General features: G+C 39.3%; 17 protein-coding genes, 1 long non-coding RNA gene, 1 other non-coding gene and 11 pseudogenes across 22 annotated transcripts; 18 read left to right on the top strand and 12 right to left on the bottom strand.

Moving 5' to 3' along the window:
- Positions 1 to 6,709: 6,709 nt before the first annotated feature.
- Positions 6,710 to 9,621, top strand: LOC120293660 (receptor-like protein 7). Its single transcript, XM_039313365.1, has 3 exons — positions 6,710 to 7,394; positions 7,512 to 7,712; positions 7,844 to 9,621. Exons 1-3 carry the CDS (start codon positions 6,710 to 6,712, stop codon positions 9,619 to 9,621), a joined length of 2,664 nt encoding a protein of 887 aa, XP_039169299.1.
- Positions 9,622 to 10,856: 1,235 nt separating this feature from the next.
- Positions 10,857 to 12,092, top strand: LOC108959883. The gene is made up of 2 exons (XM_039312579.1): positions 10,857 to 11,300; positions 11,800 to 12,092. The coding sequence occupies exons 1-2, from the start codon at positions 10,866 to 10,868 to the stop codon at positions 11,803 to 11,805; spliced, it is 441 nt and encodes a 146-aa protein (XP_039168513.1). The 5' UTR covers positions 10,857 to 10,865; the 3' UTR covers positions 11,806 to 12,092.
- A 146-nt stretch (positions 12,093 to 12,238) lies between these two features.
- LOC120293395 lies at positions 12,239 to 14,081 on the bottom strand (annotated as a pseudogene).
- Positions 14,082 to 18,764: 4,683 nt separating this feature from the next.
- On the top strand, positions 18,765 to 23,570 carry LOC104444322 (annotated as a pseudogene).
- Positions 23,571 to 25,600: 2,030 nt separating this feature from the next.
- On the top strand, positions 25,601 to 26,434 carry LOC120293659 (beta-amyrin 28-monooxygenase-like). Its single transcript, XM_039313364.1, has one exon. The coding sequence runs from the start codon at positions 25,601 to 25,603 to the stop codon at positions 26,432 to 26,434; it is 834 nt and encodes a 277-aa protein (XP_039169298.1).
- Positions 26,281 to 27,206, top strand: LOC104446272 (beta-amyrin 6-beta-monooxygenase). The gene is made up of 3 exons (XM_010060149.3): positions 26,281 to 26,405; positions 26,521 to 26,707; positions 26,816 to 27,206. Exons 2-3 carry the CDS (start codon positions 26,585 to 26,587, stop codon positions 27,110 to 27,112), a joined length of 420 nt encoding a protein of 139 aa, XP_010058451.2. The 5' UTR covers positions 26,281 to 26,405; positions 26,521 to 26,584; the 3' UTR covers positions 27,113 to 27,206.
- A 2,081-nt stretch (positions 27,207 to 29,287) lies between these two features.
- LOC104444321 (fasciclin-like arabinogalactan protein 8) lies at positions 29,288 to 30,813 on the bottom strand. The gene is given in 2 exon segments (XM_010057974.3): positions 29,288 to 30,305; positions 30,308 to 30,813. Coding segments are annotated over 2 exon segments (1,275 nt in total). The 5' UTR covers positions 30,732 to 30,813; the 3' UTR covers positions 29,288 to 29,454.
- Positions 30,814 to 36,825: 6,012 nt separating this feature from the next.
- LOC104444320 lies at positions 36,826 to 41,127 on the top strand. 2 transcript variants are annotated; one of them, XM_018872866.2, is made up of 9 exons: positions 36,826 to 36,968; positions 37,355 to 37,654; positions 37,930 to 38,042; positions 38,298 to 38,376; positions 38,624 to 38,652; positions 38,877 to 38,970; positions 39,826 to 39,915; positions 39,999 to 40,185; positions 40,557 to 41,127. In XM_018872866.2, the coding sequence occupies exons 2-9, from the start codon at positions 37,508 to 37,510 to the stop codon at positions 40,973 to 40,975; spliced, it is 1,158 nt and encodes a 385-aa protein (XP_018728411.2). In that variant the 5' UTR covers positions 36,826 to 36,968; positions 37,355 to 37,507; the 3' UTR covers positions 40,976 to 41,127. The 2 variants fall into 2 exon arrangements, with proteins under 2 accessions (XP_018728411.2, XP_039168049.1); XM_039312115.1 differs by having other exon boundaries at positions 36,826 to 37,264.
- A 5,412-nt stretch (positions 41,128 to 46,539) lies between these two features.
- LOC104444318 (2-methylene-furan-3-one reductase) lies at positions 46,540 to 48,834 on the top strand. The gene is made up of 3 exons (XM_010057972.3): positions 46,540 to 46,873; positions 47,325 to 47,811; positions 48,217 to 48,834. Exons 1-3 carry the CDS (start codon positions 46,700 to 46,702, stop codon positions 48,567 to 48,569), a joined length of 1,014 nt encoding a protein of 337 aa, XP_010056274.1. The 5' UTR covers positions 46,540 to 46,699; the 3' UTR covers positions 48,570 to 48,834.
- Positions 48,835 to 51,066: 2,232 nt separating this feature from the next.
- On the top strand, positions 51,067 to 54,354 carry LOC104444316 (cytochrome P450 704C1). The gene is made up of 5 exons (XM_010057970.3): positions 51,067 to 51,646; positions 52,095 to 52,379; positions 52,705 to 53,043; positions 53,678 to 53,878; positions 53,977 to 54,354. Exons 1-5 carry the CDS (start codon positions 51,119 to 51,121, stop codon positions 54,163 to 54,165), a joined length of 1,542 nt encoding a protein of 513 aa, XP_010056272.2. The 5' UTR covers positions 51,067 to 51,118; the 3' UTR covers positions 54,166 to 54,354.
- A 4,855-nt stretch (positions 54,355 to 59,209) lies between these two features.
- On the top strand, positions 59,210 to 62,570 carry LOC104444313 (cytochrome P450 704C1). The gene is made up of 5 exons (XM_010057969.3): positions 59,210 to 59,852; positions 60,314 to 60,598; positions 60,931 to 61,269; positions 61,892 to 62,092; positions 62,191 to 62,570. Exons 1-5 carry the CDS (start codon positions 59,214 to 59,216, stop codon positions 62,377 to 62,379), a joined length of 1,653 nt encoding a protein of 550 aa, XP_010056271.2. The 5' UTR covers positions 59,210 to 59,213; the 3' UTR covers positions 62,380 to 62,570.
- LOC120293514 lies at positions 61,107 to 61,953 on the bottom strand. The gene is made up of 2 exons (XR_005551470.1): positions 61,850 to 61,953; positions 61,107 to 61,313 (listed from the first exon to the last, which is right to left on the bottom strand). It is a non-coding gene; the product is annotated as an uncharacterized LOC120293514 (long non-coding RNA).
- Positions 62,571 to 66,666: 4,096 nt separating the features above from the next.
- On the top strand, positions 66,667 to 67,734 carry LOC120293658 (annotated as a pseudogene).
- An 11,944-nt stretch (positions 67,735 to 79,678) lies between these two features.
- LOC104444311 (cytochrome P450 704C1-like) lies at positions 79,679 to 82,936 on the top strand. The gene is made up of 5 exons (XM_039312283.1): positions 79,679 to 80,249; positions 80,727 to 81,011; positions 81,358 to 81,696; positions 82,303 to 82,503; positions 82,602 to 82,936. Exons 1-5 carry the CDS (start codon positions 79,722 to 79,724, stop codon positions 82,785 to 82,787), a joined length of 1,539 nt encoding a protein of 512 aa, XP_039168217.1. The 5' UTR covers positions 79,679 to 79,721; the 3' UTR covers positions 82,788 to 82,936.
- Positions 82,937 to 88,674: 5,738 nt separating this feature from the next.
- LOC104444312 (cytochrome P450 704C1) lies at positions 88,675 to 91,941 on the top strand. Its single transcript, XM_010057968.2, has 5 exons — positions 88,675 to 89,268; positions 89,668 to 89,952; positions 90,278 to 90,616; positions 91,233 to 91,433; positions 91,532 to 91,941. The coding sequence occupies exons 1-5, from the start codon at positions 88,741 to 88,743 to the stop codon at positions 91,718 to 91,720; spliced, it is 1,542 nt and encodes a 513-aa protein (XP_010056270.2). The 5' UTR covers positions 88,675 to 88,740; the 3' UTR covers positions 91,721 to 91,941.
- A 2,224-nt stretch (positions 91,942 to 94,165) lies between these two features.
- Positions 94,166 to 107,643, top strand: LOC104446269 (annotated as a pseudogene).
- A 110-nt stretch (positions 107,644 to 107,753) lies between these two features.
- LOC104444310 lies at positions 107,754 to 110,333 on the bottom strand. The gene is made up of 5 exons (XM_010057966.3): positions 110,123 to 110,333; positions 109,952 to 110,013; positions 109,125 to 109,348; positions 108,224 to 108,353; positions 107,754 to 108,116 (listed from the first exon to the last, which is right to left on the bottom strand). The coding sequence occupies exons 1-5, from the start codon at positions 110,286 to 110,288 to the stop codon at positions 107,979 to 107,981; spliced, it is 720 nt and encodes a 239-aa protein (XP_010056268.2). The 5' UTR covers positions 110,289 to 110,333; the 3' UTR covers positions 107,754 to 107,978.
- Positions 110,334 to 118,223: 7,890 nt separating this feature from the next.
- Positions 118,224 to 121,364, top strand: LOC104446268 (cytochrome P450 704C1). Its single transcript, XM_018875207.2, has 5 exons — positions 118,224 to 118,785; positions 119,218 to 119,502; positions 119,841 to 120,179; positions 120,723 to 120,923; positions 121,022 to 121,364. The coding sequence occupies exons 1-5, from the start codon at positions 118,258 to 118,260 to the stop codon at positions 121,208 to 121,210; spliced, it is 1,542 nt and encodes a 513-aa protein (XP_018730752.2). The 5' UTR covers positions 118,224 to 118,257; the 3' UTR covers positions 121,211 to 121,364.
- A 541-nt stretch (positions 121,365 to 121,905) lies between these two features.
- On the bottom strand, positions 121,906 to 125,221 carry LOC120293657 (annotated as a pseudogene).
- A 274-nt stretch (positions 125,222 to 125,495) lies between these two features.
- Positions 125,496 to 127,523, bottom strand: LOC104431225 (annotated as a pseudogene).
- Positions 127,524 to 128,394: 871 nt separating this feature from the next.
- On the bottom strand, positions 128,395 to 129,468 carry LOC104431224 (annotated as a pseudogene).
- A 3,014-nt stretch (positions 129,469 to 132,482) lies between these two features.
- On the bottom strand, positions 132,483 to 133,821 carry LOC104431223 (annotated as a pseudogene).
- A 6,111-nt stretch (positions 133,822 to 139,932) lies between these two features.
- Positions 139,933 to 141,559, top strand: LOC104446267. 2 transcript variants are annotated; one of them, XR_005551093.1, is made up of 4 exons: positions 139,933 to 140,027; positions 140,132 to 140,241; positions 140,833 to 141,050; positions 141,159 to 141,559. It is a non-coding gene; the product is annotated as an uncharacterized LOC104446267 (transcript). The 2 variants fall into 2 exon arrangements; XR_001987369.2 differs by lacking the exon at positions 139,933 to 140,027 and having other exon boundaries at positions 140,037 to 140,241.
- A 2,909-nt stretch (positions 141,560 to 144,468) lies between these two features.
- Positions 144,469 to 144,897, bottom strand: LOC104446266 (putative invertase inhibitor). The gene has a single exon (XM_010060144.3). The coding sequence runs from the start codon at positions 144,895 to 144,897 to the stop codon at positions 144,469 to 144,471; it is 429 nt and encodes a 142-aa protein (XP_010058446.3).
- A 1,135-nt stretch (positions 144,898 to 146,032) lies between these two features.
- On the bottom strand, positions 146,033 to 151,168 carry LOC104444309 (annotated as a pseudogene).
- Positions 151,169 to 157,570: 6,402 nt separating this feature from the next.
- Positions 157,571 to 159,155, top strand: LOC104446265 (annotated as a pseudogene).
- A 2,264-nt stretch (positions 159,156 to 161,419) lies between these two features.
- Positions 161,420 to 163,661, bottom strand: LOC120293656 (annotated as a pseudogene).
- Positions 163,662 to 165,993: 2,332 nt separating this feature from the next.
- On the bottom strand, positions 165,994 to 197,083 carry LOC104444308 (BEACH domain-containing protein C2). 2 transcript variants are annotated; one of them, XM_010057965.3, is made up of 32 exons: positions 196,837 to 197,083; positions 192,398 to 194,453; positions 190,767 to 191,554; positions 189,392 to 190,099; positions 188,340 to 188,474; positions 187,290 to 187,394; positions 186,914 to 187,027; positions 185,008 to 185,084; positions 184,153 to 184,234; positions 183,541 to 183,867; positions 182,448 to 183,070; positions 180,150 to 180,234; positions 179,848 to 180,042; positions 177,254 to 177,799; positions 177,025 to 177,168; positions 176,365 to 176,844; positions 175,525 to 175,670; positions 174,812 to 174,881; positions 174,611 to 174,694; positions 174,276 to 174,332; positions 174,068 to 174,136; positions 173,890 to 173,976; positions 173,691 to 173,807; positions 172,442 to 172,591; positions 172,251 to 172,335; positions 172,046 to 172,166; positions 171,819 to 171,915; positions 171,604 to 171,717; positions 169,347 to 169,716; positions 167,311 to 168,092; positions 166,836 to 166,958; positions 165,994 to 166,581 (listed from the first exon to the last, which is right to left on the bottom strand). In XM_010057965.3, exons 2-32 carry the CDS (start codon positions 194,412 to 194,414, stop codon positions 166,504 to 166,506), a joined length of 8,976 nt encoding a protein of 2,991 aa, XP_010056267.2. In that variant the 5' UTR covers positions 194,415 to 194,453; positions 196,837 to 197,083; the 3' UTR covers positions 165,994 to 166,503. The 2 variants fall into 2 exon arrangements, with proteins under 2 accessions (XP_010056267.2, XP_018729586.2); XM_018874041.2 differs by having other exon boundaries at positions 192,398 to 194,442.
- Positions 197,084 to 218,833: 21,750 nt separating this feature from the next.
- LOC104444306 (synaptotagmin-5) lies at positions 218,834 to 226,212 on the top strand. Its single transcript, XM_039313181.1, has 13 exons — positions 218,834 to 218,976; positions 219,007 to 219,403; positions 219,985 to 220,086; positions 220,525 to 220,575; positions 221,257 to 221,377; positions 221,673 to 221,794; positions 221,950 to 222,048; positions 222,302 to 222,382; positions 222,465 to 222,550; positions 223,544 to 223,769; positions 224,040 to 224,204; positions 225,350 to 225,804; positions 225,902 to 226,212. The coding sequence occupies exons 2-12, from the start codon at positions 219,299 to 219,301 to the stop codon at positions 225,746 to 225,748; spliced, it is 1,557 nt and encodes a 518-aa protein (XP_039169115.1). The 5' UTR covers positions 218,834 to 218,976; positions 219,007 to 219,298; the 3' UTR covers positions 225,749 to 225,804; positions 225,902 to 226,212.
- A 1,867-nt stretch (positions 226,213 to 228,079) lies between these two features.
- LOC104446263 (glyoxylate/hydroxypyruvate reductase HPR3) lies at positions 228,080 to 231,119 on the top strand. Its single transcript, XM_010060141.3, has 2 exons — positions 228,080 to 228,565; positions 230,595 to 231,119. The coding sequence occupies exons 1-2, from the start codon at positions 228,080 to 228,082 to the stop codon at positions 231,117 to 231,119; spliced, it is 1,011 nt and encodes a 336-aa protein (XP_010058443.2).
- The last annotated feature ends 29,582 nt before the right edge of the window (positions 231,120 to 260,701 follow it).

Genomic DNA, 260,701 nt, shown 5'->3' with positions numbered 1-260,701 from the left:
AATAAGAAGCCCCAGAATTAATTGGAATGGTTAATAAAGATATCTAACTTTTTTCACTAGTTTATATTAGGTGATATCTCAAGTCAAATTTCGTATGCAAATTAAATTTGCCCCTTTGATCTAATTGGAGGTAGGTTATTTGAGGCAACAACTGAAGAATTAATAGAGAATTAATTGGAGTGGCTAATAAGAAGCCCCATAATTCCTATCCTCAAAACTTTCTCCCCATAAAAGCTATGGCATCACAATCTCCTCCGGCTCTATTTGATCTATTATGTGTTGATGGTCAAAGAACGGATAGCAAAAAAAAAAAAAAAAAAAAATCCCAAGAATCAAGAAAAACACATATAAAAATCATAGAGACAAGCTTTTGATGGAGGACTATTCTTTCACCGGATATTGAAAAAATAAAATGGAACAAATCAAGTTGTATTGTCTAAAATATAAATGCTCCGAGCAGAGTACAAAAGTTTTTTTTTTTAATAATATCTGAAATAGAGGAACAATTAACAAAGTGTGAAGCAGATGTTGCTCCTTTCCAAGCAGGGCCAAAGCATATGTGCAGCTACTTGCTTCTCTGCATGTGTACTCCAATTTCTACTCCTGCAGCTCCACGAGCAAGTTCCTACATTCAGCCAAAAGAGGTTCCATCAGTTTGAACTGGTGGTTGATTTTTTCTTCTTTTTTCTTTACCTTTTTTTTTATTTGAGGACTAGGAATATCCCAGTTCATTAACTTGAAAAATGGGCAGAAGTCTTTTCACGGGTCTTTTAAGTTTGGCCTTTTCGTGGAAAAAATATGAGATGTCACTTTTGAGGACCAACTATGCGATTGTAACTGCACATGAACCATCAATTAAGGCGTGCATGAGAAGACGACTAAATTTGTACCTTGTGGATGTGTGACCATTCATTTCCCTTTTGGAAAAAAGAAAATGATTATTTGCTTATAACTCCTTACATTAAATTTTTTTTATTTTAAAAAAGAAGAAGCGGGGAGGATTAGGCAATATGTTGAAGTTGTACAACATCTACAGCAAGACATACATATATAGTATGTTACTCTCAATTGTCACTTGGCCAGTACCTGAATTTTCATGTTGATTGTAGATTCGTTTTTAAGAAGCAATGGAAATAATGAACCATCAAGGAGTCAAAGGTGCTTGTTATTTACGCTCAAGATATCTAACTTTTTCACTTGTTTATCTCGAGTTGAATTTCGTATGCAAATTAAATTTGCCCTTTCGATCTAATTGCAGGTAGGTTATTTGAGACTACAACCGAAGAATTAATAAAGAATTAATTGGAGTGGTTAATAAGAAGCCCCACAATTAATTGGAGTGGTTGATAAAGAAATCTAACTTTTTCACTTGTTTATATCTGGTGATGTGATATTTCGTGTCAAATTTCGTATGCAAATTAAATTTGCCCCTTTGATCTAATTGGAGGAAGGTTATTTGAGACTACAACTAAAGAATTAATGAAGAATTAATTGGGTTGGTTAATAGGAAGCCTCAGAATGAATTGGAGTGGTTAATAAAGATATCTAACTTTTTTCACTAGTTTATATCAGGTGATATCTCGAGTCAAATTTCGTATGCAAATTAAATTTGCCCCTTTGATCTAATTGGAGGTAGTATATTTGAGACAACAACTGAAAAATTAATGAAGAATTAATTGGAGTGGCTAATAAGAAGCCCCATAATTCCTATCCTCAAAAATTGCTCCCCATAAAAGCTATGGCATCACAATCTCCTCTAGCTCTATTTGATCTATTATGTGTTGATGGTCAAAGAACGGATAGCAAAAAAAAAAAAAAAAGATCCCAAGAATCAAGAAAAACACATATAAAAATCATAGAGACAAGCTTTTGATGGAGCATTGTTCTTTCACCGGATATTGAAAAAATAAAATGGAACAAATCAAGTTGTATTGTCTAAAATATAAATGCTCCGAGCAGAGTACAAAAGTTTTTTTAATAATATCTGAAATAGAGGAACAATTAACAAAGTGCAAAGTAGATGTTGCTCCTTTCCAAGCAGGGCCAAAGCATATGTGCAACTACTTGCTTCTCTGCATATGTACTCCAATTTCTACTCCTGCAACTCCACGAGCAAGTTCCTACATTCAGCCAAAAGAGGTTCCATCATTTTGAACTGGTGGTTGATTTTTTCTTCTTTTTTCTTTACCTTTTTTTTTATTTGAGGACTAGGACTATCCCAGTTCATCAACTTGAAAAATGGGCAGAAGTCTTTTCACGGGTCTTTTAATTTTGCCATTTTCGTGGAAAAAATATGAGATGTCACTTTTGAGGACTAACTATGCGATTGTAACTGCACATGAACCATCAATTAAGGCGTGCATGAGAAGACGACTAAATTTGTACCTTGTGGATGTGTGACCATTCATTTCCCTTTTGGAAAAAAGAAAATTATTATTTGCTTATAACTCCTTACATTAAATTTTTTATTTTAGAAAAAGAAAAAGCTAGGAGGATTAGACAATAAGTTGAAGTTGTACAACATCTGCAGCAAGACATACATATATAGTATGTTACTCTTAATTGTCACTTGGCCAGTACCTGAATTCTCATGTTGATTGTAGATTCGTTTGTAAAAAGCTATGGCAATAATGAACCATCAAGGAGTCAAACAGGCTTGTTATTTATGCTCAAGATATCTAACTTTTCACTTGTTTATCTCGAGTCGAATTTCGTATGCAAATTAAATTTGCCCCTTTGATCTAATTGGAGGAAGTATATTTGAGACAACAACTGAAGAATTAATAACGAATTAATTGGAGTGGCTAACAAGAAGCCCCATAATTCCTATCCTCAAAAATTGCTCACCATAAAAGCTATGGCATCACAATCTCCTCCGGCTCTATTTGATCTATTATGTGCTGATGGTCAAAGAACGAATAGCCTGCCTAGGAATTGGGTAACAAACTACCCGCTTGCTCTATTTGATCCATTATTTGCTGATGCTCTTGATGTTTATGCACCAAACTTGGTTAAGTAAATTACTATCGATCGTATTTTCGACTAAAAAAAAAAAACTCTCCTTCAGCTCTTCTATCACATACGTGCTCTAGTACAAACACAAAAATATATAATAAATAAATAAATAATAAAAGATGACAATATCATGTCACCGTCTTTAGTGTACATGCTTTTATACTTGGTTCATTTTTCATTTCGATGGTCCGTCATGCTTTGTTAATCCAATGTGTCATGATGAGAGCTCGGCCTTGATATAATTTAAGACGAGTCTTTCGAAACCAAACAAGTGAATACTCCTTCCATTTATCATTAACTAGAATCATGATTGTCGCTGGACGGAAATGGAGATTAATGATCAGGAGAGGGTGTGGAATGTGATAAATTCAACAGTCGCATCATTGGCCTAGACCTCAATTGCACTTGTCTACCACCACTAATCTTTTTAATCAGCTTTAGTGTGTTCACATTCTATCAAAGCTTCTATCATTTCCAAGGAATTTATGTTTATTTGCAATATTATCATAATCGTGTATAATGCATCCATTATTTAGATAAAACAGTGACGACATATGAGATTTGAAAAATGTTTTTGATCGATGATTATGATTTTTTTTTTTTCGTGATTTGAGGGCTACTCCTACTCCTAGGATTGGAGAATGACTTCATTCATTGACTTGAAAGATAGGCAAAAGTCTTTTCGGTTGTCTCTCAAAGTTGGTCATTTTTGTGGAAAAAATGTGAGATGTCATTTAAGAGTACTAACTATGTGATATGAACCGTTAATCACGACATGCACGAGAATCGACCTAATTTGTCTCTTGTAGATTTGTGACCATTTTTTTCTCTTTTGCAAAAAAAAAAATGCTTATTTGCTTATAACTTTTAATATTACTTCAACAACACAAAAAAAGCAGGGAGACTCGAGCAATATGTTAAAAAGTCTATGGCAAGACATACACAAATAGTTCGATTGATTATTAGTAAGGTATCCCACGTTGATTGTGGATTCATTTAAAAAAAAAAAAAAAAACGAGAGAGAGAGCATTCGTGCAACCATCTGCTTCTCTGAATATGTGATCAATTTTGCATTCCCACAGCTCTGTGAGAAGTTCCAGCAATCGGCCAAAAGAGGTTCCATCTGTAAATGTGCCTGTGAGTACCTATAATTGCTTGAATAACAGGCATAACATCCATTCCGATATGTGAATGTGCAACCTTATTGGCTAGTTCTAGTTTAAGGACATCACATAATTTCTGCCACGATGTGTTCACCGTACGTCAAAACTTCTATAATTCCAGAGAGATTTATGCCTATTCATAATTCATTGTAATGGTGCATATTTTATTATTATTTATATATAAAAAAACGAGGTGACAATATCTAAAAATTGAAAATATTTCAAATCAATGATTGATTTTTATTTTTTAATTAATGACTCCAATATGTTAACCTAAAAGGGTGGGGAAAAGCCTTTTCACGCGTCTCTCAATTTTGGTCTTTTCGTGGAAAACATGAAAGATTCCATTTTAAACTCACACGCCTTTGACATAACTATTTTGTGCTCTTTTTCTTTTTGGCCAAGAGAACTATAATGTTCACAATCGGAGGTTGGAAAAGCTCTGTCCAAACGAAGCTTCCCAATCCTCCTAAGTAGAGAAAAGCTCGAAAGAGGAGTCTTTGCCCATTTGAACCGAGAGCACGACTAAGTCGACTACGTGATTTGCAGGACCCTCTTTGGCCAAACCGTTCGACATGACTCCAACTCTAGACGAGATTACGTGAACAACCCTGTGCCGAGATTTTCAGTTAGATATCTGGAAGAGTACGAACGAGCAACCAAACCCTAAGCAATTCAAGTCCTATAGGCAACATCGCATAAAGTTAGTCATATAATTTACGTCTCCATTTGCATAGTGCAATATAAGCTTCCATGCTGAAATAAATAAATACTAATGATTTTCAAATATGTTATTTCAAGTAAACCAGCACCGTACAGACCAAAATGCTGTTATCGTTACACTATAAGAGTGGAGAATGGAAATCGAATATTCTCACATCAAAATTATTTTTTGGTGCGATAACGGCTGAAAGATGTTTGAAAAAGAAAAGAGAAATGATGAATACCCATACACTTGAGACAAAGCTTTTTTTCTTCTCTCTTTTACGATGAATAATATAATTAAATAAACGAAACAAGTCTACTTATACTGTCAGAAAGATATGTACTCTCAGCGGAGTCATTATACGAAAGGTCTTTAATAACATCCGGAACGGAGAAATAAATAGCAAATTGCAGACGTTGTTCCTTTCCAAGCAGGCTAAGGCATCCGTGTAACCACATGCTTTTCTAAATACGTGCTCAATTTTTTTTACTGAAGATAGAGTGTTCCCCCTCCCTTTTTTTTTCGGTAAATAGCAGAACAACATTAAATAAAAATAGTCAAGTTTCATCGTCTGGAGTATATGTACTCCCAGCGGAGTCTACATACAAAAAGGTCTTTAATAACATCTGGCAAAAAGAAATAGGAAAAACAAACTGCAGATGTTCTTCCTTTGCAAGAAGAGCCAAAGAATCCGCGCAACCATCTTCTTCTTTGAAAATGGGTTAATTTGTGTACTTGTATAGCTCTATAAGCAGGTTCCTGCAGTCAGCCAAAATGGGTTTTATCAATAAATTATGCTTATGGGTGCTTATAATTGCTTGAATAACGGACATGGCATCCATTTCTACGTGTAAACGATTGAAAATATTAGCTAATTCTAATCTAAGGTCGTCTCTTAGCGCCATGTTTCTTTCGCGATGTGTTCACCGTTTGTTAGAGCTTCTATAATACTGAGCGATTTATACTCTCTCATACTTTTTCCATAACCACGGATATTTTGTTGTTATAAACTTGGATATGATATATAAAATCTGAAATTACTTTCAATCAATAATTATGATTTTTTTTTTTTTTTTTTTGTGATTCTAGGACTACATGTACCATTGGAACCTTCTTATATGTCAATTTACACGACGGGCAAAAGTCTTCTCCCTGGTCTCTCAAGTTTGGTTCTTATGTGGAAAAAAATATGCGATGTCATCTAGGATGACCAAGTATGCAATTATGACTGCACACAAACCGTCAATCATGACATGCATGAAAGTGCCATCTAATTTGTACCTTGTTCATGTATGACCATATTAAAAGGTTTATAAAAATTTTCTCTTTGTATAAGTAAAATTTACAAGTGATGGTGTGAAAATAACTCCCTCTTCATTTAGTGAGATCAAATCCTTGGAATTAGGATTGCAAATATGTCCATTAACACACCATCAAGAAGGTACAAACCTTTGACATCTTCTAAAGCATACAAGCGATGAAATGATTTTTTCCGTCAATCCACATCCTGCGACTCTGGCCATGTATAGCACCAATCTAATGGATATTTAATTTCTATTACGACTCTTTCTTCAATCAAAGTCAAGTGTCTTTTCAGATGGGTATGGTGCTTGAATGGCCAATGAAATTTCCACAACTGAATTGCTTCTCACTATCTATAAAAAGCTTCTCTAGTGGAAACGAACTCTACCAAAAAGCATAATAGCGAAACAAAAATATGGCACCCTTGTTGTTCTACATGTTTTGTACATGGATTGTCTTTCTCGTGATGATTCATACTCCACTTGCTAAGCCACTATGCCATCCAGATGAGAGCTCAACCCTAATGGAATTTAAGCGAAGTTTCAAAATCAACATAACAGCTCTTCCGTGTGTTTACCCAAAGTTTGAATCATGGTCACTAGATGGACATGGAGATTGCTGCTCATGGGATGGCGTCGAGTGTGATGAGGCCACTAGTCATGTGATAGGCCTAGACCTTAGCCACGGCTGTCTCTTTGGTACTTTATCTTCTAACACTAGCCTCTTTCGCCTACTCCACTTGGAATCGCTTAATCTTGCTTGGAATGACTTCAACTCTTCCTCAATCCCATACGGCTTCAGCAATCTTTCTCAATTGCATTACCTTAATCTCTCTAGCTCACACTTATCAGGAAAAGTCCCTTCAGATATTTCACGGCTCTCCAGATTAGTTTCTCTTGATTTGAATTCGGGGTGGGATCTTGAGGCGTCTCTTGGTCTTTATTGGTTGGATATTCTTAAGATGCCCAACATAGACAACTTTATTCAAAACTTAACTATGCTTAAAGAACTTGATCTCTCTTTTATAAACATGTCATCACCATTCCCTCATGTACTTGCAAACTTCTCGTCTTTGAAGTCACTTAAGCTTGGACAATGTCAGCTGCATGGAGAATTTCCAGTGAGCATCTTTCAGCTACCAAACTTGGAAACCCTTGACATTAGCTACAATTTCTACCTTTCTGGTTTTATTCCTGAATTACATTGGGGTAATCCCCTTAAATTCTTGTCTCTTTGGGGAACGAATTTTTCTGGGGAAATACCTATTTCGATCGGAAACCTTGTTTTCTTGAATGAATTATCAATTTCTGAATGTAATTTCTCAGGTTTACTTCCCACTTCAATGGCCAATCTTTCTCAGCTTGCTTATTTAGATTTATCATTGAATAAATTTCATGGTCAAATCCCTGCTTTCTTTGCCAATCTTACCCATCTATCATATCTAGATCTCAATTACAATAATTTTAGTGGTGGTAATGGGCATTGGTTTGTCAACTTGGCGAAACTCACCAATTTGAACCTTGCAGGTAATAGTTCATCTAATAGCAATGTTCTTTAACAAGAAAAAAAAAACAAACAAAATGTTGAGATTCAATCGATAGCCAAACTCACCATCCTTTGTTTTCTTTTTTCTTTTTTCTTTTTTTACATTTGGCAGATTGTCACTTAAGCGGTCCTATTACATATTCATTCGAGAACTTGACTCAGTTGGTTTCCCTTGAACTCGATGACAACAATTTGCAAGGTAAAATTCCAAACTCATTATGGGAACTCAAGGATCTTGAATTTCTTTATCTTCATGGGAATAATTTGAGTGGCACCGTGGATTTACATAAACTCAAGAAATTGATAGTGTTAGATTTGTCCTTCAACAACATATCTTTTGTCAGCAAGGCTGAGATCAATGTCACTCTTCCAAAACTTTCCAGTTTGCATTTAGATTCATGCAACTTACATGAGTTCCCCAAGTTTTTAGGCTACCCAGGCATATTAGAGAATATATATCTTTCAAACAACAAAATCGGAGGGAGTATTCCTATGTGGATGTGGAATGGCAGCAGAGAATCCTTGCTCGCTATGGATCTTTCCCACAATTTTCTAACCGGCTTTGGAAATAATCAGATCAATCTACCATTACCCATGTTGATCTTTCTTGACATTAGTTCTAACCAGCTCAAAACAGAACTCCCTAGTCCACCTCCATTAGTGGCATACTATAATATCTCCCAAAACTTCCTCTTCGGAGAAATCCAATCTGTTTGTAGTGGGAGATCCCTCATCATTCTGGATTTATTCAACAATAGTCTGAATGGCACAATTCCTCCATGTGTGGGAAATATCAATTATTTGTCAACTCTGAATCTTAGGAAAAATAAACTTGTGGGCATGATTCCCAGTGCTTACCCAAAAGGCTGTGTGTTGGAGATTATAGACCTCTCAGAGAATCGATTGCAAGGGCCTGTCCCGAGATCTTTGGCGAATTGTACAAAGCTAGAGTATCTGAACCTTGCTCACAATCAAATTCTTGATGAGTTCCCTTTATGGCTATCAGAGTTGAACGAGTTGAAAGTTGTTATCTTGAAATTCAATAAGTTCCATGGTCCAATTGAAGCTTATCAAAGCCAGTTTAACTTCAGCTATATGCATATCATGGACCTTTCATATAATAGTTTCAGTGGCGAACTTCCTTCCAAGTTGTTGCAGAGTTTCCATGCAATGGAAGTGATAACTAAGCAAGAACGGTTAGAATATATGAAAACTTTGGCACTCCGTCCATCTGACAATTTAAGTGTGGGAGTTGTGGATTATCACATGAAATTAATAAATAAAGGTACAGAAATGGAATACTCAAAGGTTCCATTTGCACTTATGCAAATTGACTTCTCCAATAACAAATTCAAAGGACACATACCCGATCTCATTGGAGATTTGAAGTCACTTATCTTGCTTAACCTTTCAAGCAATGTTCTAACCGGTTCCATCCCGCCATCCTTAGCAAATTTGACATTGCTAGAATCTCTAGATCTTTCTAGAAACAAGCTCTCCGGAGAGATCCCTCAAAAGCTAGCCCAACTTACATTTCTTTCATCTTTCAATGTCTCTGATAATCAATTGTCGGGACCAATACCACGAGGGAGTCAGTTCAACACATTCTCAATTGATTCATTCGCCATGAATGAGGGTTTATGTGGAAGTCCTTTGCCAAAAAATTGCATAGAGGTTGGGGATAACTTACCACTACCACCATCTCCCCATGAAAAATTTGGTGAAGAGTCTCTATTCAACTCAGAGTGGAAATTTGTGCTAATTGGCGCCGGAGTCGGGTTTTTGATCGGCATTGTGCTAGGAAACTTTATCATTGATGAGAAAAGTAGGTGGTTCTTACACTACTCGGAGAGAATGTCAAAAGGATGGAAAAGATTGAGAAGGCATTGAAAAATAAAGAGTTGTGCATGTAGTCAGATACTTATGCGACACCATCATAAATGTAACCCTTTGTGTGTTCAACTTGTAATGGAAATATGAAAAGATAGAGCATACAATATTCCTCTTGTCGTACTATCATTCAGTTGAATTTAAAAATCATCTCTTTTTCTATTTTAGAATAACATGGCTTGTCCTTTCTCACGCTCTTTACCTTTATATGTTTGAAAGAACTTAATCTTAAAACCTGCATTTTTTCCGGCAAAATTAAGCATGTAGTAGATTTGCAAAAAAGAACTAAGAAATAAATAATGGTAAAAAAAAAAAAAAAAGAGGAAAGTCCTTAGGTTCGGCCCTATACAGTCCAATACGCCCATCACTTGCGAGGCCCAATCCGGGCAGCCCAGGTCTGATTGAAGTGAATTGAAGCCCACAGGACTTCATAGACAAGCCCCGGCCTTTTTCCTTCTTTGCTTCTTCTTCTTCTTCTTCTTTTCTTCTTCTCTTTCGTCTCTAAAGCTCAGACGCGCACGTGATGGAGGCGAGGAGCGAAGCAGTTGGAGCAAAGATTTGAGCACACGCGCGAAGCAAAGCAATACACGATGGCCATTTTTCCCTCTGGATTTTCTCTCCATCGCCATCAATCCACCGTCCACCACCTCCAGTCACTGTTGGCCATCCCAGCCGCTCGAGCTCATTCGCAGCAGAAACAGAGCACCTGCACCAGGGGACAGAGGTCGCCAAAACCCACCGAGACTTAATTGGTGCGAACTCCTCTCGTCGATTTTGTCTCACTAATAGGTTTCCTTCATTGATTTCGGGCCACCGGTCGACGCCGTTTGCCATTCCCGAATCGTCTGGTTCTGTTCTAGTCCGTTTTGAGGCCGAGATATCCGAAGAGTTCGAGTCTTCCTTTGAAGCTTCTTCGCCGGCGCCAATCATCCGAGTCAACGGCTCTAAGAACTTGGTTATCTGTTCTATCACCATGGGTGGCCAGAGGCTGCATCTCCGAGGTATGTACATCATTTCTCTGTTTTAGTAAGCTGAGTGCGAACGTTGCAATTTAAGCTCGAGTGAAAATCGAGTACCGATTATTGATAAAATAGGCATAATTTAATGTCACTGAAATTCTCTGGATCGGAATCAATATTTCGACGATGCTTCCGTGCTCTGTGTTTGAACCGATCATTAATTGTTCGTGAAAACGACCGAGTGAGATCGCATATGTATTGGAGAGGCTGTCTTTCTGAAGTTGAATGCTTATACGTTTATCTCATACTCAGATCGTGATATATGCATATAATTCGCTAGTCTTGCTTCTGCTTCCTTTGATTTTAAGTCATGGCTGTGACTTCGAAGTGACTGTGTTGCTTCGTTTTCTCTCTGTGTTCCATATGCTATGCTGCTTCGCTCTACACGCGCATCCCTTCATACCGTCAACCACTTCTTGGCGGAGGCTGCGGTGGTGGGAAGCCGGTTGGCCGTCTCCACCTCCGCCTCAGGGACGGCATCGAAGAGAAAAGGCAGAGACATTTTTCGGGAAGAGGCTGCTGAGTCTGGTGTGCGCAGAGCGCAGTGCGGGTGGGAACGACTTGCAAGTGGAAAAAGGGAGGAGGCGCGGTGTGAAGTACGGGCTCAACCGCATCGTCAAAGAGCTTCGCAAGCTCAAGCGCTACAAGCACGCCATCGAGGTTCTCCTCTCTCTATGTTGAACTTAGTTAACACACGAGCAGTTCTCGTACTTCTGGGTGGTTCGCCATATGGAAGCTCGAATGCTTTAATATAAGCGAAGAGTCGATTCTTCAGAGAAATGGACACCATTGAAAAGGCAAAGCTATGAAAGGAGAGCTCTATTAGTTCAAAATTATAGGTAGATAGGAGCTAAGCAAGTGACTGATATTAAGTACGTTTCTCGACGTGGTGGTTAAATTAATCTAGCGTATACCACATTCATATCTCTGATTTGCAAACCAATTTTACTCGGGTGTCTAAATGGCCAATAATATGTCAGTAACAACTTCTAATTAAATCTTGAATGCATAATTGATTGAGAAGACCAAACAAGGTAATTGCACAATCAGAACGCTTGCTTCAAACAGACTATTTTACTTTTTAAACCGCAAATAAATTCATTGCTAGGAGTTGATCGAGTTCTTACACAAAATTCTACTTTCATGAAATGCCTAGTAGATATAGCCAGCCATCAATCCGAGAGAGTTGTGGAGCCGCAACATTCGTGGTGACTTAGTCAATACCTCCAACAGAATCCGAATCAAGCAATGATATGCCTTCTCAAGGGGTCAACACAAATGTATGAGTTCAATAACAGGATCTAGCAACAAGTGGAACTTGTGAATGAAATGGAGATGTAAACTTGAGTTGATTGATCAGAGGCGACAGTATTTTAGATTTATGAGCTATATCTAGAATTGTTTCCTGACAAAGAAACTCACTGGACAATAATAAGCGAGTCACAAGAACAATCGCATACGAGTCGAATATATCTGCATATTAATGTGTGTATGCTGATGTACTCACAGATAACACGTGCATCTTGTTCATAATGAAGATGAGAGCTGCTCATTTTGTTATTGAGTTACTTGGCTTAGCACTAAAGACGTTTGCGACAAATTTCTGATATTTTATGAATGCCAGAACATGACGGAGATTGAGAAAAGAGCCAACAGAACTCCTTATCTAGAAAGTGCAAATTCTGTCCATGTCAAGGGCCTCATGACTTGGAACAGTGCCTTCTGGAACTGTTCACTGAAGCCCTCTAGTGATCCAGTATTGTCAATTACTATGTCTGCCTTAGACCTTTTCAAATCCAACAGCATCTGAGCATTTATTTTGTTCCCAGCATCTTCCTTGTTTGTTCTCTCTTGCCATAAGCCGTCAAAGCCGAGTTCCTGGATCAACCCAGACAACAACGATGGGCTTTGTCCACTTATCCTTCTTTGCCTCAAACAATGATGGGATGTCAAGAACAATAACCTTATGTCCTTTCAACCAAAGTTTCAACATTTCTCAGAAGATGCCGAATGATATGTAAGGAGCCAGCAGCCTAAACATAAGTAAGCACAGAAAGCTTCAGGGAATTAGAAGATTAGAAGGTTTCTTAGCTTGAAGTTTAATGCAACTGTTAATGCATCATCCAAACAAACATGAAGAAATCCAAGGTGCATCATTGGCTTCAGAAAGAATAACTCAGCTATGACCAAGGCAATGAAGATGCAAAAATTTTGAGAGGATGTCACAAATTACAGACAGCGACTACATCCATGACAGGTTAGAAAGAACTCAAAAAATACAATTTATCTCCTGTTTCATCAGAGTAAGTAATTTCCCTAGTCGAGCAGAATCTTATGCATCTGTACTTATGCGTTGTAAATTTGCTGTTGTGTCCAGCATGCTTCGATCCCCGTTTTGAAGTTAGAGTTAGTACTGCAAGTTTAGTTCAGATTTACCATTACCCATTCAAGACTTGACGCATTGCAGGATCAGAGAAGACAATTTGACCCAACTTTGGCTTATCAACTTCTCCATCAGCTTGTAGAATCTCCTCCCCAAACGCAGCAACAACTTTTTTCTACTCACCAGTCCCTTTCTTTAATACGTCCTGCAAGCACAAGAAGGAATCCAAGAATTCCAAGAAGGAAAATACAGTCTTCAAGTCCTATCAAGTGGCAACGTACCATCTGCCCTACATGGATCAACCCAATCATTGAAACTTGCTAGAACGAGAATAACTCCCTGCAGTATTTTACTTGTACTCTTAAGCGAAACTATCTACCCGTTGTTACATGACACAGTTTAAGGTTGCCATACTCTACCATCTCATAAAGGGAAATCATGAGTATATAGAAATTGACGGAAGCTTACAGTAGGAGGAACACTAAAAAACAAAATGCAACAAAGCTCCTTAAAAAGGAAACTGTTCAGCCAAAAACAAAAGCATCATTTACCCAGTCGAACAAGAAAGTGAGATCTTTTGAAGAACAGGACTCTCAAGTTTGTGCAATGTTTCTTTTTGTTGGAGATTCCAACTACTAGAACATCCCCTTGTTTTTCATATTTCTCTTAAAGAAGGAAAGAAATCAATAGTAAACATACTCGGCAAAAATAAAATAAACCATCTACTATTTCCTTGCTTTCGTATTTCTAGACAGAATTCGATGTACATAATGTGATTAATTTACAGTCATCTAGTTTAGGAAAACTCTCAAAAGATACTTTTCAAAGATCGCTGTAACAGAACAGAATAAAGGAACATTCTTGAGGAATATAAAGGGAATCACAACTAGGCAAAGAAATCAATAGGACCAATAATCATAACTCAAGCAATATCAACAAAAAAAGAATACACGAGCGACGATGTCGGCATCAACAACAGGGACACCATGGGCCTTGAAATGGTTGGAGACTATACTCTTCTCTGATGCAATTCCACCAGTCAGACCGACAACCCTCATTCTTCCTATCGAACTTCAAGTTATCAGATCAAATGCTCTAAAAAGTCGGGACACGATCTATCTAGTATCTACTACACACCAGAAAAAAGAAAAAGGTATATTTGTCATTCTCGCTTGATTAACAAAATCAACGTCTACATGTAAACTTTAAATGGCACAACCTCTACATACAATTAATCTCATAAAAAAACAGGTTGGCAAAGATAAACATTGAACATGACTTCCGATAAGAGTCACCAAGATTTATTATAAAAAAAAAAATGTGGCATCGATTGTTAATTAACATTCATGATCATAAAGGTCTTGGAGCAACTAGGTGATCATGCAAATGTTTTTGTAGCGGAGGTCATTTTCTTCTAACAATAATCCTATCCTAGACTAGGAAATCAATTAACAATCAATGTATTGAAGTGCAATGTGGGAATTTAAACACCCGATATATTGAAGTACATTTATCTAACTACGAAAATGTAAACCCGATACAAGTCGGGCAAAGAATAGCAATAGCCACGTTATAAGCCCTACGACATGATTCCCCATGATTTGAATTCAAATTAAGTTCAATTACATGTTCAAAAGATCAACCTTTTAAGTCTAAGCTAAATCAAAAGTATCCACTAAAAACCTTAAGTTAAAGGTTATGCTAACTATATGTAAAATTAAAGCTATATCGAACTTTAAAATGAAACAAACTGATTAAGGCCTCTTTCTAAACTATTTTCTGATTTTGTTCTTAATCTTTTCCCTTTTTTATTTTTTATTATTATTTCCAATTCGGAAAACCGGGACTGGCCGGGCTCTTGAACCCAGCCTGACCAAGGACCGAACCCGAATCCTGCTTACCTGGGCCATGGAGCGGATCGGGCTCCTGTGTTGAGCCCTGTCGGCCTGGGGCCCAGTCCCCAAGGCCCTAACGTAAAACTAAAACCCAATTTTTAGTTCCTCCCATCTTACCCAAGGCCCAGCCCATTTGCCTATTTCGGCCAGCACAGTTCGAGGCCCGGCCTCCAACCCTATTTCAGCCAGCCCAGGCCCAAAACACTAAACAAAAAAGCTAGATCGATCCAAGTCACTAGAAGAAAATGGACAGATGCACTGACTTCAATGTTCATGAAAATCAAGCTTAACAACTAATGACCGAGCAAATCGCATCAAGAAGTGCTTACGGATTCGAGCAGAAGTAGAAGTCATTTCTTAGACACTTCTCAGAAACATTTCGTTGAGCAACTCTTATGCGCTCGACTAAAAGTGATACGGCATTCTGATGAATTGACATTTTGGTGTCAAGTTCATCCTACATCGATCAGAGGACATCTCAGGTTGATGAAAACACTTCAAACAGATCTAAGATATGCTTTCACAGAAACAAACAAAGCCTCGGTCTCATTTTAGAACAACACTAACTGAGGCCACTATATCAAACAGGTGGCGAGCACGGATGAAGGAGGCAGTATTGATCGTTTTAGAATTCGAACTCAGATTTAGACCCAAAGAAATGAACAAGAAACACTCGAAGTCGGCCATATCAACTTACTCAAACCCAGCATGCGTATGAACTTAAGAAAAAAAAAAAAAAACAAAAAGACGAGTCTCGGCCAAAAGAACGCGGAGCAACAAGGGTTTAAGTGAACGGGGGGTTTTAGTAGCAAAAACTCTTACCCGACTCGAAGATGACAGCCACAGGGCGAGCTCGAGGCAAGTCGAACTACGGCCACCCCCGCCTGTCATCGTCTCCGAGCCGAGATCCTCGGAGCAAAGAACTTGAACCCAGCGACTAAAGAACTCATCGGAAGTGTTTGGAATCGGGAGAGGGAGGATCTCGGCAGGATGTCATCGGACAGCAACGATGGGAGTGGTTGGTCGAGTGACATGAAGGAGAGGGAGTTCACGAGAGTCCAACGAGAAAAAACCGAGAAGTCGTTTAGTCTCATACGTGGATTCAAATTGCACGCTTTACAAAGAAAAAAAGACTCCCTTCTTCTTCTTTCCTTTGACATTTTCTCTGCCCTCACCGTCACCCAAGTCCCACATCGACTATTAGAACTCTCCCTCTTCTTTCTCTCTCCACCGAACCCAACGCAAAGCTCAGCGGAAAAACCCTATTTACTTCTTCAGCATATGGAGGACCGTGAGTGGTCTATGTTGATCGTTCGTTTGTAAATCTAATAAAATTACGATTTTCGTCTCCAGTATTTTTTTGATCGGCTCTTGTCCAATATTTGAAAGTTAGGAATATGCGGGCCACTATATAAGTGTGGACATCTTCCAACTTACTCAATTGAAGACATTGGGCTAAGTAAGATATAGTTACGATACTCGCATGCAAATCTGCAATAATTAATTGCACTTAACACTCGTAATCGGTACTAATCCTCTTATTTTATTTTTCATTTGTTAATTATTTATTGAAATTCGAATATAACCTAAACAGTATGACTACTTGCACACACTGATGTCACGCTATTTCAATAGTACACATAGGTTATTTTATCATTATTATTTAATTTCAGATTTTATTATTATTTTTTCTTAGGTTATTAGGCGCTCTTACAACTTTTTGAAAGTTATGTCTATTCATGCATAACTTCTTAACATTTGTAAAATTGCGTTTATGCGAATATAACTTCTCTTTGAAAGGTTGTGATTCTTCATAAATTGTGAAATAGAGAACTAAAAAAATTATTTGTTAATTTTTTATTCTGAATTTTCAATATGTTTTTTTGAGAACATGTCTGTTTGGATATAACTTCTCCCGAAATGTTGCATTCGGTTCTAAAAAGACTTATATATAATCATAGTTTTACGTCTCAATTTTTTATTATTCAGTTTTTCAATTTCTCTCTTAAAAAGATATATAGCCTTCTTTCCAATTATTCCCCTTTAAGAGATCTTGCAAAAATACCAAAATTGTTACATGGTATTCTCATTGAGATTTTGTATATCCTAAAGGATTTTTACCAATAATTAAAGAGAGCTTGTCCAAAATTCTATACTCATGGGCCTAATCTTGAAAAATAAAGTTTGAAGTCTCTCTATCTGAGCCCATTAGCTCCAATCTAATCAAAAACACAATTTATGTGAACTTAGTTAAGATACTCCTTACATTTATATGCAATTAAAAATAATTTTGTTTATAAATTAGGATTGATTCCTAACTTCCTATCGGTCAGATTTAGGTGTCAACATATTTGGATTTCAATTGGATAATATGTTAGCTCCCACTTAGTTTCACAACATAAAAGCAAGGTGTAGCCGGCAAGTCTATTTGTAATGTACAAAACTAAAGAATGGATAGGTCATGTATAATTATTTCTCTAAGACTGTGATTGCCCAATTAAAATTTCAAAATTAACAAAGACTTTGCCCTTCAAATATCCAAAATATTGTTCGAGTATAGTATGTGTTGGGGGGGTCTTTGCCCTTTTCACCCAAAAACCGATCACCAATCATTTCCACAATCGATATGGGATAACATTAACAATATATCTACTCACTTTTTTTTTCTTTTTGGTTGAACTACTCACTTGAATATGGACCATTGAAAGTAGTTAATCCTATGTAAGTTTTACGTAGATCTCATCAAATTTATTTTTTTCTACCTATACTTGGGTGACCAAATATCACCACCAATTATCATCATTGCCCACGCGGCCCAAGTTCCCACCCAAGTTTTTATTTTTTTTTCTTTCTAGGTGAGTGGGAATACGGAAGAGGAGAGGAGCCCACTCCTTGGGGTTCTTCCCCTTGTTTCTTCCTTGAGTTTTTTAAAAACTTGCTCAGATCTCAAACAGATTTTTACATGCTAGGCAACGCTGACATTTGAGTTGGGGACACAATTCCTGGAAAAATATAACTGCACACGTGGAATTCACAGGAAATGCACCTCATTTATAAAGGAAATGCTCATATAAAAAAAAAGTCAAAGCACGCCAATTTGTTCCTGCGTAAGATGTTTTTAACTCTGCGTTCTTATTTTTGGTCCATCATTTTTCTTGCTAAAGTTGTTGGCATTTGCATTCTTAAAGAAGAATAAAAAAGGATTTCTATACTAGACAGCCGTAGCATTTTGAGAACAAACTTTGTTAAAAAAGGAATAAGCACGTTTAACACATTTAACAAGAGAAATGCGCACCAGCTAGCTCAGAAGCTGTTGCAACCGCTACCCTCACAGATGCTCCTATCATACAAACACTCGATTAAGGACGCCTATGGAGGTTAATTGTTTAGCTAGATCTATTTTGCTGGGTGCATTAAGATTGGAAAACACTTGAGCAAGTGAATGATCGTCAATGGATTTTGCATATTCAGAATGGATTTTTTGGTGGCTAGCCCTCCCATGCTTAAATCTCTAGCGTAGTATATCTACTCACTTGAATCTAGATCATTAAGACTGGTGCAGGTATGGCGTGCATCCTACGTGCTCTGTTACGCATTTACTTGACTACGCATTCTAGACGACCGTAACATTTGACTTGAGAATACAGTTTCCGGAGAAGTACTGCAGACACTGTTTGTGTCCGCCTATGGCACTCGTTGAAAAGCGAGTGGTCCGAGCACGCCAATTGCTCCTAGAATAAAGCCGGTCAATTTTCTTGCCAAATTGTCAGCATTTGCCTTCTGAGAGAAGAATAAAAACGGGTTTCTGTACTTGGACAACCGTAAACTTTTGACTTGAGCTCATTGATGTAAGTGACCAAAGCACTTCAACCTGTCTCCTATATAAATCCTGAGTTTCTTCTCTCCATTCTCATCCTCAGTCTCATCTTTTTCTTTGCCAAATTATAAGTATTTGCCTTCTGAGAGAAGAATAAGAATGGATTTCTATGCCACATGCATCCTCTACCTCTCTCTTTCGCTACTCTTCTTGGTATTTTGGAAGAGGTGCTTCACTCCTCACCTGCTGCCTGGCACAAAGGATGGCCGGTCGTCGGCGAGACCCTGGAATACATGGCCGCTGGAAGGGGCGGCTGTCCTGAGAGATTCGTGAACGACCGCTCCACGAGGTACTCGTCAGATGTCTTCCGGACCAACTTGTACGGGGAGGATATGGCCGTGTTCTGCGGCGCCTCCGGGAACAAGTTCCTGTTCTCCGGCGATAACAAGTACGTCACCTCCTGGTGGCCCAAATCCATGCTAAAGATCGGCATGTTTCAGGAAACGCCAAAGAAGTTGGATGGCAAGAAGAAGCGCAGCTTCCTGCTGGAGTTCCTGAAGCCCGAAGCCCTCCAACATTACATACCCGTCATGGAGACCGTGACTAGGGACCACCTGGCGATGGATTGGTCCCCACATAAGGAAGTGCAGGTGTTTCCTCTATCAAAGAGCTATACCTTCGCTTTGGCGTGTCGCTTGTTCATGAACATCAGAGATCCCGTGATTGTGTCGAAGTTCGCCAACTCGTTCGCTCGAGTCGCTCCCGGGTTCGTCGCCTTGCCAATAAATATCCCAGGTACGCCGTTCAACCGAGCAATGGAAGCAGGGAAAGTTATGAGGCAAGAGCTCCTGAACATAATTAGACGAAGGAAGACGGAGATTGCGGAAGGGCAAAGACGCGAACGCGAGGGACCTCTTGTCTCGGTTGCTTCTCGAAGGAGACGACGACGGGAGCGTTTTCTACGAGATGGACGTGGCCAACAAGATCATGGGCTTACTCATTGCGAGTCACGACACCACGAGCACTTCGATCACAGCCGTAGTGAATTATTTGGCTCGGTTTCCCCACATCTATTAGCGGGTTCATCAAGGTAATGAATTTTGAATTCGACTTCGCTAACACTCCCGGTCTGCCTGTGAAGTCGGTATATTCTCAACAATACACTTGTCTCATGTCAATAGAACAAATGTGTTGACACATATTTTAAAATTTAATTTATTTTTTAGAAAATAATAATAGAGCATTTAGTTGTGGAGGGAATCTTTTTTAAAAAATTGAACCAAATTTCAAAATTTTAAAAAGTTCGAAAATCGTGTGATTTTGGAGTTGCTAATTTGTTGAACGGTTGAGTGAATATCTCACCTGCAAAAACAAATTGGAGTTTTCTCTATAAATAGAGAAAAGGGAGCTTCGATTCAGGGGTGCTTCTCTTCATCTTTCGTCGAAAGAAAAAAAATAGAAAACTGAAAGAGAAAGAAAAAGTGTGGGGGGCCTCTCTGTCTTCGTCGAAGAAAAGTCAGAAGGGTAAGAGAGTTCTTTGAGGGGCCATCGAAAGTTTAAAAAAAGAAGAAGAGAAAAAGTCAAAAAAGAAAAGCAGTGGAGCAGCATTTGCAGAAGAAGACACAGAAGAAGTGACGTGCGAGAGAAGATGTGAGGGGGCTTCAGCAAAAAAAAAAATAATAAAAAAGAAAGAAAAGGGGCCCCTGTTCATCTTCGTCCGTGGAGCAGCCCATTGCCGGCCTTGTCTCCAAGTGCCTGTGCCGTCCGCCGCTTACACACCGCTGTGCTCACACCACCACCGCGCCAACTCGCCTGACGTTTCTTCAACCCAATCAACGCCACCGGTGTTCCATTTGCTGCAACCCCGAGCAGCCAACGAACCTGCATCTCCACGAGCACCGCCGTCCCGGCGTCCAGCAATCGCACCCTTCGTCGGAGTCCGACGCCACCACACTTCTGCAGCTCAAGTTTTCACCAGTCATCACCTTGCCAAGCTGCATTGCCGGTCCTTGAACCCCCCGCCCCCTGATTGCCGCGCTGCTGTTGTCGTTCAACCACTGCGCCTTTTGCAACGCGCCCCCGAAGCCCCCGTTGCCATCTTTCGCCCGGCGCTCGACGTCTGTACAGCCCCTTTCGCTGCTGCAGCTACCGTCTCCGTCATTGTGCCTCAGCCCGAGCCACCATTGCTGCGACCCGCGACCCTGCTGTTCGCCGGTCATCGACGCTCCCTGCTGCCCCTCCACGCCCGACGTCCTGCCGACCCGCGTCGCTCGCCGCCCCGAAGCCAGCAGCGACCGCCGCGCCGCCCTCAGTTCCTCTGTTGCAGCCCACTGTGACCCGCGACTTGCTGCTCGCAACCACCGTGCGCCGCCCCGCCTCTGCACCAGCATCATCCCTGAAGCCCGTCAGTGACGCCAGCAGACCACCCCGCAACCCGCGAGCGCACCTTCGTCGCTCCGGCAGCCCATTCCGCGGCAGCTCGCCTCCTGCCGTCCACCGCCGCACCGAAGCCCTGCTGCTCCGCCTGCACCAGTATCCGAGGCTTGCTTCACCGCGACCTCCTGCTTGCTCGCGCATCCGCAGCACCGCTGCCGCTACCACAGCTCGCATCCTCACCTCTGCAGCAACCGACGCCGGCTCCACGCCTGAACAGGACCATTTGCTGCCTCCTCTGTTTTGCTGCAGGTCTGGTTACTGCCGAACCTCGCCGGAGCTCTGACGGATAGCCCTTGTTCCGAACGGCGACCCATCACCGAACCACCAGCTGCTCCTCGCCATTTCCTCAAGCCAACCGTGAGTTGGACTAGGTGATATTCTAGATATTTGATTTCATGTTTTTTTTATATATATTCTAACTTGATTTGTTTTGATTTATTTTTATCATTAAGAAATTGATCATATTAAGTTATGATAATAAAAATATTGATTGACCGCGAGACGTCGGGTTAGATTTTTGATTATTTTGACTTTTTATGGCGAAATTCATGAATTTCTTTGCATCATTGATTCATATTAAAATGCCATTGATTTACATGGATGGATTTTTATTTTAGCGTGTTATTATTTGCTCATCACATATCATGCATCATATTAGATATTTAGGTTTATACACATTTCACATTTGAAGCAACGTATTTTAGTTTCTTTTTAAGATTCATGTGGAATTAGAATGATCTTCCTTTAATAAAACCAAAACACAAAAAAAAAATATTAAAAAAAAAAAAAAAAATCTTATTTAGGTTATATAGATTTTATAATGTGCACACCACATGTTACGCTTTAGTTAGTGGGTCATAGGTTAATGCTTTAATATTCTCGTCGTGTAATTTTTTAGTATTGCATCATTATCTTTTAAAGTCATTTAAAAAATAAAACACAAGAAGATCATTTCCTTGGTTAGTTAATAGGTTAATTCATAATTAATCTCATATCATCATTATTTAGCATATGTTGCATATATGCATTAAAAATGAATCATCATTAAAATAAAATCATAAAAGAAATACGTATAGAAATACGTATGCCATTCATCCCATATCACGTAGACATGCATATTTAGGATTATATAAATTAGATTGCATGCATATAGTAATAAGTTTAAGTCATGCCATATGAATTGCATCTCACATATCATTAAAGTAAAATCCATGCATATCAAATTTAGATTAAGATTGCATATAATTAACATTTAAAAAAGAAAAAGGAAAATTAGGTGTCATGTCATTTAAAAAATCATGTTTAGGCATGCATTTTTATTAACATTTTTTTTATTGAATGTTATTTTATTGATTGTGCACCCGCATGATCACCATTTGCATGTTAGTAGTTTAGGTTTAAATTAATCAACATTGCCTGCTAAATATTTTTGAAATTAAAATAAAAGGTACCGAAATGGCGTTAGACTAATCTAGCGTAATCATGTCCCCGGACTTATTGAATCTCTGGTTCGGAAAAATAAAGTATTCTCCCATACTTTATTTGGGTTTCTAATCAACCCTAATTGATTAGTGGCGGCTTCAAATTGAATAGAATTGTATGTTTAAATATATTAATTTCAAGTCGCGATTGGTAGGACCTGGGAGAGTCCGCGCCAAGTCTTCAGACTTAGTAATCCATTAACCTAAACTTTAGGATTGCCCCTGAAAATTTAGGTCGCAACAAAATGGAGATTGCTAAATCCAAGGGTCCAGATGAATTTCTTAACTGGGAAGATGTTCAGAAGATGAAGTATTCGTGGAACGTGGCCTGCGAGTCAATAAGGCTGTTACCGCCTGCACAGGGGGCATATAGAGAGGCAATGACTAATTTCACTTTCGCTGGGTATACAATTCCAAAGGGATGGAAGGTAATTTTAGAATATGTGTCAAGTGCTCTCCAATTGCTAAGTTGTGCTGTGAGTGCATGAACAATAGGTCTAGTGACGAATGCATTGTGATTCTGACTGTGTACTAGACATTCTGGACGGTGCACTCCACGCACAAGAACCCCAAGTATTTCCCTGATCCGGAGAAGTTCGATCCCTCAAGATTCGAAGGAAATGGGCCTGCACCTTTCACCTTCGTTCCCTTCGGAGGTGGACCTCGCATGTGCCCTGGAAAAGAGTATGCACGGCTCGAAATACTCATTTTCATGCACAATCTGGTGAACAAGTTCAAGCTCGAGAAGGTGATACTGGACGAGAAGTTTATCTATAACCCATCGCCGGTTCCCGTTGAAGGACTTCGTATTCGCCTGCTACCCCACAAATAAATATCTTTGAGCTATTCACATGATTTACAGGGCTCGTCAAAACTTTATCATGAGTAATTGAACATAATGAGAATGATTTCAAGACATGTATGATATCTCATCGTCGGTTTTTTTTTTTTTTTTTTTTTTTTTTGTATGTATTTGATGTTTTTCTTGTTCTTTTTTAGCTTGTAATAATTCCAGTGCACTTGATTGCTGATTACCCACCTATGAATAGGGGTGTCCAAAAAGCTCTGCGCTGGCTCGGCTCTAAAATTTAGGTTTTTTAGGGTTGGGCCTTAGTCTTTTTCAGGTGGAGATTTTTAGATGTTAGTATTGTTAAGGTTGGATTGGGTTGGGCTGGCTGGACCCAACCCAATCCCTTGACGCCCCTATTTATGAAGTCCGGACACCACAAAATATGAAAAGATTTCAACAACACTAAAGTCGAGTCGAATAATTTGAGGACAATATGTCCGCATTTAATAAATATTCCGAAGCAATGTCAATCTTCTGCTTCGCGCGGTCCTATTGAACATAGAGAAAAGTAACACAGGTCCATGGAGAACGTAAAGCCCATAAAATGACCCAATGCACATGCCTAAATATTTGGTGGAAGATAAAAATATTATTTATTTATTCTTTTTTAAACAAAATAAATAATTATTTTAATAAAATATTTTTCAAATCATTCATTTTCAACGAAAATGATTCCCCATCTCTCTTGTCCTTGGAGAGAGGGACAATGCGACCTATTACAAGATCCAAAATATCTCCTCCTTGATTGCTTGATACGAGACTTTTCCAGCATTAATCAAGTATGAGCACGCTTGTCGATAATTGAAATCCTTTTTTTTTTTTTCTCTATTAAGTTATTTACCTTATATCAATTAGTTGTGATAACAATGACAAATAGATAAGACGACTTAAGTTGGATCGATTTGGCCCACTCTTCTCTTTCGTCACGAAATCGGCGGGCACGGGCTTTGCATCGCAATCCCCCACCCAGATGGTCCATCAATCTCTTGCTCGACCTCGCTCCATGCTTCCCTTGGAGTTGGGAGGGCACTCGATCCGACCTCGGCAGAAGCACCGTTTTGATCGATCGCAGCGGGACCACTCAGGCACTCACAGCGCAGCCCACCCAGACCCCGTCCGGATTGCGCACTTACATTGCGGGGGCATCCAGTCGCGCCGGCAAAATGACACGTGGACGCCTCCCACTTAGCCCTAGCATCACCAGGGCCAATTTCTCTTTCGTCCTCCAAAAGGGTTGACTTTCGTTTCCCATTTATTTCACTACCATTTTAATGACATTTGACTTGAGAACCCAGTTTTCTGAAGTACTGCACGCGTGAAATCACTAAACGCATGCGATGCGCCTCATGATTCATGAATCATGATCTCACTGTTTATGTGCGTGTATGGCTCTCTTTAAAAGCAGTGGTCAGAGGACGTTAATTTCCTAGCCGGTCAGTTTTCTTGCCAAATTGATAGTTAGAATAATTAGTTTTCATCTTACGGTTTAAATTTTTAGAACAATTTATAATAGTTTCACAAATTTTTAATAATATCAAAGTCGAAAGTCTTAAGTTGAAATCTTTTCAAACCATATTTGCATTTTTAATTAAATACATCAAAGATCAAACTAAGCGTGAGGAGAAATGTTAGAATGATTAAATATCATACGTTCGTCTGATTAATTAACCTTTAAAAATAATTAGTAATGATCCCATAAAGTCTTATATTGTCAATTTTTGCCTTCTAAGAGAAAAATTAAAATGGGTTTTTATACTTAGACAGCCGTGGCATTTTTATTTGAAGAGATTTTTCAAAAGATTTCACTATTTGTGTGCGTGCATGGAGCTCAATAATATAAGTCGCCAAAACACGCCTACTTTGCCCTATACAAATCCTGATGACGTCGCTCTCCACTCTCAGCCGTTAGCCTATCTTTCTCTCGCCATATTATCAGGATACGCCTAATGAGGAAACGGCAAAGATGGATTTCTACACCACATGCATCCTCTGCCTCGCTCTTCCGCTGCTCCTCTTGGCGTTTCGGAAGAGGCGCTTCACTCCTCACCTGCTGCCCGGCACAAAAGGGTGGCCCGTCATCGGCGAGACCCTGGAATACATGACCGCCGGAAGGAGCGGCCGTCCCGAGAAATTCGTGAAGGACCGCGCCGCCTGGCACTCGTCGGATGTCTTCCGGACCAACTTGTATGGCGCGGACATGGCCGTGTTCTGCGGTGCCTCCGGGAACAAGTTCCTGTTCTCCAGCGAGAACAAGTACGTCAGCCCCTGGTGGCCCGACTCCATGAAGAAGATCTTCACGTTCCCGGAAGCCCTAGGGAAGCTCAAAAACGAGGATGCCAAGAAGCGGCGCAGCTTCATGTTGGAGTTCCTGAAGCCCGAAGCCCTTCGGCATTACATACCCGTCATGGACTCCGTGACTAGGGACCACTTGGCGACGGATTGGTCTCCACATAAGGAGGTGAGGGTCTTTCCTCTATTGAAGAGCTACACCTTGGCCTTGGCGTGTCGCTTGTTCATGAACATCAGAGATCCCGAGATTGTGCGGAAGTTCGCCGATCCGTTCGCTCGAGTTGCTCCCGGGTTCGTCACGGTGCCGATAAATATCCCGGGCACGCCGTTCAACAGAGCAGTGGAAGGAGGAAAAGTTTTAAGGCAAGAGCTCCTGGACCTAGTTAGGCGAAGGAAGATGGAGATCTCGGAGGGCAAAGACGCGAACGCGAGGGACTTCTTATCCCGATTGCTTCTCGAAGGAGGTGACGACGGGACGGCTTTGTACGAGATGGATACTTCCACCAAGATCATGGGATTGCTCAACGCGAGTCACGACACCACGAGCACTTCGATCACGGCCATAGTGAACTATTTGGCTCAGTTCCCCCACGTCTATGAGCGGGTTCATCAAGGTAATAAACTTCAAATTCGACTTCGTTAACACTCCCGGTCTACCTGTGAAGGCTGGATCTTGATGCCTGTAAATTCAGTATATTCTCAACAACACACTTTTTCTCATATCAATAGAACAACTGGAGATCGCCAGATCCAAGGGTCCGGATGAATTTCTGAACTGGGACGATGTTCAAAGATGAAGTATTCGTGGAACGTGGCCTGCGAGTCGATGAGATTGTTACCCCCTGCACAAGGGGCATATAGAGTAGCAATGACGGATTTCAGTTTCGCTGGCTACACAATTCCAAAGGGATGGAAGGTAATTCTCGAATCTATGTTGATCGCTCTCTAAATAATGAGTTGGGTTGCGAATGCATAAATGATCAGTCTAGTGACGCATGCATTGTGATGCTAACTTGTGTCATAGACATTTTGGACGGTGCACTCCACAAACAAGAACCCCAAGTATTTTCCTGATCCGGAGAAATTCGATCCCTCAAGATTCGAAGGAAACGGGCCTGCACCTTTCATTTACGTTCCCTTCGGAGGAGGACCTCACATGTGCCCTGGGAAAGAGTACGCGAGGCTCGAAATACTTGTTTTCATGCACAATCTGGTGACCAAATTCAAGCTAATGAAGGTCATACCGAACGAGAAGTTTATCTATACCCCATCGCCGGTCCCTGTCGAAGGTCTCCATATTCGCCTACTACCCCACAACTAGATATGTACAAGTTATTGACATGATTTACAGGGCTTATCGAAACTTGGTCGCGAGTACTCAAATCATATTAAGTATGATTTCAAGGCACGTATGCCATCTCATCATCATTGTATTTTTTTTTTTTTTTATGTATTTGATGTTTTTCTTGTTCTTTTTAGCTTGTGATAATTCTCGTGCACTTGACCGCTTATTGCTCACCATGGATGGGGATGTCGAAAAAGCCCACGCGGACCTGGCCCTAAAATTTAAAGTATTTTAGGATCAGACCTTGGTCTTATTCGGGTAGGGATTTTTAGCTATTGGTACAGCTAGAGTTGGGTCAGCTCGGGCCAATTGCATCAGGTCGGGTCAGGTTGATGCTGGCTTTTTGACACCCCCACAACACAGCTTGATCTCCCTCTCAACAAGGATGAAACCTTCTATTTGAGCCTAGCTGATCGGTGCTGGCTCGACCCATTCTCTTGGGTCATATGATATTCAACTTTGGGGCAGATTGAGTCAATCGCGCCTCGTGTAGGGCTTTGGGTCGAGTTAGATCGTATGAAAACTTAGCCCAACTCAACCCCTTGACACCCCCACAAAATTTGAAAAGATTTTAACAACACAAAAGTACGGTGGAATAATTTGAGCAAAATATGTCCCCTTTTAAAGATATTTTGAAGCGAGGCAAATCTTCTGCCTTGCATTGTCCTCTCGTTCGTGTCTCGATCTACTCTCAACTATTGGTGTATGTAAATGACGTTATACATCGACGATTAAAACAGGCCAAGACGTGCAAGGAAGCACTTTACACGATAGAGGATTTCATGTACTTTCTGGAATCCACATGGGGAGTAATTCATGCAAATTTTCAAATAGAGAAAGCTAAGTGGAACGGATCCACATGATGCTCATATTTCCATTATAGGCCCATTAAACATAGAGAAAAGTAACACAAGCCCATGGAGAACGTAAAGCCCATAAAAAAGACCCAATGCATATGCCTAAATATTTTTTTATTTATTCATTTATTTTCACAAAATAAACTATTATCTTAATAAATAAAAATTCGAATTATTCATTTCCTACAAAACTGATTCTAAAACTCTTTCTCTCAATTGCCCGATACAAGACTTTACTCGCATTGATTAGGCACGAGCACGTGTCGATAATGAAAATTCCTTTTTTTGTCTATTCAATTATTTACCTTACAGCACTGGTTGTGATGACAATGACAAAGAGATTTGACAACTAAAGAGTTAGATGGTTCCGATCAATTCCGATCCTCTCTTTTGTCACGAAATTGGTGGGCACGGGGCTCGCATTGCAATCCTCCACCCAAATGGTCCATGGTCCATCGTCTGTTGTTCGACCTCGGTCCATGCTCTGCCTGAGGTTGGGAGGGCACTCGACCCACCCCAGCACAAGCACCGAATTGATCGATCGCAGCAGGACCACTCACAGCACAGCTCACCCAGACCCCCTCCGCCCCGCACACTTAAATTACAGGGGGACCCACTCGCATCCGCGAAAGGACACGTGGACGCCTTCCATTTAGCCCTAACATCACGAGGGCCAATTTTTGTTCGTCCTCCAAAAGGGTCATTTCATCCCCCCCCCCGCCCCAAATTGCATTTACCTTCTCAAAAAGAGAGGAAAAAAATACGCAGCTCCACCGTCCACCGTGAAGGTGATTTTTATCTTTCCATTCCAATTTTATCGAATCGGATTTGGGGAAATTTCGTTCCGGTCATAGTCGAATTATACCCCATATCAACGCCATGCTTCAGTGAAATAGACATTTCGACGTGGCAAAATTGCGAAGCTTTCACGAGGCCGGGGGGACAATCTCGAATTTTCCCGAAGAAAGAGACCGGATGGGAAGGGGCCAAAAAGAAAATATACGAAAATCGGTTGGAAATGGTAGCCCCACCCCACCACCCACCCCACCCCACTTCCAACGCCACCGTCCAACGGACCCCACCGTCCATGCGTCCCCCACGTGGCCTTGCTGTCAATTCCAGCGGGGCCCGTGCCTTTGGCCTCCACCGACAAAGCTCCACACGATCGTAATGGTACGCCGCGTAACACCCGATCGCTATCGCTATCGCCATCACAGGAACTGAGGAGGAACGTCGGCGCTCGCTCGCTCATTGAGCAAAACTCAAATCGGGAAATTAAAAGTTTAATAAATGCTAATTAAAAGAAATCCGCGAAATTAAATAAATAAAATCGAATCTCTCGGCGAGGGAAGGAACAAGTTACAACGGGTGGATGATGCGGAAATCGAGAAGTGCCCCAAAAAAAGAAAAAGGAAAAAAAGAAAAAAGAGGGAAACAAAAAAATCGACGCGAAATTACCACTCAGGACATGAGGAGGGAAGAAACTACAGTGGCGGAGACGGCGACGACGGCCGCCAGCAACGTGGGCGCCTTCGAGTCGCCGGCCGCGCTATCCGACCTGCTGTTCGCGGACTCCACCGCCGGGCCCGCCGCCGGGGACCACTCCGGCGTCTCCGTCGGCGGAGCAGGAGGCGATGCCGCCAGGGGCGACGGGGCCTCCACCGCGGGGCCTGGAGCTGGGCTCACCGGCGACGGGGAAGGAGCGCTCATGGGCTCCGGCGCCGGCGCGGGGGACGGGGACTTGCCGAACAGCTCGGTGGGGAGGAGGACGCTGTCGACGGTGAAGATCGCGACGGGGGTGGCGTCGAGCACGGTGCTGGCCACCCGCGAGGAGTCGACCCCGGTGTCGAGCGCGACGGAGTCGCCGGCGGTCTTCACGGTGAAGTCGTACTTCCCGGCGCCGTTGGTGGCGAGGGTGCTGATCGGGCCGTTGCTCGTCTTCAGGGACCCGATCGGGGTGTAGTCCGCCACCGCGTGGTACAGCAGGAGCGACACGAGCTCGGCATTGGAGAGCTTGCTCACGTCGGGCACGCCCTTGGCCTTGAAGGACTCGTCGTTGGGCGCGAACACCGTCAGGCCCTTCTCCAGCGCCGACTGGTACGTCTTGATGACGCCGCTCGAGACGAGGAGGCCCGCGAACGTCTTGCACCCGGCCTTCTCGAGCAGCGCCGTCACGTTCGTGTCCGAGGCCGACGGCGCCGGGGCGGCGAGGATGGCCGGGACCAGGATGGGGGCGCTGATCTGGAGGACGGAGATGTTGTAGGGGATCTGCTTCACCGACTTGGTGTACGACGAGTCGAGCTTGGAGCCGGGGCGGCGGCGCCGAAGCCCACCTTGCCGCCCTGGAGGTCGGTGATGTTGACGAAGCCGGTGTTGCCGGGGGCGTTCCCGGTGGTCTGGTACAGGGTGGTGGAGAGGGTGGAGCCCTTGGGGATCTGGTGGAGCTTCTGGGGGTCGAAGTAGTCGAGGACGACGTGGACGGCGAGCTCGTTCTTGATGACGGAGAGGGGCTTCTTGCCGGCGAGGGCGGACATGGCGCCGTTGTCGAGGGCGAGGACGGTGATGGTCTGGCGGCTGTTGATCTCGTCGGCCAGCTTGGTCTGGCTGAGGTAGGAGCTGAAGAGGGAGTACTCGGGGAAGCCCTCGAGGATGGCGGTGATGTTGTGGCCGGAGACGGCGGCGGCGGAGCACAGGAGGAGGAGGAGGAGGGAGGCGGCGAGGGGGCGGAGTGCGGACATGGTGAAGATTAGCGGCTAAGCGGCGGCGACGACAGAGTAAAGAAAGACGAGACTGAAGAATGCGAGTGGAGTGGAGTGAGAGGCGATTAATAGAGGATCTGACCAGGGTTTGTTGGGTCAGTCGAATTTAACCGTGGTTAAGGGAGGGGCCCTGGGGAAATGCGTGGGGTCCACACTTCAGTGGGGTTCGGTCACAGCTGGAAAACGTTAAAGGCTACTGCTGCGACGGCAGTGGCATATGCTGCTGTGCTTTGCCGATGCTGTCTCTTTGCTTTTTTCTTCCTCCCCACCCGTCGGGGCCGAATTGACGGAAATGCCCCCTCGTCACATGCGAGGGTGGCCGCTTTGTCCAATCGGTTTTCGAGGGGGTCATGTGTTTAAGCTTTTTCCAACGAGGATTTGTACGCGCTTTTTGTTTTCAAACCGCTTTATGCGTGGTCTTAATCAATAAATTTGGCTAAAGCTAAGATAAATCCCCATCTCTCTCTATTTACTCAACCACCATTGAAAGCTGTCTCTATTTACTCAACCACCATTAAAAGCTGTCTTCATTTGTGAAGCCACGCCCCTTAATCATTTGTGTGTACCATTTAATCTTCAAGAGAAAGAGAGAGAGATTGGAAATTAGCTAGAGAGGTAAATTGGAGCAAGGGTGTCGCCGGCGATTATGGAGAGAAAGGGTCAATGACAACGATTATCAGGCTGGCGTTTGGTAGTGAGGGCAGGACAATGAATTAGCAATCTCTAATTGTGATTTAAATGCATGGTTCTATAATTTAGATCTCAACCATAAATTTCAAAGTAATTTGAAGGGTTCTTCCTTAATGACAATTGAAGGATATAGACATAGCACCTTCGCTTTTTTTTTTCCAATCATAAATGAGTTTAGTTCGATTAATCTCACACCAAAAAAGTCAATTTTTATGGACATACCAACTATCATTTGTTACGACATATTTTTAGTGATTTTTATTAAAACGCTAGATTCATTAATTTTCATGCAAATATTTCAAATATAAGTGATTCACCTTGCTAAATTAGTGAGTAAACCTTCCCGATACTTGATCTTTCTTATGGGGCCGAATTCTTTAATGGGGGATTATATTTTGTCCCAGCATCTTTTTTGAATTTTTCTTTTAAGCCTTGTAACGGTTTTTTTTTCAATTGGTTTTCTTATTTGCAACGGTCGAATATCTTGAGAGGGGAGGGTGGGAAAGCTCTACGGCGTTCGTTCGAGTACGAAATTCAACGGATAGTCAACGGAATGGAAGGTCAACAGCTTTTTTGTCATTATGAGTAGCTTGTCGGCGGTGGGGAAAAGGCTATGGGTAATAGAAAGTCATTATCATTGTTGGGGTCGGCTATTTAAGCTTTAATTATTTTGCTTGTGCTTCGTTTATTGGCTGGGAAAAATAAAATGCTATGCTACATAATTATATATTAGGGCCCCTATGTTGCGATCTAATTGAATAATTTGGTCGGGGGATGGCACAAGATGATTTAATTTCAGGAACATTCTAGGAATGTGCAATCAATCACAACTTCTTAACAAAGGGATTCGACGATAATTAGGATCATTAGTCGCTTTGCTTTGACGTATTGATAATTGTCAATGCTCTGATTAAGTTATTTTTTTTCTGTCTGTCCTACTCTATCTCTCTCCTGCACAGTGTTTTACTCTATATTTTTGTAAACACATGGAAATTGAATTTCATACATAAAATTAAACGTTCTCACCACACTCAATTGGAAATAGTTTTACAAACCCCTTGACATAGCTGAATGTATTTACCATATGTAAACACGTTTCTCATTTCACAGGTCATTTAACTTTAATATTATTGAGAAATGTCATCATTCGTTTAAGGAAAGATTGTAATTTTCAATGCGTCACCTTCCTTGTATAATGTGTACTAAGCACAATGAAAATCAAACACATTTTTTCTTGTTAAGTATACTTGACGAATGCTTTGAGGGCAATCGCTGATAATACCGTTATCCATATTTGTCAATCTTTCAATTGTAGCACTTTAGAAATATGGGTATTTCATGTAATTGCTCTTTGCAATGTGGAAATACATACAAAGTCGACTTTTTTTAAATTTGCAGATTAAATATATTATTTTGATATGGGATTGCTATCAATTCTCCTTGTAAAGCATCCAATATCAGACACTACGACGACAGCTGTTTTCGAGCAAGCCTAAGAAAACGACAAGACCAAGACAAAGCAACCAACGGTGAGAGGCTGGGAGCCCTAAGCAATTGAAAGTGATGCTGTTGTTTCTAGTGTAGTGAAAAATGAATGCTTCATAAACAAAAATCAAATGCTTGCCCATGATAGAGTACAATTGATGGAAAACTGTAGGAGAAGAGTTTAAAACAAGAAAAAAAGAACATCACTTTAAATATGATTATTAATACATTCGCAAAATATAATCATATTGCATTCTTGACACCACATTTGATTAGATCTATTTTATTGTAACGAAAAATTGGCTTATGTCCTTTTCTTATGGTAGCGGACATGATATATTAGCATGCACCAATGCTTTTGCGTGGGCTTCGTGAGATACACCAAATAGTGAATGTATGATAGGAACATTTGATCGTCATTATGAATACCATAACATTGATTATACAAGCATTTAAGACTGTGATAGGAATTACAAAACAAAGAATCTTGCTCTAGTAAAGATGGTGCATTAGGCAAATTTCTATGAGGGATCTAGGGTATGAATTATGGGCAAATTGATTGTCGAAATTTTATATTTTGAAACAATATAGAAATGTCAAAATGGGAATAAATTTCAGAAAATCATTATATGGTATGAAGATGCGAAAATGGGAATTCTATTTTTTTTGCAAAATTATCAAGTCAATCGGTCAAAAACTCCAATTTAATCACTTTCCCTTTGTCACTTTGATTATATTTTTGTCAATTGAATTCTATTTTTTTTGCATGAAATTTTTATAAATCTTTGAGTCAATTTTCATTGAAAAATCACTCATATGGTCTACAAAATCACATTTATCCTACTCGTGACACGTCCTTCTTAACAAGATTAAATAAATCTTCATAAAACCACTTTCCCTATGTCACTTTGATTATATTTTCCAACCGTAAATTTCAGATGCTTTATACAAGTTGCTTGGTAAAATATCGAAAGTGTTACTTCCCACTCAATTACTTTTACTTTCAAGATTCACCCGCTTTTCTGGGCCCCACTCGACCACAATTGCTCAAATAAATCGGCACGAGAGCCATCTCAAATTTTCGGAAAATAAATAATTATTTAAGTTAATTCCGAAAATTAATATTTAAATGCCCAAAAATCTCACTTAGGCCCGAATCGCCAAATTGAAGCCCGATTTGGCGTCGGAAAATTTCCGAGATGCTTCCAATAAATAGTAGACCACGTCTACTTGTTAATTGCACAATCAATTTATTTAAATCACATCACAATTGACTAATAATTGCTAATTAATTCTAATCTAACAACCTAAACATAATTAATTAAAACTAAACCAACCTAAAGCATAATTAGTCAACTAATCCAAGATTAGTGAGATTACTCACCAAATCGCCCGCAAATCGGATCAATCCGACGGCGGCGACGCGAGGAACGATTGTTCCCAAAGCACGGCTCGGGTTCGGGGCCGGGAAACGGCCCAAAAGCAGGCCCGAAGTCGCTGAAACCCACTCCGTGGGTCTGCTGGACGGAGCCGATCGGGCTTGCTCCGGCGGCTAGGGCGGCGAGGGAAAGCCGGCGGAGGGCGAGGGGGACGCGGGAGAGGTCCGGCGGGGCTGGGCGGTGGCCGGAGGTGGCCGGGGATGGCTGGACGAAGCTGTAACAGAAGCGAACAGCAGCTGGGTCGCTGGATCGCGTGGCACCGCGGCGGGCGACAAGGGCCATGGTGGATAGGGTTGGACCGGTCAAAGAAAGAGAGAGGGAAAGTGAGTTTTATTTTATTTTATTTTTTTGTCGAAGTGGTGATCGAGTTTGGGTTTAGGGTTTGAATTATGACGCGCTTAAAATCGATTCCCGAAATCGTAAGTCAGGAATTGGATGTTGGTGAATTTGAGAAAACTAATAGGGCACTTTTGTGAAAAGAAATGGCAATAAGATATAAATAGGCGCACAATGTTGCTGCACCAAAAGTGTCGTTTTATTTATTTAATTTGTCAAAGTGGTGGTCGAGTTTAAGATTCAGGTGTGTTTTAAGTTTTTGAAAAGAAATATAAGATATAAATCCGGTCCTTCCATTTAATTAATCACATGAATTATAAACAATTCAACTCACATGCACAGTAACTGAATGCTGGATTAGCAAAAACGCTCTATTAATCGCATAGATAGACTGAAACATGAGCCAAAACCTAAATGAGCATTCTGGAAATGAAATTCTCCATACTTTATAGTATGGATGTCGCATAATCCATGTATACGCACGACTCCGAAACCACTTAGTTAATCACACGGCTTAAGATATACTGCCTAAATTCCATTTATTTTGCAAAATATGAATAATTTGAAAAATATTTTCCCAAAAAAATAATTTATATTACTTACAAAAATAAATGAACAACAAAATTATTATTATTGTACGTGAAAATGTTTAGATATAAATAGTTGTCAATAATGAAAACATTTTTATTGGTTAATTATCTCAATTAATAGAGTGATTATTTTTAAAAATATATTTTCAAATAATTTATTTTTGTGAAATAAATGAGAGTTTTAAATGATGGAATTAGTTCATTACCTTATTCTCCTAATAATTTGATATTTTATAAAGTCCCAAATAAATATGATGGTACTAGAACAGAGAATGAATCCACTGTTGCCGATGCTTAGAGGTGGCCAGTGAACGTGGCTGACTCTAGTTTAGGTAGGTCGGTTAGAATGTAGATGTGGACAGAACTGACCAAAATTTCACATCATCAATTTCAATGACTTGTACTTGGCCAAGCCTAAAACATCCTGAAAATAACTCGCTTTCAATTTTTGAGATATCATTCTGAATTGTCGCGATCACTGCTCCACTCCTATAATTGTGGCTCCGCCGCTATGGTCGCCTCACGGCCACCTTAATGTGCCAAATCAATCCATTTTCATGTAACCAATATGAATGGCTCATATCCAACAAAACATAATCCAATTAATCAACTCGCATTCTTGATTTTTTTAGAACATCGATTTAATTTCCATGACCACCACTCTACCGCTATAGTTGCAATTAAAATGTTGAAAAGTCTCGCATTAAAAAGACAATGTGAATACTTTAGCTTAATAAGAAAGAAAGAAAATTGAGGAGATTAGAAAAGAAGGAAAATGGCACATCTACAGCTAACCGACATTGCGCTGGTGTTGTGTTGCAAATCATTGTCATCAAGATTTGGAAATTTTGTCAAGTGGACAAGCCAGGTCAGGCGAAGAAGGGATGACATGGCAAGTTATTTAATGGAAGCATCACATTGTGCAACATTTTCAAAGTCCAGGTATCTAATTGAACCAAAAACCAAATTCTCATATACTTAATCCAACACAAAGTGAAAGTACATGCACTTGCAAATGTCATTACCTCTATTTAAAAAGGTTCAGTTGTTATACCTGATCACGGATCTAATGGTCCAATGAACAAGTCAACTCACCTGTTTAATATATTTTTTTTTATTGACTAATTATTTCAGATGATATAAGCGGTTAATCTTTTGAAAAATATTTTTCAAATTACTTATCTTTCACAAAACAAACGGAACCTTAGTGTTTTGCTTGGATTTTTGATTCTCAAGTTATTTTTTTTTAAGAAACAATTCTCAAGTTATTTACATGTATCTGTTCGTTTTTTTTTTTTTTTTTTTTTTTGAGTTTTCTTTTCGGCCTTCAACATGGATCTATACTTATTAATATAGACTGTTTTAGGCCAAGAAGAGCAAATAATTTGAGCGGTTGGGCAGGCCCGGCCCACCTTTTCCATCTTCCGGGCGGGCCTGGGCACCAAAACGGGCCTGGATGCTTGAACCTGAGCGGGCCTGGGCAGCGCGCTTCATCACCACTACCGAGTCGGGTCTAGTCGCTCGCACCGTCACGCGCCGTCAGACCGTCTGCTCGCCGCTGGCTCGCGTCGCTCTTCGCTCCTCCCTCTTCTCCGGCGCTTCGCGCCGCGGCGGCGGCAGCCTCATCGCCGGCGGCAATCCGGCTCCTCCGTCTCCGGCGCCTCTGCGCCCCCGCTGTAAGTTCGGCTGATGCTATGCGTCGTGTACGTGCTTCTGCGATCTCTCCGTTCGTTCGTGGGTTGTTCGCTCCCTGCCCGTCTTCGCGTCATCTTTGATCAACCCAAAACGTGGTCAAGTCTGTTTCAGACGAGAAGGGCACGCGAAAGGGTTTCTGTAGGACAGTGCCGCAAGAATTTCATGAGATAGTTTCGGAAAAGAAGCTGACTCTGTGCCGCCGCTTGTCACTATGGGAGTTGAAATACCAAAATTTGTTGAAACGAGGATAGCCCTGAGATGTCGCTTTTGGCTATGTGTATATTTGCTTGAAGCTTGAGCTAAGACACCGGAAATACCGGTTTCTTTTCGAGCTGCGAGCGTGACCGTTCTTTCGCGTTGTGTGCAGACTCTGTGTTTGCTTCAATTCCTGAGTGAACTGCGGCGTACAGTTTTCGAGTAATTGTGACACTTAAGTTAGCAGGTTCCCGTGTCGGCGTATCTCGGGAAGCTTGCTCGCATCTCCGTGACACCATACTGAAGTGAGGATCATCCACGGGACATGATGGGTTCGGAGGTTGAAACGCTTGAGGAGAGATTGAAGTCTTCCTTGGTCCAGCTCCATGCGGAATGTGCCATTCTTGAAAGGATGGTGTACAAAAACAAGAACCAGCATAGGCGTTGCTCCTATTTCCAGTATCTTTTGAAGGTTCCTTTTTTTCGCCCACCCTTTGACTGGTGTCATGACCTACTTTTGAGCTTTTTAAAATTAGTCAAAAAGGCATTGGAATCTGAAAAACGTCTTATTTGAAGGAATGAGAGGGAAAGATTGAAGTTTAGATGAATAGCCGATGAAGGATCCGTGGATCTTAAGTGCTTACTGGTGGTTTTGTTTTTAAAAGTTTTAAACCAGTGCCTAAAATCTTGTGACTAGCCAAAGATCAACTATCGTGTAATTTTGAATAATGAGTATGCTTGTTTCAGGTAAGAAGGGATCTGAGGCTTTTGCGGTCAGCTAAGCTGGAGGAATTATTAAGTTCTTGCTTTCAAGTAATAACTGGAAAGAAGCCCAAACAGAAAGTTCATCTTTTAGAAAGGTACATTATGCTTTCTCATAATGTTGTGGGCATGGGAATTTTTTGCTTTTAATCTTGATCTACCATTACCTCTGCGTGTGTGCCTCAGGAGTTAATCTGGTATCACTAGTATAAATTGCTGCCATGTTCCTATGTTTCTTGCATATGATCTTTTAGCAATTTTCAGCAGCTTGCTACATGCATTGCTTTTGAGTTGAACCATAATTGGATAGTTTAATCTGATACTTATACTGTCTCCATAATTCTGTACTGTAGTCTAAAGTGGAGGAAGTGTGATGTTGGGAAGCCTAATTTTATTGAACAACTTCATGGCGTCGCACGACTACTGTCACAGGTATTGTCCGTTCATTCTCTTCCTTTGATCCCCTTCCATCTTTCTGACCTGACTCAACAAGATGCTCCACCCATTTGTGATCGATCAAGCTCAATGCTATTATCAAACATGAATTTTGAGCAAACCTGAAATTAAGCTAAATATTAAACTCTCCTTCTACCTCAAATATTCAACGTTACTTGTTCCCAATTGCTTGTTTTCCTCTCTATATAATTGGATATCTTCAATGTACCATGTTTCTGTGCAGATGGTTCAACCAATGTTGAAGGCAGCATGGTATCCTTCTTTGTTGGCAAGATACACAAATTCATTTACATCTTAAATTTGCAAAAGCTGAAAAGTATATTCATTTTATGGAGAAATGTCTAGTTTTTTTCTTTTAAAGTTTGCAGTGACCAAATCATTTTCAATCACTCTAGATGGACACTTATTGAATTTATGTCCTTGCTTATGCTTCTAAATTATCAAAATTAATATTTGTACCCTTGACTTTTTAATAGCGAGATATCGATCTTACTTGCTCGATCATTTTTCATGGGATTTTCTATGACAATCTTGTCATTGCTAGCGCGTCTCAGAGTACTGGTTCAGCAAGTATGTATTTCTTCCTTATTCTATTGTTGAGGTAGTTCTGTCCAGTTTTGCCTTTGGCTTTTGAGAACAATATGGTAATTTATGTAGCCTGCCTACATCTTTGCTGATGTGGCGATGACAACTGATAGATATGTGTTGTTCTAACTGCAAACTTTGTTGGAGCATTGACTAAAATAGTTCAGCCAAAAGATTTAACTCCACCGTAGATAAGGTTATGGACCATATGGTCAGACTGGAAGAACACCATCTCTACCATATTTAACCAAGTCCAGACTTTGTGACTTCGACCATTGCAAATGTTGCCATTCCAAGTGAAACAGAAGCCAGAGTTTTGGGTGCTTATTCAAAACCTAAACAGAAATGATGGACCTGGGTTTTCAGCTTTAGTAAAAGGAGACAGGAAATTCCTACACTATTTCTATGCTCCTTTCTTTGCTATCTTTCGGATGTTATGCCTGATTCATCTTTTGGTGATATCTTGATGCCATGTTATTTAGATTGGAACAAACTTCCTATCTTGTGTTACTGCTTAAGAAATTCATCCTTTCTTAGCTCTTATTAACTAGAAAAATTATTGCTTACATATCAAGAAAAAATATCAGTTTATGATATATCATGCATTTTACCAAATTCTATGCTTCACTTGTCATTATACCATTAAATGAAGTCAGAATTGTTAATAGAGCTTTTGTATTTGCTGAAGGCAAAAACAAGAGATCTATTCATATTTTGCTTCTTTTAGCTGTCGGTCATTCTCTTTATGTTTTTCATACAAAGTTTAGGTACTTTAGAGGCCATGACAGAAGGTAATAGAGATTGTCACATTGAATTGATTGTTGCTTTTGTAACTTGCAGATATTACTGGACGTTGTTTCAGTGTTCAACATTGTTTCTTCTATCTCACAGAAAAAGCAGTCTGTAAAATTAACGCATGAAGGAGTTGAGGTGAGTCTGGAACTTTTCTCTGAAGAGTAAAATTAATCTTCAATGCTTCACTTATGATATGAAAATCCATTTAATTGATGCAGGTTTTTAGGGAGTTCTATCCAACACATCGAGATTATATAATGCTAGAGTGCATATGGCAAACTGATAAATTCATATTGCTAGAAAGCACATACAAGAATGACGGAAGCAATTCGGCTGGTGACAGAGAAAATACTTCACTAGGGGCACCTGCAATACACTACAAAAGCATCGACTGTTCTCTTGAAGGTTAAGATACTTATGGTGTTTCCTCATGTGATTGATGAGCATTCTCACTACACCCGTTATGGTCATCTTCCTTCTTGCTTCTCTCCCTTTTTCTGCCACCAAAAGGAGTTCCACCCTCTGTGTCTTAGCTTCTCTAGCTTATTGCATGACGATCTGTAATTTTGAGTGAATGACTATGCTTGTGGACCTATTTTGCCATGTTTAGATATTGTGCTCTTTTGCTTTTGTTCTGCAGGGTGATTCGACCTGCAATCTGTGACTTGCAACCTTAATTTGCTCAATTATCGCTCATTGAAAAAGTTCTCTCATCTTGCCATACTGTTCTCTAGTTCTGTTTCTCTATGTTCTGATATCCTTTGCTTCTTTTGCAGATGAACGCGACTCAGTCCCACAGAAGGCAGAGATGGGTAAAGCTGTCGAGCAAGCTCTGCTTCAGGTTGAAGAGGAGGTGACTGGATCTATTCCCAATGCCTCCGTGCCTAGTGGCCATGAGAAACAGGGAAATGTCTCGAGTGAGGAGGAGCAAAATGCAACAACTGCACAAACCCCTGAGAACGAGGTCTCTGTGGATGGCGGGCTTCTTAATGATCCGTCACCAAGTTCGGACCCTTCCAACATGAAGTCTAGAACCAAAAAGGTGGCCTTTGTTTCAATAAAGAAACCATCTTCATCGAGTAATGTGGATTGCAATTCAAACAAAACTAATGTGAAAAGCAGCAACGTCGAAAATCCATTCTTCAATTTGCATGCAGGCGGAAACCTTCGGGAATCACTTCTAGATGATGATTAGTAGGTGTTGTTGGTTCGTTCTTACATCTTTTCTCATCTGTCTTACTCACTTTTTGTCATTATTTGTTCATTTAATACAATTCTTTTCAGTAGACCGGCATCTGATGGATTTGCTGGCATAACTCGAAATGCCAAAGGCTCAGGTTTATTTCAGCTTCATCCTTGGAACTTCGCCTTTAAGCTTCCTTAGAGAGACGTCGATGGAAACTTTTGACAACTTAGGAAGATTCCGCTGTTCCGTACAAATAAAATCGGAAATGTTTTTCGTGCTGATAAATCTCTGGCAATGTCGGTAAATTTGAAAGGATTAATGCATAAAAAATATGACAAATTTTTTTTAAATTAATTATAGGGTCGTAAAAAATCCCCAACTAACACGTGTGAAAATTTTACTCAAAATTGAGTTTTTTTTTTTTTTCAAAATATTACCAACAATCCCAAAATTTGTTAACATTAATTTTAATAACTTGTTGATGTGTTAAAACTATTCACTAATGTATGAAATTTGTAATCTTAATTTGAAAGACTTAACAATTTTTATCCAATTGAGTTACCGACAAGTTTGAACTTAACAATTTGTTGATGTGTTAAAACTATTCACTAATGTATGAAATTTGTAATCTTAATTTGAAAGACTTAGCAATTTTTATCCAATTGAGTTACCGACAAGTTTGAACTTAACCCAATTTTATTTGAGTCACCTTGCAAACCGTTCCAACAAGTTACCAACATTTGTTTATCAAAGCTTCCAGCATGTTGAAAAGTCCTATATTAAAGTCACCAACTTTAATTTGATATTTAACGATTTTTATTCAATTTACTTATCAATAAATATTAACTATACCCTCTCTCATTTGAGTCATTTGACAACATGAATTTGATTGTTTCAGAGTCAATAAATGTTTGAATAATTTACCAGCATCTTGTTTGTTGGATTGCCAAGTAATTATTATACACAATTCCGAACCTTAATTTGAGTGATTTCAAACATTTAATGTGATTTCAGTGTCAACTAGTTTTAGTTTTACCTACTCTTATTTAAGTCATCAAGCAAAGTTAATTTATTTATTTCGAAGTTACCAACCGTTTCTATAATTTAAGTTACCAGCATTTATTGTTAACTTACAAATCTGTTAAAAATTTACCAACTTTTATTCATAATAAAAAATTTAATTTGAGTAATTTACCAACATTTTGCCGATTCAGTTACCAACTTGTTTGAGCTTTATCGACTCTTATTTATTTAGCAATATTAATTTGTTTATTTCAAAGTCACCAACTGTTTCAATAAGTTACGAAAATTTATTTGTTTAATTTACCAACCTATTAAAGAGTTACCAACTGGTATATGAAATTACCAACCTTAGTTTGAGTCATTCATCAACTTTTATTAACTGATTAATTGAGTCATTCATCAACTTTTATTAACTGATTAATTGTAGGTTTTGACCATTTCCTCTTATTTGCGTAATCTAGTGATTAATTGTAGTTGTGACCACTCTTATTTGCGTAATCTAGCAATGCGATGATTTTTTGAAGTTGCGAACGGTTTCAATTATTATCAATTTAACTACTAAAATAACCAACCTTTTAAGCTTTTACCTACTTTTATACGAAATTTCCAACCGTAATTAATTGATTTACTAATTTTTTCTATTTAGTTATCAAATAGTTTTAACTGTAATCACTCTTATATGGGTTACATTAGAAACATTTAATATGATCATTCGAAAGTTCCATCAATAGAATAATTTACAACATCTACAAAGAGTTTTATCCAACTTAATTACCAACTAGTTTTAGCAATATCCGCTCTTATTTGACACACGTACGTTGCTAATTTGATTGTTTTGAATTTACCTACAATTCCCATAACTTGTGCACATTTATTTGTTAAAGTACCCATCTTGTTTAAAGTTATAAACTCAGAAAAATTATCCAAAAAAGTTGTAAACCTATTGTACAACAATTGATTTAATCTAAAACCTTTTAATTTGACCAATTTAGTCATTCTAGCAAACTTTGGATGGAAATTAATGTCGGTTGTCCTACGTCCTACAATCGGCATTGACAATTTTTGCAAGTTTTGTTCTTAAAAATCTGAATTTATTTATAGACTATTTTTTTTTTTTTATTTGCTTTTCTTTTTTTTGTCGCCAGCCATAGCCTGAGGCCTAGGCAACCCTATCGGCCCTTTGGGCAAGAAGAACAAGAAAAAAAAAGAAGAAATTAATTTAAAAGTTCATAATTTATTTTTTGAAAATTATAAAAAATTTTAAGATCACCGCAAGTCATGTCAAGTAGGAAAGCCATTGTCAATATTATCGATTTTTAGCCAAAATTGGTTGAAAGGACTAAATTGACAAATCATCAAAAGATTTATGACTAAAGTAGCTAGTTGAAAAATTTAGGATTAAATTGATTGCCTTACAATAAAGTTCAAACTTTTTGGACAATTATTCCCACTAACGCTTATATGAAATTGTTGATCTTTTGAATGATTTACCAACTTTTTTTCGATTTAGTAAGCAACTAGTTTTAACTTTACTCGCTTGTATTTGAGTAACTTAATAGCATTAATTTATTCAACAATTTTCCAACAATTATTTCTTAACGTTACCAACAAGTTTTTTTTTTTTTGGTTAGTACCAATCAGTTAGAGAGTTACTAACTTTCATATGGAATCAGTGACTTTAATTTATGGTTTACCAACTTATATCCAATTAGTTACCAACCAAAATTAACTTTGCCAATTCATCTTTTAGTCACCTAGCAATGTTAATTTGATTGTTTCAAAGCTAAAAACCATTTTAACAATTTATCAAGATTTATTTATTAAAGTTACCAACTTGTTATAAAGTCATGAACTTTTATATATATTTTAACTAACCTTCGTTTAAATGACTTACCAACTTTTATAATATTAAAAGGCCAACTCATTTTAGCTTTCTCCACTCTCATTTGGTTCACTTAATATAGTAATTTGATTGTTTTGAAGTTGCCGACCGTCTAATAATTTATGGAAATTTTATTTATTAAAGTTAACAACCCCTTGAATTCTTATTGACTCTCATATGAAATAATTGATCTTAATGTGAGCGATAATTCCAACTTTTCTCCAATTTAGTGACCAAAAACTCGTAACTTTACTTATTTTTATTTGAGTCACTCATCAACTTTGATTTGAATGTCTCGAAGCTAACAAAATCTACAATAATTTATGAACATATAGTCGTTAGATTTTCCAACCAATTAAAAAGTTACAAGCTCTTATATGCAATTACATACCTTAATATTAGCGTTAAGGTATGAATTACCTACCCTTAAAAAGAGTCACCGGCTCGTGTCACCTTACAAACTTCTGCCCTGTACAAAACTGAAGACCTTAAAAACCTCCTTTCATTTTCTCGCATTTAAGTAGTGGGTTCTTCGCGCCTTTCGTTGTTTCATACGGCACAAGGCGTGTCTTGCCAGGAGAGTCTCATCTTTAGTGGTGGGTCTTTTCCCTTGGAAGCTGAAGTGATCCCCAAACAAGGAATTTGTGAAGGAGGATGACGGGGAAGCTCTGTGTTTCGGCGAAATTGGAACGTTTGCTATGAATGATATGCCGGTTTGATAGTAACGTGGCCCCATATAGCTCGTGTTGGATATGGCTTGAGTGGTCGAGCTCCTGTGGTCCTAGCTTTAGGCGGAAGAAGCGGTGATGTGCTCCGTCATCAAAGGGCATGAATTAGTTCGAAACGGAAGCTTGTCTTTCATTAGATGGATTGGCAGACTATTTGCAGATTAGGATTATTTCTATTTGATGGTGGACAAGATTATTGTCATAGATTGTCGGTATGGCTATATCTCGAGAACTTTGTTTTCTGTTCGTAAGTTCACACAGCTTTAGGCGGATTTTTATCTTTTCTGGTCGAGGATTTACTGAGGAACGAGTCTATAATTTGGTTGCTTGATACATTTGCATGGATGGCCCGCTTTATGTGGTTACTCGGGACCTGGGCAATTGCTCTTGTTCAAGTGTATCACCGTTCCAGGTTCGACATGATATTGGATGCATTCACAGCTTTACTCAAAACAGTTCTTGAGTTTTGATGCTGGGAGGACTGGTTGGTGCACATCATATCATAGGTTCTCTTCATGAAATGGACAATACAACGAGTGGCCACCGGGAAAGGTGTTATTTATGGTTCGTATTCTCTTGAATACCAGCCTTCTCCTGCAGTGTTATTACATGACCTTAAATATTGATAGACAATGATAGGTTATTGCATGGGATGTGAAAGAGACTTGTCTTTTAATTTTACTTGTGCCTCCATTAAACAGATGAAGACACGCAAGTTGCAACGACACTGGCTAGCTTTTCTTCTCCTTGTCCACGAAGCCAGTTCTCTCATCGTTCATCATAGCACCACGTCACACGTTAATCGACTGTAAGAAGTGAACCCAATTTGATTAGGAGTTCCAAAACTTCAAGGCTACGGGTGAAACCTACTCAGGAAGCTTCGTATGTTTGGAAGGAAGTAGTGAACAGCTGGAAGGAGGTGAATGAAGCGCTGAAGTGGGTGGCAGGGAATGGCAAGCTGGCGAGATTTTGGTTAGATTGTTGGATCATGGATAAACCACTCTTGGAGTATGCTTTTGGCCTGATTGATCAAGCAAAACTTCAAGCCAGAAGAGCGGAATTATGAGGATCGAATAATCAGTGGAAGTGAGAGGAATTTCAGCATATTCTCCCTGAGGTTATTCCATTGTGCATAAGGTGATTTTAGAAAGATGGTAGGCAGTGATCAGCAGTGGTCACTGATTAGAACCATCTGAAGTGAGCCAAACCAGATTCTGTATATATTAAAACAGCTGAATTGGGTTACTGTGATGTAGTAGTTGCTGGGCATGTTATTCCACTTTCATTTTCACGGAAAGACTTGGTTTTAGTCTGTGGATTACTTTTAGGCTATGGATTTATCTGACAAGGAGAGCTTACATCTTTACCCAGTTAAAACGAAGATAATGTTTGGCCATTTTTTGATTAGACTCCAGTAGAAACTTTCTTTGACAATATATTTTATGAAGTCCATGTCTTTCTAATTACAAGTTCGAACCATGCAATCAAGTGCTCGGCTGCTGTTGCTTTTCTATGGTTAAAGTGTCTAGTCAATTATTAAGGGCGCGCATGATACAATTTTTACTTTTCCATTTGTCTATTTTTCTGTTCCCCGGAATAGATTTGGAACATAAATCTGTTTGGTAACGCAGTTTAATTTTTATATTTCTGAAACAGATTTCTATTCCAGAAATAGATTTGAAGAAGAAATCAGAAGCTAAAATTTTTAATTTCTCAGTTTCTAGCCAGAAATCAATTTCTGTTCAAGAAATTTTGTTATGCGCACCCTAAGATATTTTATTGAGAGCTCTCTTCATGTAGCTATCTCCTGCAATAAATATATTCCCCAACTGGCAATGTCTCTTTCAATTAAGAAGAAAATAGATTTTGGCCCCATTACTGGTAATATCTCTAACAAGATAACATTGTCATGATAATAGTGAATTCTCATCGAGGCTGCCTTCATCATCTTATCTACTATCCACTATCCAATATCATCTCACACCATTAATACCACATACTCTCTTCAATCAGATCACAATATTTTTAGGATAATCTCATATAGTTGTATAGATTCCTCTATATATAGCAAGGAGATGTTTTATTTTTAGGAGAGCAAATATGCAGAAAGCTTGGTTTTACGAAGAGTATGGAAGTAAGGAAGTTCTCAAGCTGGGGGACTTCCCTTTTCCTACTCCCCAACATAATCAAATAATTGTCCAAGTTCGAGCTGCTGCTTTGAATCCTATCGATTTTAAAAGACGCCAGCGTCCCATCTTTCCTTCAGACTTTCCTGTGAGTAAGATGATTGATCATGTTGTGAGAGAGAAAGGGAGTAAAGCAAAGAGATATTATTTTTATGTGGTTCTCTCTCATACTTACTGATGCGCTATTGTTTTCCTTTCTTGCTGGCTCTGGCCACACTTTGCTCTAGTACTTTGTTGGCGGCATTCCTGTTAAGCTGGCTAGTTTTATGTGCATGTAGGTTGATTGTGACTAATTTTGAATTTATTAGTTTACCAGAGAGTCGGAAATTTGCTTGTGGAATGAAAACAGCATATTGTTTGGACACTTCTATATTAGTTATTGTAAATCAGGCAGCGCTTGTTAACGAGTTCGCCTTTAGGTTGATTTTTCTAGTAAAACTAGTGATGAATATTCACACTCGACAAAAGTCCTGAACAGATCAGTACCCTAGAACAAGCAGTGTTGTGAATCTAGATTCATTGCTTGATATGGGATGCAGGTGGTTCCAGGCTGTGACATGGCGGGTGTGGTGGTGGCGAAAGGCACTGGTGTCACCAAGTTTGATTTAGGTGATGCAGTTTATGGGAATATTCAGGACTTCAATGCTCCTGGAAAGCTGAAGCAACTTGGGACACTGGCAGAATTTATTGCGGTCGAGGAGACCTTGGTAGCAATGAAACCCCAGAACCTGTCATTTGAGGAAGCCGCAAGTTTGCCATTAGCTGTTCAGACTGCAATGGAAGGGTTTGTAACAGCAGATTTCAAAGAGGGACAGACAGTTTTCATCGTTGGAGGTGCAGGTGGTGTTGGGACTTTAGCTGTTCAGCTGGCCAAGAACTTTTACAATGCTTCCTATGTTGTGGCAACATGTAGCTCGGCAAAGGTGGAGTTTGTCAAGAAACTGGGTGCCGACAAAGTTATCGACTACACAAATACCAAATATGAAGAAATCAAGGAGAAATTTGACTTTCTTTATGATACCATCGGTGAGTTCCGTGAACAACCAATTCTCATTTGCTAGTTCTACCTTAGTACTTCATACTGCTCAGGCAATCTCTTCATACTAAATGACAGTTCCAGTTTTTGAATATTTCATGTCATCTGAAATTTATCACGTTCACTGGTGGTGGAGTACTTCTTTTGTATGAGCACCGTTAGTTGAGGAGACTTGAAAATTCCAAGAACCTTAGACAACTCATGTCTTATGTCTGTGCAATCAACTTATGTCTCCAATGACGGTGGGCCAAATGGAAATCCCATGTAGTTTTTTGAATGGATAAGAAAGAGGTTGTGTGGGTTCTAGAGATTACTTTGACCACTGGAAGATCAGTTACTAAAATGACACTGTTGCTTCTAGATGCTATTTCAACGTTTTCTCTTGACTTCTTCAGGGGACTGCAAGAACTCCTTTGTAGTTGCCAAGGATGAAGCTCCAATTATTGACATAACCTGGCCTCCGTCACACCCAAGGGCAGTCTATTCAAGCTTGACTGTTTCTGGAGAAAACCTGGAAATGATTAGGCCTTATTTAGAGAATGGAAAGCTCAAGGCCATCATCGATCCCACTGGACCTTATGCATTTACAGATGTCATTGAAGCTTTTCGATACTTGGAAACAGGAAGAGCTCGAGGAAAAGTTGTCATTTCTCCATTCCCCACAGAGAATGCTCCACGGTTCGTGTCACGGGAGCTTGGAAGCAACCAAATGCCCGAAAGGGTTGCTCTAGGGACATCTGTCTGCTGAGTACCTTGCATCCTGTTTTCTGGTATTGATAGCTTTGGTATTGCAATATCACAGGCTTTGGAAAAGCTCATTTTTATTTGCAATCTAGAAGCATATATGTCGGTAATCAGATTATGAGATGAAAATTCTTCTCTGATATGGATGTGCTGCTTTGAGTTGTAATTTATTGTCTCATGAACCATCGCACCAGTTGTTCAGGGTTGTTGGCTTTTGATTAACGCAAAGTTGCTAGGATATTGCTATGAGGCAGTTTGATATTGGATCATCGACTTTTGATTTCAACCCCCAAAATATAGATTTTAAATTTCCTTTGTGGAGCATCTTGACCCTTTTCCAGTTATTCTAGTTCGACGTGCTGAGGAAATGAGTAACAACCAAAGCACAATACAAGTATAATGACCCTCTGTGCTACTAAACTGAAGCACAAAGCTATCTCTGCAACAATTAACTTCATTGTAAGCTTTCTAAAATAGAGGTTGGTGAAAAAAGGACCATGTAGTGCATCAATTGCAAAAACATCAGAATTCAATGCGTGTTGCTATTGAAATGAAACTCTGAGCCGTATTCTTCCCGACTGACCGAAACATGGGAGGATTAGCAAACTTTCAACTGAAATATGTCAAGTCCTTGTCCCCGGTTTCACACCATACACATATTGCTGGTCTGCCTGTGCGTAAGCACGGAGTTTTGTTGTCTATTGCTTGAAAAGCTAGACAATGGACAATTCATAGTAAAACAACATGATGTTAATTTTTACAGGGGGTCATATTTACGCTTGACATTGACAATGGCCTCCTTCTATGCGATGTTGTTAGGATTGAAAAATGGACAACATACCTTATGTTTACGCTTGACATTGACAATGGCCTCCATCAATGCACTGTTGTTAGGATCGAAAAAGGGACAGCATACCTAATCTTTTCGCTGAAGAAGATGTATTTATACGGATCTGGTTATTTTGAGGGAAGTAGACATTTTTAATTCTATAAAGTTGACCTTTAGTAGCATGAGAATGGCCAACGTGAAAGACTAATGTCAAAGCTCGTGCTTAAGCCTATAGGAAGCAAGGGTTCTGTCCATAATGTCAAAACCTTAGGTGTTAAGCAGAGACCATGCGTAGGAATCTGTGCGTTGTTTCTGGTTTTATTGGTTTGTTGTGGCGGAAGTCAAGAACTCAGATGCTTAAGTGCTAAGCAAAAGAATGGAAAAGTCAAGAATCTTGAGCTATGATTAACGCAAGGATATCATCTACTTGATCTTCAACGACATTACCTTCCATCTTCTTCTTCTTCTTCTTCAAAATTAAAAATAAAATAAAAAGGACATCAACATCATGTATGCGGCACACTACTCTGCGCACTCGTTCCCATCACCCTCGCCGTTGCCTTTTCTCTCCTCCTACTGAAAACCTTCACCGGCAAGTCCCTCCGAAGTTCTAAGTATCCGCCTGTTCACGGGAAAGTTTCAGTCAACTCATCTACTTCAACCAGCTCTACGACTACCTAACTGGAGACGCGAGGAGATCTCCAACATTCCGGCTCCTCACGCTGGACCACAGTGAGATTTACATGGCCGATCTAAGGAATGTCGAGCACAAACCAAAGACCAACTTCGGTAATCACATGTAGGGAAAGTTTAACATAAATATTAGCCTGTGAGAGGCTAGAAAGCTGACATGTCCCTAGGACTAGGATGGTTTTCAAGCTCATCTGTTTTTCAGCCATCCAGAACTTTATGATATCATCGACTAACCACTCTGATAATGGCCATCCAGAACTGAGATGGCTTTAGCTGAGCCGGACCAATTCATGCTCACGCATCAAATTGACAACAGGCTCCATCCATGCGCTGTTGATAGCATTGAATAATGGATAGCCTACCTAATATTTTTGCCGAAGAATATGTACTTGTATGAATTCCGGTCATTTTGCGGAGCCAGACATTTGTACTTCTATAAAAGTGACATCTGGTAGCATGAGAATGGCCAACATAAAAGAATATTGGGAAGCTTGTGCTTAAGCCTATCAGAAGCCAGTTGATCCTGTTAAAATCACCGGGCTGTGCGTGGTTCTGTCTAAAATGTCTATAATAATGAAGCTCTATTATCTAGAAATATCATTACAAGATTTCTCCACTCAGTTAATTCTGAACAGTAAACTATTAAATCTGCCATCTTTCTCATTCTTTTCACTAGAATAGCAAGAAACCTTGTTTTATAAAATTCATGTGCCGCATGGGAACCGCCAATTATCAGGTTTAATTGGTTTAGTTTAGTTGCTTAACGCATGACTCAAGGAACTCTTGAAAATTTGAGTAGAACTCTCTTGTTGGGCGGTTTCTTCTTGGACCAATTCCAAAACGTAATTAGAACGCAAACACCTATGTACATCTCAATCACAAACATTAACTTACTCTTCCTTTCACAATATTAAAATCTGTAAATGCTAAGTAAGCAAATGAAAAAAGTTGAGTTTTGAGACATATATAAACGCAAAGATATCATCTACTTGACCTTCATAGTCATTACCTTCCACTTCTTCACAAAAGAGATGGACATCGGCATCGTGTCTGTGGTGCTCTACTCTGTTGCACTGGTTCCAATCGCTCTCTCTGTTGCCTTTGTTCTCCTTCTCCTGAAAACCTTCACTGGCAAGTCCCTTCGAAGCTCTAACTATCCCCCTGTTCATGGGACGGTCTTCGGTCAACTGTTCTACTTCAACCGGCTCTACGACTACCAAACCGGAGTTGCAAAGAGGACTACGACATTCCGGATCCTTGCACCAGATCAGAGTGAGATTTACACGGCCGATCCAAGAAACGTCGAGCACATATTGAAGGCCAACTTCGAGAAGTACACGAAGGGAGAGTATAACAAAGATATAGTAAAGGATTTGTTTGGGGAGGGTATTTTCGCAGTGGATGGAGAGAAGTGGAAGAAGCAGAGGAAGGTTGCGAGCTTTGAGTTTGCAACAAGGGTGCTCAGAGATTTTAGCTGTTGTGTGTTCAGACAGAATTCTGCGAAGCTGGTCAAGGTTGTGGAGGAGTTATCGGCTGCTTCTGAGGGATTTGATATGCAAGTAAGTAGCTTCAATATTAGAAGGAAAACTTCACAAGGATCAAAACCACTGAAAAAAAGATAAATTGCATTGAATCGAACATAAAGACTGCATATTTACAATAAAATATCGAAATATGCCAAAGTTGATCTTCCGGATTTGATAGATAGTGTAACTTTGAAAAATGATTGAATATGTATGCAATCTAAAGAGTACTAGAAATAGTTAGTCTTGAAAAGCAACCTAGGAGAGACAAAACCGCTGTGATCACTCTAAGAGAGTAGCGACCATCTTGTGGTAGTTATCAGTCAGTCTCCACCCAAACAATTTGAGAGAGAGAGAGAGAGAGAGAGCAACGTAAGAGTAGAAGAAAGAACATTTCCTGATGATGGCCTTTTGAATAAAAGAGAAGGCGACAGAACATTGCACATTATTTTGTTCATCATCTTGTCTTACATCATGTCTGTAGGATTTATTGATGAGATGCACCTTGGATTCCATCTTTAAAGTTGGATTTGGTGTGGAACTGAATTGCTTGGAAGGATCAAGCAAAGAGGGGAGAGCCTTCATGAAAGCTTTTGATGAGGCAAGTGCACTAATCTACTGGCGATATGCTGATCCCTCTTGGAAGCTCAAAAGACTTCTCAAAATTGGATCAGAAGCTCGTCTTAGAAAAAACATTAAACTCATCGACAATTTTGTGCATCAACTTATCAGAACCAAGAGGAATCAACTCCCAGCGCAGCAAGAATGCGTGAGTATATTCTTTTCTTTTTCCTTTAGAGAGAACTTAGTGTACGTATAGCCATCCAAAGTTTACGCTCTTCTTTTGTCAATCCACAACTCAAATTTTGAAGAGGCAGTATGGCATGTGATGTTGGGGAAGATTTTAGTAACAAGAACTTTGGAAGAATTCTGCAGAAGCATAAGTACAGTTAGTTCTCAGCGGAGGAATTCTGGCTAGAAAAACTTATGGTGCCATCTAAAAATTGTTTTCATCAAAGAGCCGTACTATTTTGCAGGTTTTTTCTTTGGCAATTCCTCTGACTGGTTTTTCCTTTTCCCTTTTTTCCTACAAGAATGACAAGGAGGACATTCTCTCGAGATTTTTGCTTGAGAGTGAGAAAGATCCAGGGACTATGAATGATAAGTACTTGAGGGATATAATTCTGAATTTCATGATCGCTGGGAAAGATACTAGCGCAAGTACCTTATCATGGTTCCTCTACATGCTCTGCAAACACCCCCTAGTGCAGCACAAGATTGTGGACGAAATAAAGTATGTAATTGGAGATCAAGCAAGTGAAGCTAACCCTGATTGTTTCGTGGAAAGAATAACAGATCCGGTGCTCGACCGAATGCACTATCTTCATGCCACTCTCACAGAGACTTTGAGGCTGTATCCTGCAGTGCCCCTGGTAATATTCTGTTCACTTGTAAGAACTAAAGTTCAAATCTCTTACCTATCACAAAAAGGGAATAAAAAAGTTGAAAACTGAGCTTGAGATATTATGAGCTCAAATCATTAGATAAGCAGAACTTGGAGCTTGGAGAGAAATAATCAAAGTGGGTCTGAGTAAATCGCCATTGGCATTGCACATGAAAAATCTAGAACATCACAATTGTCCTGACTTTTTGAAGCTACAATGCATCATCGAAGTGTATTTTTGACAGACTGAAAGTTGAAGCTAAGTGAATGTTCAGAATCCTTTCATTTGCATTACACAACTATACAGGTCATATTTTTCCATCACAGATCAAAAGCTATCTTTTCGTTCATCTCTAAATTCATGAACAAATACTACTGCTACCATTCTGACTCTGATATGATCATGCAACTAGTCCTTTAAGTCGTATTTAAATGTAAAATGCCATGCAAAAGAGTTGATTTTCTTCTGAACAGAGCATGACGAGTAACAATGCAGAGGCGATGAATCCATCAAATTAGCAAGTACAAATCAGGCACAAGCCAAAGAGACCATGCTTGAGCAGATTTGGCTTTTGTTTCAATAAGCGCTAACTTTGATCTTGTATACTTCTGTTGCACAACAGGATGGAAGATGTGCTGAGACAGATGATGTTCTCCCAGATGGCTTCCATGTGAAAAAAGCGGATGGCGTATATTACTTGGCTTACTCAATGGCAAGAATGCATAACCTCTGGGGAGAAGATGCCGAGGATTTCAAGCCTGAAAGATGGTTGAAGGATGGAATTTTCCAAATCGAATCACCTTTCAAATATGTTGCATTCCACGTCAGTTTCTCCATCCTAGGTCTTCATGAATTGAACATTCGAAGCATGTGTACATATTCCAAATGTCTTCAGTGACACTTTTACTTTCCTATTTGCAGGCTGGTCCTAGGATCTGCCTTGGGAAGGATTTTGCTTATCGCCAGATGAAAATAGTTTCAATTGCTCTCCTTCACTTCTTCCGTTTCAGATTAGCTGACGAAACTAGACCTGTAACCTACAAGGTCATGTTCACCCTTCACATCAACAATGGCTTACATCTTCGTGCTGTTCCCAGATTGGCTACATGAGAGCTGAATGATCATTGAGTATGGTCCATCGCCACATATGGATTTCTAATGTTAAATGCTAGTGGTTTTCACTGATAAGTAAGCATGTGTACCGCAAGATCTTACTATTGCATTTAGATGTTGGAATATTAAGGTGTTTTGTGTATATTCGATAAATATTTCGTATGTTAGGAGTTCGTCAGGCTTTGTGACAATGCTAATAAAATCTTTTTCTCATAAAGCCTCTGACAGGCTGACAAACTAATATGTCCCTATAACTGAGATGATTTCCGAGGGTCAGCTCATAATCAGCCATCCAGCAGTTCATAATATCATTGACATACTTATCTGATAATCAGCTGATTGGCTTTGGCTGAGCCGGAGCTATTCATGTTCACGCTTCAAGTTGACAATGGCCTCTTTCTATGTGCCATTGCTAGGATCAATGATTGGATACGTGTGCAATCTAACAAGTATTTGAATGGCTAGTCGTGAAGAGAAACCTCAGTCAGATGACAACCTTTGTGGTCACTCGACGGTAGCAGTGACCATCACGTGGTAGTCGGCAGTCCTCCTCAGCCTCCACCCAAACAATTTGAGAGAGAGAGAGAGAGAGAGAGAGAGAGAGATGGCAACCATAACAGTAGAAGAAAGAACATTTCCTAATAATGGTCTTTACAATAAAAAAAGAAGGTAACAGATTATTGTACAATTCTTTGCTCATCGTGTTGTCTTAAATCGTGTCTGAAGGATATATTGATGAGATGCACTTTAAATTCCATCTTCAAAGTTGAATTTGGTGTGGAATTGAATTGCTTGGAAGGATCAAGCAAAGAGGGAAGAGCCTTCATCAAAGCTTTTGATGAGGTGAATGCACTAACCTACTGGCGATGTATCGATCCCTCTTGGGAGCTCAAAAGACTTCTCAACATCGGTTCAGAAGCTCATCTTAGGAATAACATTAAACTCATTGACAATTTTGTGCATCAACTTATCAGAACCGAGAAGAATCAACTCGTAAGGCAGCGAGAACGTGTGAGTACTTTTTTCCATCTCTATTAGCGAGCGTGTGAGTACTTATTGTAAATTTAGCTATTCCGTTTGTAAATTTTACGCACTTCTTTTGTCAAGCTGCCACTCAAATTTGGAAGAGGCATTATGGCATGTGATGCTACGGAAGATTTTAAAAACATGAACTTATTCTGCAGAAGGTCAAGTACAGTTAGTTTTCAGAGGAAGAATTCTGGATAGAAAAACTTGTGGCACCATCTAATTTATCACAAAGTTGTCCTATCTTCCAGGTTTTTTCTTTCGCAATTCCTCTGACTGGTTTTTTATTTTCCCTTTTTTACTACAAGAATGACAAGGAGGACATTCTCTCGCAATTTTTGGTCAAGAGCGAGAAAGATCCCGAGATTATGAATGATAGGTACTCAAGGGACATAATTCTGAATTTTAAGATCGCCAGAAAAGATACTAGTGCAAATACCTTATCAAGGTTCCTCTACATGCTCTGCAAACATCCCCCTAGTGCCAAAAATTGTCGACGAAATAAAGGAAGTAATTGGAGATCAAGCAAGTGAAGCTAACCCTGATTTTTTCGTGGAAAGAATAATTGATCTGACGCTCAATTGAATGCACTATCTTCGTGCCACACTCACAGAGACTTTAAGGCTGTCTCTTGCAGTCCTGCTGGTAATCTTCAGTTCACTTGTTAGAATTAAAGTTCAAACCTCTAATTACAGAAAAAGAAAACAAAGAAGTTCAAATTGAGCTTGAGATATTATGAACTCAAATCAATACATCAGCAGAACGTTGGAGTTTGGAGAGAGCTAATCGCAGTGCGTCTAAGTAAATTACTACTGGCCTTGCATGAGAAAAATCTAAGACATACAATTATCCTGACTTTCAGAGGCTATGATGCATCATCGCAGTGTATTTATGACAGACTAAAAATTTTAGTTAAGTGCATGTTCGGGAATCCTATCTTTTGCTTTAAACAACTATACAGGTCACGTTTTCCCTCAGATCAAATGCTAGCTTTTCATTCATCCCTAAATTCTGGAACAAATTCTAGTGCTACGCTTCTGAGTGCTTTATGATCATGCAACTAGTCCTTAATTTGTATTCAGATGTAAAATTCCACACAAAAGAGTCGATATTCTTTTGAACCAGAGATGATCAGTAACAATCAAATCCATCGGATTGGCAAGTACAAATCAAGCACAAGCCAAAGAGAACATGCATTTAACAAGTTTCAGCTTCTGTATCAGTACATGCAAACTTTGATCTTTTGCACTTCTGCAGAACGGGATGGAAGATGTGCTGAGATAAATGATGTTCTCCCAAATGGCTTCCACCTGAAAGATGGTTGAAGGATGGAATTTTCCAAAATGAATCTCCTTTCAAATTTGTTGCATTCCATGTTTGTTTCTCCATCCTAAGTCCTCCTGAATTGAGTATTTGAAGCGTGTATAAATATTCCAAGCATCTTCAAGTGACAATCTTACTTTCCTATTTGCAGGCTGGTCCTAGAATCTGCCTCGGGAAGGATTTCGCCTATCACCAGTTGAAAATAGTTTCAATAGCTCTCCTTCACTTCTTCTGTTTTAGATTAGCTGATGAAACTAGACCTGTAACCTAAAAAGTCATGTTCAACCTTCACATTGACAATGGCTTACATCTTTGTGCTGTTCCCAGATCGGCTACATAAGAGCAGTGCTATCATTGAGTACGGATTTCTAATGTTGGATGCTAGTGGTTTTCACTAATAAGTAAGCATGTGTGCTGCAAGATCTTACCGTTGCATGTAAATGCTGGAATGGTAAAGTGATGCCTACATGAATTCTGTACATTATTTGACGTTAAAAATTTGTCAGGCTTTGCGACAATGCTATTATTATCTTATTCTCATAAAGCCTCTGAGAGGCTAACAAGCTGATATGTCCCTAAAATGGTTTTCAAGCTCATCTAACAATCAGCAATCCCACACTTCATGATGTCATTGACATACCAACATGATAATCGGCTGATTGACTTTGGCTGAGCTGGACTTATTCATAATTCTCTATACCAAGAACAAAGTTTTCCTCTCATGTAAAGCACTTGCTTAAATGTCTAAACTATCACAAAAATAAGGGAAAGAAGAATGATTCTCCTCCTGCCATAAAAGAAATGAGATATCCTACAACAAAAAATAGATATCTCAAAACTAACACTACAATAATCATAAAGGTAAAATACAGAATACCATCAGAAATTGGCCAAAATATTGTTCGAAAGAAGGTCACCATCAAAATGATAATGAAGAACCTAACGTTGAAGGAAGTAGGCCAGTGGGCCTAGCTGCCCATCCTTGGCGATTTCTGTACAATAGCCTGTAAACGAAGTCTCCGTTGAGATGCATTTTGCAGGATCTGCAATGCCCTCACCCAAGACAAAATGAAAAGAATCAAATGGGCAGGAGGGAATGAAACAACTATTTTCAAAATCTGCAGCATTAGTTAATTGGCCAGCGAAACACAGAACACTACTTCAGGGATTACAGCCAATTTGGGCGGATCTTCAACAACCTCTCTAAATGCGACCTTCTCATGTCCAGGAAATTCAATGCCGTCCTTATCATTGGCCCTCTTGCGTTTCTCATTTCTTGATTCTCTATACTTGAATAGACAAACATAGTATTGTACTCAAATAGACAGTCTGAATGGTCTATGCGAAGAAAAGCTTCTTGGAACTACCATGATTCCCTAGCAAAAGCGGCAAGTCCGATATGAGTCTACTGGCTCTTGCATATTTGACTTTCGATTTCATATGTAACATATTCACTAGTTGCACAGGCCAGGTTCAACAGGTATAGATAGTCACTCAATGCGGATTTCACAGAACTCCCAGCAAAGAGACTGCTATTTTGGGCCAGACTAGGGATCTCGCACAAATGACATCAAAAGACTATGATCTGTTTTCAGTTCTCAAAAGCATCATCCCTAAACTGTATGAGAATTACCCAATGGCCAGTGCCGTGCGAAATGACATCTTTCTGTGTTATATGTTGACGAGTTCTAGTGCCTGTACATTGATTCACTGAACCTTGTGTCGCTCTAGAAATCACTCTGTTCCTTCAACTCCAAAAAAAGATTAATTTTCCCTATGACAATATAGCTTCAGAAATTACAAGAATGGATTCCCCCACATATCCGCCCCCAGAAGAAGTAGAACGACCCTCTGCTGGTACGAGCCACGTTTCATCATTTTTCATCTCTATTCAATCCCAAGATCCCTACGAAAGACGGAATCTCTTCTAACGGCAACGATCTCGAGCGTATGCTGCTATCATCACTAGATTAAAAAGGGTATAGACAAGACATGGAGACTGAAATCTAGGTGCCATCAATGATGTAAAAACCGAAAGCAACACGCGGAGGTTGAGAGGAAGTGAAGGAGATGAGAAGCTCGGAAGGCAAAGCCACACTGTAATTCTTCTCTCTCCGCCTCTCTCTCTCTCTCTCTCTCTCTCTCTCTCTGCCCTGCCCTGCCCTGCCCTGCTCTGCTCTGCTGCAGGGGATGATCGGCGACGAAGAACCAGAACTATTCTTTTGCGGGGAGAGGAAATTGATTGTTGGTCCTGTGATTTGCGTGTAATTCTAGTGATAGTCCCCACTGCTTCATTTTATATTAAAGTTAGCGTTGTACTTTCTAATCTCTTTCAATTGCACCCCTCGGTCGGTTTTGGTGGCCCTTTTGGGCACTTAGAAGGGGGCAAGAAAAGGTGAGCAACAGAGTTTGTTTTATAATATTCATGTGCCACTTAGGAACCACCATACCTTGGTTTATTGCAACAGAGTTTGTTTTATAATATTCATATGCCCAGTAAATTTTCCATAACAAAAAAGAAAAGAAATTCAGGGTTTATATTTATATACTTTGTTTAAAATAAACGAAGCTGGAAGCTTCACCACCAAGAGTGGCAGGCCATCTGAGTGCTCGACTTCCCCCACAACAAACAGATAAAACCAGAACACGCACATCGATTCCTACATTATTATATTCTAAAGAGTTAAGTGCAATAAATGGACAAAGTCAAGAGCCTCGAACCAAAATTCAACGCAAGGACCTCATCTGCTTTGATCTTCATCCTCGTTACCTTCCAGCTTCTTTACCAGAAAAAGAGAGAGAAGAAAATGGGCATCAACATCGTGTCGACGGTGCTCTACTCAGCAGCACTCGTTCCCGTCGCTCTCTCCATCGCCTTCGCTCTCCTGCTCCTGAAAACCTTCACTGGAAAGTCCCTCCGGAGCTCTAAGTATCCACCCGTTCGTGGGACGGTCTTCGTTCAACTCGTCTACTTCAACCGGCTCTACGACTACCTGACTGGAGTCGCGAGGAGATCTCCGACGTTCCGGCTCCTTGCACCGCACCAGAGTGAGATGTACACAACCGATCCAAGGAATGTCGAGCACATATTGAAGACCAACTTCGATAAGTACACGAAGGGAAAGTATGACATAGATATAATGAAGGATTTGTTCGGGCAGGGGATTTTCGTGGTGGATGGAGAGAAGTGGAAGAAGCAGAGGAAGGTCGCGAGCTTTGAGTTTGCGACGAAGGTGCTCAGAGATTTTAGCTGTTGCGTGTTCAGGAAGAATGCTGCAAAGCTGATCAAGGTCGTGGAGGAGCTATCGGCTGCTTCAGAGGGATTCGATATGCAAGTAAGTAGTTTCAATTTTTGAATGGCGAGAACTCCACGATGATCAAAACCACTCTGAAAGAAACATAAGGTGAATGGAATCAAACATAAAGACTGCATATTTCCGATAGAATATCGAAATATACTGAAATTGGTCATCCGGATTTGATAGATATGTAGCTTTGTCTGAAAATGATTGCATATGTATGCAATCTAAAGAGGATCAGATATAGCTAGTCTTGAAGAGAAACCTAGGATAGACGAAAACTGTTGGGGTCACTCGACGATAGGAGCGACCATCGCGCAGTAGTTGTCAGTCCTCCTCAGCCTCCACCCAAACAACTTGAGAGAGAGAGAGAGAGAGATGGCAACCATAACAGTAGAAGAAAGGACATTTCCTGATAATTGTCTTCACAGTAGAAAAGAAGGTAACAGGACACTGTCCATTAACTTGCTCATTATCATCTTAAATCCTGTCCGTAGGATATATTGATGAGGTGCACTTTGGATTCCATCTTCAAAGTTGGATTCGGTGTGGATTTGAATTGCTTGGAAGGATCAAGCAAAGAGGGAAGAGCCTTCATGAAAGCTTTTGATGAGGCAAATGAACTAACCTACTGGCGATATATTGATCCCTCTTGGGAACTCAAAAGACTTCTCAGCATTGGTTCAGAAGCTCGCCTTAGGAATAACATTAAACTCATCGACAATTTTGTGCATCAACTTATCAAGATCAAGAGGAATCAGCTTGCAGCGCAGCGAGAACAGGTGAGTGCTTTTTTAAATTTTATTAGTAAATGTGTAAATTGGCAGTACTTAGTGTGCGTTTAGCTGTTCAGTTTTTTGAAGTTCACGCTCTTCTTTTGTCAAGCCACTATTCAAATTAGGAAGAGCCATTATGGCATGTGATGTTGCGAAAGATTTTAATAAAAGAACACTGGAAGAAGCTCAAGAACTATTTTCAGAGGAAGAATTCTGAATAGAAAAACTTGTGGCAACATCTAAAGATTGTTTTCAAGACAGTCATACTACTTTCCAGAGGATTTTTCTTTGGCAATTCCCCTGGCTGATGTTTTCTTTTCCTATCTTTTTCCTACAAGAATGACAAGGAGGATATTCTCTCGAGATTTTTGCTCGAGTGTGAGAAAGATCCCAAGAATATGAACGAGAAGTACTTGAGGGATATAATTCTGAATTTCATGATCGCGGGAAAAGATACTAGTGCAAGTACCTTATCATGGTTCCTCTACATGCTCTGTAAAAACCCCCTGGTGCAGCAAAAGATTGTCGATGAAATAAAGGAAGTGACTGGAGATCAGGCAAGTGAAGCTAACCCAGATGAATTCGTGGAAAGAATTACTGATCCGGTGCTTGGTCGAATGCACTACCTTCATGCCACACTCACAGAGACTTTGAGGCTGTATCCTGCAGTCCCGCTGGTAATTTACTGTTCACTTGTACGAATTGGAGTTCAAACCCCTAACTGATCACAGAAAAAGAAGACAAAAATTCAAAATGAACTCGAGATATTATGAACTCAAATTAATTCATCAGCAGAACATTAGAGCTAGGAGAGAGACAATCATAATGGGTCTGAGTAAATTGCCATTGGAGTGGCACCACAAGACATCACAATTTTCCTGACTTTAGAAGCTACGATGCATCATCCAAGTGTATCTATGATAGACTAAAAATTTTTCTTAAGTGCACGCCCAGGAATCCTTTCATTTCCATTAATCAACTATACAGGTCACATTTTTTCATCAAAAATCAGATGCTAGCTTTTCATTCATCTCTAAATTCATGAACAGATACTAGTGTTACCCCGACTGCATTGCGATCTTGCAACTAGTCCTTAATTTGTGTTCAAATGTCAAATGCCATGCCAAAGAGTCGATATTCTTCTGAACAAAACAAGATCAGCAATCCAGCAGATGCTAGAAATCCCATCAGATTGGCAATTACAAAGCAAGCACAAGCCAAAGAGAACACACATTTAACAAGCTTTGGCTTTTGTACCAATACATGCTAACTTTGATCTTTCACACTTCTGCACAACAGGATGGAAGATGTGCTGAGACAGATGATGTTCTCCCAGATGGCTTCCACGTGAAAAAGGGGGACAACATCAATTACTTGGCTTACTCAATGGGAAGAATGCATAACATCTGGGGAGAAGATGCCGAGGATTTCAAACCTGAAAGATGGTTGAAGGATGGAATTTTCCAAAATGAATCACCTTTCAAATTTGTTGCATTCCATGTTCGTTTCTATATCCTCAGTCCCCGTGAATTGAATATCCAGAGTGTGTGTACATATTCCAAGCATTTCCAGTGACACTCCTACTTTCCTATTTGCAGGCTGGTCCTAGGATCTGCCTCGGGAAGGACTTCGCTTACCGCCAGATGAAAATAGTTTCAATAGCTCTCCTTCGCTTCTTCCGTTTCAGATTAGCTGACGAAACTAGACCTGTAACCTACAAGGTCATGTTCACCCTTCACATCGACAATGGCTTACCTCTTCATGCTGTGCCCAGATTGGCTAAATAAGGGCTGGACTATCGTTGAGTATGGTCCATCGCGACATATGGATTTCTAATGTTGGATGCTAGCAGTTTCCAGTGATAAGTAAGCATGTGCACCGCATCATCTTACCATTGCATTTAATGATTGGAATATTGATGTGTTTTGCTTATATTCCATATGTAATATAAGTTCATCAGGCTTTGTGATAATGCCAATAAAATCTTATTTTCGTAAAGCCTCTGAGGGGCTAACAAGCTGATATGTCCCTAGAACTAAAAATGGTTTTCAAGCTCATCCAATAATCAGCCATCCAGCAATTCATTATATCATTGACATACCAATCTGATAATCAGCTAATTGGCTTCAGCTGAGCTGGACCTATTCATAAGAATACATACTGAGAACAGGTTTTGCTGTTATGTAAAGTAAGCACTTGGTTAAATGTCTAAACCATCACAAATTTAGGGAAAGAAGAATGGTTTTCCTCCCGTGATGAAAGAAATGAGACATCCTATGACAAAAAGTAGATCTCTCAAAACTAATACAGAATGACTTGCTTTAAAATATATGGCCAAAGTAGTGTTCTAAAGAAGGTGACGATCATAATGAAGAAGCTATTGTCAAAGGAAGTTGGCTGCTGGACCTGACTGTCCATCCTTTGCGATTCGGTATGCCTCAATTGCCAGTAAACAAAGTTGCTGTTGGGATGCATTTTGCGGGGTCTTCAATGCCTTCACCCAAATGAAATGAAACAAATTAAATGGGTAAGGGGGAATGAAACAAATAGTTTCGGAATCTGCACTATTAGTCGATTGACCAGCAAAACATGGAACACTACTTTAGGAATCACGGCCAACTCGGGCAAGAGCTTCGACAACCTCTCAAAATTTGACCTTCTCATCTCCGGGAAAGTTCATGCCATTCTCAGCACTGGCCTTCTTGTGTTTCTTTTTCCTTGATTCTCTATGCCTAAATAGACAAATCTAAGATGACACTCAGAAAGACAGTCTGGATGAGGTAAATGCAAAAAAGATCACCTTGGAACTACCATGACTCCCTGCCATGTATCTACTAGCTCTTGCATATTTGACTGTGGATTCCATCCCACATATTCACTACATGCACAGGCCCGATTCTACGGGTACAGATTGTTACTGCTCCAAGATTTTGCAGAACTCACGGCAAAGAGAATGCTATTTTGGGCAAGACTAGGGATCTCACATAAACGACATTGAAATACTTTTATCTCCTGTAGTTCCAAAAAGTTTCACTTTTACTAAAGCAGAAATCTGTGTCTAAAATGACAGCAATTGATTCCAACATACCCCTTTTCCGACCGTGATTCCTATACTGTAGGAGAATTACCTAATGGCCAATGCCAAGCGAAAACGACCACTTTCTCTGAATGCTGTAATTATACCATGACGGGTTCCAGCGCAAGTACATTGCTTCACTGAACCTTCTGTCATTCTAGAACTCAATCTCTTGTTCTTGCTTTAGACATTACAAGAATGGATCTCCCACAGAAGTAGCAGAACGACCTCCTGCCGGTACGAGCCACACATTTCATCATGTTCGCCCAAATGACGATCTCGAGTGTGCACATACTACCATCATCACTAGCTTGAAAAGGGTGTTGACGAAACATGGAGACTGAAGTCAATCAAGGCGCCATCCATGATGCGGAAAATCGCATGCCATACTCGGAGGTCGAGAAGGAGTGAAGGAGATGAGAAGTTTGGAAAGGCAATGCGTCGTCGGCCTGGGAGGCGTCGGGGTGGAGGAGGGAGGGCGGTGGCCCCACCGTGAGCCGCCGTGTCGTTCTCCTCTCTCCGCCTCCTCCCTTTTCCCGCCGTCGCTCTCTTTCTCTCTCTCTGAAAAATGAGAGAATTGATTGTTGGTCCTGTGTTTTACGTGTAATTCCGGCCATGGTCCCCAATGTTTCATTCATTTGAGATTGACCCCCATACTTTCTAATTGCTTTTTATGTCACCCCTCGGTCGACAGTCGGTTTTGATGGCCCTTTTGGGCATGGTGAAGAAAAGGTGAGCAACAAAGTTTGTCCTATGACATTCATGTGCCGCATTGGAACCGCCGATTCTTGGTTTTTTTATTTAGAAAGGCTTCATTTGTTTTGCAAAAAAATATAGCATTTTAAAAAAGTCGTTTTCTAAGAAAATAATCATATTTTTGATATTCTTTGAACTTGACATGAAGGGAAAAATATTTTCTACCATTTGTTAAGGAAATTTTTTCCACCTTGCACTCCTTTCAATAATTTTTCTTTTATTTTATTTTTTAAAATCAATTTTTAATTATTTTATTTTTATTTTATTTTTGCCTTCCTTTCGTTTTTTACTTCTTCCGCACCAACCACAGTGACAACCAACAACCCGCTACGACCAAGTTTGAGCCTCACCATAGGTCAACAAGGCTCTAGCTTGCTAGATACCAGCAATTTCAAGCCCCGCTTGATCCAATGAGGTTGAGCTCGTTTGTAGCCAACAAGCTCCAGCCTTGCAAATTCGGCAAACTAGGCAAGGCTCAAGCTCACTTGTGGCAAGCTGTTGATTGCCATTGTGGTTGGCAATCGGCTCAAGAAGAAGGAAAGAAAGAAAGAAATAAAATAAAAAATAAAAATTAAAATAACTGAAAATTTGATTTAAAAAAATAAAAAGAAAAGATGTTTGGTAAAAAAAAAAATGCTTGGTTTAAAAATGAAAGAAAGAGGATAAAGCAAAAAAAAATTTCCCCTATATTAGAAGACTATTTTCATCAATGGAAAATATTTTATCCAATCAATTCATTTTTTGCGAAATGAACGAAAGAAAATATAAAAAACATTTTCTTGAAAGTTGTATTTTATAAAACGAATGGAGCCTCAATCATCTATTAATCAAAGGATGTCCGCGTTGGCTTTTGTCTCTGATGCTTACAATGTGAATGTGACACATTTGTCACTATCCCAATATGCCTAGTTAAAATTAGATATAGACAACGTCGAATGAGATTATATTTATATTTTTTATTTATTCAATCTTGAATCTCTCGAGAAAGAGGTGTGTAAAGAGTACTATTTATCATTCATTTAAATAATTCCAACAACTTTAGATTGATTCATACTCACCCAGTTAGAAATGAAATCTAAGAAGTTGAAACACATTCTTATATGATCCTGCCTATGATAAGCTATAACTCTTGAAAATTAACTCTCTTGTTGGAAGGTTCCTCGCTTTTGGTTCACCTTTTCCAAAGATTCTTGTACCAAAATTGAGGTGTTTGGAGACACATTTCAAAGGCCTTTGAGCCCAAATATGGCGTTTTCAAAGTCGTTTAGCTCAGTGCAACTCCCACCCATTATTCACATTCTATATATTCAGAAAACTACTTTCAAGGTTAATAAAATTTTTCAACTTTGCACTCACTAAATTATCTAAATTCCAATTTTACTCTCACCCGCACCCTCACCTTCCCGTGCAGACCTGATAGCGTAACGTGGTCGTGGGCTGCAAGCTCAAGTCTGACCGACATCGCCTCAAATCTACCTTTGATGGCCCTCGCTTGGCCTTTTTGACGGTTCAGCTTTCACCGACTCCGATTGCTTTTATTAGTGGGTTTAGATCCTCTTCATTCTCCTTCCTTTACAACAAAATTTGCTTTAAGGAAAACTTAGTCTAAAGCAAATAGAACCATTTGCATTTTATGAAGACCGTTTAATCTATATTCTTTTGCATTTACGTAAAGGCTAGAGGCAAAGGCTCTCCCCAAGAATTTCACGGTGGTTCCCAAACGTAATTATAATGCATATAGCTTTTATGTCAAGTTAAGTTTCCATAAAAGAAAACAAAGATTTCATGATTTATATTCCTATACTTTTGTTTACAATAACATAAGCTTCCCTTCATCATGATTAATATAACTTCGTCTCTCATGATCTCATTTATCAAGCACTTGGAGCCAAAAGAGTGGCGAGCCTCCTGACTTCAATTTGGTCATCCGGATTTGATAGATATTGTAACTACGTGTGAAATATGATTAGACACGTATGCATTCTAAAGAGTTAGAAATAGCTAGTCTTGAAACGAAACCTCCTCATTCTCCATAGTAGGGACCATCTCGTGGTAGTCGTCAGTCCTCCTCATTCTTCACCAAAACAGTTTGAAGAGAGAGAGAGAGGGAGAGAGATGGCTACCTTAACAGTAGAAGAAAGAACATTTGCTGGTAATGGTCTTTAAAATAGAGACGATGACAGACCATCGTACCTTAGTTTGCTTATCGTATTGTCTTATATCGTGTCTGAAGGACATATTGATGAGATGCACTTAGGATTCCATCTTCAAAGTTGGATTTGGCGTGGAATTGAACTGCTTGGAAGGATCAAGCAAAGAGGGAAGAGTCTTCATGAAAGCATTTGATGAGGCAAACGCACTAATCTACTGGCGATATGTTGATCCCTCTTGGAAGCTCAATAGAATTCTCAACATCGGTTCAGAAGCTTGTCTCAGGAATAATATTAGACTCATCGACAATTTCAAGCATCAACTCCAGAACCAAGAGGAATCAACTGCCTGCGCAGCGAGAGCGAGTGAATACTTTCTTCTTCCTTTTTTTAGTGAAGGTGTGAGTACTTGTGTACATTTAGCTATTCGATTCTTTAAATTTACGCCCTTCTACTGTCAAGACACAATGCAAATTCGGAAGAGGCATTAGGGCATTTGATGTTGGGGAAGATTTTAGTAACAATAACTCTGAAAGAATTCTGTAGAAGCTCAAGTACAGTCTGGTTTCAGAGGAATTCTGGCTAGAAAAACTTGTGGCGCGGTCTAAAGATTTTCATCACGAAGTTGTACCATTTTATAGGTTTATTCCTAGGCAATTCCTTCGGCTGATTATTTTTTTTCCAAATTTTCTTCCTACAAGAATGACAAGGAGGACATTCTCTAAAAATTTTTGCTCGAGAGCGAGAAAGATCCTGGGAATATGAACGAGAAGTACTTGAAGGATATAATTCTGAATTTCATGATTGCTGGAAAAGATACTAGTGCAAATACCTTATCATGGTTCCTCTACACGCTCTGCAAACACCCCCTAGTACAGCAAAAGATTGCCGATGAAATAGAGGAAATAATGGGAGATCAAGCAAGTGAAGCTAATCCTGATTGTTTCGTGGAAAGAATTACTGATCCTGTGCTCGACCAAATGCACCATCTTCATGCCACGCTCACAGAGACATTGAGGCTCTATCTTGCAGTTCCAGCGGTAATCTTTTGTTCACCTGCAAGAATTAAAGTTTGGACCTCTAACCCATCATAGGAAAAGATAAAGAAGTTCAAACTGAGTGTTTACATCTAAATTTTGGTGATTCAGTTATTTGTTTAATGCATAGAAAATTAGGGATTAATTTTTAACTCCTAAAAAAATTAAAATTAATTAATTAATTGCATAGCATATAATTTTATGTGCATTTATTTTTAATTTGCATTTGCATTGGATTAATGACAGTTGGGTTCAAATTGGTAGTTTTGAGTTTTAAATTGACAGGTTGGACTAAGCCCACGAAAGGAGCAAATTGGCCTACCCTGTTTTCTTTTATGACAAAAATTATCTTGTGAGAAATAATGATTTGAAATTTTCCGGGATATGATGGGAATTTTTCAATATTATCGGATATGGCAAGTGTGATAAAAATATTGCAAGCTCATCTTTGTAAGATTTGAGATTTGAGAAAAATTCTATCACAATCTTAAATTTGTATCAAAATGTGATAAAATCGGTGAAGAAATATTGCGTGGATGTTGATTTAAAACTCTAGTCCGCTCACCTATAAATAGGTTGCTACACTACCGAAAGGAGGGAGGCCACACAATAGAAACACACGGCCACAGTTCGTGAAAAAGAGAGGAGCATGAGAGAAATCGTGAAAAAAATAAAAGAGGGGGGTTCTATTTTCGTTCTTTGGGGTTTTCTTGGCTTTTGAGTCAAAGAAAGCACGAAAAGTTGGGTTTTGCTTCTGCTGAAAGTACAACAGAGAGGGGGTTGTAGAGAGGAGAGAGAGAGAGAGAGGACGTGTGCGACAAGGCAGCAGAAAAGAAAAGAACAAAAAAAAAAAAAAAGAGAAGAGACAGAACAGAGCACTGTTATTCTTCTTCGTGTGCCTTCCCCGCCGATGACCGCTGCTATCGCCCCACTGCGCCGCACCTCCGTGTCGCACCACCGAGCCTCACCGTCGCTCAGCAAACCTCGAGCCCTCTGTTAGTTGGGTTCACTCCTACGTGGAGAAAGCCTAATAAGTTGCAAGCCAAAAAAGGGCTTGAGTCTATATGATAAGTTATATGGAGAAATAGAGTTTCTCACTATTTATATAAAGTGGTAGCCATAAAGGGAAATAGTAATAAGAGAAAAATAGAAAGCAGAAAATCCGAGGATTTGAGCAATATTTGATTTACATCAAGCTGACATCAGAGGTCGATTCGTGATCCGATTGAGCTAAAATTTTGTCAGCATGTTCGTGGCGCAATTTTCTTGAATCTAAATGGTTTGATTTTCATTTGAAGCTCCATACATCAAGTTTTTTGTGGATTGATCAAAACATGCGTTTTTGGTCAGATTTATCCTTGGTATATTGTGAAATTCAAGTGTATTGCCAAGAATTATGTTCTTGAGGTGTTTGTTGCTATGTACCTCTAATATTTGCTAAAGAAAAACATTGTTCACCCAATTTTGTTGATAGTGAAGAATTTTAGGTGGACTCCGGTCCCGTGGTTTTTTGATCTCCTCACATCGAGGAGGTTTTCCACGTAAAAAATTGTCTTGTGTTCGCGTGCTTAGTATTTATTTTACTCTACTATATCGATTTCTATTAGGTTTACATAAGAGGGGATATTATTTTATTCCATTGCGTTAATTCGATATTGTTCGAATTGTTATTGTTTTCCCATCACCCTCTTGAGCCATCGCCGCTCTGCGCGCCTGAAGTCGTGACGCTGCCTTTGCCTGTCATCGCCAGAGCTCCCCCGTACTCACAAGCTTGCACCACCGCCTCACCCGCGAGCCTGTGCCGGCCCGTGTCTGTCCCTCCACCTGAGCATTGACACTGCAGCAGCTTGCCCGTCCGTAACCGCTAGCGCTCGTCCAGTGCAGCTCTGTTGTGTAACCAATGAGCACCACTGCTGCAGCACTTGCGGGCCCCCCCTCCATACAACGCCACTACTCGCCACCGCTGCTCCTGTCCGCCTCACCTGCTGTGCCTCCGCCCTTAGCCCATCTGCCTCACCTGCAACCTGTAGATCCCATGATCTCGTCCGCCTCGCCGCCGTTGCCTCATTACGCGATCTGCTTATTGTCGCTAACACCATGGCAGTTCATTGCCCGCCTTCTCCACCCGTCGTCTGAGCGCCGGCCCCCTACACGCCGCTCCGAGCTCTCCATCCGAGCAACGCCGCTGCTGTTGCCGTGTCTTCCTTTGCTCGCTGTTGGTCCGTGCTTGCTGCCCCCCTCACCGGAGCTCCGATCGACGGCGACCCATCACCCTCGGCTGTCCACTACCACAGCCACCCGTACTTGAGCCACATCGAGGCCCCATCGTGATCTATGAGCCGCCGTTCGTTAAACCCGGATTTGGAGAAAATTCAAATTAGGTGGTTTTTTATTTTATTTTATTTCATTTCATTTTTTTAATACTTTGTTTCTTTATTTGAAGTATTCAAGCATTTTAAATTAGGGATTGCAGCCTGATTTTCGCGCCCAAAATCTAACTCGCAATCGCACAAAAATCGCCAATCCGATCTTACGCTTGAGATTCCATTCGCGGTTTTATTAAAATTGACCAATCTGATCCCATGTGCGAGATATGATTCGTCAATTTATGGATATCAATTTTATCTTGCTGATTTGCTGTCATGCCGTTTGATCGATTTTGTTTTCGTAAAAGAAAATCCAAAAATTTTGAGTTAGATTAGGTTTATTGTTTTAGGGTTATTTTGCATAGGGAATTCATTTATTTCGAATTTTTGAAAAATGAAAGTCCAAAAAAAAAAAAAAAAATGCATTCATTTAGGATGTTAGGTTTTTTTTTTTTTTTTTTAAATTGCACATTTAATTATGTGTCAATTTTAATTTCGAATTTCATAAAAAAAAAAAACTAGAATTAGGGCATTCTTTGTACGTCATTGCATGTTAGGATAAGATTGCATGTTTATTTTTTTAATTAATTATAGGTTTAGATCATTTCTCCTAATAGGTTGCATTTTAGGATTACTTAGTTAAGATAATGTTCTAGTTTAAATTATGATTTGGTTTAACCTAATTCCTAATACAAATTGGATGACATCTTAATATACACAGATAATTTTCACATTTTTCTAATTTCGAATTTCATAGAAAATACCAAAAAATTGTCTTTGAATAAATCAATTTCATTATTTAGGATAGACTGCATGCTTATATTTTATTTTCGTCATATAGCTTAGGTCATATTGTCGCGTCATTTCATTTCATGTTAGATTAGTAGCATGCATTGCATAAAGCATGATTCTCATTAAATAAATGAAAACAAAAAAAAGTAATTGCGTGTTAATTAGAAATCATATCTAGTATTACTGATGTGAATTTTGATCTAACATTGCATATGCTTTCGATGCCCCGAGGTAAGTCTTGCAATTTATTCACTGCTTTATTTGGGTATTAAATTGGTGGTTTGTGCACCCGTATATATAAGAGATAAATTAAAATCAATTTAAACTACCTACAAAACATTCTTTTCAAAACAAAAGAGAAAGGTACCGAAAGGGCGTCAGAGAAATCTAGCGTAACCAAGTCTCCAAATTCATAATCTCTGGTTCGTAGAAATAAAGTAAATCTCCTATTACTTTATTTATGTTTCTAATTGACCCACCGAAAATAGATTAGTGATGACTCCTAACTGAAAAATCAATGGCATGTTAAGAACTTGAATTTAAGTCGCGAATTGATATGGGTTTGGGAGAGCCCGAGCTAAGTTTAGGCTTAGTAATCCATTAGCCAAATCCTAGATGGTTCACCTAAAATTTGGTCTCGACAGCTTGGCAACTCCACTGAGGACTTGAGTTAAAACTCTTAGTGGGCTTAGACCAATTTTCTTTGAAAAAATTTTGTTTGACAACAAGAATCCCAAGTACGCCCCTTACGTTTAAGGTGTTAAAAGTTCTTGCAGGATGTGAGGTATAAGGGGAAGTGCTTGCTAATCTTTGTTTTGCAGGGAGGTGTATGGATGTATGATTTACTTTCATTTATGAAGTGTTGCTTGATATAAACTGTCGTGCATGCTTATGCATTTACACTACACTTTTGCACACACAATCTGCCGCTAGACTTGGGCCGTATAGGATGATCTAGGATGGTATTGAGATGGATATCGCTTCGACCTCATGCCCACGGTATGAGTTGCCCATCTCAATCCCAAAGTTTTTTTTTTTTGTCAAGAGTACTCACCTCGGTCCGCATGCCCGCGACCTAGGTTGGCTCTTTGACCAAGCCGAAGTCATGAGGACCCAAATTGAATTTCTTGTTGAATTTCTCCCAACGGAACATCTTGGATCCTTCTCTGTCTAGATAGAAAAGTCCTTTCTACTGTTTGAGATAATTCTTTGGGGATAGAGGTCAAGAAAACATGTTTAAAGTTTGCATCATCTCCAATTTGATAGAAGAGCTTAAGCATTTCACGATAATACTTATCAAGATGTTTTTTCTGAAGAGAACAACATTTTCTTTTGAAAAATTCTCTTCTTTTGAGTTCTATGAGATTAATAGGTTTTCTCACAAAGAAGTGATATAGAAGGGTAATGGCATGGCCAAAATTTGGGGAGAGCAAAAAATGCATTTGATCTTGTTCTACTAAAGATTGCCACCAAAGTTTGAGGTTACATGTGAACCTTGTGACAAAGTTGAAAAGAACGTCATACTTGTCTTGGTTGGTAATAGCTTAGGTATTCAGCCAAGTATGAAATTCCTCAAGTCTTTTGGCCATTTGTGGTAAGGTATGTCATCAATAATGAAAAACTGCTTTGATGAAGTGGACACACTCTGAGAGTGACTGTTTGGCTAAACAACTTCTAGTTCAGAAGGATTTGATTCCATATCATGATATGGAGGATCGACCATGAATATTGATGAAGTTATTGGTGCTATAGGAAGGGAATCAATGGTAGGGATTGAAAATGACGATGAGGATGAAAGAGATATTGAGTATGATTTAGTATCAATAATATTTGGAAAAGCTGGTTCTATTGGAAACAAAATTTGATCTGTTGGGATAATAGGATCAATTTGGGGTGGAGGTTGTGGAACAACAGGATCAAGATCAGGCTGTGGTTCTTGATTACCCAAATCTCTTAAAAAGGATTCCAACGGGTTTGACAACATCACTTGATCAGGCTCCCTTATGATAAGAGAGGATTTCTCGGGCATCTTTTCTTTCTTTTTTTTTTTTTCTTATGCGATCAAGTTCTTTAAGAAAATTCCTCATCTTAGCCACATCTGTCTTGTCCTGTCTGATAGATGCATCAGTAATAGCAGCAAAAATAGACGTCTGAGGTGGTGGAGGAGGGAGAGGATCTACTCACAAAGTAGTTGGAAATGGATTGAGCCTTCCTTCCTCAAGGATCTGGATTTGCTTTTTAAGCTTTTCTATTTCTGCTCTAGGACTTTCAAGATGGTGATAGCCTAGATGTTGTCCAGATTCTAAGGCATGAAGCCTCTTCTGGAAATCTGAAAGCATCGTCTTGGTGGTTTCTTTATATCTTCGCAAATCTTGTTGCACATTTCCAATCTTGGAATCAATTGCTTTGAAAGCATTGTTGTGTGCAAGGAGAGTCTTTGATTGCCAATTTAAGACAGCTTCAGCAACAGGAGTTCTTTTTTGTCTTCCATGCTCATCCACATCAGTTGGGGCAGGTATCTTAGGAACATGCCTATATTTGCCTTGTGAATCGATAAACTCTTTTGAGGCAAGAAAAGAGAGTTTAGAACTTTCCTGAACAAGAGGAGGAAAGTCTGTTTCTTGGAACATAGCAATGGAAGAACTAGGTGGTGTTTCTGGTGAAACCTCAAGTGGGTATGAATGTTTCTTGGCCCATTTTACAATTAGCTTATAAAACAGGGATATGGCTAGTTTTTATCTGAGGAGGAGATGGAGGAGGTGATTGTGGTGGATCTGGTGATATTGGAGAGGAAGCAGTGAACTTTGGTGGTGGTGTTGGTGTATATGAAACCATGAACTGAAATTTATTACACTCACCAAGAGTATCAATGGAGGGGTCTCCATTCAGGTGCCTTTGGTACATAGGGTTCTTTGGCTTTTTTCTCCGAGGCGGAGATTTTGCAAATGGATCTACCTCATCAGGAGAATGTGTACAATAAGAACATTGGCAGAAAGGGTCCCAAAAACAATGGCCATACTGGTCTTTATAGTAATGGACATGATGTCCATCACTGTTAAAGTGTCGAACAAGCTTTTTTGGATCTAGTTCGGAAATAGACTCAGGAACACATGGCTCAATCATAAAAAGAGTCTGTAAGATAGAGGGATTTTCTTCTTTTTCCTTGCCAAATTTAATGGAAACAATTCCATCCTTTTTTCTGACAAACGCAGAATCTGATGATTGGAAAAACTTGTTGCTTTGGTGAAGCTTTTCATAGTTGGTATCCACGTCTCTGGAAGGAGCGTGACCAACTTTTCTTTTGGGATCTGTCTAGGGACATGAATGCATGATACTTGATCATTTTGCATGGAAATGAACAAAGCATCTTCATTTTTATTGTGGAAATTTAAATCAAGCACATGGTTCTGCACTCTGTAGACCATTTGGTAATGCAAAGTTGCTACTATAGAATAAGCAGTCTGAGGTGCCCCAGTGAGATGGATCTAGACTTTTAGAAAAGAAAGTAATTGGGATCTGAAAGGGCAATGTTGAAATTTGGATATAATGTCACGAAGACTGTTCCAGCATTTAAAGTAGTTTGAACAGTACCTATGCAAGCATGCTGGTACTCTAAAAACTTGGTATCTAACAACATGATTCTTGCCACAATTGGCAAACCTTTTTGGCCATGAAAAGTAAGAGCAAGATGAACAACTCCATAATGAACATAGAAATATCCCTGCTAGATCCATTGTCGAGGAAACTCTAGAGGGATCTGAAGAGTAACAAAGTACTCTTTTTCAGTAGCAGGAATGGGGTGCTGGTCGAACTTAGAGGACTGAACATATTCCTTTACTTCCTTGGGAGTCTGGCAAATGAGTTGACGGATAGAGCGGATGGGTGAAAATGATGAAGTGGGTTTAGCAAAAGTTGAATAGGGGTTCATCAAAGGAAGCTGGGTTTCAAAGATCTTAGTTTCGTCACTAAGAGAGACTTCATAGAGATAATCTATCTTAGAAGCATTTGAAATACGGAAATCTTAAGGGTTTGAGGATGATGGGGTTGTAGTGAGAGAAACGGGTGCTTCGAGAATTTCTGGTTCGATCATCCTTGTGGCTTCATTTTGCTAAGCCTGTCTAGAGTAGAAATTGAGCCTCACATCTCATATGCATGTCTATGTGGTTACCATCGAGTTTCCTTGGTGAAGTAAGTCTTCTATCTCTATACTATGCAATTTACTTACTTTGTCATACTTTTGGTCCGTCCATGACAATCTAGGTCAATCATTGATTTAATTCCTTTTGTCAATTAAGAATGAAATGAGGAAATTGCCATGCAATGGATCATTTAGAAAAAAAAAAAACTTTGGAGAATTTATTTTCAATTCATGTTTTTATTGTTTTTATTAGGGAGTTTTAAATTTTGGCCTTTCCTATTTCATGTTTAGGAATTTTGGTTTTGTTAGGGTGTCTACTTTTCTAGTTTTTTTAATAGGAAATTCCCTTATTGTATGAACTTTTCATGAGTAAATGAAAAAAAAAATGAAAATGAAAAATCGATCAGATTATCATCATGGACCGGTTCCCTATTTTCACCTTGTGCTTATACGTGTGTTCATTTCCTCGAAATAGGTGATTATGGAGCGATCCTGCTCACCTATCCTTACACGGTCGAGAGCTAAAAGGGCGGATCAAAACGATTGAGAAATTACGACCTGAAGAAGAAAGCCAAAAGACTTTTGAACCATCTCATTTTCGTGAGGACCAAGGAGGGTGAAGAACTCAAGCACACATGATTCATGAGCATTATTTTCTTGGCCTGATGAGGAAGCATCTGGAAAAGGCGCATCGGGTTGCGATGATAGATCAATTGGCTCAAATGTTTCCCAACAAGATTGAGAACACAGTTCTAAAAAGTTAATATGGGTCACATCTCGATACCACTTGAAATATCCATCTTGAAGAGTCAAGCAAAGTGTTTTATATTTCCATGCTTGACGGAATTTTCATTCTTGCACATTAATAAGAAAATAAATGGCAAGTACATCATTCTCTGGTGAAAGAGGTACGTCTTGTCCTTGAACATGATTAATTTTAGGAAATGACACTTTGTTCTTTCCCTTGCAGATGACAAATTGGGGACATGACAGATTTTGGTAGTGACCCGACTAAGACAAAATCTCCACCCAAACCAAAATGGATATTCCATGTGCATTTACTTTGATGTTGTATAGTATCCTATTCATGCACGTTGTTTTGTGCAGGGGCAAAAGTAAGAATTCATCAAATCAAAGATCGAATTTTCAGCCTCGATTGATCAATTTGTGTGTTTGTTCCATTTCGATAGGGGGCAATCCAAGGACAATTCGTGGGACAATTCCTTGAATGAACACTTGAAATCATGTTTTTAATACTTACGAGAGCATTTTTGAGTGTAGAAAATTGTCTGTTTGAAGTCACAAAAGCTTTTCATGCTTAAAGTTGCTAGACTCTTCTCAAAAGAGAATTTCCATAGTGATTTTGCCTATTTAACTCACCAATTTCATGTGGAGATTTGTCAAGATAGACAATTCAATAGAGTGACATCAATGCTTAAGAATGTTGAATGAGACGTGTTAGGATGATGAAAGGCAAGCTTTATCCTATACACAGTCCCCTACTTATACATTTGTGAGATGAGTATAGAAAGTTCAATATCTACAAGATAAAGAGTTTTCTCGCGAAAGTACGATGACCAAAATGATGAGGGGCAATTCATTTTTCTATCCCAAATACTACATGTGATCCATTGCTTAACCCCTTTAAGCCTTATACACTTATGGAGATTTTTTTTAAATTTAAATTACCCCTGTCAAGAACCATCCCACATTGGGGCAAATGGGATGTAAGATAGCATCATGAGGTGAGAAAATAAAAAGGAATTTTTTTGCTTTCACTTGCATCAATTTTCAAGTCGTGTTATTACATTGAATTTATGTGGTAATTTAAGTTCCTTAGGATAACGAAGAGCATTTCTTCTACATACATATATCCTTTGCATAGCCCACTTGAGCTTGCAATTTCATTTCTTCAAACCCAGTTGGTGATCATCCCTCACATTGGGGCAAGGCAAAAAGTAATTGTTCAAATAGTATGGTCTAGAGTGCTGGCAAAAGATGAAGACCTCCTAAAAATCCAAATGTTAAAAAACGTCATTCAATAGAACTAAGGGGTATGAAAAAGCAATGTACTTTGTAAAAGCCAGGCCAATGCCCATGAAAAAAGAAGTGAAGAAAAAACGAATGAGAACTAGGAGCATGAAAAAGCGGTGTGCATGGTAAAAGCAATGCCGATGCCCATAGATGGAAAAGGAGAGTCAAGATAAGGACTATCGATTGTAAAAAGGTTGTATTTCCAATGGAGTAATACTCAAAGGACTCGAATGCTGAGTTTTCACAATCAATGAGGCGCCTTATGAAGACAATCCTCGATGATGAAAAAGAAGACTAGTGGTAATGCCAAGATGATCATCAACTCTCACCCTTTACATATATTTTGAGCCTAATGATCCTTTCATTTCTCAACCCATGAACCCAGCCTATATTACGTCCCTTACAAAGTCTCTTCAGATTATGGCATTTGAATTAACATGAGAGTTCATATGTTTATAAGTATCACTCAAAAAAGTGCGAGCAAAATTATTTCTTTCTCATTTTGTAGGGTTCTTGACTTGTAAACTCTGAGATGATTGCGCAGTTGTTCTTTTAATTGCCTCGATTCAAAGAGTCCCTTTGTTAAGCCATTGACAAAGCCTACATTATGGGCCCTGTTAAAGACCTCTCAAATTGGTAATGTTGTACTGCTTGCGAGAATACTCGGACCCTTGTCAATATGAAGGAGTGATTCTCATAAAATAGCCATTCTAAATGAGAGTAAGTGAAAGTCCTTTCTAACTAAAAGTCTATCATTTAGTATAAATCTATGTCATTGTCTTGAAGGACAATTCTCTCTAATGGAAATTTAGGTGATGCAAATATGGTAAAGTCATTATGCATAAACATTTATTGAATGGATGAAAACCTCATTGAACTTTGAAATGTGCATTCTAGAGTAGCTCAAATTGTCTACGTCTTTAATGAATGCATATACGTTTTTGCTCTAATTATATCTGACATGTAATATTTCTTTGAAGACTGAGTAATACTTGACGTTCAAGTTGCTCCTTGAAGCCTTGAGATTCGGTGTGCTTTCATAGCCTAAAGCCCTTTTCACTGACTTGGCGTGCTTCTGTAGCCTAGAGTCCTTTTACTGACCTGGTGTGCTTCCGTAACCCGATGTCATTTTCATCGATTCGGCGTGCTTTCTTAGCTTGAAGCCCTTTTCACTGACCCGACGTGCTTCCGTAGCCTAGTGTCCTTTATATTCATCCGGCGTGCTTCCGTAGCCCGATGTCCCTTTTAATAGACCCAGCGTGCTTCTATAGCCCGAAGTTCCTTTATATTGACCTGTCGTGCTTATGTAATCTAGAGTCATTTTCATTGACTTGGCGTGCTTCCGTAGCCCGATGTCCCTTTTAATTTTGGTCGGCTAGTGTTGACATTTTTGACCGACTGGCGTCAACATGGCCAATTGTCTAGCTGATGCTAACGTGAATAAATTTTTAATAATATTTTTTATTTGATTTTTTAATAATTATTTTGTTGACCAGCTCGCCTCGCCGACCACTTCCAAGGTCTCAAACTTGCCCCACAACACACAGATCAAACCAAAGCTTGCCCATCATTTCCTACGCTTGCGAAATCTCTGCTTCCCAACTAACCACATCTCAATCACACGTAATCCTGTGATTTGCGTGTAATTCTAGTGATAGTCCCAACCGTTTCATTTTATATTAAAGTTAGCCTTGTACTATCGAATCTCTTTCGATTGCACCCCTCGGTCAGTTTTGGGGGCCCTTTTGGGCATTTCGAAGGGGGGAAGAAACCGTGAGCAACGAAGTTTGTTTTATATTATTCATGTGCCACGTAGGCAACACCATATCTTGGTTTATTTTAAATGATTTTTTCCCTAATAATTTATTAAACCAAAGATTATCTCCCTTGACTTCCATCTCATGCCCTATCTCGACATGTCCGGCTAAAATCAAATGAAAGTACATTCGAATGAAATGATCTTCATAGTTTCCATTCATCCGACCTTGAATCTCTTGAGCAAAATGACTTGTAAAGAATACTATTTATCACTCATTGAAATGATACTAGCTTTGTGCGGTTCAAGTTCACCTACCTAGAAATAAAACCCTAGTAGAGGTAGAAACTCATTCCTTCTATGATCTTGACCATAGTAGGCATGATAAAGGGAGGGGAAAATAAGGAAAATAACCATATTATGTCATTTAATTGGTTTAGTCTAATAACATAGGTCCATTTCTTTTATAAAAAAATGAATGATTTAGAAAAAAATTTAATCACTTATATCACTTGAAATAATTAGTCAATAAACAAAGTTTTCATTAATAATAATTTATGACTAAATATTTTTGCAAAACAAAAGAAATTTTCATTTATAGGAAAATGTTTTCTATATCATTTAATTTGCACAAAACAAATGGATACGTGATTGAATATTGCCCAAATGTAATTCAATGCTTATAGTTTTATGCCCAGTAAATTTTCCATAACAAAAAAGAAAAGAAATTCAGGGTTTATATTTATATACTTTGATTAAGATAAATGAAGCTTGAAGCTTCACCACCAAGAGTGGCAGGCCATCTGAGTACTTGTCAAGTACTACTTGACTTCCTCCACAACAAACAGATAAAACCTGAACATGCACAGCAATTCCTACATTCTTATATTCTAAAGAGCTAAGTGAAACAAATGGACAAAGTCAAGAGCCTTGAGCTATAAATCAACGCAAGGAAATCAACATCGTGTCGACGGTGCTCTTCATACTCGTTGCCGTCCAGCTTCTTTACCAGAGAAAAAAAAATATGGGCATCAACATCGTGTCGACGGTGCTCTACTCCGCAGCACTCGTTCCAGTCGCCCTCTCCATCGCCTTCGCTCTCCTCCTCTTGAAAACCTTCACCGGCAAGTCCCTCCGGAGCTCTAAGTATCCGCCCGTTCGAGGGACGGTCTTCGGACAACTTGTCTACTTCAACCGGCTCTACGACTACCTGACCGGAGTCGCGAGGAGATCTCCGACGTTCCGGCTCCTCGCGCCGTACCAGAGTGGCATTTACACAACGGATGCAAGGAACGTCGAGCACATATTGAAGACCAACTTCAATAAGTACACGAAGGGAAAGTATGACATAGATATAATGAAGGATTTGTTAGGGGAGGGGATTTTCGCGGTGGACGGAGAGAAGTGGAAGATACAGAGGAAGGTCGCCGGCTTTGAGTTTGCGACAAGGGTGCTCAGAGATTTTAGCTGTGGCGTGTTCAGGAAGAATGCTGCGAAGCTGGTCAAGGTCGTGGAGGAGCTATCGGCCGCTTCAGAGGGATTCGATATGCAAGTGAGTAGTTTTAATTTTTGAATGGCGAGAACTCCACGACGATCAAAACCACTCTGAAAGAAACATAAGGTGAATGGAATCAAACATAAAGACCGCATATTTCCGACAGAATATCGAAATATAATGAAATTGGTCGTCCGGATTTGATAGATATGTAGCTTTGTCTGAAAATGATTGGATATGTATGCAATCTAAAGAGGATTAGATATAGCTAGTCTTGAAGAGAAACCTAGGATAGACGAAAACTGTTGGGGTCACCCGACAATAGGAGCGACCATCGCGTGGTAGTCATCAGTCCTCCTCGGCCTCCACCCAAACAATTTGAGAGAGAGAGAGAGAGAGAGAGAGAGAGAGAGATGGCAACCATAACAGTAGAAGAAAGGACATATCCTTACGATGGTCGTGACAGTAGAAAAGAAGGAAACAGGACATTGTGCATTAGTTTGCTCATCATATTGTCTTAAATCTTGTGTGTAGGATATATTGATGAGGTGCACTTTGGATTCCATCTTCAAAGTTGGATTCGGTGTGGAATTGAATTGCTTGGAAGGTTCAAGCAAAGGGGGAAGAGCCTTCATGAAAGCTTTTGATGAGGCAAATGCACTAACCTACTGGCGATATATCGATCCTTCTTGGGAACTCAAAAGACTTCTCAACATCGGTTCAGAAGCTCGTCTTAGGAATGACATTAAACTCATCGACAATTTTGTGCATCAACTTATAAAGATCAAGAGGAATCAACTCACAGCCCAGCGAGATCAGGTGAGTTCTTTTTAAAATTTTAGTAGTGAACGTGTAAATTGTAAGTACTTAGTGTGCATTTAGCTGTTCGATTTTTTGAAGTTTGTGCTCTTCTTTTGTCAAGCCACTACTCAAGTTAGGAAGATACATTATGGCATGTGATGTTGCGATGTTGTGGAAAATTTTAATAACAAGAACAATGGAAGAATCCTGTAGAAGCTCAAGGACCATTTTGAGAGGAAGAATTCTGAATAGAACTTGTGGCACCATCTTAAGATTGTTTTCATGACTGTCATACTACTTTCCAGGTTTTTTGTTTGGCAATTCCCCAGGCTGATGTTTCATTTTCCCATTTTTTTCCTACAAGAATGACAAGGAGGACATTCTCTCCAGATTTTTGCTCGAGCACGAGAAAGATCCCAAGAATATGAACGAGAAGTACTTGAGGGATATAATTCTGAATTTCATGATTGCGGGAAAAGATACTAGTGCAAATACCTTATCATGGTTCCTCTACATGCTCTGTAAAAACCCCCTGGTGCAGCAAAAGATTGTGGACGAAATAAAGGAAGTTATTGGAGATCAGGCAAGTGAAGCTAACCCAGATGAATTCGTTGAAAGAATAGCTGATCCGGTGCTTGGCCAAATGCACTACCTTCATGCCACACTCACAGAGACTTTGAGGCTGTATCCTGCAGTCCCACAGGTAATCTACTGTTTACTTGTAAGATTTGAAGTTCAAATCCCAAACTGATCACAGAAAAAGAAAACAAAAAGTTCAAAATTAACTCGAGATATTATGAACTCAAATAAATTCATCAACACATCATTGAATCACAATGGGTCTGAGTAAATTGCCACTGGAGTTGCACCACAAGACATCATGATTTTCCAGACTTTAGAAGCTACGATGCATCATCCACCTGTATTTATGACAGACTGAAAATTTTGCTTAAGTGCATGTTCGGGAATCCTTTAATTCCCATTAAACAACTATAGAGCTCACATTTTTCCACCACAGATCAAATGCTAGCTTTTCACTCATCTCTAAATTCAAGAACAAATACTAGTGCTACTCTTACTGCATTGCCATCATGCAACTAGTCCTTAAATTGTATTCAAATGTCAAATGCCTCGCAGAAGAGTCAATATTCTTCTGAACAAAACATGATCAGCAACACAGCAGATGCTAGAAATCCATCAGATTGGCAATTACAAAGCAAGCACAAGCCAAAGAGAACACGCATTTAACAAGCTTCAGATTTTGTATCAATACATGCTAACTTTGATCTTTCACACTTCTGCACTACAGGATAGCAGATGTGCCAAGACAGATGATGTTCTCCCAGATGGCTTCCACGTGAAAGCAGGGGACACCGTTACTTACTTGGCTTACTCAATGGCAAGAATGCATAACGTCTGGGGAGAAGATGCTGAGGATTTCAAACCTGAAAGATGGTTGAAGGATGGAATTTTCCAAAATGAATCACCTTTCAAATTTGTTGCATTCCATGTTCGTTTCTTTATCCCAAGTCCTCATGAATTGAATGTTCAAAGTGTGTGTACATATACCAAGCATCTTCAGTGACAAACCTACTTTCCTATTTGCAGGCTGGTCCTAGGATCTGCCTTGGAAAGGATTTCGCTTACCGCCAGATGAAGATAGTTTCAGTAGCTCTCCTTCGCTTCTTCCATTTCAGATTAGCTGATGAAACTAGACCTGTGACCTACAAGGTCATGTTCACCCTTCACATTGACAATGGCTTACATCTTCATGCTGTTCCCAGATTGGCTTAAGTAAGAGTTGGACCATCGTTGAGTATAGCCCATGGAGACATGGATTTCTAATGGTGGATGCTAGCAGTTTTCACTGATAAGTAAGCATGTGCACTCCATGATCTTACTACTGGATATAAAGATTGGAATATTAATGTGTTTTGCTTATATTCAGTGTGTACTATAAGTTCATCAGGCTTTGTGACAATGCCAATAAAATCTTATTTTCATAAAGCTACTGAGAGGCCAACAAGCTGATATGTCCCTAGAACTAAAATGGCTTTCCAGCTCATTCAATAATCAGCCATCGGGCAATTCATTATATCATTGGCATACCAATCTGATAATCAGGTAATTGGCTTCGGCTGAGCTAGAATATTCATAAGAATATATACTGAGAACAAGTTTTCCTGTTATGTGGAGTAAAGCATTTGGTTAAATGAAAAAAAACTATCACAAAATTAGGCAAAGAAGAATGGTTCTCCTCCTGCAATGCAAGGAATTAGATATCCCATGACAAAACTAGATCTCTCAAAACTAACATTATAATAAGCCAAATTAGAAATACAGAATACCATTATGATTTGCCTAAAAACATATGGCCAAAGTAGTGCTCTAAAGAAGGTCACAATGATAATGAAGAACCTATTTTCAAAGGAAGTCGTCTGCTGGGCCTGGCTGCCCATACTTAGCGATTTTGCTACACCTCAATGGCCAGTAAACAAAGTTGCTGTTGGATACATTTTGCGGGGTCTTCATGCCTTCACCCAAATCAAAATGAAACGAATTAAATGGGCAAGGGGGGGAATGAAACAGCTAATTTCAGAATCTACACCATTAGTCGATTGACCAGCAAAACATAGAACACTACTTTAGGGATCATGGCCAATTTGAGCAGAGCTTCAGACAGCCTCTCCAAATTTGACCTTCTCATCTCTGGGAAAGTACATGCCATTCTCAGCACTGGCCTTCTTCTGTTTCTTTTTCCTTGATTCTCTATGCCTAAGATCATAGGAAGACAGTCTGGATGAGGTAAATGCAAAAAAGCTCATCTTGGAACTACCATGACTCCCTGCCATGTATCTACTAGCTCTTGCATTTTTTACTATGGATTTCATCCCAAATATTCACTACATGCACAAGCCCGATTCAACAGGTACAGATTGTTACTGCTTGTAAATTTTCAGAACTCACGGCAAAGAGAATGCTATTTTGAGCAAGACTAGGGATCTCACGTAAACGACATTGAAATACTTTTATCTCCAGTAGTTCCAAAAAGATTACACTTTTTCTAAAGCAGAAATCTGTCTAAAATGACAGCAATTGATTCCAACATGTCCCTTTTCCGACCGTGATTCCTATACTGTAGGAGAATTACATAATGGTCAATGCCAAGTGAAAACGACCGCTTTCTCCGAATGCTGTAATTATACCATGACGGGTTCCAGCGCAAGTACATTGCTTCACTGAACCTTCTGTCATTCTAGAACTCAATCTCTCGTTCTCGCTTTAGACATTTCAAGAATAGATCTCCCACAGAAGTAGCAGAACGACCTCCTGCTGGTACGAGCCACACATTTCATCATGTTCGCCCAAATGACGATCTCAAGTGTGTACATACTACCATCATCACTAGCTTGAAAAGGGTGTTGACGAAACATGGAGACTGAAGTCAATCAAGGCGTCATCCATGATGCGGAAAATTGCATGCCACGCTCGGAGGTCGAGAAGGAGTGAAGGAGATGAGAAGCTTGGAAAGACAATGCATTGTCAGCCTGGGAGACGTCGGGGTGGAGGGGGGATGGCGGTGGCCCCACAGTGAGTCGCCTTGTCGTTCTCCACTCTCCGCCTCCTCCATTTTCCCATGGGAAGACCCAAAGTGAGCTTACTTTCTCAAATAATGACTCAAAATGACCATTGTTCCAAATAAGGATCCGAAGTGGCTAAAGTCTCAAATAAGACTTGAACCCACCAGCTGGCCAAAATGTTCATCGGCCGGCGAGCGTGTGACATTTCCGGTGGCATTTTGTCCCAAAAGGTTATAGATAGAAATTAACAAATCCTAAAAATAAAACCCTCAAACTCTTCACATTCTTCTTTCGCTCTTCATTGTTTACGTTATTTGTCTCCTCTCGTTTGGAGAAACCCAAATTCTCTGTTGATGGAGCAAGATCCCTGTCTCCTTGAGTTTCAAAGGTATGTGCCCTCCCTCCCTCCCTCCCTCCCTCTCTCACTTTCAATTTGAACAAAACTGACCTCGTTGAACGAGAGTGTAAATCAAAGTGTATGGCGAACCTAGGAAAAGATAATGAAGAATCGAGTGTCTCAATAACGAAAAGGTGGCTTTACTCAATATTTGTCTTCTTCGTAGAAAGAAACAAAGACAAAAAACAAAAGAAGAAGATGTGAAGAAACGAAGGTATAAATTTCTTGTTGTGTTTCAATTTGTGTTCCATTAACAGAAAATTTCCGTGCTCGCGAAAGAGGACAAATAATGGAGAAAGAAGGACAAAAACGTGAGAAGATGAATAGGTCAAAAGAACGTGAAGAGTTTGGGGGTGGTTTTTAGGGTTTGTTAATTTCTATCTATATTTTTTGGACAAGATTGCCCATATTCCGGCCACGGTGTTGACACATAAATTTTACTATTGTATTCATGACTCAATCGCATACAAGATTATGAATTAGTCACTAAAAAAGAAAAAAGAAGAGAAAAAAAAAGAACAAAACAACAAAAAAAAGAGAAAAAAAAAACATAAAAAAACGCCTAAAGGCCCGGCTCGCCGCCCGCCTCTTTTTTCCTTTTTTCCCCCTCACGAGGGCCCAGGCGTGAGCCGGCCCATCTTCCTTTCTCCCTCGGCTCGGACCCGGTCCGGTCTCAAAAAAATTATTTTTTTAAAAAAAAAAAAAACAACTTCGAAAATCTAAAAAAATATTAAAAAATATTAAAATTTAAAATTTTTTAAAAAAATTAAAAATTTCGAAAATTAAAAAATGATGGTGTTTGATTAGGAATTGCTATATCTTGCTTTCTTAGTGTAATTAGACATTTATTTGCTCGCATATTGATTATGTCATATGTTTAATTTGCATATCTAATTATGTTTAATTGCATGTGTTTAATTTTATTGTAATTAGGATCTTGGTAGCTATGATTGTTATTTTAATGATTGCGCACTCACATGATCACCTCGCATGTTAGGATATGTATATAATTAATTCAAACTGCTTGACAAAAATAATTTATTTTAAAATGAACAAAATTAGGTACCGAAAGAGCATTAATTAGTCAATTAGTGTAATCAAGTCCCCGACCATAGATTCTTTGGTTGTGTAGGAAGTGAGGTACACTCTCATGCCTCATTTGGTTTCTAGCCGACCCCAATAGGCTAGTGGTGACTCATTTTGTGCAAAATTTCTTAAGAATATCCCAACGTCAACCGAGGTATGGGGTTGGGAGAGCCCACGCCTAATCATGGGCCTTAGGTCCGTTCTTTAGGCAATACCCCTAAACCCGTTCCCTCCCCCCGAGGGTAGGTCGCGACAACCGGAAATGTCACACTCTCGCCGACCGGTGAACATTTTGGCCAACCGGCAAGTTCAGGTCTTTATTTGAGACTTGTTAGCCACTTTTGGTATTTATTTGGGACAACGGTCACTTCGGGTCTTTATTGGAGAAAATAGGCTCATTTTGGGTTCTTATTTGAGATTTTCCCTTTTCCCACCGTCTCTCTCTCAAAAATGGGAAAATTGATTGTTGGTCTTGTGTTTTCCGTGTAATTCTGGCGATGGTCCCTAATGTTTCATTCATTTGAGATTGACCCCATAGTTTCTAATTGCTTTCCATGTCACCCCTCAGTCGATTTTGGTGGCCCTTTGGGCATGGTGAAGAAAAGATGAGCAACAAAGTTTGTCCTATAAAATTGCATTGGGACCACCGGCTCTTGATTTATTTTAGCTCTTTAAGGCTCCATTTATTTCGCAAAATAAATACAGATGTTTCAAAAAAAAAATATTTTTAAGAAGACATTTTTCAGAAAAATGACTATTTTTTTTTTTTTTTTTATGTTTGATTGAAACCTTAATGAAGTGAAAAATATTTTCTCCTGTTTGTTAAGAAAATCTTTTCCTTCATACACTCCTTTCAATAGTTTTTATATTATTTTATTTTTTTAAATAAATTTTTAATTATTTTATTTTGCATTTCTTTCTTCTTTTCTTCTTCTTCTTCTTCCACGGCTGACCACGATGACAACCAACAATCGGCTACCAGTGAGCTCAAGTAGACTCTAGCTTTAGAGATATCGACAAGGTTGAGTCCGATTTGATCCAATAAGGCTAGGTTGCTTGTAGCCAATGAGCTCCAGCCTCACCATATTTGACGAGCTAGGTAGGGCTTGAGCTTACCTATGGCAAGTGGTCGGTTGTTGTTGTGGCCAGCAACCGATTAAAGAAAAAAGGAAAAAAAGGAAAGGAAAAATTTCAAATAATTAAAAGTGCGATTTTTATTAAAAAAATAAAAGGAAAAAGTGTTTGGTAAAAAAAAAACTTGGTTTAAAAGTGAAAGAAAGAAGATAAAATGGAAAATAATTTCCCATTTGTTAGAAGAACTTTTCCGTCAATCGAAAATGTTTTCCTTGACCAATTCATTTTTATTTTTTTTTTTGCAAAAGGAACACAGAAAAACTTATAAAATATTTTACCGAAAGTTGTTTTTCGTAAAATAAATGGAGTTTTAATCATCTATTAACCGAAAGATGTTGTCAGTTGACTTTCGATGCTTACAATGTGATTTCGTAATGTATGTCACTATCTCAACGTGCCTAGATAAAATTAAATATAAATACCGTCAAATGAAAAGATATTTGTATTTTTTTATTCATGGTGATAATACCAACTTCGAAGTGGTTCAAGTTCACCGAGTTGGAAGTGAAACCCTTGAAAAGCATTCTTGGTACGATCTCGCATCTCCCAGGCGGGGCAGGGGTTCAGCAAAAAAGGAAAACAATCATATTATGAAGTTTAGTTTTAATAGCTTAACCATGACTCAAGAAACTCCAGAAAATTGACTCTCGTGGGGTGGTTCCTTCTTAGGATGTGTCTGTTCCGGTTAAAAATTTATGATAAGGGTTTTTTTGTGGAAATCATCTAAAAAAATTGAAAATTTTTATTTATTTAATGATATACTGAAAATGTATTATTTGAAAACATTTTCGAGTGTTTAAATCTCATTTAAAATAACTGACATTGAAAAAGGTAAGAAGTGAGTGTTTGTTAAGAGAGTTGTTATGTTTGGGAAATGATTTCATCTTTTGAGAAAGTAGGAATTCCTTCTCCTAATTTTATATGGAGAATTATCAAAAAGTCTTACACTTATTATAATTGTATCAACTCAATTATAATTTTTTTTTCTTATCAATTCAATCCTAAACTTTTTGTATTTGTATCATTTTAATCCATCTAATCAATTTGATATGGCCAACTGTTTAACGTTAACAATTTTGGCCAATTTGCACTAACATGACCAATTGTTCAGCTACCGCTAATGTGAAAATTTTTGGCCGGCTAGTATTGACATTTTTTACCAATTGGTGTCGACATGGCCAATTGTCTAGCCGATGCTAACGTGAATAAATTTTTAATAATATTTTTTTATTTGATTTTTTAATAATTATTTTGTTGGCCGGCTCGCCTCGCCGACCACTTCCAAGATCTCAAACTTTCCCCACAACACACAGATCAAACCAAAGCTTGCCCATCATTTCCTACGCGTGCGTAATCTCTGCTTCCCAACTAACCACATCTCAATCACAAGCACTAATTTAATCTTTCTTGCCACATCATTAAAACCTACATTATATGCTAAGTAAACAAATGGATAAAGTCAAAAGAGTCTTGAGACGTGAACCAAGGCAAGGATATCATCTTCTTTTTCTTCATCCTCGTTACCTTCCAATCTTCTTCACACACAAAAATGGACATCAATATTATGTCCGTGCTGCTCTACTCCACGGCGCTCGTTCCAGTTGTTCTCTTCCTCGCCTGTGCGCTCCTCCTCCTGAGAACCTTCACCGGCAAGTCACTCTGGGACTCTAAGTATCCGCCCGTTCGTGGGACAGTCTTCGCTCAACTCTTCAACTTCAACCGGCTCTACGACTACCTGACCGAAGTCGCGAGGATATCTCCGACGTTCCGGCTCCTCGCACCAGACCGGAGTCAGATCTACACAACCGATCCAAGGAACATTGAGCACATGGTAAAGACCAACTTTGATAATTACACGAGGGGAAAGTTTGACATAGATATACTGAAGGATTTGTTCGGGGAGGGGATTTTTGTGGTGGAAGGAGGGAAGTGGAAGAAGCAAAGGAAGGTCGCGAGCTTTGAGTTTGCGACAAGGGTGCTCAGAGATTTTAGTTGTTGCGTGTTCAGGAAGAATGCTGCAAAGCTGGTCAAGGTCGTGGAGGAGCTATCGGCTGCTTCAGAGGGATTCGACATGCAAGTGAGTAGTTTCAATTTTTGAATGGCGAGAACTCCACGATGATCAATACCACTTTGAAAGAAACATAAGGTGAATGGAAAAGACTGCATATTTCTGACAGAATATCGAACTATACTGGAGTTGGTCATCCGGATTTAATAGATATGTACCTTTGTCTGAAAATGATTGGATATGTATGCAATCTAAAGAGGATTAGATATAGCTAGTCTCGAAAAGAAACCTAGGATAGACGAAAACTGTTGGGGTCACTCAACGATAAGAGTGACCATGATATATATATGGCAACCATCACTGTACAAGAAAGGACATTTCCTGATAATGGTCTTTACAGTAGCAAAGAGGGTGAGAGGACACTGTATATTTGTTTGCTCATCATATTGTCTTAAATCTTGTGTGTAGGATATATTGATGAGGTGCACTTTGGATTCCATCTTTAAAGTTGGATTCGGTGTGGAATTGAACTGCTTGGAAGGATCAAGCAAAGAGGGAAGAGCCTTCATGAAAGCTTTTGATGAGGCGAATGCACTAACCTACTGGCGATACATCAATCCTTCTTGGGAACTCAAAAGACTTCTCAACATCGGTTCAGAAGCTTGTCTTAGGAATGACATTAAACTCATGGACAATTTTGTGCATCAACTTATCAAGATTAAGAGGAATCAACTCACAGTGCGGCGAGAACTGGTGAGTACTTTTTAAAATTTTATTAGTAAATGTGTAAAATGGAAGTACTTAGTGTGCGTTTAGCTGTTCAATTTTTTTGTCAAGCCACTACTCAAATTAGGAAGAGGCATTATGGCATGTGATACTGCGGAAGATTTTAATAACAAGAACACTGGAAGGATTCTGTAGAAGCTGAAGAACTATTTTCAGAGGAAGAATTCTGAATAGAAAAACTTGTGGCACCATCTAAAGATTGTTTTCATGACAAAGTCATACTACTTTTTAGAGGATTTTTCTTTGGCAATTCTCCCGGTTGATGTTTTCTTTCCCATCTTTTTCCTACAAGAATGACAAGGAGGACATTCTCTCGAGATTTTTGCTCGAGTGCGAGAAAGATCCCAAGAATATGAACGAGAAGTACTTGAGGGATATAATTCTGAATTTCATGATTGCGGGAAAAGACACTAGTGCAAATACCTTATCATGGTTCCTCTACATGCTCTGTAAAAACCCCCTGGTGCAGCAAAAGATTGTCGACGAAATAAAGGAAGTGATTGGAGATCAGGCAAGTGAAGCTAACCCAGATGAATTCGTGGAAAGAATAACTGATCCGGTGCTTGGCCAAATGCACTACCTTCATGCCACACTCACAGAGACTTTGAGGCTGTACCCTGCACTTCCGCTGGTAATTTACTCTTCACTTGTAAGAATTGAAGTTCAACCCCCCGACTGATCCCAGAAGAGAACAAAAAATAAAAAATAAATTAACTTGAGATATTATGAACTCAAATCAATTCATCAGCAGAACATTGGAGCTTGGAGAGAGCCAATCATAACGGTTCTGAGTAAATTGCCATTGGAGTTGCACTACAAGACATCACAGTTTTCCTGACTTTAGAAGCTACGATGCATCATCCAAGTGTATTTATGACAGACTAAAAATTTTGCTTAGGTGCATGACTGGGAATTTTTTCATTTCCATTAATCACAGGTCACATTTTTCCATCCCAAATCAAATGCTTGCTTTTCATTCATCTCTAAATTCACGAACAGATACTAGTGCTACTCTGACTGCATTGCGATCTTGCAGCTAGTTCTTAATTCGTATTCAAATGTCAATTGCCACGCCAAAGAGTCAATATTCTTCTGAACAAAACATGATCAGCAACCCAGCAGATACTAGAAATCCATCAGATTGGCAATTACAATCAAGCACAAGCCAAAGAGAACACCCATTTAACAAGCTTTGGCTTTTGTATCTGTACATGCTAACTTTGATCTTTCACACTCCTGCACAACAGGACGGAAGATGTGCTGAGACAGATGACGTTCTCCCAGATGGCTTCCACGTGAAAAAGGGGGACAACGTTAATTACTTGGCTTACTCAATGGCAAGAATGCATAACATATGGGGAGAAGATGCCGAGGATTTCAAACCTGAAAGATGGTTGAAGGATGGAATTTTCCAAAATGAATCACCTTTCAAATTTGTTGCGTTCCATGTTCGTTTCTTTATCCCAAGTCCTTGTGAATTGAATGTCCAGAGTGTGTGTACATATTCCAAGCATCTACAGTGACACTCCTACTTTCCTATTTGCAGGCTGGTCCTAGGATCTGCCTCGGGAAGGATTTCGCTTACCGCCAGATGAAAATAGTTTCAATAGCCCTCCTTCGCTTCTTTCGTTTCAGATTAGCTGACGAAGCTAGACCCATAACCTACAAGGTCATGTTCACCCTTCACATCGACAATGGCTTACCTCTTCATGCTGTTCCCAGATTGGCTAAATAAGAGTTGGACTATCGTTGAGTATGGTCCATCACATCATATGGATTTCTAACGTTGGATGCTAGCAGTTTCCACTGATAAGCAAGCATGCGCACCTCATGATGTTATAATTGCATGTAAGATTGGAACAGTGAGTTTATATTCAGTCTGTAATATAAGTTCGTCAGGCTCTGTGACAATGCCAATAAAATCTTATTTTCGTAAAGCCTCTGAGGGGCTAATAAGCTGATATGTCCCTAGAGCTAAAGACGGTTTTCAAGCTCATCCAATAATCAGCTATCCAGTAATTAATTATATCATTGACATACCAATCTGATAATCAGCTAATTGGCTTCGGCTGAGTTGGACCTATTCGTAAGAATAGATACTGAGAACAGGTTTTGCTGTTATGTGTAGTAAAGCACTTGGTTAAATGTCTAAACTATCACAAATTTAGGGAAAGAAGAATGGTTCTCCTCCCGTGATGAAAGAAATGAGATATCCTATGACAAAAACTAAATCTCTCGAAACTGATACAGAATGCCATCATAATTTGCTTTAAAATATATGGCCAAAGTAGTGTTCTGAGGAAGGTCACGATCATAATGAAGATATTGTCAAAGGAAGTTGGCTGCCGGACGTTATTGTCCATCCTTTGCGACGATCATAATGAAGAAGATATTGTCAAAGGAAGTTGGCTGCCGGACGTTATTGTCCATCCTTTGCGATTTCGTTACGCCTCAATTGCCAGTAAACAAAGTTGCTGTTGGGATGCATTTTGCGGGGTCTTCAATGCCTTCACCCAAATGAAAAAGAAATAAATTAAATGGGCAGGGGGAATGGAACAACTAATTTCGGAATCTGCACCATTAGTCGATTGACCAGCAAAACATGGGACACTACTTTAGGAATCGCGGCCCATGCGGGCAAGAGCTTCCACAACCTCTCCAAATTTGACCTTCTCATCTCCGGTAAAGTCCATGCCATTCTCATCATTGGCCTTCTCAAGTTTGTTTTTCTTGATTCTCTATACCTAAATGGACAAATCTAAGATCATACTCAGAAAGACGGTCTGGATGAGGTATATGCAAAGAAATCATCTTGGAACTACCATGACTCGCTAGCAAAAGAAGCAAGGCAGACACGAGTCTAAATCGACTGTCTGCTAGCTCTTGCATATTTGACTATGGATTCCATCCCAGATATTCACCAGATGCCGTAAGCCGCCGCGTCCTCCTCCCTCTTCCCACCATCGCGTTCACTTCTCTCTCTCTCTCTCTCTCTCTCTCTCAAAAATGAGAAAATTGATTGTTGGTCCAGTGTTTTGGGTGTAATTCCGGCGACAGTCCCTACTGTTTCATTTATTTTAGATTGACCCCCGTACTTTCTAATTGCTTACGATGTCACCCCTCAGTCGGTTTTGATGGCCCTTTCGCGCGTGGTGAAGAAAAGGTGAGCAAGAAAGTTTGCAATACTCATGCTTTGCCGCTTGGGAAGCACCAATTCTCGGTTTATTTTAGCTGATATTTTTTCCTCTAAATCATCTATTAACCAAAGGATGTTATCAGTTGACTTTCGATACTTATAATATTCATTTGTAATGTTTGTCATTATTTCAATGTACCGAGATAAAATTAGATATGATTACTGTGAAATGAAAAGATATTCATATTTTTTATTCATCCGATCTTGAATCTCTCATGCGAAAAGATGCATGAAGAATACTATTTATCTTTCATTGTCATTATGCCAACTTTGAAGTTGGTTCAAGTTCACCAAGTTAGAAGAGAAACCCTAGAAGTTGAAAAGCATTTTTTTGTACGATCTCACCTCTGACAGGCAGGAGAGGGGATCAGCAAAAAAGGATAACAACCATATTATGAGGTTTTCTGGGTTAGTTTTAGTAGCATAACGCATGACTCGAGAAACTCCAGAAAGTTAACTCTCTTGTTGGGTGGTTCTCCTTAGGATGTGTTTGTTTCGTGTAAAAAATTAATGATAAATATTTTTGTAAAAATCATTAAAAAATTGATAATTTTCATTTGTTTAATGATATACTGAAAAGGCGTGTTTGCAAACTTTTTCAAGTGTTTAATAAATTTCATTTGAAATAACAAATTTTGAAAAATGTAAGAAGTGAGCATTTGTTAGGAGAGCTGTTACGGTTGGGAATTGATTTTTTTTTTTTTTTGGTAAAAGGTAAGAATATTGGGAAATGATTTTCATCTATTGAGAAAGCTGGAATTCGTTTTCCTAATTTTAAGAAAATCTTAAACCTATTATAATTGTATCAATTTAGTTATAATTTTTTTTTTATCAATTCAGTCCTAAATCTTTTATATTTTTGCCAGTTTAGTCCATTTGATCAATTTTGGCTAGTTGGCATTGACATGGCCATTGTCCGACTAATGCTAACGTGAACAATTTTAGCTGGCTGGCACTGACATTTTTTTATCAATTGACGCTAACATGGCCAACTATCTAACCGACACTAACGTGAACAATTTTGGCCTGGCTGGCGCTCATATGGCCAACTATTCGGCCGACGCTAAGGTGAACAATTTTGGCCAGTTGGTGTTTACATGGCCAACTATTAGGCTGACGCTAACATAAATAATTTTGACTGGTTGGTGTTGACATTTTTGGCCAGCTAGCACTGACATGGCCAACAGTCTAGTTGATGCTAGCATAAACAAAATTTGTTATAATATTTTATAATATTTTATTTTATTTTTTAATAATTATTTCATTGGCCGGCTCGCCTGCCGACCACTTCCGAGTTCTCAAACTTCACCCACAACACACAGATCAAACCAAAACTTGCCCATCAGTTCCTACGCGTGCGTAATCTCCGCTTCCCACTATCCACGTCTCAATCACAAACACTAATTTAATCCTTCTTGCCACATCATTAAAACCTACAAATGCTAAGTAAACAAATGCACAAAGTCAAGAGTCTTGAGACATAAACCTATGCAAGGATATCATCTACTTGATCTCCATCCTCGTTACCTTCCATCATCTTCACACACACACACACACACACACACACAAAGGGACATGAACATCGTTTCCGCGATGCTCTACTCCACGGCGCTCATTTTAGTTGCTCTTCATCGCCTCTGTGCTTCTCCGACTGAAAACCTTTGCCGGCAAGTCCCTCTGTAGCTCTAAGCATGTGCCCGTTCGCGGGACGGCCTTCACTCAACTCATCTACTTCAACCATCCCTACGACTACGTGACCGGAGTAGGGAGGAGATCTCCGACATTGTCTCCTCACGCTGGACGGGAGTGAGACCCACACAACCGATGTGAGAAATATCGAGCACATATTAAAGACCAACTTCGATAAGTACACGAAGGACAAGTACAACATAGACATAATGAAGGATTTGCTTGGCGAGGGGATTTTCGTGGTGGATGGAGAGAAGTGGAAGAAGCAGAGAAAGGTCGCAAGCTCTGAGTTTGCTACGAGGGTGCTCAGAGATTTTAGTTGTTGCGTGTTCAGGAAGAATGCTGCGAAGCTAGTCAAGGTATTGGAGGAGTTATCAGCTGCTTCCGAGGGATTCGATATGCGAGTAGTTTCAACTTTTGAATTGTGAGAACTCCACGATGATCAAAACCACTATGAAAGAAAGATAAGACGAATGGAATCGAACATAAGGACTGCATATCTGCAGTAGAATATTAAAAAAATATGCTAAAGTCGGTCATCCGGATTTGACAGATATTCTAACCATGTCTGAAAAATGATTGGATGTGTATGCAATCTAAAGAGTTGGAAATAGCTAGTCTCGAAGAGAACCTAGGATAGACAAAAACCGTTGTGGTCACTCGACGATAGTAGCAACCATCACGCAGTATTCGTCAGTCTTCCTCATTCTCCACCCAAACGGTTTTTGAGAGAGAAAGAGAAGGGGGGAACCATAAGAGTAGAAGAAAGAACATTTCTTGATAATGGTCTTTTACGATACGCAAGAAGGTATTGAAACTAGGGGTGATTAGTTCTCGATCCGATCCGGTTCCACCCAAGAATCGAGAACTGGACTGAAAGGACTGGTTCCCAATTTTTAGGATCGGGAACTGGACCAGACAGTCCTAGGACCAAGGATCGGTCCCATGGAACCAACTACTTAGCAAAAAAATTAAAAATTAAGAAAAATACCAGAGTTGTTACTATTTTAGTTTTTATGGCTATTTTAAAGAAATTAAAATATATATTTTTAATAATAAAAAAGAGCCGGTCCAGTTCATTAGTCAAGTCCGATTCGGTTCCCCGAAACTAGGAACCGAACCATCAATCACTTGTTGCACTTTTATGGAACCGGGAATCAGACCAAATCGGTTGGTCTAGTCCGGTCCAGTTTAGGCAGCTCCCAATTTGGGTCATTCAACATGCTTCCTCCTAATCGGAACATTGTGCATTGGTTTGCTTATGCCCTATTTATTAATAGGCTAAATAGTAATTGATTCTATTTATTGTTCCCAAAAATAAATTTGGAACATAATTCCATTTGATAATCTTTTTTCTTAGAAATAGATTTTAACATAATCAAAAAGTAGATTTTTTTTTTTTTGTTCTCGAGAATAATTACATAATCAAACCCAACCTATTTTTTTTTTCTCTTTTCTTTTGTTCTTTTATCCTTCTCTCTTCTTCTTCCTCCCAGTCGGTCACCGGCCATTTGCTAGCCACCATTGATGTCACCAACAACCAATTAAGAGAGGTCCGGCCAACTCGTCAAATTTAGGGGAGGATGAGCTTCGCCTGGCTAAGTGAAGCTCAACCTCACCCAAGTGGCACGAGGTCGAGGCTTGCAGTGGCTAGGCGAGCCTTCAACGAGCTCGTCAAACCTTGCGACGGCCAGCAACTAGCCACAAAGGAGGAAGAAGAAGATAAAAGGAAAAAATAAGAAAATAAGAAAAATATAATAAAAGTATTTAAAATTTTAGAAAAAAAAAAAATTTAAGAGTCCTACCAAACGCATTTTTATTCAGACAACAAAAAATTTAGGTAGTTACCAAACGCTTTTATTTACTCATAAAATTATTCTAGGGAATAGAATAAAAAAGAATTATTTCTTAAAGAAAATTATTTTTGAAAATATAATGGTTACTAAAGCACCCTTATTGTATTGTGTTACATCATGTCTCGAAGGATATATTGATGAGATGCACTTTGGATTCCATCTTCAAAGTTGGATTTGGTGTGGAACTAAATTGCTTAGAGGGATCAAGCAAAGAGGGAAGAGCCTTCATTAAAGCGTTTGATGAGGCAAATGCACTAAACTACTAGCAAGAGTGCCAGACATCTAAAGTATCAAAACTTGATACGGATGGATACTTAAGTGTCAAAAGTTAAGAAAGTAATATTTAAATATCAAAATCGAATCAAAATGGATCAATTAAATGTCGATGGTGAGAAAAGCTGGTCAAATTACATATGTGGCATTTTCCAACAAAATGCTTTACTAAGGTGGCAAATGTTTTAAAAATAAAAATAAAAAAGCGCACATGGACAACGAAAACAATGTCTCCCATCCATGCTAGCTTGGCTGACCTAAACGACGTCATTTTTTCTTGGTGCTAAACGACGTCATTTAGCTTATTTTTTTGACTTAATCAGATTTGGTCGTCGCCACTTCTCTCCATTCACACTCGCATTCACACCAGATTTGACGTCCTTCTCTCTATCACCATTCATGGACACCATTCACACTCACTAAGGTGGTCATTGCTCCTGCTGTCGGTTGCCGTTGTAGTTTAGCGTCGTCGTTCGCTCAAGTTTGTTCTCTTCGTCCCCTCCCCCATGGTGAAATTAGGGCTCGAACTCGTCTATTAGGACTCCAATCAAAAATGGCACAGCTGGGAAATATGGGGCTTGGAAGGTATTTTAATGTATGATTTACGGCTTAGATGTAGTGCTCGAACCCTAATGGGGGTTCGGATTGGCAATTTAGGGCTCAACCTCACATTATAAGGCTCGGCGAGGGGAAAACTATGGGCCATATGCTACTGTGATGTGTAATTTAGAGCTCAAATATGGTATTGTGATGTGTGATGGCGATTTTAAGGGGTCAAATGTGAAATGTGATGTGTGAGGGCAATTTTTAGGGTTTGGAATGGTTGTCGTAGGGACTTCTGGGCATTTTTTTTAAAATTGAAATGTTGAAATGGGTGTCGTAGGGACTCATGCTTATCGTAAGGACCTCTTTTTGTTGGTCAATATTTTAAGGGAATGCAACATAATCTAAGTGGCTATCATTGTGGAGATCTCTGTTTGTCGTGGGAGCATCTTTCCAGTAAATAGTCTGACATGTGCATCTCTTCCTTCTTCATTCTTTTCTTTAATAAAGTCTATAAAAGTGTGGGGACCTCCATATGCAATTTCTATTATCTTTGTGGATGTGGTCCCAAAAGCTAACTGTTTTTTTCCTCCTTGGTTGCAGAAATGACATATGATAAGGATTATGTTACTATCGTTATTTACTATGGTGGGAATTTTACGATTGGAGAGAATGAGTGGGAGTATGAGGGGGAAATGAGGCACTATCTTTGTTGATATAAAGAAGACATCTTATATTGGATTTATTAGGAACATAGTGATCTATTTACCTTATAAAGTACAAAAGTTGTTGTATGATATTCCTAGTAAAGGCTTGAGAGATGGTTTGAAAAGCTTAAAAGATGATAATAGTTTTAGGGATGTCCTATACCATTATCTTCATGGTGAAAAGACAAAAGTATACGTTGAGTACAATAATAATAGTGAGGACGAAGATGATGATGGAGAGAGCACCCAAGTAGGGAGAAAGAGGATATGGTATTCAAGCTAGTACTGAGGTTAGGGATAAAAAAGGGTAAGATAGATAGGACAAGAATGAGACGGGCGTAGATGCAATTTACCAGAGTGACGGTGACATAGGTGATATCGCAGTCACTAAATTAGATTGGGATGTAGCTGAATCAAGTGATGATGACGATGAAGGGTTATTTGTTGAAAATTTCTTAAGTGATGACGATGACGACGAGAAGCTTACATAGTTTTTTTTTTTTAAAAAAAAAAAAAGCAAAGGGAGTTTTTGTTAGATAGGTTTGTAGCTTTATAAGTAATTGATGAAATTCCAAACCGGGTTGAAGGCCTTGCGGATGCTAGTGTTGCTAGCAATGAAATTGATTATAAAGAAAGCGTCAAGAATGTTATTTCCTAAAACAAGCTTGAAGAAGATCAATGAGTTGTGTATAGAAGGAAAAGTAAGTTTTATTCCTACAATCCATCATTTGCTTCTCCTACTTTGTTAGTAGGTATGAAATTCAGAAATACAAAACAATTTAAGAAAGCTATATTGAAGAACCCCATTGCTACACAAAGAAATATTGACTTCATTAGAAATACTAAGACCATTATAAGAGTTAGGTATTTGCAGCAAAATTGTCTATGGAAGATCTAGGGTGCGTTTGTTAGGAAGAATGAATCCTTCCAAATTAGAGCTTACAAAGAGGAATATACTTGTTCCATTAATTTTGAAAACAAAATGGTAACAAGTGTATGGTTTTGCAAGCATTTCTTCAATCTGATCAAGTTGATGCCCGAGATCAAAAGTATTGACTTTAGGATGCTGGTAAAGGAGCGTGTCGGCATCAATATATCTAGGAATCAGTGTAAAAAATAAAAGTAAAAAGTGATGAGAATACTCATTAATTAGTATGGCAAGGAATATAGACAAACGTGGGATTATGTTTAGGAGTGTAGACTGCAAAACCCTTTAAGTAGAGTATATGTAGAGGTCATTGAAAGGCCACTTCCTAATAGTGCAACCAAATTCGATAAGTTCTATGTGCACTTCGATGCATGCAGATGGAGATTTTTAGTTGATTGTAGATGGATTTTAGGATTGGACGACTATTTCTTAAAAGGCTTGTGCAAGGGAGAATTGTTAACCACGATTGGAAGAGATACGAATAAACAAATATTCCCACTAGCTTAAGCTGTTGTGAGGGTAGAGAACAAAGACAATTGATCCTCGTTTTTGAAAAATCTGATGACTGACCTAAAAATAACAAATGGGGAATGGTGGACGTTCATGAGCAACCAATAAAAGAAACTGTTTGCTTTTTTTTTGAAAAATCTAGTCAATTATTTGCTTTTTTAATATCAACATGTTATTTGCTTACATTTTTTACTTTGAATTATTGCAGTTGTGGTAGTAGCCAAATTGTTACTCTATGCTGAACATTAAATGTGTGCACGTCACATTTACAAAAATTGGGCAAAGATCTATAAAGGAGATAATCTGCAATCATAATTTTGGTAGTTAGCAAACAGCACAAACTTGGCTGACTTTAGGATGGCCAAAGAATGACTGCTTCAGTTGACAAAGGAAAGTTCTGCTATACTATTCCAAACAAAACCAAAAAGCATTTTTAAAGAAAAATTCAAGCACAATAACATTGATAACAACATATGCGAAGCATTCAATGAGAAGATAATAGATGCTAGACAAACTAATCATCTCGATACTTGAAAATATATGAGTTATGTTTCGATAAGTATGTTGTCTATTTATGTACGACGAAATGTTCATGTAAAGTATGACAACTAAGTGGAATTCCGTGCACACATGTCATATGTGTTATCCAGTTGAGGGGCCATAATGCAGAGGATTACATTGATGATTGGTACAAAAAATTGAAATATCTTACTTCTTAACATGATGAAACCAATTAGAAATAGGAAGTTCTAGGAGCCAATAGATCGTGAAACACCTCAACCTTTGCCATTGAAGAAGAAAATGGGAAGGCCAAAACAAAAATGAAGAATGGCAGAGGGGGAAGTTTGGGGTCAACAAATGATGAATAGGACCGGTGCAAAGATGATGTGCTATTATTGCCACGTAGCAAGGCATAATATTAAAGGTTGTTATTGAGGAAGCAACAAAAACAATTGAGACCAACTGAAGGACTTAGTAAAGGGACAGTTGAAGAAGGGCAAATAGAAGGGCTAAGTAAGTCGACTATTCTTCAATCAACAACAAGAAACTTAGTAAGTCATAAAATTTATGTTTATGTTGTTTTATGGTTTATTATAAATATGTACATAACCCCAATTGGTCTTGTATGTAATGTCTTTATTAGGTCATGAGAAGGACATGTGAAGGATTGGTCGAAGCCCCTACTATACTTGAAACTAAATGTCATATTCAAAGAAGGCGAGGTAAAAGATAGCCAACTGAAGGATTGACCAAAGCAGCTAAGAGCGTGCATGACAACGCTTCTTGGCTGGGGAAGAGTTTTTTTTCAAAAATAGTTCTTTTCTATTTTTATTCCGAGAAACAATTTCTGAATAAAAGAATCCGTTTGGTAACTACACAAAATTTATACTATTGGAATAGAAATGGAATATAAATGCATTTGGTAACGCAATAGTTTCTTTTTGTATTTATTAGTTTTTTATTCTTGTTCTTGGATCGCCACCCGCCAACTGTTGCTTGCTGCCCGCCACCGCCATCGTCGCCGCCGCCGCCGCCGACCCGATTGCTGCCGCCGCCCACGACCACCGCCACCGCCGACCGCCACCGCCGTCGCCATTGCACAACCGCCGGCAGCCAACCATCACCGTCGACCGTCACCGCACAGCTCATCGGCCGCTCCCTCCCGCGGCCGCCTGGCTGCCAGTGGCCAATGGTCGTGTAGCGGTGGCGACGGGCGGTAGTTAGCAGCGGCGGCGGGAGGTGGCAGCGACAACCGGCAGTGGCAATTACTGGTGACCGGCAACCGGCGTTGGCGGCGATCGGCGATGGGCAATCGGTGGTGGCACGCGGCGACGGGCGACCGGAGGCAGCAGCGGCCGATGGCGGCTAGCAGCAGCGGTGGTGTCTCTGGGTGGTTGAAGGTGGCCGCGACAAGAGAGAAGAATAAAAGAAAAATAAAGAAAATTTGACTTATTTCTAGAAATTGTTCTCGAGAACATAAACAATTTTTTTTTGTTTCTTGTTTCTACTCCAAATTTATTCCTGGGCTAACTTTATGTTCCCCAAAATAGAAAAACAACTTAGCGTTACCAAACAAGTTTCTGTTCTTTTTTTGTTCCGGGAAACAAAAGAACATAAATTGGAAGATATAGAAACGTTACCATGCGCAACCTAAATGGCCAATTCAATGGACTGTTCTTCAGCAACGAAGAAAAAAAATACCTAGTAAGTTCAATAATTGGTGTTTAGTTTTCATTTACGTTATCTATGATGCCTTTTACCTTTTTCTCATATTTGAAAGAGGCAAGTTGGGGCTCAACTACCAACAAAGTAGCCAACTGAAAGGCCATCACAAGGGTCATCACAAGAGTCACCAAAAGAATCACCATAAGAGTCACTACAAGGGTCACCAAAAGGGCCAACAAAAGGCGTTACTAAAGCTGAAGAGTTAGATGGAAGGACAACTAAAAGAAAGTTAGGTGAAGGGCACAAACAAAAAGGCTATCTAAAAGATGCTCAACTGAAGAATTGGTCAAAAAAGCCTCTATTGTAGCTAAAAGACCAAAAGAATGGCCTACGAAATTACAGGCAAGAAAAATAGCTAACAAATTACAGGTTCCTAAAAGTGATACTTCCCTTCGAACAAGAAAGACTATTGGGAAGAGGCTAAGATAATATGGTTATGACATTTATACATATGAGCATATTGTAATAGTCATTCTTAATGTAAGTTTTATTGGCTGCATTTAATTTAATTTATGCTGCAAACTTTTGCTAACAATTTACTTGTTTTTTTTGTAGCCTAGGACAAGTTCATAAGTTTTTATTTCTCAAGACTCGACTCAAAAATCAATGGTTGCGCCAACAAAGAAGAAGATATTGGTTAGGCTAACAAGAAAGAAGAGTAAGAATCCAATTGTAGGTTCATTTGAATAAGTTCAGCCTAGATAGTTGTAGCTCCTTCTAAATCAATTAAGCATAGGAGAGTTGCAGCTCCATTTGAATTAGTGCATGCTGAGATGGTTGAAGAAAAAGTTGCACGTCCAGTTAGAAAGAGTACAAGAATTAAGAATTAAGTGAAAAGTTCATCAAAATGAGCACATACTGGAACCGTTGTGTATATTGATTGGTGGAGCTTAGGAGTAAGTTTTGTTTATAACTTACTATGGATGGTTCTTTTTTTTTTAGTTTGTCATTGAGTTTGTAAAACTTAATTTTAATATCAATGAAACGATCTTGTTGCTTGTCAAATTTTTGTCTTTTTTCATTTTTTGGATTATGCTTTCACTTGCTGCTATTGGTGGTGGTTTGTGGTGATAGTTAGGATGTTGGTATGGCTGGTGGTGGTGGCTAGTGATGATGCCTACTGGTGGTGGGTTTATTGTGGAGATTTGGTTGGAAGCTCATGCTACATCTGGTGCAAGGCTTAGCTTGCACCAACACCTTATGCAACAAACCCACCATCGGCACAATGGCTACTAGGTGGTAGGACTATGGTGGTGGTTGGGTGGCGGTATGGTGGAACGAGTGTTGGTGTAATTGGTGGTGGTGACTAGTGATGCTTTGTAATGGTGGGTCTATGGTGGGGGTTGGGGGCTTATGATGCACCTAGTACAAGTGTGCAATATGCACATCTTGCACCAGGTGGTACTGGTGCAAGGCTTAGTTTGCACGAGCACCTTCAGCAACACACCACCAACATAGTGGTGGCTCGAGATGGTGGCTGGGTTGCTTGGTGTGGTTGGTGGCCAATGGTGGTGACTAGTGATGCTTGGTGGCTAGCGCAATTTTTAGAGAAAACTTACAAAAATTTATACTTAACTGATCACATTCTAAAAACTTGACACTTAAGTGTTTATTTTTAACCATGAGTTACACTTAAGTAAGCACTTTTAATAATAACTTAACATTTAAGTGATCATTTTTTCATCGTAATTAGTACTTAAGTTATCACTAAATATAACTTATGATACTCGAGTAATCACTAGTGTCTATCTTGTGTATATGCTGATTTGTAACAAAATAGGAAGCCGATGGTTTATATTCAGTTCAACTTATGGTAACTCTATTTAATTCAATGTTTGCTGCTAGTTTATGTTTATGTTTAGATTCAATTCAAGTAAAAGAGCTACCACAACACATTGACCTAATACACATCCATTCTTACCAGTTTATATTCAAAAACAAGCAAAAACATATTATAAGTAGCATTTCATTTATTCGTTCCCTTTCATTGACCTCCCTATATGCACAAGAAGTAACCCACAATACATATGACAGCGCAAACAATAACAAAGCTACAACAATCTTATGAAACAACACAAATTTCTTCTCATCTTCCAAAAAAAAAAAAACCTACATTTGATCCAAAACAATTACATTTGCCTCCTCATTTTCAATTATGGCAATCGGAGAAACTTCTTTTCATCTTTAAGTGCTTTACATTTCATCATAATGTAGGATATACAACAAAACAATACTACAATAAATGCTTGTTAATACTTTCGTTCAATTTTCATCATTGAAACTCCATTCTTCAAATGTTTAGCCAAAAATGTTTTAGCTTGCATTGAGTCAATATCGTCCAAATTGTCCATAAACATAGATGGATATTGACGTCGTTCATCAAGTAGGTTCAATATCACTTCCATGACTCAATGAGAGAATTTCGTATCGATCAATTTGAAGTATTTGCACTTCGACCATTCTTTATATCCGATGCATTCATAAAATCTTTCCCAAGATTCATTCAATTCCATGATATTCTTCTTAGACTCGGTAACCCACATAAATATAATCGCTCACCTTCTCATTCTCTTCGGTGAAATGAATTTAAGGCGCTACTGAAAGTCCTCCTCTCCATTTTCAATATTCGATGATAGAATTTTGGGCAAATCGAAATTAGGGTTCAAGCACTTCAATGGGGATTTTGGCCATTTTATGGTTTAAATTTGAGACAATTTGAGAGATTACATCATTTTGGCCGATTTAGGGCTTTTATTTTGGCCATCTATGGAAATGGTGTCATTTTGGGTGAGTCAAAACTAAGTTAGCTCTCCAGCGAGCCACGTAGGCAAGCGAAATTAATAAAAAAAAAAAATTACCACGTAAGATTTTCGATGGGATTCGTTGGAGATGGCACTCAAGTATCCAACTTTTTCAATAAAAAATGACATTTAAGTGTCACTTTCCTAACTTTAATCACTTAAGTATCTCCCATACTAAGTTTTGGCACTTGGGCTAAACTTCTTCCCTTCTGGTGAGAAGTTGACCCATCTTGGAAGCTCAAAAGACTTCTCAGCATCGATTTGAAAGCTCGTCTTAGGAATAACATTACACTCATCGACAATTTCATGCATCAACTTATCAGAATCATGAGGAATCAACTTCTGGGGCAGCGAAAGCATGTGAGTACTTTCTTCTTCTCTTTTATTAGTGAAGCTATGCGTACTTAACGTACATTTAGCTATTCAATTTTTTACGTTTACGGTGTTCTTTTGTCAAGACACAATGCAAATTCGAAAGAGGCATTAGGGCATGTGATGTTGGGGAAGATTTTAGCAACAATAACTTTGAAATAATTCTGTAGAAGCTCGACTACAGTTAGGTTTCAGAGGAATTCTGGCTAGAAAACTTGTGGCGCCATCTAAAAATTGTTTTCATCACCACGTTGTACTATTTTCTAGGTTTTTTCCTAGGCAATTCCTCTGACTGATTATTCGTTTTCCATATTTTCTTTCTACAAGAATGACAAGGAGGACATTCTCTCAAGAATTTTGCTCGAGAGCGAGAAAGATCCAAAGAATATGAATGATAAGTACTTGAGGGATATAATTCTGAATTTCATGATCGCTGGAAAAGATACTACCACAAATACCTTATGGTGGTTCCTTTACATGCTATGAAGACACCCCCTACTGTAGCAAAAGATTGCTGAAGAAATAAAGGAGGGGATGGGAGATCAAACAAGTGAAGCTAACTCCGATTGTTTCGTGGAAAGAATTACTGATCCCGTGCCTGACCGAATGCACTATCTTTAGGGAGAATTATCAAAAAATTCCTAAATCTATTACAATTATGTCAATTCAGTCCTAAACTTTGTTTTTACCAATTTAGTCTTAAACATTTTATAATTGTGTCAGTTTAGTCCATCCGGCCAAAATTTGCTGACCGGCGTTGACATGGACACCGGCCATCCGTGAAAGTTTCGACATAGCAATTTTTTTTTTTTGATTTTTTTTTTTTTTTTTCAACCTTCTCCTTCCTCTGGTTGGCCGGCGCCGGCTAGAAGTGAGGGCCGGCAAGGCCTTGCCAGATCTAGCGAGGCTTGGCCTCACCCAGCCATGGTGAGAGCCGAGCTCGCCAACACTAGCGAGGTTGACCCTCACCATGGCAAGGCGGGGCCGAGCCTCACCAAATCCAAGGCAAGGGTTGACCTCACCGGTGGTCAATGAGGCTCCTCGCTAAGGGATGGCGAGGCTTGACCTCACCTTGCCAGATCTAGCAACAGTGGCCTCACCAACCACCGACAAGGCCGAGCCTCACTAGATCTAGCGATGGTGGCCTCGCCGTTGCTGGGTGAGGCTCGCCTTCGCTAGTGGCCAACGGGGATGAGCCTCACCGGCCAAAGGAAGGAAAAAGTGGAAAAAAAAAGAATTCAAAAATTCAAAAAATATTTAAAAATTCGACATATATATAATTGCAATGTCGCCCGCCGGACGGCCGGCGTTCATGTCAACGCCGACCACCAATTTTGGCCGGATTGACTAAATTGACATAATTGTAAAAGGTTTATGACTAAATTGATAAAATAAAAAAAATGATTGAATTGGCACAATCGCAATAGATTTATGACTTTTTTGGTAATTTCCCTTATCTTCATGCCACGCTCACAGAGATATTATGGCTCTATGCAGTGCCGGCGGTAATCTTCTGTTCACTTGCAAGTATTATATTGCGGACCTCAAATCCATCACAGAAAAAGATAAAGAACAAACTGATCATGCAACTAGTTCTTAAGCTGTATTCAAATGTAAAACCCCATGCAAAAGGGTTGATATTCTTCCGAAGGAAACATGATCAGTAACGATGCAGATGCTATAAATCCATCAGATTGGCAATTACAAATCAAGCACAAACCAAATAGATGATGCATTTAAGAAGATTCGGCTTTGTGTAGAATTTACGTGCTGACTTTGATCTTTCATACTTCGGCACAACAGAACGGAAAATGTGCTGAAACAGATGACGTTCTCCCAGATGGCTTCCACGTGAAAAAAGGGGACGGCATATATTACTGGGCTTACTCAATGGGAAGAATGCATAACATCTAGGGAGAAGATGCTGAGGATTTCAAACCAGAAAGATGGTTGAAGGACGGAATTTTCCAAAAACGAATCACCTTTCAAATCTGTTGCATTCAATGTTTGTTTGTCTATCCTAAGTCCTCGTGAATTGTTTATTCGAAGCGTGGGTGCATATTCCAATCATCTTCAGGTGACACTCTCACTTCCCTATTTGAAGGCTGGTCCTGGAATCTGCCTCGGGAAGGATTTCGCTTATCGCCAGATGAAAATAGTTCCAATAGCTCTCCTTTGCTTCCTCTGTTTCAGATTAGCTGATGAAACTAGACCTGTAACCTACAAGGTCATGTTGACCCTTCACAACGACAATGGCTTACATCTTCGTGCTGTTCCAGATTGGCTATATAAGAACTGGACCATCATTAAGTATGGTCCATCACAATATATGGATTTCTAATGTTGGATGCTAGTGGTTCACTTATAAGTAAGCATGTACACTACAAGATCTTACTATTGCATGTAAACATTGAACTATTAAGGTGTTTTGCTTAAATTCCATATATAATTTGAGAGTTATAAGTTCGATAGGCTTTGTGATAATGCTAATAAAATTTTATCCTTATAAAGCCTCTAAGAGGCTAACAAGCTAATATGTCCCTAGAACTAAAAAGGTTTTGAAGCTCATCTAATAATTAGCCATGCAGCACTTCATGATATCCTTGCCATTCCATCTGTAATCAGCTGATGGGCTTCGGCTGAGCCGGACCTATTCTTAATTCTATATACTAAGAACAAATTTTTCTGTTATGTATAACCAAAGCGCCTGGTTAAATGTCTACAAAATAAGGGAAAGAAGAATGGTTCCTCCTATGATAAAAGAAACTAGACATCCTATGACAACAACTAGATATCTCAAAACTAACACTATAGTAATCAAAAAGGAAAAATACAGAATACCATCATAAATCATCCCAAAACATATGGCCAAAATATAGTCCTCAAAGACGGTCACATTGGTAGTGTAGAGCCTAGTGTCGAAGGAAGTTGGTTGCTGGGCTGGGATGCCCATCCTCTGCGATTTCTGTACGCCTCAATGGCCTGTAAACGAAGTCGCTGTTGGGATGCATTTTGTGGGTTCTTCAATGCCTTCACCCAGATCGACATGAAAAGAATTAAATGGGTATACAGGAATGAAATAACTATTTTCAAAATCTGCAGCATTAGTCAATTGACCACAGAACATAGAATACTACCTTAGGGATCACGGCCAATTTGGGCGGAGCTTTAACAATGTCTCCAAATTTGACCTTCTCGTGTCCAGGAAAGTCTATGTCATCCTTATCAGTGGCCTTCTTGTGTTTCTTTTTTCTTGATTCTCTATACCTAAACAGACAAAGATAAGATCATACTCAGAAAGACAGTCTGAATAAGACATATGCAAACAAAAGTATCTTGGAACTACCATGACTCCTTAGCAAAGAAGCCAGCCAGATATGAGTTTAAATTGAGTACAACCAACTCTTGCATATTCATGTCACATTTAATCCGAAATATTCAATAGATGCACAGGCAGATTTTACAGCAACTGCATGCAGATTTTGCAGAACTCACAGGAAAGAGATTGCTAATTTGGGCAAGACTAGGGATCTCGCATAAATGACATTTAACTTTTATCTTTGTCTAAAGTGACGATAATGGATTCTTACATATCTGTTTTCTAAGCAACTACTCTTATACTTGAAAAGCTGTAGCCCTCTCATTTAAGTCTCTCACTGAGGTTCCCTTCATCCCCAAACTGTATGAGAATTTCCCTATGGCCAATGCCTTGAGAATGACCTCTTTCTGCAAATGTCATGTTATAGGATGAGTAGTTCTAGTGCCAATACATTGCTTATCTGCCTCACATCCGCCCCCAGAAGCAGCAGATTGACCGGCTGGTACGAGCCACATCTCATCATGTTCATCTTTATTCAATCACGAGATCCCTACAAAAGGCGAAATCTCTTCTAGTGGCAATAATCTCAAGTATGTCCTATCATCATCACTAGCTTAAGAAAGGCATTGATAAAAGGTGCAGACTGAAATCTAGATGCCATCAATAATTAAAAAATGAAAAGCAACGCGTGTTTGTAGAGAAAACTTATCAGGGGATACATTTTCTTTCGTTCCTTCCTTCTAGAACCAGTGCTTGATCCCTCCACTGCTTGAAATCGAAGATCTTCAGGTTGCCCTCTCTTTCCTTTCCTCTTTCTCTTTTTACCTGCATTCTTCTGACTGATTTCATCGCTGTCATTCCAAGGTTTAGTCAACTGTTCGTCACCAACTCCTACTTCACTTGTAGTAGCTTTTGAGTCAAGCCCACCCTTCCAAGAGGGTTTCTGCAAAACAAAATCTAAAAGTCAGAACTCGACAAGCTTCCCAGAACATCTTGTGCAGGAACAAAAGAAAGAGAAACAATGATCAGAACAGGCAGATCAGCAGGAGAAGGGATGAGAACATTCAAGGTCGATGGATAAGTGTTTCCGTCATGAGTTCCAGTCACAAGCTGGCAAGAGGAAAGGGAGCGACCTCCAATCATGAGAACATTCTATTCAAATACAGAAGAAATTATCCCAATCATGAGCTCATCTAGAATTGCAGCGCGCATAAACATAACGAAATTTCTAAACCGATTTTATCAAGCGGGTAATAACAAGCAGAAGCTTCTGTCTTTATAACTCCATAACAAGAATGAGATAAGCAATTTGAAACCCATTGAACCACAAGGAACAATGAACACACGGCTTCGATAAAAAAGAAAAAATTTATCGAAACCAACATCTCCAGAAGTAAACAAACATGGATACGAGTTAATGAATACTCGGCAACAGATTCGAAGCAACATCTAAAAGCAGCTCTCTAGGAGGAAAAGAAGCTGAATTCAAGAGAAACCCACTTCCACGACAACATCACTTGGAAAAGAGATAAAGATTCATTCTTACTTTATCGTCTCCCGACTCGCTCCTCTTGTGGGTTTTACTGTCTTGCGAATCCTTTGCGGCATCTGAAGAGCAAGAAACGAAAGAGGGGAAAAAAAAATCATGTCTCAACAGAAGCAGCAGAGATACGACGGAGTTGGCTAGAGAGAGAGAGAGGGAGAGAGAGAGAGGGACCTTGGGGAGGTGGAGGTTGAGGGGAGGAAGCGAAGGAGATGAGCTTGCGCAGCTTCGAAGGCAGGGCGTCGACCTGGGACGGGTCGGGCGGAGGAGGGAGGGCGGTGCCGCCGCCGTGCGCCGCCCTGTAGTTCTTCTCTCTCCGCCGCCTCCCTTTGCCCACCATCTCTCTGTCTCTCTGCGCGCTCCGCCGTCGGTAGGCGCTTGGGGAAGAAAGCACGAAACCTTTTCAAATTGATTGTTGGTCCCCTATTTTGCGTGTAATTCTAGTGATCGTACCCTATCGTTTCGTTTTATATTTATTTTCGCCTCCACACTTTTTAATCGCTTTCAATTTAACCCCTCTATAAGTTTGGGTGACCCTTTTGACAAGAAAATATTCGGCTTTAGAGTGCTACATCGTCAGGGCTGACGTGGCGCTCACTTTCACAAGCTGTAGAATATTACGGACCTTAGCTATGCCATGTCAGCAAAATTTTAGTCTATTCAGCGGCGACACATGTCATCATGGGCCCACTTATAAGAAAGCAATATCCCTCTCATCCTTCTCTCCTTTGCTACACTAGCTTTTTTTTCTTCTTTTTTTTCCCTCGTGCCACCATGGCCACGGAGTTCAAGCCCAAGGCTCACGACCACCACGACCAAGAAGCACGAGTCCAAGGCTCACGGCTAACATGGCTAGGGAGCTCCACCTCGAGTAACCATGGTTGTAAGCTCAAAATATGGCAATCACGATTGTGAGCTCATCCTCAAGCGACCATGGCTGTTGTGACCTTGAGCTCTAGGCTCGAGCCCAAGCTCCACAACCATAGGAGCTATGATATCACATATTAATTGTCTATGGGCTCTTTGAATGTGGCGATCTAGCAATATAGAGAAAAAAGACAGAGAATCTCCGTGCGCTCGAAATTCGAGCTTCCATGGCTTGAGCTCAAGCTATGTGGCCAAGGACGAAGAAGATGTCGGTGATGCCAATTTGGACGATATAGCTGGATTCTTGATTCTTCATTTCTCCATAAAGGCGGCATTAATAAGCACATTTAGCCCGTCGTGATGAAGCTATCCATGCAGTTGGTGCATCCATGCACAGTGACAAAACCTCCAAAGCACAAGCCCTCCCGGTGCTGCATCCCCGCCCGACCCACCACGGATTTGCTCGTCAAGAACCTGAAATGGGATCATTACCATTACTAGACTAGACCGCCAAGATCTCCTCGCACTTCCTCGACCCCCGACCCACTCGACGACAACCTATGCTGCAAGGTCCTCCAATATGGCATCCTTCTTGACTCATTCAATTGGACTACCTAGATTGGACCGATTCATATATACATATATACATATATATATATATATATATATATATATATATATAATTTCTTAAAGAAGTAAAGTGTAAACTTAAACCCTAATCTCCTTTCACACATCACTTATCTCAAATGATGAAGCAGATCTTTGTTTCTTTTATATTGCTACACCGATTCATCCAACTTACTTCTCTTGTCTCTTGCTTCTTTCTTTATTTTTCTTTCTTTCTTTCTTGCAAAAATTCTCACATACTTGCGCCTTTCTTAAATTTGTGAATCATGGGAAATTATCCACCGAATTCTCATCCTTTGCCCCTAAAATCATGGCCCCATCATCCAATTTTCTTTGCAAATTTTGGACGAAATCCTAATTTTGAATTGCGACATGTTGGCAATTCAATTAATTTAAAAATTTTGGCTAAGACATGTGAATCCACCAATTCTATTGGACCACCCAGGAACTAGATTGGACCAAACGACCTATCCAATCCCAAGACCAAGTAGTTTGATTCTTGGGTGGGATTGGACCAAATCGAAATCCTACCTCAATTTGGATATAAGTTTACCTAAATTGGATTAAATATGGAAGTATTTTAGGAATGCAGGTTGGGTTTGGTTTGGGTAGGATGAGGGCGGTCATTAGATTTAAATTACAATAAATGGGTTATAAATGAGTTAAATGAATCCATTTGGGTAAGACAAGTTATGACCCAACCCAAACTAGATTCAACCCACTTGTTTGACAAGTCTATTTATGACTAATTACAATAAATCCATGGGAAAGAAAAGGTTGACCCCCATACTTTCTTATTGCTTTCAATTTCACCCATTAGTCGGTTTTGGTGGCCTCTTTGGGCATAGGAAAGAAAAGGTGAGTAACAAAGTTTGTCTTATAACATTCATGTGCTACATAGGAATCACCAATTCTCGGTTTATTTTAGCTGATTTTTTTTCCTCTAAATCATCTATTAACCAAAGGATGTCACTAATGACTTTTGACTCCAATGCTTATTATAACATCCATGATTCGGACCCCATGAGGGCTGGCTGTGGAATCGGTGTACCAATGGTGAGGATCGGCCATGAACTGGTCCAAGGATAGATCATGGATTGATCGGCCTAATTGGAAGGATAACCAAGGGATTGGCCATAGTCTGATTGAAAAATTGGCCATGAATTAATCAAGGGATTGGCTATGGAGTAATCTAATGATCACGCAAGTGGACCTAAGCTATTCGACCATGGGGCGGTTGCTTAGCCATAAGGATTGATTGTAGGATGGTCCCATATCACCACAGATCAATGAATGATCATGGGTCGACTCCACATGATCATATTCCAGTCACAATTGATTCGACTTGGTCATGTACTGACCGTAGGTAACCATGGATAGATCTGTGTGATTGGATGTTGGTCACGAAATGATCGAGTCCACGTAACCACATGAGAACCGTAAGCCAACCATAGACCAAATATGCTCAACCATGGACTAGTCGAGAATTGGCCATGGGCCCCTTGTGATAAATCAGAGATCAGTGATAGGTCCCAAATTTGCCCAACGACTTTCCCGGATTAGCCTCGCGACCTTCCCATTAGGCCTTATGTCAATCCATGAGCCCAACCTAGTACTAGGCTATAAACTAGCCTTGGAGCAAGCCTTGAGCCCTTTCGTAAGGCTACGAACCAAGCCAGAAGCATAGCCAAGCCCCGCGCCAAGCTTGGCACTAGGCTCCGAGCCAGTCATAAACCTAGTCTGCTCAGCTAGTGCTACCCAAAGTGTTGGCCACTGAGCTTACGAGGTGGGCCACTAGCCTAGCCACATAAGGAGAATTTGATCACGTATTAGCCTCATTTGATGGTGATTTGACCCTAAATCTTGATTCAATTGTAATGGTGGATAAGCATAAACAACCCTTGCTCGACCTTGATGGCGTTTCCAATTGCTTCATTCCCATGTTTGCTATGTTTCTTGAAAGAGAACAAAATAGAAAGTTCTAGAATACTTAAACATTAAATGAGAGAGATACCTCGTGGATTCTAGAACCTTCCTCTTATTAGGTGGCCTTATAAAGATTATGTAATAATGGCCAAAAGATTTACCCTAGCGAAGAAGTTAGTGACTCATGCTTAGGTGTCCTAGGGAAGATTCTAGAATGCTAAAAACTTAGAGAGCAAGTCTTAATTGAGCCTTTTTTTTTAAATTTAAACATAATGACTACACAAAATCTAAGCATTAAATGCAACTTAGGTGTCTCTATAGAGATTTGGTCATCATTATACTTAAATTCTCATTGATGGATAAGTAGGCTAAGTTATGATGGCATGGAATAGATGGTCCAATAAGAAAATGGAAAGTGTTCTCCTAGGGCTTTAGACGTGCCACCTCTTCCAAAATAGACTGGCCACCTCCTCATTCTAGGCTTGTCACTCCAAAGATGTTCATTGGACCACTTGAAAAGGTAGTAATGAGGTTTGAACCTATAAATAGGAAAACCACCCCATTCATTTTATCGTTGACTCACTTCCTCTTCCTCCTGTCCTTACATGCCTCCTTTCCTCCCTCTCAACCTTGCTCGACCAAGAAACATAGCAAAAATGGGAATGAAGCAATTGGAAGTGCCAACAGGGTCAAGCAAGGGTTCATTATGTTTATCCACGATCAACCATTACAACTGAATCGAGATTCACCATCAACCGAATTGTAATTAGCCTATTTAAACTAAACTCGATTAATTAGCCTAATTAATCGATTTTAGTTTAATTAATTGTAATTATCCTAATTTATTGTAATTAGCCTAATTAATCGATTTTAGTGTAATTAATGATGGATTAGCTGTTAAAGTATAATTTTATGCCCGTTTTTCTAAATGAGTTTGTGCATTACTCCAACTGTTTGCATGTGTGATGCCATGTTATTAACTGCCCAATTATAGATTGTATTTATTATTTTCAAAAAAGGTTTTATGGGCAAGAAAATAGAAAAATACGAGATGGTGGGTTTGGACGCTGAATTTTACATGCTAAATAAAACCATAGGGTTTTAAAATAGAAGTGTGCAAAATTTGATGAGTTGATTTCAAATACATGATCACGTATAAATATTTTACTGAGATTTTTAAATGTGAAAAATTGCCAAAGTGATTATTTGAAAACAAACTATTTTGTTCTTGGCTAATTAATGGCAACAAAAATTGGCTTGATTGATGGTGTGCTTGAGTGGTCATTTAATCGAACCGTCACCCAACGAGAGTTTGGGGGCAATGCCTGCTTTTTATAGGATGACCGGCGGAAGTCCGGATGTTGAGTTGCAATCAAGGCCAGAACCGATGCTCTTTTATGGAATGTTGTCTAGGCGGGGTTTCTAGATGATGCCGTGCCCGGTGGGGTGAGACGATGTCCAGTCATGTCGGAAGACCACCGACTCTTGTATTGGCCGTGGTCCAAGAGGTCATAATGATTGGAACATGTATGTTTGATAGTGCACTTGGCTATTATGAATTGTGTTCTGATTATTATTTATGTGCATCACACTAATATTGTCATGTGAGGTATACTAATATGCAGGGATATGCCAAGGCGAGGTAAGATGGTATGCCGTTGAGTGTTTAGGCTATCTCCGAAATGAATTAGCTTCCTAATCGATGTTTAGGAAAGTGACTCACTAAGATTATTCTCACCCTGTTGTTATTAATTATTTTGAGAGCCGTAGCGTGGAGAATTGCTAAGTGCGGTTGTGGTGGGCATGAGATGCGATACTTTTTGGCTGGCCTTGCCGTTAGTGAAAATTAAGTTAACCCTGACATTTATGACCATTTTTGCTCATAGGTCATGTAGGAGTTACCTTTTGTTGTAGGCCTATACATGTTAAACTCCTAGGGTTAACAAGTTGATAAATAAATCACCACTTTTCAAAATCGTTTGTTGTGCTTTGCTATCGCTATTGTTATTGATTGACTGGGTGTTTATTTGAGTTGTTTCTCCATGCATTTAATCGAAAGATAAAAAGAATGAGTCGGCGACGCATTCTGAGATGTCGCAATTTAAGCGACCACCGAAGGATGTTCGCGTGCTTCGGGTTCGGGGCATAACATATGTTGTAATAGATTTATACATGTTGTCGAGGTTTAGCAATAAGTGTGTTATTAATTTACCATTGACATTGTATTACAAGTGATATACCTTGCTAAATTTTGATGCTGAGATATTCTCCTAGTAGAGAATTAAGGATTTTACTTATTAAGTCCCCTGACTCGCTCCCTTATCTTTTAGACTTGTAGGCATGAAAGTCTCATATTATTTTTTAGAGCTATAGTCAAACTAGAGTAGATAAGAATTCTCCTAACCTATGTGGATACTTAAGGCATGTTTGGTAATGCTTCTATTCTTGGGAACAATTTTTAATCAGAAATAACTTTTTTTGTTTCTATTCCTTGAAACAATTTCTGAATATAAAAATGCGCTTTGTAACTACACAAAATTTCTATTTTCAGGAAAGAAATGTGTTTGGTAAAATTGTATAATTTTTTTGTTTCTGTTAATTTTTAATATTTTTATTATATTTTTCCTTTTTTTCTTCTTTCTTTTTCTTTCTCTCTTTCTTCCTCCTTCGTGGCCGGGCGCCGGCTGGACGAGGTTCGATAAGATCACTGAAGCCTCGCCAAGCCAGGCAAGGGCCGACAAGCTCACTGGAGGCTCACCTAGCCCTCGCGAGGCTTGGCCTCACCAAATCTAGGCAAGGCCCAGCCTCGCTGATGGCTCCTGGCGAGCACCACGAGGCTCACTCTCACCCAGGCAGCGTGAGGTCAGCCTCGCCCTGGCCTAGCGAGGCCAAGCCTCACGCCGGCCAACAAGGCTTAGCCTTGCCTTGGCTAGGCGAGCTCGAGCTCACCCGATCTAACAAGGCCAAGCCTCATCGATGGTTGGGCAAGGTCGACCTCGCCCAGCCACAGAGAGACTCAGGCTGACAAGCCTCACCGTGGCTTGGCGTCTTCGGGGGTTGGCGACACTCCAGCGAGGTCGCTAGTCCTCGTCTAGCCGATCACCAGCGCTAGCCATGGCTAAGGCCGGCGACCAACTAAGAAGAAGAAGAAGAAGATAGAGAAAAATAGATTCTATGAATTGTTCCAGGAAGCAAGAAACTACTTTTTTCTACTTCTTGTTTTTGTTCCAAATCTATTCCCTAGAACAATTTTTTTGTTCCCGAGAACAAAATTTTTACTAAATATGTTTCTATTCTTTTTTCGTTCCCCGAAACAAAAGAACAAAAATAGTTGCTCCAAGGAACTGAAACAGATTTTAACAAATAGGCCCTTATAGTATGATATGAAAAGGAAAAAGGGCCCATAGAGAAATGGCTTATGAATGTACTATTGTAATATAAGATAATGTGTTATGTGTGATGTATTTTTCCTAGTCTTCTAGTTATTACTTGTCTGCGGAGTTTGTTCACATTTCCACATGTTGTTATTAACAAAATAAAAAGAATCGGGACAGTGACGAGCTTGGGACGTCGTCAAAATAATCCCTACCACTCAAGATCTTGAAAATGGAGTTGGGGTCGTTACACTTACAATATGAATATAGGATGTTTGTCACTATCTCAACATGCCGCGTTAAAGTTAGATATAAATATTGTCGAATGATATGATATCTATGTTTCTCATTCATCCGATCTTGAATCTCTCGAGAAAAAAAAAATATGTAGAGAATACCATTTATCATCCACTGAAATACTACTAGCTTCAGAGTGGTTTAAACTCACCTACTTAGAAGTGAAACCCTAAAAGTTGAAATGCAATTTTGTACAATATCACCTAGGTTAAGCATGACAAAGGGGAAGCAAAAAAGGGAAACAATCATATTATGAGGTTTAGTTGATTTAGTTTTAGTAGCTTAACACATGACTCAAGAAAATCCTAAAAATTAACTCTCTTATTGGATGGTTTATACTTAGGATGTATTTATTTCATGTAAAAATTTATGATAAAGGTTTTCATGATAATCAATTTCAAAGAAAATTGATAATTTTCATTTGTTTGGTTGCATATTGAAAAGGTGTTTAAATCTCATTTGAAATAACGGATATTAAAAAAAAGGTAAGAAGTGAGCGTTTGTGAAGAGACTTGCTATGATTGGGAATTTCATTTGTTGAGAAAGTGGGATTTTTTTTTTTTTTTGGTTTGTTTTCCTAATTTTAATGACAGAATTACCAGAAATGTCTTAAAGCTATTGCAATTATGCAAATTCGGTTCTATACTTTTTTTATCAATTCAATCTTAAACTTTTTATATTTGTATCAGTTTAGTCTATCTGACCAATTTTGGCCTACTGGCTTTAAGCGTACACAGCAACCATCCGACCAATACTAATGTAGACTTTAATATTTTATTTATTTCGAATTTTTTAATTAATGTTTTAGTTTTTTTTTTCTTTGTCCTTTCTTTTTTTTTTCCTCCTTCCTTCTTCCGAGCAAGATCCAGCAAGGTCAGCCTTGATAGCCAATGGCAAGGCTCGCTCCCAGTGGCTACTCCCGAGATCTCAAACTTCCCCCACAGCACATGGATCAAACCAGAACTTTTTTCTTTGGTCAAACCAAAACTTGCCCATCAATTCCTACGTGTGCGTAATCTCCGCTTCCCAACTAACCGCACCTCAATCACAAACACTAATTTAATCTTTCTTCCCCCTTAATTAAGAACTGCAAATGCTAAGTAAACAGATGGACAAAGTCAAAAGAGTCTTGAGACATAAACCTAGGCAAGGATATCATCTACTTGATCTCCATCCTCGTTACCTTCCATCTTCTTCACAAAAAAGAAAAAGAAAAAAATGGACATGAACATCGTTTCCGGGATGCTCTACTCCACGGCGCTCATTCCAGTTGCTCTCTTCGTCGCCTTTGCGCTTCTCCTCTTGAAAACCTTTGCCGGCAAGTCCCTCCTTTGCTCTAAGTATCCGCCCATTCACGGGACGGTCTTTGGTCAACTCATCTACTTCAACCGGCTCTACGACTACATGACCAAACTCGTGAGGAGATCTCCGACATTCCGTCTCCTCGAGCCAGACCAGAATGTGATCTACACGGTCGATCTGAGAAATATTGAGCACATATTAAAGACCAACTTCGATAACTACACGAAGGGCAAGTACAACATAGACATAATGAAGGATTTGCTCGGGGAGGGGATTTTCATGGTGGATGGAGAGAAGTGGAAGAAGCAGAGAAAGGTCGCAAGCTTCGAGTTTGCAACAAGGGTGCTCAGAGATTTTAGCTGTTGCGTCTTCAGGAAGGATGCTGCGAAGCTGGTCAAGGTATTGGAGGAGTTATCAGCTGCTTCCAAGGGATTCGATATGCAAGTGAGTAGTTTCAATTTTTGAATTGTCCGACTCCAGATGATCAAAACTACTGTGAAAGAAAGATAAGCCGGATGGAACCGAACATAAGGACTGCATATCTGCAATAGAATATCAAAATATCCTAAAGTCGGTCACCTTGATTTGATAGATATTGTAACCATGTCTGAAAAATAATTTGATATGTACGCAATCTAAAGAGTTGGAAATAGCTAGTCTTGAAGAGAACCTAGGATAGACGAAAACCGTCGTGCTCGACCATAGTAGCGACCATCACGCGGTAGTCGTCAGTCTTCCTCATTCTCCACCCAAACAGTTTGAGAGAGAGAGAGAGAAGAGGGGGGGGTTGGGGGAGGACCATAACAGTAGAAGAAAGAAGGTAATGGAAAATTGTACATTAGTTTGCTTATTGTATTGTCTTACATCGTGTCTAAGGATATATTGATGAGTTGCACTTTGGATTCCATCTTTAAAGTTGGATTTGGTGTGGAACTGAATTGCTTGGATGGATCAAGCAAAGAGGGAAGAGCTTTCATGAAAGCATTTGATGAGGCAAATGCACTAATCTACTGGCGATTTGTCGATCCCTCTTGGAAGCTCAAAAGACTTCTCAACATCAGTTCGGAAGCTCGTCTTCGGAATAACATTACACTCATGGACAATTTCGTGCATCAACTAATCAGAACCAAGAGGAATCAACTCCCAGGGCAGCGAGAGCATGTGAGTGTTTCCTCCTCCTTTTTTTATTAGTGAAGGTGTGAGTACTTAGCGTACATTCAGCTATTCAATTTTTTACGTTTACGCTCTTCTTCTGTCAAGACACAATGCAAATTCGGAAGAGGCATTAGGGTATGTGATGTTGGGAAGATTTTAGTAACAATAACTTTGAAAGAATTCCATAAAAGCTCAAGTACAGTTTGGGTTTCAGAGGAATTCTGGCTAGAGTAACTTGTGGCGCCATCTAAAAATTGTTTCATCACAAAGTTCTACTATTCCAGGTTTTTTCCTAGGCAATTCCTCTGATTGATTATTCCTTTTCCATATTTTCTTTCTACAAGAATGACAAGGAGGACATTCTCTCAAGATTTTTGCTCGAGAGCGAGAAAGATCCAGAGAATATGAATGATAAGTACTTGAAGGATATAATTCTGAATTTCATGATCGCTGGAAAAGATACTACTGCAAATACCTTATCATGGTTCCTTTACATGCTCTGCAAACACCCCCTAGTGCAGCAAAAGATTGCTGATGAAATAAAGGAAGTGATGGGAGATCAAGCAAGTGAAGCTAACCCTGATTGTTTCGTGGAAAGAATTACTGATCATGTTCTCGACCGAATGCACTATCTTCATGCCACGCTCACAGAGACATTAAGGCTCTATCCTGCAGTTCCGACGGTAATCTTCTGTTCACTTGCAAGAATTATATTTCAGACCTCTAATCCATCACAGAAAAAGATAAAGAAGGTCAAACTAAGCATAAGAGATTTTGAACTCAAATCAATACATCAGCAGAACGTTAGAGCTTGAAGAGAGCTAATCACAGTGGGTCTGTGTAAACTGCTATTGACCTTGCACAATGTCCTGACACTTAGAAGCTACGATGCATGAGATGTATTTATGACAACTATGCAGGTCAAATATTTCCATCATAGATCAAATGCTTGCTTTTCATTCATCTATAAATTCATGAAAAATACTAGTGCTACCCATTTGACTGCATGATCATGCAACTAGTTCTTAAGCTGTTTTGAATGTAAAACCCAATGCAAAAGGGTCAATATTCTCCCGCAGAAAACATGATCAGCTACGATGCAGATGCTATAAATCCATCAGATTGGCAATTACAAATCAAGCACAAACCAAAGAGAAGATGCATTTAACAAGATTCGGCTTTGTGTAGACATGCTAACTTTGATTTTTCATACTTCTGCACAACAGGATGGAAGATGTGCTGAAAAAGATGACATTCTCCCAGATGGCTTCCACGTGAAAAAAGGGGACTGCGTTTATTACTTGGCTTACTCAATGGGAAGAATGCAGAACATCTGGGGAGAAGATGCTGAGGATTTCAAACCAGAAAGATGGTTGAACGATGGAATTTTCCAAAACGAATCACCTTTCAAATTTGTTGCATTCAATGTTTGTTTCTCTACCCTATGTCCTCATGAATTGAATATTCGAAGCATGGTTATGATCCGAATCATCTTCAAGTGACACTGTTACTTTCCTATTTGCAGGCTGGTCCTAGGATCTGCCTTGGGAAGGATTTCGCTTATCGCCAGATGAAAATAGTTTCAATAGCTCTCCTTCACTTCTTCCGTTTCGGATTAGTTGATGAAACTAGACCTGTAACCTACAAGGTCATGTTGACCCTTCACATCAACAATGGCTTACATCTTCGTGTTGTTCCCAGATTGGCTTCGTAAGAACTGGACCATCATTAAGTATGGTCCATCACAGTATATGGATTTCTAATGTTGGATGCTAGTGGTTTCCACTTATAAGTAAGCATGTACACTACAAGATCTTACTATTGCATGTAAACATTGGACTATTAAGATGTTTTGCTTAAATTCCATATATAATTTGTGAGTTATAAGTTCGACAGGCTTTGTGATTATAAAATCTTATCCTTATAAAGCCTCTGAGAGGCTAACAAACTAATATGTCCCTAGAACTGAAACGGTTTGGAAGCTCATCTAATAATTAGCCATGCAGAACTTCATGCAGCACTTCATGATGTCATTGCCATACCAATATGTTAATCAGCTCATTGGCGTCTGCTGAGCCGGACCTTTTCTTAATTCTATATACTGAGAACAAGTTTTCCTGTTATGTATAACTAAAGCACCTCGTTATATGTCTACAAGATAAGGGAAAGAAGAATGGTTCCTCCTATGATAAAAGCAATGAGACATCCTATGACAACAACTGGATATATCAAAACTAATAGTACATTAAATTTATAGGAAGAAAACAGAATACCATCATAAATCACCCCAAAACATGTGGCCAATATATAGTCCTGAAAGAAGAGGTCACAATGATAATGTAGAGCCTAGTATTCAAGGAAGTTGGTTGCCGGGCCGGGATGCCCATCCTCTGCGATTTTCTGTACGCCTCAATGGCCTGTAAATGAAGTCGCTAACGGGATGCATTTTGTGGGTTCTTCAATGCCTTCACCCAGATCAACATGCAAAGAATTAACTGGGTACGCGGGAACGAAATAACTATTTTCGAAATCTGCAACATTACTCAATGGATCAATGGACCACAGAACATAGAATACTACCTTAGGGATCGCGGCCAATTTGGGCGGAGCTTCCGCAATGTCTCCAGATTTGACCTTCTCATGTCCAGGAAAGTCCATGTCACCCTTATCAGTGGCCTTCTTGTGTTTCTTTTTTCTTGATTCTCTATACCTAAACAGACAAATATAAGATCATATTCAGAAAGACGGTCTGAATAAGATCTATGCAAGCAAAAGCATCTTGGAACTACCATGACTCCTTAGCAAAGAAGCAAGTCAGATATGAGTTTAACTAGACTATCAACTAGCTCTTGCATATTCACGTTACATTTCGTCCGACGTTCACTAGATGCACAGCCAGGATTAACAGGTATAGATTGCAACTGCATGCGGATTTTGCAGAACTCATAGGAAAGAGTGTTAATTTGGGCAAGACTAGGAATCTCGCATAAATGACATTACAAGACTTTTATCTGTTTTTAGTTCTAAAATATTTTTCTTTTCTTAATTTATAAATCTGTGTCTGAAGTGCCAATAACGGATTCTTACATATCAGTTTTCTATGCAACTACTATTATATTTGAAAAATTTCTAGCCCTCTCATTTAAGTCTATCACTAAGGTTTCTTTCATCCCTAAACTGTATGAGAATTACCCAATGTCCAATGCCTTGCGAATGACCTCTTTCTGCAAATGTCATGTTGTAGGCTGACTAGTTCTAGTGCCACTACATTACTTATCTCCCTTAAATATTATGCAAGTGCATAATAATTCAAATAACAATCAGCAATCAAGGAAGCATTGAATAAATTGCAAGGAAAAACAAGAATCTAACACTAAGAAACAAGAAAAATGCTAATCTTGACTAGGTTGAAAAGAAATCATAATCAATAAATTGAAAATGTGCAATCAAGAACATTCATCTTAAAAAAAAAAAAAAAATCCAAACCCTATCGTAAAGCTTGAAGAGTTTATTCAATTCGAGCATGACCTTTTTATCAAAGATTTTTGCACTTTAAAAAAAAAAAAAAAACTACTCAAGCTCTATTTTTAGGCTTTTTCTGATTTTTTAGAGGAAGTAAATTGCAGGAAAATTTTAAATTTTTTCTAAAAGAAGTAATTTTTTAATATTAATATAATATAATATAAAAAGGGACCCAAGTCCACTACTGGACTGGGCTCATCAATGGAGCCTAGTCCGGCAACCCCATGGATAAAAAAGAAGAAGCCCAGCCCGAAGCCCATTATAAACTTAAGCTAAGTATTATGCACCCAAATTTTGGCCAACCCATCTTAACAAAAAAACCAAAGTCCAGTAAGCCTAGATGAGCCCCACTCTATCAAAGCCTAAATCAAATTTAAAGCCATTTAAGCCAACAACCCACAACCACCTAGGGCCTACATGGTAACATTTATATTTCTCCCGATTTCTATTCTTTTGCTCCCCATAAAAAAAAAAAAGAACAGAAATCTGTTTGGTAACACCAACTTATTTTTTTATTCCCTAGAATAGAAAAATAGGTGGGGAATAGATTTGGAACAAAAACAATAAACAAAAAAAAAATTAGCTTCTTGTTCCCGGGAACAATTTCTAGAAATAAGTTTATTTTTCTTTTCTATTTTCCTTTTGTTCTTCTTCCTTGTTGCAGCCACCGCCAACCGCCTACCAACCGTCACCTTATGCCACCCAGGCCACCGTCAACAGCGGACGACTAGCAACGGTTGCCGCCGCTCGTAGCCCATTGGCCACCACCCATAACCCACCAGTCGATGACCGCCACCGTCCATCGACAGCCTGCCATCACCAACCACCGCACCACCGCCGCCAGACGCCACACAATTGTTGACCATCGCTGCCAACCGCCGTCGCAGGACCACCGCCCATAGCTCATTGGCCGCCTCCTCCTCCTATGGATTCCCGAGATCGGCATACCGATTTCATTTGATGTGTGGCCGCACGACCATCGCACGAATGCCGCATGACCGTTGCACGACCGCCACACCGAAGCCCGAGTTTAGGTACTCCCCGTAAAACAAGATCGTGAGGAAATCACCGTTCCACTTGTCCCATCCCTCTAAGTTAATGAATCCATCAATATTCGTCTTCATTATCATTGTCCTCGAGTACTTCTTCCACGGCCGTCCTAGGTAGCTCTTGAACAAGCCCTTCACCGGCTCAATGTCGAGGGCAAGGGACGATCCGCGACATGTAGATCGAAATCCCCATGTTGTCCTCCTTGTTTTCTCAACCCTGAGCTGTCACCATGTTGGCCTGTTGGTCCATCGGCCTCCTAACAAAGGTGTCACAATTCTGGAAGACAACAGCTAAATTGCCAAAACTGAAGTCGATGGTGCCGTAAATGTGACAATAGCGGTAGAACTGCCGTTTGGATTGCATATAAAGTGTGTCCTGCTAAGCCTTGAAGCTGCACCAATAGAACACGGATTGTTCCGAGCCGGCCAAAAGTGCAATGGCTTGTTCCTTTTGGGGACCAACGGTATTCTCAAACGTGATGTCTCTTAACCAAAAACCTTCCCCACAGATAGCTGCATGAATTTTCAGATATTAGATTGAGAGATATTATATTAGTGGGCTGGTAATTAGCCACATTTTGAGAGCTTAATATCTTACTAAACGTAGCTTAAGTCATGGTGGTGGAACCATCTCTAACATTTTTGCTGCTAGTGACGACAGTTCGATCCATGCCATCGCCAACAAACATGATGTTCTTCATGTCCTCTCTAATATCTACCTGCTCATTGTAGACTCCTACTTTCACATGTTACCACTCTTTTGGGCCATTTTGTACCAATTGTATGGAGTGCAACCATAACATCATTGATTGTCTCGTGGGAGCCAGAATTATCTTAGCCACAATGAAGTTGGCCTTTGAAGTTTTCGCGTTCGAAGATGCTAGAAGCCCGCTGTACAGGTTTGGTAGTGCTCCGGTAACCAAACAGGAGTAACAACCTCACAATTTTAATACATAAATGAATTATTGGACAAAATAAAAAGCTAAAAAAATTGAATAAGACAAAGAAAGCAATGGATTACTGCTCTTGCCACCATTGTGGTCATGATCAAGGGCCTCGTGCTTGGGGGTGGTGGCGGCATTGACAAAGGTGGTGGTGGTGGTGATGGCGACGAGGAGGAGGAGGAAGGCGGTAGTGAGATTCCAGTTGGACATGTTGGTTGGTCTATGGTGACGGCGTTGAGTGGAGATAGTGCGGGATTTTGGATGGAGTAACTTGCAAAGGGGACGAGGTTCATCTACTTATATACAAGATGGAAATCATAGCTACCATAGTTTCAATCTTTTGAAACGGCAAAGCATGTGATTCTAATGGGGGAGTGTGTGACATCCTAAATTTTTCACTTTTGCTTTCAATTAAATTAATCGAGCATTTCATCGACGTGCCTAAAGACTGTTCTTAGGGCTGATCACTTTCGAGATAACTAGACTATTTGGGAAAGCCATTACGAAATTTTAATGCAATAACCGCCGCTAGACGCCGACGACCGCCACCGTCCATTGGCAGCCTGCTGTCACCAACCGCTACACAACCACCACCAGACGCCGCACAATCATTGACCATCATTGCCAACCACCGCCACAGGACCACCGCCCACTGCTCACCAGCCACCGCCCCCACTCGTAGCCGATGGGCTGTGAGCGGCAATCCTGTGGCGACAGTCGCGCGACATTCGTGCGATGATCGTGACGGTCGTGCGGCATTCGTGCGATGGTCGTGCGGCCATACATCAAATGAAACCGATATGCCGGTCTTGGGAATCCATAAATCTCCTCCTATGAGTCTTCTTACCAAAAATGGCTTAGCTTCTTGAGGACTCTGAAGGATGTGGAAACTTGTCCAATTCACCCTCCTCCCCATCACCGCACCGGGTCTCGAGTTTAGGTACTCCCCGTAAAACAAGGTCATGAGGAAATCACCGTTCCACTTGTTCCATCCCTTTGAGTCAATGAATCCATCAATATTCATCTTCATTATCACTGTCCTCGAGTACTTCTTCCACGGCCGTCCTAGGTAGCTCTTAAACAAGCCCTTCACCGGCTTGAAGTCGGGGGCAAGGACGATCTACGACATGTGGATCAAAATCCCCATGTTGTCCTCCTCGTTTCCTCGATCCTGAGCCGTCACCATGTTGGCCTGTTGGTCCATCGGCCTCCTAACGAAGATGTCGCAATTCTAGAAGACAATAGCTGAGTTGTCAAAAATGAAGTCGATGGTACCGTGAATGTCACAGTTGCAATAGAACTGCCGTTTGGAGTGTGTATAAAGTGTGTCCCGGTAAGCCTTGAAGCTACACCAATAGAACACGGATTGTTCCGAGCCAACCAAAAGTGCAATAGCTTGTTCCTTTTAGGGACTAGTGGTATTCTCAAACATGATGTCTCTTGACCAGAAACCTTCCCCACAGACAGCTACATGAATTTTGAGAGATTAGATTGAGAGCTATTATATTAGTGGGCTAGTAATTGGCCACATTTTGAGAGCTTAATATCTTATCAAACGTAGCTCAAGTCATGGTGGGGGAACCATCTTGAACATTTTTGCTGTTAGTGACAATAGTTCGATCCATGCCATCGCCAACGAACATGATGTTCTTCATGTCCTCTCTAATATCTACTTGCTCGTTGTAGACTCACGCTTTCACATATTATGACTCTTTCGGGCCATTTTGTACCAATTGTATGGAGTGCAACCATAGCCTCATTAATTGTCTTGTGGGAACCAGAATTGTCCTAGCCAACGATGAAGTTGGCCTTTGAAGTTTTTGCATTCCAAGATGCTAGAAGCCCGCTATACGGGCCTGGTAGTGCTCCTATAACCAAACAGGAGTAACAACCTCACAATTTTAATACATAAATGAATTTATTGGACAAAATAAAAAGCTAAAATAAATTAATAAGACAAAGAAAGCAATGGATTACCCCTCTTGCCACCATCATGGTCATGGTCAAGGGCCTCGTGCTCGGGGGTGGTGGTGGCATTGACAAAGGTGGTGGTGGTGGTGGTGATGGCGACAAGGAGGAGGAGGAAAATGATAGTGGGATTCCTGTTGGACATGTTGGTTGGTCTATGGTGACGACGTCGAGTGGAGACAGTGCGGGATTTTGGATGGCATAACTTGTGAAGGGGACGAGGTTCATCTACTTATATACAAGATGGAAATCACAGCTACCACAGTTTCAATCTTTTGAAACAGCAAAGCATGTGATTTTGATGGGGGAGTGTGTGACATCCTAGGTTTTTCACTTCCGCTTTCAATTAAATTAATTGAGCATTTCATCAACGCGCTTAAAGGCTATTCTTAGAGCTAATCACTCTCGAGATAACTAGACTATTTGGGAAAGCCATTACGGAATTTTAATGCAATAACCGCTGCCAATTGCCAACGATCGCCACCGTCCATCGGCAGCCTACTGTCACCAACCGCCGCACAGACGCCACACAATTGTTGACCATCGTTGCCAACCGCCACCGCAGGACCATTGCCCACAGCCTATGTAGCACGGACACTCTCCGGAGCCTTGTGTCGTGTCCGACACTCCAACACATGCCCGACATGCTCCGACATGTCCCGACACGCTCCAACACGCGGTCAACAAGTATCGAAAAATCTGACACATGGTCAACTCTTTTCGACACGCTCCAACAAAAGAGTCCAGAATTCCGACACGCGATTCCGACACGCATGGGGTCAATTTTAAAAATTTCTAATACTTGAGGGTCAAAATATAAATATACACAAAAGAAGTAATAAAAGAAGTAATAAAATTGCTATAATTATATACGCACGGGGTCAATTTTTTTTTTTTCAGTTTTTTTTAGAATTGTTTTATTTTAAAAAATTCTTTTACTACGAAAAGAAGTAATGAAAAATGCTATATATGATAAATAAATAAATTTAAAAATATCATTTCAGCATTTTTCTTGAAACAATGTTTTTTTCCTTTAAGTTTTGTGTATTATTGTAACAAATTAAAATAATTAATAATATTATTTAATATTTTTCGTGTAAATTTCTAGGCTATTTTATTATTTATTTATTTATTTATTTATTTATTTATTTATATAAATATATTTAATATATAACGTGTCGGAACATGTCGAAATTCTCTATTTTTAAGAAATAACATGTCGGCGTGTCATGTCGTGTCGTATCGCGTGTCGCATGTCCATGTCAGTGCTTCATAGCCCACAGCTCACCGGCCACTGCCCCACCCGCGGCCGGTGGGCTATGGGCAGCAATCTTGCGGCGACGATCTACGATCGTGCGGCATTCGTGCGGCGGTCGTGCAATGGTCGTATAGCATTTGTGCAACGGATCGTGTGGTCATACATCAAATGAAACCGATATGCTGGTCTTGGGAATCCATAAATCTCCTCCTATGAGTCTTCTCACCGAAAATGGCTCAGCTTCTTGAGGACTCTAAAGGATGTGGAAACCTGTCCAATTCACCCTCCTCCCTATCGCCGCATCAAGGCCCGAGTTTAGGTACTCCCCGTAAAATAGAGTCGTGAGGAAATCACCATTCCACTTGTCCCATCCCTCTGAGTCAATGAATCCATCGATATTCGTCTTCATTACACTGTCCTCGAATACTTCTTCCATGGCCGTTGTAGGTAGCTCTTGAACAAGCCCTTCATCGGCTCGAAGTCGGGGGCAAGGACGATCCACGACATGTGGATCGAAATCCTCATCTTGTCCTCCTCGTTTTCTCGACCTTGAGCCGTCACCATGATGGCCCTTTGGTCCATCGACCTCCTAACGAAGATGTCGCAATTTTGGAAAACAATAGCCGAGTTGCCAAAAATGAAGTCGATGGTGCCATAAATGTGACAGTCACGGTAGAACTGCCGTTTGGAGTGTGTATAAAGTGTGTCTTGGTAAGCCGTGAAGCTGCATCGATAGAACACGGATTGTTCCGAGCCGACCAAAAGTGCAACGGCTTGTTCCTTTTGGGGACCAACGGTATTCTCAAACGTGATGTCTCTTGACCAGAAACCTTCCTCACATATAGCTGCATGAATTTTGAGAGATTAGATTGAAAGATATTATATTAGTGGGCTAGTAATTGGCCACATTTTGAGAGCTTAATATCTTACCAAACGTAGCTCAAGTCATGGTGGTGGAACCATCTCTAACTTTTTTACTGCCAGTGATGAAAGTTCGATCCATGCCATCGCCAACCAACATGATGTTCTTCACGTCCTCTCTAATATCTACTTGCTCGTTGTAGACTCCCGCTTTCACATGTTACCACTCTTTCGGGTCATTTTGTACCAATTGTATGGAGTGCAACCATAGCCTCATTGATTGTCTTGTGGGAGCCAGAATTGTCTTGGCCACAACGAAGTTGGCCTTTGAAGTTTTCGTGTTTGAAGATGCTAGAAGCCCGCCATACATGTTTGGTAGTGCTCCGGTAACCAAACAGGAGTAACAACCTCACAGTTTTAATACATAAATTTATTGGACAAAATAAAAAACTAAAAAAAATGAATAAGACAAAGAAAGCAATGGATTACCTCTCTTGCCACCATCGTGGTCATGGTCAAGGGCCTCATGCTAGGGGGTGGTGGCGGCATTGACAAAGGTGGTGGTGGTGGTGATGGCAACGAGGAGGAGGAGGAAGGCGGTAGTGAGATTCCAGTTGGACATGTTGGTTGGTCTATGGTGACGGCGTCGTGTGGAGACAGTGCGGGATTTTGGATGGACTAACTTGCGAAGGGCACGAGATTCATCTACTTATATACAGGATGGAAATCACAACTACCACAGTTTCAATCTTTTGAAACGACAAAGCGTGTGATTCTGATGGGAGAGTGTGTGACATCCTAGATTTTTCACTTCTACTTTCAATTAAATTAATCAGACATTTCATCGACGCGCCTATAGGGCTGTTCTTAAATCAGATCACTCTTGAGATAACTAGACTATCTAGGAAAGCCATTACAGAATTTTAATGCAATAATCGCCACCGGACGCCGACGATCGCCACCGTCCATCGGCAGCCTGCCGTTGCCAACGACCGCACAACCACCGCCAAACGCCGCACAATCGTTGACCATCGCTGCCAATCGCCATCGTAGGACCACTGCCCACAGCTCACCGGCCACTACCCCCACCCGCAGCCGGTGGGCTATAGCCGGCAATCTTGCGGTGACGATCTACGATGTGCAGCGATTGTGCGACGGTCGTGCGGCATCCGTGCAATGGTCGTGCGGCATTCGTGCGGTGGTCGCTGTGATTTCCATTCATGATAACTTGGTCTTCCTTCCACATTTGAACTTCCTGAAGCTTGATAGGCACATGGAACTCACAGCTACGGCAAAGCATGTGATGAAAGAAGCGGTGTGTTTGGATTAACGTAAGGGTTGACGAAGGCCATCTCATGAGCACGTAAACTTGATCAAGGAGAAATTGCCAAATATGTTTCTCCGCGTGGGACGAACTTCCAAGCAAGTTTGGAAAAATGGAAACTCTCATAACTGAATTTCCATTTATGGTAACTTAATAACTGAGTTTGATTTAGGTAACTTAATATTCTTTACCCAAATGGATTCATTGAACTTGTTTAGGACATCCTTTATTGTAAGTCAAATTTATTTGACCCGATCCATATCCATCTTCATGGGAAACTTAAATTTATTTTCCAAAATACTACCAAATTTAACAAAATGTTCATATTTTGTTAACTAAGGTGAAAGTGAGATATGAAAGCATCACTCGATCTAATCCAACCATCTGTGAACCAAACCAAAGTCTTTCATTTATAGGGATTTGGTCCAATCGGTTCATGATCCAATATAATTGGTGGATTCATATATCTTACCGGAAATTTTAAATTAATTGAATTTAACAATTCAGGATTTCATCCAAAATTTGCAAAGAAAACGAAGAGATGATGGGGCCATGATTGTAAGGGCAAAGGATGAATTTGGTGGACTACTTTCCATAAATGACATATTCACAAACCTTAAAAAAGGTGCAAGTAAGTGAGAGGGGTAAAACTGGTGAATCTTTGCAAGAAAATAAAGAAAGAAGCAATAGGCAAAAGAAGCAAGTTTGGATGAATGGTGCAGCAATATAAAATAAAAAGAATCATGTCACCCCGTGAAAGGAGATTAGAGTTTAGATTTAAACTTTACTTCTTTAAGAAATAATATATATATATTCATTAATTTATGTTAAATTAAATTAATATAATGACAAATTAACAAACTTTTGATAAACAGAGAATAAAACTCCAAATTGACAAATCTTCTAATTACCGTGTGTTATTAAATTCGGTAATGTGACGTTAACAAATTACGAAAACTAACGGAAAATGAATTTGTCGCCGTTGTACGATTTGAGAGAATTTGAGATCACAAGTGTATCAATTTATGAATTTTGATGATATTAACCCCATTTTTTATACATATCAAAAATCAAATGATCTCATATCAAATATGCTTAACGAGTATTCAGGCATTTGTTAAATCAATTCAATTTGGCAATTATGAGTATGGTCACTGCCGTGGAAAGTTGAAATTAAAAAGCAACCAAATCACTTATATCATCGATTGATTATGCTACTCATTTAACTCGATCGATCACCGATTAGAAGAATTGAATTCATTTAGCAACTCGCTCACACAAGATCATTTAAGTGTTGAGTGCACGGCTGATATGATATCGACAACTAACCACATTGCTCAGCATAATGTACTTATCATCTTAAGTGGCCTTCCAATATTAAAATCACCCCCCTTTTGATTTATTTCCTATGTCAATTGTCACTGTCATGTGCTGTAATTCTCCATGAAAGGCTTTCCTATCGTATGGAAAAGTAAAGCTACCTCCCTAGCTGGAACTTCAAAAGCAAGCTTCTAAAAAAAGGATAAGAATCCGTCCATGATGGCATTTCCAGCATTACCTAAATTTTTCACTTCTACTTTAAATTAAATTAATTGGGTATTTCATCGACGCGCTTATAGGGCTGTTCTTAGAGCTAATCACTCTCGAGATAACTAGACTATCTAGGAAAGCCATTACGAAATTTTAATGCAATAACCGCCGCCAGACGCCGACGACCGCCACCGTCCATCGACAGCCTGCCGTCGCCAACATTGCACAACCACCGCCAAACGCCACGCAATCATTGACCATCGCTGCCAACCGCCACCATAAGACCATTGCCCACAGCTCACCGGCCACCGCCCCCACCTGCGGCCAATGGGTTGTGGGAGGCAATCCTACGGCAACGAAATGCGATCGTGCGGCAATCGTGCAACGATCGTGCAGCATTCGTGCAGCGGTCGTGCAATGGTCGTGCGGCATTCGTGCGACGGTCATGCAGCCATACATCAAATGAAACCGGTATGCCAGTCTTGGGAATCCATAAATCTCCTCCTTTGAGTCTTCTCACCGAAAGTGGCTCAACTTCTTGAGTACTCTAAAAGGATGTGGAAACTTGTCCAATTCACCCTCCTCCCCATCGCCTCACCGAGGCCCGAGTTTAGGTACTCCCCGTAAAATAGGGTCGTGAGGAAATCACCATTCCACTTGTCCCATCCCTCTAAGTCATTGAATCCATCAATATTCGTCTTCATTATCACTGTCCTCGAGTACTTCTTCCATGGCCGTTCTAGGTAGCTCTTGAACAAACCCTTCACCGGCTCGAAGTCGGGGCCAAGGACGATCCGCGACATGTGGATCGAAATCCCCATGTTGCCCTCCTCATTTTCTCGACCCTGAGCCATCACCATGTTGGCCTGTTGGTCCATCGACCTCTTAATGAAGATGTCGCAATTTTGGAAGACAACAGCAGAATTGCCTAAAATGAAGTCGATGGTGCTGTAAATGTGACAGTCGCAGTAGAACTGTCGTTTGGAGTGCATATAAAGTGTGTCCTGGTAAGCCTTGAAGCTGCACCGATAGAACACGGATTGTTCCAAGCTGGCCAAAAGTGCATCGGCTTGTTCCTTTTGGGAAACAACGGTATTGTCAAACGTGATGTCCTTGACCAGAAACCTTCCCCAGAGACAGCTATATGAATTTTGAGAGATTAGATCAAGAGCTATTAGATTAGTGGGCTAGTAATTGGTCACATTTTGAGAGCTTAATATCTTACCAAACGTAGCTCAAGTCATGGTGGTGGAACCATCTCGAACATTTTTGCTGCTAGTGACCGACAATTCGATCGATGCCATCGCCAACCAACATGATGTTCTTCATGTCCTCTCTAATATCTACTTGCTCGTTGTAGACTCCCACTTTCACATATTACCACTCTTTCGGACCATTTTGTACCAATTGTATGGAGTGCAACCATAGCCTCATTGATTGTCTTGTGGGAGCCATAATTGTCCTAGGCCACGATGAAGCTGGCCTTTGAAGTTTTCACGTTCGAAGAAGCTAGAAGCCCGTTATACGGGTCTAGTAGTGCTCCTGTAACCAAACAGGTGTAACAACCTCACAATTTTAATACACAAATGAATTTATTGGACAAAATAAAAAGCTAAAAAAAATGAATAAGAAAAAAAAAGCAATGAGGATTACCTCTCTTGCCACCATCGTGGTCATGGTCAAGGGCCTCGTGCTAGGGGGTGGTGGCGGCATTGACAATGGTGGTGGTGGTGGTGATGGCAACAAGGAGGAGGAGGAAGGCGGTAGTGAGATTCCAGTTGGACATGTTGGTTGGTCTATGGTGACGGCGTCGTGTGGAGACAGTGCGGGATTTTGGATGGACTAACTTGCGAAGGGGACGAGGTTCATCTACTTATATACAAGATGGAAATCACAGCTACCACAGTTTCAACTCTTTTAAAACGACAAAGCGTGTGATTTGATGGGGGAGTGTGTGACATCCTAGATTTTTCACTTCTACTTTCAATTAAATTAATCGGACATTTCATTGACACGCCTATAGGGATGTTTTTTGGGTAGATCACTCTCGAGATAACTAGACTATCTAGGAAAGCCATTACAAAATTTTAATGCAATAACCGCCGCCGATGACCGACAATCGCCACCATCCATCGGCAGCCTGCCGTTGCCAACCGCCGCACAACCACCGCCAAACGCCGCACAATCGTTGACCATTGCTGCCAACCACCATCATATGACCACTGCCCACAGCTCACCAGCCATTGCCCCCACCCGTGGCTGGTGGGCTATGGTCGGTAATCTTGCGGTGACGATCTACGATGTGCGGCGATTGTGCGACGGTCGTGCGACATTCGTGCGACCGTCGTGCAGCATTCGTGTAACTTGGTCTTCCTTCCACATTTGAACTTCCTGAAGCTTGACAGGCACATGGAACTCACAGCTACGGCAAAGCATGTGATGAAAGAAGCGGTGTGTTTGGATTAACGTAAGGGGTGACGAAGGCCATCTCATGAGCACGTAAACTTGATCAAGGAGAAATTGCCAAATATGTTTCTCCGCGTGGGACAAACTTCCAAGCAAGTTTGGAAAAATGGAAACTCTCATAACTGAATTTCCATTTATGGTAACTTAATATTCCTTCCACGATTTGAACTTGCCATAGGACATCCTACACTTGAAGAATATTGGATTTGTTATGCGGGCACGCCATCTTCATGGGAAACTTAAATATATGGTTTTCTCAAACTTATAACGAACAAAATGTTTATATTTTGTTAGATCATGAGACATTAGTCCTCAAAGCATCACTTCTCGAGAACCATGTGTGTGACCAAAGTCTTTCATTTATAGGGACCAGTCATCGGTCATGTGGAATTTACCTGTTTAAATTCCACCGGCATGGGTAAAATATAAATGGGAACTGGCTGGTTTTAGTACCAGGTGGGCCGGATCACTGAAATGAACATGTCACCCCGGGGCGGTAATTTAGGTTGACAATATTAATTTAATCAACAACTGCGGACTCCCTAATGATAATAGGCGTTCTGGAAGTTACTCCCATACTATAAATTCCTCCACGAAACACATTTTGGGATGTAATTAATTTCATCCAAACACAATTTTTTTTTTTTTTTTGGTAAAATCCAAACACAAAATTTATTATCATAAATACTACTAAAAGCATTACACGTGGGAAGAAATGAAATTAAGGGTGTTTACAATACACCCATAATCAAAGAAAGATAGTTTTAATCTAACCAATCTAATCATGGATTATTTTAGGGCGTGTGTGCGGATTGAGGTTGTACTCTTTATTGGCTCAAATGGAGCTGTAACAAGTTTATATGACCTAGGAGTTACGTCCATGGGAACCGCCAAAGGAGGTAAAATCAACCGAGAAAGCAGTTATAATTTTGATTTGACCGCTGAGGTTCTCATATACTACTATCGGTTGTATGTCACCACCCGTGACACTTTAAGATTTCTCCATGGAAAACACGAAGCCGCACCAATGTAACTTCCGTAGTAATGTCATGGTAACAACTTACCTTAATTTGGCTCAAGCAATTACTTTCATATCTATTGAAATCTGATGGTGGTTCTTGACACCAAATCTACGCCGTCACTAGATAATCTAATGAATTTAATGGGATTTAATTTCACAAAACCGGGCAACCGGTGCTTGGGGTTGCTCGAACCTAGGCAGTCGTCACCTAGGTTCACACGATCCAGCCGACAACCCCAGTGTTCGAGCAGCCCAGGCAACCGATCGAGGTCGCGGGACCTCAAGTGGAATAGGTCCCATACTATAGATGTTCATGTAAACCCTATTTAGATTTGGTTCTTTAAGCAACCTAATCAGCACCATCGCAATTTTTACTTCGGTTAATTTCCATGAACATACCAATCTTTTCGGGCGAAGTTTTGGGGTGAGATATAATATCCCACCCCACCCAGGGTTTCGAGCATTAGGGGGTGAATAACTAAAGAACGATCCTCATCTTGCTACTTATACCATTTAAAGACTTCTGCCACTTGTTATTGAATAATAGAAGATAAAAAAAAAAAAAGATTTCTGCCTTCGTGTCCTTATTATTTTGAACGTTGTCCCCATAAAAACGGGCCCAACTCCCTGATAAACCCCAAATTATATGTTTAAGCACCGATTCTGTCCATATTCGCTTTCGTATCATAAAAAATCTCCAACTTTCACTATAATCCAAAATCTAACCACATAAAAAAATCGCCACTAATTTATTCAAAATTATGGACCAGTACCAATTAGAAGTTCATTATTAGAACCTGCATTTTCATCAACACCCTTACCTTGTAATAAACAATACCAACGTCCTGGTGTTGATCATGTGAAAAAATCAGAGGCAATTTAGAAACATGCAAGTACACTCGAGACTAGACTAAAAGTTGGGAATTTTTTATGAGACAATAAAAAAAAATGGAACAAAATTGAGAATGGACCTAAAGTTGAGAATTTTTTGGAGAATTAGCCCCATAAAAATGTTAGTTATATTATTTTTTACTACACGTGGATCGGATCATTTCAACTGAATGATGATTACTAAATGTTGCTACTAATAAATTCAGGTGGGAGACTTTCAGAATGGCCAATGTTGCAATTGATCATATGCTAACGGATGTCTCCAGGTTTAGCGGTGCATTGCTAAGGGCGGTGACCCCCGCCGAGGCGCTAGAGATTCATCCGGAGTAATTTAGAAATTGCCTAAGTGGATATAAATTGATCCTCAATGGATCTGGCCGATAATTTTATGATATTAATCATTATATTTCATTGTAAATATTTATTGATTGATAAACCCGTTGAGGTTCGTGAGGTTGGGCCCATTTTCTTAATATCGCACGTGTTATTAAGAAAATAGCATATCGATAAATAAACAATTGTTGTGGACTTAGCCAAGGACTCATGAGGGGCAATCATTATTATCTAAGTAAATTTATGAGTGGGTAGTGATCAATTTATAAATATATTCGTAATTTCTGTCTAAAATATTAATATGATTGAAGTTGAGTATTAGTAAGCGATTAACCTTTAACTGGGCCGTCATTATGCGATATTCGATTGAAGGATCCCCACATCGTTATCAACCAATATGATGATTATTTTCAATTATTTGCTATATTCATTTTCAACTGGGTCCATTAAGTTACATTTCAAACATTATAATGGGAATTAACGAATTATTCAATTTACCAATTGACGTCTGTTCCTTTATTCAAAGGATGATGAAGCACCAATTCATCCCCAATCAAGATATAATTGCTCCAAAGATGGTGTACCATTTAGATCTTGATTATTTCGTTGTATACATTACACAAACATTTTGGTAAGCAACAATCAAGCGTTTGTCATAAAGTTAATGCATTTAACGCATTAGAAATTCATCCGCCTTAGTACCTTATGAGCCCTATTTGGAGTTGAGTGATTATATTTCTACTTTAAAATAAAATGTGATATCACTAAAAATCCCAAACCGATACATTTGTGACAAACTTATCCTAAATTGGTATTTTTATGATAAATTTATCCTTCTTGGTTTATGTTAATTTTTACCGATAAATTGCTGAGTTAAATAATACATGGCAATTGACAGGTGCACTAGTTTAAGATACCCTCCGTATGTTACATGTGTACCAATTTGTTATTTTTCGTAATATTAATCAAATTTAATAGAAATTAATAAAGAGTAAATTTATTATAAATGAAACAATTTGGAGTTTTTAGTAGTTAAAAAATTAATTTTGAATAAAATTGGTAGTATTAACCTTAAAATAAATTAATATTATTATTGGCGCAGGATATTACTGATAAGTTCATTGACCTATCTACTTGTCAACTCACACTTGTTATTAATACTAAGATTTAGACAATTTAATAACCGAACTAGATAATGGACCGGTCCGCATGAGAATTGCCCGCCATAAAATTAATGCGGTCATTCCCGATAATTTGGTTACAATGCATGTTCATCCGTATTCTATCAAAAGTGGACGGCATACATTTAAATTTTACTTGTCTCAGGAAAAATTGAAATTGACACTGAATTCACCATTTGAAAAACCATTGCAATCCACATATAATTAACGTTTATTTAAGCCTTGCCTGTGGTCATCGTTGAATAATGGGGATCGATGTTAACTGATTACGTGTATTGCCATGTGACTTGCTAGAACATTATATGCCTAAGCCTAAATGACTTGTCCACGTCTGACACTCGAATATAATAATGATGACATTGCCAAATAAAACGGGATGCCAACGTCCGTATCAAATATTTGTCTTAATTTCGGCAAATTAATTTATAGCAATATAAGATGACCGTTGATCACGACTTAATTATCAATTACACATTTCAAGACAGTTAATATTCTTCAAGTACCACATACCAGACAATAGTTTGCGCAATCTCGGCGACCATAAGTGCTTTAACTTACCATCATCCGGAAAGTACTTGCTTTTACATTCCCTTTCTCGAATGACAAGTCATCTTTCGCGAGGATGGCTTTAATGTAATCAGTCATAACTAGACATGTTAAATAAATAGATTGAATCTAGTTTGAGTTAGGTGATAACTTATCTTTACCCAAATGGATTCATTCTACCTGTTTATGACACATTTATTGTAAGTTAAATTTAATGACCCGATCCATATCCAACTCATACCAGACCCAATTTATATTCCTAAAATACTACCAAATTTAATCCAATTAAGGTAAATCCATACTCTAACTAAGTTGAAAGTGAGATATGAATAGGGATGATAGGTTCTCGATCTAATCCAATCTCATCTAGGAACCAAACCACCCGATCCTGGGATCGAGCGGGTCATTTGGTCCAATCAAGTTCCACATGATCCAATATAATTGGTGGATTCATATATCTTAGCCGAAAATTTTAAATTAATTGAATTGCTAACATGTCGCAATTCAAAATCAGGATTTCGTCCAAAATTTGCAAAGAAAATGAAGAGATGATGGGGCCATGATTGTAAGGGCAAAGGATGAGGATTTGGTGGACTACTTTCCATAAATGACACATTCACAAACTTAAAAAAAGGTGCAAGTAAGTGAGAGGGGTAAAACTGGTGAATCTTTGCAAGAAAATAAAGAAAGTAAAATAAAGAAAGAAGCAATAGGCAAAAGAAGCAAGTTTGGATGAACGGTGCAGCAATATAAAAGTAAAAAAGATTTGCTTCATCATCCAAGATAAGCGACGCGTGAAAGGAGATTAGAGTTTAGATTTACACTTTACTTCTTTAAGAAATAATATATATTCATTAATTTCTGTTAAATTAAATTAATATGATAAAAAGCCACAAATTAACACACTTTTGATAAACAGAGAATAAAACTCCAAATTGACAAATCTATTAATTACCGTGTGTTATTAAATTCAGTAATGTGACGTTAACAAATTACGAAAACTAACGGAAAATGAATTTGTCGCCGTTGTACGATTTGAGAGAATTTGAGATCACAAGTGTATCAATTTAAAAAATTTGATGATATTAACCCCTTTTTTTTTTTATAAATATCAAAAATCAAATGATCTCATATCAAATATGCTTAACGAGTATTCAGGCATTTGTTAAATCAATTCAATTTGGCAATTATGAGTATGGTCATTGCTGTGGAGAATTAAAATTAAAAAGTAACCAAATCACTTATATCATCGATTGATTATGCTAATCATTTAAATTGATCGATCGCAGATTAGAAGAATTGAATTCACTTAGCAACTTGCTCACGCAAGGTAATTTAAGTGTTGAGTGCACGGCTGATATGATATCGCCAACTAACCACATTGCTCAGCATAAACTTATCATCTCAACATTGATTTATTTCCTATGTCAATTGTCACTGTCATGTGCTGTAATTCTCCATGAAGGCTTCCCTATCGTATGGAAAAGAAAGCAAGAACTTCAAAAAAGCTTCTAAAAAAAAAAAAGGATAAGAATCCGTCCATGATGGCATTTCCAGCATTTACCCCAGATGGGCTGTGCAGCATCAATCAAAAGCTATTCAGCGGAGATGTGGCAGATGACCTCCACCTCCTCAAGGTTTCTCTCTCTCTCTCTCTCTCTCGAGCCACCTCTGCTGCTTTTGTTGAAACATGATTTGTTTTTTCCCCTCTTTCGTTTCGTGCTCTTCGGATGCCGCGAAGGATTCTAAAGACGGTAAAACCCGCAAGAAGAGCGAGTTGGGAGACGATGAAGTAAGCTGTGCTTATCAGTTCCGCGACTTCATTCGATTGGTTTTGGGGGAATGCTCACGGTACTCCTTGCCTCATGAGTCTTTATCTCTTTCCCAAGTGACGTTGTCGTGGAAGTGGGTTCGGTTGAATTCAGCTTCTTTTCCTCCTAAAGAGCTGCTTTCGGTTGTTGTTTTGAATCTGTTGCAGAGTATTTATTAACTCGGTATTCATGTCAAAGCCATGTGTTCATTGTTCCTTGCAGTTCAATGGGTTTCCAAATGCTTATCTCATATTTGTTATGGAGTTACATAGACAGAAGCTTCTGCTTGGTATGATCCGCTTCATAAAAACGGTTTAGGTTACATATATGTGCGCTACAATTCTAGATGAGCTCATGATTGGGATAATTTCTTCTGTGTTTGAATAGAATGTTCTCATGATTAGAGGTCACTCCCTTTCCTCTAGCCAGATCATAACTGGAACTGACGAATTATCAAGCAAACGTTGAATGTTCTCATTGATTCATGGAAACCTTGAATTCATATTTTGTCTTCCCTCATTCCTTCTCCTGCTGATCTGCCTTTTGTGATCATTGTTCTTCTTTCTTTTGTTCCTACACGAGATGTTCCGGGAAGCTTGTCGGGTTCTGACTTTTAAATTTTGTTTGGCAGAAAGAGGTCATTCACAAGGCATTGGAACAAAGATGTTCTGGTCATTCACAAGGCATTCTGAGTATGATCTTATATTTGTCTGCTTAGGTATGGAGAATCAAGAAAAAAGAAACACAAGAAGGCCACGGATAAGGATGACATGGACTTTCCCGGACATGAGAAGGTCAAATTTGGAGACATTGTTGAAGCTCCCACCCAAATTGGCCGTCATCCCTAAGGTAGTATTCTATGTTCTGTGGTCCATTGACTAATGCTGCAGATTTCGAAAATGGTTATTTCATTCCCGCATATACCCTTTTAATTCTTTCATGTTGATTTGGGTGAAGGCATTGAAGAGCCCACAAAATGCATCCTGACAGCGGCTTCGTTTACAGGCCATTAAGGCGTACAGAAATTGCAGAGGATGGGCATCCCAGCCCGGCAGCCAACTGCCTTCAACACTAGGCTCTACATTATCATTGTGGCCTTCTTTCAGGACCATATTTTGGCCATATGTTTTGGGTGATTTATGATGGTATTCTGTATTTTTCCTATATGATTTACTATAGCATTAGTTTTGAGATATCTAGTTGTTGTCATAGGATGTTTCATTCCTTTTATCATAGGAGGAACCATTCTTCTTTCCCTTATTTTGTAGACATATAACCAAGTGCTTTAGTTATACATAACAGGAAAACTTGTTCTCAGTATATAGAATTAAGAATAGGTCCGGCTCAGCCGAAGTCAATGAGCTGATTAACAGATTGGTATGGCAATGATATCATGAAGTGCTGCATGGCTAATTGTTAGATGAGGTTCAAAACCGTTTCAGTTATAGGGACATATTAGCTTGTTAGCCTCTCAGAGGCTTTAAAGGATACTATTTTATTAGCATTATCACAAAGCCTATCGAACTAATAACTTACAAATTATATATGGAATTTAAGCAGAACACCTTAATAGTCCAATGTTTACATGCAGTAGTAAGATCTTGTAGTGTACATGCTTATAAGTGAAAAACACTAGCATCCAAAATTAGAAATCCATATGTCGTGATGGACCATACTTAATGATGGTCCAGTTCTTATGTAGCCAATCTGGGAACAGCACGAAGATGTGATCCATTGTCGATGTGAAGGGTGAACATGACATTGTAGGTTACAGGTCTAGTTTCATCGACTAATCTGAAACGGAAGAAGCGACGGAGAGCTATTGAGATTATCTTCACCTGGCGATAAGCAAAATCCTTCTCGAGGCAAATCCTAGGACCAGCCTGCAAATAGGAAAGTAAGAGTGTCACTTGAAGATGATTTGAATCGTATCCACGCTTCGAATATTCAATTTACGAGGACATAGGATAGAGGAACAAACATTGAATGCAACAAATTTGAAAGGTGATTCGTTTTGGGTTAATTCCATTGTTCAACCATCTTTCTGGTTTGAAATCCTCAGCATCTTCTCCCTAGATGTTATGCATTCTTCCCATTGAGTAAGCCAAGTAATAAACGCGGTCCCCTTTTTTCACGCGGAAGCCATCTGGGAGAATGTCATCTTTTTCAGCACATCTTCCACCCTGTTGTGCAGAAGTACGAAAAGTCAAAGTTAGCATGTCTACATAAGCCGAGTCTTGTTAAATGCATATTCTCTTTGGTTTGTGCTTGATTTGTTAAATGCATCTCGCCAGCAAAGCGCCGCAAGAGTCACGGTCCTCATCTAGCCTCACCTAGATTTTGGCAAAGCCACCTTGCCCGCAGCCCCTAGGCCTCACTCATGGCCCCTAGGCCTCACCTAGGGCCTAGGCGAAGGCAGCCATGGGCAAGGCCACCTTCACCCATGGCAAGGCTATGGTGACATATACTGAATTAACATAATTACAAAAAGCCGTTGTGGGGAGAAAAGGAAAAGGAAGAAGAAGGAAAAGGAAATTAAGGAAAAAAAAGGAAAAATAAAAAACTCAAAGTATAAAATATTATTAAAATTTTCCAAGTCATCATTGACCTCAGCTAAATGGATGTGGCCAACCATCAACCGGTGTCCACATCAGTGTCAGCTTGCTAAAATTGGCTGGATATACTGAATTAATATAATTACAAAAGGTTAAGGACTGAATTAACTATAAAAAAAAAAATGTTTATGACTCAAATAATATAATTACAATAAATTTAGGGTTTTTTGGTAATTATCTTCCAATATTTGTCATTCGCTTTCTAAGTTATGGTCTCCACAGTAGGTTTAGCCTTTTCAATCATGTCATTAGCTTTGTCCATATGCTATACCGTATGGACAAAACACTGTTCATCGGTTTGGGTGGGGCGACCCTCCAATGGCCAAATTAATCTATTGGAAGATTCAATGGACATACTTTTTACGGTAAACCTTGCGGCTAGGGTCTCAGGCGAGGCGTTGATGGACCTGAGGCAAGGTGTCGAAGTCCCAAGCCCAATCGTTGGGGACCAGCCCCGAGCAGATGATCACCATAAATCTTCGTTGGGAGAAAACAAGCCCAATTTATTGAGATTATATACCGTGATCGGGGATTCTGATCATTAATACTCAGTGGACACATGCCGTCACTCATTCATGCGCTACTAATTATCTGAGATCCCAACATTACTGGAGTTATTTTCGAGATTTTGTCACTCAAGAAGCGGATATGTATAAATTATCATTTTCATAAATATAGTTGCTGGCCATATATGGATAGGTCTAACCCAATCACAATCGTGCTCCCAAGAATGTGCTATACAATTGGCTCATAAAAAATGAGGTCTGGCGATCTCAGGTGAGGCAGCCGGTGAGCCTCTGATGAGACTCCGGCGAGGCCATATTTGGCCGGTGTGTTGCTATAAACTTTCAGGACTCTTGAATATTTATTCATAATGGGTCAGGTCAATTGTGTAGCAGGTTCTTGGGCTTGCTCCGTCTTCCTTTTGAGGCACGTGATAATCCTGTGCGGCTCTCAATTAGGACTGACGGGGGGATCCACCCAAAACTAACAAATGAAACAATATATATAACATTTAGCCGAAAAAGTAAAATCAACTTCATGCGATATATATTTTGCATATGAGGATATAATATATTTCTTGCGCTTATTTTGCAAGGTACCCCAATTATACCCCTTGTCAAGGGGTATAATTGGGGTACCTCTGCATTTTGTGTTGTGAACCCAAATGCTCCAAAGGGAAGAGGATGGGTAATTAATAAGGGCAAAGATTTGGTAGCAAGACTTCTCAAAGTATCTTTCCTAGCAACTATGTATTGCATTTAGATGGAGCGCAGATGATTTCAAAACAAATCAAATGACATCCATATTATTTGGCAAACATACGTATAAATGTAAAAGGCAAAAATTCACTTTACCAAAATTATTATACCTTTACAATCAAATGTTATATCGGCTACTATCTGGAGATTTCCTACCCCTATCTTTCTAAATCATTAGCTCTATTTGTAATGGCGGGTTGCCGCTAAGCTTATTTACTCCATATGCTATTTGTATTTTAAATATTAATAAACAAATAAATAAAATAAAAGAAGATATCCATCCATAGCAATCCATTAGCAAGAAATACAGCTTAGATGGGGGACAAAAAGAAGACTCATGTTGCCATGAAGATTCATAGACAATGCAATTATTGGCAAACACACGCTTCATTACATCCCTTTTGCTCTTTCTCTCAAAATAGCCACAATTTTAAGTGCTATGCCGGACAATTGATAAATGTCAGCATTATGCTTTGTCAAAGGTGGAACCATGCCTTTCGTCCTCGAAACTTGAGTGTCACATGTCTCTTCATTAGTTAGCACTGCAGACACAAGCATGCCTGCATCGGCATGTCGCTTTGCCTTGTAAACTGGGATTAGTTCTTTGATATCAAGAAAGTTGTAAACACGCAAGCAAAGCGAGAGTGCCTTGAGTAGGCGTGGTTCCGATATTTGCTTCTGTAGTTGCTTAATGTACTCGATCGTACCTGTATAGTTGGCGTCTAACAACTTGACCGCGATTAGTCCTAGGCCGTCGAGATCCAGCTCATGACTCTTCGAGTCTGACCCAAGAGACTTCACGCAGAAGTCGAAGTTCATCCTTGCGTCATCGGCTACAAACTTCTTACAGGTGTCCTGAACGATGTTGTTTGCGGATCGAACACAATGGAAGATCACGAGGAAATAGATCAGGAATAGGGAAGAGATTGAGAATGCATGATTCATTTTTCTTTTCATGGAGATGGAGATTTTCAAGTAATTTTCTTATGAAGACAATGTATTTCTACAGAATGGATTGGTCATTTTATACATGGACAAAATTTCATATATGATATTATATCAAACCGAATTTATTGTTTGACGATATATAAGAATACATATCATTGAATCTGATAAGATTGCCTAATTGACTTGCCCGCAGCCGGCCATAATTACCAGAATTCCAAATAATGTCCAAGTTAATGCCATTTTCTCCAGTAAGAGTGCCAAATCGACCTATCTCTTCGAGAATATTTATTCTTATCCACTGTTTAAAAATAAATTATTTATATGGATATATATTCTATGGATTACCATCAAATGTTCAATTATAATTATTTAAATATATCATAAGACAGTTGAGCGCTCGCTTAAAATTCAAAATGCAACATGACTTTCTAGAAGGAAATCATGTTGCTAATCTTGAATTGATAAACCCTTGGAGACTATATTTTTTCCATTGCCTCTTAGAGAACTATTTCAATTTTTATTTTGTGATCAAGTAGGGATGTCAGATTAACGACGCTAAAATCTTTCTATTTGATTTTAGCCATCTTTCATTAGACAATCAAGATTCTTTAACAAGATTACCTAATCGAGAATGTTTATGCTTATATATGTGTACACACGTAAAGCAACTTTTGAAAAATTAAATGATATATGGAAATAAAATATATTAAGTGCATTTCAAAGAAATCTCGTTCTTCTTCGCAATCTTGAAAGATAATTCCAATTCCTGGTTTACCTAATCGGCTTGTGATTGTTATACCTTTCAAATGCCAACTGTCTCATCCTTTTTCCTATTCCTATTAGTTTATTGTTCTTTGAAATTCTCTTGAATATGCAAAATTTACGCCGGAATCTGACCTTGTTGATGTGCACAGGTTACGCTTTTGAATTGGCTTTCTGTTTTGGCTTATTCTTTGGCTTTTGTATTTTGCATCATCCCAAGGGTGTAATAGAATAAAATAATAAGTGGACTGGAAGATTTTCTTGTCCTTTTTATCATCTACTGGTGTTGTAACTCATTATTTTTGTTACAATTGAAGTTTTAAAATGTAAGACTGCCAGCTACTTGTTTATGAACTTGATGCACGAGGTCCCTGTGAAGAAGCAAGATCTTCCGACATCTGGACCTCGATAAAAGTTCAAGCAAATTTTTGTTTTGGCTTGATGCTGGGAACTTTGGCTCTGCTGCTGTTAATGAGGAACATTGAACAACACATCTTAACCATCAATAAGGAAATCCTCGTCTCACCCCTACAAGACACACCCACCTTGCATTTCAATTTTCTTCTTACGTGTGATTAGAAAGACTCCTCTCAGGTCAAAAATGGTTCACAACATCCAAGAAATCTGCTTCCGACCACAAGCAGGGGTGCCTGGACAATCTGCGAGGATGATGGAATTAGAAGAAAAATAAAGAATCTCACTCACTTGCAAGCATCAATGATCACTGTAGCGAAGACACGACTAAACCAAATACCCGTGTGAAAGCAACATATTGCCCGACTCTTGATCGATGATGCAGGAACTAGTGACTTAATGTTCCATAGCATAATGAACCTAAATGAAGATGAGTGCATATGATATGTTGCTTGCCTAATCAAGCAAGGAAGCTATGTAAGTAAGTGAAGACGAGTGCATATAATATGTTGCTTGCCTAATCAAGCAAGGAAGCTATGTATGTGCCAAGACGAACATTCCATCAGAACCTCAGTGATGAACTGACCAACTATATTCTCCAGCCAAAAAGATTTAAAAAAAAAAAGGTGACCAAATATGTTTGAGACATATTTCTGATTCAATAATATGCTCAACTTCTTCTGAGCTAGTCTTCCTCGGACAATTTGCAAAGAGGGGGAGGTATAACTAGCAGTAAAAATTACCAATCAAATTTCATGAACGAGCTTCTTAATTCCTTCAAGTGTCCTCCACACCACTGTCATAAACTTTAAGATATGCCTCCTCTCCTTCATCCTGATTTGGAATTATAGAAAAGGTATCAATCATATGAAGGTTATGCTAGAAATTACTAAGGATTGCTGTGACGGAAAGATCTTGCAAACTTCCACCAAATGTCATCCGGATAGAAGTAAAGCCAAACAACTGAACCATGCATTAGGACATCACCTTTAGAGAGTATTGCTACCAAAGAAAAGAAAACTGAATCTAAGTTCAGATAGCAACATTCTACAAGTTAATACATAAGTAAGCCTTTTAAGGTTAATTGCCTCGAGATACATGCTGATTCTACACGTAGAGGAGCAAATGTACTCCAAAGGATGAGAGACAGATACCTCAGATGTGTCATCTATTGTCGCTCCGGCATTAAATGATCTAGAAAGTTTTTCTTCATCAATTTGGTTGTTTACTCTCATATCTTCCTGTGAAGGAGGAAGAGAATGCATTACTGAAATAAATGCCACTTTTTTGTCTCATCAAATTTCTAAAAGGCAAGAGCTCGTACAAGTTCGTATTTTAGTAGCTCAATCCGCTCCTGCAAGTCTGAAATATGATGCTTAAGTGCCTGCAGTAAAAGAAAATTTAATAACACAGAATAGGACAAGCATTGTGACAAGCTTAAGAATAAGGGATTAAGAATAGTTTTTCAATCAGTTTCACCTCACGTCTCTGAAGTTCAATAGAGCGAGCCAATGCCTGCCTTCTAGTCAGCAAATTTCTGGGTCTCACTGCATGAGGCCTTTGATAATTCTTCCCACGATAAACGATGATAGCATAGCCTTTCATAGTCTTATCTAAGGATAACAGCACTCCACCACTTTCAGCCTCTAAAGAAACTACAAGATGCTTCACTTGTGCAAAAGTTTTTCCCATCACTATTAGTTTCACCAACTCGCGATACTTCCAATGCTAGTGCATGTTCTCTACGGTACCATAAAAAATGCCACGCCTTCCTGGATTAAACCAAACAGAAGATGAAAAGCTAGTCATGAAAGCTGACTTTTTTACATTGTTCAATCAAGAGGCAAACCAGCTATTCTGACCGATAAGCAGGAAGGGCTTCATACTCAGACCAATCTTACGTATTAAAGATCTCTCCTCATCACTTCTCTTTTCCAGATCAACTGGAAGGTCTGCTGGTCTAAGATTCTCCTGCACTTTTGCTAGAGCTTTCTCAGCCCTTTTGACCTTCCCTTTAGCCTGGAAAGAAGAGGAAAAAAAATGGAAAATGTAATGAATAATTAAGGAAATGGAGCAGAATTTTATAGCATAAGTTTGTTCAATCTCGTAACTTACAAGAGCAAGTTTCTTCTCAAGATATTTCAAGAGTGCAGCGTGCTTATTGAGTGATTCATCTCTACACATTTGCCCAACATCTTTGCTACTTATTTCATTCCCCCACCGAGAGGTGGCAGCCAGAGTTTCAGTAAGAGTGCCAGCAACAAGTGGGCTTTTAGAAGCTTTTAATTTTGATTCAATTGCAGCTGAGGCCCTCTGACGTGCTTGGTCTTCCTCATTTGCCTGCACATCTGTTAGTTTTCTCTCTCTTTCAGTGCTTCTACCACCACAGGAGGCAAGAAGTCATTGCCCCTGTAAAACACAATATAATCTTTGTTCCTAGAAAGTAGTGTTCCCCCAGTTAAATTCTGCATTCAAAATGACACAAATCAATAACAAGAGCACCAATTTTTCCTTACCTAAAGAAAAAGGACGGAATATGCAACACTAAACAGAAGTTGATATTATCATAATGCCAGAACATTAAGATTGGAACAAAATGCTCGGCGAGATAAGAACTTGCATAACCAATCCTTCACAACACTACACAAGGATGTCCCAGAATGGTGACACACTAACCTTGGCTGAGTTTTACCATTATGATAACAATTATAAATTCCATCAGAGATGAAATAGAAAATTCAGCATTGTACTGTGGGCTTGAAGGATAATGATTTAGTCAAACTACCACTCTATGGCAAATAGTTGGTAATTCTTTCTATCAGGCAAATCAAATAAAGTACAGACTCTGAAAGGTTCTGTGCTCGATGAAAGCAACAGAACACCCATTTTCAACAATAATTAGCTCATGCATATATGCTAAAAAATCAACATATGTAGATTGTCCAACCTTCAGTTCCTCAGCCATTCTATCATTGCAAGTATTTAGCACGCCGCGTTTAATTGCTATTTTTGCAATAGCACTGCTCTCCCACAACTTTACCATGGCCTCAGCAAAGACCTTGCAGCTTTCTGTTTCTTCCTACAAAAAGAGTAGGATTAGTTTAGAACGATTTTGAGACACAGTATAATCAAACCAGTTTGTCAGCCAGCCATTAACCAGCAATGGCAGAAAAGCACAAACTTTATTGCCATGGATGCACACATACCCAGGGCAAAATGTGGAGGCATCGTTCTTGCAAGTCTACGAAACCTGGTCATCTCTTTGTTTCTCAGACAATGTCTAACCCCATAAGGAAGAAGCCTAAATGGAGGTTTATATCCAGGAACCTCTGAAGGGAGCAAGTCAGCATCAACTGGAACTGGCTCACAGCCTGACCAATCCTTAAACCGTGGACCCAACTCATCTAATAAACTGTTAGGATCATTCATATCCATGCGTTTTTCCTTAGAAAAATCCTTCATATATTCTGCAGAACCACATAAAAATCCGGCCTCCTTCGCTATGAAAAACATCGCTGGCTGTGTCCTCATTTTTCAGAGAATTTACACTGGTCTGTATTTTTTCGTTGTATGATTGGACACAAGGAAGCGTATGGGCCATCCCTCGGTACAACACCACTGAACTTCCAGATCTCCATATAACAAAGCCTCCAGTCCTACTCTGACAAGGCAAGTGTATTAGAGGCTCATTATCTCAGTGCATCAATGATTCATGATTAAAATAAACACTCTCAAGTCTCCAACGCCAACTGAGATTTATTCAAGTGATTACATCTTTGAAGTCGTGATTTTGTATCCATTCCAGATGTCAAATACGGCACTTAAAATGCACGCAAGCAATCAGCAAACTCATGAAAGTTCCAGGCTCATCAAGATTCAACCTTCGCTTACTTACTTATTATAAGCAAAGAAGAGAGCAGCACTAACCTCCAAAGTTTCATGGGTTCTTTTCATGTTAAGTGACTGGGGACCTTCAAATTTCAACTTCACCACTTCATCCTCTCTCCACTTCTCATGTATAGAATCCACCAAAGCCTGGGTAATCCCTGCATCCCCAACTTTCATCCTCTCCACCATCCTGAGAGCAATTTTCCTAAGCCTCCTGAGCTCAAGTTGCGGAATTGCTCTCTCCGCCAAGTCCACATGCTTCCTCGACTTGGAAACAGCTGCAGAAACCGATTCCATAAGGAATTCCTCTAACAAGGTGGACACTTTTTTTCTCAGCTGGAGCTTGAACCCAAATGGGAGAGAGGACAGAAGGGCCGGACCACTGCCCCCTCCGCAACGCTCCATGGCTCCATGGCCACAAGCCTACAATGCTCGCGAAATCGTGCGGTCCGTAATTTCTCGCGCAGATGGCACGCGAAAGAAGAGATATAAAGTGAGACTGCCCGTGAATTTTCTGAATCAATGCTGCAATCCATCAGCCATGTTTGCAACAGAGGATGGGGACCTGCAATTGGAGCACAGGACCACGAAATAAGCAGAACATCTTGCGATTGATCAAGGCAAGAAGCTCCTTCAGTGCACATAAGCATTCCCATCATCCATTACTTTTGCGGCAAACATGAGTAACCACAGATATACGGCTTTAGCATGAAGATCTTAAGAGTCTGAGATAATCGGAACGAGCATATCATCTTGAATTTCCGCCTTCATGAACTTAGCCATTCTGAAGTCTGGAGGGCGTCAACGCTGCTCTGCAGGTGGTTGCAGAAATGGGATCCCCAAATCTCGGCCGCCCAAGCACATTAATGCGCGAAGCAAAGCGGCGCCGCAGCAGAGATGGAGTGAGCAACGGAGCAGAGACGGAGGAAGCGACAGGACCAGCGAGCGAGCGCCGGGCGACGGCGGGGAACAGCCGCTTGGCAAACGCAATGCCGGAGGAGCAACAACACCGAGAGCGAAACTAGAGATTCAAAATTTGAAACCCTTCGCTCGCTTGGAATGGCTTTTCTTCTTCTCAGGAGGAGGAAAGAAAGAACGAGGGAAGAGGAAAGAGAACATAATTAACTAATGTGTGCACAGCTACGTAGCACCGACACGCGAGACGTCATTTCTTAAAAAAAAAAAAAAAAAAAAGTAAAGAATTTCGATATATTTCGACAGCATTAAATATTAAATAAATATTTTTATATATAAATACATAAATAAGTAAATAATAATAATAAAAAAGAGTCTAGAATTAGTCTATACTAAAAAAATTAATCATACATTTGTTAATATCATTCATTCTTTTAATTTGACAAATTCAACTACATTTCATTGTAATAAACCATAAAACTTAAAGGAAAAAATAAGTAATCCACATCCTATTGTTAAATTTTAAATTTAACAATAAGCAAAAAAAAAAAACAGTTAACATTCCATCAAGTAATATAACAAAGTCATGCATCCACATTATCCACTCTTCTGCAAAAAAAACAGACTCCATCTCCGGCTCATCAAGTGAAAGATTTGCAACTTCAAGCACCCCAACATCTTCAAACGAGTTAAAGGCATCTCCACCAATATCCCACATCTTAGTCTCTCATTCTGCATACTGTGAGCTTTTTCTTGATAGAAGACGGAGATTACTATGAATAAAAACCAAATCTTCTGCACGTTTTGGAGTCATCTTATTTCTTCTCGCCAAGTGCACAAATGAATAAGTACTCTAATTTCTCTTAGCACATGATGAAGAAGAAGGTTATGCACGAAGCTTTAAGGCTATGCTTTGAAGTATCAGTGCACATGCACCATGATTGACCCACCAAGCCTTAGGATCCATTGAATATTGATTTTGAATGGAATCAAATTCTCTAAAATCCCCATTTTTACTTGCAAAATCTACGTACTCCAAATTCACCTTATTGCGCTCATCCAAGTTAGGAAAGTATTTCTTGAAGCATTTCAGTTTTTCTTGGTTGATCTCTTTATTCTTGTACGGAGAAATTCGAGTAAGATCTTCATCAAGCCATTGATCATTATAGTACCTTTATTTAATAAAATGAAATAAAATTAGAAAACAATAATAAATAAGATGAGTATTATATTATCACGTTAAAGAAAGAATAACTACTAAAGTAATAATCTCATACAAATTTAGAACTTACCTAGGATTTAAGGCATGTGCCAAGCAATGAAGTGGAGTGTTGTTCTTTGTCCAACGATCTACAAGAATTGTATGAATCACCTCATAAAATGTGGACTTCTCATCTAGCCTCTTCACTTCATGTGCATATATAACTTTCTTCATTTTTTCGATTATCGAACCCCACATATCATAAACTAAGTGAAGAGAGGCTTATCGGTGTCCCAAACTCTAAGCATATCATAAATAGGAGCCGTGAAGGAAAGTATATAATCAATCAAACCCCACCAAAAAATCATCCAACACCTTCTCCTTGACAAGCTTAGCTTTCTCTTGATTAACATCCCGATAGATATTCCATTTGTCACAAATCACCATGTTTTGAAGACCACTTTTTATCAATTTGAATCTCTTAAGCATCACAATCATCGAAGCAAAACGTGTATCCGCTACAGAAAGCAACTTCAAGCTAACAAACTCATTATATATTGCTAATCTCATAGAATGGTTCATGATGAAATGTTTGATTTGCATAACTTCCTTAATAATATCTGAAATCCAACTACATTATTCATAAACTATTTGATTGCTCTTCATATTTTTTGCTGCACAAATGTTATTCAAAGCTAGAATAAGGGTGTGTACCACACAAGGCGTCCACATAATGAACAAAAATTCCTGCTCAATGAGTTGTCCCGCGCCCTTACAATTTGAAGCATTATCCGTAATTACTTAGACCACATTCTCATGCCCAATTTCATTGATAACTCCTTTCAGCAAGTTACAAATGAAATGCATATCTTTTGTTTCTCCCGAGCAATCAACCGATTTTATAAACATTGGTTCTCCATCTGATACCACCATGAAATTAATAAGCGGTATTCTATGTGAGTCGCTCCATCCATCACTCACAATACTTACACCCTTCTCCTTCCACATGATTTTGATAGGTGTACACAACCTATCAATATTTGCCTTCTCCTTTTGCAACAAAGTGGTCCTCAACAAATTATACTTTGGTGGCACATAACCCGCAATATTATGATTAGCAGCATAAGTGAAAGCGGATTGAAAATAAGGATTCATTGCTAAGTTAAATGGCAAACCCGCTGAATAAAACATCCTAGCAATCTCACAATCTAGACGTTCCCGTTGAGTCATATTAAATGCATTTTCAAGTGATTTTCCACTCCCACTTTCGCCTTTCCTTTTTTGGAGTTCAATGATAAATTCATTCTGTCACCACCACCACCACTAAGTGAATAACTAGCAGGAGGCAAAGGTACATTTCTAGGTGCAATACTCATTAATTTAGTATTGACCTCTTCCTCTAATCTTTCCATCTCCAAAAGATCCTTTTTTTTCTACTTTTGTGCACTTTCCAATTCTTTTTCCACTTATCATCATCAAATGGCACCTCACTCTTGTATATGAACTCTTAAAATCTTTTTCACAAAAGTTGCATCTCCAAGACAAATTTCCCCCCGCATCAGTATGATTAACTAACTTAGTAACATACCTCCATAATAGTTATTTTACAACTTCATTGCTAGAGGTAGTTTGTGTGCTTGAAGTACTACTAGCCATATTTGAACTTGAAGACATTCTGCAAAAAGAAGAAAAAATAAACATGTTATTATCAATTGCTATAAGGTTTCAAGTCGGAAACAAGTGAACCAACATCAATGCTAGTCAAACACCCAAGAAAAAAGAAATCAGAACAGAAATCATAACAGAGCACAATCCATATCATCTTATAAGGTTTCTCACTGTCTACCTCGTGCAGCCCCCTTTCCTAAACCAACATTCAAAACCCAGATCATAGATTGCACTAATTGTATGAATGGTAATGCTTTAATATCAATTACAAATCAGTAAATTGCCCAGAAAATAAAAGATTACAAATCAGTAAATCACCCAAAAAATAAAAGAACTCTGTAAAGGGGAGAAACACATTCGAATGCTATAGAAACAAAAGAACGAAATTCAAAACTATACCCTCATGCGTTAGCAGCAAAAGCAAGCCAATCAACCACAAAAGTTTTGAGTCCCGCAACATATTCTTTGCTTTGCAGAGAGAGAGAGAGAGAGATTCTGACTCCAAATGCAACCCCAAAACTGAAACACAAGCGCAAAAGACAAGTACCCACCTCGGAATCAATACTTCGAATTCGAAAGGCAGCTTGGAATTACGGCAACGGTCGCAATGGTAGAGAGAGAGTTTCCAAGCAGCAATCGACAAAAAATATAATTCACGGAAAATCTCACAATCGTGAACAAACAGAACGGACAGAGCACCAAAATCTTAAAAAAAAAAAAAAAAAAAAAAAAAAAAAAAAAAAAAAACGCAAAGCATCGGCCAACGAGCAGTCCACCAAACAAAAACAACAACAACAACCCAGGGAGCGAAACCGGCACAAGAGCGCTGGAGACAGAGAGACGGAAAAAGGGTCCGAAAAATCCCCCTTTCCCCGAACTAGGGTTCGCCAAAAAATCCCAAATCGCAAGATGCTAACCTGAGGTGCGGGGGCTACTGCGATTCGGAGACTGGTGGGGTGGGCTGCGTGGCTGGCAAAGCAACACCGGCAAAAGAACGGCGAAAGAAGAGAACCGCTCACTGCTCAGGCTCGTTCGCTGCGACTGGAGAAGACAAAGAGAAGACTGAAGTGAAGAACCCGTGCGTGCGAGTGGACAAACGCGAAGAACCCGTGCGTGCGACTGAACTGAAGTGAAGAACCCGTGCGCTCGCCGCTCACAATCGTGAACAAACGGAACGAACAGAGCACCAAAATCTGAAAAAAGAAAGAGAACACGAAGCATCAGTCAACGAGCAGTCCACCAAACAAAAACAACAACAACCCAGGCAGCGAAACCGGCAAAAGAACGGCACAAGAACGCTAGAGACAGAGAGATGGAAAGAGGGTCCGAAAAATCCCCCTTTCCCGAACTAGGGTTCGCCAAAAAAATCCCAAATCGCAAGATGCTAACTGAGGCGGGGGGCTACGGCGAGTCGATGACTGGTGGGGTGGGCCGCACGGCCGGCAAAGCAACACCGGCGAAAGAAGAGAACCACTCACTGCTCCGGCTTGTTCCCTTTGCGATTTGGAGAAGACAAAGAGAAGACTGGAAGTGAAGAACCCATGCGTGCGTGTGCAACTGATGTTTTAAATTTTATTTTTATTTATTTTTTTATTTATTTCATATATTTATATTTAGAGCCCAGAAGTTTTGAAAATTTATAAAAATAACCCCGTGCATGTCGAAGTCACGTGTCGGAATTTCCGACTCGCGTGTCGGAAATAGTTGACCGCGTGTCGGAGCGTGTCGGAGCATGTCGGACACGTGTCGGAGTGTCGGACACGACACGAAGGATCCCGGAGAGTGTCCGTGCTTCATAGGTGCACACTCTGCAGAAGAGAGAGGGAGAGCGCGCGTGCAGGCGCTACAGGAGAGAGAAAGAATACCATCTCGACTCGGCGGGCCGACCCACACAGCGCCTCGTCTGTCCACGTGGCGCTCCATGATTGGTCCGGACCATGCTGACATGGCATCGATTGAATTGTCTCAATCTTATTAGGTACGTTAAGGGCACCACGTCATCTGTGCTTTGATCCATTCACGGGTCGACACCTGTCCGCTGGCGGGTCCACATCGGCTCCCTCTTCTCTCCCACGTCGTTCCAATTTAAACCAACACGCGGGCATTTAAAAAAGTGAAAAGGGCATTCTCTCTCCTCTTTGCTCTCTCTTCCTCTTCCGATGCTCCTTCCGGCCTATCGATTCCTCCGACAACCGTCGCTCCCTCCCGACGACGGTCTTTCTCTCTCCACTCGACGGCCTCATCTCAAGGCTCCATTCTCTCGGCGCACTTCTTCCTAAATCACGCTCTCTCTGGCCGATTTCGCTCGCCTCTCTCCGTCCCCCGACTCGCGACCAAGAAGCAATCACTCCGCCCTGCTTGAAGCAGTCCCTCGAGAAGCCCTAAATCTGTCACCGCAAGTTAGGTTCGATTTTATTTCATGGGTTTTTATGTTCGCATCTTTATTTTAGGGAGAAAGCTTGGCCTAAGCGACCAGAAGTTCACTGGTTTATTGCTTCTGATTCTAAGCTCAGCAATGCAAGAAAGCTTAGGTGAACGGCGACAGAGGTGGGGGATAGAAGGCCATATAATCTCTCCCTCTCCGTGAGCTTATCCCTCCGTAAAGCCCCGCCTCTATCTCTTCCAGAAATATCGGCCACTACCCCCACCCACGACCGATGGGTGGTGGGCAGCAATCCTATGGTGACGATTTGCAATCGTGCGATGATCGTGCAACGGTCGTGCAGCATTCGTGCGGCGGTCGTGCGACATTCGTGTGACAGTCGTGCGGCCATACATCAAATGAAATTGGTATGCCGGTCTTGGTAATCCAAAAATCTCCTCCTATAAGTCTTCTCACCGAAAATGGCTCAAGAAGTTGAGGACTCCGAAAGATGTGGAAACCTATCCAATTCACCCTCCTCCCCATTGCCGCACCAGGGCCCGAGTTTAGGTACTTCCCATAAAACAAGGTCGTGCGGAAATCACTGTTCCACTTATCCTATTCCTCTGAGTCAATGAATCCATCCATATTCATCTTCATTATCACTGTCCTCGAGTATTTCTTCCACAGCCGTCCTAGGTAGCATATGAACAAGCCCTTCATCGGCTCGAAGTTAGGGGCAGGGACGATCCACGACATGTGGATCGAAATCCCCATGTTGTCCTCCTTGAACTCTCTTTAATGCTTTGATCATCCTCCAATGGGGACTTTGATATGGAAGATGAATTTCAAACAATATGCCAATGCGTTGCGATCCATTTTAAGGTAAAAATAAACAAAACTATAAGCAGCCTAAGTGCTTTTTTACCTTTTCATGAGATTAATTGTAGGTTTTGCTTGTATTTCACGGCGTCAAAATCTGTGTTAGTTGGCCATGAGGATTCACATATGCATAGGCATCCACTCTCATGTTATGACCTTTTTAAGTGAGGTATTTCATCTATGTGTGCTAGGGGCTTTTTGGATGATACCCTTCTTAATGGGTATTTCCTAAAACTATGAAGTGAATCAACTCACAGCTCATAGTTGCAAAGCCGTGCAACTGCATGCCTCTTGTCACCATTGTGCCTTCACTTCTATATAAAGGGACGAATACAAGGCAAATGAATCACCACAATTCCCAATCTCAAATTCTCTCGTTGACATTCTCATTTCTCTGCATTCACTTACGTCCACGTTAAAGTTTCACTTAGCCATACACACGATCAATCGACATGGGTTTTCATCAAAAGATGATGATCCTTTTCTTTGTTCCTCTTGTGCTATCTCAAATTGCCTCTAGCTATTCCTTTAGTGACGTGGAGTCATGGTGTAACGAGACACCTTACCCACAACCGTGTAAACACTTCTTGACCCGCAACCCTAATCAAACCCCTCTCAACCAGAAATCCGATTTCTTGAAGGCCTTGATTCAAGTTGCCCTCGAGAGGACCCAGCTCGCCCGAATCAGCATGTACTTGTCGGGCTCCAGGTGCCACAACAAGCGCGAGAAGGTCGCATGGGCTGACTGCCTCCAGCTTTATGAGCACGCAGTCCTCAGCTTGAACCGCAGCATCGACCATCAATGCACTCCGGATGATGCACAAATTTGGCTCAGTGCCGCCCTGACTGACCTTGATACGTGTCGGACCGGGTTCATTGAGCTCGGCCTCCCAGACAAGATGTTGCCCTCGATGTGTAATGACATCTCCAAATTGATAAGCGACGCATTGTCCACCAATTATGTGCCATATGTTATGCCAAACCACACCAACGAATTCCCTACTTGGGTGAGGCCAGGCGATCGGAAGCTCCTGCACTCTTCTTCCATGGCATCTAGGGCCAATATCTTGGTGGCCCAAGACGGTTCAGGGAACTTCAAAACTATTGGCGAAGCTGTAACCGCAGCATCAAAGCGATCCGGTACGGCAAGGTACATAATCTACATCAAGGCCGGTACATTCGAAGAGAAGGTTGAACTTGGATTAGAATTGACGAACATTATGTTTGTCGGTGACGGCATTGGAAAGACCGTAATCACCGGAAACAGGAGTGTTGGTGGAGGATTTTCTACCCTTTCTTCAGCTACAGTTGGTGAGTTTATAGTAATTAAGTTATTTTTTATCATGTGCATTTTCTTCAGGATAGATTCTAAAGGAAAAAAAAGAGACGATAATCAAGTGCCAGTTAGTCTATTCATGCCGCACTAGGCTTATCTTAGTGAACTTAATATGCCGTATAAAGCATTTAGAGGTCTGTTTAGTTTGTGAGATACTTTTTAGTTTAGACAACATCAACAAGTAGACATGCGTACTATTGATCTTTCTCATCTTGAATTTCAGCTATCACTGGTGTGGGATTTATTGCTCAAGACATTACTTTCCGTAATACTGCCGGTGCAGCGAACGGCCAAGCAATTGCTCTCCATACCAGCTCAGAGACCTCGGTCTTCTTCGATGCGGCTTTGAGGGTTATCAAGACACCCTTAATGCTCATGCCGGTCGACAATTCTACAAAGAGTGCAATATTTATGGAACAATCGACTTCATCTTTGGAGATGCTGCTGCTGTTTTTCAAAATTGCAACGTTTATGCCAGAAACAGTCCTAGCAAGATCAATACAATTACTGCACAAGGGCGGAGTGAAAAAAATCAAACTACCGGCTTCTCCTTCCATAATTGCAAGTTAGGTTCGATTTTATTTCATGGGTTTTTATGTTCGCATCTTTATTTTAGGGAGAAAGCTTGGCCAAAGCGACCAGAAGTTCGCTGGTTTATTGCTTCTGATTCTAAGCTCAGCAACGCAAGAAAGCTTAGGTGAACGATGACAGAGGTGGGGGATAGAAGGCCATATAATCTCTCCCTCTCCGTGAGCTTATCCCTCCGTAAAGCCCCGCCTCTATCTCTTCCAGAAATATCGGCCACTACCCCCACCCACGACCGATGGGTGGTGGGCAGCAATCCTATGGTGACGATTTGCAATCGTGCGATGATTGTGCAACGGTCGTGCAGCATTCGTGCGGCGGTCGTGCGACATTCGTGCGACAGTCGTGCGGCCATACATCAAATGAAATTGGTATGCCGATCTTGGTAATCCAAAAATCTCCTCCTATAAGTCTTCTCACCGAAAATGGCTCAAGAAGTTGAGGACTCCGAAAGATGTGGAAACCTATCCAATTCACCCTCCTCCCCATTGCCGCACCAGGGCCCGAGTTTAGGTACTTCCCATAAAACAAGGTCGTGCGGAAATCATTGTTCCACTTATCCTATTCCTCTGAGTCAATGAATCCATCCATATTCATCTTCATTATCACTGTCCTCGAGTATTTCTTCCACAGCCGTCCTAGGTAGCATATGAACAAGCCCTTCACCGGCTCGAAGTTAGGGGCAAGGACGATCCATGACATGTGGATCGAAATCCCCATGTTGTCCTCCTCATTTTCTCAACCCTGAGCCATCACCATGTTGGCATGTTGGTCCATTGGCCTCCTAATGAAGATGTCGCAATTCTGGAAGACAACAGCAGAGTTGCCAAAAATGAAGTCAATTGTGCCGTAAATGTGACAGTCGCGGTAGAACTACAGTTTAGAGTGCGTATAAAATGTGTCCCGATAAGCCTTGAAGTTGCACTGATAGAACACGAATTGTTCCAAGCTGGCCAAAAGTGCAACGGCTTGTTCCTTTTGGGGACCAGCGGTATTGTCAAACGTGATGTCTCTTGACCAAAAACCTTCCCCGAAGACAGCTACATGAATTTTGAGAGATTAGATTAAGAGCTATTATATTAGTGGGCTAGTAATTGGCCACATTTGGAGAGCTTAATATCTTACCAAACATAGCTAAAGTCATGGTGGTGGAACCATCTCAAACATTTTTTATGCTAGTGACGACAGTTCGATTCATGCCATCGCCAACGAACATGATGTTCTTCATGTCCTCTCTAATATCTACTTGCTCGTTGTAGACTCCCGCTTTCACATATTACCACTCTTTCGGGCCATTTTGTACCAATTGTATGGAGTGCAACCATATCCTCATTGATTGTCTTGTGGGAGCCAGAATTGTCCTAGGCCACGATGAAGCTGGCCTTTGAAGTTTTCGCATTCCAAGATACTAGAAGCCCGCTGTACGGGTCTGGTAGTGCTCTTATAACCAAACAAGAGTAACAACCTCACAATTTTAATACATAAATGAATTTATTGGACAAAATAACAAGCTAAAAAAAAATGAATAAGACAAAGAAAGCAATGGATTACCTCTCTTGCCACCATCATGGTCATAGTCAAGGGCCTCGTGCTAGGGGGTGGTGGCGGCATTAACAAAGGTGGTGGTTGTGGTGATGGCAACGAGGAGGAGGAGGAAGGCGGTAGTGAGATTCCAGTTGGACATGTTGGTTGATCTATGGTGACGGCATCGAGTGGAGACAGTGCGGGATTTTGGATGGAGTAACTTCCGAATGGGACGAGGTTCATCTACTTATATAGAAGATGGAGATCACAGCTACCACAATTTCAATATTTTGAAACGGCAAAGTGTGTGATTCTAATGGGGGAGTGTATGACATCCTAAATTTTTCACTTCTGCTTTCAATTAAATTAATCGGGCATTTCATCGATGTGCCTATAAGGCTGTTCTTAGAGCTAATCACTCTCGAGATAACTAAACTATCTGGGAAAGCCATTATGGAATTTCAATGCAATAACCGCCGCCAGACGCCGACGACCGCCACCGTCCATCGGCAGCCTACCATTGCCAACCGCCGCACAACTGCCGCCAGATGCCGCACAATCGTTGACCATCACCGCCAACCGCCACCATAGGACCACTGCCCACAGCTCACCAGCCACCGCCCCCACCTACGGCTGGTGGGCTGTGGGCGGCAATCCTGCAGCAACGATTTGCAATCGTGCGGCAATCGTGAGACGGTTGTGCAGCATTTGTGCGGTAGTCGTGCGACGGTCGTGCAGCATTAATGCGACAGTCGTGCGGCCATACATCAAATGAAACCGGTATGCCAATCTTGGGAATCCAAAAACCTTCGCCTATGAGTCTTCTCACCGAAAACGGCTCAACTTCTTGAGGACTCTAGAGGATGTGGAAACCTGTCTAATTCACCCTCCTCCCTATCGCCGCATCGAGGCCCGAGTTTAGGTACTCCCCGTAAAACAGGGTCGTGAGGAAATCACCATTCCACTTGTCCCATCCCTCTGAGTCAATGAATCCATCCATATTCGTCTTCATTATCATTGTCCTCGAGTACTTCTTCCACGGCTGTCCTAGGTAGCTCTTGAACAAGCCCTTCACCGGCTCGAAGTTAGGGGCAAGGATGATCCGCGACATGTGGATCGAAATCCCCATGTTGTCCTCCTCGTTTTCTCGATCCTGAGCCGTCACCATGTTAGCATGTTGGTCCATCGGCCTCCTAATGAAGATGTCACAATTTTGGAAGACAACAACAGAGTTGCCAAAAATGAAGTCGATGGTGTCGTAAATGTGATAGTCGCAATAGAACTGTCATTTGGAGTGCATATAAAGTGTGTCCTGGTAAGCCTTGAAGCTGCACCGATAGAACACGGATTGTTCTAAGCCGGCCAAAAGTGCAACGGCTTGTTCCTTTTGGGGATCAACGGTATTGTCAAACGTGATGTCTCTTGACCATAAACCTTCCCCAAAGACAGCTGCATGAATTTTGAGAGATTAGATTCAAAGATATTATATTAGTGGACTAGTAATTGGCCACATTTTGAGAGCTTAATATCTTACCAAACATAGCTGAAGTCATGGTGGTGGAACCATCTCGAACATTTTTATTGCCAGTGACGACAGTTCAATCCATGCCATCGCCAATGAACATGATATTCTTCATGTCCTCTCTAATATCTACTTGCTCGTTGTAGACTTCCGCTTTCACATATTACCACTCTTTCAGGCCATTTTGTACCAATTGTATGGAATGCAACCATAGCCTCATTGATTGTTTTGTGGGAGCTAGAATTGTCCTAGGCCACGATGAAGCTGGCCTTTGAAGTTTTCGCGTTTCAAGATGATAGAAACCCGTTGTACGGGTCTGGTAGTGCTCCTGTAACTTACAGGAGTAACAACCTCACAATTTTAATAAACAAATGAATTTATTGGACAAAATAAAAAGCTAAAAAAAATGAATAAGACAAAGAAAGCAATGGATTACCTTTCTTGCCACCATCATGGTCATGGTCATGGGCCTCATGCTTGGGGGTGGTGGCAGCATTGACAAAGTGGTGGCGGTGGTGATGGCGACGAGGAGGAGGAGGAGGAAGGCGGTAGTGAGATTTCAATTGGACATGTTGGTTGGTCTGTGGTGACGGCGTTGAGTAGAGATAGTGCGGGATTTTGGGTGGAGTAACTTGCGAATGGGACAAGGTTCATTTACTTATATACAAAATGGAAATCATAGCTACCACAGTTTCAATCTTTTGAAACGGCAAAGCATGTGATTTTGATGGGGGAGTGTGTGACATCCTAAATTTTTATTTTTATTTTGGTAAAAGGTAAGAATTAAAAATTTATGACATCCTAGATTTTTCACTTCTGCTTTCAATTAAATTAATTGGGCATTTCATCGATGCGCCTATAGGGTTTTTCTTAGAGCTGATTACTCTCGAGATAACTAGACTAGTTGGGAAAGCCATTACGGAATTTTAATGTAATAATCGCCACCAGACACCAACGATCGCCACATCCATCGGCAGCTTCCCATCGCCAACCGCCGCACAACCGCGACCAAATGCCGCACAATCGTTAACCATCGCTACCAACCACTCCCGTAGGGCCACTACCCACAACTCACCGGCCACCGCCCCCACCTGCGGCCGATAGGCTGTGGGCAGAAATTCTGCGGCGATGGTCTGCGATCGTGCGGCGATTGTGCGACGGTCGTGCGGCATTCATGCGGCAGTCGTGCAACAATCGTGTGGCATTTGTGCGACAGTCGTGCGGCCATACATCAAATGAAACCGGTATGCCGGTCTTGAAAATCCATAAATCTCCCCCCTATGAGTCTTCTCACTGAAAATGGCTCAACTTTTTGAGGACTCCGAAGGATGTGGAAGCCTATCCAATTCACCCACCTCCCCATCGCCACACCGAGGCCCGAGTTTAGGTACTCCCCATAAAACAAGGTTGTGAGGAAATCACCATTCCACTTGTCCCATCCATCTGAGTCAATGAATCCATCCATATTTGTCTTCATTATCACTGTCCTCGAGTACTTCTTCCACGGCCATCCTAGGTTGCTCTTGAACAAGCCCTTCACCGGCTCGAAGTCGGGGGCAGGGACGATCTGCGACATGTGGATCGAAATCCCCGTGTTGTCCTCCTCGTTTTCTCAACCCTGAGCCATCACCATGTTGGCATGTTGATCCATCGGCCTCCTAACGAAGATGTCACAATTCTGGAAGACAACAGCCGAGTTGCCAAAAATGAAGTCGATGGTGCCGTAAATGTGACAGTTGCGGTAGAATTGCCATTTGGAGTGCGTATAAAGTGTGTCCGGGTAAGCCTTTAAGCTACGTCAACGTCAGCATTTTGGCCGGATTTTAGCCGGATTGGCACTTTGATCTATTTTGCTCCGATTTTGGCACTTAAGTGTCACTTTCCTAACTTTTGGCACTTAAGTGTCCGTTCGTGCCAAGTTTTGGCTTTCTAGGAGTCCGTGATTCCTCTTTTGATGTTACTAGTAGCTTGAAGGGATGGGAATTATGCGAGGATTTGCCACGAGCTGCGACTCCCTCGCCCTTGTTGGATATTGGGGCAATCTCATCAATAGAGGTGGCAATCAATGAAACGAGAACTTGACTCGATAATAAGGCTCCATTTATTTTGAAAAAAAAATGAATAATTAGGAAAACTATTTTTTATTTTCTAAAAGTGACCGCTTGTAATGGTTAGAAAAATGAATGAAAGAAAATATTTTGATCACTCACGAAATAAATTGAGGTTAAGAGAAAGTTATTAAGGGATTTATTTTTTTCTTTATGGTTTTTCAACATGTAATGGGTACTTCTGATCAATTTGGGATTAATTGGGAGGGATGTGCGTGGATTCGCGATCTGCGGATCCTCACCTCGACAAAATGATCCGACCTTAGAGCTCAGACAAGTTACTAAAGGTCGGGGAAATTGTATTAGACAATTTCCGAGTATATTTCTAGGAAGTGCAAATAAGCCATTTTGATGAGCGGTATTTGAGAATACCTGCTTGGCATTAGAATTGCCTCCACGACAACTTTAAATTTTGCTCTTATTAGAAAAGGGCTATGATTTAAGCATGCAAATTAGAAGGCTCCGTACTCAAGTTATTGGATCATATTCTTGAGTGAGTCTGTGGTTCCTCATGGGGAACAGGCCTTCATATACTTTCACAATCGAATCAAAAATACATTGATAACTTGGAAAATATCACCAAATTAACGTAGGATCAACATATACGGTTTTTGGCAATAATATAGTTACTATAGTTTCTGACCTGTTCATTTTACATGAAAATAATTAACAAATGCATACACCTTACACATTAGTTATTAAAATGTAGATATACATTCTGCACAAACACGATTAACATAAAATGCATCATAATTATTTTCTTGAGTCAATGAATATTATATGCATAAAAATTTAATTATTAAACAAATGCACATATAATGAGTAAAAAAATATATAGAAAAAAATAAATGATAATTATAGAAATGGTCCATGGACATTTGCTCAAATATGCAATAACTTTTAATTTATTGAATTTTATTTATAAACTTTTGATACATGTTTAATATTGTTCATGAACTTGAATTAATGGAATGACTGGCTTGAACATTTTCATTTTGTCTAGGACATGATCGTATCGAAATTTCATGGATAATATCGATTAAATTAAAATTTAGAGATGATATTGCATATTTGGTTAAAATTGAGTAATCGCATTAAATAAATTAATAGTTCGGGAATGATATTGTAGCCTGGGTCAAAGTTCAGTTCTATTTATGAATTTTTTACCAAAATGAAAAGGTGGAAAAGTAGAAGCAGAAAGCTGGAGCGGCTGAAGTTCAGTGATCGGTGAACACTGACTCGTGTCTTCTCTCTCTCATGGCGTCTTCGTCACTACTTTCCCTCTCTGCACCATTTTCTCGCCTTCACTTTGTTCTGAAGCTCCCGCTTCCGTCGGCACCGACACTCCGGCTGCCGTTGCAAGCGCTCTCTCTCTCTCTCGACAATTGATGGCTCGAAGGGATAGTTTTGTAGCGAATATTGGTTCTCTTATCGGTGTGTTTTTGCGCTCAAGTGAGAGGCAGTGGATAAATTCTAAGTCAAGTCGTGTCGTCTCAGGTACGTGGCTTCGTTTAGGGAGTTCCGGTGTCTGTGGCTTCCTTTATGCATTAAGGAGCTGATGATTCATGTTGAAGATCCTTACCTTGGTGCTATTTTGTTTGTTACTGGAGACTGGAGGCATCGGACAAATATTAATATGCTCAAGAGAAGGAATTTCCTCCAGATATATTCCCTTTTTCACATTATCTCGGCATAATTGCTTCATCTTAAATTAATAAGATGTGAAGGCTTGGGAGATGGACAGTGGAAACTTCTGTCGAATTTCATTCAAAAGAAAAGAACAGAAATATTCATACCATGTAAGCTGAAAAAGGCAAATCGCTTCTGCATATTTAGGTGTACAGATGAGTTTTGATCAATATGAAGATTTAATTTACAAGACCTTTTGGAAAGCACCGAGTGGTCTCACCATTTACAGCCAATTAAAAGAAAAGGATTACATGAATTAAAAAATGCTATACTCTCGTATTCTACTCTAATGAAAAAAAAAAAAAAGGTTGACAAAAATGAATAGCTCGATCCATTGAGCCTCTCTCTCTCTCTCTCTCTCTCTCATAGCTTCAACTTATATTAATGACAATGACACAATGACTAAACAGTCCCAAAAAACCATCGCATACTCAAAAGGGTTGCAGGTTGATCCGCTTGCCTGATACAACATTGTAAACTCCAAAAATTAGCAAAGCCCCGAGTCCAGCATTGACGAAAATGTCACAAATGCCGCTCAATCTGTGTTTGCAACCTTTGCTCTTCCGTCCAGCTTGCAGCTGTCCTCTTTGACTCATCAGTTGGACACAGTTCAATCTCCGACTACGGTTTTATAAGAGGGCTGAGCCCATCACCCTCCCAACCCAGCTTGAGCATTTGATCCACAACTCTCAAGCTCAACTGAGAGAGAGAGAGAGAGAGATTAAAAAGAAGACATGAGCAAATATTCTGCAAGACAAATGTCCTAACCATGGCAACCAGCAATTCCAATGACTTAGTATTTGTATCGACTTCAAATGCTAAAAATGCTAATCGAATTATATGTTGGATCAATTTCTTTCACATCAACTGACTCCCACACAAGGATCAGAAGATCCAATCAACCTATGCAGATCAATAAGAAAGAACGAGGATCAAAGATGAGTTTTACTTACTGCTGGATCAGTGAATATTATCAACTGCTTGTCCGCAGTAGACACCAAAAGATTTGTGTTGTCCTTGTTCAGCACCACGGCTGTAATATCTTGTCCATCCGCCAGTTTTATAGTGTGATACACCTGCAAGATCAAATTGCAGAAAAAATTTTAATAGATGAAGGAGAAACCGTGAACAACTGAAAGTTTAAAGAAACAACATCCAAGAAGCACAGAACAGTTCTGATAGGAAAAACAAAAACGAGCAACAGCTACAAGGTTAAAAGCAAACTGATATTGCAGACCAGCTAGGGCTTGATAACTAATTACATGCTGCACTGATTACATGGAGGGCACAGTGATAACTGTTTACCTAGTTCCTAAACTTAGGTCCATACAAAACCTCATCCCTCACATTGTTGAAGCCACCGCCTATGGCATGACAATTAATGCGGATGATCATATGCTAATCTGAAAATCAAAACTTATTTGTTACCTTAAGGGTATGGAGATCTAGGAAACAAAGTGAAGGTGACTGAATATCTAACATTTGACCAGTTTCATCCAACTCCTTATCGCTCTCTTCAAGGACAGAGGATTTGAAGTTCAGATCCTTGTTACTATTAAAGGATCCAGAGTTTTCTGAAGATGAATTTATTCCCAGCAGAGCATTTTCCCCATCCAGAGAAATCTCTATGCAGCTGATGTTGCAAGAAAGAGGGAGTTTTGCTGTAGCAATTGGTACACCATTGAGAGTAAACGTGCTGAGTGTATGTCTTAATTCGTTCCATGTCATGATAACTCCCTTGGCTGAAAGGGAAATAGCATGTGCCTCAACCCCAGCCAATCTTCTGATCAATCGGCCCCGCCTCACTGAATGCAATAAAACATCAGATGAATAGGAACATGACACAACAATCCCTAGATCTGAGCTAACACAGCAGCAACTTATTTCCCTGAGGTGGCCTCGGAGAACATGTATGGGACCTTCAATACGACGTCTTCTGCTTTTGTCAGCCAAGATGGTTTGAGTACTGTTGGTGCTTGAAGTTGGTGTGCCTGTACTGGTAGGAAGATCTGATAGGCTACTTGAACCAGTACCAAAGCCCCGATGAATCTTCCAAAGTAAAACTGTCGCATCTCGCGAGCCGCTTACAAGGTAGTAGCTATCTGGCGAAAGTGCTAGGCAAGTCACTGGAGCACAGTGTGCAATTGCCGTTTCTAGTGTTTTTGCTCCATCAGAAGATATTACCTTGATACTATTATCCGCATGTCCACCTATACAAAAACCAAAGAATATAGGATGACCATAGTTAGACACCTCAAGACAATATGTCAACAAATTACCATTTATTAGGGTAATCCAATATAAGGAACTCACGTCCATGGAAAAGCTGAGAAAGACTATGTCAACAAATTACCATTTAATAGAGTAAACCAATATTAAGGAACTCCAGTCCATGAAAAAGCTGAAAAAAAAAAAACCCCCCTTTCCTTCTCTCTCTCTCTCTCTCTCTCTCTCTCTCTCTCTCTCAATTTCAGTTTTGGAAGGCTAGACATTCTGGTCAGAAGAAACGAAAAGAAACCGACTTTTGTGGTATTTCACTGTATTAAAAAGCATACAGCCAAAAACACCAAACAATTTAGAAATAAAAGCACACTAATTGCTCCCTAAGATTCCAGACCCTGGCACCATTCAATCATACTGCTGTTTAAGAATAGAGACCATTACCCAGCACATCGATAACATTACAAGCTTGTGAGCTATCTAAAACCTCACCCTTGGAAGAATAACACAGTAAAGGTCCTGTAGACTTTTTATTAACGTGTACTTGCTCTTTCTTGAATAATACTCTATCTATTCAGGCACATGGACCACTGCATAAATTAACTTTGGCAAAGTGAGGATGCCATTTCACATGCCCAAACCAATTCGGTAAATCACTCTTAAGTGTCTCAGGGCAACATCAGCTTTATGTTGGATATTCTTTTTCTTTCGCCGGGGGGGGGCATTTTAAAAATATTGCAGTGTGTTGGCATGCTTTGAAATAAATATAGAAGCACCCTCATCTTGCCCACATTGGTCAGAAAACTAACTCATTCTTGCTCATGCCAGCAAACTTATTATTGATTCATCACTACGTCTTTCTGATAATGGAAGTGCAATTATCCGTGTGATGACACAGAATATCAAAATCAATAAACAAGATGCTTCCAGCACTGACATTTGCAGAAAAGTAAGACATGTCGATGTCTCTGCCAAGCTGTGCTTTCTTCACAACAAATTCTATGGTCTATGATGTTCAAACATCAAGTCCACATAATCTCTCTTCACTCGTAATTAACCCCTGTAATTATCCTTGATAATGAGAAGCACACAACTATCTTTAAAAGTTCTTAAATTGTTTTTACTTCCTTTTGCTCTGTTCCTCCTTTCCTTCACAAATTTGAAGCAAGGAGACGATGAAACCCTCCAGATTTTGGGACTAAATGATTATCCATTGGAAAATGACATTTGCACAAGTTGGTTACCTGTGATGATTTCTTTGTCAGATGTGATGGAAACTATTGCTGAGCCTCTAATTCCTGATGTTGGAAATGCTAGTGCCTGGGGAAATTTCCAATCATCTGAACCAGGTGCAGCTGTCCCTTTGAACATGCGCATGAATGTTCCACCAGTGGAGCTCGTAGCAGCCTTTGCGTGCTGGAAGAGGAATGGAGTTCCTTGACCGTCAGGTGTGTTTGGCTGCCATTTATGCTGTGCAACATGTGCCGCTGGAGCATTTATATCAACAATGACAACTGAATCTGAAGATGCATGCATTGCAGCTGCAGGCAGATTGCATCTCTCGGGTGTTGGGACAGTATAAGGTCTGACTTCTTTAGGATTCCGAAATATTGTCTGAAAAAATAAAGGTTCATGAATACCACTTAAGGCAATATCACTTATGCAAGATGTAAAAGAGTCCAATTCAACCAGATTTCTCTATCTTCAGCAAACGAACAAGGTTCTTTTCTTCTAAATTTCAGCTCAGCCTGGAGATTATTTACTACTCAGCCTACCGATTCCCTACAACAGATCAGTGGAAGTGCAGGTTCTATTTTCACATCCTGGAACTATGTCTATTGGATTCTGACGTTATGCCAGGTGGCATCTCCACATAATATCTCTACTGATGGAAGCCTATTATGCCATGTATCTTGACAATCAAGAGAACTAACTTAACACCCCCTGCTCCAGAACATGACTGTCCTCCCCCCTCTGTTTAGCTCACCTTCTCTTGCGAGGAAGGCACCTTATGTATCATTCTTGTAACGACCCAGCCCTTTCCACATGGGCCAAACCCCAAAAGTTGTCGTCAAGTGGAACCACACAAGGTGGTGACCATTTGGGTGTGGGTCTTAATTACTCAAACAGGCCATTCTCATCCAGTGCAGGACATTGAGATGTCATTATTCCAAATCTGTACCGTCAATGATTTGGAATGGGCTTTTGAGCTATCAATACTGAGATTGAAAGGTTTTCTGGTGAACTAATGTGCAGACATGTTATCAGCTGATGCATTACAAAATTGCAATAAGGAATATTCACTTGTGTTATCACTCCTGACACGCTTTAAGCTGGTACATGCCTAATCATTCTACAGTTACCAAATGATGCCATTGATACCATGCTCCACAAAAAATTCAATTCCGACATTCTACTTTTCTGCATGCACAACCAAAACATGCATTAAGGCAGAAGTCTGTATTTCTTTAAATGGATAATGACTGAGAATGATGATTTATAATCCACCCAACAGCAAGCAAAAGCAGAGCTTGCTGAATGAATGCTTAAAACTGTTAGCAACAGGATTCGTACAGCACATGTATACCAGCATGTGAATCTATAAATGTTGCAAAGCCATTACATTCAATGAATAAAAGGTGCAAATTTTGGCGCAGAAAGATGTCATCTATATCTTTAACAAAAGATTCACTAGATAGGTAGCAAGAAGCTACCACCCCCATACTAAATCATTTACAAGAAAGAAAATCCACAAAAACTAAAATCGAGTATAAGTTTCTCGGTGAACAAGAATCATGTACAAACTTTATTTGCAGGCTTTTCGTGTCTACATAGAGGAAAGAGTGTCAATTTGACAATGATGAAATAGTTTAATAAGCACCCACAGAGCCTTCCAACTGGACAACATATACACTACAAACCAAACTAATTTGTATTCCTCTTTGTGACAGAAAAAAGAGCAAGACAAACTACCGCAAATTTAGGCTGCTTTTTTAAAAAACCATTTCATTTTCAAACAATGTGGCTATATGAGCAGATTGGAAAAAGTATCAGTATCATACGGAGCATTAAAGATAAAAAGTAGCCTCCATAACCTAAGTTAACTTCCTATTTAGCAGCATGTTAATAAACTACAATAACTGATTAATTTTCAAAATAACTAAAATTACACTTTTTGGTTTTGAATTTCCAATGAACTAAACATGCGTATTGCATTTCTACGACCTTGTTAGAAACTATATGCAACAAAATGTTACAGACATTACATTTTCAAGTGAATTTGAACTTGCCCAAAGATACGTTATTGAGTCAATCATTTTCCTTAACAGTCAATAATTGCAATTGATTATTCAGTACATAAAAAAAAAAAAAAAGTGCTGAATGATCTTCAACAACATTTGAGATGAAATGGAAAGTAGAATATATCCAGTTAGGGTATCCTGAACCCTATTCATGCAATAAAACATCAGCATTATAGCACAAAAGCATCCCTGAAATTACCTGTAAATGAAGAACATCAGCTAATGGTAGCCTCTTCATATGTGGTACTGTTAGGAGCTGGGATGGCGTTTGTCCAAAATAAGCTATTTGATCTTGTGTAGCACGCTGATGTACCTATTTTTTTCACAAATGGTAGTATATAAGAAATAGAAACCAGCACAGAAAAGAATTTTAAAAAAATAAATAAATAAAATAGAAGAACAAGATTATTTTACTGGGTCCGAGATCTTGTCAATATCAACTGCTCCTTCATAGGTGACATAGAAGAAGACATTGCTTGCTGATATAGCATCCTTCCCACGTTGTTTATAACTGTAAAGATTCATAATTTTATGAAAACCTGGAGTTTACCTCAAAATTTGAAAAAATGTCGTGTTCCATCCACAGGTTATAAGATGGAATAGAGAAAAAGCAAAACAAACAACAGACGTTTGGAGTATACCCAAATATAAGATCGATCCACTCATGCAAATGTGCTGATACATGCTCACTTTCAAGAGCCATCCGATGCTTATGGATGAAGTCAATTGGGCTTTCAGCCCAAGGTGGAAGTTTCACTCTATCTGTACCAACAATAAAATATAAATCACAAGCTATAGTTTAGAAATTTTGAATTTGTGCCATCAACACATACTTCAGGTACATACCAAGCTTGTCCCCCATCTGTGTTGTACCAAAATCAATGCAATTCTCATTGGTTAAAATCTCAGGAAGGTAAAATAGCTCAGGAACCTGACAAGAAGGACATCAGCCTTTACTTCCTCATAAAGCAAAGTTGGATGAATAGATTTTCATGTGAATCATGATACAGGGGAAAAACATCCATAGAAAAACATACTAGTTCCTTCACATCGCTCATGTCCTCAAGAACTCCATTCCAAGTAGCAGCTATGTCAAAAAACATTCTGTCCGCATGGTCGAACTTACCACCTTGCAGTTGAATTGACAGAGTCGTGAAAGGTTCAACCCTCATGAGATAATATAGCACCTGTAAAGAAACATAAGCGACCAGAAAGCATCACTTCACACTGCCTACACATTAGACTGGAAGCAGGAGATATGCACAGGTGCCAACGAGATATATAGAAGGGCAAGAACATAAAGATATTCAAACACATTCACCAAAAGGGCCAGCAAATATATCTTTCTAGATACCTGGCAAGTCTAAGGGAAGGGAAGGTCATGAAACAACAAATCTCGGTTCAATCTATGCATGATAAGAAAGTGAAACCACAGACCTTAATTACCAGATCATGTAAAATCCGGAAATCCAACGAGAAACAGTATGCTCAAAATTTGAAATGTAACATCAATCTGAAGGATCAGCGAGGGCATCCTACGTATTCGATGTTGTACATAGATCTACCATTTACAACTTCGCCCCTTCATAGAACAGTCAACCAATGATGTGCTGCATGGATTTTAGATGAGGTCAAAGACCTCATAGGATAGTTTCATTAATGGGCCATGAATGTTGAGGATAAAAGCAAGGAGATTAGAGCAATCTGAAGAATTAAAATCCTCATGCCAATAGACAGACATGAGATGAAGGTTCTCATATGAAGCCAAAGGAATTTTGTATATAAAAGGCTAGAGAATAGTGAACTGAAAACTCCTCAACTTAATATCTTGTCCCAACAATCTGATATTAGGGCATATAATCACCAGAGATGGGAGGGTCATTTGTGTAAGTAGGATGAAAGACACCACATATTATCCTAACAGAGATGTTAAGTGGAAAATAGACTGGATATAATACTTCGAGAGGGTCAGGTCATTATAGCGCATCTTTTATTGCCAAAAGACTTGATCTTCACATATGCTTCTGTACCATGGATGTCAAACCCCATTGCATGGGGCCATCTATCAAGCAGGACATATTAACATTTTAACATAACAGCAACCATTGTTTTTTTTTTTTTTTTTTTAAGTGAGATAATGGCTAGGGTTAAGGAATAAAGATCCATTGGCGTCAAGAATTGATAGCAAAGAAAAAGGATAGGCATAAGAATGATGTACAGCAATAGATGTAACTAATAAGAGGTAAGTAGAACACACAAAAAAAACACAAGGATAAGTAGACTTACTGTGCCGGCACTGGAATAATGCGAACCATAATGGAATTTAGGTATAATGGGATCATCAAAACTAGAATATCTCTCTTGGAATTTTTCTAGCCGATCAGGGTTCAAGGCACCAACAGGCTGCAAAAAGATAATTCCCTTTAATGGCCCAAACTAAGTTTCTATAGTCAGGAGAAGCAAAACTTCAAGTTTTCTCAGTCACCTTCGATAGATCTCGATAGGAAGAAGGATCAGAAAGATCCAAATTCTTCGAAGTGTAATCAGCAAGAATCCAAGGAAAAACTGGATACTACAGACAAAAGAAAGGAGTTAAGAAGCACAGAAGTTCAACAAATGGCAGTAGAAGTTCATTGTAAAATGGAAGAAATGAAAAAGGTCACCTGAGTGATGTCATTGTAACTGCGTCCTGCCAGAGTATTCAGATGCATTAAATATTCAAAGTTGCTAATCTGCAGGTTAACACTTTTTTATTAGCAGTCTTCCAACACTATGTATTACACACCACACTGCTAAGGAAAGAGCAAGCATAAAACAAAATCAAGCATTTCCATAAGAAAAGGCCAATTAAACCTTTTCACCCTTTCTCACCTCTCGCCTAGCCCAACGCTCCATCAGCTGGGTTCTCTTGAGAAGTTGTTCTGGTCTCTGATATAAATAAATAAGAATTATAGATTGTAAACAACATGGGCACAGTAAATTCCAATCAAATGTTAAAACAACAAGAAAATCAACTTATAATAACAAGAATTAGTAAAGTGTCCTAGCGTATCTATGAAACCTCCACCCTTATTTCACTCCAATGAATGTTTGAGTGAAATTCATTGCACCCAGAATGCCTACCATGTCCCCCCACTAGAAGAGGGGACAAATAGAAAGAGAGAAAAGGAAGAGAAAGGAAACAACAACAACAACATAGGGCAAACCTGGGTTGCAAGATAAACGTTGCTCAAATGAGGAGGATGTGCTTGAACTATGGCTCGGTAAGCATTTCTTCTACCTTCTATACTCTGCAGAAAGAGAAACACAAATTCACAATGAGCACAAACAGCGCCAGTTAGCCCTAAAATTTTGAAATAACATTGCTTTTTTCACAACACAAACTAAAGGAAAGAGAAGAGAGATACCCCGAAATCAAAGAAGAAATTCGAACGATCAACCATAAATAATTCCAGAGCACTTCGTCTTAACAAGTATCTGCAACAGAAACATATCAATAAGAATTAATCAGCTGAGAAGCCAAAGTCCCAAGACCAAAAGGAACAAGAACTAAGGCCTATAACCCCATTTTAATTTGCATTAAATTAGGATCTTTATTAGGGTCACTGCCAGTGTAAAAAACTTTTCACACATTCACCATTTAATGGGTGACACGTGCCCTGAACGTAATCGCTTGATTTGGGAAAGACAATTACCTTAATATATCAATTTTAACTCTCTTTCTCTAAAGCAAAGCTAGTAAAATGTTCGCATGAGAAGATGGATGCAAAATAGACCTTAATGCCAAAATGATGAGATTCTTCCAGACTAGGACAATGTTTAGAGCCATAACTGTTTAGGCCTCTGCTTCACAGTTCAACCAGCTGAACAGTTTCAACAGGCTAGTTTGAAGAGCAATCTATGACTTGAATAGTCAATCAATGTAATCTAACCTAAATGTCAAATGAACGCACAGCACCACATGAGGCACTCCATTTTAATCTGACCTGAGCCAACTCAAAAGTATATGCCATTCAACCTTATTTGCTTAGCACGCATGTTTCATGACATAAATGAAAGAGCTGCGCAATGTTCGCTAAAAGAGAGCCAATAAGGCATTAAAATGTAGATGTTATTTGACCTTCGGCTGTAGATCTGATGAAGTGAAGATATCGGCCAGCTGTAATCTTTTTCATCCTCCATTGATTCAGATTTGTCTTCCATATCATCTGTGTAATTACTGTCCACAACATGCTCGACAATGAAGTTTATTCTCCTGGTTGTTACCTAAAATGAAAAAATTTCTTCATAAATTACCAATAGAAAACAAGATGGAAAACTTACACATCATTAAATTAAGTTTCATCCTAAATGCACCATAAATTAATAATAAGATTTCCATATGAAACACTGAACATCTACAACTGTAACTCAGCAGCAAGAACCGCTAAGCGATATGTAGCACAGAAGGCTATTTGCTCAGAGAAAGTACGCCACCCCAAATGCAAAGGCAAAATGAGTTCAAGACCAAGCCATAGCGGTACAGGTCAACCTTTCCTAGGCAATAGACTCGTGTTTGAGTGTCACTATCCCATCCCCACTTCATGTAATGAAAAAAATAAAATAAAATAAAATAAAATAAAATAAAATAACCAAACCACAAATCCTCTCTGGACCATTGCATATCTTCAGAGTTCCCCCAAAAACTAATATCCAGGTTACTTTGGTTCACTGCCACTGCGACTTGAACTCAAAGCAAAAAGAATACCAATTCTTGGCCCATAATCAAATCAACACAAAAGGTAAATTATAAGTTTTCTGATTCGATCATTTTTCCATACACACAATAATTTTTCGAATTCAATCATTTTTATACACACACACACACACACACCCCACACTCATTTCAATATAATTAAACAAAAAACGCACGATATCCATATATGCAGACAGAATGCTGCAAGTAAGATCGAGAACGCACTTGGAAGGTTCCTCGTACAACCCTCAGAAGTCGGACCATAGATGAAGGAAGTTCAAGCACAATTCTTTCATCCACTTGACTAGGCACGTAGCCAGGAGCAACAGCAGACGAACTTTGAACCAAGTCTTGCTCACTACCAAATTGAATATCACCAGATTCTGCCACCGCCTGCAGGTTTTGCTGTGTTTTTCCAGACAAACTTGATTGGTTTTCCTCACTCTGATCAACATTACTGGTTTTACCCTCAATATTGTCTATTTCTGCCTGTTCGTCATCCTCATTCACAAGCTCTATTGAAATTGCATCAGTTGTGAGAGCCGGAGCACCAGGTGGATCCATAACATTCTTTTGATCTAGTTTCTTTTCAACTGGATCCTCATGATCAGCAGCAGCACCATAATGGTCACATCCTTTGTAGTTCCTTCTCAAACACAGTCTCATCCTGGAGGAAGTTTCCAAGGAATCCAACTTCCAGAAAACCTACCCAAATATATGTCAGGTCAATCCCGGACTTTAACAATAAACTTGACATGAGAGAGAGAGAGAGAGAGAGAGAGAGAGAGAGAGAGAGAGAGAGAGAATCAACTGATGAGATTCTAAATGAATGCACAAGCTATAACAGTTGTCAACAATAGATAATGAGCCTGATATTGTTTATACCATAGCAGAGTCATACAAGCGGTCTCCAAATGGTGCAAAAAGACTGTTCATCTCTATCAAACGATGGATGAGTTTGCGCCATCCATTATTTCCAGCATACAGATGATGCCTAGCGAATTGATCAACTTGTGTGTGTCGGTCCACCTAGAACAGCAAAGACACACAAAGTAAGACCAGTATGCAGTGCCACAAGATGTGGGAAAATCAGCAGAACAAGCAGTGATCATACCTCTGACCGTTGCATATTTCTTGCTAGAGCAAAACTTGCAACAAGAACAGCAACGAACTTGTAGGTTAGAGCATTAAAGTCCTTCCCATACACTGATTTTCTGTCAACTGATTGAAGACATTCCATCCAGGCAATTCCCATTGCTTCAGAAAGATTCCATCTCCTAACCCGCTCCATATCACTAGCATTCCTACGCTGAGCAGATGTGGCCATTGCTACGGCACTGAGACCCCTCCCAGAACCGATTTTTGCATTACGCTCAAGATCACGTGCAGCTGCCAAGGCAGCGGCTTTTGCAGCAGCCCTGTCCTTCAGAACAACTGGTGATTTGCTGGGTACCTCCCCAGTATGTTGGAAGCTCGAAAATGTATGGAGCCTAGTTGTTTTGCGCTCAAGCAATGAAGAGTCACGCTTCAACTGAGTACTTGTTATCGGAGCCGGAGCGTCACCTCCAGCTGCTCCTGCAGCAATCATTGCCAACGCCATTGCAGCAGGGGGTGATGCAAAAGCAGCTGCCCAAGAAGGAGAAATCATGGAAAGAGCAGCCTAAAAAATTACAGACAGATATTAATAGCTTCCTTGGTGCATATATATTTAGGCAAATACTCAATAAATCATGCTATAGAACTAAATGAAGAGGAAGGCCTTTTCTTCTTGTGCCCTTCAACAAAGCAAAATTCATCAAGTTGAGTAGTCATATGAAAACTAATTATGAACAAACAAAAGCTGCAATAGCACATATTCCTCAGCATAATCAAAAGAAATCAATGGCAAACATTTTGGAAATCCCAATTGGAGTAAGGGAAACTTCTGCAATTGTCTACCATAATTATGATTGTTTGCAGAAATGCAAAAATAATGATAGGAAACTATAAGAAAAAGACTTCAGAAAAAGCGTAGCATCAACACCCAATATCCCCATTGATTTATCATCATATCTCTTCATTTTCCCATCAACATCATCTCTCAGGGGCTCCTGGATGTTACATAGAATACTGGCATTTATTTCATTAGCTAGGGAAACCTTTCCTCATTGTGTTTGCTAATGCAATAAAAAATAAAGTACGAAGATGCAGCAGCAGCTAAGCTGCCAAAAGACAGTCTAGCATGTGAATGTTTTACACTGGCTTTAGTTTTAGGGGAAACTTAACTTGCGTGCATATGCATGCCTTCACCTCACACAGCCAAAAAGAAAAAATAACATGCAACTGCACGAGTTAGTTATATTATGGGTGATTTCAACAATCTCCTGCACCGTACTTTACATTTGCTTCCATTCAGATGAAGCAGAAATTATGCTAATCAAGAACATATATTATTCACAGTTCAAGTAAATACGCAATCAAACTCACTGAAATTTAAGTGTGGAGTGCTGAAATGCAAAAGTTGAATCAGTTTGAAGTTGTGTAAATTTAGCATAACTGGGATTGCATCATTTGATCACCATTTGTTAACAATTTGAAATTTCCAAATATCATATTGTAAGCTGATTGTTTGTTCAAACAACTGATCATGCCTCCTAAAAGAACTTCAGAAAAGTTTGATCTATAATGCGCGTACATATGACAACTCATATAAGAAGAGCATGGAGTTTCTTCTTAGATAAATGCAAGAGCCACCATCTCCATGGCCTCCATCCCTGTTGTCTTTTCCTCCATCTCCATCTCCTTCGAACAATGCACAGGCACTTTGGTTGAGTGAAGAAACGAGACGGGAAAAGAGCTTGCCTATGGAAACTTATGCCTTAGAAGATGAAGTACTAAAGAATAGTATCCTCATAGGTCACAAATAGCTGATTAGTTTTTCCAATTTGAGTTCTCTTGTGAAAAGATTCTATATACATGATCAGAATTTTTTTCATTCGTGAGCTTCAATAATAACACTGTCAGCACACACATTAAGAAATAAAGAAAATTTTACAGATTCACTAGGACTTTATTCTGAAATCCTCCACTACCATGTCAGCCATTATAGTCGCTGCCATCATTGCATCATCCACCACTTCTCATCCCACTAACAACACTAACCCTTGTCTTGTTCATCAAATTGTCCACCAGATCACATTTAAACCATAACCATCATTGAATATGTTGAACATTTGGCAAAAGAAGCGGTGTCAGAAAATGCATCGAGGGCATACACGTTTCACAGTTTTCGCATTGCTTCAAAAAAAATTGGGATATAATGATTAAGTGATGACTAATATTGACTCAAGTCAACTTAGCATGCTCAGAACAAATTATTAAGTAGGCATGCTCCTGCTTAAGCTATTAAGTATTTCTTTTACGAAATTTTCCATTTACATAGTGCATTATCAAAGTCGTCAAACAAATTGAATACGCTAACCGCTGTGTTTCTAATTGTAAGCAGATATAGAAGCTATTAAACAAGCTCTTTGTTTTATGGGACATTTAATTCCCGAATTATCCACATAGCCCTTGCAAGTATCTGTGCTCAGGCAAGGATGCTACACAAGTTGCAATCACTAGTTAATCATCATTATGGGTCCCAGAAAATAAAGAAGAACCGACAATCCAGATAGAGATTAAAACTTAAAAGGGTTGCCACCTCACAAGCGAATGGTTCACAATTACCTCAACAGGAAGTGCATCAGCTGCCAAGGCACGATCATCAACAATTAGAGGGTTCAGACCATCAGCAGTTGCAAGCTCATGTATTCCAGCCAAGAGCGGTCGCCACCTCCGCAATACTGCAACAAATGGAGGTACAATAGCCTCAAGATACTGTTTCCGAAGAGGTTTTCTGTCCCTGCCCACTGCATGCCATACCTAAAGGTTCATTGCCAAAAAAAGGAGTCAATGACAATGCCAAAAGAGTTCCACATAAGAATTTGAGGGAGAGTTACCCATCCCAGCAGGCTGAACTAGAAACTGACCTCAGAGTATAGAACACAAGATGCAACCAGCACCCGTTGCCTTTTGGACTCCGAAATAGGCATGTTCAGAACTGGTGAAAGCACACTGTACACAAAAGCCCATGAACCTCCTCAGAAATCATAAAACATACATCCAAAACAGCAAAATTTATAGTGTTCCATTTGGGTAAAAAGGGAAAACTATCTGTGGTTGGTAAATTCATATAAATATAGGTAACTAGCAAATGCCGTTGGTAAAAATAATATAACCTGCAACTTGTTTACCTGGTAACTCATTGATAAGTTACCAATGACATTGAAGTATTTACCAACACTAATTCAGTAGTAGGTTATCAACTTGTTATCAAATTTGCCATCAAAAACAATATCTTACAAGGAAAATTAGTAAATTACAAAGAAATTAGTAATTTGTACCTCTTCCAACCTAGATTTATTTGGTTCACTTCCAATTACGAACATGCATTCGAATTTACCAACTTGTGGCCACTTTTATGGTTGTAACTTACCTACAATTCAATAAGGTTACCACTCAAATTCAGTAGTAAGTTATCAACTCGTTTTTCCATGTACCATCAGAAATGCGATTTTAACTGTCTAAGTAACTTTCAAAGGAATTTAGCAATATGCAATAATTACCAACCTATATTCGAATTTCTTAAGGTGGGCAAATTAACCAACTTTAGGCCGCTTTTCCAGTCATAAGTTACTGGCAACTTAATCATGTAACTAATTTAAATTTAGTAGAAATTTATCAACTTGCTTCATATTTACCATTTGAAACAAAACCTTACAAGATGAATTACTAAGTTATTAAAGAATTTACCAATTCATAGTCAATTACCAACATGCATTCAAACATACTAATGCTTAGCAAACTTACAAACTTTAGGCTACTTTTACGAATATAAGTTACGAGCGATGTATGGCATTTACCAATGAAAAAATGATTTTACCATTTTCAAATTTCCTAGTATATTATTGATTGTTTATGAAGTTTAGGTTTGAGTACAATTTTAATCTTTTAAGTTTATTCTTTAGTACATTTTGGTACTCATGCAATCAAATCTCAAGTTATCTCAATTTGTGCAATCAAGTCCTTCCATCAATGATTTTTAAAAACACCATCAAATTGCTAACGTGGCACCACACTAACATGGCACAAAATGGACCTATGGTGTTGGTGTGGCGCCAAATAAGCTCCACATCAAGCAAACACAAGCAGGAATATTGTGAATTCACCACAATGCATTCCAATTACTAAGGTTTGTTTAAAAAAAAAAAAAAAGTCAGATCTGATCAAGCAAAAGGTATTTTGAATTTTGAAATTTTAAATATAACAATGTTTAACAAGTAGTTTTAATTTTGTAACTCATAACATATGTAAATTTATGTTTAAATTTTAAATTCAACATTTCAAAGAGCTAAACATTAGCAACCAAGTTGAAAGACTAAATTGACCCATCCCACCCAAAGCACCCAAGCTTTACCGAAATTGTCCATATATTTAATGTAAAATCACATAAAAAGCAACCAAACCTAATCCCAATTTTCCTCTTCTCTCTCTCTCTCCCCTCTCAGCCCAGCACCACGTCTGTTACAGCTAACCACCATCTCCATCACTCACCACCTTCGTCAATAGTCGCAGCCAGCAACTGTGAAGACGACCCTGGGCCACCATCTAGACAGCCCCACTGCACCACTAAGCATCACTGAGCCACCCACATCAATTTGCCAAGTCCCACCCTCTGTGTCACTCACCGCCACCCTGCCACTCACAATTCCACAGGTTGACAGCCTCACACGACCATCTATTGTCATCACTCATCTGGACTTGCAACCTCCACTTGGGATGTCACAAGCTCCACAGAGAGAGAAAAAGGATTCAAGTCTTGCCAATATAGGTGTTGTCATTTTCTTAATCTATCAGACAAGTATTATATAAATTATGGTTGACAATATTTGAAATGGTGAAGGTACATGACTTCTAGATAATTTTCAAGGTGATAAATTCCCATATTTTTACAAAATCTACAACCCAAACCCAAGATGTGCACCATCTAATGATTTAAAGACTCATTCAACGCAATGAAGCTTCCTGATAATTGGTGTTGCCAAATCATTGTTACAAACTTCCATAGAATTCAAGCACAATGCTTCAATTTTTATGAAGTAACATGCGAAGGCAAGAGCATTTAGAGGACCCTCTTTTTTCCTTATTTTTCGTAAGAGAACATATGTAAAAGTCAGGAACAATCCTGCAGTGCTTAGGAAACATGACAAATTGTATTTTCTGTGTACCTCCAGAGCAAAGCTGAGCGTGGTTTCCGTGTTGACATTCGAGAATTGCTATCTAGAGCCATGAGGTTGCCCACCATGCGATTTGATGCATCTGATATACCATCTTCTATGCTGATATTCCTCATTAGCATTCTATCTTCACCATCATCCTCTTCCCTCATTGAAAGAAGCACCATTCTGAGCATGCATAAGAATGGCTGATCACTGTCAAGCAAGTGGTACAGTGCTGCCATTCCTCCCATACCAGTGCCTGATCCTCCGCCAATACCAAGACCACCCCCAAGTCCAGACTCATCCAGTAATAGAGCTTGAAGCATGGCAACTGACTTCTTTACCAATGGAAGTTCAATCCAATTTCCATTTGCATCTTTTTCCAAAGCAGACTTCCAGCGTTCCCAGCCACTACCTCCACCGCCAAGGACAGAGTCTTTTGATGGAAGACCAACACCATACCATAGCCGGCTCCTAAATTTCCAACCCTCCGCTAAATCAACTGCACAGCTGCCGTAAGACACAAAAGCACAGGAAACAGATTCATAAGGCTCAGCTGCAGCTGCAGCAGTCAGACGCTCCATAACTGTAGCAGATATTTGACCATTAGCATCAGCCATAGAAGCAAGCACCTGAAAGAAGATGATGAAAAATTCCACAATAAGATAAAGGAATGTGTCCAGAAAATAACAGGAAAGAGACAGAAAAGTAATTGACAATGGTACTCCCTTTCAGCATACACCGAGGTAATGAACTACTATTCACAGAAGAAACAGGAAAGCTGATACACTCAATATAGGTTCTTCCTACATTTTGAGTAAAGAATTAGGAAGGATTCTTGCAGCACCACTTCTTACATTTTAGTAAAACACAAAATCAGCAGGCAAATGTTTGGAAGAACAGCTTGTTTTCCCAGACTTTCTGACAGTTCACTTGATTTATGGAAAATAATTGGCTTTGCAGCTTTTAACAAATATTATTCAATTTCATATATATATATATAAGAAAGAGAATGGTGCAAAGGAAAAAAAGTACATGAACGGACAACATATATAAGTGAAAATAGACCCTTTGTTCTTGAAAATCTTGACATAATACATACATCAAGAGGGAGTCCAGCAGAATCACTGGACAAAGATCGACGGTCATCCATAGGTGCTGATGATTCTCCAACATTTGTTGATGAATTTGAGCGGTTATTCAATGGAGATACAAGAGAAAGGGGAGAAGGGGAAATATCAGTGGCCCTTGATGCATTAGATAATTTGCTTTGCAATCGTAAATGATCTTCAACAAGCATCAACATCACTATTGCATTCTCTACAAGAGCCACAGAGAGCTGTGCAGCATTCTCTGCTTCCACTTTTGCATCTTTTGGGGATAACCCCTCGGCTGCAACACCAGCAGCTGCGGCAGCAATAACTTGAGTCTGTTGCATAAGCGACACATTAGAAAAGATGTCAAATTTTTAATCCTACTCTTCATTAAAAGTTCTAAAGCATATATAACTATGCTAGAGGAAAAGTGGCACAAAAACATTATCAGTGAATTCCACCGGTGCCATGAAAAACTAAGACAGAATGCTTGAGACAAGATACTGAGGATATGGCAACTCACGTCACGTTAATTGGGGAGGTCTCTCTAGTCAACAGATAATGACTTCAACTTATTAAGAAAATTAGATGCAATGATGAAACAAACTTCTAGGCTTTACCTGAACTTGTAATTCTCTAGCAGCAAAGTCCAGCAATCCACCCAAAAGCCTTCTCTTGAATACAGGTAAGGATTCCTCACGTCTTCAGAGAACCATAAAAGTTACACATTGCATGCAAGGGATCCAATAAGTATGATTTGACAAAAAAGAACACAAAGTGTTCTGTTATTAAATATATTCAGGCCATTTTCCATTTAAGTCAAATCATACAAGCAAATAAGATTCCCCAATATTAGCATGAGGATTGTTCAATAGCTTAAGTTAAACCTATAAGATTTTTCTTTGATCCACAGTGACTAATTTCTGTCAGATATGCAAAATCTCTGTCAAAATGAATAGTTATGTTTTAATTGGTAATGCCAATTTTTGCCTGATCATCACAATGTCTATCACTCAAAGTATCACATTATAAAGAAGAAATGTATTTTAGTGCACTTTCCACTCAGTCATTGATGATTTTCCTACTCTTGTAAGCTATGTCACAAGAGTGAGAAACAATTTGTTTTTTAAAGAAAAATACATATTTCATGCATCTCCAATTGCACATATGAGTCTAAAATCACCAAGAACTAGATAAGCATTTGAGAAGCAGAAAATCACTGATATAGTTAATTAATCAATTCAACTATATTAAGACCACTCCCTACCAATGAAGCCAAACCCAAAGGCGAAAAAGGGAGCTGCATAAGCAGAGCACTGTGACTATGCATAAGGTGTGAAAGTAAAGTTGTCGCTGCTATCAGAAACGACACTAACTTGTCAATTCAAGGAAAATTAACCGTGAATCCTCCATTTTATATCCTTACAAAAAAAAAAAAAAAATTAGCACTAAAGCAACCAGTAAAACACTGATACCTAATTCGTTGATCTCCTGTACTAGAACCACCAACTATAGAGAGCCATTCAGCACAGTGAATTGTAGCTTCAATATCCTGCAAGAAAAAGAATTACTAAGCAACTGCACAACAGAAACTGCTTTAAGTCATAAACATGTAAAATAAACTAATACACCAGTCAACAAAGAGAAATACTCATCTCTTGGTAGCAACACAAACAAATCACCTTGGCATGCTATCTACACTATTATAGTTCCTGGAAGGTTATTTCTAAAGCACAACCAACCAAGCAAACAAGTCATAAAATAGGTCACCTTGTGACGCAAGGATGAAAATATCATTGATGAAGCTTTACAATAAAATGATTGACACTCCCAGAACAATCAAATATACTTCCAAAAAGTTCACTCCTACAATAAAGTCCTGTAAGTGTGAATCTAGGTCAGATGTCCACATCCTAATTCACTGCCCCCATAGTGAGAAAACGAGAAAACTAGGGTAAACCACGTGGGGACCATCAACAATTCATTTGGCAGAGGATTCTATGGTTAGGGAAGAACTTTGTGCTCGGAATGGGTTTGTTATGTAAATAACAAAGACTGCAGAACAATGTTTTCTGCAATCCCTCCAGCAATGCTCTGTCTTACTTGGAGGAAGAGATATGTGAGGGGTTTTGAGAGTTTAGAATCAAATTCTTAGATGTACAGAATAGATGGCAACATGTTTTGAGTTATTGAGTTTCCATAAAACCACTTTCCAATGAGGACAATTGGTTAGACTTTGAGGTTTCTTTCCTTTTTTTTTTTTTTTTTTTTTGGGGGGGGAGGGGGTTAGTTGTGGTACCACCTTGATTCCTTGCTTACTGTTTTTTTCGCTTTGAAAGGGGTAGACGTTGTTTCTGCAGTAAATGAAAATTCGAAAGTAAATGATGCCCTAAATAAGATAATGCTTGACATCTTAATTTACACTTACATTTTGAATGGAATTTAGCATTTTTAGCTATGTGATGCAATTATTCTGATTTGAACTTGCAGGAATAAGGGTATATGATGTTATGGTTATTTTTTCCATTTGTTATGACATGGTCAGGGGAGCTGATTCTATGAGAATTGTGTAATTAAATTTCTCTTGTTCAATTTTTTGTTTGGAGTTTTCTGATACACTCAGTATGGTGAACTTTAAGATAAGACCTCACCATCCTTGTCAACAAAGCAAACTACCTTGATTGCTACATTTTAAATACAGTACACCACATTTATTGAAATTAAACATCTTGGAGGGATTTATGTAAATAGAAGAATTATCAGAATCACAGTTTAACCGAAGAATATGTACACACTACAGCATAAAAGGCCTCGGTAAAGATGACAGAAAAAGAGCTTGGATCAACCGACGTCACCATAGAAGTGCTGAAGAATATAGCAGAGGTAGGCAGATTGAACTTTTAACGAGAGGGACCTTAAAGAAAAGTTCACCAAGTATTTATGAAAATTAAGGTGAGAGACTAACATATCTAAGATTGACTTGAATATATGCCAAAGTAATTGACTATAATGATCAATATTTCTTGCCAACATTTACAATATAATACATGAATAGACATAAAAACCGCGAGTTGTAATTCATACAAGTTCATTTGGCAAATTTGGTAAAGGGTTCCAAAAATGGAAGCAATATTGAAAGTATAAAGAAATGTGAGTCCTTGGCTGAGTCAAAAAAGTAAAGGACCACCTGGAACAATAAAGATCCAGCATTATCTAAGCACAATGTGCCATAGCATGCCAAGAAACAACAGCAAGGATGCAATTATCAAGGGCCACTGGCCCCAACACTGAAATATATGAAATGCCATGCAAGATCAACATGAAGAACCTTATAATAAGCTGTAAAAAATAGGCATCATCAGGTTATATAATAAGACAAACCTTCCAACCATCCTTCTGGCGCATTGAATACTCTAAGATGATTATCAAGAAGTTGTGTATAAGATCCTCTATATCTCCTAAGCTTGGTGAAGTAGAGTGGTTAACGGCACCCATCTGAAAAATGAAGTAATTAGGATAGGCATCATCTGCCAAAGAGAAGGCATCGCTAGAAACAAGAAATAGTGAAGTAAAAGTTGAAAAACTGTCTTTCTGAATTCTGCAAATTCTTAAATTCTGCAAATACCTCCATCTTGCTTCTTCAAATAAAATAGGAATAAAATAGAATTTCTTGTCAGCACGATAGCTATGCTGTTGCAGGCATGATAAGTTAGACTGCTTGTCTAGCAAGCAACTCGACTGAAATAGCCAATAGTACCTCATAATTGGAGATTAGGATTTCAAGGATCCACTCAGGCCATTCCTCCATTGTAGTCAGACTATTTCTATTTTCTGGATGACTGCAAGCCAAAAACAGAAGATCCTGAAATCATATAGAAAAAGAAAATTGCTCAGGCAAGAGAATCAGAAACACTATTTTTTCTAATATCATCGACTCTTCTAGGATAACAATGGGAGAAAAAGATTCTAGAAACACTGTGACAGCACCCACTATGTTGCATCTAGCCAACAAGTAAGGGGTAAATGCAACTTGATTGAACATCTTGAGCTGCTAACTACCAAAAATGGGCTCAGCTTCAAGATGTCAGGGAAGAAATCCTACAATACTAAATGAAGCTATTGAGACATACACTTCTTGTATCCAATAATATATTCAGTGAGCAGAACCACCAAAGTTTGAACAAGCCTTTGCAAAATGTAAATCAAACAGAAAAAGACCCACCACTGTTGAACAGGTCAAGGAATCATAGACTAACATTGGACTTGCATAATCTCTACAAAATCGCATTTATCATTTGCAAAACCGAAGCTTCTAGCTCATATCCAGTAGGTATTATCTTAGTTTATGATAAAAAAAAAAAAAAAAAAAAAAAAAAAAAAAAAAAGGTCTTCTACCTAATTAAGCAACAAAAGTAAGAGATGAATCTTTAATCCCACCTCATTCAGCAGATAGATTACTTTATCTAACCATAATTTGCACCAGCATAGAAAGCATGACACTAGAAAGTGAGCGTTGGCTTCCTAAATATGAAGAATGATGAAATACCACCCACTTGCGCATCCTTTAATTAAAATCCCTCCTCAGAAGAACTAGTCCAACAATTATCATCAGGAAGCACACAAAAGAATTCTGCATGTTCCTCAACAAGCTCTATGAAATTCTGAATATTAAAACTTCATGATAAAGGTTCAAGTAAAAAACTTAAGTGCATGATCAACTCACACAAGCTTCAAATATCAATTTCAAAGGGAAAAGAAGCCAAAATGATTTAGCCATTGAGGTGAAAAAAGTATAAATGAATGTTACCTGCAGGGCCCTGCTCTGCAAGGACCTGGAAGCATAGGGAAGTGACCGTAAGAGGACCAATAGAAGGTGGGAGTGCTCAAAGCGATGACCAGAGTCATAAAAATTCAGCCCATCATCTGATGAAGAAGCATTTATCTGAAATGAAAAAAGATGTTCAATTAAGCAACTCTAAATCATATATCGTACCTGTTGCTTATGTTAAATAACCAGATATACCCAGTTACAATAATCCGACTGTGCCTGTACCAAATATTTTGACTCAATGTGTGGACATGGTGGCAGGAAAAATCTTTTGTGCAGCTGGAAGTTCATTTCACAACCCAAACTTGTATTTCAGGCAGAACTCTATTAGTACCATACCCATAATCAATGCTCATTATACAGAAAGTGCTCTTGCGCTTGTAGACCAATTGCACATCTGCACGAATCTACACTAGCAGCAAGACTTTTACTTGGACACAGCAATGTTTTCAGTGCAACTTTTATCTGCTTTATATCTCTGATTGGGGACATTTGGAAATGAGAGAGAGCATGGACAGCGGTACTTGATATGTCAGTATAGATACTACAGATGTCATTATCTCCGACCTAGAATACAGCACATGGTTTTGGTGGGTATTCCATCATTATCGCAAGGATCACAATTTCTTAAGTACTGAACATGGGGTGACACCATGAAAGTAAAGCAAAGGGACCACAAGGAAAGGCATATGAAGACTTGAGAAGAGAAAGGTAAGAATCCACTCAAAGCAAAAGGGAAAACAGACATGTCTATTAAAATTTTCAATTGCACACTACTCCAGTTGCACCATGAGATGCAAAAAGGACAACCCTTCAATGATGATTGTTCATGTTAATCAGGATCAAAGGCCTTTTCTTTCCCGGTTGTCAAGCCAAGGGCATATTGCCTACTTTACAAGGATTTCCAGATATTTTTGTTGGCTAGATTACTTATGTCCGGGTTCTTTCAGGCAAGTTTTGGAGTACTCATTATTGATGGACCATTTTCATTAATAAGAAGAACAAGATAGAAGAGGTTGTCTATGCAATACCGAGGCTGCCAGCAAAGCCATGTACACATTGTTCGTCAGTAGCCTGTTGGGTGCTGCCTGAATTGCTTTTTGTAGCGCAAAAAGCAAAAGAGAAACTCTATCGTCAAACATTGTACTGCCTACTTCATGTAATCCACTACCCACAAGATTAGTCGTCATATCCGAGGGGGCAGGAGAACCAAAATTCAGGAGGCCCAGAGATACCAAAGCACCTAATAACCCAATAATTGCAACAACTATTCCATCAATCTTATCAACATTGTAGACATTATTCCTCGCATTAGCAGCGCTAATTGATAAGGTTATACCCCCCAAATTCTTCAAGAAAGGATTTTCAGACACGGATATCATCCTTTCAATCTTCAAGCCTGAAGAAACGGGAGTGCCACTACTACCATTGGGGGAATTATCATGATGCATCTCATTTGAAATTGATTCATTCACTTCCAGAGCACCTACTTCATTGTCTTGGCTAACTTCAGAAAACCCAGTACTGCTCTCCAGTTGCAATCCCTGAGGTGACAGACTTTTGTTATTTTCAGTCGACAATTCTGGAATACTCTCATCACCAGCCTTTGTTTCCCGTTGCAACAAAACAAGAAGGGTTTCTATGCCACCACATGCTATGAATGCCTCAGCAAACATGTGAGCTCTAGATGTATTAGGCTGTATCACCAATCTGTAGACCAGATGCAACACCCTGGCAACCTGAACAGGTATTACAACAAATCATTGTACAGACAAAACATTTATTTCTGGGACATTAAAATTGAGAAGGATTCCCTTTGTAGTGAATGATAAAGTCGACTATGCACCACATAATCCAGTGGATGAGTAACGTCCAAACTAACACTGCCACCATCAAGCAAGACTTACCACAAAAACTTCAAAATACAGTAGCAGGAGTAACATACTACTTCACATGACAAACACCAGAAAGATTGGAGATAATCAGATTTAGAACCCAAGTACAGATGAATATCAAGTCACCATTTTTCCTGTTCTAAAACTAGAGTACTCATTACGGGCATTTATCTCCATGTTACAGTGTACCAGCAATACAAAGAATGGCATGTCCAGAAACTTTATCTGACTATTTATCTAAGCAAACAAAAAGAAAGTACCTAACAGTTCAAGAAGGTAGCATAGAAAATAAGAACTTGACCACAATGCTAACTTGAATTTAGGACGAATTTAGGACTATCGACAGGCAGAAACTGTTGCTGGTTAACAGTTTTTACCCAGTTGACTCAAAACTTAATTTGGTATATTCAATAAATGAACTCAGAATCAGTACTCAACAAAGAGACTACATGTTCACTCAATTATTTGCTCTTTTTTTGTACAAACTCAATCTTCCGGGACAACACTTTACCTGATTGGGCTGGGGACAATCAACCAAGAAACCAAGCAGGCACCGAATGTCATCTGCAGCTATTGATGGAGGTGCTGAACCAATTAAAAGCTCAATGATTACCAAGAGTTCATCTACTAAAGCATTGACTTCACCTACTGGCCGGGCTGTATCGTTTATAGAAAAGTTATCAACAGAGTCCTTTTCACGGATTATCCAATAGCATTTTCTGCAGCCATCAAGAAGCACTTGAATGGCATTGGCATCTCGCATCACTGATGACTCTGTAAAAACCATGTCTGCTAGTGAAGAAAGAAGCTTCTTCTGCAAACCGTAGTTGCACAAGCTCCAAATTTTTAGATCCAACAGCAGCCTACCAAAAAGCTGCACTTTGAGAGCATGGTTTATCTTCTGAGACTGACATAAGGAGACAATTGCTGCAACAAGTTCCTCGTCTGCTACACCATCACTCTGGCCAACATTGATTGCTGACAAGGTTTGCAAAAGGTGGTCCAGAAGTCTGGAGAGAACTTCAGGTCCCCTGACACGACACAACTCTTCGTTGTTCCCAGGGTGGTGAATAGCTCCAGCTATTATACGGAATATTGGAGCGGCAAGATTAGTTGTGGCCAAAGAAAGTGAAGGATCCCCTAGTTGCGGTTCAAGGCTATCTTTATCAACATTGGCAACCACAAAAGGAAGTAAAGACATGGGACCACCATAAGCCAAGGCCCACAATGCCTCCACTGGCCGCATCCTAGTCGCAACATGAACTTGCCCAAGAACCTCCGCTGGTCGTCTGAGTGTACCTGAACAATCACAAAGAAATTTCATAAATCATGCTCCATCAAGATGCATGACAGGATGTAACACAAAGCATTCCATAATCGATGAATAGTTGCAACAAACTAAGCAAGCTTAAGAAATTATTATTGGTGAGTTTTGATAGATCCCAAAAGGTACCTACATTAAACACACAACCTAGTGATAAACATGAGATCCAGACGGACATGCCTTAGCAGACTTTGTTATTCAAATTGAATATGCGACAAATTCCCTCTCCTCCTACCTTTTCTATGTCCCTTGCCTCTTAAGAACCATACATGAAATTTTCTCCATCCACTCCAAAATATCATCACCCTTCATCCGACTTTCAAACTAACACAAGTTTGCTAATTCATCTGCTTCATAAGAGGCATAGCCTGTATATTGCTTATATCTTCATAAGAAACACTTCATGAACTTCTAGCTGTTCTCATTACATGTATACCAGCTTGCAAGGGCATAACCATGGAGAGAAACCAAAAGAGACCAGGCTCGCTTGATTAGTGGCAATGCTAAGACCAAACACAATACTGAATTCCTAGGAGCATATTCAAAACAAGGTAATGGTGAGAGGCCGTATTTTCTAATAGAAGCAATTCTTCCATTTGTATTAACGTATTGAGACAGGTATCTCCAACAAGTACAAGGAAACCATCAGATTATTATACTAGCACAGGTACAACAACCTATACCTCCGTCATTAGGATTTCACATATTCAGATGGCAAGGCACGAACACTCTTATAAAGTATCACTGCAATACCATTGAAGCACAATACCAAGTAGAGTACCTACTCTTGATAGTTAACAAAGAAATGCATGACATACCAGCAGCGCCACTGGGAGAAGCATCTGGACAAAATCGGCCAGTGAGTAGACTGGGATGATAGAAAAGGTGGATGCATCCTCCAATTTCAGCATCAAGAACTGCACTTGCTTCAGCCATATTTCGCGCATGGTCATTTGTCGCCAGCCAAGGCAACCCAGCTCCTGAGCCAAATGCAGGCAGCACATCCCCCCCTCTGGAAGCTAAGCGTGCCATCCTCTCAGGGCCAATTGGTTCCTTGAAAATATAAACAGACCCCATCTCAGCGAACAAAGGGCATTGGCGGCGACGTCTTTGTAAACCAGCCATAGTAGGAGGAGGATTTGTTCCAATACAGCAAAAAGAAAGGGGCTTAGAAATTCGAGGGAATTCAAAAGGGCGACTTTCATACAAAGATCCATCAATATACAACCTGAGCTCACTGTCTGCTTTCCCAAGAATCCCCTGCTTGCTTGTATGTTCGAGACCAATAAAATACCAGCATTGCGGCTTAAATGCATGAGTAAAATGCAAAGAGGCCTTCTTGCCCTTACCACTACCACATTCAACAACTAGAAACTGGGCATGAAAGTATGCCTCCACCCCCTGATTATCAGCCGACAAAAAACTGAACAACCTTGGCATGTGTGCAGTGCCTTCACCAGCCAGTGCACTGGCAGCAGCAGCTGCAGACATGGCTGATGATTTGCCAGACTTAGCTGCAGCTGCAGCAGCAATTGCTGCTGCAGCAGTTGCAGCATTTAATGTATCTGCAAAAGATTCAATATATATCCACGTCGCAAAACCATAACCATTCATAAATGGCCAACGGCTCTCTCCAGGACCAAGCAGGCCAGAGCTTTCGCCATCAAACTCAAATGTACATGCAGGCCCCCTTGACTCCTTCCCATTCATAGCCTTCTCCAATCCAAGCATTAACCTTTTTGACCATTCAGTTTTCAGAGTTCTATTGATGACTTGAAACCATCTATGCAAATCAACAACACTAAGTGAATGCCCAGCCAAGTATTGAATGCAGTAGCATAAAGGAGTTCCATCCCATGTCATTGCCTCAGTTAAATTATCTTCCTGGAGAAAAATCCTCTCAGCAGATATCAATAGAACACCCAACAAACCAGCCATGGAGCACATTGCTCTATTTCTAGTACACGCCCGTAATATAGCAAGTAGTCCTCTGACCATCCTTGTCCTGGGAGACATAAACTTATCACTATCACCCACCCAAGGAAGCCAAGGAATAAGATCACCTGCCACAATGGCCGCCCGCGAGTTTAACATCACACTTGGGGGATTGTTGTCTTCATCCTCTTCAAAACTCTCTACACCACCCATTGTGGCAATAAGAGAATCAACTACCAAGAAGGCGATACTATCCATTTCATCTCCAGATCCAAAATTCTCATCACCACTAACAATATTCTTCAGCTTTTCTAAGCTCTCAGGCTTTCCCATGATTGCAGAATCCACCAAATGCAACAACTCTGGAGATACATTTGGCATAACGGCTCTTAATTTATTCTTTTGTGGGGAATCAACAGTAGAGTATCCAACATCCTCATGAAAAGCTGAATCAAGACTGGTTGCAGAGGATGACTGCTTTATGGCATCAACCAACTGCCTCTCAGGCTCAGGACTTGATGTGGAGTGGTGATGGTGCATTTCAGCAGCAGGTGAAGAGTCAACCTCTGCTGAGTATGACACAGATGTGTGTCTCGCATTGTCTGAAGTTGATGACCTGTTTGAATCCACTAAAGTGTCATGGTCTTGGCCAAAAGATTTCTCTTGATCTTTCAAAGAAACCTGCTCAAAATGGTCTTCATCAGTGATTGCAGCTATAGAATCAATTCCTTCCTCAATGACATTGTTACTTTCTACTTCTGATGCACCATCTTTCTTTATATCATCAGCTTGATGAGATGGTCCTGCGATTTCCTCTATCTGTCCAATATCACCCAAATCTTTGGCAGGCAGTTCATTTAGCTCTTTAGTTTCTTCTTCTTCTTCCATTGTGTTGTCCATAGACTGAGTCAACTTTCACTCCATCTGCCTATCACTCCACTTAGAATAAGGCACAAATAAAAAAAATGAGCTAAGGGTAGAGGAACTAACAGAAATGAATAAGAATGCTGTGCCTCTATGACAGTGCAACAGGGTTGCATACTCTCTTTTTCCATGCACTTAGAAATGGAACCTTTATAATACGAATGACATCAAATGGGCACAACAATATAGTTTAATAGATATTTGCTATATAATTTCCCATTGCCAACACAATCCAAACATGCATAGACAAAATATTTTCTCTGGATAAGGACACTAAAAGTGCCATAACTTTTTTACAGCGCTTGCTTTGGTGCCATAATTTTGGAAGCAATCATTTAAGTGTCAATAACTATTAAAATCAAATCACTTAAGTAACATCTGCGATTTCCTTGTCGGAAAATCCTATTTGACATTAATTTCCAGCCCACATAGAATTTTCAAAAAGGATTTTCTGGCAAAAAAATTGCCGATGTAACTTAAGTGATCAATTCTTAAAAGATGCAGCACTTAAATAATTGCTTAAAAAGGTGAGCATCTTACAAAAGTTATGGCACCAAAGTGACCTGTATGATTTCCATCCTCATTATGCTCCACATAAACATATACAAAGAAATTCTTTCTCTCAAACTCCACCACCAAAAAAAAAAAAATTAAAAAATTAAAAAAAAAAATGTTTGTCTAGATCAGTCCACATTCCACATAAACAAAAGCAGAATAAAGATTTTCTAGTTTTCAAAGATTTCTCAGTTTTCAGAACTCCCTAGGTGTTTAAGTTCTTCAAACCACAAAGAATCTCCAAGAAATATTGCCATAGATGACATAAGCAAATAGCTTAGCATACCCAAGCCAATTCATCAAATTGTATAGAAATAGAAATCACTGTTCATAATCTAAAGGCCTAAACAAACACTTGGATTGATATTTGCATGCTCTAACACTCACCCTTATGCGTAGACTTGGATTTCCTGAAGACTAAAGCATGGAACAGGATAATACTACTCCAATCAGGTATATATTAAACCAATGCTGACTGATTTAAAAGTCTAAGTAGCTAAAGGCAAAGGAGTAGTTAATAGTTACATGCTCTAACAAATAGGATAAAGGAGAATCAAAGCACTTGAGTCCTTAAACCTAAATAGCATAAAATCTTGAAAACAAAATCAATGGAATATTAGTCCCCCTCTTAGCAAAAATGTATTCTTACGATAGCTAGAACAGCAGCTGCAGCTACATCAATTAAGTCTTATCCCACTATGCTGGGTCGGCTATAAAATCCTTAAGACATTATGATCCATTCTATATCAGCTCTTACCTAAGGCATAGGGTGAAAGTGGAACAACCAAATAATGGAATAGAAAGAGTAATGGTGACTTCAATTTCTAGTTTAGGTTGTGACATAGAAAGGACGTGCACGAGAGAAATAAAGGAAACAGTACACTTTGGAAATATAATTTTCAAAACTTTCATTTAGGGAATGAAATGTGCACTCTCTACTGAAGGAATCTTATCTAATAAAACATACTAAACATGATGAAAAGCTACGGGGAAAGGAACAGTTCCTCCTTCATCCTCATTCCAACATACCAAAGAGGACCTAAGCAGTCATTTCTTTCCTCATCGTCTTTCAGGAGCCAAAATTGGCAGAACCACTAAAGAGGAGACCTGAAAATCCCTTTGCTATGGGCGTTTCTCCCACAACTATAGTAAAACCAAGAAAACAAAGGCTTCATAAACCCTCTCCCAGTTAGCAATTTCCAAAAGTAAAGCACTATGTGTCTCCTAGATTAACTCAACTAGCGTACTTAAGACACAGCCGATCACATCTCCTTTGCACTCTCGAATCGGAGTTCCCACCGCCATAATAAAAACCACCTCCCGAAACAAAATTCCAAACTTCAAAGCTCACTCTCCTCGCCACCACTAATCAAACAGGAAAAACTTAGCCAAACAAGACCGCCGGAACACAATAGTCTCCGACGCCGTTACAACGCAAGAAAACAGAGAAGCGGCCAACTCCGGAAATTAAAAAATTAAAAAAAAAAAAAAAAAAAAAAAAAAAAAAAAAAAGAGATTTTGGCAGATCCAATCACACGCGGGCCTTCATTTCTCACTGGAGGAGGCAAGCAAGCGCATGCCCCGCAGCCGGCCGACAAAAAAGTCCACGATACCGAAACCGCACGCGAAACCGAAGTCAACCGATTGCACAACACGCAAGCCGCCTGACACTTCAAGCATTCGGAGCATCCAGAGACTCGACGACGAGCAATGACGAGCAAAACCGATTCGAGCTCCGCAGATCCCGCGGGATCGAGCGGCGCCCGGTCAAAGGAGATCACGCAAACGCACGCGATCGATGCACTCGGACGAAGGCAGAAAGGCGAAAATGCCGAGCGATTACCGGGTGGAGGAGGAGGAGAGGCTGGCGCGCGGCGCCGATCCGATTCGAGGTCGCCGGTCGACGGGATGCGCGATCGGCGAATCGGATTGAGGATGGGGGGGGACGGAAATGCTGCTGCGGCGAGGAGAGATGGAGATCGGAGAGTCGGAGCGAATCGCGAGAGCAACGCGGCGGAAGCGCGAGGGGAGGGGAAGGGAGGGGAGGGGATTTGGAAATTTTTAGCAGGGGGAGCCAGCCGAGGAAACGAATTCCGAAAGACCAGTCAAAAACCACAGGGGGAAGTGCGATGATCCGAGGTCGAGGGGGTTATGGCGATTAGCGCCCGTTGCCATGGGGGTTTTGGTAAAACCGGACCTTTGCTTTTTTTAAACTTTTTTACTTTTCTTTTTCTCTTTCAACCTGTCTTTTTATTTTTCAGGGATGATTGCACATATAGTCTCATGACTTTAACCCATATTTAATCTAATCTATAAACTTTAACTTGACATGTAATATCATTCTTGAATTTTTAATTTGTTTGATGTGAACATCGGGGTACAACATTAGACAATTGCATATAGTCTAAGGCCTACTATACGTTGACTATATCAAACAAATTCAAAGACAACATTCCAAGTAGGATATAATTCAATGAGCATATTGAATAAATTTAAAGTCGTGAGACCATTTATATCATTTACCTTTATTTTAACTTTTTAATCATTGAGGCTTTATATCTTATTCTTTTGGGAAAATTAATAATTAATTATCTTTGCTTGGCTTATAAGTGAAGAGAGTGTGAATGAGGAGTTAGCTATGAAGGCACTAGCTTGTTTGTATCTTTCTTCTTCTTTTTCACCATTTCGATCTAGCTTGAGTGATATTCACTTCTTTTCACCTTTTCTAACCCTCTTGATAAGATCATTTTCGAAATCTGAAAATTTAAAGCCATTTTTATGGAATTACATACTATATAAGCCCTTTCAAAAAAAAAAAAACAAATGCACTTTATTAGCATCACCTACTGTGTATAATTTACTTTTTCTTGATAAAGGTTGATATTTTGATTCTCTTTAGTTGGAAATTTCAACCAACCCGCGCATTTGTATGGGAGAAAGGGACTTGCTTATTACCGATCATAAAATAGCAAGAAGACTTTTTCCTGCGCTCTCTTTGATTCACACCATAGCGGCATCGTTGTCGTGCCAAAGTTTTCTAAAATATTTGGCCTCGTCTTTTTATTGTTTTCTTTAGGTAATATGGTATACTATGACGTTCACTTTGATAAGCTATCATAAATGGTGATGGGACGTGGCATTTTTTACTTTTAACTAGTTACATGGTCCGTGCACTGTGAGGACATGATATCACATATAATTTAATCTATATTGAGCATATATATGTCATTTAAGGTTGTTATCAATTTTTAGTAAATAAAATACATTCATTTTGTGAAGCTGGACATAGGAAGGTGGTATCAGAGTTTAAATAATATTTAATGGAATAGAATCGCAATGGAATGTTAGGAAAAAAAAAAGGTATAAAGAAAACTATTAACATGCTCGTAAACTTAGTTTTATATTTCCATTAACTTCGGGGGAATTTTTGTGAATAGAGGCGTTAAAGAAACAGAGCCCGGATTCAATTGTGAGCTCTTTTTTATGGGCCTGATCCATTAGGGCCTAATGGGTCTCATGGGCTTTATGGATGCAGAATTTGGACTTCATGGGCCTTTCTTCATGGGCTCTGGACGAACTTCTTTACCAATAAATCTAACTGGGCCTAATTGAGTGATTGGATAGGACTCTTGAGTCCAGGCCGTTACTAGGATAAGGGCCAAGAATAAATCATTGCCCCGTCTCGTCACCAAAATCGCAGCTTCATTCTACCTCTATTATATTTTAGAAAAAAAATTAAAAGTTGGTCAGAAAAAAAGAAAGCTTCGATTAGATTGGTAGATTTAAGAATTAAAATTAGTTTAACACCGCATAAAATTTACTTGACAAATCAGATTTGTGGCATCAAACTCTTAGAAGATTGATTGCACGGCCGCACGGTGATCACATCGACTTACCATTACTAGCATGACATTCGTTCTCTAACATAAAAAGGAAAGGAAAAGAATAAAAAAGAAAAAGAACTCACGAACCTGCTCCAAATTCCTCCCTCTTTTTTCAAATCTTCAAGCTCCACTCCCTCCTTAAGCTTCCACTAAAATGAGCATACCAAAGAACCGAAATTGAATGGCGGGATCTAGGGGTGTCCAAAAACCCGACTCGAACACGACCCAAACACATGAAACAAGTTAAATACATGTTTCGGGTCTTAAAATTGTTTGGGTAATTATCATGAAATAAGAAAACAAATATTTTTGGGTCAGGTTAGGATCAAAACATTGTTCGACCTCGAACACATTATTAGCCTCTCACCCAAAGTCCCAAACCTAAACACTCTTCACTCTTCAATCTTCACCCAAACCCAGACACAAAAGAAAACTCTTCACTTCTCCGATCATCGAATCCGCCGCCACCACCGCCCTCTTTTTTGCTCCTCGCATTCTAGGGTTCCTCTTGATCTAATCTCGCTGGTGAAGGACCGAAGCTGGAGCTGTCGTCGTTCTTGTGTCATCTTCGGTTGGGTTTGCGTTCGTTGCTAGCGTCGATGACTTTGGTTTGACTTCCATGACTCCGGCTGTTTTCACTCTCTCGGATTTGAGGATTCTTTGCTTCACGCGGTCTTTTCGTTTCGGGTTTTTGAGGGGGCCCGATGTCTCTATCGCTTTTTTTTTTTTTTTTATTGTTCTTTTCTTCCTTAGCTCGCTGTTGATTACCTGCTCTTTTGTTCGACCCTGTTGTGATTATTAAACATGTTAGCTGAAATGAGAGGCACGGTGAGTTCTTTGGCTGCTTGTCTTGTTGGCGAATTTCGTTCGATAAGAATGAATTTGCTATGATGTACGCTTGTTTGACTAAGTTGACTTGGTCTCTGGGAGGGGGGGAATTCTCATGAGTTCGTCAACTTCTCTTCTTATTGGGTGGATCGTAACCCCGCACTTCACTTAATTCAAACTTTTCTCGTTTCCTTTTGCTCTTTTTTTGTTTGTGAGTCCTTGGAGTTGCATCAATGTGTATGGCCACCTCATCTTCTCGGGAATTTTTGCGATATTGTGTCTATTTTTCTTTTATAGTCCTGTTTCATAGCTAGGTAGATAGTGAAAAATAGAATGTCAAATGGATGCTGAGTATGTTGTTGTTGAATTGACTGGAAGTTTCATTTTTCAGTTTGACGTTTTTGAGATTATGGTTTATTTTGAGTTTATCATTCTAAAAGTCTCCTATTGACTTTCTGCATATCATTCGCTTGATTGGCACTCATATAGGCATATGGAGGCATGGAGGTGAGAGAAGCATATTTCCACTCTATGAAGGAACGTTATCTAAGGTTTTGTGTTTGTGGTGCGTTGAAATATACTCACTTGAATATTATTTGCCTTCTTAGAGCAACAGGTTCATGAACACCAAGTATATTTTCAATATCCATAGGAAATAATCTTATTAACAAAAACGTTTTCACGTGATTGCATAGAAATAAGCATTCCAATGTTATGAACTTGTCATTTAAGTTAGTATTTAATGTTCATATTAGAAATGAATTTGGAATGTCTTTCTTGTGGACCATGTGGATCGGCATCTTCCGACTTTATGTAGATGAGAACAGATTGAGCTTTCCTTCTGATCAATAACACTAAGAAATTTTCTGGACTATCCCTCACCAGGAAAGTGGCAAAATAGTGATACCTATTAAGCATCAAATAATTAAGAGCAGATTTTTTGATCTTATAAGAAGACATGGTGCAATTAATGATGCTTTATTATTCGTAATCATTCTGTCATTTGTCTCTAGGATGCATATCTTTTGAAATATAGACTCCAATAAGTTGGTTTCTTTATATTTTATCTTAGTGTAGATGTTGGTGTAATGACAAATTTGTTTATTTTAAGAATGACATCCGATCTGCAGTTACCTTGATCTTGATGCAATTGTTAGATGTGAGAATGGTACTATTCGTGTGTTTTACATGTACAGTCAAAAATGTTCTCGAATCATTAGGTATGTTATTCTGTTTTGCTTGTTGAAATGTAACTTTTGTAATTAAAATTTTTTAGTGAACCTAAGTCTGATTTAAATTCTTTTATAATGCACTAGGGAGTTGATGATACTGTAATGACTTGCTAATGATAATTCTGATTGACTATAGGATGCATTCTGCCCTAGTGACCTACTTATCTTTGAGTGGTGAGCAATTGATTTTTAGTGGTTCCTCACTTGGCAACATCACAATATCATATTATGATATATTTGTATATAACTTTATAGACGACATTGAAGCACTTGGTGGAGTTATCTTCGAGGGTTGCAGTGTGTCCAAGTTCTCTGTATATGATGATACGGTAATGAGTATTTGTGTATTTAACTTGGAGTTTAATTAAGCCTTACTTTCAAGCTTCAGCATATCCCCACTAGATATTTCAAAACAAAATCATATAATGTTAATTCTATTGGACTTGCATTTTCATGTCTTCAAGTTGATGTTTGACCTTCAAATTCATGAATTTTGTGTTCTTTGCACATTATTGTTTCAGGTTTTTGTTTTTCTTTCAAGTTGATTTTGTTGCTCGGTGTTCGAAGATTTTCTGAGCTATTATTATCGAGGGCAAAAAGAGAAAAATTGTGCTGAATCAGAGGTACAAACTGACCATGTGTTTCAATCTTGTTAAGAAATAGTAATACTTGTAATCTATAACAGATTATGAACCAATGACTATTTTTTGTGTGCCTTTTGAATGCTAGCTTACTAGGTTCTAAGCGTTATAAATAGAAGAATTACTAGATGTTTTCAGCGGGTGGTTCTAATGTCACAAATAAAATGAGGAAATCTACAATGTGGGAACATTTTAAAGAGATTCATAGTCAAGAAAATGCTAAGTGTTTATATAGTAGCACCTTTATTGGTTGTGTTGGTGGTCAAGGGACTAACTCAATGCATCATCATCTAGTTAGATATAAGAAATATCCATATGTAGATGTTAAAAAAAGGCAAAAAGTGATTCGAGCCAAGTTGTTGAGGGTGGTAGTTCATCAAGTCCTTGGAAATTTGATCAGAATGCTAGTAGAAAAGAATTGACAATTATGTTTATTCTTAGTGAATTGCCTTTTAAGTTAGTAGAGCATGAGGGGTATTGTCAATTTGCGAATAGATTCAAACCAAAATTCCTAATCCCATCACGCAACACATTGAGACATGATTGTTATGATTTATACATGGAGAAAAGAAGTAAATTGAAGAAATATTTCTTCGAGACATCTCCTAAAATATGTTTAACAACTAACACATGAATATATTGTCAAAACTTAGGTTATATGTGTCCGACTGCTTATTTTGTTAATGCCGATTGGAAATTGCAAAAGAATATGTTAAATTTTTGTCAGATCTTAGGTCATTTTGTTGAGATAATAGGAAAATCAATTGAGAAATGTTTGACTAATTGGGGGATCAAAGTATTTTTCTATCATTATAGATAATGCTAGCTTGAATGACTTAGGAGTTCAATACCTAAAAATGATACTTAACTCTTGGAACTCTCTGTTAGTGAGAGGTGAGTTACTACATGTAAGGTGATATGGCCATATATTAAGTTTGATTGTTGAGAGGGTTAAAAGACAAACGATTCAATTGCTAGAAAACGTTCAGCTATATGTTATGTGAGATCTTCCTCTAATAAGCTAAGAAAGTTCAAGAGTTTTGTTTAGTTAGAAAATATTGAGTCAAAGAGTCTTATATGTTTGGATGTGGAAACTCGTTGGAGCTCAACATATATAAAGTTGGAATCAGCTTTGAAATTTGAAAGAGCTTTTAGCAATATGAAACTTCGAAATAGCAAATATGCCCAAGAGCTTTCCAAGGGGAAAGAGTTGCCCACTAGTGAAGATTGAAATTATGCACGTCACTTTTACTTTTTCTAAAGTTGTTTTTTTAATACAACTATAAAAGTTTTAGATTCTTGTTATGTCACTAGTAATAATATAGCGAAGGACGTCTACGGGATTTGTATGATGATTGAGAGATATTGTGGAAATGATGACCAAAACTTGCGAGAAATGACTCAAAGAATGAAAATGAAATTCCGTAAGTATTTTGGCAACATGAACAACATAAATGTCACTTTATTCATTACTTGTGTACTTGACCTACGACATACGTGTGACTATGTGAAGTGGATGATTGGTCATGTTTATGAAAGCAAGGAAGTAGAAATTTTATAAAAAAAGTGATAACATCTCTAACATTATTGTTTGAGCAATATCGCACGAAAGTATGCCCTCAAAGCAATTTGAGGCTAAAGAGCACAAAGATGATAAGCATGTCAAGGTCCCTAATGGTTGGTGCTGATATTATGACTGAAATATATTTTAGCCAAACCCGATAACAATATTTGGATGAAAAATCAAGAATTAGGCAAGTACTTGGAGGAAGCATGTGAATGTTATAATTCTGAATTTGATATATTAAGTTGGTGAAAAGGAAATTCATCGAGATATCCTATACTTTCTATCATTGCTTAAGATATCTTGGCCGTGCCTATCTTGATTGTAGCATCGGAGGCAGCATTTAGCACAGGAGGCCATGTGCCCGATGTGTTTCGTAATTCCTTAACCTCAACCATGGCAGAAGTTTTTATATGTGCTCAAGATTGGTTACGATCTGCGCCACTTTTACGTTTGATTGAGAAGGACTTAGAAGACCTTAAAATCTTTGAGTCGAGTGAGAAAATATGATTGAGAAAATATGATTGTAGAACATTTATATTTTTCTTTATTTTAATGCATATGTTAATTCTCATTGTCGTCGTGAATTTACTATAGAATTGTCAAATACGACCACGGAGTCAAACTCGATATTGACTCCTCTCGATGATTGACGTATAAGAGGTTAGTATTTTATAATATGCAACTTGTGTAAGTCTTATTTCTCTTTTTGCACTACTAACAATATCTTCTGGCTCGCCTATGGGTAAATTTGTCTTCAATTTCTGCTTGGGCAGCTTGAAGTCCCGAGGAATCCACCTCCAATAAAGATAATCAGAATCAAGACGTCTATTTTTCATACAATTTTGATGAGCTTCAATTGTGTGGCAACTCTCATTGGTGTTAAAGGGACCAAATGGATCGAGTACATATTTTAAAAACCAAATCTAAATGTTGTTTGTATGGTGCATTATACATATCGACACAGCAAATTAAAAATGCTTATATTTTCAGCAAATTTTGACCCAAATAGAAATACCTTTTACAAATTATTAATTCCTTCTTTTGCCTTGTGTGTTTTGGCAAGCGGAATTGGTGAAATCTTCAAGTCTATGGATCGTTTGATGTGTTATCTTAATTCAACAAATTAAGCAGGGAGACATTGCACTAGTACTTTAACTCAGATTTAAGAGTGCATCTCCATTTTTTTTATGTAATATTTCATGGCATGCCATTTCCACATGTGACATTACCACAATCAAGGGTCAGAGGATCATGTACCAAACAAACTATTATATGTAATTGTGAAAGGCATTCTGACATCTCATATGGTAAAGAAAAGAAATACGAGAGATATAAAATTAGATGCGACAATCTTTCTCATAAGAAATTTAAGATTAACAATAGTGTTTATGAAGTCATAAAGTATACTTCTGAGTTTAATCATCCATTTATTCTATAAAATCAAACAATTTGATTATATGTAGAAGATTGATGTTTGATACTTGCAAAAGTGTTTTAATTGATATGACTAAAGTCGGCATTTTGGGGATTATGACATATAAGTTTTTAGCAAATAAAGCAGGAAAAAGCAACAACTTAGATTTCAATTTATGTGATTGTCAAAATTATTTGTAAATGAAAACATTCAAAGGTATAAGTGAGGGAGATTATGAAAATCTTCTAAATTATTTTCATTGCATGCAAATGCAAAATCGAATGTTCTCCTACGCTGTACAAGTATATCAAAATGGCAAATTAACAAATTTACTTTAGAAATATAACTTATTTAAATTTGATTATGATTATTAATGATGTTTGGTGTTTGACATCATGCATCACACCAATAAATATAACATGATATGTACACTTTTTGTTGGGTTAATTATGATTGGAAGAATACTCTATACAGGTGTACGCTTTTATTAGACGAGATTGTGGAATCATTTATTTGGTTATATGATATGAATTTGAATCTGCTTGAAGAATGGCATATTAAGAATAACAATTGGCTTCGAAAATTATACGACCTTAAACATAGTCTAAAGCCAAGCTCGAATTCCTCCCTCTTCTCCAAATCTTCATGCTCCACCTCCTAATCAAGCTTCCGTCGAAATAAGCATACTATAGCACCCAAAATCGAAGGGCACAATCCCATGAGCTAAGGGTCGATCCCAAACATATTCCTTAATCGGGTCCCAAACAAAACAAACTTAAAATCCTATCTCTCGACATCAATCTTATGGGCTAAGCCACATGCTCAAGACCAGCTTCAACCTTGGCCTCAGCCTTGTGAGGGAGCATAAATGAAATCGGTGTCTAGATATTGTCCTTGACCATAGCTTACAAGTAAGGGAATCCTTGAATGTTGGATTCTTGCAATGTGGCTCCCTCATCGACCGCTTCTTCAAGCTCTTGGCGAGCTCTCGCCATCTTGGCCGGATTGTATAGCAAATCCGACATTGCTCATTTCAAGGTACTCGTTCTTGTGTTTACTCCTTGATGAGCAAGTCTTGGTGAATGGGGTGTAAGTTGCACCCCAATATCTCTATAGTTAGAATTAATAACACATATTAACAAGTGAAAGAAATTTGTACACTTAATTTGAAATCCATCATTCTTGATGCAGAATTATAACAATCCAAAGCTCAAGTGTTTTTCCTCTATTACCCTTTATATTACTAACTTAATCTTTGGCATTCTATAATACTCCTTATGTGAGGATAATTGTATATCAAAGTTAGATGAAAGACTTAAGCACTGTCTATAGAGTTTTTGTCAATGATATTAAATATCCATTTATTTTGCAAAAATATTTTTTAAAAATTATGAAAGATAAAAAAATTGAAAAAAAATGAATAAACTGGACCATACAAAAAAATGGTGAGAGCAAGCATGCTGAGGTTCTTGGCTCTTCTTCAAACAAATTTTCAGCTCACCTCTCTCTTGGCCCATATCTTTACTTCCTTTTGAGCCCATATTATTTTCATTTTTTTTTTTTTCATTCTCTTAGCTCATTCAAATTAAAGAACTAAAGCCCAGCCCACAAACCCATGTTCAATCCCCCATACACGTGCACGACCAACAAAGAGGAAAGATGTCGTGTAGTGATGCTACAAAGGAACAAAAAACTAAATGATGTGTAGGTGACTGGGAAAAAAGTAGGTGTCTGTGAGCAAGGCTGTGAGTGATGCGCTATAACAGGAGTACACCTAGGAGCCTCCTAGAATAGATAAGCTGGCAAAAGCCTAATTGAAAAAATTCATCAAATGACAAGTGCATGAGGAAGTGGGCAAGGCTCAACCGAGATAGAAGGAGAGAGGGAAAAGTAGACGTAGAACAAGAGGTGATCATCTTCTTCTTATTTTTTAATAGCAAAAACCACGTGGGGAGAAAAAAAAAGGGGCTTCACTAAAACTAGAGAGGAGAGGAAGAGGTCGACCATAAAGAGGCTTCACTGAGAGGGAGAAATAGAAAGCAAGCTGGTTATAGGAGGTTGTTCGTTGATCGGAAAGTAGGCAGAACTTTAATTGAAAGAAGGAGGATGACTGAAAGTCATTTCTTGATGTCTAGAGTGAAAATTGATCACGCTCCGAGAAAAGCGAGACCAAAGTTAGAGTACGTTTGTCACCTACCACCGATTTTGGCCCTTCCTGTCTCTATTGTTGATCAGGTGAACCTCTTCCGATACATTTTTTCTTTCCCTTGTTTTGTTGAAGTATGTTGTTCAAACGAGTAAACAAATGATATGTTATTATGAACTGGAGATGTCATTTGAAAGATATTGCTAATAATTACCCAAAAAGTCATAAACTTATTGCAATTGTGCCAATTCAATCATAAACTTTTTTTGGTCTAATTTAGTCATAAATCTTTTATAATTATCTCAATTCAGTCCTTCCAGCCAAAATTGGATGGCCGTGATGTGGATGTTGGCGGGGGGATGGCCGATTGGCGAGGCAAATTTTAATATTTTTAATATTTTTTTTAATTTTTTAATTTTGTTTTCTTTTTATTTTTTCCCACCTTCCCCTTCCTCTGGCCGGCGAGGCTTGCCCACGTCGGCTAGAGATGAGGGTCGGCAAGCTTGGCCCTCGCCAAGGCTGGGCGAGGCCGAGCCTTGCCAGATCTAGCAGGGCCTCGCCCGGCCACGGCGAGGGTTGACCTCGCCAATGGCTGGCAAGGCCGTCATCACAAAGTGAAAAGAGCTTGGAGCTACCCGTACGAGACATTCTTCAAGCAAACGCCGTCACCCTTGCACCGATCCCCGCCCTCCCGACCGTCGCCCTCTCGAGGGCCACAATGCCGAGTACCGAGGAGTGGGGGCGGGTTCACGACACGCTTGATGACGGGAGGGAAGTTGCAGATACGGCAGCCTTGCCATGGCCACTGGCGAGGTCGACTCTCACCTTGGCTGGGCGAGGCCTTGCCAGATCTAGTAAGGCCTTGCCCTCGTCGACCCTCGCCTTCGGCCGGCGAGGGCAAGCCTCGCCATTGGCCGAAGAGGTTAGCCTCACCAGCCCTCGCCTCTGGCCGGCCAGAGGAAGGGGAAGGTGGAAAAAAATAAAAAGAAAAAAAGAATTCAAGAATTCAAAAATTCAAAAATATTTAAAAATATTAAAAAAAAAAAATTGCCTTGCCGTTTGTTGTCCCCGCCGCGTCCATGTCGTGCCAGCCAGCCAATTTTGGCGGATGGACTGAATTGACACAATTATAAAATGTTTAAGATTAAATTGGACAAAAAAAGGTTTATGATTGAATTGACACAATTGCAATAGGTTTAGGACTTTTTTGGTAATTTTCCTTAGAGTATTAAATGTCACATTCAGATCAAACAACGTACTATAGTCAATATTAGAGCTCATGTGCTTGGTTGCATACCAAGCATTTGATGAAATGCTTAATAGAAAATCGAAGAGAGAACGATGTCTAAACTTGAGATCAATTTAGATTTGCTCTGTATTGGTTGAATCTTGTATTACTTTTCATGTTTCCTCTATGTTTTTTTGCGATTTGATGAAAAATCTTTTATCAGCGTCGGTTGTGCATCCCTCATTGTTAAAGCCAATCTTCCCATTGTTGGTGTGCCCTATGGTTTGAGGCCGTTCAAGTTAGTATTTTCCTTCACTTCAGATGTGTTCATGGTTGTTTGATCGCTAAAAATGCTAGATTTGAATAGCTTTGGCTTATGTTTGCATATTTTCTCTCATTTTACGGTTGTTAGAGTGCATAGTCATAAGTGATGAATGTCAGTTAAGATAAATTATTGATGGTTGGTGGTGGCTGGCTGGTGGCGTAGGATCGGAGGCAACGTGGCAAGGGTGGATGGTGATGGCATCGAATGGTCTTTGTTAAGCTAGATTGGTGAAAAAGATGACTCGAAGAAGAAGATGCAAGGGAAAAGGACAAAATATAGAAGAAGACAAAAGAGAGAAAAAGAAAGAAAAAGTAGAAAATCCATTAAAAGATAAAGATAATAAAAATAGGAAATTTTCAGTTTTTTTCTTTAATCTAAATCGAATCTGAGTTTGGATTGACTCAATAGTTCGGATCGGGTAAACTCAGTCCAAATCCATTCCCCAAATATAATAATGGTAATAAATTTTAAAAATTATACAATTCGATAAATATCTTAAAAAATAAAAAGGATAAAAAAATCTTAGGAAATAAAAAAAAAATAGAAATTCGAAAATCAAAGGAAAAATTAGAAATTTGAGAAAATCATTAAAAAATCAGAAAATTCAGAAAAACATTAAAGAATTTGAAAATTTGGAAAAATTCACAAAAATCTAGAAGATCTGGAATATAATAAAAATTTAAAAAAATTAGAAAATCATTAAAAAATTAAAAAAATCCAGAAAATAATAAAAAGATAAATCATTAAAAATTCAAAAAAAAAATATAAAAAAAAACCAGAAAAAAATTAGAAACCTTTAAAAATTGAGACATAAAACTGGATGGGCCTTTAGGGTTTTACAATAGGGTTCTTTGTTTTGGATTGTTTTTTCTCTTTTTAAAAACAATATTAGGATGCTTGTGTACTTTCCTTTATGATTATACTTGGTTGCTCTTTTTAATATCCTTGATATTATTTCTTGCTCTAAAATGGTTAGGATAATACCTAGAATTCTTTGATAGGCTGCTATGGTATTAATTAGCGTGATCAAGTTAGGGACATTAGTCTTAAGGTTAACGAAATCAAGTCCCCGAATCTAGAATATTTGGTTATATAAATAGTAAGATATCCTCCTATATCTTATTGGATTTTTAGCCGACCCCAAAAAGGCTAGTGGCGATTCTTTAGTCAAAATTTGCATAGTCTTAATTAATCAAAATTTTGAATGTTCGATGTCGAGTGAGGTATGAACTTGGAAGAGCCTGAGTCAATTGAAGGTCATCGGCCCGAAGTTGACAAAACCCTCAAATCTAACAGCTCCATTCTTGAGAGAGGATTAGGTCGCGACACGTACTCTTTTCATACAAGACCTGTTCATGATTAGGAATGCCTCCCTGGCAACATCTAGTGAAGAAATTTTAAGCCGCGAAAATGTAACTAAGATCTCCATGGGTAGAATCAAGAACATATATAAAGTTAAGTAAAGAGATTTTTGCACCTAGTTTGGAATCCATTGTTCTTGATATGGAATGACATGATCCTCACTCGACAACTTCCCTCTATTGCTCTCTATATCACTAGCTCAATAAGACTACCACTCTACTTAGACTCCGTTCGTTTCACGGAAAATATCATGTTTTCGGAAAACATTTTCCGGAAGTCATTTTCCAGAAAATGACTCTATTTTCCGGTGTTCGGCCAACATCTAAAATTTGAGTGGAAAATATTTTCCTTTGTTCGTTAGCTCAAACATTTTCCTGGAAAAAATTATCAAAAATTAAATTTTATATATTTTTTAAATGATTTTTTAAATTATTTATATTTTTAAAATAGAAATTTTTATTATTTATTATTTCTTTTTTTTTTCCTTCCTCCTTCCGTCTCCTTCTTCCTCCCAATTCCTCCCGAGCGGCGTCGTCCGCCGTGGCCTCCTTCCTCCTCCTTCCGCCGCCGCCACCTCCTTCCTCCCGAGCGGCTTTCGCCACCGCCACCTCCTTCCTCCCGAGCGGCTTTCGCCACCGCCACCTCCTTCCTCCCAGCGGCCGACCAAGACCCGGTGGCCAGATCCGGCGAGCTCGGGTGAGATCGAGCTCGGCCGATCTCACCCGAGCTCATCGGATCTGGCGACTCGAGCTCGTCTCCGAATCCGGCGAGCCGCGAGCCGCGCCAGATCCGGCGAGCTCGAGGCTCGGCCGATCTCACCCAAGCGCGCTGAGATCTGGCGACGAGCTCGAGCTCGCCCGGATCGGGAGCCCGAGCTCGCCGTTAGGATCCGGCGAGCCGCGAGCTCCGCCGCCGCATCCGATGAGCTCACGGCTCGTGGCCGCACGACGAGTGGCCGGCTCGGACGGCGGGCTCCCGCGAGCCTCCCGGTGCCTCCGCGGTACTCCCTCTTGAGTTGGATCCTCCCGAGCGGCTTCGAGCCGCCGGGGGAAGCGGAGCGCGGCGATGGCTTCCCGGCTGGAGCAGGTGGGCAGGAGCGGAGGAGCGGCCGGGGAGGGCGGAGGCTGATCCCGGGAAGGACGTCGTCGAAGCCTCCTCTGTAGGGAGAGCAAGAAAGAGAGAGAGAGAGAGAGAACGAGAACATGAAGGGAGGAAAGAGCAGCGGGAGCACCAGAGCTTGTGTGAGAGCTGCGGAAAATGTTTTCCTCTTTTCAAAAGAGGAAAACATTTTCCGCTCATTCAAGAGGAATTTTCTGTTGACCGGAAAATATTTTCCGTTGACCGTGTGTTTTCCGCTATCCGAACACCGGAAATTTCGGAAAATATTTTCCCGGAAGTTATTTTCCGCGAAACGAACGGAGCCTTAATGTTTAGTAAGTGTTCATTATGACTTAAGTACTATTTATAGAGTCTTAAGCCAAGCCTCTCTCATTACGTGGCGGGCTCAACGGGCCCTACATTAGCTAGAGTATATTAAACTAATTAAAATATCATATATCTCACTTCATTAGACTAATCCTGTAAAATCATAAATTATAATATCAATAAATGTAACCCAAATCAGAAAAACTCTTACATAAATGATTATGATTGTGATTGCCCTAGCTTCAAGGTCATCATTGGGCCGTGTAGCTTGAAGAGCTTGTCTGGTGCCTAGAGGGGTTTGTCACCAAGCTTTAGGATGTTTATTATGATCGGGAGTGCGGGAGGGCCTTGCAATAGCAGCAGGTCGGGAAGTTCAAGTGAATTGACATGGCCATTTGAGTATTTTCGAAGTTTCAGAAATTTCAAATTGAAAAAGTCAAAGTACATGCGCTGCAATGTTTAAATTAAGCCAGAAGATAAAGTAAATCCAGATAGTCCACTATGTTTTTGTTGACAAGCTATTTGAGTCAATCATTACTCAAGTTCGAGCTCGATTTAGTTAAGTATTCGATTCACTTGAATTTGAAAAAGTGAGCTGAATTTAAGTAAATATATGAATAGAGCTTAAGTAGCTCATAAGTAACTTGATTCCCTTGCACTTCTATTTGAAATATTCATTAAGATAATTAAGTTTTTGTGTATTTGCTTTTTTGAAAGCAACTTTGAAATGAAAAAAAGAGAAAAGAAAAAAAAAGAGAGGGCCAACAAAGAAGCAACAGGAGCTAAGATCCAATCCTTGGACATAGTAACTGCTTAGGCGAAGCTCAGGCGATGTCTCGTTGATGAGGTTGCGGCCTCGATGATAAGCCGATAAGGTTGCGTCGACCTTTGAAGGGCTAGATTTGAGAAGCTGGAGATTGCGTGACTTAGGCTACCCCAAGCCAACCCATGCCAATGTCATGACCTGTTCTCTGCAACATCCACCATTTGGCCCTTCAAGAGGTGGTGAAACCCAAGGCAAAAGACTGCCAAGGTCACTCGACCTCAAGCAAAGTGGCGCAGGTATCGCACAACCCAACATTAAAGTCTCCCAGCTCCTCTACGATCAACCGCGATCTATTCTCAACAAAGGCTAGTGAGGGAAAGATGGAAAGATGGAAAGAAAAGTCATTAATCCCTTGAGATTTAAATTGGGAAAGTTGTGCCAAATGCAACTTTGACCCCAATGAATTGCTCGACGCACAACAGACAGCATGCGCAAGCCATCAACGGGATGGCTTGTGATAGGCCGCTTGGCAATAGCAAAGGTTGTTCGACGTTGGTTGATTCGAGTTGATAGTTATAACCCTTGTTCGTAGTGTCACGGGGCAAAAATTGTTACACTTTCCTGACAATCACCTAGTCCTGATCGTTTTTGATTGGCTTCTAAAAGCCCTTGAGCAAATGTTAAAGTATTTGATGAACAATTTAGGGAGATGTATTGCATTTCCAAAGTCCTCCGCAGCCTTTTTTTCTTGAGGCAAGTCCTACCAAACTTTAGCTCTGAGCATTTCCAAAGTGTAAACGCATTTTTTCTTCTAACTTTGCCCTCTCTAAGCTTTCGAAACCCCAATATTACCCTCAATAATATGTGATTGTGGCAAGGTCTCCAACCACATCCTTCACGTAAGGTCATGTGACCTCAACAAGAGCTGTTGATGCCTAATCTAGCTCACCAAGATCCGGCTGCTACTGATGAGCCACACTACTGTTGAGTTTGAATTTTCTTTTTTTCTTTCCAAATAATATTTAAATCATTTCCACTACACTTTCCAATCACACTTTACCAAGCAATATTTGCATATCGAAAACTCTTTTTTAATCTGAAAGTACTTTTCCCAAAAGCTTTCCCGGCACACCCTAAGTTGCCGAGGAACCGAGAGACAGCCCAAAACCAAGCAAGAGCATGTTATTATAGGATGAAAACATTGGCATTGTAACCGACTCCCGTTTCATCTGAGAGCACTCTCTCTTGTCGTGTCCCGTACGGAGCTGTCTTGTTTTGATGGATTCAAAGTCGAACAAAGACGGTTCTTTCGCCTCTTTGGATCTTTGCCGTCGTTTGGACGTGACTTGCGAACCTCGTCGTTTTGCTCCCTCGGACTTGTCGTTTCCTTAACATCGGAAAACAAGGTCGGAACTGGCACGACGGCTCGTCGTTTCACCCGTAAATGGAGGGTCGGCTTTATTTATTTTTGGCCTTATAAGAAGTTAAAAACAGTTTTTTCTTCTTTCATCTCAAAATTTGAAGTACTATTCAGTTTTTCCAAAATTATTATACAACAGTTATACTGTGAAAGTCTAAATTGCTCAAGATTTAAAAAAGAGGGCATTGTGCAATTCATCGACGAATCTAAAAAAAATAAAAACTAAAAACTAAAACATAAAATTTTAAAGTAATTCCTGACAAGTCAATGTGCAAACAAGAAGCATACCAAAAAAAAAAAACAAAAAGGCAAACGAGAAAAAATGTACTTCAATTTACCATAAAAAGAAAAAAAGTATTTCAATTAATGATAAATGTGTCAAGATTGATTTTGGTCAAAATTTACTTTAGAGTAAATGTGATGCATCAGTTTAAGAAATTTTGTGACACAAAAATTTATTTATGATAAATGTGGCATAATTTGAGTTTTTTTTATGGTATTCACAAGAGTTAAAAAAAAAAAAAAATGATGCTATCCACCACCAAATCTTAAAAAAGAGAAAAGATTAAAAATAAATCCAGCAGACTTAAAAAAGAAAAAGAAAAAGTATTTAAAAAAAAATCGCTCATCGGTAGAGTTGGTCGGATTTGAAAACAAACGGCCATATTCATGGGGCCCACCCACGGTTCTTCGCATGAGCCTAGGCACGTAACTGACTTTAGTGCACGAAATAGTTACTTGTAATAATAATAAATAATTAATAACCCAAAAAGAAATGTCTCCCGTCTCACGAAACGAACTGCCCCCCACCAAAAAGCAAAAAAGATTAATTATTTAGTCCCGATAAATAATTAATTAATTTTGCGTGAGAAGAATAACATTCCTCCGGCGTCTTGCTTTCTCCATCTGCGCCGCATCGCCCTTTTTTCCCTCGTCATCTTCACCACCGCGATTCGCATTCCCCGTCCGGTCAGTCTCCCTCCGTCTCCAAACTACTCCGGCAGAGAGAACCGACAGGAGCTTCACGAGCAGCGGTGGATAGAGCACAGAGAAGGCAGGAAGACCTCGATTCGTTTCGTTTCGTTCACGCGAGCCGAGGAGCAGAGGAGTCCGCAGTCGAGTGATGAAGAAGCCATCGCATCATTTTTCTGCTGCTTCCAATCCAATTCCAACAATGCACTTCTCGGACCGAGAAAGTGGAACTGCTTGGCATTGTATATTCGAACTCATTACAACTCAATTCGCATCATTATCCTCAATAAAAGGAATGAGAGAAGCTCCAATAGAAATATATTAGAAAGGAAAAATACTTTGAAAATTAACCCGTTCCCATGCAATAGTTAGGAATTCTTGACAGTATCGAGCTTTTCTCTTCTTTTCCTTTCCTTCTTTTTGATGTCGAAGGGCATGATCCTGTGAGCCACGGCCGATCTTATCCTTTATTGGGTCCCAAACGGAACAATCTCAAAATCCTGTCCCTTGACATCAGTCTCATGGCCTAAGAACCTCTCGGGCATAGCACAATCTAGGCTAATCCACGCACTCGGGACCCGCTACATCGCCCCGACAATGGCTAGCAATTTGGCATTCCTCACTCATCCTCTGAAGCTGCTCACTTCAATGTTGACCTCAGCTTTGGTGTGGGAGCAAGAATGAGACCGGCGTCCAAATAGTGTCCTTGACCATAACTTGCAAGTAAGGGAGTTCTAGAACGTTGGATTCTTGTAGTGTGGCTTCCTTGCTACTTTTTCAAGCTCTTGGTGGGCTCTCGCCATCTTGGCCGGATTGGGTAACAGCTCCGACATCGCTCATTCCAAGGTGCTTGTTCTCGTGTCGACCTCCCTATGAGCAAACCCTGGCGAATGGGGTGTATACACTGAGACCACGCTACACCCATAGCGTGCTAAAAGCCAAGAATTAACACATTAAGACTAAAGTATCTACCGGCAATGAGCTCTCTTTCAAAATAATAAGAGAATCTAGCATGTCCTTGCTTGGTGTGCAAGCGATTGCCGACACCCTCGATTTGATCCTCTCTATATGATTTTGATTGAGAATCGCAAGAACTCTCTTAAAGTAACCCGAGATCCTTCGGCACACTCCTGTCAAGATAAAAGCTCGTAGTCGGCTTCCCTGCTTTTTCCATGATCCCCGAGTCCATGAACTGCTGCATGAGCCCGCATTGCCATGGCACGCGAGGTCGGCTGAGAAGAGCATGCTCAAGATTGAATTGAGCACCGTCACGATTGCTGCCTTCACTCCATCGATCTCTTAGTATCAATCGCAGCCCATGCGGACGAATATCATGAGCTCATCCACCTCCTCGTGGCATAGGGCCCGCCCTTCGTCGAGTGCTGCGAACATTTTCAAAGCACGGACTCTCTTTAGGTTCCTCCACTTGTGCCAGGAGTCCCTCTGCTAGGCAAAACCTATTCATGATTAGGAATGCCCCTAGCAGTATCTGGTGAAGAAATGACTATGATTGTGATTGTCCTAGCTTCAAGGTATTTTTTTTGGGGGACTGCGTAACTCGGAGAGGGGGCCAGGTAAGGCTTGTCCCCAAGCTTGAGGATGTTATTCCGTCCTATCACCAAAACACAACATGTTATATCTCTTAGAAAAAACGAATCTTTTTTATCAAACTATCTCGTGATAAATTAAGTCAACAAATTTAAATTAAGCCGGAAGATAAAGTAAATGTAGATACTCCAATATTTTAATGTTGATGAGCTATTTGAGTCGATTGTTACTCAAGTTCAAGCTTGATTCAGTGAAGTATTCAATTCATTTGAACCTGAAAAAATGCTAGCTGAATTCAATTAAATAAATGAACAGAGCTGAAGTAGGTCACAAGTAACTTGATTCCCTTGCACCTCTATTTGAAATATTTATCTAACTCATATCGAGTGTTGCAGTTCTATAAAAGAAAGTCTATGTATGGCTCTTAAGGTTTGAAGAGAGAGAAAGAGAGGGGGGGAGATGGATAGGCTTAGGATTCAGGCAGTTCTAGCTGAAGGTGACATTAATTGATTTTCCCACTTGGATGAACAAAATAACAAAGACCAAATCTAGGAGTTAGTCGTTTCCATTTCGTAAATGGAGCCTAATGTACAGAAGTTGGTATCGAGGCCTCCTATATTGTTAGGACAATTAGGGTGTTTGCATTTTCTCAAAGATACTCGTGGTTATTTGATGTGTTAGAATATTTAAGTAATAAATCACGCATTCATCTAACAATTTAATTTTCCACGCCTTCATCTAACATGCTGATAGCAAATAGAGTTTGGATATTTAAGTTTTTGCGTATATTTTAGGAAAGCAACTTTGAGGTACAATTTTTTTTTTTTTAAAAGTAAAAAGTAAAAAGTAAAAAGAGAGGGTCAACAAAGAAGCAATGGGACACAACACCTTAGGTGAAGCTCAGGTGCTACGCTGTTGATGAGGTCGCAACCCTTGATGAAGAGTGCCAAGGTCGCACCAACCTTTGGATGGCCAGATCTAGGAAACTCAGGTTGCCCAACCCTATGTGACCCCAGGTCGACTCACACCGCTGTCATTAATCCCCTTGAGATGGCTTTTGAAAACTCCAAAGGTCCAAGAGCTTTACTTTGCCAATGCTGACTTTTTTAAGTGGCCTAAAAAAATTTACAAAATGCCCTAACATTCGCTCAAGAGACTTTAGAGTGAGAAAAATGCGAAATGCAACCTTGATCCCGAAGAAGTTGCTCGATGCACTGCAGACAACATGTGCAAGCCATCAGCAGGATGGCCCACATAGGCTGCTTGGCCACGCAAAGGTTGTTCGATGTCGATCAATTTGAGGTGATAGTTATAACCTTTGTTCTGAGTATCACGGGCAAGAGCTGCAACGCTTTCCCGGCATTCACATGGTATTGATCATTCTCGGTTGGGCTTCTAAAGGCCCTTGAGCAATTGTTAAAAGTATTGGATATATAATTTTGGGAGATGTATTGCATTTCCTTAGTCTTTCAAAGCCTTTTTTCTTAATACAAATCCTACCCTACTTTAACTTTGAGCATTTCCAAAATGTTCATGCATTTCCAGCTTTGCCCTTTATAAGCTTTCAAAATTTCAATTTTACTCTCACTAACACGTGATGGCGGCGAGGTCAAATCTGACGGCATCCCTTGCCTAAGGTCGCGCAACCTCAGCAAATGCCCCTAGTGCCTTGATCTAGCTCACCAATGTCCAAGCACCGCGGGTGAGTACTGTCACTATTAAGCTTCAAATTTCTCCTTTTCTTCTTAAAATCCTTCACAATAATTTTTTTTTCAAATAAAATTTAAATCATTCTCAATGCACTTTTCGATCACACTTTTACCAAACATTATTTACATTATGCACTTTCACCCCCAAGAACTTCTCCCCGACGCGCCCTAAATCACCCCGGAGCCATAAAACAGCCCGAAACCAAGCAAATATCAGAGACAGAGAGCATTGGCATTGTGATTGACTGCCCTTTCATTCGTAGCACCCTCTTCTCGTGTCCCATATGGAGCTCTCTTGTGATGGATTCGAAGTCAAGACAAGGACGGTTTTCGCCTTCTTGGATCTTTGCCGTCGTTTGGACGTGACTTGTGAACCTCGTCGTTTTGCCCCCGTGGACCTGTCGTTTCCTTAACATCGGAAAAGAATGTCGGCAGAGGCATGACGTCCCGTCGTTTCGCCCATTGGGGAAGAGTCGCCTTCACATATTTTTGGCCTTATAATAAGTTCAAAACAATTTTTTTTTCTTTTATCTCAAAATTTGAATGGCTATTCAGTTTTTTCCAAAATTATTATACAACAGTTATACCGTAAAAGTCACGACTGCTCAAAAAAAAAAGTAAAGAAAAAGGGCATTGTGCAATGCATCAGCGAATCTAAAACAAAAAAAAAAAACTAAAAGTAATTCCACGCAAATTTATTTCCTTAATATAGTCAATATGCAAACAAGAAACATGCCCAAAAAGAAAAAATGCAAACAAGAAGAAAATGTACTTCAATTTACCAAAAATAAAATACATTGCAATTAATGGTAAAATGGCATATCAATTTTGTTCAAAATTTACACTAGAGTAAATGTGATGCATAGTTTAAGAGCTTTTATGATACAAAAATTTAATTTTAGATAAATGTGGCACGGATGTACCGGTTTGGATTTTTTTATAGTATTAGCCCGGATTAAAAAAAAAATGATGCAATATACCATCAAATCTGAAAAATATTTAAAAAATTAAACAATAAAAGATAAAAAGTAATCCCAGACAGACTTAAAAAAAAAGAAAAAGCAAAAGCATTTTAAAAAAAAAAAAACGCGTCGTCGGTAGAGTTCGTTGGATTTGAAACGAACGGCCATATTCGCGGGCCCACACACGGTTCTTCCCCATGAGCCACATACGTAACTGACTTTACTGCACAAAATAGTTTCTTATACTAATAATAATGAATAATTAATTAATAAACCCAAAAGGAAATTCCTTCCGTCTCGGTCTCACGATACGAACTCCCCCAGAAAAGAAAAAGAGAAGATTAATTATTTTAATCCCGATAAATAATTAATTAATTTTGCGTGAGAAGAAAAACACTCCCCTGCACATTGCTTTCTCCATCTGCGCATCGCTCCTTTTCCCTCCTCGTCATCTTCACCACCGCGATTTCGCATTCCCTTCGTCCGGCCGGTCTCCTCCTCCGCCTCCGAGAGCCACTCCGGCGGCCGGAACCGATCGGAGCTCGCCGCGAGCGGCGGCGGCGGAGCGAGCGCGCGAGCGCAAGGCGGGAGGCCTCGATCCGTTCGTCTTGGTGGCGCGAGCCGAGGAGCGGAGGAGCCCGCAGAGGAGTGACGAAGAAGCCATCGCTTCATTTTCTCTGCTCCTCCTTTCTTCCTTTTCGCTGTGCGGATTCCTCTCTCGTCAATCCAATCCAAGTCGCTGCTGCTCCGATCATCGGTGCTTTCAGTCGGTTTCAGTTGATTAGCTTCTCGCGGCGGCGGCGGTGGAAGCGGCGGTTTCTTGGGGAAGTTGGCGGTGAGGAGAGGAGATCTTTTTTGGTTCGAGAGCGAGGGAGAATGGGACTGACGTCGGGAGTTTTCATGGGGACCGTGGTCGGCGTCGCGCTGATGTTCGGATGGAGTTACGTGATGCGGCGCCGCAGCGCCAAGCGCATTGCCAAGGTAAGCGCCGCCAGATTTTTATCGCGGCCGTCGACTCGATGCGTTGCTTTGTTGGACTTGATTTGGAATGCGAGATGGAAGTTGGATTTTTGTTTTGTCAGTGACTGATTCGATGACGGTTTGAGCACGTCAGAGTTGGCAGTCCATTAATGCTTGCTTTGTTGAACTTAATGAAATGCTAGACGGAAGTTGGAATAAGAATGTAGTTTTAAGTATGGAATATCGAGATTGAGGGGCAGTGTTGTGCGCAATTGATACGTCCTACACAGCTTTTGCCGAATCCTAAGTGATAATCTGAAGCAAAAGTATTCATGGGCTACTAAATTCGCAGTTCCTCGCGATGTCACGCATCGGAAAATAGAATCAATCACCTGATTTGCCTGGATATCAAGCACAGGAAAATTGCAGTCTTCCACAAGCTTCAGCTGTTGGTGCATTGTGGCATTCTACTATTTAATTTATGCCAAAGTGCATCACCATTTGTGATAGATGCTGAAGCTTCGCTGACTATGCCTTTTTTTATTGATTAAGCCAGATTTTTCTTAGTTATTGATTGTGCTTTACTGTTCTTTCTTTCACAGGCTATGGATATCAAACTACTGGGTTGTCTTGATCGAAATGACTTAAAGAAGATTTGCGGTGATAACTTTCCTGAATGGATATCTTTTCCAGAATTTGAGCAGGTTGGTTTTCACTTCTCACGCATCTCCACATTGTTCTTCAACTTGACAAAATGTATGTAATTCTTTCTTTACATTAATCCACAGATTCCTCTGTTGGTTCTTTCTGTTACCTATGTCTACATATGTTATTATCACATAATCATGTAGAAGATGGTGACCGGAGAAAAACTTTTGGAACATTTCGAACACATTCGTAGTTACCAGTTGAACAATTATGCAATGCTTGGCTAGTCAATGCCCTGGTGGATAAGTACATATTTGTTTAGATTTGCGAATGTTGATGAAGTTACTTGTTACTGCTAGGAATATATAGCTCTGAATCTGAATTGAACCTCTTCAATATGGTATTTGTAGAGAAGCAAACTCATTCAATATTCTTGCTCTTTTTTATACTTGGCTCTCCATTATAATATGGTGCATCTGCCTTCTTTTTAATAGGCTAAATGGCTAAACAAGCAACTCAGCAAACTGTGGCCATATGTTGCAGAGGTAATGTGCTTTATTTCTTTGCCTTCACTGATATGAAAGTTACTAAAACCTTCATTCTCTGTCCATTCCTGGTAAATACGATTTTTGGAGTTGTTACTTTGCAGCACAAGCCTGAGATGCTTTAACAGTCAATATGATCTTTATCAATGCAACCTTTGTCAGCCAGTGACAAGAACAAAGCCAGCTTGGTTTGAGTGTGTAAACTGTTTGCTTATGTTTTCTCACAGTGGTTGTTTTTTCCTTTTTCTCCCCTTATTTACTGATTCTTAGATATGTTGTCAAGACAGAAAGTTTTACTTATAAGCCATCAAAAACTCCCTATCAGCATGCTTCTGATGGCGTCTGTCCCCTTGCAGATTAGTTATATGTTGTAATTCACAATTTTCTCTGACTGAAGCTTCATTTTTTAACCTTGAATCCAGATCTAGATTGTTTGCTCAATAAACAGTTTGAATCATGACTGCACAATATTGGAATTGATTTCTAAATAGGTTTGGTATGCATGTTGTGCATATTTTGCCTTTCGAAGGATTAATCCTACTAGAAGAGGGGGAGAATGATATGGGAGGGAACTGACCCCTGAATTGAGGGCAAGGGGTCGATAACAGAGAATAGCTGAGTGATTATTTCACAGCCTAATTTTACAAGTTCTTTATTAGAAATTCTTGTCTTTGTTCTTAGGCTGCAACAGCAGTGATTAAGGAATCTGTTGAACCATTATTGGAAGAGTATCGACCTCCAGGAATAACTTCACTGAAGTTCAGCAAGCTGTCTCTTGGAACCGTGGCACCAAAAATAGAAGGTATGAATCAACAAATATATGGTGTCCTTTCTCTGTACTTTTTATTTACTTAGGTTTGCTGCTCTCAGCCATGACATAAAGCTGCAGCTATGATAATTTCTTGTGCATAATGTGTGGAGATTCAGCTCCTGGTCATTATAAAATTTATGACATAGCCTATATAATTGTATGAGATATTAGTAATTCATGTTGATTGTAATTTCTTGTAATTCCTTATCTTCATTTCCTTGTATATGTTCTTTTTGGGGTGCATTATTGCACACTTTTCTTTTACTTGTAAATTGAAAAAATGTAGGTATACGCATTCAGAGACTTAAAGAAGGTCAAATTACTATGGATATTGACTTTCGATGGGGAGGAGATCCCAGCATTGTCTTACAAGTACAAACTGCACTTGGAGCATCAATACCCATTCAGGTTGGTGTGGCGTGATTATTGTTATCTAATGATAATAATACTTTAGTGACAGTATTTTCTGTCATTTTGTGCTGTCAATTCTTCCTCACAGCTCTTAATTTCTGAAAAAGAATTGGTTCAGTACAATTAATTTGGGAAAATACTGATTGCTCCAGTTAAAGGATCTTCAAGTTTTCACTGTTGTTCGTGTTATCTTCCAATTGGCTGATGAGATCCCATGTATTTCTGCTGTTGTTGCTGCCCTACTTTCTGAGGTACATATCTTCCTTGAAAATATCCATTATTTCGAGTATTCATTAAAGTTGGTGTCTATTGGAATAGTTGGTTTTGGTGAAACATTATTCCTTTACTTTATATGTTGTTTGTTCCCCTTTCTTAATTTTCCCTTCATGTTAGTGTACTGGGCATTAATAATATCTACATTGGAGGGAACTGTTCATTTTGTATAGAAAGACTTTGCTAGTAATTATTTGTCAAAGTCACTAACTATTCTGTGCAACTTACCAGCCAGAGCCGAAAATCGATTATACCCTGAAAGCAGTTGGTGGAAGCCTGACAGCCATTCCTGGACTTTCAGACATGATAGATGTGAGTTTTGTCACAAGAGAACTCTAAATTGCTATTGATTTTTCTCAAAGGTTGACTTCTGGTAATATCATGCAAATGGTAGGATACGGTGAATTCCATTGTGACAGATACACTTCAATGGCCCCACAGGATTGTTGTTCCGCTAGGTGGTATACCTGTAGATACAAGGTAAAATAGCTATACCTGCCTTCTCATTTTGGTCTTTAGATTGAGAGTATATATATTTACTTAAAATTTGATCAGATGGCTTACTGTTACATTTGACTGACTTTTAAATTACAGGAGAGAGGTTACATGCTGATGAATAAATTTTTAATTTTATGAGGTTGTAACATTTTTTGATGAGTGAAGAGAGACCTAACTCTTTCCTTTTTGCAGTGTATTCCGTCCTCTTTGTGTGAGGAATTCTTCAATGAAGCATTTTACATATCAGTTTATCAAAAGAGAAAAAAGGGCTGTCTACATATCAAAGCTGAAGATAATGTGCATCATATCAGACACTAGTATTAGCTGTTATGACCGTTCATGGGGGGTTGTGATATTTTAGCTATGTTATTGACATACATTTACAGGGCAATTGAGTGAATTAGAAATTGCTATATCACATGATAGATGCCATTTAGCCTGAGTTTGTCCTCACTGGATGCTGATTTCGGAGGAATAAGTGACTGTAGTAGCTTGTGCATTTTGCTTATAAAAGACAAATTATCACTAGCCTTTTCTATCTCCAGCATTTGTTTTCTTGAAGATACTTTTCACTGATTTGCTCCTTAGATGTGTACAGATTAATGCTCTTTGGTCTTGTTTTGATGCTTAATGTTATACTTTGTGGCTGCAAGGTTTTTCTTTTCATCTTGGTAGTCTTGGTTACTCAACAGTGTTACTTGGTTGAGTCGATGGCTGTGGTTTGATGTTATGTGGAAGTTAAAACGTGGCCAAACCCTACAAATTTCTTATTAAAATTAAATGATTTCATTATAAAGTTTTGTTTATTATGCTGCACGAGGCAAAGTTCTCTTTTCCGTACTCTAGTTTCTTCATGACAACATCCTATTAGGGAAAAAAACTCTAAATAAGTTAGAATTGATTTGATGCTACTCTGTCTGCTACATTTGTTTTCTTAGATATCCTGGTTTGAACATTGCCCTTTTTATGATGCAGTGAATTAGAACTGAAGCCACAGGGCAGGCTTAGATTAACGGTAGTTAAAGCAAATGATTTGAAGAACATGGAGATGATTGGAACATCTGACCCGTACGCAGTTGTTCACATCCGGCCTCTTTTCAAGTTTAAAACACAGGTTATTGATGACAACCTGAATCCAGTTTGGGATCAAACTTTCAATCTGATTGTTGAAGACAAGGAGACGCAGTCACTAATCATTGAGGTTCTGAATTGTTTTCTTAGTCTCTTTTTGGTTTTCAGTTCATATTCTCTCCTTTTTCAGAGACTTTTACGTTTGCTAGAAATTTATCAAAAAGATCGTTTTTCCTTCTTAAATAGCACTAGGTGGTGGCTTGCTTGCTAATAAACATGGAATCATAGCTAGTGAACCAATTTTTGGCTCACTGTTATGTTGAGGAACCTGTTTCAGATCCATAGATAGATGCAGACGTGGAGACACAAATCTTATTGTGCTCACGGATTCCCCAAACAGGTTCTTGATGAGGACATTGGCCAAGACAAACGGTTGGGAATTGTAAAATTGCCCTTGATTGGGCTGGAAGCTGAGACTGAGACAGAGGTCAATTTGAGATTGCTTCCATTACTTGATATGCTGAAAACCATAGACAAGAAGGACAGGGGGACTGTTACCCTCAAGGTAATGTTTGTATCTTATGAATTCAGCTATAAAGATACTTCAGCACGAAACAGGGATGGGTCTAGATCCCCCACTGATTTTTGTAAGGAGCATGTATTTATTTTATGTTTTCAAGAGAATTTCGTATCGTGCCATAGAAAATTTCTGAAAACAAAAACTTAATCAAGGTTATTACTCACTAGTATTTCCATCTTGCCACCATGTTTAAGAATTGCAGCAGATAAGTAAAGATTTAATTTCTATACATCAATAAAATCTTTTCAATATTGCTTGAAAATGTAATTTTCAAGCACAAAAGATCAAGTTTTTATTAGAGCCACTGCTAATGTCGAACATAATTACAACAAGACAATTAGGGGGTGCATGACAAATTGTAATTTCTGTTCCAGAAACAATTTTTCTATTCCAGACTTATTTCTGGAATAGAAATCCATCTGATTAACCTATTCCATTTTTCTATTTCTGAAATAAATTCTTGTTCTAGAAATAGGTTTGGAATAGAAATCAGAAATATAAATTTTTTACTTCTCTATTTCTGAGAAATAAAAATTCTTCTCATCGTTTGTCAACCAGTCTTTCATCCATCACCATCGACCACCGTCCGTTAGCGGCTGATGGCCGGCGACGGCAATAGCTGCTGATGGTCGCGCCGCCGGTCCACCGCTGTCGAAAAAAAAAAAAAAAATTGTATCGTTATCAAACGGTTATTTTTTTCGTAGAAATTCTTCTAGAGATAGAAATAGAAAAATATATTTCTCTTCCATAACTTATTTCTGGAACATAATGGTTATCATTCACCTCCTTAATATCATATACACATGCTACTCATCCAACAATGAAAGTGCAAATTTCTTTTTTCCACTTGTGGTAGACCTAAAATTTCCTTTTAAATTTCTATTTGGTGAACTTTCCCACTGTATAAAGTTTCTGCATCCATCAGAGCATAGAAGTGGAAGCTCTAGTGCTTATTTTTATTTGTTGTCATCTATTGAGTTTTTCCATTTGTTGGTGCTTTAAGATGTTTCTCTTTTTCTCTTTTTTCAATTGATGCTGAAGCCATAATTTCTTGCATAACCCTTCTTGAAGGTAACGTTGAGTTGTATTTGACTTTTAATCTTCTCTTTTATGCCGGTTCGGACTTTCAGGTTTTATATCACGAATTCAACAAGGAGGAACAGTTAGCAGCTCTAGAAGAAGAGAAGCAGATCTTGGAAGCAAGAAAGAAGCTGAAAGAGGATGGAGTCATTGGAAGTGCAATGGATGCGCTTGATGGAGCAGCATCCTTTGTTGGATCCGGGGTGGGGATGGTCGGTACTGGCATTGGTGCTGGAGTTGGACTCGTTGGGAGCGGCATTGGTGCTGGAGCGGGGCTCGTTGGGAGTGGACTAGGAGCCGTCGGAAGTGGCCTAAGCAAAGCAGGCAAGTTCATGGGGCGAAGCCTTACGGGACACTCAAGCTCGTTCTCGGGCTCGAGCAGGAGGCATGACAGCTCGACCCCAGTGAATAGTACTCCAGAACACGGCGGTTCTCTGCCCCCGCAATAACCATAGGGCTGCCACCGAAGAATGTGATTTCATGTGGCGGCTTTTGCAAATCAATGGTCAGTTCGAGCTTTGCTTCTTGCTCTGTTGCTATGTTATTGAAGTGAAAAGGGAACCATCTTCAATTTTTCGTTTCTCTTGTGATGAATCGTGCAGGTGAATGGATGGAGGGGGTAGTTTTGGTTCTCGCCCTTGGTATCAGGGCTTTGCTTATACCGCATGTACGTGAGTTTTATCCATGACTGGACAATATGCTGCTTTGCTCACTTGCTGCTAGCTGCTGCAATGTTTTCCACGATACCCTTGTTTTCATGGAGGATGTTCCGAGCCGGCCGCTTGCTGGCTTGCTGAATTGTGTCATTGTGACGCAGGTGTGATGTCACATTTATTTAGGGTGTGTTTGTTCTGTAAAATATAAATTTGTGAGATGATTTTCCAAAATTTATCAAATTTTGTTAGCTGAAAAAGGCATAGACAGTAAAAAAAAAAAGATTAGGATAAAAAAAAAAGGACCATACTTAAGTTGAAGAAAACAAGTTCTCCATCCTAGAAAACATAAAATTTATTCCTATTTTCGTCTCTCTTTTGCATCTTTTTTGGATTGCATTATTTTCAATAATATAAAAATATAAAATTTATACTTCATATATAAAAAATATCTCCCCGTTCCTCTATCATCTTAGCATCTTACATGAGAATAAATTATAATTATAATATAAAAAGTGACTTCTTGAAAGTGAAATCTGAATATTATAACTGAATAAATCATCAGATAATCGAAAATCTTGATCATTGTAATTCAAAAATGATTTACACTAAAAATACTTTCCTCCGTCAATTTTTTTTTTCTTTTTCTGGCGAAACAAACCCATCCTTTACCGATATAACTTTGCGATTTGCGTGCTAGTGAATTGAATCCGAGAAAGGAGGGAGGCCAAATCCCTGCAACTCTGACAATTAGTATAAAAAATTGAAAACCCTTGATTTTCCTCTCTTTTACTTTCTTTTTTTTTTTTGACATTCATAAGGAGAAAGGGGGGATCTCTCTCACGCAATGCTTCGCTCGAGAAAGGCAGCCTCGTTGAACGAGCACACCGCAAGCCGCCTTTTTTTTTTTTGTTCTCTTTTTCGATTGCTAAATTTGAATGCTTCAAGGTATCTTTGGGACCGCGGGAAGTGGATATTCCCGGACCCGTGAAGTGATTTGCTAGCTCGAAATGGTGAGAGGGACTGTTTTGCACTTAATGATATAGTAACCGATCTGGTGTCGTAAGTTGAATCGGTTTTTTTTATTATTGAGTGAATTGAATACACGAGTTGACACTTTACTCTTTTTTTATGTGCATCTTTTATATGTTAATCAAATTAATATCTTATTCATTTTATAATATATGAATAAAGTCACTTCTCTATATATGTTGGTCAATTAAGATCTTATTCATTTATAATATATGAATGAAGTCACTTCTTTCTCTCTCTCGATAAGCAAACGTCTTTTTTTTTGGGGAGGAGGAGATCTCTGCCCTCTCACTATGTCCTTTTGCTCCTTTTTCTGTTCAGACCCTGCACTTTTTTTTAACCTGGTCATCGAGAAAAGTCTTGCCTTTCGCTTTATCTATACTCTAGATTCTTTTTCACCAAGTGCAGAAGTCAATGAAGCATGGTGCAGCCACTTGCTATATGTAGATATATTCCACAAAGTTCGGAAGTCAATGAAGCATAGTGCCGCCACTTTCAATATATACATATATATATGTATATATATTATATTTGCCGTCTTAAGCGACACTTAAGTATTAAGATCGCCTACCTTTTATTGGCTTTTTATATCACGTGGCCTTTCTGTAATCGCTTTTTTATTTTTTGGTAAATCTTATACTTTCTCTGAATGTTTTAATCATGGGTGGGGCTAGTAAAGACTACCGGCTCTTACCATCTAGCCTTAGCTTAGCTCAGCCCGCTTATCTGAACCGCTCATAAAGCAAATGATAATCATTATGGTTGGAAATTAATTTCTGAAATAAAAATAAGTTTCTCTATGTCTATTCTTAAATGAGTTTCTAAACAAAAATACACGTTTCATAATGATACAAAATTTTTATTTCGGAAATATAAATTATTTTAATAATGAAAAAAAAATTCCTCCCTAGTGGCAATGGACAGCAAGGAGTAGCTGGTGGGTGAAAAAAAAATGTTAGAATATTTAAATAATAACCCACATATTTATTTAACAGTTTAAACTTTTAAAATAATCCACAGTAGTCTTATAAAATCTCACATTTCTCTCCTCTCTACATTCAACCAAACACTCTTAATCACTACTCTTGACTTCCCATGGCCTCTTGCCCCCAAAACTACAGCCATCCCCTACCCCTCCACCGCCGTCCCCCACCATGCATCCTCCTCCTTCGAGACCCCCACCATTTCTCCCTCCTCAACCGCCCCCTCCCCGACAACTTCCACTTCCTCAAAATGTGGGAGTCGCCGCTCCCCTTCGACGACTTCCTCTCCTCCGCCGATGCCCGCTCTGTCGAGGCGATCCTCACCTCTGGCCTGGCTCCCGTCACCGCTGACATGCTTCGTCGGCTCCCGGGGGTTCACCTCGTTGTCAATGCTAGTGTGGGCCTCAACCACATCAACCTAGCCGAATGTTGGAGGCGAGGGATTGCAGTCACCAGCGCGGGGGACACGGAGTCGGAGGAGGTGGCGGACTTGGCAGTCGGGCTATTGATCGACGTCCTGAGGAAGGTCTCGGCGAGCGACCAGTCCGTGAGGCGCGGATTGTGGAGTAGTGAGGGAGCATTTGCCCTCGGATCAAAGGTTTTGGTGCTTGCTCAATCTACTTATCTGTCTCTAACGATTTCCGTCATTAATAGCTTTTTGGATAACTATTTAGCGATCATTGAGAGGAGAATTAAGTACAATTAAGCTTTAATTGAATGTGCACGAGTCACAAATTTTAGTAATCGATAATTTTATATGTTAAAGCTTCGGACTCTAGACTATAGATAGATTGATGATCTCTTTGAGGTAAACATGATCATTTGACGACGGTGCGACGTGCTTTGTATCGATCGATTTCTGGAGAGTTAGAATATTTAAGTTGAATATTTAAATATTCTAACATGGAGAAAGAATCGTTGAATAGGACAAGCATGATTTTCACTAGTTTCTTCATGTAGAAGTGTTTTATAAGTTATTCAACTATCAATTGGTCTGATCATGCGGGAATGTTTGATGAGAAAAAGCTATGATTGGTACGAAGGGTCTACCTTCTAGTTATTACGGGCCACGGACATCTCGTGGGGGGTAGCACCAGTAATTTAAGGTGTAAAGACCATGTCTAGATGCATAAAATGATTTTTCGCGGAAAGATTGAATTGAGTTATTTTTCTTCGTTATACTCTTAACACATTCAACTTCCTAAAATTTTTAATTTTCAATCCATCTAGTGTTCGCATGTCTAATTATAACGATGGATAAGATGAGTTCGGTCTGATTATGTTGTTCGACAGAATAATATGGTCTTGAGCATTCCCTTGCTTGGCTAGTGCCATCACTGATTTCGTTATCAGATGTTGTAATATGGGTCGCTCCATGTTTACAGCCATGGTGTAAAGTATCCTGTAGGGATGGATTTGAAATTACGAATGTTGTGTCTTCTCTTGAATATGTCTATGCCGATGGATTTGACCGCGAAGCACGCCTGGACAATCGATGTAGGGTCAGTAACGAATGCGGCATAACATAAGGCCCTTTAAACCGGCTGCCTTAACTCATGCTTGCGTAAATTTCTGTCACTAGGGAGGTGTAGACGTAGAATGGCACCTCGTCATTTATTTCCATAATTCAAGGAGAAAGTCATTCCTAGAGGTGTTAAAATGGGTCTATAACCCATTTTTGGACTTGTATTTTATCTATATGGGTCGTATATGAGTCAGAAACTTTTAAAAACCCAATAAAATTGGATCCAAAAAGTGAGTCTGATTTAAATGAGTCAAATATAGATCAAAACTTGTGACCCGTTTTTGACCCATCTAAAATATCAAGTGGGTCAAAATCCATTTCAAGTTTCCAACCCAAGCCTCACACTTTCTTTCCCTCTTTAACTTTATAAAAATGTTTTTTTTTTATAAAAATCGAACGAATTTGGCAAGATCATTGACGGCGTCGGGCGAGCTCGATCTCACCAACGATAGGCGAGTCTCAAGCTCACCTGTGGCCGGCAATCAACTGAAGAAGAAGAAAAAGAAAAGAAAAAGAAAAAAAAATAATTAAAAATTATTTTTAAAATAAAAATAATTAAAATTTCTATTTTTTAAAAAATAATTAAAAATTCAATTTAAAAAAATCATTAAATTTGTCCATTAAATTTGTATTATACGAAAGTGTTTTAGCAATACCATTTTTTAAAAAATATTATAAAAGATAAGCTTTTTACATTTAGTTAAGGGTTTTTCACTTTTTTATTTTATTTACTATTTTTTATTATTTAAATTACTTTTTAAATTTTGATGTGAAGTTTTTATTCAAGTAACATATATGTGAAGAGTTTAAAGTGAATTAAATTGGTGGGAGTGGATTAACCTAGATTGAGTTAAATATTAATGTATTTTGATAATATGAATTGGGCTAGATATGGGTCGGTTATGGGTTATTAAATTTATATTGCATGAAAATGGACTGAAACGGGTTAAATGAGTCAAATATGAGTCACTCTATTTTTTACTCAACCCACTCATTTGATGGCCCTAGTCATTTCATTTTATACGACTTGATATTATAGTCTTAGTTATACCTGAAGTGTAAATAATATCTTCTCTACTGGTGGTGGTAATTTCACTTGCAGCTGGGAGGCAAGAGAGTCGGAATTGTTGGATTGGGAAGGATTGGCTTGAAAGTTGCTAAGAGGGTTGAGGCCTTTGGACGCGCCATTTCATACAACTCGAGGGAGAAGAAGCCACAAATTTCGTACCCCTTCTATTCCAATGTTCGTGATCTCGCCGCCAACAGCGATGCCCTCGTAATCTGTTGTGGCCTGACCGAGCAAACCCACCACATGGTCGATAGGGAAGTGCTATTAGCTCTGGGGAAGGAAGGTGTGATTGTCAACATCGGGCGTGGACCGATTATTGATGAGAAGGAAATGGTGCAACTTCTAGTCCAGGGACAGCTCGGAGGCGCCGGGTTAGATGTGTTTGAGAATGAGCCTGATGTTCCTGAGGAGCTCCTTGGTCTTGATAATGTCGTATTGTCCCCACATGTGGCGGATTTTACCCCGGAAACAGTATCGAATTTGTGTGATCTCATCGTCGGGAACTTGGAAGCTTTCTTCTCAAATAAGCCCTTGTTTTCTCCTGTATTGGATGAGTGAACCGACCGCTCTGTTAGTCTATATTGGGCTCATATTACCACTATTGAAATAGATTCAGTTGGCCTTGCCTGAAGTGTTGGAGATATGATTTGATTCTGATTATTCTAAATGGGCTAATTGATTCAATTAATCCGTAAGATTGGATATTCGGATAGAACAATAGGAAACAATATTTTGAATATTTTTTCCTATTGTTTAGTTTTCTTGCATTATAAATGTGTGTAATACATATACAAAGATATTACAAATGCAATTTCCTCCATTTCCTTTCATTTTCTATCATGATATGAGAGCTTCCTTTCTTGGCCTAGTTTCCACAAAAGAATTTCTAGAATTGCCTCCATCTCTAGTTTCTAATTTGATGTTGCATCCCTTCATTTGCAGAACAAATTCAGCACCTTGGTAGAAATTCCAACCTCACGATACCATGCAAAAGATCATAATCAAAGTACGAGTTCTTGTGGCCCGATCACAAAATGAGATCTCCAAACAGATCGATCTGAACCAAGTCGAGCATGTAAGAGTTTTTCTAATTGTAGACTAAATTAATTGATATTGTAATTTACTGTTTTTACGGTTACCGTAAAACAGGGTTAGTCTAAGGTGAGATAGAAGGTTTCTTAATTAGTCTAATATGAGCTAGCTAGTGTGGGCCGAGTTGAGCGGCCGTAATGAGAGCACCTTTGGCTGGAAACTCATAAATAGTGCTCAAGTATCTCCTCTAACCCTAATTCTCACATGTATCCTCACCTAAGGGCGTTTACCTAACGCTAAACGTGAGGGGGGGCCGCCTCATTGAGCCAGTGATACAGAGGGCAATAGAAGAGAATGACTTGATGCGTTGATCCCCTTGATATATGTGGGTAATCCTTTTTATGCTTCTGCTTTATGTTCGATGGATCCCAAAATAGGTGCGTTAATCTTTCTACTCAATTATGCATGTTCTTGTTCTGGTTATGGAGATCTTGGGGTTGCGCAATTTGCGTCCAACATGTGGTATCAGAGCCACTATAATCCTAGAACTTGAATGCAATTGGTTTTGCCCTAATTTGTACGGATTGAGCTGATGAGAAACAGTAAAGGTTATGAAACTTTTGTTGCTCAAGCATACTCCTTGACACGCTAATAATCTTTGAATGATGGACGTCTTAAGAACTCGTGACCAAACTGATTATACTGATTAACATATCTCATATATGTTGTATGTGGGTAATGCATGTCGATTAAGTTATTGCATATTGTACATGAACTCATATGGTCACTTGTTAATGTCTATCAAGTTGAATATTTTTATGGTTAAGGAATATGACAATATTTATGCATAGCAATAGTATCTACTGTTATAGTTTAGATATTTAGTTTTGTGGTTTGACTCAATTTATAGGCCATTGGTTAAAGTAATGATATTTTTTACCTAAAATTGATTAATAAATCAGTTGTTGGCCTTGGAGTCATTTTTGCCTTATGAACTCATGAGTGATAATGGATCAGCTGTCAAGCTTGTCGATTTGGTGTACCATGTATTACTATTGATGTTAATTTGTGAGAGATATTATAGATCAGTATTCTTTTTATGTTGTTCTGGTAATATGTAATTGGGGTGCATAAGAGATGTTTTATTCTCTGTTATGAGAAGTTTCTTATGTTACTGTAATCAATGGTCTCATTGGAATCTGTCTTTCAGGTTCGCTGTATATATATTTATATATATATGATTAATTTTATTAATGAATAAAATAATGTAATTAGCATGATATGTGATTTTGGTGATATGCTACCCTATCACTAAAATTAAAATCACATGTATATGGTATAGTGTAGTGGAGGAGTGATTGATTCTAGTGATTCGTATGCCCAAAGGTGATGAATTCACGAAGAATTGAAATATATTCTCATAACCGCTATCATGTGGGGAGTGTACAACTGCATGTCATGTATTCTGCCCAAAGGTGATTATATGATTTGCGTGTAACTCTCTGGATGTATACTTGTATGTCAAGTTACACAGTGCTCACATGATGCTAATTATATACATTGTTTGGTTTTCAGTCACATTTTCTGTAATTAATAACTTCATTATTATTGAGGTTTTTACTGCTTCAAATTTTAAGTAGTGGCCATGAGTATTTTGGCAAGTATGACAATGCAAAATAGCTTAAAGGGTCATTTGTCAAATACTTGGTCTAGGATGGTAATTTAATTACTATACCTGAAAATTCTGACAAAAAGATTTAGTCGAAAGGCATAATGCATCATATTGAACATGGTGATGAGTATGATTAGTAAGACTAATTTATCTGGTCTTTTATGAGTTGATATTAGGGATAAGTGTTCCGAAGTCCTACAACTTGTCACGAAAGTGCATTTCAGTCCTAAAACTTGCAAAAAGTGCATTTAAGTCCTAAAACTTGTCAAAGCTTTGTTTCAAATGAGTCCTAAAATCGACGCCGTTAGCATTTTCCGTTAAAAATGCTGACGTGGCATTTAAATAATTTTTATTTTCCACGTGGATTTTTTTAATAATTTTTATTCATTTTTAAAAAAATTAAATTTAAAAACTAAAAACTTAAATTTATTCTTATCTTATTTTCAACAAAAACTAAAAAGGAAAGTTAAAAAAAAAAATTATTTTTAAAATTGTTAAAAAAAAAAATTCAGCGGGCTCCTCTCCCCCCGCCGCCGCCGCCGCCGCCCATCGCCGGAGGGCCGGGCGACGGTCGCCGGCCACAGGCGGGGTGGCCGGGCCTCGCCGGCCCCGGGCGGCGCGGCGGCGACCGTCGCCCGCCACAGGCGAGGCCTCGTCGGCCCTCGCTCGGGCCGGCGAGGATCGCGGATCGGGCGAGCCTCGCCGGCCCCGGCGAGGGCCGACGAGGCCTCGCCCGTGGGGCGGCGGTCGCCGGCCCCCGCGAGGGCCGGCAACGATTCGCCCAGGGGGCGCGGCCACCGGCCCCGCGAGGGCGGCGGGCCCGGATCGGGGCACCCTCGCTGCGCCGGTGCCCCGATCTGGCGATCCTCGCCGGCCCGGCGAGGGCCGACGAGGCCTCGCCCGGGCGGGCGACGGTCGCCGGCGCTCGCTGGGGCCGGCGAGGCCCGGCCACCCCGCCAGGGCCGGCGGCCGTCGCCCGGCCCCTCCGGCGATGGGCGGCGGCGGCGGTGGGGGGAGGAGCCCGCTGAATTTTTTTTTTTTAACAATTTTAAAAATAATTTTTTTAACTTTCCTTTTAGTTTTTGTTGAAAATAAGATAAGAATAAATTTAAGTTTTTAGTTTTAAATTTAATTTTTTTAAAATGAATAAAAAATTATTAAAAAAAAATCCACGTGAAAAAAAAAAATTATTTAAAATGCCACGTCAGCATTTTTAATGGAAAATGCTAACGATTTTAGGCGTCATTTGACAAGTTTAGGCACTTAAATGCACTTTTCATTTGAAACAATTTGACAAGTTTTAGGACTTAAATGCACTTTTGCAAAAGATGTCTCTTATCAAAATCCTGATATTATGAAAGCAACTTTTTCATATACAAAAGGTGTCTTTTATCAAAGTTGTTTCATAAACTTCTTTTGAATTATAGACTGAACATAAATTACTTGAATCATATGAAATTTAGAGGTGTTATGCAAAAGTGAGGTTATCTAATCTAATATTAAGTGCATTGGAATTCAAATCCACTCGGAATTATTTTGTATCTTATCTAGATTGTTAAAGGGGTATTGATTTTATGACCCTAAAGAAGGTACAAATATTATGGAATCACATACTCTAAAGTTTCTAAAGATTGATGTAATTGTAGAGAATAACTGCTCTCAGACTATTAAAGATAATAGTATGATGGAGGTTACTATGTTTTTGTCTTTACCTATACAGATAATTATGGAATCTCATGTACCATAGACTAAACTTGTTGAGGTTCAAGGTATTATTCTTGATATAGTTTATAATGAAATTTCTTAAACCTCTCAAGTGCAGAATGAAGTGGTCACACCTTTATTAAGGAGATTTGTTAGGGAAAGATGATCAGTTATATCATCATACTATATAGTCTATTTGTGAGAGCATGATTACTATATCTACTACATGATTGTTTTAGCAACTTAGATAAATGTCGTTTATTGTTCTCAATTAAGTATGCGATTAAATGCCATAAAAAAAAGAGATAATAATGTTTTCACTCTGAAAGAGGGGTGGATTATTTATAGTGAATGAATAATTATTTCTTTAAATATTCTTTCAGAGTGAACGTGGCATTGATAATTTATTTTGATATAAAGTTACGCCAAATAGATACAAAATCTATATTGTGTAACTGGATGATTTTGCAGCAGATTCAAGTAAACTTGTGTATAGACTGAAAAGTTCTAATTCATGGTCTTAAGCAAGTTTCCAGACTATATTATTAAAGTTTCATAGTGTTGTTATTTTGTTCAATTGGGAACAAAGTAATTCAATATACTACAAGGTTAGTGGGAGGAAATTTATTTTTTCGCATACTTTATGTACATAATATTTTGCTTACAAGTTGTGACCTTGAGATATCTTATATCATTTGTACTGAGGTCTGTAAGGATTATTTTCACGATATTATATTAGATTTTCTCGAAGGACATTTGCTGATTGTATATTGGAAATATTCAATATACATTATTGCAAGCCAGGAATTGCTCATATTGTTAAGGGTGATGGACTAAATCTATCACATTGTCCTTATTTAGATATTGAGAAAATCTAATTAAATGGTGTACCTTGTGTTAGTGCACTTAAAAGTATAATATATGCTCGAATTTGCACTAAACTAAATATTGTCTTTGTGACGAGACTTCTAGGCAGATATCAATCAAATTCAGGACGTGATCACTAGGTTGCTGCCAAGAAGGTTTTGAGGTACTTAAAAGGACAAGAAATTATATGTTAATTTACAGACATGTTTAATTATTGCAGTTAGTAGGGTATTTAGATGTAAATTTTGTTGTCTATTATGATGACAATAGATCAATAACATAATACATATTTATGTTAGCAGGAAATACAGTAAATAAAATTCTATGACATCTTCTATTATGTAAGCAGTGCTAGTAATATTCTTTTAGGTTGTTACTTGGGCTATTAGGTTTCGGAACCTCATTAAAGAGTTGACCGTTTTTAATTATATGGATTGACCCATATGGTTGTATTGAGATAACAAATTTGTAGTATTATTTATTTACTAAAGAGATCTCAATGGGTCTAAATATATGGTGGTCAAAATTTTTGACCAAAAGGAAACGGTACAATAAGGTGACATAATAATATAATATATTTTCACAGATGATGTGGTTGCAGATCCACTAACTAAAGGCCTACGCCCATGTGTATTTGAGTGACATGTCATTAACATGGTCCTAGGAGTATCTTTAGATACTGTTGTTTAGTGGGAGCTATTTTGACTTTACTTTGATAAAGATTTCATCTGTATTCGTTACACTTTATAACGGTTTGATATGTATCAACTTTTGCATTCAATAAAATATTTTTGAATGTATTGTTATTATGTTGAATACATATTGATAAAGTCTCAAGGGATTGTATCAACCTTGAGTGAAGGCTAGGGGCATCCGGTTATTAGCCTTGTACATATGTCTGGTGATATATAAAGAAAGGTTAACCATAAGGACAAGACATATGTGAATTCATTGAAACCATAAAGTATTCTCTAGTGGCACAAGTTTTTGTAACACCTAAGGTAAGAGAATGATGACTGACAAATCGGATCTCTCTATGAGAGATGTTATCCATTTGACACACTACCATATTGAATCTATATCAATAAAGTTGAGAACATTCGTGGCCATGGAAGGCTCTGTGTGTATACATGCAGTTACCGCCATGATTCGGTGTTTAAGATTTTATGGGATAGGATTGACTATTAAAAATTATCTCTAGACCAATGTGCACACATACAGTACGATTTCATTTAATATAGTACAAGTGGGAGAATGTAAGAGTTTTTCTAATTGTGGACTAAATTAATTGATATTGTAATTATTGCTTTTACGATTACCGTAAAACAGGACTGGTCTAAGGTGAGATAGAAGGTTTCTTAATTAGTCTAATATGGGCTGACTAGTGTGGGCCGAGTTGAGCCTGGCCCGTAATGAGAGGGACTGGCTGGAAACTCTACAAATAGTGCTCAAGTCTCTCCTCTAACCCTAATTCACACATGTATCCTCATCTAAGGGGTGTTTACCTAATGCTAAACATGAGGGGGGCTGCCTCATTGAACCAGTGATACGGAGGGCAATAGAGGAGAAGGACTTGATGCGTGAATCCCCTTGATATATGTGGATAATCCTTTTTCTGCTTCCGCTTTATGTTCGATGGATCCCAAAACAGGTGCATTAATCTTTCTACTCAATTATGCATGTTCTTGTTCTGGTTATGGAGATCTTGGGATTGCGCAATTTTCGTCCAACAGAGCAATCTCGCTGAGCATCCAATTATCTCGACATCGGCATTAGTCATCTCGACTCCTGCTCTTGTTCAACTTTCTAGGCTGGTCCAGTGGCCGCAAGCCTACTGTTTTCCAATTCCAGGCCAATGGGCAGCCGAGCCAAGTCAACCTTGGGCCCAACATAGCCCACTCGGCGGAGATACAACTTCGGGTCTCGGAGGTAAGCCCAATGGAGGTGGGCTAACTCCATTCGTCCTAGGTGCACCGGGCTGAACACCTCTGGGCCAAGCGTCGGATCCGAGTCTAGTGGATCTAGGGATGAATCCCTACTAGGGATTCCAACTCAGATTCATGCCCTCTGCCCTTCCAGTTGCAGGTGGCCGCTCGGAGATTGGCAACCCGTTTTACACATCGCCAACCGACGAGCCTGAATTGAAGATCATGAACTTGGAACTCATCAGACCAAAAAACTACATTACGAGGGCTCAGGACTTCCCACGAGCCTTGGTGACAAAGGAAAAAGACGGCTTCCTCAACAGAACCGTGGCTTTTTCCACCAACAAATTGCTTGAGTGACATTGGCACAAATGCAACCAGCTCATGTGCACATGGATCGAAAGTTGCCTAAGTTTCGAGATCACCGTCGAACTTCCACTGATCGAGGATTCAAAGACTACGTGGGATAACATCCGTGAGATGTACGGCAAACTTGACTGTGCTAAGCATTTTTCACTAACCCAGCCCTTGTCATAATTGAAGTAAGGGAACCTCTCAGTTACCGCGTACTTCAATCGACTCTCAACCTTGTAGAATGAGCTTGAGGTGGTTAAGGAGCTACTCGAGGGACCCGAATCCACACTCAAACGATATCAAGAGATGAAGGACATAGAAATGTCCGCTAGATTTCTATTGATTGTAAATGAAAGTTACTCAACTTTCTTATCGTGGATTCTTGCCATGGAGACAGCGCCACCTCTCGATCGAATATACCAATTGGCCGTCCAAGAGGAAAGCCAACAGGTGGCCATGGCGGAGTACGTTCGGGTAAAAGACAACGTCACGCTCGCTACTCTGGCAAGACCAACGTAATGAGTCTTCAGGTGTAGGCTTGCTGCTCCGGTGAGGCAGATGTAGCAAATCCTTAGTTTTCATGGAGCTCATCGAGTGGCATATGTGGGTCACTCGAGTAATGAAGCAAACCCTTCGGGTGGACAACTCAGATTTTTTGGAGGGATCTAACGATCAGCATTTGTCCACTCAACTGGCCGAATCCAATGGCCCATATGAAGCCACATCAGCACCCATTTTTAAGTCATCAAATGGTCCACATGGCACAACGTCATCTAAAGGAGGTGGGCAAAATCCATAAAGGGTAAATCTTACTAATATTGCAAACATCCACATCATACCATACACTTGTTGGAAATTGCACTGAAAACCAAATGATAAAGAAAAAAGGGACAAAGAATATTCTGTTTATCAGCTTTCGGCACTAAAGAACAAAGAGGCATCTCGGGCAACTACATGGGATCAATATCAAAATATTATGAGAGCTCTAGGTCAATTGAGAACTACCAATAAGACTACAAGCTTTTTGGGTCTCAATTTCAATTAATGCATGGATAATTGATTCAGGTGTTAATAACCACATAATATGTAATAGTCGATTCTTTTCCAATGTCCACAAGAAACCCACTCTTTTGTGTCAGAGCATCTTCCAAATGGGGGTGTCACCTATGTCATCAAAATTGGCACCATATATCTTAGTTCACATATTATCCTTAAGAATGTCCTTTGTATACCTAAATCCTTATATCCTTGGCTGTTTTTGATGCGGCGATCAAGTACAAGGTCTACACTCACATCTGCCTAGGGCTCCTTTGGGCCTTCAACCGTCGCGTCCCTTCAACGAGCTCATCGCCACACCTCATCCCGTCCATATAGGTGAATCGAAATGGGTGTCCACGTAGTTTTGGTTCAATCCAACAAAAAAAGTTTTGGTTTTCGCCAAGTTTTTCCTTCTCAAAAGGTTCTCGCTATTGTGTAAGAATACCCAAAAGCCAAAATATCAGTTTTTTTCATTAAATTTGCATCAGCCGTCTTTGTTTCATATCAAACAACCAGTTAAGTGAATGTGATGGCTGACATACGCGAGGATAATAGCCAGTAAAGTGGATGCTTTCAAGAGAGGAGGTCGATATGATGGTTCCAGGTTCAGCAGGAGGAGGTCGGAGAATGATGGGGGAACATTGGAGCAAGCATTAGAACTTAAGATGTTTGCATCCGTCGTGAGTTCAATACGAGCCTTCCCCTCCCCTTTTCTCTCTCTCATGGTTTTTTCTTCTTTTTTTTAGGGGATAGAGCTTTTGGAGCTTTTGCATCCTCGTATTTTGCTGTCGTTGAGCTACAAGTTTCTGAGTATTTGTACTAATAACAACGAATATGGTTAGGTTTGCTTCATCTTTCCACTACCATTGTGTATGAAGGTTTCGGCAAGTTTTTGTCGTGAATGTATTTATCATTTTTACGTTTCTTTTCTCCTTATAACATGAGTAAGATGGAGTCTATTCATGATGAATGTAATGGAAGTTCTTCAATGGCTGATTTGAGCAGTTTCCTGATCACTTTCCTTGAGGGACCAAAACATTATTCCGTGTTTATTGCATGGAGAAATGCTTATTGTTGGAGACTTGCTATTGATTCCACTAGAAAAACATGAGAAACTTTCTTCTTCTTTTTCGGGGGTGAGGCGCATGACATTGAATTGCGAAATGAATCATCAAAAACCATCCATTTTCTGGACATCTAGGTCTCGCTCCGAAAAAACTAACTTTTTGCAACAGCATGAAGAAAAGTTCCCCATGCTGCAACTCATTTGTCACAAACTCCAGGACAAGAAGGGAAGCCAATGTATGATCATATTGAATGAATGATAAAGACGCACACCATAGCATTAGGGCATAAATCATGTATGTCGAATGACTTTCACAGCCTCAACAATGGAAAAGAATATTTTTTTCAAGTGAAATTAGTGGATAGACCCACGAATAAAAAATTATATACATACTGATACAACAGGTTGATCATTAATCTAAGATTCATGAAACGGATGGAAATCTCACAAGCTTCTAACACAATCAGAATATGTAACTCAAGTTATTTCATAATGGAAGTGGCTAAGGTAACTTTATTTCATATAAATATGTGACCCGCTATCTTTTTACATGTAAAGAATGAATAAAATGTCGTGAGAGCCTCAATGTGTTCCTTTTCATCTTGCCTACAAGGCCTATTATCAGATGTGAGAGCCTCCGTAGTGCTAGCTTTACAAAGAGCAGCTCGACCATCTCCAGCATTAGACATTAACTGGTTGCCCCTTCTAATCAACGTAGTTACACAACATGAGCCACCTCGTCATTCCTCATTCAAAAATCCAAATTGGTCTTCTAATAACCATGCTTCACGGCCATCTCTGTATCATCCTCCTCTCTTCTCACCTTTTCATCAATGACATTCTTATTCAAGTTATCCACGGAAAACTCAGCAGCGTATTCAACAAAACTTGAGCGCATTGAAAAAAAAGCAGTCACTCATGGAGAATACAATGAAAAGAAGATGTAAATTCAAGGAAAAAGACTGATCTTTGGGCTTTTGGATAGTTTTACACAATAGCGACGGCCTCTTGAGAAGGAAAAACTTGGCCAAAATCAAGACTTTTTTTGCTAGATTGAACCAAAACTGCGAGGTCAACCATTTCGATTCACCTACGTCGAGGCATGACAACGAGCTCGTCGGAGGGACGCAATCAGGCGGAAGCCTAGAAGAGCCCTGGATAGATGCGAGCGTAGACCTTGTACTCGATCACCGCATCATAAACAACCGGGGATTTGGCGCCATCCATGGTGAGTTGGTGTAATTGTGCGTGCATGAGAAAGACAGAGAGGAGTCAGCTGATAAATGTAGCCGTTGATGGGGCTCTACAAGTGACAATGCAAGCGGAAGCGGAGGCGACGGTGGAGGCAAAGGCGGTGGTGGTTGCGGTCGCGGTAGGATGTGCTAGAGAGAGGGGAAGTGGCCCGTCGTTTTTTTTTTTTTTTTTTGTGCCTTGGAGCCGATAGCCGCGCCGTAAACCCCCAGGTGACACTTAAGCAGGAGGACCCACCACCCTTGAGTCACACTTAATACACCTAGTGCCTCCCCTGGATTTTGAACCCTTCACCTTTAGGCTAAGGATCAGCAGAGTGGCCCATCGTTGTTCTTCTCTAAAAGAATAGATAAAACCATTGAAAAATATAAAGATGAGAGAGAATGCCAAACAAGAGTTTGGAAGTGAGCATTCATTCATTGTTTTTTTTTTTTTTTTTTGGTAAGGTAAATAAATAAATAGGAGCAAGGTCAACTACAAAAGATCGGGTCCATAACCTACACTCTCAAAGAGATAAGAGTGAAGGGGAACCGATGTAAAACGGGAAACAAAGGAAAGAAAACACAACCAGCCAAGAAGGCAGAAGCTAGGGGAAAAACAACCAAATGAACCATAGGAAGCCCTTCACCCTAACAACAATGTCTAAGAACGGAGAACCAGAGAAAACAGGAAAGGGCGAGACTACACGATCAGCAACCAGAGAAGACCGCCGGATCGAATCCCGACGCCCTTTAAAGCCTCTTGTTACTCGGAGAAGGAGGAACTTTCGAGAAAGAGATGGCTTTGTATCTGACCACCTTAAGGAGGTGATTTTTGAGAGCAGGAATTGCTACTGATTCACCACGGAAGATAATTGCATTCCTCTTCTTCCAAATAAGATGACACAATGCACCAAAAGAAAACCAAACAATCTTGTGATAGAAATCCTTTCCACTGAAGAACTTCATAGCCCAAGCGATCAAGTCTTTCCAGCATCTATTCCTCCAAGGAAGGTTACATCTGGCAGCCCAAAAAAAGGCCAGAGAAGCCAAGATGCGGCACCCAAAGAATAGATGATCAACAGAATCGGGAACTTCACTGCAAAAGGCACACACATTGAAATCTATTTTGCCATAAGAAAGAAGCATCACCTGCATAGGAAGGCGATTTTTCGTTATAAGCCACAGAATAAATTGATACCGAGGGGCCAGGGCGCTGTCCCAAACCAAAGAGGCCCACTTAAGAGGAGTTCTTTTAACTCTAACGGATTCCCAGGCCGAGGCAACCGAGAAGGAGCCGGATGAGTCGAAGCACCACGTAAACCTATCCTACGCAAAGGATAAGGACGGAAGAGTGATTGCCCATCTGTTCAAAAAATCCCTGAGCGTGACTCCCAACGGGGAAGACAGGTTGGCCACAACTGCATTATGAGGGAGACCAACGCTTTCCCTGAATGAGGGAGGAATGAATCCATCCAAAGGGCCACAAGGAAGCCAGTAATCATGCCAAAGAGAGACAGAAAAACCATTGCCTATCATCCACCTGAAAGATGACCGAAAGTATGGTCTAAGCTGAAGGATCTTCTTCCAAGACCAGGAGCAAGTCCTAGGCTGAGAGGCAATCCATAAATTCCTTTTACTTAGGAAGATTGTATGCACCCAACGGCACCACAAGGATTCCTTATTCGAGAATAAGATCCATATAAATTTCACCATGGAGGCCCCATTACATACCTTCGGATTTCGAATGCCGAGACCCCCTTCAGCTTTCGGTAGACACACATCATCCCATGCAACTTTTGCACCACCCCGACCTAGGGATGTACCTTTCCATAAGAATTGCCTCATTATCTTCTCAATATCCTCCAGAACCGAGGGGAGAAACGTGAATACACTTGTCTAGAACGCTTGGATAGAATGAAGAACCGACCTTATGAGCTGCAGCCTACCTACAAAAGATAGAAAACGGTGCGCCCAGGATTGGATTCTTGCGGTAATCCGCTCAGTCAAAGCAATGCAATCTGCCCTGTATAATCTGGAAGAGATAATCGGTACACCCAAGTAGCGAACCGGAAGTTTCCCCTCCTGAAAACCGAACGCCCATAAGATTCTATTCCTAATAGACGCGTCACCACCGGCCATGAAAATCTCACTTTTGTTCTTATTAGGAACTAATCCACTCCATGAGGAGAAAATGTCCAGCCCTCTTTTCAATAAAGCAACCGATTGCCAGTCAGCTTGATAGAAAAGAAAGACATCATCGGCAAAAAACAAGTGGGAGAGTTGAACTGGCTTACACCTCCAATAATACTTGAATCCTGGATTTGCGGTGCGAGATGTCAAGATTCCAGAGAACACTTCCATTACCAATGTAAAAAGATAAGGGGACATAGGATCCCCTTGCCTAAGACCCCTCCCCCCCGGGAAGAAACCATGAAGATCACCGTTGATAGATATGGAATATCTAGGAGTCCAAACACAAGCCATAATTAAATTAATAATATGGCGAGGAAACCGGAAGGCTAAAAGAACAAGCTCTAAAAACCCCCAATCGACGGTATCATAAGCCTTATGGAAGTCAACTTTAACGGCACATTTAGGCAAATAAGGTTGAAGATGAAAGCCCGCAAATAACTCTTGAGCCAATAGGATATTGTCTCTAATTCTCCTTCCTTTGACAAACGCATTTTGAGATCGGCTAATCAAGTCTTGAAGGACTGCTGCTATTCGATTAGCTAAAATCTTCGTAATCACCTTATAGATAGTGTTGCAACATGCTATAGGTCTAAAATCAACAACCGCACTAACATTAGGCACCTTAGGAATAAGAGCTAAGATAGTGGCGTTTACCTCTTTTAGAAACCGACCATTTAGGAAGAAATCATGTACCGATTGCAGCACTGAAGGACCAACTATTTCCCAACTAGATTTATAGAATTCCACCGAAAAACCATCCGGTCCAAGAGCTTTGCCCTTAGCCAGCAAGAAAAGAGTGTTCTTAATTTTGAATCCGTAATCGGCACAAAAAGGGAGCGAATCTGATCCTGGGATAGAGGTTGGCGGACAAACCGATTCACCTCATCCATGGACGGCTTGACTAGTCCCTCCTTCGAGGATAGGAGATCTGAAAAGAAATTGACAAACACTTGAGGAACCAAGACCGGATCAATAATTAAGGAACCCAAAGGATCTTTAACGGAAAGGATGCGATTAGATAATTGTCTTCTCTTCACCGATTGGTGAAAAAATTTGGTGTTTTTATCGCCTTCCTTTAACCATCGATACTAGACTTTTGTCTAAAGAAGAATTCTTCATACTCAATACTTTTGTCCTGGGCAGAAAAGGGAGAAAAAAAGGCCTTTTTTTCTTTTCTATTCTTGCCCATGTCATAGTACAAGTGTCAAGTTTGAAATGGATCCCACATGCCACGTAAACAGATGACCTAGTGATTACAAACCACCAAATATTTTCTCGTAATCCTCCTCCTCTTCATCTTCCTCTACCGCAAGCTCTCCCGCATCTATACCACCCCCGCCGACTCCAAGTCCCCCCTCCGCTACCAAGACCAACCACCACTAGCACCATCTTTTGCCAATTCTCCTACTCCCTCCTATGTCGCTCCGCCTCCTCCTTCTCCCCCTCCTCCCTCCTCGGCCATGGCCCCTTCGGGTTTGTCCACAAGACCCTCCTCCCCTCCCACCCCTCCCCACTCGCCGTCAAGCTCATGTCGTCCCCCTCCGCCGAGTCTTGGCAATTGTAGTTTTTTTCCATCTCACTTTCAAGTACATCACGAGACGAACGAAAACCAATCATTGCCCTTGAAAATTAATTTTTGATAAGTTTTTCACGAAACAATCACACCCTTACGTAACTTTGCAATCGGCATGTTGATGAATCAAATCAGGTTTCCCAGTATTGGTACTGAGATGAGGTCTCTCTAATGGTGGAAAACGAAAGAAGTGGAGAAAAAACACTTGGTTTCGTTGCATTGACTCCAATCTCATTTCTCTCATTAGTTTTCTTCCATTCCCAAAAAAAAAAAAAAAAAAAAACCCGTAAATAAATCAACAAAGGTTCCCAAACAGAGAAAATTACTGAGAAGAGGGTAAAATTTTCCATTCCGGCAATTCTTTTATATTCTCGAACACCCCTGTGGGAATAATCTCATGTTACCAAGATTTAAAATATTCACAGAGACAGGCCCAAAAAAAAAAAACAGAAATCAATATAAAATCGTAGCGGGCACGTTATTTGAAAGATCAGGCAAGGTGGCCTTGGAAACACCGCACGGGGCGGGGTTAGGGTCTCCCTTCAAAATGCGTGGGTGAATTGAATACGTGGGGTTGGCACTCTAATGCTTTTTTTTTTTTTTTTTTTTTTTGATATGGGCATCTTTTCAGACATTGATCAAATTAATATCTTATTCATCTTCTGATGTATGAATAAAAGTCACTTCTCTCTCCCTCTCTAGAAGTAAACGTTTTACTTTGGCGGAAGGGGAGTGAATCTCTGTCCTCTGTTTGTCCTTTTGCTCCTTTTCTGTTCAGACTTCAGACCCTGCACTTTTTTTCCCCTAGTCAGCGAGAAAAGTCCTGACTTTGGCACCGCCTGTATTCCCAGTAGATTTTTTTTACTAATTTCAGAAGTCAATGAAGCATTGTGCAGCCACTTGCTGTACATCCTTCACGAGTTGCCCCGAATATAAATGTGTATATATATATATATATATTATTTGTGATCTTATGCTATGCTTAAATATTGAGATTGTTTACTTTTTATTGACTTGTTAAATCATATGTCATTATCATACGACATGACGTATTCTCCATACATAGATCATCTTTTCTAGAATCAATTTTTTATTTTTGTAGGTGGTAGTTCTTTTACTTTGTTCGGGAACTTTTAATCATGGGTGGGGCTAGGAAAAATTACCCACTCTTACCACCTGTTGTTGGCTTAGTTTGGCCTACTCAACGATTAAAGCCTAACGACAATTCACAACCAAATAGACAGATGAAAATTATGGATGATTCTACACGAAAAATACATCCAACAAATCTATGTAGAAAGTGGAATCGCTTTTGTGTAGCTTATAATTAAACGCGGTCTTGGTATTAGTCATTACCTATGAATGTCTCAATCCTCAATGCCTGCAATTGTAGGTTAAGGGGTGAAAAAAAGCTACTTCACATGTGCATTTATTTTCATACCCCACAAATGTCAAAGAAATTCTCGGTCGTCCTTGAGAGAAAGACATAATGACATTTCCATCTACTCACAACATTTTGGACACACCGACATCAATCATTTTCTCTTAAAATATTTTAAAATGATGGCATTTATTATATGTCATAGTGATTGATTCTTATAAATGAGCTCGCCGAGCCTCCACATCGCTTGGACAAATTTCTTGTTAATTTCACCTTCTTACGTGAATCTTGTCGCCGCTTTTATCGTTGCAATCGATTGATTTTGGAAGTAATCCAAAGCATTTTCCCTAACCATCCTATGCAAAGGAAAATAAATAAATAAAAATAAATAAGGAGGTGCTCTGGCGGGGCCAAATCCAGCATAGGTCACGGGCTCACGTGACTGGCCGTGGACAGCACGCGCCACGGAGCTGGGCGCGTGACGGAGCTTAGGATTCCCGAGGGAGAGATTTGAAGGGCATTCCGCTAACCAGGAACCGCCAAACCAGTCACGGTCACGGTCAACGCCTCGCAATGAATGACCCACGCGCACAAGCGACACGCACTGTCGCTGTCAAAACATTTGCCCCGCAAGAGATAGAAAAAGTGTATGGGAAACAGCAGGGTGAAATTCGTTGGAATTCAATGCGTCCTTCATTGCAATTTGCAACCCTCCCCACATCCTCTGGGCCAAAAACATTAAAAAAATAAAAAAAAAAAAAAAAAAAAATATTTACGGCACCACTCTCAAAGAATTGGAGGGACCCAAAAGATAAGAAGCAGAAAAATGGAGCTACATATTTGTCGAAGATTCTGATTCAATATTATAATATTAAATCTCATTTATTAGTTTAATTTTTTTAGAACACTAAGTGCAGAGAAAAAAATCAGATTTAGCGCAAGAAAGAGTGACTGAATATTAAAATATTAAATCTCATATTTATCTAATAAATTAAAGTTTTTGAACAATAATCCCATCAAAATCTCACGAACTCTTTTTATCAAAAACTAATTTTTGTCTCATAAAACATTTTGAAATGATCATTCATGATACATTTACCGCTACCCCTCCATCAACTTTCGATCAAGTATCTCGTTAAAATGGCATGTGTGCTAACACGCGTGGATATTTTACGTCTGATCTGTCATTCTCCACATCAGATCCATCATGTGATTTATTTATCATGTGTGTATTTTAATAGGATATTCAATGGAATGCTCACAAAAGATAGATTTGAGTCGATAGTGTTGATTTGAGATTTTTCATGAGATAAAAATTAGTTTAAAATAAATATATCATTATAATTTTCTATAAGAGGAAAATTAAATTGGTGTAAATGCATCATTAGGGTAATAGTATGAGATTTTTAAAAGTACTAATTTTTAAAAGAGTGAAGCCATTTTTGGTTTAAACTTCAAAGTCCTCATAAATGGTTCGTGGACGTTGATACAAATCTTGCCTTTTACTTCTTAAGTCCCCTTTAGTTTTGTGCACTAAATTATAGTCTTCCACCTGGAAGGCTGGAACAAACCATTTATTTATATACTCATAAGGACTGTAGGCCTACTTGTCAAAGCGTGAGCATATAATTCCTAAGATAAACATATAAAAAAATTTATATTAAATTGTAGGTGAGATTCATAATCAAAGACAAAGATACCTTAACGTTCGAGGATTTTTATAATGGTTTGCTACGCTTTTTTCCTTTTGACAAGCGTCGCATTTTATATAAAAATTTATGTTAAATTCTGAGATGAAAGAAAGCTATGCAAAAGCACAAAGATAAAGTATGTAGCGTCCAACATGAAATATTATTTTTAAAAAAATCACATAATTCATTGGTGAAAAGGAGTTGCTAAAATTGTTGTGTGAGTATTGAATTTGTACATGGGTAAATTAAGTGATAAATAGATAAATTTACTTGCAATCCAGAAATTGAATCTTAAGATTTGCATTGAGAATATATTGATATAGATAAGTACGAGTTTATGACTACAAGACTGAAATGCGTCAAAGGAAATGCCTTTTTGATACTATCTAGAGGAGTTATATTCTCTTCGAAATTTTGTCCTCTAAGTTATGTTCTCTCTACAATTTTGTCTTCCAACCTCTTCTTCTTTTTTCTTTTTTTCTTTTTAAATCAAGTCATCTAATTTTTCTCAATTCATGCGATCAAATCTAAATTACTAACATGACAATGCTGACTTGGGTAAAATTGATATGATAAATCCACGAAAAAATCCACGAATGAAGGTAGAGCTAGAGAGTCGATCAATTCAAAAGTACTTACAAAGGATGAAATTGCATGAAAGTAGGAATCTAACCTTGTTCGAATAAATCTGTAAATTTTTCTTCTACATGACGTTTGTTTATATTCATAATTATTAGCGAAAATAAATTTAAAGTACAATATCCTTCACATCCTTATTTCCCATTTTAAAAAAAACAAGCGATAACATGAGACAAATTTTCAAACTCATCGAGACATGGTAGTTTCGCACGAACACCCATCGTTGCATGCAACATTATCGAAACGAAATATGGCCAAAATATATATATATAGTTGTTAAAAGGATAAACTCAAAACCGAAAAATCAGGAAAAAAAAGAAGGTATTTTCCCGCCGTGTCTTGTGGCTTCTAGAGGGAAACAAAAATTAAGTAATTATATATATATATATAGCCCAAAAATGGATTTTGGTTCACTTTTTACTTTCTTACTCCCGGCTTTTCATATATTGTTTTTAATATTACAATGTAATTTAATCTCAAAGAAAGATGAAAAAGATAATAATGTAAAAGAGAAAAATTATCTACTCCCTCCCTACTAAAAATTGCACTCGACGAAATCCTTTCATCAATCCTACAATGCAGTAACCAATTTTATCTTTCTCTGAGTTTCCTATTTCTTAAACTTTGAATGATTATTGTTTTTATTATAGAGAAGAGCAAAGTAAAATCCATTCGATGTTTAGTTTTCAATTGAAGAATCCGTTGGTTAATAAAAAGACAAAAGGTAATATTAAGTATTTCATCTTGTCATTCACCTAGAGATATTAGTCTTATCATCACTTCATAGTAGTATACCAAAAAGAAAAAAGAATGAAATAATAGTCCACATGAATTGGAATTTTAGTGTGTAACATATATATTGTATGTATATATATATGTATGTATGTATACGTTGTGGTGCGTGTTAGGTGAAACCATTCAACCATGGTGCCCATACAAATACGGGCAACACACTATGGGCACCGCACTTCCTCTCTGCAATATCTCTGTCTGTCTCTTCATGGCCATGTTCTCTTCACTCTCTTCCTTGACCTTCCTTGCACCGGCCCATGCCATGCCTTCCCTCCTCCCCTTCCGCCGCTGCGTCCCCTTGCCTCCCGCCGCCACCGCGACCTCCACCTCACCTCCCCACCGTCCTCACCGATATCACGTCCCTCTCCCTCCTCCTCCTCCTCCTCCTCCTCCTTTTCCTTGTCCTCCTCCTCTCCATCTTCCTCAATCGCAAGCTCTCCTGCACCCGCAACGCCCTCACCAACTCTGAGTGCCCGAATCGTCACTTAGAATAGAACCAAGAGTAGCACCACTACCACCTCCGCCACTTCTCCTACTCCCTTCTCTGTCGTTCCACCTCCTCCCTTCTCAGCCACAGCTATTGGAAAAATATGATTTTGAATTAATAGAGCAATTTAGTCGGACTTTGAGACATGATATCATTTTCTTTAAAAATTTATTTGTCCCACAATGTTGCTAATGGTCATCGGCATATGTTCTTCATAATACAAAAAAATCTCAAATGAGAATATTAGAAAACAATTGGAAACAATCACTATATATTTTTTCGAAAGAAAACGAAAATGGGAAAAGAAGATTGTGATTGAACAAACATATTTAGTAATTTATAGTAAAAACAATAAGTTATATTTGAATAGACACAACCTTTGAATGATTAAGAAGTCATGTCTAAACAAGTATGAACTCTAAGATAACTGTTGAAAGAAATAATAAAATTTTAAAAAATAAATGAAAAATAACTGTGACTCATTATGAATAGTTGCACTTTGTTTCAACTGGATGATATGGTTTTTTTTTTTTTTTTATAAAATAAATCTTAATTTTTCAATAAATAAAAAATAGTGATTGTTAGTTAGTGTTAAATCCTGTCCATATGCGCACTCATATCTTTTCGATATAGGACAAGGCACCTCTTAGTTTGTTTTACAAACAAGTTACCAACAATTCCCCACTTTGTTAAACAAAAATAGAAAAATAAAACGTTAAAAATATATAGCCCAAATTTCCATGAGATTAATACATATACATAAAGGTCTCTTTTGAGTTAGACCTTTATTTAATGCAAATATCTCCAAACTCTATCAAAGTAACAAGTAGTTCGGCTTTAAACTTATGCTTTTAAATAATAAAATTGGACATATTGCAAATATACTAATCTCTTGTTTTAGCTAGATGTTTTATATTACTCCGCATTATCATGGCCTTATGTTTGATCCTATTTCATGAGCTTTTTAGAAAGCAATCCTGACTTTTATAAGAAGCAGCACCAATTCTAAGCTCATATAGGTGAAGTATCTAGCATGTGTTTCCGTTGCTATTTACACATTATATAATTGTACTATACTTCATTAATAATTCAATTTAACCTATAAAACATAACAAACAATATTGAATTCTCATATCAAGGCTACATTATTATCAAATAATCATATTCAGTAACTTGTTCTTACCTATTAAATCTTATAACTAGTGATATTTTAAGGAAAAAAAAAAAAGTCAAGTTACCATTACTGGTGATTTTAATAAAAAGGTTTCAGCCCTAATTCTTGTGAGGTCATTATTACCATGTCTCTTGATAAGACCTTTGTTAAGGGATTAGCTAGATTATTGCTTGACCTCACATAAATAACTATTATGGTACCATTTTTAATCAATTATCTTACATACTCATGTCTTAGACTAATATGTATAGCCTTACCATTATAGGTTCTACTATAAGCTTTTACTAAAGTGGTCAGACTATCACAATGGATAGAAATAGGAGACATAGGACTAGGCAATAATTTGACATCCAATAACAAATTCTTAATTCATTCAGCTTCTTTCTCAGTTGTTGTTGAAACAACGATTCAAATTCTATAGTTGAGTGAGTTATATACACTTGTTTTTTGCTTGTCCAAGAAACAGCATATTCACGTAATGTGAAAATCCATCCAAAAGTGGAATGTTTATTATCAACACTTGTAATCCAATTAACATTCGTGTATCCTTTTAATATAACTGAATAATTATTATAGTTAATCCTAAATTTTCTATGCTCTCAAGATAACCAAAATTCTGGTAATGGCCCTCCAATGCTCTATGCTTGGATTATTAGTATATCGACTCAACTTGCACATTGTATAAGCAATATTAGGTCTAGTATAATGCATCGCATAAATTAAAAACCTTATACCACTTACATAATCAAGTTGTGCTACTACTATACTAGTGTTATAATTTAGTTTAATATCGGAATCAAATGTAATACTCATTTTTTTTCGAAACAAAGATGTTGAAATTTATGTAACATATTCTTCACATAATTACTTTGGCTCAAAGAATAACCCCGCTATGTTTTTAACTTTCATACCTAAGAAAGTACCATACCTTGCTGAGATCATAGTGGTTGGACAATTCAAACTTCACATAATAGGGCATTATTGAATATTTCACAAAGTAGGCAATTTTAAATTCCATAGCATTCGCATTCAGCAATAGCCCACAAACAATAATGGTGATGACACCATTGACTCTATTTAAATGGCTAGAGCAAGGAAAGTAGATAGGGACACATTATTCTCTGGATAACCCCTGCGTTCATTCGATTCACAAACTACAGTAACTTCCATAATCTTTTCAATAGGCTATCTATGCTGTCTGGTCGAATCGCACGGACGAGGTGGCCAAGACCATTATAATGGATTTCAATATATTGAGGACTCAGCGTCCCTTTATTTTTTCGATGTTTACAAGCATTCCTATATAAATCAACATTGCCAACACAACGAATTTTCTTTATTACAGGGACCGCATCAGCAGCCCATCGATCAAAGATTGTTAGTAACGAGTTTATAACCATTTTCTGAGAAAGAGAAATCTCGAAAAACTAAAACCAAATCAATCATCATGCCCATATTCCAGATTGCCTCCATAAACAAAGCACCACATCTCATCCCACGCATGTAACAACATTGTCTAACAATCCATTACATGAGAGTGAATCGAGAATCGAAGCATCAAAAGCACATAAACTAGAATTGAAAGGGACAAAAGGAAGAAACCGGTGATTCTTGGATTGGGATCAACAACATAGTATAAGCTAGGCCCGTCAAATGGGTGGGTCGGGTCGAAAATCAGTCAACCCATATTTGACCCATTTAATTCGTTTTAACTCATATTCGTGTAGTGTAAATTTAGTGACACATACCCAACCCAACTCGTATTACTAAAACTCATTAATATTCTAGGAAAACTCACACCCACTTTAATTTATATGCTAATTGGATTTAAATTTCAAATTAAATTAAAAATAAAATTAAATAATTAAATAAAATAAAAATGTTAAAAAATATATAAATTGAAATATTTATAAAGAATTAGATCATGCACATCTTTCTCTTATCGAAGTAAACATATTATTGAACAACTAAAAACTACACATAAAAAACCTTTAACTAAAACTAAGAAAGTTTATTTTTATGATTTTTTAAAGGTATTACCAAAACATTTTTATGTAATACAAATTAAATAGATAATTTTAATAATTTTTTTAAAATTTGAATTTTTAATTATTTTTTATTTTTCAAAAATATAAATATAAATTATTAATTTTTATTTTTCTTCTTCCTTAGTCAATCGCTAGCCATGATGACAGTCAACTACTAACCACAAGCGAGCTCAAGCTTGCCTGAGTCGGGCGAGCTTGAGCTCGCAGACTAGTCATTGATGAGGCCTCCACCTTGCCAGCAGGCAAGTTTGAGCCTCTCCGTCCAGCCTCACCAAATGTTAGGCAAGCTTAGCTTCGCTGGATCTAGTTAAACTCAAGCCTCACCAATCGTTAATGAGATCGAACCTTGTTAGATGTCAAGCGAGCTCAACCTCATTAGATCTTGCGAGACTTGAACTCGCCCAACATCGGTAAGCTTGATTTGGGGAGGCCAAGGCCTTGCCAATCGTCGACGACGCCGAGCTCGTGTGAGGTCAGTGAGCTCGAGCCTCGGCTAGCTTGTCGTTGGCCATCGTCGCGTCAGCCACCGGCTAAGGAAGGAGGAAGAAGAAAGAAAAAATAAAAAGAAAAAAGATATATAAAAAATAATTATAATTTCAATTTTTTTATTAATATATATATATATATATATATATATATATTTAAGTTAAAGAGGGAGAAACTATGTTAGGCTTGGGTTGGATACTTGGTAATGGGTTCTAACCCACTTGATATTTTAGATGAATCGAAAAAATGTCACAAGTTCTAATCCATTCTTGACCCATTTAAATTAGACTCACTTTTTGGATTGAGTTTTAGTTAGGTTTTAAAAAGTTTCCGACCCATATACAACCCATATAAATCAAATATGAGTCAAAAAATGGGTTCATGACCCCTTTTGACACCTCTAGTATGAGCTAAAAACTTCCAAATGGTGTAATTAGAGCCTTACCTTACGCTTGATCTCGTGGATCGAAGTCTCGGCATCCTCAACGTCAGCCACAAACATGAGAGGCTATGGATCCTCTGAAAAATTTGTTGAGCCATCCCCAATGAGCCGCAACAACACAGGCACTCAACATGCTCTGCATGGTGGACCCATCTGGCGCAAACAACTTTTGCATCTCATGGAACAAGTCCACCGCAGCATTGAACTTGCCAAACCTAACCAAGGCATTTATCACGGCATTCCACGAAACCGCACACCTCTTAGACGGAGCGAACGGATCCGTGCACGCCTTGACAGCAAACGGGAACATGCACTTATCTGGAAAAACTCTACCATCTTCTAACATCCCCCGAAGCAGCGAGAAGGCCTCCTCCCTGTGGTCACTGTTACGAAGGAAGTGGGTCAACTGAAGAAGCCGACAAATAGAGATTGGCTTTGGTTGGGAAAGGGAGAGAGAGAGTGTGGAGGGGCTATGGCAAAATTGTAAGAGCCATGATCCCCCTCCAGAGGTTTCGAACAAAACTTGACTCTCATGTACTTTGACTCCATTGTTGCAAAATAAATCCTTAAAATTATTGAAAGAATATGGCTTTGAATTAATAGAGCAATTAAGTCAGATTTTGAGGTGTGATAATACTTTTTTTAAGAATTCATTTACCCTACAATGTTCTAATGATAATCGGTAAATATCTTCTAAAACACAACAAAGTCTCAAATGAAATTATTTGATAACAATTCTCATATTTATCCAGGATCTCTCTAAAAAATAATTAGAAACGGGGGTTGTATATTATTTCGAAAGAAAATGAAAATGGAAGAAGAAGATTTTGATTGAATAGACATTTTCAGTCATTTATAGCAAAAGCAAGAAATTGCATCCAAGTAGACACAACCTTCCAATGATTAATAAATTATGTCTGAACAAGTATGAACTCTGAAATAATTGTTGAAAGAAATAATAAAATTCAAAATTAAATAAATAAATAAAATCATAACTCATTTTGAACTGTCACATTGTTTCAACTGGACAATTTAGTTAGTTTTTTTTATAAAAACAAATCCGAATTTTCCAATAAATAAAAAATAATGATTTTTGGTTAATATCAAATCCCGTCCACGTACACACTCACATTTTTCTTGATATGGGACAAGACACCTCTTAATTTGTTTACAATCAATAACCAACGAGAACATGTCGTCCCCCTCTGCCGTGTTTTGGCATGTGTAGTTTTTTCCCATCTCACTTTCAAGTACATCACGAGACGATCCAAAAACCAATCATTGTCCTTGCAAATTAATTTTCGCAAGAAAACATTTTCCTTAGTCGATAAATTTTTCACGAAACAATCACGCTGTTATGGACATAACTTTGCAATTGGCGTGCTGGTGTTCCCAGTATTGGTACTGAGATGAGGTCTCTCTACTAGTGGAAAACAAAAGAAGCGGACAAAAATGGACTCGGTTTTCGTTGCATCATGTTCCAATCTCATTTCTCTCAATGTGACATCCTTCTGCTTTCTTCCATTCCTCCCTTTTTAAAGCCCCACAAATAAATCAACAGAGATTCCCAGACAGAGAAAATGACTGAGAACAGGGTAATTTTTTCCTCCCCGCTATTTTTTTTTTTTTTAATTCTGGAACTCCCTCTGGAGAATAATTTCATGTTACCAAGACTTAAAATATTCACAGAGACAAGCCCAAAAAAAAAGAAAAAGAAAATCAATAAAAAATCGAAGCGAGCACGTTATTTGAAAGTTCAGGGCACGGTGGCCTTGGAAACATCGCAGGGGACACGGTCAGGGCCTCTCCCTTCCATCCTTTTACTTTCTTTTTTTAACATTCATAAGGGAGAAAGTGGGGCCCTCGCGTGATCTTCGCTCAAGAAGGGCAGCCTCGTTGCATGAGCACGCCGCATGCTGGCCCCTTCTTCCTTTTTCTATCGCCAAATTTATTCGTTTTGGAAAATCTTGAGGACCGCAGGAAGTGGATTCTCGACCCGTGAAGTGCTTCGCTAGCTCCTCGAATGTATGACTCGAATGGGGAGGACTGTTTTGCACTTGGTGATATAGAAACCCATCTCATGTTGTACGTTGGATCGTTTTTATTTTATTTTATTAGTGGGGTGAATTGAATACTTGGGGTTGGCACTTTAATATCTTATTCATCTTATAGTACATGAATTAAAGTCCCCTCTCTCTCTATCTCTAGAAGTAAACGTTTTACTTTGGGAGGGGTGAATCTCTGTTCTCTGCCTGTCCTTTTGCTCTTTTTTTCTGTTCGGGCTCTGCACTATTTTTTTTCCCTGGTCAGCGACGAAAGTCCTGGCTTTTGGCACTGTCTATACTCTCAGTAGATTCTTTCTACCCAGTTCAGAAGTCAATGAAGCATCGTGCACCCACTTGCTATAAGATCCTTCACGAGTTGCCCCGAATTATACATGTATGTTTGTCGTCTTATGCTCTGCTTAAGAAATTGAGATTGTTTACCATTTTCTTTATCGGCTTGGTAAATCACATGCTATTATCATGCTAGGCGAAATACAGTCTCGATCCGTGAACTGTCTGATTCTAGAATTGCTTTTTTTTTTTTTTTTTTTTTTTGGTTGATAGTTCTTATGCAGTTATACTTTGTTCAGGATCTTTTAATCATGGACAGGACTAGGAAAGACTGCCGACTCTTATCATTTGTCGTTGGCTTAGCTTGGTCCACTCAACAATGAAAGTTTAACGACAATCCACGACCAAATAGACATATGAAAATCATGATAAATTTTTACGTGAGAAGTTCATCCGACGAAACTAGATATATAGCACTATCTCTTTTGTGTAGCTTACAATCAAAGGTGGTCTCAATATTAGCCAATACCCATGAATGTCGCGATCTTCAATGTTTGTGGTCATAAGCCAAGGGGTGAGAAAAAGGCTACTTCATGTGTGCACTTATTTTTGTACCCCGCAAATTTCGGAGAAATTCTTTGCTGTTCAAGAACGGCATTTCCATCCATTTAAGACAATCGCGACATTTCTAGTACCCCAACATCCTTCATGTCCTCTTAAAATCCTTTGAAAATGATTGTGTTTTCTATACTCTACATCAATCAATTCCTATACAAATAAGAGATGTCGCGTGAACACCGCTCGGACAATTTTCTTGTCAATTTCACCTTCTTATGTGAGATCTTGTCACCACTTCGATCGTGGTAATGAAACCAATGGATGTCGGAAGTACCCACAAAACATTTTTGCCTAACTGTCCTTAGCAATTCGACCAAAAAAAAAAAACTATCCTAAGCAAGAAAAAAGACCAAAAAGAAAAAAAGAAAAGGAAAAGGAGAAAGGACGGCACGGGTCAGGGGCTCACGTGACTGGCCGTGGATCGCACGCGCCACGGAGCTGGGCGCGTGAGGGAGCTTCGGGTTCCCGGGGGAGAGATTTGAAGGGGATTCCACTAACCAGGAACCGCCAAAGCAGTCGCTCTGACGGGTCAACGCCTCGCGATGAATGACCCACGCGCACAAAGGGACACGCACTGTCGCTGTCGAAACTTTGGTCCCGCAGGAGATAAAAAAAAAGTGTACGGGAAACAGCAGGGGTAAAATTCGTCAGGAATTCAATGCGTCCTTTCATTGTAATTTGCAACCCCAACCCCCATCCTTGGGCCAAAAACAATATAAAAAAACAGTTTATAGCACCACTGTCTAAAAAATTGAGGGACTAAAACAAAAAGTTTGATATCATTCAAAATTACATTTATCTAAAACTATTTTTTGTCTCGCGAAAAATTTTTTTTTTAAAATAATATACTCCGTAGCATATTTACCTCCAACTAATTTTCTTCTCATATAAATCTCAAATTCAATACCTTGACCCAAATCTATACTCCATTAACATTTGGTTGAGTATCCTTATGAAATGCATATGTGCCAACGCATATGGATTTTCTAAGTTGGATCTATTATTATCCAAGACGGATTCATGGTGTAGTTATCTGCCATGTGTTTTTGACATGTATGTAAAAAACAAAATACTCACAAAGGATAAGATTTGAGTTGAGGATGTTATTTGAGATTTTTGTGAGACAAAAAATTAATTCAGACACACCCACTGGTGGTGTAGCTGGCTTAAGTCTCTCTTGCCTTAGTCAAGCTCCAAGTTTGATTCCTCCAATGAGCGCAACGCAACGCGTCCGTGACCACCCGTAAGATATGCTAGGCCGAATCCTGGATATAAATAAAAAATAAAAAATTAATTCAAAGTAAATTTATTACTTTAATTTTTTGTTAGAAGAAAATTAGTTTGGTGGAAATATATCATCAAAGCAATCATTTGAAATTTTAATGGTATTGACTCTTAAAAAAAATTGAAGCGATGTCTAATTTAAACTCTGAAGTCCTCACAATTGGTTTGTGGATGTTGGTACAAATCTTGCCTTTTACTTCTAAAGTCCCCTTTTAGTTTTGTGCACTAAATTATAGCTTTCCCTAAGGAACAAACCATAAATTATGTGCTCAAAAGGACTGTAGGCCTACTTTGTCGAAGCGTGAGAAAGAATTCCCAACAGAAACAAATAAAAATTTTATATTAAATTCTGGGTAAGATTCATAATCAAGGACAGAGATACCTTAACGTTCGAGGATTTTTTTATTTGCTACGCATTTTTTGCTTTTGACAAGTAACGAATTCAATATAAAAATTTATATTGAATTCCGAGATGAAGGAAAGCTATACAAAAGCACAAAGACAAGGTATGCACCGTCCAACATGAAATATTTTTTTAAAAATCACATCATTTGTAGGTGAAACATCATAATTTCGGAGTTGATAAATGTTGGATAAGTATCATGTAGATCAGGAAATTTGGTGGTGAAATCGATAAATTTACTTGCAATTGAACATGCACAAATTCCTTGGGAGTTATGAATGCAAAGATATGAAATTGAATAGTAAGATTTGCATCGACAAGCAATTAATATAGATAAATACGGGTGTGTGACTATAGGACCGAAAAGGGTCAAGGAAATGCTTTTCTTATAATATCTAGAAATCAATTCCATTGAATAATGCTAATTCTGTCAAAAAGGGTTAAGTCCATAGTCCTCTAAGTTATATTCTCTTCGAATTTTTGTCCTCTAGGTTGTGTTCTCTCTACAATTTTGTCCTCTGACTTTTTTATTTATTTTGAACTCGAGCCATCTAATTTTTCTCAATTTGTATGATCCAATTATTAATGCGGGACTATGTGCCGGATTAATAAAACATAGAAAATTTTACGGAAACATCAAAACCACACACAAAATGCAGAGAGATAGTCTTTGAAAATTCTTTTTTCTCCAATGATCGGATAGTATAATTCCATGAATGGAGGCAGAGTCAGAGAACCCATCGATTCAAAAGTATTTAAAAGGATGAAATTGCATAAAAGTAGGAACCCAATCTTGTTTGAATAAACCTGTCACATTTTCTTCTATCTGCATGCATTTATTCATTTTCCTAATGATTAGCAATATATAATTATTTTAAAAAAAATAAGCGATAAAGTGAGAAAAATTTTCAAACTCATCGAGCCACGGTTTCACACGAGCACCCATCGCTGCGTCCAAAATTATTGAAAAGAAATATGGCAAAAAAGAGAAAGAGTGGTTAAAAGGATAAACTCAAAAGCGAAAAATCAGAAGAACAAAAAAAGAAAAAGAAAAAAGAAGAAGATATTTTCCCCCGTCTCTTTTGGCTTCTAAAGGGGATACATGAATTAAGTATTTTTATATATATTTATTTCAAAAAGGGATTTTGTTTCACTTTTTAACTTTCTCACTCAGCCTTTCATGTACATATTGTTTTTAATATGACAATGTAATTTAATCTCAAGAAAGATGAAAAAAATAAAAAAGGTAAAAAGAAAAAAAGTTATGTACCTGCTTCCTACTAAAAATTGCACTCGATGAGATCCTTTCATTAATCTTAGAATTGCAATGATCAATTTCATCATTCTCTCAGTTTTTGATTATGAATTTTGAGTGATGATTGTTTTAATTATCAAGAGGGTCAAAACATCATTTATTCAATGTATACTTTCAAAAGAGAATTTGTACAGTGAAAATATATGAAAAACAAATTAACTATTTTGTTTCGTCATTCACTTAGTGATATTAATCTCATCATTGCCTCACGGTGACGTTGCAAACAAAAAATGGAAAATGGAAAATGAAAAATAGCAATGCATATGCTCTACACGTGAAAAGGAATTTTAAGTTCACGTATATAAAAGTTTGTGGCGGCGGATAGGGCGCGACTAATCAACAATGGTGCCTATACAAATATAGGGAATCACAACTCACAAGCAATATT

This window comes from Eucalyptus grandis, chromosome 5 (assembly GCF_016545825.1).
Source record: "Eucalyptus grandis isolate ANBG69807.140 chromosome 5, ASM1654582v1, whole genome shotgun sequence".
NCBI classification, from domain to species: Eukaryota; Viridiplantae; Streptophyta; class Magnoliopsida; order Myrtales; family Myrtaceae; genus Eucalyptus; species Eucalyptus grandis.
The sequence above is the reverse complement of the archived record's forward strand: the minus strand, read 5'-3'. Positions and strand labels throughout refer to the sequence as shown.

What these genes read in the sequence shown, in the direction of transcription:
- LOC120293660 (XM_039313365.1), top strand. Translation starts at nt 6,710, where the DNA reads ATGGAATTTAAGCGAAGTTTCAAAATCAACATAACAGCTCTTCCGTGT. An exon ending in TATTCCTGAATTACATTGGG is followed by an intron (nt 7,395 to 7,511) that starts GTAATCCCCTTA and finishes GTAATTTCTCAG; the next exon opens with GTTTACTTCCCACTTCAATG. An exon ending in CACCAATTTGAACCTTGCAG is followed by an intron (nt 7,713 to 7,843) that starts GTAATAGTTCAT and finishes TACATTTGGCAG; the next exon opens with ATTGTCACTTAAGCGGTCCT.
- LOC108959883 (XM_039312579.1), top strand. Translation starts at nt 10,866, where the DNA reads ATGCTTATACGTTTATCTCATACTCAGATCGTGATATATGCATATAAT.
- LOC120293659 (XM_039313364.1), top strand. Translation starts at nt 25,601, where the DNA reads ATGACCGCCGGAAGGAGCGGCCGTCCCGAGAAATTCGTGAAGGACCGC.
- LOC104446272 (XM_010060149.3), top strand. Translation starts at nt 26,585, where the DNA reads ATGAAGTATTCGTGGAACGTGGCCTGCGAGTCGATGAGATTGTTACCC. An exon ending in CAATTCCAAAGGGATGGAAG is followed by an intron (nt 26,708 to 26,815) that starts GTAATTCTCGAA and finishes CTTGTGTCATAG; the next exon opens with ACATTTTGGACGGTGCACTC.
- LOC104444320 (XM_018872866.2), top strand. Translation starts at nt 37,508, where the DNA reads ATGATGGGTTCGGAGGTTGAAACGCTTGAGGAGAGATTGAAGTCTTCC. An exon ending in AAAGTTCATCTTTTAGAAAG is followed by an intron (nt 38,043 to 38,297) that starts GTACATTATGCT and finishes TCTGTACTGTAG; the next exon opens with TCTAAAGTGGAGGAAGTGTG. An exon ending in TCAGAGTACTGGTTCAGCAA is followed by an intron (nt 38,971 to 39,825) that starts GTATGTATTTCT and finishes TGTAACTTGCAG; the next exon opens with ATATTACTGGACGTTGTTTC.
- LOC104444318 (XM_010057972.3), top strand. Translation starts at nt 46,700, where the DNA reads ATGCAGAAAGCTTGGTTTTACGAAGAGTATGGAAGTAAGGAAGTTCTC. An exon ending in TCTTTCCTTCAGACTTTCCT is followed by an intron (nt 46,874 to 47,324) that starts GTGAGTAAGATG and finishes TATGGGATGCAG; the next exon opens with GTGGTTCCAGGCTGTGACAT. An exon ending in CTTTCTTTATGATACCATCG is followed by an intron (nt 47,812 to 48,216) that starts GTGAGTTCCGTG and finishes TGACTTCTTCAG; the next exon opens with GGGACTGCAAGAACTCCTTT.
- LOC104444316 (XM_010057970.3), top strand. Translation starts at nt 51,119, where the DNA reads ATGGACATCGGCATCGTGTCTGTGGTGCTCTACTCTGTTGCACTGGTT. An exon ending in CTGAGGGATTTGATATGCAA is followed by an intron (nt 51,647 to 52,094) that starts GTAAGTAGCTTC and finishes TCATGTCTGTAG; the next exon opens with GATTTATTGATGAGATGCAC. An exon ending in TGTATCCTGCAGTGCCCCTG is followed by an intron (nt 53,044 to 53,677) that starts GTAATATTCTGT and finishes GTTGCACAACAG; the next exon opens with GATGGAAGATGTGCTGAGAC.
- LOC104444313 (XM_010057969.3), top strand. Translation starts at nt 59,214, where the DNA reads ATGGACAAAGTCAAGAGCCTCGAACCAAAATTCAACGCAAGGACCTCA. An exon ending in CAGAGGGATTCGATATGCAA is followed by an intron (nt 59,853 to 60,313) that starts GTAAGTAGTTTC and finishes TCCTGTCCGTAG; the next exon opens with GATATATTGATGAGGTGCAC. An exon ending in TGTATCCTGCAGTCCCGCTG is followed by an intron (nt 61,270 to 61,891) that starts GTAATTTACTGT and finishes TCTGCACAACAG; the next exon opens with GATGGAAGATGTGCTGAGAC.
- LOC104444311 (XM_039312283.1), top strand. Translation starts at nt 79,722, where the DNA reads ATGGGCATCAACATCGTGTCGACGGTGCTCTACTCCGCAGCACTCGTT. An exon ending in TCACAGCCCAGCGAGATCAG is followed by an intron (nt 81,012 to 81,357) that starts GTGAGTTCTTTT and finishes TTTTCCTACAAG; the next exon opens with AATGACAAGGAGGACATTCT. An exon ending in TGTATCCTGCAGTCCCACAG is followed by an intron (nt 81,697 to 82,302) that starts GTAATCTACTGT and finishes TCTGCACTACAG; the next exon opens with GATAGCAGATGTGCCAAGAC.
- LOC104444312 (XM_010057968.2), top strand. Translation starts at nt 88,741, where the DNA reads ATGGACATCAATATTATGTCCGTGCTGCTCTACTCCACGGCGCTCGTT. An exon ending in CAGAGGGATTCGACATGCAA is followed by an intron (nt 89,269 to 89,667) that starts GTGAGTAGTTTC and finishes TCTTGTGTGTAG; the next exon opens with GATATATTGATGAGGTGCAC. An exon ending in TCACAGTGCGGCGAGAACTG is followed by an intron (nt 89,953 to 90,277) that starts GTGAGTACTTTT and finishes TTTTCCTACAAG; the next exon opens with AATGACAAGGAGGACATTCT.
- LOC104444310 (XM_010057966.3), bottom strand. Translation starts at nt 110,288, where the DNA reads ATGGTGGGCAAAGGGAGGCGGCGGAGAGAGAAGAACTACAGGGCGGCG. An exon ending in TCAACCTCCACCTCCCCAAG is followed by an intron (nt 110,014 to 110,122) that starts GTCCCTCTCTCT and finishes CTTGCTCTTCAG; the next exon opens with ATGCCGCAAAGGATTCGCAA. An exon ending in AGGAAGGAACGAAAGAAAAT is followed by an intron (nt 108,354 to 109,124) that starts GTATCCCCTGAT and finishes TTGTCTGTTTAG; the next exon opens with GTATAGAGAATCAAGAAAAA.
- LOC104446268 (XM_018875207.2), top strand. Translation starts at nt 118,258, where the DNA reads ATGGACATGAACATCGTTTCCGGGATGCTCTACTCCACGGCGCTCATT. An exon ending in TCCCAGGGCAGCGAGAGCAT is followed by an intron (nt 119,503 to 119,840) that starts GTGAGTGTTTCC and finishes TCTTTCTACAAG; the next exon opens with AATGACAAGGAGGACATTCT. An exon ending in TCAAATTTGTTGCATTCAAT is followed by an intron (nt 120,924 to 121,021) that starts GTTTGTTTCTCT and finishes TCCTATTTGCAG; the next exon opens with GCTGGTCCTAGGATCTGCCT.
- LOC104446266 (XM_010060144.3), bottom strand. Translation starts at nt 144,897, where the DNA reads ATGAACTTCGACTTCTGCGTGAAGTCTCTTGGGTCAGACTCGAAGAGT.
- LOC104444308 (XM_010057965.3), bottom strand. Translation starts at nt 194,414, where the DNA reads ATGGACAACACAATGGAAGAAGAAGAAGAAACTAAAGAGCTAAATGAA. An exon ending in ATTGTCCCCAGCCCAATCAG is followed by an intron (nt 190,100 to 190,766) that starts GTAAAGTGTTGT and finishes ATACCTGTTCAG; the next exon opens with GTTGCCAGGGTGTTGCATCT. An exon ending in ATTTCTTCTTTGATTTCGGG is followed by an intron (nt 174,695 to 174,811) that starts GTATCTCTCTTC and finishes CTCTTTCTGCAG; the next exon opens with AGTATAGAAGGTAGAAGAAA.
- LOC104444306 (XM_039313181.1), top strand. Translation starts at nt 219,299, where the DNA reads ATGGGACTGACGTCGGGAGTTTTCATGGGGACCGTGGTCGGCGTCGCG. An exon ending in CTTTTCCAGAATTTGAGCAG is followed by an intron (nt 220,087 to 220,524) that starts GTTGGTTTTCAC and finishes TCTTTTTAATAG; the next exon opens with GCTAAATGGCTAAACAAGCA. An exon ending in TGTGGCCATATGTTGCAGAG is followed by an intron (nt 220,576 to 221,256) that starts GTAATGTGCTTT and finishes CTTTGTTCTTAG; the next exon opens with GCTGCAACAGCAGTGATTAA.
- LOC104446263 (XM_010060141.3), top strand. Translation starts at nt 228,080, where the DNA reads ATGGCCTCTTGCCCCCAAAACTACAGCCATCCCCTACCCCTCCACCGC. An exon ending in CATTTGCCCTCGGATCAAAG is followed by an intron (nt 228,566 to 230,594) that starts GTTTTGGTGCTT and finishes TTTCACTTGCAG; the next exon opens with CTGGGAGGCAAGAGAGTCGG.